Source organism: Chiroxiphia lanceolata, chromosome 3, assembly GCF_009829145.1.
Source record: "Chiroxiphia lanceolata isolate bChiLan1 chromosome 3, bChiLan1.pri, whole genome shotgun sequence".
Classification (NCBI taxonomy): domain Eukaryota; kingdom Metazoa; phylum Chordata; class Aves; order Passeriformes; family Pipridae; genus Chiroxiphia; species Chiroxiphia lanceolata.
In genome coordinates, this window is record NC_045639.1 from 10,954,167 (window position 1) to 11,212,105 (window position 257,939).

Consider the following 257,939-nt stretch of genomic DNA (forward strand, 5'->3'; position numbering starts at 1 on the left):
CTACCAAAAGGTGTAAGCACCTACAGTCAAAGCCAGCATGGGTTCCTGAGGGGAATGTCATGTCTTACTAGCTTAACTTGCTAACTTGCTTCACTGAAAGGGTGGTCAGGTGTTGGAACAGGTGGCCCAGGGAACTGGTGGAATCACCATCCCTGGAATTGTTCAAAAAAATATGTTGATGTGGTGTTTAGGGACATAGTTTAGTGGTGGACTTGGTGGTGCTGGGTTGGTGGATGGACCCGATGATCTTAGAGGTCTTTTCCAACCTAAAAAATTCTGTGATTCTGTGATTCTATTATTCTATGATTCCAGGACACAGATGATCCCGGCCCAGGCTGGCTGATGATCTCCTCGCTGGTCTTCACTAGATGGTGCTCTACACCCTCCCATGAAACGCCTTTTGCAGCCAGAGCTCGTTTCTCCCGTGCTGCATTTCCAGCTGCAGCCTAAGGTGGGAGGAGAACGGGCTTTTCGGGGGATGTTTTCCGCAGAGGCAAAGCATGCTGCGCAGTGGCAGTGGGGTTTGAAGAAGCAGCCGTCCCTCGGATTGTGCTGAAATACAGTGGGAAATGCACTGAGGAAGAGGAGTTTGAGCAGATGGAGCAAAGGGCAAGATCATTTAGCCCCTGCCTGGAAGGCCCTTGTTTGCACTGATTTACCCTCCACAGCGGAATCACGTCCTGGCAGAGAATGTCCAAACCTGCCCTGACCAGGACTGAACTGGAAGAGGACACTTTTCCTCTCTCTAACCATACATGTGGACACACAGTTTGTGGGCAACCACTTCCAAAAGTGTCCCGGGAGCTTCAGCACCTGCAGGCACAGCAAGAGACCACAGTGCTTGTGTCTCCCCCTTTAAACCCAAGTGCCAACCCCAGCCAGTCCTCCTGCAGCCGAAGCCATGGGCTCAGTCAGGTTGTCCTATCAAATAAAACGCAACCTCAGCCAGAGACTCATGAGCTGCAGAAAGCTGAAGCATTAGGTGGGCTGAATGACAGGCTCTGCCTCTGTGGAGCACCAGACACACTCCAGCACCCTCCTGGCATCAGCCCGGCGAGCCAAACGGGAGGGAGGATGCCTCTTTAGAACTCAGCAAACTAAGCTCTTAAGTGGAACTTGTCAGCCAACAGATAAACACACTTAGAGTGTGTTTATCACCCTTTGATAGGGAATATGACAAGTGTTTATGTACAGCATGGAAGTGGAGAGGCATTATGACCATGCAAGAGAGCTACCCAGAAACAGAGATGGGGCTGCTTTGGGTGGAAAAAGGATTTTCAAGGCTTAAATGACAAGTTTTCTTGCCTGATTGCAGTCTCCTGTGTTTTCTTTGTGAAGTGGGGGGGGCGGAGGGAACGTCTCATCTTGAAGCCTCCAACCCATGAGTCAATGTTTTTCATCTGTTGCTCTTTTTGAAGCCTGCTCAAACCCCCATGGTGAAGACAGAAAACATTGCCCAACAACAAGTCTTTCCTGAAAGCTGGTTTTGCAGGAATAAAAACCCCCAGAGAGGCTTGTACTCTGTGTCATGGATACTTTCAGCACACACAGCCTAAGACGTCTCCCTTGACAAGCTGTCAAGAGCTTTCAAGAGGCTCTTTTTATTGCTCTGCACACCCTGGCTGGGAAAGCTTGAGCAAAGAGATTGGCTTTGCAGAAGTCAGAAGCCAGTCCTCTTCTCAGACGTGGCATTTCGGGCACTGCCACCCTCCCAAACTTCTTTAGTATAATTCCAGTGTAACAAAACAACCAGGCCCAGCCTTAAAGGCATTTCAAGCCAGGTCTTAAGTAGACATTGCTGCCCGTGGAGGAACAGGGTTGTTTTCACAAGGTTTTAGGTAGGTCTTTCTTCTGAGGCAACAGGTCCCCAATCTTTCCTGGGTTGACCAGGTTCTCCATGCACTCTCTTCAAGCCTTGGCACTGTCCAGGCCTGTTAAAAAATTTCCTGGACACATAGACAAGAAGCAAACAAAGGGTTATGTGATGTCACCTAGCCTTGTCCAGCCACCAGGTTCAACCCAGAGCAGATCCTGGGATCTGGTGCAGAGTTGATCTAAGGAGCATTGATAGTGTTTGCTGGAGATGCTGTGGAAACCTGCTGTTCCAGAAGGGGAGGACCCAACATTGCTTCGATTTGTGATTGACTGGTGTTGGAAGACAGGAGATCCCATCACTGCTGAGGAAAAGAGCTGCCTTTACAAGAGAAGGAGAGAAAAGGGAAAAAAAAGATCGTTGTTTCACCATCTGAGTTGGAGTCATTTCCCTGACCATCTCCATCCCAGCACTGTGGAAGGCAGCATGCTGGCAGCTGTTCCAGTCCTGCCTGACACCAAGTATATTTGCCTTTTGAGACACATTTGAAGATCAAGAGATTTACAGATGAGTGTGAGGAGACGAGTAATGAGGAAACAGCCTTTAGGAGGCTGCTGGGGGCAGTGAGGAAGTTGTCCAAACCTTTTATGCCAAACCTTGCATCTTCTGAGAGACTTAACCACTTCTGCATCTGGACAGCATCAGTGGGAAAGGGCGAGAAATGGAAGATCCTTTTCCCTCATGAGCTTTTCTCTTCTACATGTCAAAGGCAATATCACAGGAAAACCCACAAGTGGGTCTCATCCTAGAGATGTTCTAGGCCTTTCCTGGTGTGGATTCTCTTCATGCCAGCCCCAGGTCCAAGTCTTGCTGTGAGTTGTTTCCCTGCCATCAGGCATCGGATAGCCCTGTTGGCTGGGCTGAGCTGGTGGAGGTGGTGTTGCCTGCCCATCCCAGGAACATATCTACATTCCCCAAGGTGGATGGGAGGCAAACACTTTTTAACTGGAGGTAAGAGGGACTAACATTCACTTCTCAAGCGCTTAAGTTTCATGTGGCACAAGGGCTGGTGTGAGCCAGCCCCAGGACACCTCATGCTGCTCGCTTCCTCCCATTTAACAGATATGAAACATATAAAGCTTCATTAATATTGAAAAAAACCCATCTCACTGCATCCTCATGCCTGTTCAAATCATCTCAAATGACTGCAGCAAGCTCTCTGCACCCATGAGTGGATGTCTACGTGCAGGTTGCCCTCAATATTCAAACAGCAGATTAAAACTGGGCCGGATGGTAACGCAGGCTCTGTGGAGTGATGCTTGGGGCACACACCCCAAGGCCTGGGTTGCAATTCCTGGCTGCTTAAGAAGTGCACATTTGTAATGCATCAACATCTCTACCTGGTTTACACTCTCAGGGGAAGCCCCAGGGAGAGGTTTTCAGGCAGCAAATGGGGCGGTGAACAGGGCTGGCATCCCCCACAGGGACAAGGACACGAGCATCTGAGCTGGGTCACCAGGGCAGTTCAGCAGAACAAACTGCAGTATCATGGGCATTTTTGGGATGGCTGTTTGCTTTGTTTCAGCTCCTCCCTATACAAGCTGATAACATGCAACTGATACTGCACTCAAAAACTTGCTGCAGAGAGCAGAGAAACCCGTAAGCAGCCATGGCTGGCTCTGCAGGGTTTGGTTTTGCTGCAGGGTCAGGCAGCAGGTGCTGCCTGACATCAGTGTCCCCACTGCCACTGTGGACTGGAGCAGCTCCAGCATCGGGGACACCTCAGTCTGGTGGCAGCTGTGAGACAAAATTTCGCAAAGTGCAGCAGAGATCCTCCCTGCCTCCAGCCCGGAATATGGGCAGGAATATCGCATTGCTGACTGCTCTCAGCCACTGCCTTCCTTCCCCTCCTCCACACGGTACCAGCACTGGAAGAAAGGGGAAAAGAATCAGATGCTGCAGAAGTCCCGACCTCATTCCTATCCTGCCTGCATATGTTTTGTGGTAATGTTGTGATAATTATCAAATACTTCCTTCACATTTTCCCAGCCAGGCACCAACATTATTGCCATCATCCCGTCTCCGTGTCTCTGCAGGATTGTCCTCAAGGAACACCTTTGCATTTGCCTGAACGAGATGTTCTTGTCTTGAAGAACCACAACAGTGTTTTTCCTGGTTTTCCATCCATCCTATTAAACCACACCAGCAGCTTTTCTTCCCAGTATTTTGAGTAGGGTGCATTCTTCTGCTAGTGTTATATAGACAGTATGGCCATCATTTCCCATCAGCTTATGGTTATGTGAGCCCAGAGCTCCAGGTCAGAGAGATGGTGTGCCTGACGGAGTGATAACATGAGGAGATACATAAATACGGTGTCCCGAAGCAGACTGGGTGGTGCCCTCCCAAGGAGACTCAGAAACATCCAAATTGTGGTTTCGTTTGTCAGGGTAGAAATGTCCACAGCAGGACTGGTATGCAGGGCCTGTCCTGGGTAACAATCAGACAATAACGCCTCATGCAGCACCCCCACCTGCTCCAGTGGTGGTGGAGAACATGTGTAGCCCTAAGCCAGCTGGCCATTGCATGTGAGTGGTGTATCAAGCATGAAGTGCAGGGTTTGCTGTGCTCACCTGTGAGCTGGCGGCTGGTTCTTGCACAGGGCCTCAAGTAGTTCATGCATGAGCACAGGTTTAGTCCGCACATGAACATCCAATTAATCCATGCATGAGCAACCAATTAATTTATGCATGAGCACACAATCCATGCATGAGCACCCAAACAGCTCAAGCATGAGCCAGCCTTTCATTCACACATGAGGAGTTCATGCATTAGTGCTAAACCTGCACACACCCAAGCACCCTCTTTGCTCATGCGTGAGCACCCCCTTAAGTCGTGCATGGGCATCTGGTTAGTGGGTGGGGCAGAAACGTATTTGCAGGGGAAAGGTACCCTCTGAATGAGGGGAAACACAGTGGGTCTCCCAGGAGGAGACCACAGCCCAAAACAACAACAGCATGCAGGTGTTTTCTCCATGCTATTTTTAATGGGCTTAAGGTAAAAGCACTGGGACAAGGAAACACAGGCTCTGGCTCTGACGCTGGTCTGACACAGCTCTCAGATGTCTCTACCCAATCCCTCTGCTTCTCTCTTAGCCCTGAGACCACCTCATAGTAAAATCTTCCTTTATTCTGTTCCTGAAAAATAGTTGGCAAAATATGGATTGTCACCATGGGAAGCAATAGCAAACAGATAAATTCTTTTTCTCTCTCTTGGATGAAAATAATTCATGTCATGGGTCACTTACTTAAGCTAAATACTCTCCAGTAATGCCTAATTTTTTTAAGCTTTTACTAGAACAACCTTGAGACAAACCAAGTTACCAGCTAATGTCACTGTCGTTTCCTGCACTCCTTAACCCTAACCTGTCCCATCCTGAGCGGATGGCATCTTTTCTCGATTGATTAAACATCACATTTTACCAGCTTCCCGGGCAAAGGCCTTCAAGACCCTTTTTTCCCAATGAGGAAGGAAAAAATACAGCATCCTTGTGTGGCTATTCAAGGGTTTTGAGTCAAAGTTTCCAGTGGGGAGTGCCCACTGTGCTATCACGTGGCTGGTGCATGTTCCAAGCGGTTCCCCAGCTCCGCTGGGAGCAGGGTCAGGCTCTTGTGCTGCTCCAGCATTTTTTCCCACATGTTCAGCCCATGCATGAGTCCCGCCCGAGCCCGTAACACTTTGCTGAGAACGCCTTTGACAGAGGGAGTGAGCTGATCTCCCGACACAGGGCTGTCCCGGCAGATAAAATAAATATTTAGCTTGAAAACATCTAACAGTTTTCAAAGAGCCCAGGATAGCCCAAGCGTGTTTAGACTGTGTGCATAGCAAAGGGTGCTGATGGCTTTAATCATCCTCCTCTGTACTCAGCGCTTTTATCTGGAGATCTTCACAGTCCTCCACAGAGAGGTTTGTCTTGTTCAGCTCCGCATAACAGATAAGGAAATGGAGGCACACCCGGCCAGAGCTGGATTTTGGGGTGTTTGGGGTGCCACATTTCGAGCCAGCCTACTCTGTGTTTCCTCTCCAAGGCCAGTGCTTCTCTGACGAGATGCTGTGAGAAGTGACAAGGTAGCAGTGGGTGTCTCATTCATGTTTTTCTGCTGTTGCTGCTGCTGGTGGTGGTGGCCGCTGTGGCTGGTGCCACTTGCGCCCATGTCTCAGCAACGATCCCCATATCCCACTGTGCCGCTTGCCCCTGGCTGCAGCCAGGAGATGGGCTTGCAAAACTGCTTGGAATTGCAGATGAAGAGCAATGCTGATTTCTGTTTTGGTGCTTTGCATTTATGGAGTAGCATCTCTTCTCTCCAGCAGGCTCAACTTTATTTATTTAGTATTCCTTTTCACAGATGCTTTAATATAAAGCAATTAGTCCTGAGGGTAGCATCAAGCCAAGAACAAATTAGGTTGTAACACAACTGTCTCCTCTGCCTGGGTGCTCTGGTTTTTGGGAGCCCAGCAGGAGAGGCTTCTGCCTGAGCTCAGCAGCCAAGAGGGTCATGAGAGTCTGCAATGCTCTGGGGCTGTGGGCAGGATGAGGTCCAGGGAGCACTGCCCAGAGCATGCTGCTGCTGGAGAAAGATGTCAAAGGGAAGCCTGCCCTAATCTCAGCATCTCCTCAGCTCTCCCCATGGCTGAAGAGGAACTGGTTGAGTCCTAATCCAAGAAATGAGGCATGGTTTTCTCTGGAAGCTGTGTGGGCTTTAAAGAGAGTCTGATCCAGGGCCTTTTAACTTCATTTTTTTTAAAAAAAAATTTCTTTTGAATTAACACTTTTCTTTTTCTCAGTTCAAATGCATATTTCCCCTGCCCCACTTCTCCCATACAACATTCTTTTGAATCAGATTTTTCCAGGAATTTTAACTGAAAAAGGTCTGCAGCTTCAGAAACATTCAGCCCAGCTGATACAGCCCAACAGAGAAAATGTGGATACACTGATGGGTCATCCTCAAATGGAGGCTGCCTGGGCAGGAGCTGGCCACAGATGAGTGAAGGAGGCATCCCTGAGCATCCCTGGACATAGCACTGGAGTTGTCTACCCAGTGGTGGTTTACAGATCACTCTGCTATTCCCTATTTCCCCATTTAGTCAGAAAAATAATCTCTTCAGAGGATGACAAGTGTAAACCCAGCTTTTGGTATCAGAAAGCAAGGTACACCTTTGTATCCCAGGAATCTCGTCATGCCTGGCTTTGCCAGCCCCATCTGTCTTCCAACCTCATGGGGAGATGAGTGTGTCCAAGGGACTTGGGTCACATCCCAGGCTGGGCTAAGAGACACCCAAATGCATCACTTTTTCAGAAACCAAAACAATTTTTCAGGCTTTGGGTTCCTAAGGCCACCAGCTTTCCAAGAAATTTTAAATCCTATAAAATTCACCCAAATCCCGTAATCACTCATGGAAACAAAGGCTGGACTGATTACTTTGTGCTAAAAGGTTGGCAGGCTTCCAGCTTTATGAAATGCAGCTCTGCAGAAGAAAAATCTTTTGTGGGCAAAATCATGTACCAATGGTTTTGGAAAAACAAATGAAAATAAGGCATTTAAGGGAAGAAAAAAAAGCCTTTAAAAATAGTCTTGAGGATATCTTTATCCTCAAATCTGGAAGAGGAAGGTTCACACTTATTTTTCATCTGCTTTCCTCCATGCTTGCTGAAACAAAAAGGGGCAGGTGGATTATTTTTAGGCTCCTGTTCCTGCTGCAGATGCAAGAAAATCCACTTTTCCCAAAGCTGGCTGAAGCTCTGTGTGTTGGGGCAGATGTGGAAACCTCTGTCTGGCCTCAGCTATGAGGAAATAGGGCTTGGGGAGGGTTTTGGGGACCAGGAAATTATTTGTGGGTGGTCAGATGAGGGTTGAGGTAGCTCAGCCTTGTCATTTCAGGGCAGTTACCAGGAGCTTTCTCACAGGGAGGTCTGCAAAGATTGACTGGGTGCTGCTGCAGCACCTCATCACCACTCAAAAAAAGGCCTTTGAGTCTCTCCTCACAGCTCACGTTGGAGTGCTGAGAGCAGTACCCACCCCTGTGCCACACATATCAAGGTAACCAGGGGAAAGGGGCTCACACTCCTCAGCTGAGCTGCTCCTCAGCTCCTGAGGGGCATGGATGGCCAGGGAGGCATCTCACTCCCTGATGCCATTGCTCTTCTCCAAAGCCTTTATAGTTTCCTGGGAATGCAAGGACCAGAGCTGCACAAAGCCCTGAAGATGTGGGTGCCACAGCACCTTTAGAGAGGCAGGAGGGTGTTCTAAATTTTACTCCTCTCCAACCATTCATTCCTGATATATGGTTTGCCTCTACTGCTGCCAGATGTGGAAATATTTGAGTGAGAATGGTTACCAGAGCTCCTAGCCCTTGTGCCCAAGTGGCAGGGGCCAGAAAAGAGCACATCACTTGAAAGGTGAAGCACAGCATCCTTTAGTACATACCTACAATGACTTCCCCACTTTCAGTTTCATAAGAGCTTTTTGCAATATCCCAGTCTACCTTTAGCATCCTAAATAACTGTCCATCATCAAACAATCCTTTAGTTTTTAATGACCACCTTACCCAGCCCCTGACTGATGACACATGGCACCAACACCCCCTCTGCCTCCCAGCTTTAATCATCTGTCAGAGGACTTTGACTTTTATGACAGCTTTTGTGCCTCTGTAAAAGTCAGTGGCAATATAAAAGAGTTCACCCTTACCAATGTGCTTTTCAACTCCTTCAGAGAACTCAAAGAGGTTTGTGAGACACAACTTCCTTCTACAGAAGCCCTGTTGACTCTCCCCAGATAATTAATTGCATTCTGTGGTATAGTTTCTAATCATTTGGCCAGCACAGACATAAGTTACAGACACCAAGAAACCTCCTGAAGGCTTTCTTTAATGTCCTGTGGAAAGTCTGCCCTGGTCCAGGAGCTGTTTGCAATAATCTTGCTTGGGAGGATGCAAAACCCTCCAGGGCTTCCCATGCATTAAATGCTGCACAACCTCACACCAGCTACTCACCTTGCCTGGACCCCTTAATCCACATGCCAGTGGATTTAATACCACTGTATTAAAGAAGGCAGCTTAAGGAGAGGCTGCTGGGAATTTACTAGCTGGGCTCTTGGGAGGCAGAGCTTATAAAATAGAAACTTAATGAACAGGGCAGAGGAGTTTAAATCATACATAGGAATCTGCATCCTCTTGTAAGGCTGACAAAGGTGTTTTCAGTGGAAGCAGCTCCATCCAAGAGCATCCCAGCAAGGGACCAGAGTCACCGTGGAATCCCGGGCATGAGTGAGGTGGGAACCAGGATCTTAGATGATCTACAGAGTTAGTGGCACAATGGCAGAATTAGCTGATTTATTAGAAAATAAAACAACATGCCAGAATGATGAGAGGAATTGCATTACACTGCTTTTGGTTTTTGCTAAATGTAAACAATAGCACACATTATTTTAGAATTTAGCTTTGCAATAGCATTGCAAGATGTTCAATATCTGAAAGCACCTGCCATGTAGAAACACTTCCAGACACCTGTGAGGCACCACCAACTCTCGATTAGGCACAGGAAATAGAGGCAGTGGTCCAACAATTCAGTCAACCCACTTTTAGGCTTCCTAATACCAAATAAGAAGTGGTGAAACCACATGAGAAAGGCACTGATCCAGGATGAACTCGCTCTACCGGTTCAAATATTATTTTTTTTTTCTTAAACAGCCTTCCTTTGAAGCAGCAGGCTTCACCCCAGATCAGGTACCATCTCATCTGTACATCTAACCTCCTTCCAGATTGGCCACAAACCATCCTCCGGCAGGAGACATCCAGCCAGCACAAGCTCAGGGAAAGGCAACCCATTTGTGTCAGAAGTCTTCAGTCACTCCTCCTGCTCCCTTGTCTATCAAACATCAGAGTTGACACTGTAAAGGTAGATATCAAGCTGTAGTATCTGTTTCTGTCATGCTGAAGAGAAGCAGGAAAGGAAGCAGTTGCTGCCTGCAGGAGATCTGCTCACAGCAGCAGGACTTGTGGATACTCAGGACCCATGGCCAAGGGAATGACATACCTCCCGCTGACAGCTCTCCTTGCTCTGGCAGGAGCAAGGAGCTGCAGCTCAGGCATCACAGAGGTGCACAGGGCTGCTCAGCTAAAGGACCTTTCCCTGCACTGTTCCAGGGCTGCTCAGCTGAAGGACCTTTCCCTCCACTTTTCCAGAGTAAAAGCTGCGAGTAGTTCATCCGAGAGAACGTGGGAGCGAAACAGGTCTGCAGGCACAAGCTATTTGCCTTTGAGATGGAGAATAAGAGGGAAAAGCACAAGGCAATTGATACTGGAAGGAACGACCAGCAGATGGCCAATTCTTTTTTCTCCCTTTCAAGTATCTGCCACAACATGCCACAGGTCTCAGGCCACTGTGCCTGACGGGTCTGTGGTTCCTGATGCTTCCAGTGGTCTCTTATAGTGTCTCCACATGACCAGTCCCAGCCGAACAGCAAAGATCAGGGAAGTCCCTGCCAGCAGAACGACTAGAAACAAACCAAAATGAAACAAAAGCATGTTAGGCCATAAGAGAAAGACATGACCCCTCTTGTCATACCCCAGCTCTCGGTACTGGGGGCATTCAGGGAAAGAGAAAAAAACCCCAATCCCCTGTATAGGATCCATGGCCCCCAGAGTTGTATTTCTCAGAGTTTCACTGCTATACAGCCAAATTTGCCCAATGTTTCCAGGTCAAGGCACGTCTAAAAAGGGGGAGGCTTCATGGACACGAATTAAAATGCATTACATTAACAAAACACTCCAAGAATAGTTGAACTATATAAAGAAACATGTATGAGTTTGGGAAAAGCACATTCTTGTCCTACCAGCCAAACAAGCTCAACCACTAAGATTTAAGTTTTGCTGGTAGAAATGCACCTACTACAGGAACACAGGAGAGAAGCCTCCAGTGCCCCCATACCTGTGGCAGACAAGCTTTTCCAAGTCTTGCTTGGTGCTTTTAGACATGACCAGAACTCCAGCTGCACTTACAGCAAAGGGAACATGTACTGGAATGGTTACAATGGTGGTACCAGTCCAGAAATTAGCTTTAGCCACTGGTATGTGGCAGTGGGAAGGCTGAAGGGTGGGAACATGCTCCCTTCTGCTGACCCCACAGTGGGAATAGGCATCTCAGACTGCTACAGCAGGATTCAGAGTTCACACAGCTCAGTCCCTTTCATGCCAGCATAAAACTGCTCATAATGGTATAGCTCCTGCCAGACTGTGATTGTACAGAATTTGGACAGCTTAAGCCCTTTTACAATGGATGACTACACTCAGCTCTGGTACAGTGTCTGGCAGCTGCCAAATAATCCCAGGAAAACTTGTTAAGGCCGGTCTGAGCTCTGCATAGGAGAGGAGCATGTGCAGGGTTTTGCATTATGAAGCCCTCCGTGGGTCAGAAGCTTATGCACTGCTCCCATATCCCAAACAATATAGGGCAAATGGGAAGTCCACAGCCTTCATCCCAGCCCTGCTTTTGCCTTGGCCCACCCTGTGTCAGATGGACTAGCAGAGGACCCAAGTGAGTGATGGAGGATTGTGGGGCAAACACATAGAGCTCAGAAGTGAACTGGAGACAACACAAGGTTTGCATTCAGCCCCAAGGCTCATGGGCAGTGATTTCTGCTCTACTCTTTACTTAGCAGAATAAATACCTCCAAATATATCCCTATTTCTGCTTTTAATAAATAGCACTTTTCAAGTGGCAAGCCTTTTTGCCCCTAATACACAGTAAGAATGTGGAATTGTTTACTGCCCTTCTTTTGCAGGAGCTGGAAACAGTCCAAAAGATTCACCTATGAAAATGCTGTTGGTCTTTGGGGATGAAAACGAGCTGTTCTTGCATGCGCTGCCAATCAGAGCTGTTATGACCACTGGGTAGATTGTGAGGTTATAGCGGACATACTTGTCAAGAAAGAAGTTTTCTAGGTAAAACCTGTGAAGAAAAAGAGTGACCAAGGTAAGCATTTTCTCCCCTTTTTTTATCCTTTTTTTTTTTTTTTACATTCTCTAAGAAAGGAATTAGACAAAGAATGGGGGTTTTGTGGGCTACTTTGGACCATAGTCCAAAATTTTTTTACTTACCAAAATTCAGAAGATTCATAAATCATTTATTTAAGGTGGGTTTAGGGGAAAATAAAGCCATGTTTCATATGTTTTCCATATCACACCCTCGTCTGTACACCTAAGGCAGGCTGGGCTCCTGCAAGTCACAAAACCCTGTTCCTGGCCCACAACATGTGCTTATTGGCATTCCTGAGGGTCAGGGAAGAAAAGCTCTGCCCAGTGTCCCAGTTCATCTGCCACAGATTATAACAGAGGCCTTTGTGCTCAGTCTCGGGACAGGGATGAACCACAAACAAACAGGGACAGACAGGCACCATTTGTGAGAGGTGGAAGGGGTCTTTGAGGCTTGGTGGGAACCCATGAGAGTGCTTACCATATGACCAGGCAGAGAGCAAGGATGCTGAGAGAAGCAGTGGTTGCTTTCTCGTGGGACACGTTCCCCTGGTAGATCAGCACAACGGCGAAGTTCAGCAGAGTGGCGATGGTGGTCCACGTTCCGTACAGTGCCAGCCCGTTCTGGACCTGCCACACAGCACAGCAAGGGGACAAGCAGTGATAAATGGGGTAATCTCTGCCTTCTGTGACCCAGAGGCCCTGGGGCAGTTAATCCAGACTTCTGGACCCAGCTGCAGGAAAAGTCCCTCAGGATGGAGAGGTGTAGAAGCCTTGGAGTCCCCAAAGAAGTCCAGGGATCCACCCCAGCAGTGTGTTGTACAGGTGTTGCAGGGAAGTGCAGTACAGGGGTGTAAAGGACAGAGCCCACTCCCAGTTTGTGTTAAAAGATGTAGGTACATTTCCAGAAGGGTTGGTAGGAACTTTTCTGTGCAGAACTCCCCCTCCACCAAAACCCCATTTTCTTCTTGGGTGGTTGCTTACTGCTGACCCACTTTTTTACTGAGCAACCCCAATATTAAGTAAGGAATCGAAGGTGGTAAAAGCACACAGAGGCAGCCATGGGAGTGCAATGTGAGATGTCCTGGATAGAAGAAGAAGGCATCAAGGTAGCAGGTTTGAGCTAGGAGGGAGGAACAGGAGTGATGGAGTATGAGCGTGTTTATCTTTTTTTCTCTGTGAGGTTTGCCAAACAACCCCTCTTCTCAGGGACAGCAGAAAAGCAACTCCTTCCAGAATTTCACAAAACTCAGAAAGACAGCTGCATTTGAATCCTTGAGCACTGCACACTTCCCCATGTAAGAAATATATAATTTTTTGAGGTCAAATGTCAGGAACATCATGATCAGCTACAGCATCAGAAGCGACCCTTAGCAATGGCTTCTCCCCCTGCAAGAAATATTTTCCCCACCCCAGATGCAAGTCTGGGCTGAAGTTTTCCCACTCCACTGAAAACTTTATTCTGTAGCAGCTGGAGAAGTACCTTGCTCTGAATCATTCCCATGGTGCCCGATAGGAAGCAGATGCAATTAAGCCTGTGCGCACCTGCAGCAAGCACAAGTCAAAGTCAGGGCAGAACTCTTTCCTTACCCGTGTCCTGCCATTGAATCTTTCACTCTCAATACCTCCAACACTGCACAGAGGGGGGCATTTTTTAGCATTTACCCACAGCACAGCTTCCCAAATGCTACCTACCAGAATGCGGATGAGCCAGAGCTCAGCTTTGTGACCCTTCACAAACCACGAGGAATAGATGCTCAAGGCTCGGTGAGAAACGAAGAGGGAGGCACACGTGGTAAGAGTGAGGACTACCAGGAACACCAGGGCTGGAAGGAGGTATCTAGGACAAAGAACACGCACACACAATAGACAGTACATTTTTTTCAGTGGTGTCACAATGCTTTAATTCATAGCTTTAGTGTTTGGCCTTTACTGAATTTAAGTTGATCAGCCTTTAATAAAGGTAATCACTACATGTAGCCCACATTTTGACATTCTGCTGTTGCTGTTTTCCTCTGTTAATCATGAAGTTATTTTCCTAACTGCAACTAATTTCTTCACCTCTTGACAGTGGTGCTTTTATAAGCCCTTAATGTGGCCATGATTATGAAAACAATCCAAGGCAGGGAGCATCTATGAAGAGAGGCATGGCTCCTGTCTTACCTGTGGAGGTAAAAACATAGAAGAACAGCAGCTTTGAGTAGATCTTAGACTTCAATGACCAATCTAGCTCATGGGCAAGATGACAACGTCATGGAAAAACTCTAAACTTCTATGAAGGCTGTGTTTTGCCAAGGCCTGCCATAGAGTTTTACAGGTGTGATTAAGTGTTCACACATAGAGGAAAAGGCAAAATGAAGTACTGGAGTATTCTGAACAAGAGCGCTATAAAGCATTTGTAGCAAAAGGCAACTTACTCTCGGTCCCACAGAAAGAGCCATCCAACATTGAGGCCATTATTCAGACACCACGACACATAAAAAGGTATTGGCAGCAAGTCTGGCTTTATGAAGACACGTCCGAATTCATTCCTGCCAGGAAAAAGTGGGCATGGAGAAAGGAAAACAATGCCTGCACTGACCAACCAAACTTTCCTGGCCTCATTTTCCTTATACTACCAGGGACTCTACACTGGAGTTAAATATTCCAGTTAAATCACACAATTTCTCCTGTGCATCCTTCTCTGACACAACACAGTCCCTGTGGCTTTCCCCATCCGGACATTGTCCCACAGTACAGAACTTCTTGCTGGTCTCTGCACCATCACAGGTACAGTGGATACTAAGGACTGCTCCACAGATGCTGTAAAGCTTGTGCCACTGCTGGTGGCAGCAATGGCATGCTCATGGAATTTTAGCCCGGTTCCTGGGGCTTTTGGGATCATTGTGTGAGTATGTGAGTATGTATTTTGTGTGTGCTCATACACGTGTATGGACTGATTGGTGATTCTGTACAAACACACACTTCATTCTTCCCTCAACCTTCAGTGTTCGTCATCACCAAATGAGAGATGAAACCATGAAAAAATAGCAGATACACAACTCCAACTAAGCAGTCCATGGTCCCCCTTGACAGGAGAGGTACAGTGTAAGTCTGCCCCACAGAAGACATCCTGGAATACTACAAATACTGCAAGGAACTGCATGAGGCAGTTACTGACCTTATAGCCCCAGAAAAAGCTTGAAGTCCAGTTCAATAAGCCAAGAGACTCCCCAGTGGTGATTCTCTGATGTCTAACAGCAAGTAAACTCAGAGCATTAGATCCATAATCCATTAATTTTGCCCCTGTGGATTGTCAGCATCTAGTAGTGGGTAAGTGCAGGTAAAACTGTCAAATCCCACGAGTTAGTGGAAATGAGGCCTCACAGAGCAGTTTACACACTGATACCTGTTCGCATGTTAGAGCAGTTCATGTACACCTCCAAACTGCTTCCCAGCTTTGGATGCTGAACCTAAGAGGTGCTCCAGCAGTCCTTTTGCATGCCAAGATAAATGGCAACGGGTTTACTCTTACTAGAAACCCCAGAAAAGGGGCTAAGACTCTGAGCTACTACAGAAAGGAAGAGTCACTGTCCCTTCTCATTTATACCATAAACAGTAAATAGGGAAAATACCTTCGACAGATCCCTGACAAGGCGTAGAGAAGCCAGGCGAGCTGCCAGGCATAGATGACATTCCAGATGAGGAAAGTCCAGCCAGCTGGTGTGAAATCAGTGCTGTACTTGTCTGAGATGTTTCCAGGGGTTGTCCTGAACAGACCTGTGGTGGTGAATGTTATTGCAGGCAAAACTGTTACTACATCCTAAGGGTGGGGAAAGACTGCTGATTTCCCTCACCCTTCAATCTTCCTCCAGATTTCATCCACACCCCAGTGGGTTTTGGGATGATGAAAGCACACCCTTGGTGTAAACAAGCCACATGCTGCAGTTGGCTTCCCTTTAGACACCCATTATGGGATCACTGTCCCTATGGGGAACCCCGAGCACCTTCCCTCTTGTACAGAACCAGAGGAGCCAGCTGTGTGTGAAATCCAGAGAAAAGCACAATTACTGGTAGATTCAGCTGGGTAGTGCTCAAACACGGCACCACTGCCTTCTATAAACCCACAGCAGCAGCCTGAACATCTCCCAGCAGGGACACAAGGGTAATGTCTGCAAAGACATTGCACCACTAGATCCAGGGTCACCAGGGACAAGACCATTTCATTGGATTTTAAGGGACTAGATGGGACTCAGGCATCTGGCTGAAACACCTGGAGGATGCAGCAGCTACTTCCACCTTTCACAGAACAAGGTGTGTTTGGACAGTTGATGAGCTAACAAACAGATATATCCCATCCTTATATCATCAAACTATACAGTGCATGAAATCCACCTCTGAACAAAACCAATTTGCTTGTGTTACCTTTGAATATCCCAGTGGCATTTCCAGCGTTCATTATCACCATGACCGTGAAAGTAGCCAGAGACAGAAACATCACCAAAACCTTCAACTTGTGTACAGCATCCATCTTACCCTGCAACATGTTAGAGATATTGTTTGACTACCCTAGAGGATGCCTGGATTTGTTCCTGTTCTGTAAAACAGAAACTGTTTTAGAAATAATGTTGTAAATTCCCAAATTTTAACTGCTGACTTTTTTTCATGGTGTTTTCATTAGAACTAAAAAGGCCTTGCATGGGCTGGGAGCACCTCTGTTTGAGGAGACCTCACTAGATGGTAGAATGGAAATGGGAAGCCATTGGCTGTCCAGTGAGCAGCCTGCTCCATCCCTCCATGCCTCCATCCCTTACTGGCACAGTGCAAGAGCCATAGCTTAGGTTTGCCTAAATCAAAGGTTTTAAGGCCTAGATACTCAGCCAGCAAAAGAGTGATCCCAGCTTATTTACATCACTATTGCAGTTTTACTGAAGCAAAGAGGCCTATCAGTTTTACCCACTCTAGGAAGCAAATATGAAAATATTGAAGTCTTGGCCTTGCAGCCAAGTGCCTTTTAGTTCAACATAACTTTTCACATTTACCTCTCTAATCCCATAACTCCAACAAATTAACTTCCTTTCATGGTGGTATTACCTCCTCATCTACTGGCTGCCAATAAGATTTAAATGCTTTAGCAGGTCTCAAGAACTTTATAGACTGTAAAATCTACATACTACGTTTTTTCAAGGTTGGTAAGTAGTGACTTGAGCTTGCCCAAGTGTTTTCCATTAGTCCAGAATTTGTTCTATCACTGCAGAGTTCTGTGCCACCTCTAAGAGTAAGCATACATACATCCAAACTATAGGCAACAGCCTTTATTTCTCCTCACAGCTCAGCACTTGAGCTTCCTTCTCCGTACAATGGCACTCTAATGCCTTCCAGGGCTGGCAGGAATAACAACTGGAGTCGTTCCAGGTTGCTCAGTCTTGAACTAATAAATTTCAGTTCCCACTTCAGTGGATGGTTTTATAGTTCCGGGCTTTGTTCATTGACTGAGCTGCACCCAGACACGTCACAAGGAAGTGGGAAGGGAATTCCTGTTTTCTGTAAATCCATACATGCTTTGCCCTTTTCAGTTCTCTCTAAGTGGAAAACCCACCCTTTTTTAAAAATAAAAATTAAAATCCTATGTGGGAGAACTCATTTAACGCAAGATATCAAATCCCAGTTAGATTTATGTCAGTCAAATCACAAAACAATACACTGTCTTCAACAGTTACAGTGGATTAGCAAATTCTAAAAAGAAAAATCCACTTGTACTATTACAGATATCTTTTCTGGCTCAGGAAATAATTGACATGCAGATTTCTGAAAGCCATGAAAACATAGGAGAAAAATATAACTATACACTTGTCAATGATCAAGGAAAGAATATAAGAATAGGACATTTGGCCACTCCAAACCAATATATGGGACAAGATGGTCCTTTAATCTCACTGTCAGGTCAAATCTCTGTCCTCCTGCAGTCCTGTAATTGTCTTCAGCACCCCATTTCTTTTTCATTAGCTTGTTTGGAAGAACCTTGGTTGCACATCTTCAGAGAAACCCATGCTTGCTTACGGAAGTCTAGGAGGAAAGCCTTATTATACCCACCAATAGTTTCACCACTGTCTCTCACCTCCTGCCTCCTTCTAACTTACTGCTTGCAATAAACATCTGCAATATGTCTCTGCCTGTAGTTTCCAGTCACAAACACCCTTTAGAACAATCAGACATATTACTCACGGGGGTCCACACAGGATTTTTGGCAGTGTTTTACAGCTGTAGTAGCGCTGGGGAGTCTCCGCCGCCTAATCTTATCTAAAGAGATTTTATACAACTTTCAGCAGATTAATAATCTTGTATTATTAACAAAGAAAGTATCACAGTAGTTAGACATACTTTCTGTCTGTGAGCTGCTGCAGCCTCCAATTGGCTAAAGCCTCCCAAAAACAAGCACTTATGCAAGAGAGATGTGATTACTTAACCAAAGCCTTTTATAACAGCCAGACATTGCATATAACACTGCATGATCCCAAACTTGTTGGCAGACAGAAGCTAATGAGTGCGTGCTCTGGGCTCTTGCCTCCTTTGTCCTTCCCCATTTCTGCCAGGAGGGGGGAAACTGAGCACTTAATGCAAAATACTGTATCTCAGAATCAGCACTCCGGAGTGGGAGAGGGGTTGCTGGCAGAGGGTGCTGGAGAAACAGCCTGGATTTGGGGTTTGGGAAAGATGGAGATCATAAAATGGTTTGCATTTGAAGGGACATTAGGAATCATTTAGCTCCGACCTCCCTGCCGTAGGCAGGGACACCTTCTACTTAGACCAGTTTGCTCAAAGTCCCATCCAACCTGGCCCTAACACTTCCAGGGATGAACACCCAGATGTAACACACAGAACCACAGAAAAGTTTAGGCTGAAAAAGACCTCTAAGATCCAGTCTAACCATTAACAACACAGCAAGGTCTGGATCCTGTGAGCAGCTACAGATCTTCCTATAGCAACAGATGGAGATTGGTTCACAGGTAAATTTTTGTTCTTAAATATGGAAAAGGCTCCTGCCCCCCCCCACCAGTGCAAGCCCATCCCACAGAAGCAGTGGAAGCCGTGCTACCTGATCAGTCTCCACTTGCACCTCTGTCTGCTACAGAACCACAGGCTCACCACATCCATCCCTTTCATTTTATATTTCTGATTGTTTCCTCTCAAATTAAAACTTTTATACCCAATTTAAAATATTCTTCAGCATCGAAATGTTATTTACCTTGTGCAGCTACAGTGCCTACCAAGCAGACAGTCTTGCTGGGATCTGCCCCATCTCAAATAAAAAGGCAGTGATTAACTGGCACTTATCCTCACCCATTGGAAACAACATCATAGGACTGGGAATTAACCCAGCTGGAGCTTCCTTGGCCATTCAGATAGGTGTGCAAAGCCTGTGTGAACATGGATTATCCAGCAGTGGGAACTGCAGGGCATCCAGCCAGCACTGTCCTCACCTATTTATCAGTGTAGGTGTGAGGTCCACCCTTTGAAGGTATTCTGAGGTCCACCCTTTGAAGGTATTCTGATGTGGAAACCAGTGGCTTAAGTATGATCATTTCTTACTAGCCAGAGCTGCTCATACATAACCTGTTCCTTGAAGAAGACAAAGGCGTGAGCTCACAGCAGGGTGGCATTTGCATTTTTCTCTCCTTTTTTCACTTTGTGTATCCCCCAGATATGAACCCAGTGACTCTGCCCCTGTCCTAGAAACTGCCTTCAGGTTACAAGTTTGTAAGCTCTTGTTATATCAGGCATGGGCTGAAATACAAGAAGAACCACTATATGGCCTCTCTTCCTGGTGCACCATTTTCCAGACTGGGCCGTGTCTTATTTATGGCCTACTTGTGTATATATGTAGTGTATATATATATATGTGTGTGTGTGTTTGCTCATCAGATAGTCCAAACTACCTTGGCATGATGTCAGACATTACGTTTTCATCCAGCGAATGGGTGGTTTGAAATCCTTCACTGAATACAGACCAGCTGGTCAGCCAGGTCCATGCTGATCTAAATCCAGGTAAGTTCTGCATGTGGGAAACATTGGCCAAGTGGGAGAACCAACATACACCCACCCCTTGCTGTCCCATGTTCTTGCTGGTGTTTCCATAATGGATCTCTTGTTGCAGTGAGACAGCTGGAAGCAATGCCACCATAGTGGTGGCCTTGTCCTCTTGCCACACACAGTCATCCAGGCAGAAACTTTAGGCCCACGTTCTGAGATTCAGAAGGGTTTTTTGCAGAATAAATTGCAACACAGGCCTTAGATAAAATATTCAAAATTATTTTATCATGCAGCTCTACAGAAATCCCCTTAAGTATGTTTGTAAAGTACAGAGGAATGTACTTAGTGCTTATAAAGGTATTAAAATTGAACAGCTCTTGCTTCACTAGGCTGTACAGCATTCCCAAAAGTGGGAATGCTCAGGACAGCTACAGATTTAAGACACCAGCATCAAACTCAAAGGAAGCATTTATGGAAAGACCCTACCTTTCTCTAGTGTATCTTCACTGAAAGAAGTTTTAGGCTTATATCTTCAGCATGGGTTTCATTTGATTATCTTTGCTGGCCTGTTGAGGAAGAAAAATTTGTCAGAGGAGTGACAAATGCAGTTACGTACATTTCAGACAAGAAATGGCTGCAAAAGTTTGTATGCACAAAGGGAAGCATGATACAATCCACATTCACAGAAGGATGTGCCTTGAAATCCAGATACGTTGCAGCAACACTGAATGAAATCACTGGAACCAATTCCATGACACAGACAGCGGTTGGTACTTTTCAAGACAAGCTCCTTTGAATCAAATATAAGTTTGTATTCACCTGGCTCATGACAGGGAAAAACAGTTTCCAACTGTTACTTTACAAGCATGGCAGTTTTCCACTGATAAACAGAGGAAAACACATACTTTCCCTGTATTACCAAAAATCTTTGAAGGGTCTATCTTTAGGCTCTTGAGAGCTCTCATCTGCAATTTCACAGAGGGAAAAAACAAATAGGAAAATAGCTGCTTTGCAAGAAAGAGAGGATCTGTACCATGCCCACCCCTCCCCAGGCACACTCCCTGCAGCACCATGATGTGCTCCCCAGCATCAGGGCACCTCAGACACCAGTTCACACACAACAGCAGGACTGGTTGCAATGGGACCACATCTCCACTGCCACTCCTCCATGCACTGGAAAGCCATGTAACCACTTACAAGGTGCTGAAATAGCATGAGCAGACTTTGTGCTGGTATTACTGCCCTGCTGACAAGAGTAAGACCCTTTTTTTTAAAAAAAACATGAATCCTCCTGCTAGTAGCTGAAATAAAACATGATGAGAACAGACAATTTGAGTCCCAGGACGGAGTGGAAGCCAATTGCTTTCTACCTAGAGGTGCCCCTGTGGAGACCCTGTCCTCAAAATAAACTCATTTTGCACTGTGCAGGAACTGGGACAAGTTCATCTGTGGGCAGCTCACCCACATAATGCCACACACTGTCAACAGCAGGAAACTCCAGAAGGCAAAGCTCCAGAAACACTTCCCCAGCAAAGCAGGAGCTCAGCAATTCTGACGAAACTGCCAAAGCCCTTTGTGCCTATCAGCAGTGATGGAAGGTTTAAATCCTAAAGGTATTCTGCACACTCAGAGTTCCAGTTTAATCTTTGCAGCCACTTGCTTTAACTCCAGCCTTTCCTAATGTGCCAGGCAAACTGGCACACAAGAGTCAGCGACCTCGTTGGAAATCATTTTCAGGCCAAGTTCAGCAAGTGTTGACAACCAAATATACTAATCTTCTAACAACAGCTCAAGCATCCTAATCCTGCAGTGGGTTAATCTGGGTGCCTTCAATGCCACGGATTAGCTTTTCGTTGCTGCTGGGAGGGATGGGATTTGACTGTGCACACTAGGATGGGCACACAGTGAAGAGGATCTGTGTTAGCAATCCCCTTCGGGTATTTTAAGAAGGAAAATCATCTGTTTTTTATTGTTGGAGAACAGAACAGATCCACCCTTTGGCAGCAGGGAAATATCCCTAGGTTTGAGGGAGCAATAAGAGCAAGAGGAACTCACTACCCTCTTATTTTCAAGCAGACTTGAAGCTGCCATGCTAAAATTCATTGACTGTTCTCCAAATCTTTCCACTGAATTCTGATTAAGGACATTATTGTAAGCATTTAACTAACTCAAACTAACCCCTGCCCATTCTCATGAGAGAAAGAGGAGAAAAGACAATGCACTTCTGTCTTCAAGCTAAATTTCTAAGAAGTAACAGAAAATGTTCTCCCCAGATGTTCTCACTTACTTATTGGTGAGTCTTCCTTCTTCAAGGGCAGCCCAAGAGTCTACAGCAGTGTCTGGTGTCTGGCAGGCAGAATCCACAGCATCAGAGCAGGAGCACAGCAGCAGGCAGGTACAAGGAACCAGAAACTCACCTGCACAACCCACCCTTTCAAACGGGGTGGCTGTGAAGAGATGAGGAAAACAGCACAGTTGAGCAGGAATAAGCAAAGAAACATTTATATGGCTGGATATCTTCAATTTATAAACTTCTTAGTTGTGTAAAGTATATTTTACTCAATCCCATGATACTACTGCTGCTCACAGGGCTCTCCCATGTCCTCCTCCATCACTGAAGGAGTGATACAACCAACAGCATTCATTCAGCACTCTGTTTCTCAGTGTCACTTCTATATCCTGATTTTAAGAATACAGACATATTACCCTCCTGGATAGCTTTTCTCTGCCCTCACTACTATCACCCTGGAATGCTTCACAAGCTTTTTTTTTTTTTTCTCCCCACAACTCCACCAAAAAGAGCAAAAGGCAGCCAGGAAACATGCCCCTTGCACTGACAGCAGCACAGCTGTCTCTAAGCTCTCACTGGGCAGAGATGGCTATTTTGCAGAGCCCACACGGCCACCCAGCACGGTCAGGAACAGAGACAGATAGGAAAGGATGGAAGCCACCTCAATTGTGTCCAGAGCAGAAGTTTTTCTGACTTCTGTGAGAGCAGAGAGCTGCCTTCACATATAGTTGTAGCATCCAGGTCAGTGAGAACCTCTCATGCAGAAAACCAGCTTGAGAGGTAACTTGGGTGGCCTGATTTTCTTTATGGCACTTTTTTAGTGGCATTTTATATGCTTAAATGCAGCAGTGTCACCTATAATTGGCAGCATTCAATGCATGTCTCCAGCAGAGCATTTAGGAAATGAGAAACATTTTGATGGCAATAGCTTTTCTACAAGAGGGCAGCGTGAAGCTTAAACAGATGACTACCATTCCCAGCAGTTGAGTGCCTCACTTTTGCATGAATATTCCTCTAACATAGCAATTTTGCAATCTAATTATCTAGGTCTTTTTAAAGGCAACTGGAGTTTATATAAAATGCCATCATATGGGTATATACCACCTCCTACATGAATTATGAGCAGGACTAGAATATTTAGTCTCATTACTGTGTGAAATTAGTGGAACAAAACTCATTGCAAGACATTACAGATAGGGAAGGTGATTTTTTATTAATAAGATTCCAATAAGTTGGTTCTACCCACTCCCACTCTCCCATCGACACACTCACATGCACAGAGCTGGCCAGGATCAACCATGTGCAGCAGGAAGCACATGGGATAACACCATCCCCACCTCCCTGCATCTCCGGGGTGGGCTCTTCTTTATTTTTGGATGCATCTGCGATTTTGTGTCTCATACCTCAAGAGTTTCAGGCAAAACTGAGTCTGTTGTTACCCTTGTCTGGGTATTTCACAGTTTCTGTACTGTGGGTCATCACCTTGTCAGCTTATCTCTAAGGCTTCAGTTTGTTTATTGTCCTCTGCTTATTTATTTGTATGAAACACATGGAGTGGTTCTGCAGCAATTAATACAGGCCACTCCTTTAACCCCTCATCTGCTGGGGTTTTTTTTCTATTGTCTTCAGTCAGGCATTTCCATTCACACCAGTACCAGTATTTCTTTTAAAAACCTCCACATCAGGCAGGTCTTAACCACATGAGATCCTGGCACGAGTTGAATGCTGTTCACTTGCTGTGAACCAGAGCAGGGAACAAACTTGGCAACAAACTACACAGCCTTTTGCTGGCCTTACAGAAATGCAGAGGTTGAAAATTCCTGTATATTGTGGCAAATTTTAGGCAGCAGTCCCTCTGCTCTCTTGTGTATATGTTATAATACAAGCTTCACTCACCCTCTTTCCCACATCCCTCATCCTTGCTTGTGATCTGCTCACCTGTCTCATTCTCACTATTCCACAAAATTGCTCCCTTCCCCTTCCCCTTCCCCTTCAGGAAAATACCATTTCCAAAGGCTGTTTTCTGCCAATATCTACCCTCTCCTCTCTCACAAGGATGTGAAAAAGTATTTTCAGACCTATAACTCAACAGAATCATTTGGTTACTTTCCAAAGGCAAAAAAAGCACACCCACTGTTCCATGTTGATCTTCCAGCCAGATTTCCAGGTTTCCTTTCAGAACATGGAAGTGTTCAAATAATCAAAAAGTTATTTCAGTCAGAAATTTAAGAGAAAACAACAGTTTCCTCCTCGACTTAGTCAAAACCATCAAGACCTCTTGTAACTGCTCAGAAACAAGCTAAGCCTGAGGCAAGCAAGAAACAATGGAAAACGGCAGCAACAGGGGAAATCTGCAGCCAAAGAGGGAATTTTGGTGAAGTTAGGAGTGAAAAAAGGGAGCTCTAGCAGGAGATGCCTTAGCTTGTCCTTTGTCTTGTTCTTTGGAGGGACTGGAATTCTTTCCCCAGGCAATGTAGAGTCATAGAATTGTTTAGGTTGGAAAAGACCTCTAAGATCATCAAATCCAAATGTTAACCCAGCACTGCCAAGGCCACCACTAAACTATGTCTCCAAGCACCAAATCTACACATCTTTTAATACCTCCAGGGATGGTGATTCCACCACTTCCCTGCACAGGTTGTGCCAGGGCTGGACAACACTTTCAGTGAAGAAATTTTTCCTAATATCCAATCTAAACCTTAGAACATCAGAAGCATCCAGCAAGGTCAGAAGTGAGATCATCCACCTCTTTTGAAAACAATTAAGAGCAGATTGATGAAGACAGAGCTCCCACAAGTGCCAGAAACAGATGATGAGAGCCCAAGCCCTGTGCACCTTGGTGAGGTGCATCAACTCTACAACATCATCTTCTTACCATATTTTCCACTAAACACCAAAACCCTGTGTTGTCTTAGTCCAAACACCCTTCAGGGTTATCATGGTGTTACTTTTTGAAACTCAACTGCCCTTCCTCCTTTCCCTCCTTCCTGTAAATTAATTTTTAAGTGAAATTATGGTGTTAGCAGTTTTGATCTGGTTATTCTTTTGAGGCTTGTCTACAGTCAGAATCCTCAGTAGTGCCATCACTGCATGCTTGCTGTCATGCCTGGGAATACAGTTGAACTATCAGCTCTTGGGATAGTAGGACAACATCCTTTTCTTCTGCATTACAACTTCCAAATGTCTGAAAGTGCCATCAGCACAAGGCTTTGGTAGTGTCACAGACTAAGGCACCTGACTGGCATGTAATGTGGGCCGTGCAAAATACAGATGACTGGTCAGTCAGTCCCCACCCCTCTTTCATCATCATTAGAAGCTCAGACTGTCATACAAGTTGAGGCATATCATGACTTATTTTGTTTGAAAGTCTGTAGAAGTGAGAGAGCCAGGTCCTACAGATGAACACGGGATCATTCTCACCAAGTGTATTTTTTCTTTTTAAAGACACTGGATGGTTGTTACTGCAAAAGAGATTATTTATAGGCCACATAATCTGCCAGTCTGCCATGTGACCCTGCAAAGCTCCTATGTTAAAACATCAGCAGATACAAGACCCACTCTGAACAACTTACCTGTAAGCAACTGGGAATCAAGGAGAATCAGGGCTAGTGTTAATTTCTAAAAGACTTGCTCTGACCACAGATACTTCCTCAGAGACCTCACCAACAACGTGAGAAGCAGAACACAGGAATCCCACTGTCAAAAATTAGGAAACGCACACCGAAAAGAGCAAACTCCAACAGCAAGGGTTTGGGTGTGTTTTTTGGCTTTTTTTCATCAGCATGAAACAGTCCACACCTGACATGCAGGACAGCTTTTCTTAAGTGAGTTTGAACCACAACAGCTCCAGTGTTATCCTTACAAACAAATTCATCCTTTGTGGCAAATGTAGATCAAACCTACCTGTTACAGTAACAAAGCAAAGTAATAACAACTAGACCCATCATTCACTATGATGAAAGGACTGTCACAGCTGGATCACATTATATCAGTGTAGGCTATAAATCTCCTTCTTACTTTACTTCCCCATAAAAAGAGCACTTGCCCAATCAGAGAACGCTTCTCTGGCCAGAGATGTGTTCCGAGGCATGTAAGTGTTCTTCAGGAACACATCTGTCACTTGGCAGGGTTCACCTGAAAGGAGAGCCCTGGGTGATATGGCATACAAGTGAAAGCTTTCTTTTGCAATATGCCATACAACAGAAAGTGTCTGAAGGAAGAGAACTCCAGCTTTGCTAGGGGGAGAGGCATCATAATCACTTCATAAACTCCAAATATTAAAAGCCATTATGCTGTGTTCAGACTCTGTGTACCACACTCCACTTCCAAGGGCTGCCAGATAAATCAACTTCTACATCCAACAAAAAAGGAAATTGATATTTAAAACCAAACAAAATCTCGTCAAAGTCCCAGGAGCTTTTCCTGCCTGTACCATCCTGACATTGAGCAGGAGGCTATCCAGAGATGCCAGCAGGATCTCTGCAGGTAATGATGGCTTACTCAGACTGTTCAATGCACAGCACCAGAACAGCCCTGTTACTTTTCTGCCCTCCCAGCCATCAGTGACAGTCAGACTTATGCCCTGAAGTTAACTGGTCTCTTAAAATAAAAGCCTGGAAAAGAGCTCAGACCATTCCAGAAGGATGAGTGCTAAGCTAAGGCCTCCCAAGTAGACTATCTAAGGATCTTTGTGTCTTGGATAAGGCTAGAGGTTATTGCTCAAAAATACTCATTCATGGCAGTCACAGACAGCAAGATTTCATCATCAGGCAGTACAGTCTGTAGACATGTTTCAGAGAAACTAATTCACCCGCAGCACTTAGAAAATTTGTGAGACTACCCTGAGAACAAAAGAGGAATATAGACATAAAAATAAAAAAAATAAACACATACTAAGAGGAACTTCTGTTGAAAAAAAACCCTGGATGAGACAAGAAATGTCTGAGGGACAAGAAATGGCAGAGTATCAATAACATTTATCTACACTGGGGAGCAGCACTGCCCCACAAAGGGGGACGAGGAGATCCCAGCACAGGCAGTGCCCTCACCCACACAGTGCCTGGCAGCAGCTTTCATCAATAGCTGCAGAAACAGCAAAGGGGTGAACCAAGCCCACGAGGTTGGAGACAAGCTACCACACACCCCTGGACAGCAAACCCAGGGACCAACCCACCTGTAAGGCAGCTGAAGGCTGGGCTCAAACAGAGCTGCTGCACAGAGGGTATGGGTGGAGGTCCCCACTGATGCTGCTCAGAGCAGTCAGGACTCAAGGGTGCATTGGGAGTTTGTTGGGGTTTTTTTACTGGAATCCCACGGCTCACATCTGGGAAGCTGGAGGAGGAGCAGGATTGTGGCTCCACGAGGAGAATGGCAGCTGGGAGGCTTATTCCCATTGCATGCAGCAGCAGCGTGCAGAGCTCTGCCTGCTGTGTAAATGAGGGCGACTGACCACTATGGGCCTTTGTTCTTTTCTTTGGTCTGGCTGTTGGGACTGTCAGGGATTGTAAGCATCAGCGCTACAGATTTTGGTGTTGGTGCCAAAAGGCAGAGCAGTCAGAAGTTGTGCCTCTTCTTCCTTTCCAATTGAAAATGCTGCAGCCAAAACCTAAAAAGATGTGGGGTTATTTTTTAATTGGTGCCATATAAACCTTGACAGAAAAAAGAAAAATCATGGACTTAAGTGCTCCTTTTTAAAGGCTATTTAAACTGGTGTTTGATGGGTATAAATTTCCTCCTCCCCCAGAGCTGTGCTAGGGAAGACCTCCAGTTTATCCCTCACTAGTGCCTGCAGACTTTTTTTCTCCCTTGTTTTATTTTTCCCCTTGTTTCTTTCACCCGCCTCCATTCTTGTCGCTTCTTTTGGCATCGGCATCCCCTTTCCTAATCCCACGTAAAAAAATCCCTCCCTTACATAACTGGACTTTTCACAAGACCCTGGGGCAGCCTCTCTCCAAAAAAAACCCAAGAAGGATATTCACTGACAACGTCAAGTTTGTGTCTTTGCTTCCAGGCTTGGGGTGCAACCACACAACAGTTCATCTTTAGGGCAGTTAATAGGAAAAAATGCCAGCAGGTGGCATTCCAGAATAGCTTCTGGAATCAGCAATGCCAGCAAAGCCTGAGGTACACCCAGGCCTCCTCTTACAGCTGTTGGCATCTGCACAGTGGAAGGGGATGGAGGGCAGCTGCAGCAGCATCTCCTCCCACAGCGCCTTCAGGTGATGGCTGCTGCCTCCCTCCTTGCTTTCCCCCACTCTTCACGTTCTTTCTCACAAATAAGCACTTTACTGACATCTATTCTGAAATATGTCCTTGGGGTAAAATACTTGGGTGATGGATCAGGCAACCACCAGAACACTGAGCCAGAGTCTCCACTTCTCTCTTCGAGCAGTTGAGACAAAAAAACAGCACATGGGTATCTCTAGGTGCCATCTGAGCTGAAAGCCCTGAACATAAAGTCACACTGGAAAATCTTCAATAGGAGACACATACATGTACATGCATGCATTTGTATATAGCATCCAAAAATGTCAGTGACCACTTTGACTCACCCTAGTTAAGACAGCTAGTTTTCAAAGGTTTCCTCTGTCACCTTTAAGCTTTAGTGGGATGACAATGACACCTACATTGTCCTGTAGGAAGCTGACCAAATGCTAGATAGGTCTTCTTATTGTGGCTGGAAGCAAAAGCTGTTATTCCTATTTACAGATTTCTTTCTGCCATCAAAGTCACCCCTTGCCACAGTTGTACCTCTGCTCTCAGCAAAAGCAGGTATTTCCCAGTCTGTGAGCAGCAAGATACCTGCTGGGTGTGCTAAAGCCTGTTATTTCAGCCTGGAGTAGAAATACCTTCTTGTTTTGAAAACCTCACTGCTGCAATGTAATAAGTCATGAGTAAAGGCTAAAAATATCTTGTTCTGGGCATTTTAACTTGATTTGCTTCCTGGAGTTAGATAAATGGCTGCAGACACACAGCAGTGTGCTCAGGGAGCCGCAGGGAGAGGAGTCTGATCTGTTGCAAAGACTCAAGGTTATATTTTGACCCGAAACAGGAAAGCGATCTCACTTGTGTAGTGATGAATTCTCCTCAGTTGCTGAGACAACTTCTACCACAACCATAGGAAAAAAACTCTAAATCAAATGGGTGGAGAAAATTCCAGAGAGCCTGTGGAGATGCCATGAGCACCTTGACTTCCAGAGCTGTTACGATAGCCGGCGGTGCCTAAGGAGGACACAGCACCTGTGTAGGCTGTGGAAACAGAGAGTTTGAATATACCTGCCCCAAAGTCAGCAAGAGGGGTGAAAGAGAGATCCTCTCCTCTGCTTTGGTGCTGTTTATTCAGAACAGAACACTTCAAGGTTATCCTATTCCGTCATCAGCCTTTTGGGAAAACAACGGCTAAATGCTGCCTTTGAGGAATCAGTGCCTGGCTTATCTCATCTCTGCACCTCTTAGTACAGCCTCTTCTTCCAGGCGTGTGGCTCAGTTTTCTGGAACAAGGAGTCACCCAGTGCATGGCTCAGTGGCCACAGGTCCTGTCTGAGCCTGCATGAACATTCCTGTTGTTGGAACAAGAGCGACAGAGGTTGGAAAGCAAGAGCCCTCAGTGGATGGCGTAGGGTGTATATCACTGTGGCTTCATCCTAGACCACTGACTTCCCTGACTTGGATAAAGCCAGGAGTCCCAGGTTAGTACAGCTGGAGGGGTGGAGCAGCAGAGAGCAGCCAGGTGATGCCTCAGCAGGAACTTTTCCTGTGAGTAAACATTAGGATTACTGGGAGGACAGTATGAGAATCAAGCTGGTCTCTCACGCATACAACATGCAGGTTCCTGATGCCAGTCTGGGTTCACTAAATGCCAGACCATAGGCAATAGGTGTATCCCAGAGCCACTTCAGCTGGACATGGGACTGTCTGTGGACTCAGCTTTGCCCTCTCAGTATTTTTGTCTTGTGTGTTCCACTGCAGTTGCTGCCTGATAGAGAAGGCACTGGGATTCAGTGACTGGAGCACAAATGGAAATCAGGAAAACTGGTTTCTGTTCCCATCTCTGCTACTGATTTGCTGTATATCCACAAGTAGTTAATTAAGCCTCATCTTTCCTCACTTTAGAACTGTGATAATTACATTTATCTCTCTTTGTGAAGAGCAAGGGCTTGGAGACATTTGAATGAAAGCCCTCAAAGAGACAAGTGTTGTTATAGTTAGTTATAATAATCTTGGCCCTCCCTGATTTCATGAAAGTTCTGTTCCAGTGACTCTCCTTCACAGACAAGGCAGAAAACACAGGAGTATAATTACAGAGTGAGTGACTCCATATTCTGCTGTGGTCTTGTGTTTATTTGGCTGAACCCAGCTCACCTCCAGCCTACTTGTTACCTTGCACACGTCCCAAGGGAGCTGTTAATATTGCAATGATATGACCATCACTGCAAAGCAACTAGGATTTTTGTCACGCTGTGCTGGTGATTAAAAAGCACCATCATAGCTTTTAACTTCTGAAATAACAGTGTGAAGTACTAAGCTACAGGGACTTCTGGCATTGCATAAGTGACCTTCTTCAGAATAAGGGAAAAAATAAGATCTTACTCTTCAAAGGTGTTTAGTACCTTGGTTTTTCTTTAGGTGCCTAAATTTGAAATGAAACTGCAAGCTCTACAAAGCAAATAGTTCAAGTATTGCTGATGTTTACAGCGAGGAGCCACTCCAAGTTTCGTGAGAGACTTCGTGTATAAGGCCAGCGGGGAAATTCTACCCCTTATGTTCTGTATGAGCTTGTTTTCCAGACTTGCAAGGTCCAGGCTTAATTTACTACCTAAGAATACTCCCGAGGGCTTACAAAGTCTGAGGCAGAACTCATTCCTTTTGCTGTTAATAGATAGTAAAACGAGAGCAAGCTATAACTTCTATATCAAGAGCAATACTTAATAAACTAAACAATGCTGAGGAACAATTCTGAGCCCTGGGAGCAGATCTATGCTGTTTAATTCCTTAGGAAAATGCCTGGTTTGACCCAGGCCAACTGGCAGCATCCCAGATGGAGCCTGAACCACTTCAGGAGTTAATCTGCAGCACAGACTTTTCTTGCTGCTTTCATGAGCTGCTCGCTCCATGCTGGAAGCTCAAGAGGTGTACGGTATGGACAAAAACCTATAGGATGAGTTCCACAAACCTCAAAACCTCTGTCTTGCTTTCAGACACAAAAAAAGGAGGTACAAAGCAGAAAGGGTTAATTGTACAGGTCAGATGTGCTGCTTCAGAACTTGAAAGCTCCAAAAGAAGAGGGAAGTGTCTGCATTTGCAAATGTGTGTGAGTCTGTGTGGGTGTGAGTGTAAACATGCACATTCAGGGGGAAAAATCTTTCAAGAAAATCACGGAATATCCACCACCTTTTTTACAATGAAAAGAGATGCCGAGATCTTTGACTTAATTATTCTCGGTGAATCATTCTTGCAGTTAAAAGCTACACCAGCATTTCCAGAAAAACTTTCAGTTCACTATATGTAAACAAATGTAAAGAAAACAAACAAACAGACAAGAAAATGTGAAGATAAAATGCTTAAGATAGTAAGATTAAAGATGTTAATTGGAGACTGCGGCTTCTACAGACTTTGACATTGGTAGCTGAGTTCCTACAAAATACTCCAGCTCTGCTGGTCCCAGTCAGTGTGAGCCTGTAGCCCAGCAATGCCCTTGCCACAACCCACCTCACTGTGCAGGCTTTGACTCAGCAAAGCACAGAAGCACATATTTAGGTGGCAGGCTTAGAGTTTTATGTTTGTGCAGGTACTTAACTGATTTGGGTCTGGGTTTAAATTACAGGCAAGTATCTGCATAAGTGCTTTGAACTTGGGCAGTGATCCCCAAACCATGCATGCCCCCCTCTTTAGCCTACTACTCTCTAGCTTGCTTTATTTCTCACCAAGGATAGCAACATTCTGCCTTTCCCACTCCTGCTTCAAATCAAGACCTCAGTGTCCTCCATGTGCACATCATACTTGCTCCTTGTGTGTAGCCCATGATTTTAAAGTCCTGGAATAATAAACTTTCCAAAAAAAGATGGGTAGTCTGAAGAACAGGTGGGAAAAAACAGGGCAGAAGTTTTATGATGTGTTTGTTTTACTTTACACCCTAGATTTACAGCTGATGAACTCATGGGGAGTCATCTATTGTCCCTACTCTTGCTGAATGAATGGTTTTACTTGAAAAAGGAACCAACGAATTAAAGCATTTAACCCTAATTATCCTACAGTTTTAAGTGTTGTTAGAAAATGACAGCATTAAGCCTCTTTTTTTTTTTCCAGGAAACCACTAGGTGAGTGTGTTTGCAAGAAAAGCATGCTCATGGGATAGGCAATGACCACATCAGGAGTTTGGTAGGCACGTCAGTATGATTCTTCTCATTACAAACAATCATGTACCAGGCCATTGTAAGTGTATTGCTGCACTACTGCTGTTGCAATACTGCATCTGCAAGAGATGGTGTCAGCCAGAATAACAAGCCAAGAAACACACGAAGTCTTTCCAACTAAGTTTCTTTTCCTGACAAGTTTCAATTCAGGTCCACTCCAAATGTTGAAAAAGATTAAAGATTCCCTGGAAAAGGTTTGCAACTTCTGATAGGACCAAAATAGATGGGGGGGGGGGGAGGGAGGAAAAGCTTGTTCAAGAATAGAGATGGGCTAATGCATTGCAACAAAAACATTTCAGCCTGAGAAGCTGCTACTGCGGTCATGGGCTGCCAGCAGGGCAACGTGCCAAAACACTTCTGAAACGCGACTGCGGTTGTGGAGGAGCAATGAGAAAACGTCTCACATGCCAGTGCAAACCTCTGCTATCCCAGCACAAAACACAGAGGAAACGGGAATGCAAACAGAAGTCTTGCGTGGTGAGCTGGAAGAGCAGCCCTGGCTCCCTGACGTACACGTCACCTGATGAAGTGAGAGACAGAAGGCGACACAAGCGCGCTCGTTCCTCAGCTTATAAATAGCGACAAACTCTGTTTGGAGCTCTTCTGAAACTGTTGCTCCAAAAATGAAAATCTGGCCTGCTTATGTAAAGGCTTCTGCTGTGTCAGACCAACTCTGCTTCAGATGGAGCAGGACGTGACCGTGCCTCTGGCTGGAATGCCAGGGATTTAATTACTGCCTCTGCCGCCGACATCCCCACCAACCTCATACCAGTCATGACGTCAGTTGGTGAAATCTGGTTCAAGTCTGCAAAATTAAGCCAAGTACATGCCGTCCCCTACTCCTTCTCCTGCCTGTGCGGATGCTACACCTCCCTGGGCAGAGCTGCTCTCCTACATGGTGTGTATGTACAGTGCTAGGCACAGAGGCAGAGCATCGGGCTGAAACAAAACCCTCACGGGCGAATACTAATTGGTTACGTCTTTTTCCCTCGTTTGGTTTCACGTTTTTCCCTTGCAGGTTTTCCATGCTGCCTTAGCCTTGGAGACCTCTTCTGTAACTGGTGCCCACACCAGCCAGTAGTGATGCTACGTCTGAAGGGGAGCCTTCCAAGGCAGAGCTTTTCTGGAATGTTTTCTGCTTGCCATCTGTTTAAAGGGAAATGTCCCCAGGGCAGGAGCCTTCTGCATCGCAGATTATATTCTGTTGGTACCTATCAGATAATAAAGCTGCTTTTAATTAAGACAGGCTGAGCAGGGACTGGTGCTTTATATACACCGCAGGCACTGTGCCCAGGTGAGTGGGAGGTGAGACTGGCAGTCTGGAGATGTACTGAGTATCTCAGGGGTCAAACACAGGATCTCTCCATCTAATATTGGATATTTACACTGTAAGTGGCAGTTCTGTGCTCCTTTAAAACCCAACAGATAGAAACAGATAATTGTAGACCACAGTTCATTTCATCCTAAATTCCTTTATGCAAAGAATCTCCAGTATCAAGTTGATGTTACTGAAGCTGGACAGCTGAAGATGGTGAGGTGAGTCTAACTCCAACTCACTTGGCTCCACACAGTTGCCCTCGTTGGTACAGTGATGGTGAGAATATATTTGAATTGGGTGGCCTGTGAGTGAAAAATTGCACCTGGCTTATTTTTGTTTAGCATTATATTCAATTACAGTACTGGTTTTTCCAACATATAAACAAAAACCCATGTTCTTGCTAGCATAATTTCTAATGATTCCCAGAACCGTGTAAACACATGCATTTCTGTGCTATGAAAATATGTACCTTTGCTATGCAAAGACTTTAATATTTGAACATCATAAAATTGTCATTAAAATTAACTTTCTCCCCGAGTAATGCTCCTCCAGAAAAAAACCCAAAACATTTCTAAAGGAGATGTACTATGGGCAAAGAGGATCAGAAACATATCCCTGTTAGAACACATGGAAGAAATCAGCACCAACATCTCACTACCACTTTTGCGCTGTAAAAGTCTGCCTGGTTAGGCAGTGGATTTTCACACAGAAAAGCTCCCCAGTTATTCTCTGGCACAAATCAATGTCACAGAGCTGCTCTGATGGAATAAAAGCTTCATACAGCACCACTGTTATTGCATATTGATTCAGAGTGTCCGCAGGGTCTGTCCATTTAACTAGTGTACTACTTTCAAAATGGCTTTTGGTGTGTCTCATTGTGCTGTGTTTCTGCTTTTGGAAAGACATAATGGATTGTCTGAATTGTTTTTCCTAAGGACGCTGAAGACACAGCAATTCCTGAAACAGGGAAACACGGGCACCTCAGGTCTAGCCATCCTAGCAGGACACTAACTTGCTATACAGGTCACAGGCTCTGGGAAAATATGGCAACCTTGGCTTTGAAGGACAAATGGAAAGGTCAATTCTTCTGCTAATGGTTTGATCATTAAATGCCCTTGCCCTCCAGCTCCACTTGCTTAAAAGGCACAATGCTTCTTTAGGGATAGGAGTGGCTGGTGACCTCGATATTTAACTAATAATTAAATGTGATCATTGCAATGCAAGACAAAAACATCACTTTTTGACACGGATGATTTTACGAAGAGGGTTGTGCAGGGACATTCGGAACATTCAGGTTGCCCTTGGAAAGCCCTCTGTCACTCTAGGAGTTGCCCACCAGAGCTGAAACAGCAGGAGGAACACACAGACAGAAGATGGGGAGATTAGGAAAAGGGAGTGATGTGGGGAAGTTGGAAGGAGCAGGGAGGGACTTGGAGGAGGAAACACCTAGAAAATATGATTTATTTATTCAGTGGACAAACAAGGCAGCTCCTCCATCATTAACAACTAATCACCCTGGGCACTCTGGCCCCAGATTGACAAAGGGTTTAGGTGTGGTGACAGAAACTCCTACACCTCCCGTCCCTGTGCCTGGATCCAGCAAGGAAATATCCAAACACCAGCTCCTCAGCTACACCTCCAATAGGAGGTACCATAATTGCTGGGTAATTGCAATTAACACCTGAAATGGTCAGTAAGAAGAACTAAGAAAATGGATCCCCTCCATTGAGCCTCCTCAAGGTGGATTTTTGAATCCCATGGGTGTATGGGAACAAAAGAGGATTGTTCCTTGCTTTAGCTCTCACATTGTCATGCCAAGAGGCAGTGCATCAACCAAGGGAACTGTGGCATTCACCAAAGGCAAAACAGACACGGAAATGCCACCTTCAGTCTAACAGAGAACAAACCAGCACCTCCTGTCAAAGCACCCACATTGGCTGGAGGGAAGGAAAGATTTCTTGGCTTGTCTTGACATCAGACCACTGGGCATCCAGCGAGGAATGTTAGGTTGATGACACAAAAGAGACAGAGGAGTATTTTCAGAATTCACAAATCTAGAAAGCTTGAAAAGCTAACTACTTTAGAGTTTAACATCAAAATTCCCATTCAACTTCCCTCTCTCTGGGTAACAAGATGTGACAGGACCATGACCCAAGGGGCCATGGCTGCAGGCATGAAGAAATCTTCTCACTCAAGTTGCTCATCAAATGAATAACATGAATCTCACTTTGTCGTGAGCCTCTCAGGGCTCAAACAATTTGCAGCTATAGAGTTGGAAGTCCAATTTTGTGTCTTCCCTTGGGAAGCATTTTTCCATAAGTGGCTACTGAATCAATGTTGTGAACATCTTTGCTGTGCCACCCTTTATCTACTTTCAGAACTCTGTTACAGAGAAAAAATGTTCAAAGTCACAGATCTATAATATTAAAGTGTTGACTGGTTGCATAGTTCCATAGGATAAGGCAACCCCAAATTTCTATGCCAAGTCAAACATGCGTGTGTGTGCGTGCAACGATGTGTTCTTTGTGCCTCCAATGTCTCACAGTGACCACAGATGACAGAAAAGCTCAAAAATTCTCAAATACCAAAAAGTTTTGGGAAAACAGACGACAAAGCTGAGGAGCCAGACTCCACCAGTACCCTTGGTGAGAGAAAGGCCACAGTGGTACTCCATGATTGTACCATCAAAGGCCAACAGCAGACAAACCCAGACTACCCTACTAGACAGAAAACTGGAGGAAACCAGGCTTTGCTGGCTCTACAGCCTGTGGCATGATTTGGTGCTCTCCCTGGAGTGTCACTGTGCCTTCACTGCACTTGGGATCTGGCTGTCCTGAGTAGGTGATGTGAAGACAGGTTTATTCTCCTCCGCTCCCTTACCTCTGCCTGCAATACAGGCTCGGGAGACTCTTGCCCTGCTTTGCCACTGACCTGCTAAGCCACTTTCCCTCTCAGCACCTCTGTTTCCTCATCTTTGAAACGAGGATTGCGACCTCTGTGAGACACTTTGATGTCCACAGACAAAGTGTGCTGTGGCACATATGCACGTTCTCTCTATTTTGAATACTGGTAACATATGGTTGTGGGTTTTTTTCTACTATTTATTGACCTTTATTATTGAAAATGGAAATCAATGAGCCACCCTGAACAATAAGAATGAAATAAAATAAAATAAAAGGAAACACTTTGGATCAGCTTTCTCTTTTGAAGATAATTACAGGAGAGAAAGCAATTTTGAAACAAAAGTGGCAAAGTGCAATGCTTAGGAACTGTAGAGCAGGATGTATTTGTCCACCCCACAGTTTGCTGTTGCAATATTCCTCTTCTCTTCCATTTTCTAAGCCATGTACAAAACATGCTTCCTAAATAAATTATTTAGCTCTGAACTGCTGCAATGCACAGCAGGACGCCTGTAAGGGCAAAGCGTTGCTCTTACGAAATGTTGACCTCATACAATCCAGGGGGGAAGAGGAGTTCAGACTGCAACAAGTCCTGGGTGGGAATACAGCACCTGAAACCCATGTGCACAGGCAGGGAAACCTGACTTGGTCAGCCACCCAGCAGTTCCCATCTCTCCCTTTTCTTCCCAGGAACGGCCTCATTTCCCAGCCTGGGCAGACGTGCTGATCGTATGGAATTTTCTGAAGGCACTGTTGGTATTGTTGGTGGATGAAGGGAAGTTGCCAGTCTCAGGCTGTACCTGCAGATGTTCAGGACTCAGTCAGATGCTGGCTCTGCTCCAGGTGCACCAAAACCAGCAAACCACTTTGGACAAACCAGTGACGTCCAGCAAATCCACGCAGGGACTGCATTGCCCACATACAACCAAGTGCAGTATTGCCATTAAATGTAAAGATGTGATTCCTGTGTTCCACGTTTCATTTGCAGAAAGCACTTTAAACCCAGAAATATTAAGGCAGGTCTTTTAAATTACAGGTGAAGAATATTCCCTGTGGAGCTTCTCAATACAGTAAACAGCCCCCACCCTGTCCTGCAGACAGTGAAAAGCTACAGGAAACCTCTTCTGGACTGAACAGTGTCACGGTATGTTTGGATACAAGGTACTCCATAAATTCAACTATATTTTATGAGCTCATTAGGAAAGTAAACAAAAAACCCCAGCAAATAAAGGCTCAATCCCCTTTGTACATATGAGTCTAACACGTCATTTCACTCATTCACCACTTAATTCATCAGGTTTCGAACACTCATGTTCTCTAACTCATAACAGGCAACCTGCATTTGAGAACTTGTGCACTTATGAGCAATACAGAGAGGATGGTGAGAGTGATCGTCCTTCCTTCTCCATCAGGGTCCAGGTGTCCAACTGGATCACACCAGGATGCATGGAGACCTCAGCAGTCCAGCTGCTGGTCTTGCTGCTTCAAAGGCTTTCTGGGTGAGCTGACACATTTCTACCGCCCAGCGTGGAAGTCAATCTCTCCCACTGCCATGAGTTAAGGGGTCTGAGGAAAGTGTCCAACACCCAGTGTGCAAGGGGGATGGCTTGCTGCAGGGGACAGCAAGTTGCAGTTGACGATGGCTGTGAGAGGCCCTTTAGCCCTTCCTGGTCACCACGCCCTGCCCATGTCTTTTCCTTGCTCTGACCACATGGCCCTGCTCTAAGGAGATCCCCTAAACTCTCTGGGGCCTGGTCCTGGCCACCCTGCTCTAGGGAAGACTGCTGGAGCAGATGCTGGATCAGACGACTGTGCTGGTTTAAAGGTAAACTAGCAGGGGAAATGAATCCAACTCAAAAGAGAGATTATAAATCAGAATAACAATTTAATAAAATAATACAATAAGTACGATTATACAGACAAACAATCGGTTTTAACCCACAAAACCCGAATGTATAACCCAGCACCCTGGGGCATGAACAGAGTGGTGTTCGTTGGGCCCCCTGAGTCCAAAGGAAAAGGAGAGGGGAAAACCTGTTGGTGAGAGTGCTGTTGCAGTCTGGTCAAGAGTGGTGATTGCAGTCCAGTCAAGAGTGGTGGTTGCAGTCTGGTTGAGAGTGGTGGCCTGCAGTCTTCCTCTGGATCCCACGAGTGGTTAAAAAGTCCCAAGACCCCAAGATTATATATCCTTCAGTTCAGGCAGAAATGCCCAGTACCTCCCTCAGGGCAGGGAGTTCCACAATGAGTGTGAGGACAGGAGCATCCTCCTATCTTGCAGGCCTCTTAGCACCCAGTTTATAGCCTGAGGAGTCAGGCTGCTCTGGGCAGATGGTGTAAATGGCATATTGACAACAGTTTCTGGGAAATGGCAAGGAAGGCTAGAGAATACACAGTTGGGTTACACCCATACAGTGATGAACTGGTCCCAGCTGTTCTAACTAGGAAAATGACTTTCACAGGTGCCTTACAAACTGCACACACGGGTGGGATATTCTGCTTTGGTTTGACTCCTAAAGCACCTCAACTCAACCCTGCTGCCTGATGGGAAGGATGCTGGGACCAAAAAAATGACCCTAAACTCAATTCTCCCCCAAGATTCATCCCCAAACAACAATTCCCCACCCCAGGATGTCCTATGGCAGCACAGTCAGAAGAGAGGAAAGATCATTTTATTGTGGACATCACCTGGGGGGGGGGAAAGAGTCACAGCACTCCAGCTGATGAACAGGAATCAGCACCTACAACAACAGCGACAGAGCTCTGAGAAAACTGGAAAGGCAGGAGGAGGCAGGATTTTGTTCCCCTTGGGAGAGCAGCCCCCCAGCAAAAAGGGCCACCAGCAGCAGCCTGAGCATGGCAGAGCCAGGATTCTCTGTCCTCCCAGACTCCCTGTCCCACACAACAGCAAGGACATAATAATGCTCCTAGTGCTCTCCAACCCTCTCCATCCTCTTGACTGGCACCTTGGGACTCCCTGTCTGCAAAGAGAAGAGGCAAGCAGTGAGCTGGAAGTGGCTTCCTTAAGTCCCGATCCCCTCCTGCCAAAGCTGGACTGAAAAATCACAAGATTTTTAAATACATATATATAATGGTCCTTTTTATTTGCCACTAGATTTCAGTTGTTACGAAAATAGCTAAATTCTCAAATTGCTAGAAATGGCTTCTTTAAAACAAAACACAACCAAACAAACACACTAAAAAACCCAAACAAAAACACCCACACACAACAACAACAACAACAACAACAAAAAGCAGCTTAAATAAAATAAGAGCCAGGTATTTGTCAAATGACAAAGGCCTCAATACTGAAACCGAAAGACAAAAGAACCAACACCATGAGATTCATGAAAAAATTGTTGAGATAGGAAAATACCGAAGAAGTGCCAAACAAGACAGAGCAGGCAAGACCAGCCTGTGATGCACTTAGACATTGATTCTCTATAGAAAAGATTGGAAGTGCTGAAAGATCCTGAATGTCAACAGCCTTCAACCAGCAAGTAATGCCATATCCAGCTCGCCTTTATGTACATGCCCTTGGCTCCTGGGGCAAACTCCAGTAAACAATCTTCAAGACAGGTATTTCTGATACACACCTGCTCTGCAGCAGATGTGCAGCAGCTCTGTGTGCAACCAAACGACTCAGTCACCAGGACCATCTCCTTAAACACCAGTTTACACAACCTGCTACTGGGAGCCCCAGAAAACTGACTTCTCCACTGGATTTGTGCACGGCCAGAGATCGAACCCCTAAGGGCAAAACTCTTGACCGTAATAACTCAGGGGGCAACAAGAGGCAAGGAAGCCACATGAAATAAATGTCAGGAGAGGGGTGCTGCTCCTGGCCCTGGGTTCCCTCCTCCATCCATGAGGATGTGACAGCACTAGCCTGTGAAAGCGCACAGGCGTGGTAAACACTCTCTCCACGCTGTCCGTACGGATAACTGTCATTTGTCTTTCCCACGGGTGAGCGTGGGAGGGCAGGCTCAGGAACATTTCCACCAGTACACGGCATCCCATGCTTCAGCCTTGGCACACAGTGCCAGAGGAACCTGTCCTTGGAACACTTTGAAGCCACACTGCAACAGGGCATGTACAACATCTCCCGCTCTGCTCTCCAGGCCTTGCCCCTTCCAACCCCCTATTCATTGTCACCACTATCCTCTCCCAAGTCCTGCCTTGAACACCCACTCAGGACAAATCTATGCCTGAAAAAAATAGACCTCTGCCTGAGGATTTGCACTGGCAAAGATACAAAGGTAAAAAAAAAATCACACAACCCAAATAATTGTTTATCAGCACTGCCATTTTACTGCTGTAATTATGAAAAGGAGGAATTCCTCTGAACTATTAAACACTTGGCTCCAACCACTGAATCAAACTTATTCCAAGACATTCTCCTTTATTGGATGACTCAGCTTTTTCCGAGTCTCACAAAAACCAGGACTTGAGTGCTTTGCCACCCAGAAACCAAAGGAAGCTTCCATGAAACCAGCAAACACCTCCCATCTTCTCAACATTGTTATTAAAAAAGCAAAACAAACCAGAGAGGTTTTACAAGTCAGCCTATAAACCCAGTCATGAGGAGAGTAGTGTCAGTGGTAATGGGGCAAGAAAGGCAGGGTAATTATACCACACCAAATTTGCAATCGTGCCACATTCCTTGCTGGTGAAGGCCGGCTAAGAATTAGATACACCTTTTTAAATCATCAAAGGGAGTGGCTGCAAGATACAAGGTGCTGGGATTAAAATGAAATTCTGGGTTTGCCAGTTCTCAGCAATGGCTTTGGTGGCTGGGCTGGGCATGTCATTAAATGCTCCCAAACGGTGTTCACACCATGTCACTTCTTTTTAATCTTTATATGATTCTCTGTATTTCAAGAGTCCCAGGCTCCCACTGGGCAAAAAGCTGTACAAACCAAGAAACTGAAGACAATACCTATCCAAAAGGTTTTTTACACTCGGTCAACCGGACAAGTCTGGTAACTTGTACCTCAACACTACTTCAGTGGTGCACAAATATTTATCATGTTGCTCCAGTTACTTCCACAAGGTCTGCAAGCTCAGGCCCTCAAGCATGAAGACTCAAGAGCTTCCCTGCCAAGAAGGCTGTTAAAAACACTGAATGGGAAAAATACTATTTTGGGAAGATGATTTAACAAGGACTACATGAGTGAGGGAACAGATTTGGCTCAGACCTCTCCTTTTTCAGAAGAACAAGTACAGGAGTTCAGGTGCAGCACTCATCCTGCAGATCTTTGCAGAGGGGGTGGGAAGCTTAGTCTCAAGGAAGCCCCTCCATGGGTGAGAGGCACGGTACTGCCATTCCTGAAATGGAACCCTGCTCCACAGCCTGCTGGGCAATGCAGAGGCAGGTAATCTTCTGCTGGAGAACATCCCTCTTGGAGAAACCACAGGAGTGACCATCACCCAGGCAGGACAGCGGCACACAGAGGCAGAGCTCCTGCTCTGGCTGCCTCACCTTGTTTGTACTGTACACGGGATTCTCAATAACCTCCTGGGCTGTTACAGGGTAAGAGGAGAACAAGGCACAGAAATAGAAAGGCACAGACCACCAGAGCCTTAAAAACTGATGAATGTTCTCTCCCACTGTAATTTCATAGTGCAGGTTGTTCCAGACAATCCACGGCCAACAAAATAAATGCTGCATTTGTGCTGGTTTTCAGAAAACATGCCAAAAAGACAAACACAAGGCAAAGCAGCCAGCCAAATAGACAAGTTTTGCTATTTAATTATTTTGAAATGAAAAAGTTCAATTAAAATCAGCTACAAAACAAAGACATAATGATTACCTCTCTCTTCATAAGTTTGTGCTTTGGCACAAATAACTGGCCAGCCTGATTTTATGTCCAATGAATGTAATCTTATCCAACAAAGTGGCTCCCTGCACAGCACAGAAGACAAGGGGTTCTGAAAAGAGCTCTTGGGACAATGTGTAACACCATACAACTAAATTAAAAAAAATAAACACAAACAAACTCAGGGTGATTTCTGTTCCCTCTTAGGCCAGCAGGGAAAAAAAGCATAATGCAGTTGGCATCAGATTGTGGTGCGGTAAGCAGCACTCAGGAGCTGACAAACCCATCAAGGTAACTCCAGTTCCACTCTGCGGAGAACTTGTGAATGCACTCACCTCCCCACTCGAAAGCCAGCTGTTTGTGTTGTGTGATGGGTTCATGTTACTGCACTATTTATGAATTCAGTCTCCTGGCAGTACACAAGCCAGATGCTTTTCCATGTGGTGGCAGCTGACGCCCAGTGATTCGGCATGAAGAAAAGAGTCCAGTGGTTTTTCCCATGCTGAGGCCTGGGCTACAGGGATGTTCACTGCCCTCGTGCCCAGCTGTGCTGGTACACCTGAAGAAGCCATGACTTCAGCACATGACTTACAGCAGAGCTGTATGCTCAAACATAAGCTTCTGTGAGCCATCTCCAGCTGGGCGTCCAGAGATGAAAACATCCTCAAATTAGTGGGCACTGCTGAAAAAGTTAGCCAAGTGTCTAAACACTTGCACAATCTGCACTTACTCTCAGTACCTCTTGATTTTTCAGATGGCATCACCCACTGATTGCAAGCGTTTCCCAACGGACACAGTCATATTGAAACCCTAAATATTGCAGTGACTTAGCTTCTTCCACTTCACTTTACTCAATGTAATTAATCCCCACAGCGCTTCAGAGGAAGAAGGACAGCGGCATCGACCAACCCAACCCCAGTGTGCAGGCATGAGGCACGAAAAGCCAAGGGAACTGCGTGAGGTCCTGCAGAGCGCAGGCCAAGTCCATCTGCTGTGTCACGTTTCTAAAGAGATACTCATGCCATCAAACCCCAGCGATGAAGAAACAGGAAAAAAGCCTTCCTCAATTTCCCCCCCACACCCCCCGCCCAGGACCCCGAACTCGTCAACATGATCATTACAGCATGTTTGACGGCACAAGTCACTCCTGCTGTGGTCCAGGCGAGGGATTCCTGGCACGGCACGGGCAGGGCTTGGTGGCCTCGGCCGGTGCTCCCCGCAGGCACGGCCGCGTTGCATAACTACGGACACTGCACGTCAGTCGGAGCTCCCCACCGGCATCCACCGGCTTATGCAATTACCGCGCCCCGCTGCGAGGCCGCAGGGACGGCGGGTTTGGGCTCCCCTCGCCCTCCGGCGGGAGCGCTGCCCACCGACCCCGCTCGGGAGACCGGCCCCCTGAGGGTCCTCGCCAACGGGGCACGGAGGGGAGCGGGGTGGGGGGTTCATTTCGGAGCGGCCGAGCCACCCCTGGAGAAGGGGAGTCATCCAGGACACCTCGCCTTCGCCGGGGTGTCCAAGCTCAGACATAAAGGTGCTCCCTGACACGAGGGGCGTGGGGCTCCCGTGGCCGCTCTCAGGGCATCCATCACCTGCAGGTGTCAGGTGAGGGTCCCGGACCCCGCCGGGCCGGCCCACCGCAGCAGCGGACCCGGGGTCCCCCCGCTGCCCGAAGGCCGGGCCCCGCCGCGGGGCTGCGGAGCGGAGGAAGCGGCAGCGGCCCCCGCCCCGCCCTGCCCGGCTCCCCCTCGGGCCAAGGGCTGGGCTCCCCGCCGGGCGAGGCAGAGCCAGCCTGCCACCTCCCCTCCTCCTCCTCTTCTTCCTCCTCCTCCTCCTCGCCTTCCTACTTCTGCACCGGCTCGGCTCGGGCTCCGCCGCTGCCCCTCCGACGCCGAGACTGCCACAGACCCCCCTCCCTCCCTCCATCCCTCCCTCCCTCTCCCCCGCCCTCCGCCCTGTCCCCAGCGCCGCCGCCGCCGCTTCCACAAGATGGCGGGGACCGTGGCCGAGCGGGACGCGCTGGTGAGTGCGGCTTCACCCCCCGCCCGGGCACCGGCACCGGCACCGGGACAGGGCCGGGGGGGCCGGGCAGGGCACCTGCGGAGCGGGGCGGGGGCGGGGGGGCTGCGCCTGGCCCTGCCTCAGCGCTCTCCTTTCTACCTGCAGAAAATAGAGGACGGGCATTTAAACAACTCCCTGGGATCGCCGGTGCAAGCTGATGTGTACTTCCCTCGCTTGGTAAATCACCTTTATTTGGTTTCTTTCTTTTTTTTTTTGGGGGGGGGGGCGGTATTTTATTTTTTTTAACCCCTTTACTCCCCCCCTCTCCTCCGCCCCGGCTGCAAAACGGCGGCCGCTGCTGATGCCGAGCTGACCCTCGCCACCTTCCCCCTGTCCTTTCCAGATCGTCCCCTTCTGTGGGCACATCAAAGGAGGAATGAGGCCGGGAAAGAAGATCTTAGTTATGGGCATAGTGGACCTCAACCCCGAGAGGTAACACCTGGGCCCGGCCAGGGGGAGATGGGGGAGCGGCCACGCGCACGTACACATACCCACGGATCCCTGCTTTCTGGAAAGGATTATTTTTATCATTTTAAATATAGCATGCTGATTTCTCCTTTGACCCATAGAGGGGGCATTTCTTCAAGGGATCCCGTTTTCACTTGGGAGTAAAGGAGCATATAGAGCATATATATATGCATATATGTACACATATATGTACAACACCATGCACACACAGACATATATATATATATATGCCATAACCATGTTCCTTACACTGCTAAGCTTTCAGGGTTTCTCTGAACGAGCTGAGCTGTCATCCCCCCTGTGCCGCTATACCAATGGCTTTAATAAGCTGAGAAATGAACCTGGGCGGCATTTGGGGCTTATTTGGTTTTTTCCTGGCTGAATGAGAGCCGTTCTGTTTGTGTTGCAGCTTTGGCATCAGTCTGACTTGCGGGGAGTCAGAAGATCCTCCTGCGGATGTAGCCATAGAACTGAAAGCTGTGTTTACAGACAGACAGTTTGTCAGAAACTCTTGTGTAGCCGGAGAATGGGGGGAAGAGCAGTCATCTATTCCTTACTTTCCATTTATACCGGACCAGCCTTTTAGGGTGAGTACCAGGATGACAGCGGCTTACACCGTATCCGATAAAGTGTCATTTGATCTGAGTTGCAGCAGGACCTGACTTGGCTTTCGTGAAATCACAGTGTAGCCCGCACTGCTCCTGTTGAGACACCAGTTGCTGGTTTGTTTGTATCCATCAAAAGTTGTGCAGGGATCCTGCTGCTACGTGCAGCTGCAGGCAGTTCGGATGGGGCTGTGAACACCTCACCTGCGCGCTATGACAAGTCGGAGGTTGTAATACTGTGTGATGAAGTCCAACTTCCTGAGCTTAGTTTTATAGCTATATATTAAAAAGTACCTCTATGTTATTAGTGCATTACAAGTTATTACTGGAGAATGTAAATACTCTGTGGGACTGCTGTATGTTTTGATGGTTTTTTTAATGGACATAATGTTTGCAGTTTAGTGTGGCTAATAAGGATCATGTTCATCCTTTGTCTCCAGGGATGTTCCGTAGAGGTTGACCGTAGCTCTTCGTGTTAGCAGATTAAACAGCTAAGCAATAGTGGTATTCTTTCCCGAACCCTGGGATTAAACCTCCCATCAAATTTAAGTCTGTAGTCACTTGAAAATGGTGTTCTGGGAAATGTTGTGGCACTGTGGATGGACTGGGTTGACCTAGAAGCAGATTCCCATCTGTAGTGTTTATGGTTACGTGAAGATGTCTTTGCAAATCAGGACTAACAAAGTATGTGGCTGCAGAGGGCTGCTTCACTACATTGAGGAAAAAAGGCTGCATGCCTTTTCCATGCAGCTGACCCAGAAAAACCTTCCTCCTCCTCCTCCCCGCCCCTCTTGCAAAACCTCACTAGCCCCTCTGCTAAATGCCAGTGCTCTGACCAGCTGCCAAACTCTCTTAATCCTTCTTGCCCCCAAGATAATCTCCCCCAGCCCCAAAAGCTCACCATCTCCCCAGATGCTTGGGCTTTAAGAGGGTGTTTGTGACTGGTTTTGCTGCAAATTGGTTGCGCTCTACTTGCTTCTACAAACTCTCCCATCAGAACTGGCAACACCCTTTGGTGGTGTGGGAAATGCACTTGAAAAGACTTGGAGGCTGGGTCCTCCTCCAGCTGAGAGGGTTCCACTGCCTGCTGCACTGGGTGGTGACTGGGCCCTCAGATGAGCCAGACAAATTACGCAGAGCATGTTTTGTGGGTGTCCCACTAATGGCAGCTGATGTTGGAGGACAGCAGTACTGCACGTTTACTGTGAGATACTGTAGATAGGGAGTTGTTCTTCCCCCCTTTTCTTTTTTTCTTTTCTCTTTTTTTCTCAAATGGAATTTAGGCTCCCAACTGACTTTGTACCTTTGATGGTCTCCCTCTCAGTGAATAAATTAGACTATTAAGTGTTCTTGCCAATTACTTGTGGCCCAGTCCAATTATCATTCCGGCATGGCCCCGGGTGATCTGGAGAAGCGGACTGTGAGCAGGGTTGAGGGTAACCATATCTTTTACATAACAAGGCCTCGGGCTGGCTGCGCCTGCCGCAGTGACACAGGAGCTACGTGGCAGCATGGGCCCTTCCCTGATGCTTGGTGCACTACCAGGTGTCCAGGAGTTTAAGCTGTCCTGGACTGTCAGCTGCCACTTCTCCCAGTGCGACGTGCTCCACATCAGTTGGGCTTTGGCTCAGGCAGTTTGTCACCCCCTTTGCATTTTTATATGCTGTAATAGCAGCAGAGGCAAGTGCCTGGAAGCAGCACTTCACTCTGGACAACCTCTTGAAATGACCCAGGATTTGCATGTGGCTCCCCTGTAGATTTTCTCCTTAGCCTGTCCAGACCTGGAGGTCTCCAAAGGCCTGCACAAGAAGCACATGTTCTGTGCCCTCGTGTCCCTGCTTCCTGCTGGGGCAGCTCCAGCAGAGCTTAACAACGGGACACCCTCTCAAGCCACCCCTAACGTCAGGAATCTCCCAACTTGTCCAAGCTTGTTCAGCTCCAGGCTTTATTGCTTTTCCAGAGCATTTCTGCAGGTCTCTCAGGAGGAGGGATGAACTGTGTCCCTCCCTGATCTGGTTTGTGCCTCGTGCAAACTGCCCAGCTGAATTCAAGCAATCCTGCACTGCAGCTCCTTCACTGCAGCCCCAGGATGGAGTCTAGTCCAACAGGGAGTCCTGGGCGGTCTGCAGCCACAGGAGTGAAGGCTTTTTGGTTATGCAGGAGCTCTGTATATGTGGGAGGGAGAGACAAACCTATCTCCCTGCTCCATATTTGCTCCCTTCCAGTAAATTAACAGTACTGTGGAAAGCATTGCAGAGGGAACTGCCGCCTTATTCTGCAGAAGCAAAAAAAAAAAAGTAGCAAGGAATGCAAGGTTTGGGTTGGAGATACAATTTCTTCCTCCTGTGATTAGCGGTTTGAGTCTGTTTCTGGCATTATTCCAAGAGGCGAAACCTCCCAGTAGCCAGTGGGACTGGGTTCCGGTGTGCTTACTGCTACGACAGCGTGAGATTGGATTAATGTCCCCGGGCAGTAAGAGCAGATCCATCACAGTGTAACTGGTGTCAAGGGGCAAAACTGGTCTCAGCCCTGGCTGTTGCGTGGCACAGTGTGTAACTGCACTAACACTACTTAAAGTGCTCTTTGTGTGCTGTGAAATAACTTTCCAGTTACGCTGCGAACAACATGCTTTAACAATTTATCTTTTACAGGTTGAGATACTTTGCGAGCATCCCCGTTTTAGAATATTTGTGGATGGACATCAGCTCTTTGATTTTTACCACCGTATTGAAACACTGTCAGCAATTGACACAATAAAGATAAATGGAGATCTTCAGCTTACAAAACTGGGCTGAGCTTGTTAGGACTGCAGATTCCAAACCAGCTCAGGTGCCATCGTCCGTTTGGAGCAGTGACAGCCAGCTCTGGACACAGCTATGGTAGGAAGGCTGCCCTGTTCCTTTTCCGCATGCAGTTCTTCACTCCTGTGCCGATGAATTGGGCTGGTTTTTACCCTAATGAAGAGCACTGTTGGTTAATAGACATTGAGCCGTTTTTCTTGGATCAAAATAGCCCACCTGTGCTGGATAATCAAATTGGAATGGATTCAGAAAGACTTGCAGTCTTTGTTTCAAATCTCACAGAAATGCAGTTTCTGAAATGCAGCGCTAGAACCGGTTACTGAACAGTAGTGACAACAAAAACGAGTTTTTCTTTTGCAAATATTGTTTCTGCACTGAAGTGGAGTAGTGTAGCACAACATAGGGCCACGTGCTGACGTCCTTACCCGGGGCCTGAGCCTGGTTCCATGGAAATCAATGGCAAAACTCCCACTCACTTTAACGGGGTACAATCAAACTGTCTAGTCCTTAGTCAAGCACAATTCCCACTGATTTCTATGGCATTTTTGCACACACCTTGGGGCCTGCTGTTCTGCTGGTGTAAATCAGCATTACCTCCACAGCTTGCAGTGGAATTCTGCTGATTGCTCCCAGCTGCTGGTTTGGCCCAAGGGCTGTGCAAAAACTGACTGAGGGTGTGTGGACACAGCCTGTGTATTTTAGTCAGGGTATTTGCATAGAATGTAGGTCGTTATGAGTTTTTGCACAACGTATTGTTAATACAATTTTTAAAGCTTCTCTGTAGTTTATTTATTTATACTCATTGTATGTATTATTAGTAAAAAATGAACAATCTTACTGGCGGTTAAGAACGGCAACGTGTAAACATTTTGAATGTACAAAATGTCTGAGGTTCTTTGGGTAAACTTTACATATCGTTCTTGAAAAAAACCATGTTTCCTATTGAACATTTAGTTATGTTTTAGTGGAGCCCTCTAGGCCCTGGGAAAACGTGGGCATGGTAGCTGGTGGGGGGAACTCCGCGTATTCACGAGGATCTGTTTTTCAGGGCTTACTAACTTTGCTGCACAGGATGGGTTTGAGTTGAAGTCGATCCATTTTAAAAACTTAAAACTCCAAATTCGTAGGTTTAACTGTGCTTTTATAACCTGAGAAAAAGTTAAATTTGGCAATCTCTTAGTTCAGAAAGAGAACCAGGCTCTTTCCAAGGGAGATGGGAGATTCTTTACACTTGTTTGAGAACATATTCGGCCTTTGATATGACAATTAAAACTTGTCTAGACAGCCAAGTTATTAATGCTTGAAAATCAGCTACTGCACATGAATAATAACTTTTCAAGTAGCTTTTAAAATAGTAGGTATAGGTGTATAAACACAGTCATTGCGCTACACTATAAATGAACACAGCCACTTTCTTGACTTCTTTAGGACTAAATACACTTTTTTCCTTGGCTGCTCACAATGGACTGTAGTGGGTCTTTCTGAGTAGTTATAATCGTGATATAAACATACATTTAGGCAATTTTGAAAACACATAATATAGGGACTAAAACACAGACTATAAAAAACATCCTTTGTAGCACAGTATTAAAAAAAAAAAAGAGAGGAGAATCTCACAAGCAGAACTGTGTTTAACCTGCAATAAAACTGTGGTTTAAAGCCACCAGAACTGGAATATCCAAAGTTAAGGGTAGAATGCCAATGCAAAGCCTCATTTTGTGCTAATTTGGCCTGCAGTTAAGAAGCCTTAGACTGCAAGCTGAAATTCCAACTGTGGCTCTAGTCCAAAGCCTGTTGAGGTCAATCAGAGTCCTCTGAGCATAGAAGCCTGATTCTTATTTCATGCAAGTGCAAATCTCTTTGTAAAGCTGAGGGGTTGTTGCTGCTGCTCCAGACGAATTAAGAATCAGGCTGCCACCTATAAAATACAAGTTAAAAATTCAATTTTTAGCCTTAACATTTGACACTCCCTGACTTTTCTTCCTACTTCCAAATTAAGAGAGAAATTGTTGTTTTCCGGGTGACTTTTTTATCTGGTGTGTGGCTTTTAAGCTTTACATCAGATTCTATTTGTACTCCAGATTGAATTGAAATGTTCCTGTCTTGCTCTGTTTTTACTCTTTTACATGATACATGATGACTGTGTCATTTTCCATTGTATAAAAAACGCTGACAGTGTTTCGGTACAAAATATATTCTTAAAAATTATGATAATAAAAATCCAAGGGAAAGGTGCTTCTACATGAGGTGTTTTGGATTTTTCTCCAGCTTGGAAATGATCTTTGGTTCCAAAGCTGATGCAGGCAGAAGATGTTTGGAGAGAAATTTAGCACCCTCTGTGCCTAGTGCTTTCTCCCAACTGGATATCTAAAGCCAGGTTTGCTGATGCAGAGCCAGTGCCTGAGGCCAGAAGTAGGAGGCAGGAGAGAGTAAGTAGCGTCTCGACCCTACAGTAGCTCAAACCCAAAGGGAATCTCCCTGACAGCACACCAATAGAGATTTCCCCTTCCATGCCTTTGCTGTATCCCAGGAAAAGCAATTTGGCTGCCTTGAATTTTCACAGCCCTCACACTTCTGCTCTCCCGCGCAGTCTCGGCACAGTGCAGTGCCTATCCCAGGGATGCTGAGGTGAACTCAGTGCACCACCTGTCAGTGCCATCTCTGGTGGGAGCAAAGGGCCTCTTGATCCCACCTTGTTCCTCTTCCCAGCTGCTGTGCTGGGCACTCCCATTTGTTCCCGCTCCAGGAGTTTTCTGTCTGGGGAAAATGCCTTTTTTTTTTTACCCTGTTTCTGGTTTTGCCTTTGCATAACTTCACCAACCACGGTGCCCACCACCTGATCCTGCCCCGTTGTGGTTTCTGAGCCAGGCTTCAAGGCAAGAAGGGCTGTGAACCCTCTGCTGACGGGTTGTGGTTTGGCTGAGAGCTCAGGAAAGGGCAGAAAGTCACAGTTAAGCCTTCCACATCTATCTATCTATCTGTCACCTGCTTGGAAGCCTTTTTATTTTTCTTTTGCTCTTGGGCACTACCAGGCAATGGCAGGTGAAAGAATGATGATGTCTATGTCACCAAGGGCTGTTTCCAGAGGTGCTTGTCTTACACTGCCCCATCATGTTAAGAAGCAACTGCAGAACACTTGCATGTGCAGTGTAAGTCAGAGAAAACAGAGGCCTTAACTGTTTCTGCTCAGTTGGACCTTGAACCGATTTCAAATGTTTAAGGCGGGAGACTGTGCTGCAAAATTTATATCTGAATTTTTAGGTCTCCACAGCTTAGGGACTATTCAGATCTTCATTTTGAATATAAGGTCCTAATAGACCTGAAATAAAGACTATTTCCAAATTGCGCCAGGTTTTTCAGTAGAGACAAGTAGTCTGTGAGTTTCTTGGAAGCTGCAAATCTTCAGGACTTAAGGAGTGTGTAAAGCAACTTTTGAAACCTTATGCTAAAATTTATTAGCTGAATATTTCTGCGGTTTCCTCTGAATGAGGAAGTTGATTCTGAAATTAAAAAAGCCTTGAATGGGTAAAATCCATGTGCAGTGGAATCACTCAACTTAACATAGCTTTATTTTTTCCAGAGGAAAAACTAAAAAAAAAAAAAAAAAAAAAGAAAAACAACCAAAAAAACCCCCACAAAAACCAACCAAACCAAAAAAACCACAACAAAATTATTTAATTTTTCTTGGGATTGGCTGTGATAAAGCTGATTTGATTTTAGAAAAACCAAAACTAGGTTATTGCCTACTCAGAGCCTTGAAATATTTCAGTGTCATGTGAGGTAGTCTGTGTCTAAACGTATTTCACATAAATGCTTTTTCACAGGCAAGTTGTTAAAAATGTTACAAAATACCTTCTTTTTGTGTCACAATTAGAAATGTTTGCCCCACCTTGTAAGAACATTTTGTACTAAATATTCATGTGTTGTCTATGAGAACTTGCACTAACATATTATATTCTCCCCTCCTTGACTAGTTTGAGCACAAATAGGCATAATATTGCTAAACCGGTTGAATGTGACATCTGCTTGAGGCCTTGCACCTTTCTCAAGGGCTGCTTTGAGTAAACAGCCTGGAAACCAAAGGGAGAGCCTGATTCACCATTCTGCTGTGCCAGCTTTCCACCCTTGTCACTCTCCTGCTCTGAGGCTGAGACTGAAGCCCAGAGATTTTCATGTAGGGAGCAGGACTGAGATTTTTATCTTTGGATTTCGAACTATTCACCATGGAGCAAACAAGACCAGAGTAGCCACAGCGCTCTTCAGCTTGGTGGTGAGGTTGGGGTAGCATGACATGGTTTAGCCTTAACAGAGCAGGAGTTCAGAGGGCATTGGTGGGCATTTCAGAGCCAGACAGGAGCACAGGCTGTGGTGATGCAGGACAGCTTCCCAGGGATGGGCTTTTGCCACATTTTCATTTGCCACCTTCTGCAACCCCCTGCCAGGACACATGGCAAAAAACCAGCGTTGCTTATGAGCTTGGAAGGCATGAATGGATTCGTGTTCCTACTCGTCTGATGGAAGAGAGGCATTTATCTGACGTGGGGCTCATTTTGCCTCCTGTCCACGAGAAGGACGTCCCACAGAAAACTCCAGCGCTGTTTTCTGCACTGAGGCTGGTTACAGAGACCTTTCTGGGCAGAAAACTGCAGAACCACAACTCTGCTGAGCCAGTTAACAACCTCCCAGCACTCCTGGAATTAATATGACGGTATAAGGCACAAGAATCAGGCTGAAGGCAGCCCCAAATGCTCGCTGTGATAAGCACAGAAGTTCAGAAGAAAAGCTTACACCAGTCTAGGAACAGTAAGAGACCTGGTGAGGGTTTTTTGTAATCGTGGGTATTGTTCTGATTTTATCACGTGGATCAGAAAGTGTACAGGTGAAAGTCACTTTGCAATGAATGGTGTGTGGGGTTAGAACCAAGGCCAACCCAAACAGGGAGAAAAAATGAGCTGCAGACGCCCTATCTGGCTTTGATACACCCTCCCAGCTCCTCCCAGCAATCACTGCTGTTATGAACATAGACAATTACTAGAACAAGGAGATTCAGCAGCATGTGCAAGATCTAAATAATAAACTCCTACTCTGCCACAGGTCCTCCCTAGTTCCTGTTGCTAGGTCTTTCCATCTGTCTGTCAACAAATAACCATGTCCTGCTGCTTTTAAAATCCATGTCAAAAATCCCTTTGACTTTCATGGAAATAGGTCCCTAAGAAAAGGGTTATTTCTAGCTCTCACTCTCCGGTTATTTTCAGCTGGGGCATACTCTAAAACTGAGTTTATTTTTAAGTATGAATAGAGGACTATTTCTGACTGCATTATACATTGGGTAGAGTCAACAGGAAGCACGGCCTCTCTCTGCTGCAGAAACACTAGTTTCACAGTTCCCTGATGAAATGTCTTGTTTTCATTACCTTCTGATTTTACAAAGTGAGATTGTGCACAAACTGACCGGGCAATAACAGTAATATGTACCATTCACCACAGATCTATTTTTATGTGTTGTGCTGATTTCATAATGAACTTTTAATAACAATAAAACATGAAATCTTCACTAGGTTGTTCTGTCTTCTGTCTGAACTATTAATGCTCATTACATACCCTCTTGACTTCTCTAACTTCTGGCTTTTTTTATCTGACTGTTTTCCAGATGTAGCTAACTCTTTCCCTCATAAAACTGCAGTGTGAAACTTTAGAATGGGAAGTGCAGCTTTGGTAGCAGCTTGTGTAAAACTGCTTTACAGCTTAGATGCACTATACAGAATAATCAAATAACTTCATTAGAGGGAAGAACATCTTGCTGACTCTTACAAGACTCCTGCTGACATCACTGGGCAGTGTAAGCCTCAGGAATTAACAGGCACGACTCAGACCTCACAGCCAGGCCGTGAGAACAGGTCACTGATCATTTTGCACAGGATAAAACAGCAGTTTAACTCACACGTGTTCCAGCTCACTCTGGTGGGACTGGATTCATAGGCGAGTGTTACATGGTGAGTAAAACCACCAAATCAGCTCCAGATGCACATTATTATGAGATCCAGTGTTTTACTTGTTGGCATCATCTTAACTAAAGTTCACATTGGCCTGATTAAATGCAAGAGGAAACGATAAGGTCTCAGCTTCTTTCAGTTAAAGTTACTGGAAAAATTGTGTATGACCCAAGTGGGAAAGGATTATGCCCTTCATCCAGTCATGGCTCTAAAAAACAAGTGAGGTTTCTGTGGGAAACCTCAAAATTCAAACAGCACTAAAGCAACAGATGAACAGGATTTGAATACAGCTAGTCCTGTGTTTTTTCTCCCAATAAGATGACCGTGATTCAGATGCTCCACATGAAGTTCATCCTACCTCTAACCCATGAGCATCAATCTGTGGCCATCCCTGCTCAAAGCCAGCCCGAGATTGGGCCTTTGTTTACTACACATGACTCTAATAGGGGACATCTAGAGATTCTGATTACCAAACACAGCATTTGGTAACCTCAATGCAAAACAGAAATGGCTGTGAGTGATATAAAAGCAGCATCTATCCCCCATCAGACAGCAGAACCACAGCAGCTGAAGTGCCTGGGAGGAATTTTCAGGAGAGGGAATAGATACATCAGATTTCACCTCTTGCATGGGCTAACTCCTACAGAGGCCCTTGGAAAGCTCTCATTTGACCTGTAATACTGAGTAAACTACAGGCATGAGTTTGGGGGAAAGGCAAAGCACCTGATGTGGCAAGTGCCATGTGTACTTCTCTCCCGTTCGGATCAGTACTATGGACGCCTCGCAGCTGGGCTTTGTTTTGGTGGAGTGTTTCTGAGCTTCAAGCCAAGCCAATTCATGTTGGGTGATTTACTCACAGGAATACCATGAATATGACTCTTTGCTAGCACTGCACTGGATCTTATTTTTAAATTATGACTTTCACCACTCTTCTAAGAATAGAGGCTGGCTCTGAAACATCACGTTGGCTCCAGCACTCTCTGAAAGTTACACATTTCTCATCCTGTTCAGGTTTTGAGGCTTCTGTTTCTTCACTGGTGCCTTGCTAGACCAGGGCTGTGATGCCAGGAGAGGTCATTCTGTGAAAGACCCTGACAAGGAGGTGTCTTTCAGCAGCTCTCTTCGGTAGAAGGAGACATGCTAGTCTCCCCCAGCAGTCAGGAGTGACAGCAAACCAGAGCTATGCTGACTCCGGGTTGGCAGAACAGGGCTTCCTTGTGACTCTGAGAGGCTGGAACAAAAGCCTGGTTAATTAGAAAAATTAGAAAAATTTCACTGAAGCTGAACAGTAAATCTAAGCAGCAAAGAGGAGGATTTCAGAGCTAAGCAATCTGATACTAACAGGAGAGCCATGCTCCCTTGGTGCCCAGAGGCCACAGGCAGGTGTTGCTTCTATTGAGCAGAGAAGAAAAGCTCCATTCTGTGGCCAAGCATGGATGAAGATGTTGGAAGTTTCTGACACTGTTCAGTGGCTCTGCCTTTGCCTGGCTCCAAAAACCCCTTTGATGGGCAAAAAGCCAGTGCTGACAGTATTGTAATGTATGACAAGCTCCAGTAGCAGCTCCAGCACTGCGTGCTCCAAGAGGCAAAGAGGATTCTTTCCTCGCTGCTCTCTAAGAAATTTTCTGTTCAATGGGAAAGATAATAGCTGTCTAGAAGAGATACAAACCAGTACTAAGAACAAAATGCAGCTCTACGTAGAAGAAACATTCTCAGGAAAGCAACAGATTTGCTACAATCCCCAGGGGAAAACAAAATAATTTAAAAGTACAAAGGCTTCAACAAGGATAGGGAAGTTCCTTTTAAACCCTATTTTTGGATGAAAGATATAATGAGCTACAGTGGGTATTAGACTCTGAGGGGCAAAGGTGAGAGAAGCTCTGGATTATTACATTGAGGCAGAACATAGCTTCCACATCCATTCCACTCCATTTCCACTTCTTTTCTCAGGGGTAGCCAGTCCTCTCCCTGAGAGAGAACCATTGATGGAGGAACATCAGAGGAACTCTTCTGTGGCTACAGACCTTTATATGTCTTCTACAGACACCAACCAAGGTATACCTTATTTAGTGCTGCTCACTGAAGAACTTCAATTTAAAATTCATGTTAATTCATGAATGGTCCTTGCCATTTCTAGTGTTACTGCTGTTATCCTACGAGCAGGGAGAGGGAAGAACAGAGATGCAACAACCACTTCTCAGCAATCAGTGCTGTAATTTGGAATGCACTGATTGGCACACAATGTCTCATCACTGTGACTTTTGGCTACAACACTGAAGTTCAGGTTCCCAATCCCCCTCCTTTGCTCACCAGGCAGACATGTTATTTTGGGACAGAATATACAATGGTAAGGTTGAGTAATGCTATACACTGAGTAGCTCCTCTGGGATCAGAGGGACTCTTTGTAATGCAAAATTCTTCCAAAATATGATTTTTTTTATAATAGTAAAAATGAATGGCATTCTGTCAATTTTTTTTTGCAGCTTCCACTGACTCATGGTGCCTTCAATTGCCATTTAAATAATGCAGAAGAGAAGCTGGAACAAGACCAAGTTTCTTGGCAGGGAGTTTGCTGCACCTTAAATTCAAAAGATGATGTGCACATGTTTCCCTAGACAAAATACACCTGAGTGATGAAAACAGGCTGAGCTCTCTCAATTTTGGTGGAAGTACGTTGATTGATAGCAACTGACCACCTAAGAGTAGGAACTGGTTAAAGGTTCCCATAATAAACCTTACCTCTTTGAGCTATTCAGAAGATGCTCTTAGGCAAAATAACAGGATTCTATTTAGCAAAAGAAAGCACATGATTGTCTTAATGCATTGTACAGCTGAAGCTGTGATAATGCAGGCTAGAAGATGATGTTTTAAAGTGAAAGGGAAATTAGTTGTAATTATAATTGTTGTCTTTATGCATTGCCAGCTGTATTGATTACCTTCTTTCTGTGTGTCACTGGCAGCTAGGGAACATGATACATTATCTCGTGCTAGTGTTGGAGAGCAGCAGAGATTGGTGTATTTTTAGAAACAAGATTCGCACAGTGTAACTGTGGCAATTGGATGATCGTACACATGCATATTAAAATGCCAGCAGATGAATTCCTGGACAGTGCCAGCAAACATTTCACTGTTTGGGGTAGGAGGAAAGGGCAGGAATGCACAGCTCGGAAATTCAACAACTGCAAGCACAGCAGTTTTGCCTCAAAGAGTGTCCTCTGAGGGATTTGTGGCTCACATTGGCCAGTCTGAAAGGGAAGCTGTGAAAAAACAGAATCTTCTCCTTTTCCAGGATGAAAAGATTATACATTTGCAGATCAGACCTGGTCCCATTACACATGAAATTAGATCTCTGCACCAGTACAGAGAACTGATGGCCACCTCTAGACATCCTTTAAGGGCCCAGTCCTGGGCCTCAGCCACCAGCAGACTGTGTTTGGGGTGCATCTGTTGCACAACAAATCATAGTGCAGAAGTCCCTGGCTCACTAAATCTCACCAAGACTGCAGAAGTGCAAGGCTTATTACTGGGCCCAGACCTGCACAGATGTGGGCAGACAGAGAGATGGTAGGGCCAAGTTGCCCGCAAGCAAAGCTGGTGGTGAGGCAACCAGGTGCTGCCTGTGCAGAGTCCATGTGTGGCAGCATCTGCTCGGAACTTATATGTCTCATAAAGCATTTATATGTCTCATGTCAGAGAATCTGTTTCAGACTCTCTGGGAATAATATCAGCCAGGTTACCAGTCCTGTAATTGTGCTGGCTTAGACAGGACTTGTACAGGATCAGTGGAGGTCTGAACCTTTCCACTAAGAGCCAACCCAAGTGTCTCTAAGTAGAGCACAATGTGAGTTCACTTGTAGAAGAACTAATTAAAGTTCACTTGGAGCATTCAGCAGTCATTCAAGTAGTGTCAGACATATATCTTCTGTATAGTGTACACTGTTAGTGTATTCAGTATAAACAAACTGATAGTCACAGGCCATCACAGGAGCATGGTGACTATTGCACTTGATAAATGTGGCAGTCCAAATAGCTCACAACTCTGGTTGTGTTAACAGGAATGTGTTTTGGAGGACAGCACAAGAGATGCTGTGACAGCTATAGCATAGCTGGCTACAGACAGATTTTTCTTTCAGTTCTCTTTAAGTAGAATTAGTCTGAAGCCTAACATTGGAGGATATTTAATGCCTTTTTCAGGATCCTGTTACATTTATGCATATGGATACTGTTCATGAATGGCAACATACTACTTGCAAAGAAAATTCCTGTCTGTCTTTGATGTACCTCTCTTCTGTCTCATTATATGCCATTTTATCATTTAATAGGTGGATGAATTAAGAGAAGACCATAAACTAACTTCTCAATGTCATTTAGCTTTCTATACACTTTCATCATGATCACCTCTTTCAAGGTATCCAGACCTTTTCAACCTAATGACCACATAACAAACTGGAATCTTTTCTAAAACATGTCTTCAATCCACGCTGTAAGAATTAACAATCACCAGAGTCAAAGCAAATTGCAGGTGGTGGTATATTACCCAACATCCTGATGCAAAGGTAAGATAAAGGCCTACTCCAGGGGTGTAGCACAACACAAAATTCAAGTGTACAGACTTTGCATATCAAATTTTATCTTTATTTCAGAAAAGCCTCTAATTATGCTGAAATGTGTGCTTTTAAGCTTTCCTACAGCTGGCCTTAAGGAAACTCCCCCTCAATTAACTGCAGCAAATGACTCCTTCCATGTCATTCTCTCCCCACAAGGGATTTTAGGTACTAAATCTACATAGACACATCACCAGACCAAACAGACTTCCATCTCCTCAGCTTGTTCCCACCTGCCCCTGGCCAGCCTCCAGATAATTTTCGTGTCTTCCTTTATGTTAAAGCCATCTTTTTCTACCTGCAGTGCTGGAAGGGAGTAGCCAGTCTGTCAGAGCACACCGCTCCACAGGGAACATCTTGTTCTGGAGAGGGCACAGCAGGAAAAAACATCCTTCGTAACACTCAGGGAGATGTGAGCCAGGTTTCAAACAGAAGGCCACAATTTGGTCACTGCCAGAGACTGCCACCCATCTTGGGCATGCAGCAGCTCCATTTTTGCCATCTTCTAAGCTGCTTAGTTTAGACCTCAACCAAGTCCAAAGGGAGATTCTGGTTACCTTCACAGGTGAACTTCCATATACGGCCATGAAGCCACACAGGCTGTGACAGTTGGCATGCAGGTATATGTCAGCATGCCAAAACCTCCACAGCAACTTGTAACCAGCGTACACAAATAAAATTACACATGCATTTGTTGGGAGAAGGTGGTAGAGTGACTCGAACATGTGTCAACAGCTTCCTGGGGTGAGGATTTAAAAGTGCTATTTGGTGCAATTTTTTTTTTTGCTCAGGGGAGCTGAGTGACTACATTAATGGGAAAACTGGAAGCCTTTCAGTAGTAATTCAGTCTGGTCTCTGTGGGTTCCCATATGGGCAGTGGAAAGAGAGATGCTTCCTCAGAGGATGATTTAGCAGAGAGAATTTTGAAGCCCTGAATGGTTTTTCAGAGGCCTTTGCTCCAATGATTATACAAGAACCTTGAGGACATTCACTTCCTACCAAACACCTAAATGTAGATGCCTGATCTTCTTTTCACACACATACACACCCTGTTTTTGAAGTTAAAAAAAAAATATAAGGTATATACAACAGGAAACAACAGGCCCAACAGGCCACAGATGGGTGACTCCAGATGTTTCCTTTAGCACCTGTTAATAGGAAAGAAACTACCACCCTAAAAAAGTGAAAACCAGCAAAAGCTTTCAGTGCTGAAGGCAGAGGCTAATGCATAACTAACACAATAAAGAAGTCTCTTGCAATTTTGCTTTCACAGGGGTTCACCTGTCTTGTCAGGCTTGGAAAGAGATACGAATAAAAAGCCCCGGAAGAAGTCAAGGCACTTAGGGAGCACCTGCACAACATCACTCTTCAGCATTCCACAGGCAGTGTAAGCATCTTCTACACACAGGAGTAAGAAACAATACACTCTATCAAATAGCAATGCTAATAATGTGGGAAGGGCTCTATAAACATGTGACCTTTATTTATTTTTAATTACTTTCCATACTGCTGAGAACAGAGTTTCTTATTAGCCAGATCCAAAGTAATTATTGGTTATGGGAACTTTAAGTGGCTTGCAAGCAGGTCTTGCATTGCCAGAAACGGGTGGCAATAAGAAAACACTGTGTGCCTCCCTTTCCACTAAAAGTAAAACCAGATAAAGCAGAACTGTATTTCAAGAGAGTAGATTTATCACTTTTCTTAGACTGAAGAGGGTAAATTTTTTTGTCACTGTCCTTTTTGGATTTTTCAGCACTGGCATATATAGGAAGGCACAGAGCAGCACCTTCTTGGAACTGAAGATACACAGTAGCTCTTGGCTGGTGGGTTTCTTTACAAACAGAACTGGAAGTGCTAAATGTTTCAGTATTCAACCTTCAATCCTTGGTGGACTCCTACTCTTGAATGTAGAGGAAAAAATGCTGGTACTCCACAGATGTTGAGGAGGTTACAGCAGCAAACAAATCTGACCTGAGCTGCTTTGCCTTGCCAGTTTTGTGCATAGCTTACCATTTTAGCATAGAATCATAGAACATGCTAAGCTGGAGGGAGTCATTAGGATCATCAGGACAGCCCAAGAATCACACCGTGTGCCTGAGAGCATTGTCCAAATGCTTCTTGAACTCAGACAGACTTGGTGCTGTGACCATTTCCCTGGGGAGCCTGTTCCAATGCTCAACCACCCTCTGGGTGAAGAACCTTTTCCTAGTATCCAACCTAAATCTCACCTGATTCAGTTTCATGCTATCCCCTCAAGTCCTGTCATTGGTCAGGAGAGTGAAGAGGTTGGTGCCTGCCCCTCTGCTTCCCCTCATGAGGATGTTGAAGACCACAATGGGATCTCCCCTCAGCCTCCTCCAGGCTGAACAGATCAAGTGCTCTCAGCTGCTCCTCATAAAGCTTCCCCTCCTTCCCCATCCTCGTGGCCTCCTTTGGATGCTCTCTAATAGTTTAGTGTCTTTTTTATATTGTGATGCCCAAGGTGAGGCTGCACCAGTGCAGAGTAGAGCAGGATGATCCCCTCCTATGACTCCAAAGGGGCCAAATGCCAGGGATGGGTGAATGACCACTAGCTACCTAAAGTCTGATTCAGCCTATTTTGGAGTGCTTTACCAAAATGTATACATACCAGGTATTAAGTGATGCCCTGTGGGGGAATGGGACAGAAACCATTTGTTGAGCTCAGTCTCAGATCATGTACGTGAGCCCTCTCACAAGGCCAGAACCTTTACAAAGGATGGGGAACGGGCAGAGCGCCTGAAAACGGAAAGGGAACAGTCCTGTGGCTCTGCACAGAGACAACACTCCTCCAGCTGTTTATTTAGCTGTAGTCAGAATGCATCCTATTTTGTGAATCTGCCAGCACACAGGAAAAAACATTGGATTGAAACCCCTTGCTCAGCAGATGCAGGACACAGGCTTTTCACTTTCTAAGACAATATTATTTTTATATGCAGTCTTAGCTAAACTCAGGAGCCCTGATGTATTCTAACTCACTTCAAATTCCTTGTCTACTTTGTCCAGCTAAAGACTGATCAAAGATTTGGGGCTACAGGCTCTAATGGACTGCAGCAACTGAGGGACAATGATATGTTCATTTTGTTAAACCTGAAGACTTCAGGAATACAACGCTTTGCATTCACAGGTATTTTTTATTGCCAGTGGCATTTAGGATGGTGAAGTCTTTGGAGCATAGAGAAACAGTGCCTGAATATTTTGGGGTTTTTTAACTTATGCCTATTTTACAGTCTCCATATCAGGATAATCCATTTTAATACACCCCAAGGAAATGAGGAGAAAACCCTCAGATTCCTAATTAGATTAGGGCTATACTAAACTTTTCATGGGCAAAATCAAGGCAAGGGTGATCCTACTCTGTCAGAGTGACAGCACTAAGGATGTAATTTAAAGATAATGGAAGTTAAAGAATGAGATTGCAAAGAAGGACTGGGACACAGTTTTCTTGGTTCTAATTGCAGCTGGCTCCTCTGTGGTATCCTCTGGAAGAATCTTACATGGGAGCAGCCCATTAGCTGTAAAAGACCATGCATAAAAGCCTCAGAGAAAATAATCTTCATGCAGACAAGCAATATTAATCATCAAAAAAACAGGCATCTCTTTTTCTTTTTGCCCTTTACAAGACAAATACATATAGGCAGTCACACATAGATTTATTCCCAATCTTCAAAATTATTTTAATGCCAATGAGTCCAAAGCCTACATATGTGTGTTAGGTAGATATCACTAGAGCTTGTTGCATTCTACCAACAGAGCCACTTATCACCTACCATCCCTAGGGAGACCCCTCTCTTCTAGCAACCATTGCCTCGGAAAAAACAGTGGTCTTTCATAGCTGAGCAATAGCAGTGCAATGGGAAGCACTAACAGCACTTTTGTGCACCAGTGAAGGTCCTACGGTGGTAATTTTTCTTTTCTGGGAGCCGAAATGGTTTAATTCAACATCAAGGTATTAGATCAAAAGGAACTCACAGGAATAAAATTGGTACTCGAAAGTTCACACAAATGCTACATATTTTCCACACATTAGCTGCCACAACTGCAGAGATTGTTTCCCGTTCTTCATGGAATTCACTCATTCAATATCATAATATTTGGCTTCCAAGGGGAACCTGGAGACCACTGCAAGACTTACCTAGGGCCAGCATTAGACTGGGGTCCAACACAGCTCTAATGTATTCCTATCTGCTGCTCAGTCTTATCAGTTCCAGTGCAGGGAAAGAAATGGCAAGATGCAGCTCAGAGTATAACTGTCCAGCCTATCCCACAGAAAACCTGACACTTTTCACACATGAAGGTTTCCCACAGGCAAGAATGAGCCTTGAAAAGCTACAGAGATAAGTTTATAATGCAGTGATGACTCCTTCTATACAATCAAGAGAGCAAAACACACCACAGACACTTAATTGCAGCAGGCCCTGGGGCATGCTGGTAGCTGTGCGATGCAACCAGAATACATGTTAAAAAACAGAGCAGTAATAAAGTAATAATTGTGAAGGGGGAAGAAACCTATCTGATCCACTCTTAAACTGAATTAAAGGCACCACACCAATGTGCATATAACAGAATCTGACTCAGAGGAAACTGGTCCAGCACTGTAAAAGCAAACCAGCTCCAAGGCAAACTCGAGCATGCGGTGACTCTCTGTCATGCTTTGTAGCAGGTTATCGCCCTGGGTTTCTTCTATGTAGCACAGTGTTGTAGCTCTGTCTGCCTGCATCTCTGTCAGATTGAGAAAGGTGGACTCTCCAGAGAAGTGGCCTAGCTAGTAAGGGTGTATAAATCATCAGTCAAAACCAGGGATGTGTAAGTAACACTGGCCTCTCTGAAGGCACAGCCTGTAGGATAATTTAAGCATGTCTTGATAATGTGGAACTGCAGAGTGGAAAAGTCTTCTCAGTGTAACCTGCTGTCAAACTGCATCTGAAGACATTTATACAGAAAGAAGATCAGAAGACTCATGGATCAGCAGCCACGAAGTGGATACACCATCCATCCGTTACTGGCTGGCTACGAGCAAGAGAAGAATAGGTCAGTTTGTGACAACTACCCCAGCAGGTTCAGTCTACATCTTCCTCACCCCTGAAGCAACCCTCTGAAGGGCCATCTGACAGCAATTGAGTTCCATCAGCACAGTTCAGAAAAATTGATCCCAGAAGGTACAAGAGGACATGCTGGGGGGGGCAGTCATGTGCTAAAATGGCTACGTTATTTTTGAACAAAAGCTGGTTCACATCCCACCACCTCTTTGAATAAGAAGAACAAACATTTGACTGGTGGGAGATCTTTGTAGTGCTCCTGGAACTCCCTCCTGCTCCACAGGATGATATGCACAGAAGTCTTTGTTCCTCAAAAAACCCAGGCTATTGCCAACAGGTTTTGTATCAAGAATTAGTTGCTGCTCAGAGAACAGTGGAAGATCTCATAAACTACAACGTTTGAGACAGGCTGCCAAGGAGACAGAGGTCTGATTTTGGAAGACAGCTGCATCACTAGCAAGGGTCATGCATCTTGGCCTTTCCACAGAGGAGAACTTGTTGGAGACTCCACCCAGTATGATACAGTGGTATATACCCAGTACAAGAACAGTGAGTTACTAAGGATATGCTCTCTGCCCAGGGGATTTCTTGCAAAAGGAGACAAGACCATTTGCAGCAAAATATGGATAAATATGGATAAAATATGGATTGTGGCCAAATTTGGAAATAATTACGTCTGGTCTGCTCTTATAACATTCCACAACTGGGCAACTGGCCTAATGCCATTTCCATGCAAACCAATTGGAGGTTGGCCATCAGTCTTTCATTTAAATCCACTGAACTGCTGACCTACATCTGATTGAGCAGACAGAAAAGACCCTGCGGCCTGCATTATAAACAATTCGATAAAGGCAGTGAAATCAAGACAAAAGATTCTCCTTTGAAACATTTGGCAATCAGCTTGTGCTGGGAATCAAGGCTCCTTGCAACAAGCCCTAGACCCTATAAAATTAAACTGTTTTTTTAATCTCAGGGGTTAAAAACTGAAAGCTGTGAGACAAATTCATCACTAATGCAGACCCCTTGAATTCAATAAGCTTAGAGACGGGGTGGCTGCAGCTCATTGCTCCCTGGAAATGCCACAGGCTGCACTTAGACTGTATGGTTGGTGCAGAGATGCAGAGAATGGTGAGGGGAGGCACATCCTGGCAAGGGCTCCTGCAGAGTACATCAGTGACACCATGTAAGCCTGACGGGATCATATTTGCTTTCTAGAACCAAGAACGCGACTGAGAGACAGCATCCATTTCCCAGCACTAAAACCCAGCTAGCCATGATGTAGAAAAGAGAGTTTCTTCTCAGGGCCTAATGAATTTAAACAGATTGCTCAGGTACCTGGATTTACCTAATCTCATCTTTCCTAGCTCTCCTCATGGAAACAGAGCTGGTTCAGCTGCTCTCCAGAGATCTCTGACTGATTCTGGTTATTGAAGGGGTGGAGGTTGGACTTTCATCTCCTCATCTGCCCCACTGTCTCTGTTCTTGCCTTTGTCATCCTGCTGTTTCCCTCCCTGACCTGTTCTCCACAGTCCCCTCTGCCTGCTCCTTCCCCCACTTTGCCTGTTCCTGGTACAAATGTCAGGCATTCGCTCTTGCCTCTTTTCTTTCTGCTTGTGAGACAACAGCAGGGGATGACACAGAGATTAACAGATCCCTCCACCTGAGGGGCTCACCCTGACTGCTGGTGCAGCCAAGGGTCGGTGCATGCAGGATTCCTGCAGCTGACAGTACTTCTGTTAGCACTCAAACACATTGTAGCTATCTGGAGCACCGCATTTTCTCCCTAGATTCTGTCTTGTTGCTTATGACAACAGCCTTGTCAGGTAGTTTAGGATCAGGTATGGCAAATCTCACATATTTCTTGCATAAGAGCTTTCAAGAAAGCAATGCTGTTTTTCCGAGATCTAGCCTTGTTCTGTGCCTACATCCCAGATGCTTTGCATCTCAATGAACGTAGATCAACAAAGCAAACCTATTGCAGAAAAACATTACAGAGGATAAATTTGGCATATGTGGTACTGAAACAAGGCATCAGATATGAGTCTGAAAGACAATGAGAAGGATTTTGACAAATCTGTGAAAGGAACCACTTTCCTTGCATATCAGTTGCATTTGAGACAGAAGTTGTCATTAGCTCAGAAAAATCTCATCCATTTACATTTTAAAACCTGGAACTGAATCCTACTTTCATTTATGCTTAATGGACATTTTGCCATTCACTGTAAAGAGAAAAGGACATGATCTTTGTAAAAAAATTCTCAAATTATTTTTATTGATAAGCATCACTGCCAGTCACACAACATTGGTTTGTGAGGAAAACCTGATCAAAATGTCTGAATCTGGCACTTGAATTTCACCGCTTGTGTTGACATACAGAAGTGAACTTGTGTGATTACAACAGGATATTGCAAGTCCTCTGAAATATATACAAAAAACCAGCTGTAGAGGTAAGTTTCAGTGTTCCTAAACCTCAAAAAAACCAACCAAACAACACATCCCCAAACTCTAAGATGCCTTAGAAATGAAAAGGTCTTAAAATAAATGATAACAGAGATTACAGAACATATATGCTACTACCCTGCACAGCTCAGTGTGCAAGAGACTGCTGTAATAGTGCCTATCCCATACACAGAGTAAGTACTTTGGACTTTGGAATTTCCTGATGGGTGTTTGGAGGCTCTTGACTCCTGTCGTCACGGAGAGGAGCTGACGCACAAGGAAGGAGGATGATTATGGAAATCAACTCACCTTCGTCCAATAAATAAATTAGTTCATTAAAACAGAAAAATGGTCTTAACCGTTGTGAGGACTTTTCATCTTAAATGTAAAAAGCTCACAAGCCAAGCCTCTTAAAGGCAAAATGAATAATTTTGATTTCTTTTCTTAATGGTTTTCTACATTTAGAGCCTTGATTAAAAAAAAAATATTTAGTTGCACTGGAAAGCTTTGCTACTGAGGGCACTAGAAATCCTGCCTTCCTGCTGACAGCTGAGGTACTCACACAATACCATCCTCTAGGAGAAGCAAGTATTGTCAGACCTTGGTTTGGCTATTGACTCTGCTGACAAGCTTTACCACCATCAATATGTACACACACTGAAATACACTTTGCACAGGCTGATGATGAGCTATGTATAAAAATAGGTTGAGGCCAAGTATATACATAGTATTGCCACACTGAAGTCATTAACTTCTACCACTTGGAGGATGTGGTCTAGACCATGGCAGGTAAGGTGGGGCTGTTTTGACATTCATGATCTGGTTGATCCACTGGGTAGCCCTCATATGGCAGGAATGTGAGCCTTCATGTTCATTAGACGCTCCAGATCAGCTGCAAACTGATCAAGACTCAGAAAGCAGTTCCTTAAAAGAAAAAAACAAGCAAACAAACAAAACCAAGCAAAAAAACCCCAATCAAAACAAAAAAAACCCCTCCCAACAAACACTGTTGAATGGCAACAACCCTATGCTTGCTTAAATAAGCCTAAGCAGAAACACAAAGAACCTACATTCAGATGTAAGAAACTTCTAAAATAACTGCCATTTCATCTGTTTTCTGTAACTACACAGGGTTCTTTGTAGTTAACACATTCAGGCTTGTTCTGGACTTTTTAATGGCCTGTGAATCACAAGAGAATGGGCTGCTGATGTAGCAATGCCTTCTCACTTTTGTACTATGACTACATAATACATAGTACAGGTAGCCAAGGAGATTTGTAAAAAGTAATAACAAACTTGCACTCCAAACAGAAGATCTCTTTGTTCCATCCAAAACATACATTACAATGTTTTATACTTCATGCAATTGCAACTAGTACAGATGGAGACAGTCCTTTCCTTGAGGAGCTGGGAAAAGCTAAAACACCTTTGTTGGATACCCAAAACAAGAGAAACCAGTGCCTGGCCATTCTGCATGCCCAGAGGTCAATGCTAAAGGAGTAGCAATGATGCAGAAGACACGGGATTTGGGATATTTACTAGAGTATCCCAGAGCCTCTGAAAAGCTTTGAGGGGGACCAGTCCTGCAAGGAAACAGAGACCACCACTTAGGGTGCAGATTTGGGGTGGAGTTCAAGGCACCAACCACTCCTCAAAGAAACAAGCATCCACTGCTCATAGATCTGTTTTAGCATCTTTCAGTGCCAAAGGACAGTGTAGTTTAGTAACAGGCTGCTTTAGTAAGTTCACTCTTTGCTCAGCTGCACTTTTGTTTAACTTAGCTAACAGTAACTGCAGGATTTTTCTTTTACTAACTGATGCCCATTTAGAAGCCAGCAGAAAGCACATATTATGCATTCAGCTAGCTTTGACAATGCCCACGTTATGAAACGACAGCCACAAAAAATTTTCATGTAAAGCTTTCGAGGTTCATTGGTGAATTCAGTCAGAAAAGCTCTTTCTGCTTGATAATGCAGTAGTAGGGTTATTTCAGCTATACAGCTCTCAGATAAATGCAATTTTACTGAATTAAAAACATTTCAGAGAAACGTGCCAATTCATTTTCATGTCAGGATGGGAAAAAGCCTAAAAGCTCTGTGAAGATGAATTGCAATGGTTTCATAGAATCACAGAATCATAAACTATGCTGAGATGGAAAGGACCCAACAGGATCATCAAGTCCAGCTCCTGGCCCTGCACAGAACACATCACACCATGTGCCTGAGATGTAGTGTTGTCCAAGCACTTCTTGAACTCAGACAGGCTTGGTGATGTGACTACTTCCCTGGGGAGCCTCTTCCAGTGCCCAGCCACCCTCTGGGTGAAAAATCTTTTCCTAGTATCCATCCTAAATCTCCCCTGACTCAGCTTCATGCCATTTCCTCGAGTCCTGTCACTGGTCCGCTTCCTCTTGTGAGGATGTTGAAAACCACAATGAGGTCTCCCCTCCGTCTCCTCTTCTCCAGGCTGAACAGACCAAGTGACCTCAGCTGCTCCTCAGATGGTTTCTCCTCCAGAGCCTTCACCATATTTACTGCCTCCTCTCTAATGGCTTAATGTCTTTTTTTATATTGTAGTGCCCAAAACTGCCACAATATTCAAGGTGAGGCCGCCTCAGTGCAGAGCAGAGAAGGACAATCCCCTCCCTCACCCTGCTGGCGATGCTTTGCCTGATGCCGCCCAGGACATGGTTGACCCTCCTGGCTGCCAGGGCTGACTCATATTCAATTTGCCTCTGACCAGGACCCCCAGGTCCCTTTCCACGGTGCTGCTTTCCAGCATCTCATTTCTCATTCCCCAATCTGCCTGTACATCTAGGGCTGCCCCATCCCAGGTGCACAATCTGACACTTGCCCTTGTTAAACTTCATGTGGCTGGTGATTGCCCAGTCCTCTAATTTGTCAGAGTCTCCAAAGATGATTTTAAATTCATTTTATGGACAATTTCAATTCTTTAAATGTCTGATTCAATTGCAAATTTAAAAAAAAAAAAAAAAAAAGAAAAATCAAGCAGGATAATTTCTTGACTATCTAGTTTCTGCTCAACAGCGTTGCCAGATACAGCATAGTAGGAAGCAAACTGCTTGAAATTTGGAGATTTATCTAGACTTTCATTAGAGCAAGTTTCTTCCCCACAGAGTGGGGAAGCCAGAAATATCTTGCACTGCCAGGAGCCATGTTGTACTATATGTATTTTTGAAATAAAAAAGAAAAAGAGCTGCACTATCCACTACTAACAGCCCAACATATTTCAGAAGATATTCTGCACCACACTACACAATATATGGTACAGCTTATAGTATAACTAAAATTTGCATTCAGGAACCATGTTGTAAACTTCAAAATGAAAAATTAAAAGCTAAATTGTTTCCCTGTAAATACTACATACTCAATTTTTTTGAGAATTATGAATTATTAAGTTTTATGGAGGACAGGGATGTAGACCACAACAAGTTGCCCCTGCCATCCTAAATTCCCAACCCAGGAGGAGTGTCTGAGCCTACAGACCACGCAGGTTTTTGGGAGAGCCTTTCTGAATCATCTTGACACACCACCAGACCTTTTTCCATCTGAGACTTCTGGGAAGGCTGCGCCCTCTCCTGGCACTTCAGGACTCAGTAGCAGCGATTGATAAAGCTGCTCTGCTGCAGCCAAGTCAAGGCTTAACCTCGGAGTTACTAAAACCAGTCCTGCTCAATTTAAAACCTCTATTGCACTATGCAGAAGTGCTTCCTTGAGATGAGTTATAGTAAAATTGAGATGGGTCTATTGAAATTACAACTTTTTTTCACTATGCTGTAAGGAAATAAATGGCTTGGAAGTACACGCTTTAAAAACACCTCACCATATGTTTGAAAATACCATGCTAGAATCATCTCCAGATAAGATACAGTGTTTACAATCCATGCAATTCTGTAAAGGAAAGTTTCATATGTTAAAAATATAACCTTGAAATTAGTGTTGTAACCCATGAATTCCATTTCACAGAACTAATACATAATAAGGCTAATGCTATTATAAAGAGTCAGTCTGCCTTCTCAAGCAAATGTAATCTCCCTGAACCAGCAAAGCTTATGCAGGAATGACTAAAGAAATCCCACACATCTTTTCAATCATTTACACTATGTCTAAGTGAATATCACTTTCTTTTTTTTTTATATGAAATGTTTACCTCTCGTCTGATCCTGCATTCAAGTTAAATGAATTTTATGTATTCATAACTGCATATTGATTAAAGCTTCAGGTCCTAGAAAATTCTAAATACCATTGAGAAAGAAAGAAAAGAAATTTTTCCTCTGGTTAGACTGGCAGGGACCATTTGGAGGGATTTTCTGCCTCTCTTTGTAGCTTAGGATATGAGCCACTTCCCCAAATCATGTGGGAATTTTACTTTAAAAATTTCCTTCTACTCTAGAACCTAATTACTGACACTGCTGATCTTTCTGGCCCTCTTTCTGAGGCACATGATTGTGTTTGTGGTTTTGGACTTTTGCACAAGGACTTTACTATTGTTTTTTTTAGGTGCTAGTGTTGTAAAATGCGGAATATGTGGAATTTTCTTAAGAAAGGATGTTCTTTGATGTTTGATCTTTGTATACTTTCAAGCCTAAGCAACAAGAAGGGAGACTTAATCCGTTAAACAGACCACAGCTAACAAGTAAGCTCTAAGTGATGTCCAGGTGTTAGAAAAACTAATTACTTGCGGGTAGAATTGCCTTGTTAAGGTTAATTTTGGATATGCTTCAACAATCTCAGACCTAGAGGGAGGTTAACAAAGCTTGGGAAGGAGGATGTACCACTGATAGGAGACACAAAGAATGCAAGATTTGGGGGCCACAAGGACATTTGGCAGAAGTCCCAAGATAAGGAAGAAACTAATAAAGCCAACTCAGCAACTGTGCTGAATCAGCTCTGACAGGGTAAAAGGTAATTCTGGCAGGGGTAGATCATGACCACAACTCGGAGACCACTGATCCAAGAAACACATTGACCCCAAAAAAGAGAAAGACTGAGCATGTGGACTAACCAGCCTGAGAAGTTAAAGAGTCGTTAACCAAGAGAAGATAGACTATTAATTAATTAGAGAACATATATCCAATGAACACTAATTCCTTTTTGTGGTAAAATGTATAAATAGTAAAAAGTTTTGATAGTTGGCGCGCTTGATTTGTGGAACACCAGCGAGCACCCAGGCTTGCACAACTCCAAAATAAATAATCAATGTCTCTGTCTAGTGTGTAATTATTGGCTTTTTGCACACTGGGTAATGAATCTGATTCTTCTGGAAACACAAGGGCTCGTGTTGCTGTCTGTGGAGTCTACGGGCAGCATATTATTATTGTGTATGATCATTCCAATGATTGATACAGCAGCTGTAAAAGAGAAGGTAATTATTATTTTACCTCCTCTAATTATATTATTTACAATAGGGTGATTAACACTCATAGCCAATGACCAACAATTAAACACAGCTGGAATGGAAAATGATTCTTCGTGGGCTAGCGCCACACACTGAGGTATACTTTGGGCCCCTGGAACTTCATGGCTACTGCCAGATATCGGAAAAAAAGATCTAGTTTGTCTGTTGCTTTACAACAAAGTATTTAACTGCTTTTACAGGATCTTCTCTGTACCTTTACAGTTTGTAAAACACATTGTTGTACACTGGTTGAAGGTCAAAGACTGCTAAATTACCTTCTTTCCTATTCCCCCATGCTTCTCCTTCTGTCCTGCCAGGTCAGCACAAGCTTTACTATGTGTTTCCGACACTAAGATGGAAAAAAGGGAACAGCCACCAGGCGGCGAAATAATAGAGAATTAATCACACAGCTTCATTAATAGTCACCCGTGAGCATGTTCAGCTATTGGAGCAGGATTCCTAACGTCACACAAACAGTGCATTAACAATATAATTCCCCTATGCTTCACAAAAGCCTTCTACTGCTTATTAAATTATTGCATTAATTATAATTACTCTTAAAGGCATTTTTATTCCACCAACCTATCTCAAACGTGAAAAGTTCTGCAAATGGCCTTGTTTTAAGCCTTCCCTCAGCCAAACTACTGAATACTTAAATACCTGGGGGGTGTGTGTGTAGATACGGCCTCTGGAGGAAGCAAGGAGGAGGCTCGGGGGTGACCTTTATTGTTCTCCACAACTACCTGACAGGAGGTTGTAGCCAGGTGGGGATCGGCCTCTTCTCCCAGGCAACCAGTGACAGGACAAGAGGACACAGTCTTAAGCTGTGCCAAGGGAGGTTTAGGTTGGACATCAAGAAGAATTTCTTCACAGAAAGGGTGATTAGACACTGGAATGGGCTGCCCAGGGAGGTGGTGGAGTCACCGTCCCTGGAGGTGTTTGAGGAAAGGCTGGACATGTCACTCAGTGCCACGGTCTAGTTCACACAGGTTGGAACTCGGTGATCTCAGAGGCCTTTTCCCACCTAATTAATTCCGTGATTCTTCAACAAACCTTTGATATCACGCTCCACTCGCTGCTTCATTATCGCGATTCTCCAGCGCGTTGCAACCGCCGTGCGGAGCTCAGTTAACCACCGCCGAGGGATAAATGGCAGGCTCTGCACGTCTGTGGTTCTAAATTTTAACACGCGCTTGCTCGCGGGTCGGAACCGGGCGGCCTTTAAGGCCCTTTTCCACCGAATCCGCTCTGGGACTCCGTGTCACACCAAGACAGAGCACACAACACACACACATAAACGTTTCATTCGTTTATTCGCAGCACTGACTGCCCGCGCCATCCCCGTTCGCCGGCCCGGCCGGACGTGACGCGGCGCGGGGGCGGCGGCGCGGGGAGCGCCGGGAGGCCGGGGGGCGGTGGCGGGGCAGGAGGCGGCGGCCGGAGGGGGCCGGGCTGCAGCGACGCGGTTCCTGTCGCCCACAGCGGCTCCCCCTCCATGGCCGTTGCCGCGGGAGGCCGCAGATAACCGGCCGCGGCCCCCTCTCCTCTCCCCTTCCTTCCCTGTCCCCCTTCCTTCCCTGTCCCCCTCCCCGCCCGCAGCCATGCCCGCCCGGGCCCCGCCGCCCCTTGCGCAGCCCGCAGGTAAGAGGCGGTGACGGGGCGGCTCGTCCGCTCCGGGCCTGGCCGGGAAAGGGCAGCGGGGACCCCTCGGCGGGGCTGCGGCGGCCGGGGCCTGGCGGGGCAGCGCCGTCCTTTTCCCCTTCGCCCCCGGGGGAGGGCGGCGGGGCCGGGCCGGGCCCGGCGGGGCAGGGCAGGGCAGGGCAGGGGGGAGCCCCGCGGGTTCCCCTCGCTGAGGCGCCGCTCCCTCGGCTCGTCCCGGCTTTGTCCTTCGGCGGGGCCCCAGCGCGGGATGCCCCGCGGTGTCCTGGGGTTCAGCTGAGAGAGGGAGAGAGGAATCAAGGCTGTGTGGTACAGTAAGTTAACCTGTCCTGTGCGCACGGCTTTTCCTGACGAGCTTTCGCTTTTAAAGCATGTCAGTCGCTAAATGCGTCTGGAGGTAACTCTGCTTCAACGTGTCATCATAATTATGATTTTTTTGATTTTTTTTTTTAAGAAGCAATATCATTCTAAAATGGGGGTAGTTACTCAATGCCTATTAGGTCCTGACGCTTCAGTTTACCATTATAAGTGTGTACTTGATGAACCAAAATATTTTTTTTTCCTTAGAGAAGACAGTGCCTTAAAAAAAAAAAGGGTTAAACCCTGGGATTCCTTCGAGGTGTCAGTAAATTGGCCTCTTGATGGTGACAGCCCCTTCCTCCCAGCTTCAGCACAGAAACTGAAACCTTCAGGAGTTTAATGCTCCTTAAGCAAACATCTGTTCATAAACAGAGTGAGTAGAGGAGCATTGTTGACAGGAGCTGCACTGCGTCGGTCTTGTGAGTTTAGTTTCCATGCGTGGTTTACAGCCCAACGTGCTTCATTAGGAATAATTTTTCAGCTGTTGAGTCCGTGGCAAAGTGAGTTTGATGGATGCTGCTTTTTAACTGGACTGGTCCTTGGAGACTGAACAAAATTAAAAGTATTTCCTCCTTGTGTTATTCTCTGGACATATGAACTAGACTTGGAAAGCTAATTAGCCTACTTTAAGCATGAAAATGCTCAGTTGTGTTGTCAGCACAGAAGTTGGCAGCTAATGCATGGGTAGTGGTTCCTCCTCCTGAAGTTGGAGCTGTACCTGGAGAAATATAACATTAATTGTGAGAACCTGGGGAAGAGGTGAAGTAGCTGTGACTACTGAGGGGTTGTGGGTTTTTTGAAACAGTCATATCAGTGAGAAAAAGTAGCCTAAATGTGAAAATATGAGACTTTAAGCTTAAAAATATGAAGTGATGCAGAGAAACTAATGTGGCTGTGGTGTTTTCATTCCACATGATATTTGCATGAAGTACACATTGTATGACCTTCTAAGGCAGTGTGAAAGTATGACCTCTTCCTTTTACTTCCTTTATTTGTTTATAAGTAAGCAATTGAAGGAGCTCAGCATCAGTTTGTTTTTATTCTTTTATGTATTTTAGTTTTGTCCAGATCACTGTTTTGTTTAGCAAAGGATTTAATAGGCTGTAAAATTTTGAGTTATACACAGTTAAATAATTCTGTTGATGAAAGCAATGTGATCTTGCATTTCTACTTGAAAAAAATCCTCTAATAACTTATTGAGCATTTTAACATCTTAATTACATCAAGTAATATTCTGAAACTTTCAGTACTCTGCAAAGACTTGTCTTTCACGGTGGAAATAATACAACAGCTTAGATGGACCTCAGTCTACTCTTTGCCCTTTCCTCTTGAAATATTCATGGAGCTCTCCTTGCAGATCTGTGGTAGTATCAGCTGGAAACCCAGTGGTGAAGAAACTGATGCTTGGTCTGGTTGTTTTCACTGTACTCAGGGACATAATCTTCCTTCAGATCCTCATTATCTTTTTCGACAGAATGTTCATTCCTTTCTGTGCTATTTTGCTGTTTGACAGCTTAAACTACTTCTTTATGAGTGTTTCAGCACAGTGACACACTAACCCTTTCACAAGGATTCAAAATACTTAGAACTTTTCTGCATAGTCCTCTTAAGAGCAGTGGCTTAGATCCTACTCATTCCCAGGTGTCAGAAATATTGTCTGTGAGGTTTTTTTCATTTGTGCAAAAAAACACACTGTGTGAGCTGCTGTTATTGCACACACAAAAAAGACTTGAAACGTGCCTTGTTTGAAAACTGACAGTCTCATTTTCAGCAGACTTTCTTTAATGCTGGTGTCTTCAGCAATTAAAGTTTTCAGCTAATTTCAGTTCAAGGAGTGTTTCTGTATTGGTGCCATTTGCAAGGTGATCTAATGAGTCTGCTTCTGTAAGGCAAATAATTTGGATCTTGCAAATCCAAGAGCCCTGTTTTGGGAGAGCCATGAGGAAGGGCAAATCCTGTCATCACCTTAGTATGTTTGAAAGTTGGTACCAGGGCGAAGGAAATGTGAAACCTTGAGTTCATGTGTCTTTTGAAAAGCGATGAAAAATAGATTTTATTCTTCGGAGTATTAGGTGTCCCGCCTGTATTGTGTTTTTAATATGATGTAATGTCTGTAGGTGGGATAAATGATGAATAATGTAAGGCTGTTCACTGAAAAACAAGCGAAAGTTCTCAGTAATGGAAAGAAGACCTCTGTGGTTGTTCTCCCTATGCAGCTGTATTTCCTCTGCCACGCCGTAGGAGAACCTTTCACATAAGAGTGCACCTCTGGGCACTTGTAATTTACTCTTTACTGTAGTCTGTGTGAAGTTTGAAAGGCTTATATGTGGTGGAGAACACACTGCTCTGTAAATAAGTCTCTGGGAACAGTTGACCTTAGGTAATCTAGTTCTAATACTTTTTAATCTAGCATCTTTTTATCTTAATTTAGAACAGGTTCCCAGCTAGCATGTTTGAGGGTAACATCCAGAAATAGATTTTCTCAGTGAGTTGACCACCTGTTTTAAAAGGAATTGAAGAAATCATAGGAATGAAAACATCTCAGCTATGTGTTACTTAAGACATCTGTCTTTACACGTCGTAGGGCTGTGTACTCTACATTGGGCACAAATATTGCATTCCTGCAGAGCCAGATTTTAAACCTGATTGACTTTCCCAGCCAGTTGTGTTTGCCTATAGGATTTTAAAATGTGCTTGTTCTTACAACATTTCCTCCACTGTCTGGTTACAGATTTAACTAAAGGCAGCGTCTTCATCTGCAGCTGATAAAGCACATCAGTAGATTTTGAAATTAGACATTTTTTTGCTTGTATTAACTTTACAAAGATAACCTGGTCTTTTAGGTTTGGGAAGTAATGCTATTCTTGGTTAAAAAAGAGTCTAATGAATCAGCACAACATCTAGATTGATATTTTCCTAATGTTCCTCTGATTCCACAGCTAAGCTAAAATGAAATAGGGAGAAGTGAAGCAGCACAACTACTGAAAGTACATGTTTGATTGCTTCTTTGTATAGTCTAAAAAGGAGGTCTTCCTTTAAAAGGAAGATAGCTATATCCAAGATCTGTTTAAATGCCACATTTTTGCCACCTAACACTGTACTGTCAGTGATGAGAGGAAGAGGAGAAGTGTCAAAGAGGTTTGGATATTGTCTAGGCTGGGCTGTCTGGGGGTGCTGGCCTCTGGAGGGCAGAAGGACAGGAGGAATAAGTGCCTGATTCCTGGTGTCAGCCTCCCAGGTTTTGTTACTTTAATGTTTGTTGTACATACAACACTTTGTGATGAAGGTGTCTCGCATATTCGGTGTTTGTTGAGACCACAGTGATGTACAGTGGTATTGATTTAATTCCAAATGTTGGGTAATGAGAAATAGGGCTTGGAGACGTTTGCCTTACTGAAACTGGAGAACATTGTTTTCTTCAACCCCGTATATGTCCAAGGAAAAAGAAGAGTGCTCTGAAACTCCTGCTTTGGGTAATGGACCTCCTGGCTGTAACAGCATCAGGTTCAAAATCGAAAACATTGATTTCTTGGAGGCTTTATGAAGTAAACATTTTCTTGCTGTCTTTTGTTTGCTGGTAACTAATTCCAAAAATAAAAGTAAGCTCATTAAACCAATGTAAGAACATATTGACTTTAGCCTGGACAGAGGCTCGCCCTCTAGAGTGGATTTGGGTTGTAGAAATGCTCTTTTAGCAGACAGACTCTCTTTGTTTACAACCACCATTCTAGAAATAGGTTCTCAGGTGCAGAAAGACTGTGTGAATATATTTTCCTTTGTTCATAAGCCAAAGAAAAGGCAGAGTGATAACAGAAGAGGACAGCTTTTCCTACTGGAAGCCAACATTGTGCTGTAATAAGTTTAAATCTGGTCCTTACTCTGGTATTTTTGGCATCTGCTTGAGGAACTTCCTTGCAGTAAGAGTTAAATGTTCTTGGAAAGATCAGATGCTGGCAGCTGATGAGTTGAATCCATCTCTTGCCATTGCAAGGCTTTTACTGTAGGGTATTTCAGTAATGTTGTTGACATTTCTGTCATGGAGATCTTGATGGTGCCATTTCTGATCATTGTGTTTTCTGTGTGCTTTAAGGGGATGGGTTGCTTAACTCAGCTTTGTTTTCAGAATAATCCACAGCTGAGAGGTTACTCATTGCCTGGCTTCCTCTTAAGGTAAAGGAAACATTCTGCTCTACAAGGGGTTTCTTCCTTTGAATTTACATGCCTCATGTGTTTCTTTAGAGACACTCTTTGTGGCCTCCTGATTTTTTAGGTGTTATGTAAGAGCCAAACTTGCTGTTTCAGGTTTTGCCCTAGAAGATAGGCAGCAAAGGAACTATTTATACCTGCTTTTGTGTAGTGTAATTACATTGTTCCCTTTGCTGCCATGTCTTTGTTAGACTGTTACTATTACTCTGTAAAAAGATAGTGAACAAGGATGTGGTCTGTGTATGAGGAAAGCAGATATTGTTCCCTATTTACTGCAAACAAATAATAAGATACTCTGGCTTCATTGTAAATGTTTTGGAAACCTAGTTAGTGACCATAAAAGGAGAGTATGCATTTCCTTTTTCCAATTCCTCGCCCTATCAAAACTTAAGTCAACTACTTCTCATTTCTAGCATTACTGATTTCTCTTTTCTCTCTTCTTTTGAATGTTTTAAACTAACCTGAGTTACATTCTTAAATTCTTGTGACTTGAGAAAAAAGGTTTGACTCAGAGACTGCAGTATCAAAATTGAATCTTAATAAATTAATCACCAATTATTTTTTTTCTTTTGAGTAAAATGTCAATATATAATGCTAAGTATATTGGTGGATTGCACTTATAGTGACTTTTAACAGTGGTCTCTATTAATGGTATTGAAATTTGTTTGAGAAATTCCTTAATAATGAACATTGGAGTGTGAATGCAAAGAAACACATGGACACAAGAAGTTAACTAGTGTTTCCAGTTTAAAAAAAAACAAAACAAAACAACAAAAAATAGGTAAAAAGACAGAAAGGCAGAAAATGGTACCTGAAAGAGAATACAATCCTTTAATAATTTTTTTTTTTTAAACTGCTGGGACAGCTGCATGTCATGAGCAATTGATGGAAATCCATCTTCAGTCTAATAGTAAACTCTTGAGATCTGCAAGTGTTGCTGACCCTTGTCAACATAAATCTGTAATGGTGACTAAAGTAATCCACTCTAAACATGAACACTTTAACTGTGCCAGATTCTTCACCTCAGGGTGTAAGGTTTGATGCCAGAAACCTGAGATGTTGCATATTAGAAATCACAGAAGTTATGTATGTTGTGCTCTGTTATGTAAGTAAAAACTGTTGTAATTTTCTTCAAATATTATTATATAGCATGCTGAAAAATTGGTGGCTTCCAGTTGTTTTAAAAGTACATGTTTCAAGAATGTTTAAATGAACAGATAAGGGCAATAAGTGCATGTGAACTTCATAGCTGACTTTTAAATTTGGGAGCCAGTTCCCTGAAAACTACGGGCAAGATAAATAATCCACATTATTGGTCATAGATTTGTTCAAATTCTACTTCGGGTTAAACCATGTTTTGTGTTCATCACTTGAAATACCAGGTTTAAAAAATTATATAGCCTCATATCTTGACCAAGAATGTCTGAGCTGGGTATAAAGTACTACAAAAGATGAAGCCACTGTTCTAGCTCTGTTTGAGATTCCAGACAAAGCAGGGATTAACTAAATGAATTAAGGAACAAAGTTGTTGTTCTGTCAGACCTGTGGGTTTTCACTATGCTATTGTTTCAAATAACAAATTTGAATTGAAGTTTGATAACAAATTTCGTTTATAGTTGGCAGATAGAACACTTTTGGTAGTCAAGAAAGGGGACTATAATTAAATTCTTTCTGAAGAAAACTACATTAAGGCTATAAAATTCCCTTGCTGTTTTATATTGTGAGGAGATTTGGGATTATGCACAGCTTATAAATTTATCACTAATTAGTCAAGAGGAGGGGGAATACTAGTATGACTTTTTTTCCTTCTCTTACAGTTTGAGTATGTTTGAGTTCTATAAACAACAATTAAATTGTGTTAACATAACAACCTTACACCCGTTTCTAATACAGGTTCATACATTTTGGACCTCTTCATCTTTGGCTTTTAAAATGCAGCTGTAACATAAGTGGAAATAGTTGGCATTTAAAGAAAAATATACACAAGTCCAAACAATTAGTTATAAGTTGATTCTCGTGGTTAAACTGATTAAACACTTAGCAGACTTTCAAACCTATGATCAGATTTTTAAATGCGCAATTAATGTTCCTTGCAGATCCTGTTTTGGCAACTGTTACTGAAACATATCTGGAGCATTGTGCTGCTGGACTGCTGCTGTGTAAATGATCCCTGTGATCTCTTAAAAGTGCTTTGAAATGAAAAATTGAAGGAAGTTTCTTCTGCTGTGTGGCAGAAGTTGCAGGAGAGAAAAATTTTAAATGGTCAGAGATCTTCCTACATGTTCAATTGGGCTTTGTCAGGCTGCTTCAGCCCCCATGCAGTCTATCAGTTATCTTTGTCCTGTGCTTGTCCTTATTATTCTTGTTCCTTGTCTCCCCTTTTTTTATGATAACTGGAAAGAAAAGGAGTCTTACAGGTAAAATCCCTTTGATTGTGGTGCTTGCTGCTCTCACATTGTTCAGTTTGTTTTCTGAAACTGCACATTGGGGTTATTTTAGATCATCCTTGCTTCTAAGGATTTTCTCAACTCTCTTATCGTTTATTTTTGGCTGAGGTTAAAATACACAGTAAACGGCCAACAAAAAAATGGGTAGGGTTGTTATGGTGGATAGTGTATGGATGTATGGCCAGTGTAGGGTAAGAATTTTTTTTTTTATTATTATTTCTTGCATGAGATCCTCTGATGTCAGGTGGTGGAGTAGTTACTAATACAGACCTAATGTGATATTTCAAATAACTCGAGTGAAAACCAACTTAGACAAGCCTATAAGTCTGCAAAGACTCAACACACATGCTTTTTGGGGGAACCATACGGTCAAATTTTTCTTTTAATGGGAAAGCTCAGAGGCGTTTCCAGGGCTTCTGATTCACAGTGTTGGGATATGTCTTTGGGATACAAGAAAAAAACTTAGGTTTAGTTGCTTAGTCTGAATCATGATGACTGCCATTTTTTAATTTAGTTTAAGTAATGTTGGGCTATTGATGCATAAATTAAGAGGCTCATCAGCATCCTCCTGCATCTAATTCCTATCCAAAAAGCTGTGCTATTGTATGGAGACCACTGAGCTGGTGTTGTCTTTTAGCCAAACAAAAGCATTGCAGCTGATCAAAGTACTTTCCAAGAATTATAGAAAAACTTTATGCTGTAGGAATACAACGTGGATTTGTTTTATTACTGAACCAGCAAAACTATACTTTGATGTTATTGTCTTTGTACAGGGCTGTAAGTTTATATATTTACCAGTTAGAAACAAATTTAAGATTGCTTCTGTTTTCTGCTTTTTCTATATATAATATATAAAATATATAATACTTTGGTGTTGAACTTATGTCTTTATTTCTTACACTGCACTAAAAGCTTCAAGAATGGGTCTCATGGACTTCAGAAATCTTGGTTTCAAACCCAAATGTGTTAGCTTCCTAGCTTTAACTTGGGCTGTCCTTGGAGAAATGTTGAGTATTATTTTGTTTGTTTCAAGAACTAGTTTCTTGCCTTTACCATCTCTTCAGTTTTTGCCACATGGGATATGATAAATATTCTGTCAACTGAATTTTCAAATAGGTGTAACAGCTCTTACTAAATTTCAGAAAGTTTAATAATAAATTTATGCTATTGCCTACTGAGATTCAACTGGAGATTCAAATTTAAATACAAGGGATGATTTGTTATAGCAAATAAACCCATCCTTTCCCTTTCCAGGAACTGAAGATGGGGAGAGTGAGTCCCATTGATGCAATTTTCTGTTCTTTCTCCTGAATGTGTCTTGTTACTAAAAAGCTGTTGATTGATGATCCCAGTAGCCATGAATTCCAGACACAATGCCACTCACTGGTCAACCAGCTCCCCTGTAACTTTAAGTAGTGCTATCCCTGAGATACGGGGCCTTAAGATGGGCACAGAAAATATGAACCAATATCTACCTGACTGGTCTCTTTTCTACAAAAGAGCCAATAGAGCACTTTTACCTCCCAGGGCATATCTTTGTGCACAGACTGTGGATCTGCTTCTGCAGTGAAACATTCAGAAAGCAACTGTAGTCTGGATATACTGGGTGTTTAATCCCAATGTTGATGGTTGACCTCAGTAAATTTGAATATAAAAAAGGAATTACTGCTGTGATAGTGACAAAGACGAAATGCTGTTATGGTATTTAGTGAAGTGAAACCCCAGAAGCTCAGACAGTAAACAGATTGGAGTAATCTGTCTGTGAACATAAAGTCACACTTCTACAGACATCTTGAGAAGGATCTTTATCTCCATGTAGGACATTAAACAGCTATTGCTAGACCATGATGTAGAAGGGAGAGTGCTCTTGGGAGATGAGGCCTCTCAGATAAGCGAGCGAAGCTCTTCTCTCAAATACCTTGTTAAGCAGCTGGTGCTGAGTAAGCCTATGTGGGAGCTTGTTGACAACTTAGGCTTTATTCTAAACAAAATTCCTTTGCAGTTCTCTTCAGTTTGCATGTTATGTTACAAATTACTTCAGGGTTTCATCTGGTAAGCATGACGTTCTTTTGGAACTGCAAAATACCCTTTTAAAAAGAAATTGTAGGTATGTTGTTAGTCACCTTAAGGACGCCAGAGTTTCCTGGCAAATATCCAGAGTTGTTTGGCTCAAGTGCTTGGTATTTTGTGCTCAAGAAGAACTGCAGAGCTTCATTTGTTGTTCTTTTACCCTTTGTATGCTACTCTTAAGGTGTGTTCACAAAGTCATTTGCTAAAGATGCTGGACTTGGGGATCATGGTTTACCTGTGTTTCAGACATGGTATTATAAAGTCTACGCTTATTCTGCTGGTTAGAAATTCAAATATCTGCTAATATGTATAGGCTGTTTCCACTCTTTTTCTGTAGATAAGGCTCAGTGTGTTGTTACAGTTCATTCATGACAAGTTTTTTTGAAATGGAAAGAGCTTGGTTGTAGCTGTCCCTTTAAGGGTTTTAAGGTATGAACTAGTTCAGTGATATGTGCAGTTGTGGGTCTATACCTACTAGTAGTTACTGTTTCATTAATTGTACACAACATTGAAGAAGTCAGATCATTCTTTAGGAAAGAAAATTTTCCATAAACATCTTGCTTGTTCCTGTAGTGGTTTGCAATGTTAAGGGAGTCCTTAATCTGTTTCTATCTAGGCCATGGGAATACTTTCTTCTTTTTTTCTTCTTCCTCTGTGATTTGGTGATTTGTGTTTAAATATTTTATGTATAATTGTGCTCAGTTCTCCTTTTGAGAATAAGCTTTGATGAAGTGTGTTTGGCTCTAGGCTTTACTGGTGTTCATAATGGCATCTCTCAACTGGTTCCTAAGACAGAAGCAGGCTGGTGGCAGCAGCTGTGGGGACAGCACAGAGTTCCAAAGAACAGGGAAACCAAACAGAAACCAGTGAATTGGTAGAAAGAAACTTTAACAATAGGGCAGCAGAACTGATGAATTAAAACTGAGTTTAGTTGTGTCAGTGTGTTGCACGATAGATCAAGACAATGATTTCAGCCCTACCAGCTGAAAATTGGCTCATTAGTAGTTTACAAGAGCCTTGAACAGTCCCTGTGCCTTCTAAAACAAGTGGATTTGGGGACTGTTTCTTTCAGCTATCCAATACAGACATTGACCTATACTCACTCTTTTAAAATAAGGCACGAAACTGTAAAAATAAAGTGTCTAAGAATACCAAAGCTGTCCAAATTCTGATATACTTCTGGTTTTCCCCTGTTACAGAAATACAGTAAGGTTGAAGCAGAACTAAACAATGGAACCAGACATTATTCGAATGTACTCCTCATCCCCTCCACCGCTGGACAACGGAGCCGATGATGACGATGAAGATGAATTTGGGGGGTTTTCTGGTGTGAGCACTGCTGGTGTGGCTTTTGCTGATTTTGATGCACCTGACTACAGTCATCCAAAGGAAGAGTTTATACCCACGAACCACTTCATCCCGCTTCATGATTATTCCGACAATGTAGCTGGCATTGCAACTTTCACATCTGTTAAAAATGTTAAAGACTGCGCTGCAGAGCTTCCTGCTCGTGCTAAGGAACTTTCTGATATGTCAGCTACTAGTACTGTCAAAGAAAAATCTAAGCTTAGAACTTCAGGTACTGCTTTAGAAGATGTAAACAGAAGGGGGGAACAAAGAGACAACACTGGAAAATCGGAGGGTTTTTCTTCTCGTCCAGTTAGAACTGGTGTAACAGTTGAGAGCCAGGATGAGCAAATAGATGCTTGTAATGGTGAGAAAATTCCATGTCTAGAGATTCTAACAAACGGATTTGCAGCATCAGACCCTGTAAATCCTCAGGGAACAGAAGATCTAGACAGTATTGGTGACTCAAAGGGACTGAAAACTGTTAGCACCCATAGTACTGAGCAAAATTTGAACTCAATGCCTAGCTCAGGTGAAGACTTTGCAGATTTTGCAACATTCTCAAACAAAAACCCAATCCATTTAGAGGGAACGGGGCCTACAATATGCAGTGTTCTTAGTGAAAGAGACTCACTGAGCGTTCAGGAGAACAACAGAATAAACAGAGTAACTTGTACTGAAGAAGAGGTTTGCATTTCAGAAGCGAGTTGTGAGCAGGGTCCCTCAGTACTGGAAGATGATGAGTTTGCTGTTTCTAGTATGTCTCAAACAACTGGAAGTTCAATATGCACTACTGAAAATGGAGAGCACACTGGGAGGAGAAGACAACATCGCACAGAGAATGGCAAAGATTTTCATAGGCCTGATGGTTCCTCAGAAGCAGCAGACATCAGGGTTGATAAGATCCAAAGCCTAAGCTGTGATCCTGCAGGAGAAAAATCGGGTGATTCTGAAGATCTTAAGAACGGTGGAAGTAGTACTGAAGTTGAAGCTTGCAGTGACACACATGAAGATGTTTTTGGTGACTTTGGTTCAGTCAGCAGTGTGTCTCCCACCTTCAGGAACGCTCAAGAATCAATAAATGATCTGGATTTGGAAAGAACTGCTGAACAGCCTGCACATATTAGCAAACCTAATGTTGAATTTGGTGAATTCAGGGACACAAGTACTGTTTCTCAGCAGCCAGCAAGTTTGGATCAAGCTGAACTAAAGCAGGCTGCTGACACTTTAGAATGTGATACTACCAGTAAAACTTCTGGCTTAGACTTCCAGCGTACTACTGAGGTAGAAAATGGTGATGATAGTGAATTTGGAGACTTTGATTCAGTGCCAAAACCTCAAGATGAGAGTGTTGCTTTCCAGGACTCTGACGACTTTGCGGACTTCAGTTCAGCAGGTTGTAACCAGGCTACGGACTGGAATGCTTTTGAGGATGAACAAAGAGACAGCTGTTCTTGGGCTGCCTTTGGAGAGGAACAAGCTGGTGAATCTCATCACAGAAAAGAGACATGGCAGTCACATAGGACAGAAGCACCTGCCAGGAGTGATGGCCCAGTATTACACAAGAGTGACAGTTTTGCTTTAGCATCTTCCCAAGGAACTATCAGTAAGCAATCTCAAGAGCTAACACCTTCAGTTCAGGTAAGGGTGTCCTTGATTTTGCTCAGCCTTGTTCTTTTCTTGTGCATACAGCCCTTCCTGGTTCCTACTTCTGCATACAACAAATATTTGAATAGTCCTTGTTTGCCTTTCAGGAGAGATTTAATGTGGTGTGTGAGACAGGCTGATATGAAATAGTATGCTGTGTTTGGATCTTGCAGCTCTTGTCCTGTTACTTCCTGCAGAAAAATGAGCAGGGTGTGCTGGAACTTGGTATGCATTTGTTTTGAGGATTGCATGTGATCCTTTACATAAATTGATCAAAGGAATAAGCCAGCATGAACATTTCAGAGCTGTGGTAGTTATTTCCTTTGCTCCATTGTTAGTTACTTTTGGGGAGGCGCTCTGTTGCCTTTTCATAAAGTAGTGATGTGACTGGAAGCTGGGATTACTGGTTCCCAAAATTTTTCATCACCATTCTCTGTTGTGTTTTCAAAATCCAATTAAAAATGATTACTTGATTTGTAAATAGCTGCACTCATTTGCTTAGAGCAGAGAGCATGATAAAACACAACCTGTGGAATTCTGTCCCTGTTATTTCAACTCCTGGGAAGTTAACCATTAAAAAGTTCTTTAAAAATAAGTCTCTGTTATACATTAATTGTGGGAAGCTTCACATTATAGCAACATCACAAATACAGGACTGGTGATTTGTTAAAGCTGCTGCTACTTCTAATTAGGAGTTCCAGGGAGGGTGAAGTAAATAGATTTATTTCTTACCACACCCCCTGTGTTTTCTGCCTTAGTTGATAGGCATTTATTAATTCCTAATGAGTTACTTCCTAAGTCTTTTTACAGGTAATTTTTGAGATCTATGCCTGTTCATACATAGACTTTTCTTTTTTTACCAAGTATTTGATATTATTTTTACAGAATTCAGAACAACAGTTTGAATTTAGAATTCTCTTCAGTTCTTCTTTTTATTCACATCATCCCATATGAGTAGTTCAGAGTATGCTCTGTGTTTTGTGAAGTGTGAAGCAGCACCAGCAGTAAAGGGTGTTAGTGGTGATAAGTGTCTGAAAGGTTTGGATCTTCTCTGGCAGTAAAAGGAAATGAGGTAAGTCCTTTCTTCCAGGACCTTGGTTGGTGACAGCCCTGCCTCCTCCCGTTTCCTCCCAGTGACAGGTGAAATGGCTTTTCAGAAGAAGGTTGTACCAGCTGGAGCTTTGCCAGCACCAGCAAATGGAATGAAGCTTTTGGGCCTTAGCACTGGTTTCTTGTCACTTTAAAACCTGTGACTCTCAGGTCCTTACACTTCCTGCTTGCTGTTCCCTGCAGTGACTAACACAGCACATCTCAGAGGGATTTCACAAGCCAAAAAAAAGGCTCCCAAGTGAACCTGCAGAGAGATTTTTGTGCCTATGCAAAACCCTGCTGCTGAGCAACACCTGAATGTGTTGGTCCACTTCTTAATTTGAAAGCACAAATCTATTGTTACCTATTCTGTTAGTCATTCACTCATAAAAATTGGAGAGTACTAAGGTCAGTAGTGCAATTAATCTCAATTGTATCTCTTGCCACTTGAAAGACTGTCCAGAATCTGACAAAGAAATGGGGTGGGGAGATGATTTTAGTAAATCATCCCTTTTATTTTCTAGTTAATTACACTATTAAGGGATAGTCTAAAGGTTTCAAATGTTTATTTTCTTTTAAAATTGTCTGTAATTTTATGATGGAGTTTTAATAGAAAGCATTTCTGAATGTAGATGTTTACAAAAACAGAACCTTCAGAGGTTCTGTAGTTAATTTTCTCCCCTCCCCAAGTCTGCCTTAAGAAAAGATAAAAGTAAAGTTAAAAAGGAAGCTCTTTGCTCAAGATCCAGATGAAATCATACAGTAGTTTGATTAGATTGTAAAGCAAATTTTAAGACTTAAATGTTTTTTTTTTTCATTCCCTTTCTTTATGCTGCAGTCAATTGTGACTGTTTGGATCCCCTGACAGTGAGGAAGTACAACTGTGACCGTGTTTTACACAAAGAACCTGGAGAGGAAGTTGAGCTGGACATGTTTTCTCTGTTGCAATAGTTTCCTTAGCCTTGCAATATGAGTTAGTTGCTACATTTTTTTTTCAGTTAACTCTTAAAGCAGTAGCTTCACTTTTTCAAAATGTTCTTAGTATTCTCTGAGTGCCTTAAAGTTTTGGAAGGATCTATTAAAACCTTTTTATCTTAAAAAAAATTCTCGTTTTAAGATTAAATAGTGATTCTGTTTTTAATCCATTGAGCCACAGATTACCAAATTGCAGTTAGAAACACTGAGATTAACTAACGAGTCAGCATGAGCCAGCAGACACTCCCAGGGTGCAGAACCTTAGTAAAATTAAACTCAGATTTTGATCAGCTTCCCTGCTTTCATTTAAGATGATGTCACTGGGGTCAAAACACAGAATACAGCATTTTAAAGTATTTACTAGTCTTCTGTTTACCATGTATTAAAGCTGAGTTTGCAGCTGTTTGGATGCAAGAGCAGGATTACTTGCATGCAAAATAAATCTCATGAGAGGTAAATGAACGAAGTTTTCTGCTACCCTGGCTAAAGAAGGTTAGGGAGGAGGAGATCAGTGTATTGCTGGCAGATCTAACAAGCAATTGCTGTAGCAACCCAAAGGGAGCAGTCCGTGTCCAAGGGAGAAATACTGCATGTGTTGGACACTTGAGATAGATGTGAAAATCGAGATCTCAGCTTAGGCTAAGGGTGGGCTGAGATCATTTACAAGATACTGTATACACTTGACCTGTGATGAGGAGGCTGGGAGAGTCACTGTGATGTGGTAGTGAAATAATTTTGAATGGTGTATAAGAGAATGATCCTAATGGAATTCTTTACAAAGGCAGAAAATTGAAAAGTATACTTAGCATTGCTGTTTAAATGTGGAAATGGTGTATACAGCAATTTTCATCCATCCAGAATGCAGCATAAAAGCAAAGTTATTTATCAGTAGCTCAAGTCTCCTTTCCAAAGGCCTCTGTGTATTTTCCTTTCTGTTTTCTTAATTTTTATATTCTGGATGCGGAGGTGGCAGCAAAATTTTGTGCTTTGTGAATGTGGTCTTGATTGTACAGTGTGTGTTGGGCAAACCGTTTTAAAGATTTTGGATTTGGTATACTCTTTAATTAAAAAATAGACTTTGCTTCAATTCAAATATATAATCCATTTTTTATTTAGAAAATATCAAAGACAACACTGAGGCGAGGTCACAGAAATGACCTTAAATAGTGACACGTAGTGGCAAAAAGATCACTATGCCTCTTTTTCATTGCCTTTGGTCTCAGGCTCTGAATCCTGCACACAGTCTGAAGTGCAGGATTTGTAACATGCTGACCTTTTCTATTCAGTAGTGCTGTGTAGAGGGGAGGAGAGAAAGGGCTTGGTGTTTTCAGTTAAACCTGCCGAAAGAATTTGTGACCCCTTAGAAAAGGTTCCAGTGTCAAAGGCCAATGGACACAGATACACAGGCTGTTAATTGAGCCCATATTAATGCTGCTGTATACCTTAATCCATTTCATGTCTGCAGCTGAAAATGTGTAGTGCTTGGTTTTGGTTGAGCTGCAGTTTGCTTTAGAGAGAGATGTGCCTTTGTGTTCACTAGCACAAAGATTTAGGATGTATCTGTGGGTGAACTGGCCGAGTTAACAAGTCCCTGCACTGTACCATAGGCATTAGCCCCTTTTAAGTGATCACATTGCAAACTACTAAGTTATGTTTATAAGGGATGGAAGGCTCGTAGCACCACTTTGTCCATGAGATAGTGCTGAACATTAGTCAGCTGAGGGGGTTACTCTGCTGCATTAAGAATATATATATATAGGACTTGAGCAGTGAAGCACAAGAGCAGTTATAATCCATGGTAATCGTGTGGGTGGGGAATACGGCTGTGCCTGGCTGTGTTCAGGGAGCCCAGGCATCTCTGGAGGAAGAGGAGCCAAACAATGGCTTGGTTGGGAGGCCAGAAGTCTTCACCTGATTTAGCCGAGAGTTAAGGAATCCTGGAAAGGGATAAAGGAAAATGTGAACAGTCCTCCAAGTGGGCTTTAAGATTCTCCACTGATTAGAGAGCCTGTGCTCAGGGGCTCTGCCTCTTCAGATGAATCAGTGTGGGCGACGCACAGTTACTAAGCCACGCATATGCAGCAAGACAAAGAAAACCCTGGATCACTGTCACTTGGAGTGTACTTTGTCTTGGGCGGTGATCATCCTTTTGGGAAAAAGTAATTATGACCATAAAGGCTTCAGCCCTCCCAGTTCACTAAGGTAAATTAAAGTAGTGTTGGCTAAATTATGTTCAGGCAGTTGGGTAGCAATTTACGGTGTAAATATATCTTTCTGGAAAGGTTTGGGTTTCTTAAGTTTAAGTATGTGCAGCTGAACAGCAGTAAAAATCAGACTATTAAAAGTAACCCATAACTGCTGTTTTTCAGAATAGGCTGGCTAAGGGGAATCTTACAAAAGAAAATAGTTCGAGAGGGGTTTGTTTTAGCATTACTATTGTTTGTATATCACAGGACAAAATGATTCCCCATTTTGTAAACTTAAGTGTCATCTGCTGTACTTCCTCTCAGAGCCTGACTGAGAAGTTAGTGCAACACCAGTAGATAATAAAAACATGGCAAACTGAAATGGTCAGTAAGTTTTATGTAGTCACAATAAATAACTGTTAAACTTCACTTTGCTGGCATGGCAGGTGCAGGATTTGCTGCATTCTTCAGCTGAGGGAGAATAAATGGTCAATGCTTCCAGCAAAAAGGAGGGAGACAGCTTCATACTTCTACCCTGAACTTCCCTGTGCTTTACAACTCTCCTGTATCAATCAGTAAAGAGAGGACAGAACTCATGTTCTTTTTTTTCCTCAAACTACTAAATTTTCAGATTTGCTTTGCAGCTGATCTCACAACTTTTATAGTTACTCTTTAAAAAGGGATTTCGGATATTTAGGACTGAGATTGCCTCCTTTAATTCTTTAAATTATTGTAAAAAACCCCTGAATCTTCATTTCACATTGGTAAGGGGTTTTAGTTCTTGTGGCATCCTTTTCCTGGGTTGCAAATCTCAGTTTAGGACAAGTATTTTCATTATGAATTTCCTCTGCTAAGAAAAATACCACAGTTCAATTTTTTGCATCTAAGAAATTTGTGGCGCCACCTTATATTTACCTGCTTTTCAGGAGAAAAGCCATCACATTTAAGTCATGAGAAGTTAGGTAGTGTTCTTTGTAAGCTTTGCTTGTCTTTTTTACTCAGGAGTTTTTCTGCCTGCAGCTGTTCCCTCATTGCTTTTGAGGAGGTGTTCCCTTTGCTAGGCAGAGCCTGCACGTCAGGCAAAGAAATAAATTGTTGCTATGTGAAAGGGAAATGGATTCATGGTTTAAGTAGTCCATAAACCCTTTCAAAGAAAAAACTGCCCCCCTGTAACTAAGTACTTAGTGATTTGTTTGTTTGCTTATTGTGTTTAGTTATCTGTTTAGCTGTTTAATGCTGAGTCCAGAAAATTTTGAGACCCACTGAAGCTGATTGGTGTGTTCCCCATGGTGAGTTGCATCAGTTTTTCAGCTCCCTTGACTTATGTGTGGTCATGTAGTCTAACTTTTTTAAAAAAATCCCCAAACCCTCTCAAAAAAAACCCTCAAAAAAACCCAATAAAAACCAACCAAACAATCCCAAGACACCCAACTCCCCCACACACATATGGTGAAGGTACAGGAGTATGTAGCAAGTTAGTTCCTCACAGGCAAATGTGCTGCTGGAAAATAGGGTTTGGTTGTTAGAAAACCCAGCAAAGGGAGTTTCTTGTTTCACCACTACTTTATTTTGTTTAAATGGTCATAAATACCTGTGCTAGACATTGCAGAGCAGTGGGTTCACAATTTAAAATAAATAAAATCTTTCTGGTTATTCAGTTTCTTTTCTTGGCCTCTGGCCCATGAGCTTTGTTCTATCATTTTTTGAGAGTCTTCAGTCAGCTTCTGAGTTCTAACTAGAAGCCAGTGATGTCCCTATGAACTTTATTCCTTTCCTAATTATGCATTTAGCAACTTGGATCCTTTATATGCTCATTACTGTCTCTTTTATGTTTTTCTTTTATTACATTTCGTATAAGCTTGAATATCTGAATATGCTCAGTAATTTAACTGTTACACTGATTTCATTTCTTGGGTCTTCCAGTTTTGTGTTTGACAGATGGAAACAGCCCGGAGCTGGTGTTGCTTCCTCTATGGCCTCATTTCCCGGCAGGAGGATAAGAAGGGCTGAAGGCATGCTCTGCTTTTGGCTCTTCCCTTCTTAAAACACCTCTGAAGGCTGCCAGAGCAGAGATGCTCTGAGGTGTAAGGGACTTCCTAAGGGGAAAAAAAAACCATTGTGTTGAGAAGTGGGCTGTGCCCTCCAGTGAAAAGAGGGGAGGGAGGAAGGACAAAGTGCCACTCCACTCTTCATCTTCCATCGGGAAGAGGAGTTCACTGGATGAGCTCTTCATGTCTGCTCTGCAGTTCATATGTGATTGGAGCCATAGAGAGAAGCAAGTCTGGGTTTTTTCCTGCTCTTGTTCACAGAGTTCCCTGAAACTTCACCCAGCTTTACAGCAGTCAGGTGGTGAAAACTGAAATCAGCTGTTTCTGTAGTGGGGCTCAAGTATGTTGTCTTTATGGCAAGTTGTAATATTTACTCTTTTCATAGGTCTGAAGAAAGGCAGTGACCTGTCACTGTTGAGTTCATGTGGAGGAGGGTGGAGGGTTTGGTGTGCTGGGTGGTCAGTGCAGATTTGCTGTGTTGGAGGAATTCATCAATTCTACAGTCTTGTGGTGGAAAAGAAGAGGAAAAACAAATTCTATAAACCAAGACCTTTAGGTTTTCAGCTCTGAGAGCTGGATCTTGCCCCCTATATAATTGCCAAGGACATAAATTCTAATCCTGTGGTTGTTCTTATTTTAAAGTCTGTTACATCTGTGATATTTTGATTGGCTCTGGTGGTGAGTACCACATATTTAAAGAGTCTACCAGAAAACTTCTATGCAGTCACAGAAACTGTGGGGCTTTGAATTTATCACTGTTTGGAGAATCACACTAATGTTTAATGGCAGCTCGAGCCTTTGTTCACACCTTCAGCAAGTCCCTTTAAGAATTATTCTTCTGAAGTGGTTGTGCAGAACACTTGGGTATCAAATGCTTTTAGTGACATGAAAAGTGGATAAAAGTTCTCTTTTTCTGCCTTTTTTTTTTTTCCTGAAGACAGACACGACATTACTTCTGTCATACAAAGTAGTATTTTCTTAGTCTGATTTATGCAAACAGTAGATTGAGGTTTGTAGGAGATGGACATTTGCACTAACTTTAAAACCTTGGTAATGTCCTTTATACCTGGAAGCTTTGGCCACAGGATTTCATTACCAATTAGGAGGACAAGTTCAGCTGCTTCCATTAATGACATTGGCACTGCCCAGAGATGTGTGTTTGTGCACTCATCCCTGTGTGCATTTGCACACACAGAATTAATTACTCTGGTTTGCTATGGAAACAGTTCTTTGTCATATAGAAACAAGGGCTAAGCATTTCTGGAAATGTAGAAAAGATGACAGCAAGTGTAAAGAATGCTATAGTTAAACTGTTCCTGAAATTTTAGCACCATTCTTAAGCTCAAATTTGAAACAGGGTGCTGACTGAGATGATGCTTGGTTCTTAGAGACTTTCTGTTACTTCTTTCATTATCTAAGTGAACGTATTTTGGTCACTACCATGTTCACAAATGTGCTGTTTCCATAACCCAGTGCCTTTCAGCTGCCTTTTTCTTTTCTCTGGGGATATGTGCTCTTGCTGTATTAGAGAAATGAAGTAACCATCACCTCTTGATTTAAAATAAGGCCAAGTGATACATTGTAGGCAAAGTTCAGTTTTAAAACTGAAGTAGAGTATGCTTTTGTGTGCTGGAGCATTAGCCTAGAGTCTGGAATACCGTTTAGTTTTGCTTCCAAAAAATTTAAGTTAGTGTCTTAGTTCTGGTCAACAAACACAAAACAGCCTACAAATGTTGTAACTTACTGTATTGCCAGGATGATTGGCATTAAGAGGCAATTAAAAGGAAAATTATTTACTGTAGAACATGGCTCATTATGGTTGGAATATCCCAGTGAGGTAATGAAGAAGAAATGAAAAAGAAAAAAAAAGGGGGTGAGTCAGGTAAGCTCTGAATTCAGATCCTTTTTGCATTTTGACAGGATGCTTTGCAAGTGACTGTACCTGGTGGCTGTCCCTGTTAGGAATTTCTTTCACAGGTAGTAAAGCTGAAGAGTTGATGTTCTAAGCCAATTCATTTTCCTGCTTTTTGCAGTTAGTGGCTGAATAGAGAGAATAATCTGGACAGACTCAGCTCCCAGTTCCCAACTCATCATCCAGACTCCTATACAGAATCCAGATGTTCTGATAACGTGGTGTTTTCCTCTGTTATGTTTGCTGACGTACATGGTCAGTGAGTTGCTTAATTGAGACAAGAGACAAGGCAAATTTTCAGCTAAAAATTCAAATGAGAAATGTTGTTTAACTATTGGAATTGTGCTGCGGGTATTTTGGTGCATAAAGGTTTGTCTCAACTGTGCTGATTGGTCTGACTTCCTCCTACAGCCTTCTCTGAACTTCAAATCATTTCAATTGTAACAAAGCCCCCTCTGTTTGGAGGTTTGTGTGTGTAAATTCAGCATTGTTGCTGGAATATGCTGTATCTCCACAGGAGGGCTCTGCTGGCATAGCTATAACAGCACTCACCGTGGGATGCCCCTGGGATTTCCGCCTACTCCCTTTCTTTTCCATTTCCCCAGTGGAAAAGCAGGTGTTGGAGCTGCTGGACGCTGCCCTGTGTGTGTGTTGCAGCAGAGCACTGGGGAAGTATTTGTTGAGGAGCTCTAAACTGGAAAGATAGAAATGCTGCTCTTATTGCCAGGCTTGTGCCTCCTTTTTTTAGCAAGAAAAGAGATTCAGGTGTTTGTGGTAAAAAATTAGTACATTAAAAAAGGCTTTAATTCCATTTTTATGAGCATACCTTGCAACTGGTGTTTTATTAAATATTAAGAGCTTGATGGTTACCTATTTTTAATGGGTTGAACTGGGAAAAAGAAATATATTCCCTGTCAGTGGTACATCTGATGTCTGAGTCAGTTCCTAGACCTCTAAGAAGTTGAAATTCTGTCTGTATGGAAATACAACAGAGAGAAGAGAGAAAAATGTAAAGAAGGAACTTAAAAAGAAGAAAATATAGTATGCTTGTCAAAAAAAAAAAGGGGAGAGGGGGTTTTTTGTTGTTTTTTTTGGGGGGGGGGTTAGGGGTTTGTTTGATTCCTTTTTATTTTTTGTACCAATTCCATCTGCCAAGGCCCAGTGCGTGCTGTGGAATTAAAATACCTGGAAACCATTAGTACCAATATGTGCTGTTTATATTGCTGAGACCTTGTCCTTACATAGTGTAATTCTTGTTGCACGCATTTTCTACGAATTTATAACAGAGTGACTCTGGTAAGACCAGATCTGGACTCTTCTGTAAGAACTCACTTTGCAGAGGGTACGTTCCTTACTGTTTCTTTGTAGCTGAAAACCTGTATTTGGTGCTTTAAAAGTCTTGTGGTCCTCTGACAGTTAATATTTTGTGGTAAGTGAAACCTTGTGTTAGCTACGTATTGTTTTCCATCTTATTGTTATAATTTTGGACTTCTTATCTTTAAAGCAGTTAACATAACTTGACAAGTATTTTCTCTTTGATATAGACAACATTGCTAAGTCGCCTGGAACGAATATTTGAAGTCTGTTTTCCTTCCATGCCTGTTCTTGAAATTGAAGAAGAAATAAGTTCCTTGAATCATTTGTTGGAAGCAGGTGAAAAGCAGATGTCAACTGAGGAGACCTTAGCAAATACTGAGTAAGAACCTACAACACAATGAACTTAAAATGAACTTAAACATGTAATTCAAACTCAGGTGTTTGCTTCAAGCATCTGAGAAGCTATTGAGCAAAAATTAGCTATGTATCAGAATGCTTGTTTTTAGTGATTACACATGCCAGGAGTATTTCACTTAGCAACTCAGCAGCATATCATCTTTTCAGTGATGCCTCTGAATTAATCAGAATACGTCTTATTAGTTACACTTGCTATAAATTACTGTATTTATTTATGTGATGATGTAGTCTTAAGTAGATTTTGTCCTGTCTGCTGTGGACACCATTTTCCAGTAAGAAGTCTGAACTGTAATAGAGTGAGAACACTGTGCAGTTCCCCTGGGTGTGGGGCTTGGGCATAAGTTTAATTGGAATATATAATAAGTCACTTACATTAAAACCTAGAATAAATATTCAAGGCTGCCAGGCTGGTTTTCTGGTTGATAACTTGACTTATGATGGGTTGTACAGGGAACTGATGGACGTGTGGACGGAGCTCCAGGATATCCATGATGCATATGGACTGAGATACCAGTGGGGTGGCTCCCACAGCAACAAAAAGCTTTTGTGCTCCTTGGGAATCGACACAAGAAATATTGTGAGTCTGTCAGTAAAATTGGCTTTTTAAATAACAAAGCTGCTTTAAATGTAGGATCAGGTGGAAGTTGTTTTGTATGAATGCTTGTCACCTAATTGCATGGCTGCACTCAACGTGGCTTTTCACGACAGACCATCTGACAACTTTTTGTAAGCCCTATTAATATTAAAAGTTATTTTAGTTTTTAACCATTGTGTAATAATTAACATCGTATTTATTCTCCAATTCTAATCTTTCGCATGTTATGTAACATTGAAAAACATTTTCATCCCTGACACAGAAGCTCTTAAGTAAATTTTTTTTGTTGTTGTTGTTTTATCAGCTTTTTACAGGCAACAAGAAACAGCCTGTTATAGTACCCATGTATGCAGCAGGACTGGTAAGCTTTTTTTTAGTGTTATTAGCCTTATTTCAGTGTTATTATGTTGTTACAGTTCCAATGACATTACATAATGAAATATATTAAATTACATTAAGCACCAAGTGTGCTGAAAAATATTTCTGTAAGTACAGTTATGGCTTAGGCATCAGTAGAAATGCTAAAAACAATCATCAAATACGTGATTTTCATTATGTGTGCAAGCAGATACTTGATTTTAGGTGAAAGAAGTGCTTAGTTAAAACAGTGAGAACAGTGGTTTTTTTCTTGAAGCGTGTGTATACATGTACATGCACATACAAACACACCTAAGCTTTTATATGATCATTCAGAAATGGAATATGAAAAAAGTTAGTTTTCTTTGGTATATATTAAGCTGATTTGATTTTGTAGAGTGACTTCCACAGTCAGTTTCTAGAGTTGTTTTCTGATGCATTGAGGTCAACTCGTGTACTTCTTTGGATGTAAACATGCTATTCTGATACAGATAGTTGAGACATCTCATAGCAATTGCTGTTTTCTTCCTGTTTGTGAGCAAAACTACGTTTGCAACACATGCAGTTATTTTTTTGAATGAATTGTTGTTGCTGATTAGTTATTTCCTAGATTTTTAATGTACTTTTGCACATGATAAGCTGGATAGCAGTGATGGTAGGAGTAAAATGGTTTGCTGCTTTCTGTTGCCACACTACTTCATGTGTTTCTCCACTTTCCACAAGAATTGATTTAACTGGTGGGTAAACTCAAAGCTTCCTTTAAAGTGGTGTAGAAACATTTGTGGGACAGCTGATCTTGGCAGCTGACTTCCAGAAATTGTTTTAAAATGTGCTATTTGCAAATCCCATGGTTTTTTTATTTGGGGGTTTCTCACTGTTCTGGGGTGGTTTGCCTGTTTCAGTGCCAAAAAAAAAAAAAGTGAGTTTAATTATTTTCTTAATGCTTCTCAATGCATTTATTTCCATGTCAGTAATTATTGTTCTTGGTATCTTTCTGCAAACTAATAATTTGACTTGTTTCTTCTGAATTAATTCATTGTTGAAATGGAACAAATGCACTTGTACGTTTGTGATGGGCCATTTGATATTTCTGGAATAGCCTACACACAATTAGGAGGAGAAGACATCACCTTATCAAGTAACTGTTTTCTCCAGCTTAAATTACATTACTGAAAGTTGAAAGCAAGCTCCAGCTGGACACTTGGGTTTTTGTTACTGACTCTAAGATGTTTCTTAGCCCTAAGGATGACTTTTCCCCCTGCTCCATCTACTCATGCCCCTCTCAGTGAAAGTGTCCCAATGATATATGGTTACCCCCAAGCCCTTAGTTGAGGGTAGTACTACCTGGTAGTGTGTTCTAGTTTTTTGCATCTGCAGTTCTTGAAATATATAAAAATGTGTGTCTGTGTGTGCGTGTGAATTTTTTTAATTTAGATATTTATTTATTTATTCAGGGTATGTTAGAACCTACCAAGGAACCTTTGAAACCAATATCTGCAGCAGAAAAAATAGCTTCAATAGGACAGACACCTCCTGTATCACCAGAGATGAACACATGTGCATCTGATCAGTTCCAGGTAAAAATCAGAGAAGGGTGAGAGAGGAAAAGAAAGAATGAGGGAAACAATGGGATGCCTTGTCCTTCCTTTATATTTAAAACATTTAGATAATGTGTTCAAAGACACCTGTATGTAAGAGGCAGGTGTTGCTTGTGTCAGATTGAAGTCCTGCTCTTGGATCTGCTTTTCATGTGTGACTGGAAGGGAGTCCTTGTGATAAGACTGTAGCAGTTGGTGGCCAGCATGTCAGAGTCCTGATGATACTGTTGTACAGCAGTTTGCTTTAAAAGGCAGTTAGTTACACAGATTTTGTATGCAACATTAGACTCATCTGACCTCTGGCTAAGGTTCTTCATCTTTGCTCTTCCTGGAGCTTATTGTTGGAGGTCCTTCTACCTGTTTGTTAGCACTTGTTTTTGTGAATGATCCTATTTACATGTGTACTGTTCATGTTTGTTTCCTTTTACCTTTTCTTACTTCTTCAGAGTAACATGAAAAGCAGCCCAGCTGCCTGGAAAGAGATTCTGGGTGTGATCATACATGCCTGACTTTTTGATTTATGAATTCTGTTGGCCCTTTGTGCCAGATTTTGAATTTTTACCTCTTGAACAGAGTTGCTTTGCCGGCTTCTGTCTTTAAAGTTTGATACAAAATGAATCTAGAGGAGTTTAGGAGTGAGCTTTTGAATGTCATGAATTCTGTGTGGTCACTTGTTCTGATGTAATGGTGTTAGAAGACCACTTCAGTGCCCTGCATGTTGCAATGTGTGGCTCCCAACAAGCTAATGGGATATGCAGAAATATTTCACTTCCAGAGTCACTCCCGTGATTCTTGGCACATATTCAGAGACTCAGCTGTGTCCCTCCTTAGTGCAGGTCTTGTTTGGTGTGCCTGGTGTCTTTAGTTACTTGCTATACCCGTGGTTTCTGATTGAAGGCATTCCAGAAGGAATTATTCTCATAGGCACTTCTGAGTATAGTGATTTTCTTGCACTCCTTGCTCTGCCATAGTGCAGAGCTCTAAGTGTGACATGTTTGTACTAGAGGAGAAGTTTTTTCATGGTCAAATTGCAGTTTGTCAGTAGGCTCAGAGCTGATGTTGTTTTATACAGCAATACACATTTGATGCTATGTTATGTGCTGCCTCTCACATGTGGTGGAACTGGTCAGCTGAACTGGGTATGAGAAAAGGTAACAATAACGATCACTACAACCAATCTGAGCTGAAGAAATCGGTTGTGTGATTTCTGCATATGAACAAAGCAGGAAAATGTCACTTTTTGCAGCATTCAAAGTACTCTTCTTTTACAGAGGGGAAAAACATAAATTAAACCACACACTAAACAGTGAAAGAGCTGCAAGAGCCTGAAGTAGCAGCATCTCTGACAACTGCCATTTTCTCAGTTGCTTGGCAGTCATAATGCTGAAAATAAGAACCTCTACTTATCAAAATCTCTGTTCTTGTCTAATTATGAATTCCTGCTGCAGAATTTTCCATTACTTGTCACAGTTTGATTATCTTGTCTCATAGCTTGTTCTGACAAGGCTATCTCTGTTCAGTAGCTGTGGTCCACGAATACATCTGAGAAGCTTCTGTGCTGTTTGCACTGTTGGCCTTAGGTTATTTTTTCCGAAAAGACAAATACTAAAATAAGATTTTGGGGAAGAGGTGGATTAGAACTGTAACCATTAAGAAGGCTAAGGGGCCACAGTTAAGTGATATTCAGAAAGTTTCAGGGCATGAATGATCAATTCTCCACCTCGTTTCTTTCTTGGTCTCATCTTCTCTCAATGTTTGGTGGCTTCTCTTTGCTTTGGGGAGAATCCAGCTTCACAACACGTTGTGCAGGCTGCATTTTAGGAATAGCCCAGGTTGTAGTGGTAATAAGATGATGTGCCCAAACTTTGGTAAACATTTCATTAGGAACTGTGCTAAAACCATTGTTAAATATTCAGTGGAGATACAGGCAATTCTAGTGGACCCAGAAACTTCTTATTCTAATTTAGGTGCAGCAACTTAGGTATCTTATAAGTGTACCTGGTTAATATGTAATTATTTAGTTAAAACTTCGAAATTCCTCCATTTTCAGAGAGTGATGATTGCATTCTTATATTCAGAAACTTCAGAATCTTGGCTTTCTTTTTGGAAGAAGAGGTTCTAGTTAATAGGTTCCTGTTCTTTCCTTAAGGAAGAGTTCTTCTCCGTTCAAAGCTTGGCATTTATGGGACTTGTATACAGATCAGTGTCTGTGCATGTACATGTATGACTTTCTGCTGAGAGAGTAAGACTTTGGAAGAAAGACTGTGATGATGCAAAGGCAGGAATAGAAAGAACAGTGGTAGAAACACAGAAATGCTTTCTAAATTTTTTTGTTGCGGGCAAACAGAGGAAAGCATACAGAGGTTTAAAATGGAGAACGTTAGAAATAAAAAGAATGAGGCAAAAAGCAGCAAGGGAGCTGCAATACTTTTTCCTAGTTATGATATAAACTCTGTATGTTTTGCCCTCATTCCCTGCAGAGGGTCTCACTGAACTGGTTAGGCTGTGCAAACACAGTGGACAAATTTCTCTCTGAGCCATTTAAGATGTAAGGACAAGGTTTTTGAAATCAGACTTCTCTCAAACGAGTTACTGACTGGTTTGTCATCACATTAGTTTGTTGCATAAAGATGATTTTTTGTAGACTCATTCTGGTTTATATTTGAAGGTAGCATCTAAATTCTTCTTTGATCTGTTGTTTATCTTGACAGTTGAGGGATTTATTTCTCTGTTCCTCTGTGCTCATAACTGTAAGGCACTAAACAGAATATGAAATAATCCCCTGATTACTGTTGCCTTGATCTAAGCATATCTCAAAGACTTTGCAGGGCTCAAGTAAAAGGCTTTGTCAAAGCACATCAGGTGTAGGAAGGAGTGGCTGCTGGAATAGGCACCCTGTGATTGTGAGACCTGAGACTGGTGTCCTTCACTTGTTTTTTTAATACAGCTCCAGTGTGCTTCTACACCACAGCCAAGTCCTCAGGCAGTGCAATTAAAATGTATTCCAGTGTTTGTTAAAGAGGTTGCTGTCTGGACTTAATGGTGACTGCTTTCTCTTGATTTGATACTCTCTTCTGGTTAACGTTGTTTTAGAGTTTACTTACCTGCTTCTCTTTGGATTTCTTGAAAAAAGCTGTCCAGATATTTCTGCTCTTTCGCTGTTGCTTCAAGGCATCTTCTTCTCTCTATTTAGGACTGTTTCCTTGGCAGAGTTACCTGCCTAGTTTTGCATAGTAAGTTTTATATTGGAATGGAAATCTGCAGTGACCCAGACCTTTCTAGAAGAAAATGGCCAGTGATTCTTTTCTGCAGGTGTCTATTACAGCACATCCACTTGCATGTAAGGCACTGAATTAGGGATCAGGTTATAACAGAAATATATATATTACACTTGCTGGCTATTAGGGACTGAACCTTAATTAAACCCCGTGGGGTGACAGTCTTTAAAAACACTTTTAATTACATAAGAGACCATCAGGACTTCTAACAATGACAGATGCAAACTACCATATTGTTGGCCACCAGCCAAAGGCTCCATCAGGAACTGCTCTCCAGTTATACATGTGAGAAAGATCCAAGAGTACGTGTAGCTTTGACAGAGTAAGAGAGAAAGATTTGCAGGTAAGAGATATTACAGAACTTGCTATTCTATCAGATGTGGCAGTTGATTAAGGGGGTTGTCTGAAAAGAGCAGTTTTCAGAACTGATGTACTTTTGCCAATGAATACACACAATGAAATGTATGAATTACTTCTATGTAAACCTTTTTTTTGAATGTTTATGACGCTCATTTGTGGGATCCATCCAAATATTGACATTATATTTGTATTACAAGCCCTTTTATTTCTTTCCACCAGCTTTAAGACAGCAAAATGCTCTTTTTTTTTTTCCTTTGTTTAATTTTCCTTGGGTAATTATTGGCACAGACACAAACATTTACATTTTACTCGTTTGGATTATAAAAGCTCTTACATAATGCATTCTAAAATTACTGTGTGAAAACATCTCTCACTTTTATCAAAGTGAACTATGGTGCAGTAAAACCAGCAGGCATTTTAATTTTCTCTTTCTTACTTCCTTGACATTCAGAGTAGTATTCTGACAGCTGAGTGTGCTTTTTCATTTCTGTACCATGTCCTGTAATCTAAGATGGAGGCCTTGAGGAGTAAAAGCAGTTTGCCCCATTTCTCAGTATTCTCCTAGATTGGGCACTTTTCCTTAAAGCATGTTATTAAAATAATAGTTGTAAATGCAGTAGTCTAGCAACCTCACGATCTCTGAAAGGCAAAACATTATATTCCCATTTGCAGGGTATGTTTCCATTGTCTGAGATTTCAATGCTGTGTTCAGGTGTCCCAGTGTAGTTAGTTTTCTTAGGGCTGAGGTCACTAGAAACAGAAAACTTTCTGTTTAATTTGCTTTTTCCTCTGCCTTCTCCTTTCACTTTTTTTGCTGTTGTATAGACCAGGGCTTGCCAGCATCCTGTATAGGTGGGGTCTGCTTTACTTACCCCCTCTTTTGTGAAGTGGTTGAAGTCAGCAGAATGGTCTCATCCCACAGAGCAACTAATATACTTAGAATGCTCTTACTGATTTAGAGTCAGATTCTTTTTTTTTCCCATTTTAGGAAGAATTCGTCACATCCTTTGTCCTTTCCTTGACAAATCTGAGAATCGAGTCATCATTAAAGGCAAAAGCTTAGCCAGTCATTGGTACCACTTTTTCCATGCAATTCTGTCACACTCATCAGTCCTGACTCAGGCTTTTGTCACAAAATGTAGTGGGTGTTTTCCTCAGTAAGTGGGAGTTGGTAGGAAGCCACTTTGTTTCAATTTGACTTCATTTTGCTCAGGGCAGAAAACTACTAAATTGTCATAGTATCTTTTCTTTTTCCCCTACAAACTCCTTTTAACGTTAATATATTTTAGATGTGGCAGAGTTTAAACAAGCTACTGATGATAGTGATTATTACTTCATCAGGTGTAGCTTCCACACTGCTAACATTGTATCTACATGCAAATCATTTCAATGCCAGTAATTTCATTACCAAAGCAAAGTAAAAAGTGTAGGATCAGCTCCTTGAGCTCCGTGCAGTGAATACTGTTCAAGCTGTGCTCAGTACTGGAAATATTTTCAAGACATTAGGTAGGAAAGATTTTTCCAGGCAAGACATTTAGTACAAGTACATACAGAAATCTCCAGCTCCCTTTGTTTTTATTTCTGTAAACCTCTATCACTGAGGAAAAGCCTTTTACAGTGAGCTTAATTGTACATTAGTGAATCTGCATTTTTCTTCAACGTTAGATGGTTGGAAGTTTTAAAAATAAAATAAAAGAAAAAATTTAAAAAATCAAGTCTGACTTTGTACAAAAGCGAAGAGAAGGTGTGGCTCAGCCACTGGAAGCTGGACAAGTACCTGATGAATTTTGAGTAATATTGCTGAGACTTCTGTTGCTTTTCTTCCATACTGTCATTGTTTTGTTAGAAGTTGAGGGAACATCCTTTCCCAACGCTTCCTGACAGCTGGCTTCACTGTCAGGGGACAGAGCAGAGGTGTAATACACAGAGGTAGAAAAGATGAACTTATTTCAGACATTTCTGATGCTGTCCCATCAGTTTATGTCCTGAGAATACAGGAGGGACACCACTCGCAAGTTACACTGCACCCTGAACACACCCTCCCAGTAGAGCATGTTCCCTGCTGCTTCTTGTGTCCAAAAGACTTAACAAGAGGAAAGGAAAAGGCAAAGATGGGCTCCCAGAAGGAGTCACTGTTTCCATGCTCCTCTTGTTCAAGCATTGATACTAATGGTTTGTACATAGACCAGGATGAGTTAATTGTAAAGGGGTAATAAGTCACAGGACTTTTATTTTTGAAGAGGGTGGAGTGGAGAGGGTGTTGAGTTTGTCCCTCACATGTAGGGATTATGTCTCTTAAAAGCAAAACAAACCAAAGCAAAAAGAACCATAGGCTTATTGATGATGAATAATACATATAGTCAGAACAAAGCATGGATGTACAGACAGCTTTCACTATTCTACATTTGCCCTGTAATTGTGTATATGTACCTTTTTATGCTAAGTGCCTCATCTTCCATGAAAGTAATAGTAGTTTAACTTTCAACTGTGCCTTGAGGTTTGTTAATCAATTCATGTGTTTTAATTAATTTGCAAATCCTGTTTGAGTTAGAAGTTACCTAATCTGTACTGTTCAGAATTTAATGAGACTTCCTGTGGTAGAGCAATTCTACTTTGAATCTTTAGTGCATATAATGAAAATACATGCCTCCCAAAAGCTGGGGCTTGATCATCTAGTTGTTCTTTTTTTTTTTTTTTTTTTTTTTTTTTTTTTTTTTTTTTTTTTAGTGTTTAGACGCTAAAGAATCTGTTGTTTGAACTGCTTTGCATTGTTGTAACCTGAACTGACTATAAAATCTGATTTCTGACTTTTCAACTCTAGGAATCTCTACCACCTGTCCAGTTTGACTGGAGTAGCAGTGGCCTTACTAACCCTTTAGATGGTACGGTCTCTCCGTAGAGCCTCTAGCACCAGAGCTAGAGATAAGAAAGCTACAAAGTTCAGACAACATCTATCTGCTGATTATTTTTTTTTTAAATATATACACACACACACATATATATATAAAAAAATATATATAATATTTATTTCTTACTCCTAACTTTGGAAATTCAGGCTTTCTTTCTGATTAACGGTGCCCCTATGTGAAGTATTATGTAGTCTGAAAAACACTAAGTTAAGTATTATTTTAGATTCCTTCCATATGCTAGTGACACAGTGGCAATATTAACACTTCATTATGTATAACTGGAGATTATAATGAAACTGAACAAATGAGCATTTTAGATTGAAAAGTTTTACTTCTTGAAGGTATTTTTCACCAGTCAGCTATCTCTTTAGACATCCTTTGAATGACAAACTTGTGTATAGTGGCTACTTCAAAGCACAATATTTTAACCACGAACTGTTTGCAAAATATACACTTCTTGAGCTGAAAGTTTTCAGATTTAAAGATAATTTTGTATTTCAAAAATGTGACTTCATCCATTATCACTTTTGCTTACACTGAAGAGCTACTTATAGCTGATATATTAAAGAGGTAGCTACAAACTTCTTTGTATCTGTAAATGTATATAGTTATCACATAAAAGACCCTTCCATGTGTCTATTTTAATAGCAAAGTGAGTTGTGCCACTGCCTCCAGTGTCAGAAACGTAAGTGCACGCAAAGGAAATAAAACAAGTTTTAGAAACTTGTTTGACTGACAGAACCTATAAAGAAAGTGATACCGTTACGAGGAGCCTGCTGACAGCAACTAATTCATGACACAAGGTCGTTCAAAGGGTCAGGCTCAGATAACAGCATCTTCTACTGCACTGGTGTTGCCACAGAACCTGTGGGATGTAAGAGTTTGGATAGCAATATCACGGTGCTGAAGGAAAGCCTGGATGGACCCTTTTGCTGTTGTCTGGTGTCTTATTACTTCAGTCAATCATCATGCTTTTCTTTTTAACAAACACCTTTAAAATGTATCTGGTTTGATTTCTGTTTTAGTACTAAAGGGGAACAGTATAATTTACCAGTGGGGAACTGGACATAAGAGTGGCTTTTGTTACCCAGTGGTCACACTGCTTCAAGATAATGATAATTAATAGCTTAAAGCTGCTAAATAAAATTTTAAAGTGTTTTTTTTTTCTTTTTGTTTTTGCTATTTAAAGATCCGCTAAGTCTTCCTGAATGAAAGAATGGCTTTCAATTTCAGTGAGGGGAGAAAAACCCCACTGTATTTTAACTATCAACTGACCTATATATTGTTTCCCTTTAACTGATCACATCTTTCTCTCTGGGTCGTGCTGATTCTCTTTCATTTTTAGATCGAAATAAATACTTCTATTTTAAAGTTATAGTGTGATTTCCTTGCTGCAATGTACATGAGGAAACGTGCACTGAATTAAGTTGTTAACATTCTAGAAGGTACAAACTAATACTGTAAGCATTGTTTTCATGTCGATTTTTTTAAAATTGCGTACTGAGTACTAATTATAACTTGCATGTTCAAGTGTGTGTCTTACCCCTTTTTACACATAAACCCCTCCCTTGGCTTACCTTCTATATGGCTGCCTACCAACACGGTCACTGAATTTCAAGCTAGTGGAGGTTCCACTCTTCTGAACCTTGATTTCTTTGGGCCCGTGGATGACAGTAGCTCTAGCAGCACCACCACAATCCCAGGTCAGCAGAGTGTCAAAACCACAACTGTAAGAATATAACGACTTACTAAAAGCATGAGCACATCACTTGACTTTCTACAAACAAGGACAAATTTCATGGCGTTTCTCTAAAATGTCTTTCTACTGCATTTTTTTCTTTAATCTGTGTTCTGTTTCTGGGTTTTGTATCGAGTACGAAGTATTTAAAAGGTACTGTCAGCTCTGTGTTTGTCACCTGCTGAAGGAATGAATGGCTTTTATGCTCTTGCAAATAACATGTTAAAACACTTGGTTCAAATGAGAAATCCTGGAATTTAGCCCTTCTAAACACTTAAGGAAATTTGAAAAATGGGGTAGATGTGACAATTCCTAAAATATGAGCCTTGCTCTCTCCTCTAAATAAGTACCTCCAAATTGTAGGATTATGGTGTTGTTTGGAAACTATGTGTGAATATAAATTTACAGAGTGATATATCACAACCCTGCTGGGGTTTGCTGCTATAAATTTTTTTCTTTGTGTAACTATAATATAATGATAAAGTGAAAAAAAAAGTGTTTTAACAGCATTTAAAATAGAAAAAAGATATAGTTGCATGTTGTGGGACATTAGAAGTTCATGAATGTTAATTGTAAAGCCAAAGCACTTTATCAGCAGCTTACTCCCTTTAAAAAGGAGATGAAAAATACCACTCTCTCATTGAGTAATGTGTGAAAGTAATTGAGTTCATTTATCACATGGTTTTGACATGCTCTGAGTATTTTGCACGAGCTTGTGAAAAACCTACACTTAGAATAAATTTCTGCAGGAGTTTAAGGGAACGCTTGGGGGTTTATTCCAGGCACAGGTTAAGTTGATAAGGCAGGTACTCTTTCAATACAATGCCTGAAGTCATAATATCAGTTTCTTCATAGGAAGAATTTTTTCTTCTTAGTGATTTTAATTTTTTAAAATCAGTTCTTAAGATGTTTGGAGTTCTCCCACATTTCAAATAAGTAATTATAATTATTATTGTTTTTGGATTTAGAAACACAATTTTTAATTTTGAAATCTGATTGCTGAAGCAATTTTGTGGCATGGCAATCTAAATGTCTTTTTATTCCACCCTTGAGAAATGTCATTATGAGATGAAAAAAGGCAGGTTTGTCATGGAATTGATAGGTAGTAAAGTCAAGGAGTATAGTCTTACAGATTCTTTGTGTGTGCAAGTCCACTGACACAAGTCACCAGTGCCCAGTACATGTAGTTGGTATTATTGCTTGTGCAGGTGGTGTGCACACTGGAAGGGATTACTCAGGAATACTGTTAGCCCTTTTATTGCATTTTATTTTTATGTTGTTGTTTCACCAAGTTACAGGTATTATCACCTTCCCTGGTATGCCCTATAGTGCATATTTTTTTGTTTGGTTGGTTTTTTGTTTTGTTTTTTTTAACTCCTGACTTGTTTCTGGGAAAGTCATTTGTTTCATGGCTTGCAGCTCGTGTGTTTGTGTGTGTTTAGGAGCTTTGTGTGGGTTTGGTTGGCTAACTTTCCTTCAATATCTCATTAAGGTTTTGCAGTGCTTTCCTTAAATATTCTCTCATCATTTGAATTAAATGGAGAATATGCAACTCTTAAAAAAAAAATAATTGAAAGACAAATTGCTAGATCTTTTGGCTTAAAGAAGAAACTTTTATCAGTAGTAGAAGTTTATTCTTTCTTTGGAGACCTTAGTTTTACTTGCTACAGATCAACACTGGATTCTTCTCAGTCCGATTTCATCAGTAGCCAAAATAACTTTTTAATAAAAATTTGCATTCTGCATCATGAACAGGGAGTTACTCATTTCTACTATGTTCCCACAATTCAGTGTATTGTTTTATTTTTCATGTTAATAGTTTAACATAAATGTAGCTGAGTAAGAGGTGCCTAAAGAACAGTAAATTGAGCAGTGACATCTCCATACAGCGAAAATGAATTCATTTTCATATGTAATGTCTGTAAATGGGAATATCTAAATGATGTAACTTATAAGGTTGCATTTAATGTTTGTTGCAGAGTTGCATGTCAAAGGGCTCCTCGTTTCAATTAGCTTTCCAATTTGTACCTTAATGGGATTTCGCGGGCTTCTGCAAGTCAAAGTGTGTTTCTTCAAGGCTTCCTCTCCCTGATTGGAAGTGGATATTTTATGGAATATTTGGGCTTTTTCCTATTTCCAAGTTCTGTAAACATCTGACAGTACTAAAAGTCTTGGTATGCTGGTCTCGGGACAGTACATATTTTAATATTTTGTATGGAACTGGATGAAATTAACTTTGAAAATCCAGACTTTAAAAAAATGTATGTTGAAAGGACAGCTGAATAATTTCTAATTAATTCATGTTATATGGAACAAATCTTCTCCCCACCTCCTGCAGCTTAACCAGATGATTTTCTTAATTTTACATTTTGGTCAGCTTAGTTTCCTTACAATAAAAGAGGAATTAACTTGTGTCCAAAGGGCAAAGGGTCAAGACACTGCTTGGGGAGAGCTCATGCAACACAGGCTTGAGGATGATTAACCTCATCTGTTAGCACATGCAATGCTGCAGTTACTGGTGGTAAAGGCAGGATAATAAGCACAGGCATTTATTTATTTAGCAATCTTTTGATGTGTCAGGAATTCTTTTAGAAGCATCCTGATCCTGAGAAGTAATCTGGATATAATTGTCAGCACACGTTAGTAAATGCTGGTTTTATATTAGGGAGCTACAGGGGACCATCAGGTCCCAGTGTTTGCAATGTTTGTTCTGCAGTAGGATGAAATACTTTTGTGTTGTCCAAACCAACTGGTACAGGTGTGACACTTGTTTAGGACACAGGTGTCTCTAAAAATCACACTGCTTATGTACAAAAATTCTATGCAGGTTTTGAAAAATACTTACAATTGCGAATGGCACATATGCACGCTTCATTGAAACCCATGAAACATAAAATATCTGAAATTGTAACTAGGGGAATATCACCAATTTAAAATGCTTCTGAGCAACAAAATTTTTGTCTTTCCTCTTGATTTATTTTGATAATTCTAATTTCTAGAGGTGTTTTTTTTAAAGAAATAAACATAATATCTGGAAATTCTAGATCTACTTCCTACTGAGATGTGATGCTTGATACTAAACAGGTAGAATTTAACTCATACATACGTATTTTTTTTAATATTTTTTCCATTGTTTGCAGTGTTCTCAGAGTGACCTCTGTGATAAAATTTGAAATCCATTCCCAACATATGTGATGTGAAAATTCAACATCTGACTTAAGATACCTGAAACTAGGAATTCAAGGCTGAAACATCCAGATACTTAATGCTTTAGGAATACTTGAAAGATGAAAAGGGAGCACAGAGTAAAAGTCTTGGTAGTACTATATATTAGTGTGTAACTTTTTAATGCCATGCCACTTCTGTGTTTCATAAAAGCTGTTTTTCTTCACTTCAAATTTCAACACAACCGCTGGTGAAAAGCAAGATACTAAATGCACTCTAATGCATGCCAGTGTTGCTTGTAATCTCTTGGTGAAGAGTTGGTCCCTGTTAACATGCAGTGTTCTTTTAATAGAGGCAGTTGAGTTGAAGTAATTGAAACAATCCATTTTGACACAGCTGACACTTTTAACAGAGGTTTCACACTCAAAAGTAAATCAAATTGGTTTTGTTTACTCATAGACTGAGACCTTGTATGCCAGACTTGATCCAAGGTGTGTCTGTTTTGTAGTACAACTAAAAAAGCTGCTGAAAAAGGATGGGGAGAAAGGATGATGCTTCAGAAACGCAAACATGTTCTGTCATGTTCTTTTCATGTATCTTGAAATTATAAATGATTCAGATGTTTACAGAAAACAGTCTCTAGCAAGTTGGTCTGTGACTAATTATGACTATACTTGCCTCCAACCATCACTGATTATTATTTTATACTGTAAGGTGTGGATCCTGAGTTGTATGAATTGACAACCTCAAAACTGGAAACTTCCAATGCGAGCAACAGAGTGACTGATGCGTTTGCAAGACTCATGTCCACAGTGGAGAAGGCAAGCACGTCCACAAGGTAAATACTCTTCCCTGCACATTTGTCTTCTGTTTCTAAGGGTGTGTGAAATGTGAGATGTGAACGTGTGTGCTTGTTTAGGGCAGAAGTTCCTGAATGATCAAAAGCCTTAAATTCAATAATTGAATTTTAAATCTGAAATTCACCGTACTGTAGTTCATATCTCAAATTATCGTAGAACTCTAAAGTGTGGAAATAGTTCATGAGCTGAAAGAAAAAGATCACCTGGACATAAGTTGAAAAGCTGGAGCCAAAGGCTGAACTGGAGGAAACGACTTTGTGAACACCAGAGCTGGTTTCTAAGAATGGCAGGGTAAATTGAACCACACAGTTCAGAGCCTGAGCACTGTGACAGAAGACTCTCCTTGGACCTCTGTGTAACTTATAAATACAGAATGTTCCACAAGTAAAATGATAAAACAGACCGATAGTTATGACTATATTTGTCCCTTCACAAATATTTCTAGCACCTGTCAAAACTTCAGTGACCAAACATGAGTTTAATTTTGATGTTGCAGGTTAAGGAATGAGCGTGTAGTTGATTTAGGATGTCCTTTCTGCTTCCAGGAGCACCTGTGAAGTACTTTTGTGCTTTTTCTAGGTAGATTCTATAGAAAGTCTTCAGGTGTCAAATGTCTTTCATGAAGTCTGACCAGTTGAATGGGTACAGAATAGTCTCTCCACTTATAAGCTTGTATTCTTGGGGTTTGGTTTTTTTAATGTATATCTTATCACATCCTGAACTGTCTTAACATATAATTAGTGTCTGTGCCCATTAAAAGAATCACTGAGGGATTCTCACCAAAGTAAAATATTGGTGTTTTGGAAGCGTGTGCCCCAACATGCAACAAATAGGTGGTAACATACCCTCACTTGTAAGCAAGCTTTAGGGTTTATTCAGCACTCTAAAACTAGATGTGTTCTCATGCAGCAGAGCACTTAGGAGGAGGCACAGGAATGGTGGGACAGAGCTGGCTTGCTTAAAATTATTAAAACTCTAATTTTTAAGTGCTCTTTTAAAACACGTTCCTTCACTGAGAAAACTATCTTGCTAGTTTTCCTGCAGTGATGATTCTGAAAGTGAACATGGAATAAAAAAGATCAACAAGCCATGAAATTTCCAGGGAGAACCAGTAGAGGGAACTCCCCACTTCAGTGCTGGTTTTTGGGTCTCAGCTTTTGGATTGCCTCTTTTTCTATTCATGGAGCACATATACTCTTCCTGAGGTTACACTAATGGAAAAGTTTGACTTTCATGAATTAGAAAACTTAGTTACATTGAAATACTTTTGTATTATATTCTAAGCCTGATTTTAAAGTAACTGCAGTAGGAATGCAAACTACAAATGTATCCTTCTTTTATTTCAACTCATAATTTTGTACCTGCCCGCTTGCCTGAAGATGTCTTAGCTTACTTTTTCCTTACAAAACAACAGGAAAGTCTGCTTTGCTTAAATGAATGTTGACCCTCATTTTTCTGTATTGTTGTTTTTTTGATATGAGGGGTTGGGTGTTTTTTGGTTTTTTTTTTTCCAAGGCTTCCACAATACACTTGAAAGCTCTTACTTGTGCGCTTAAAGCTCTTCATCCAGATGTCAGAGTTCTTCCCCTGTTCTGGAGAGCATTGCTTACCAGTGGGAAGAGGTACTAGATCTATGGTATAGCAATATGTCAGGCAGTAGAAAGAGGCATGGGACCTCAGACTTGGAGATTAAGTTCAGACACACACAAGGATTAGCTGTTTTAAAGAAGCTGTTTTCAGTGTGTGATACAGTTTGTATATTTTTGTCAACTCTAAATTAAAAAAAAAAAAGTGCTCTTTTCTTACTTGATTTTGTGCTCTCCGAAAGAAAAGCAATCTGTTTTTCCAAGCTAGAAGCCTTCAGAGAAATAAGGTCTTATCTCAGCAGTATGCCAAATATGTTGCAGAATGTTAGCTTTCTGTAAAAAATTTGTTTGTTTGTTTGTTTGTTTGGTAGTGAACTGAAGACTTTAAAATAGGAGTGGCTGGGTACAGCCAGCTCAATGAGGCTGATATTAATGCACCAGCCTGGAAATATGGACTATTAGGCATTCAATATAACTGATGGGGAAGATGGAACCAGTGCCTTTGATTCAAACTTCAGCTGTGCTGAGGCTTTCCCATGTGTGTAACTTGTCTGAGCTCAGGATCTTTAGGGTGAAGTTTAGAGTGAAAATGCCATTGTTCAGCTGCAGGATGCCATATGAAGAGTAATCTTTGTCTAAAGTAGCCTCATCTTTTGCTTGCAAAGCCACCTCTTGAACCACAAAGGCAGTTTCTCAGAAGGAAGGTATTGGGAGAGGAGGGGAAGCTTCCCCCTCAGCTTGAGCCTGGAACCTCGATGGCAGCAGTAAGTGCTGAAGGTCAGAGATCCAGTACAGCATTCCAGAGAGACTCTGCAGCCTAGCCTGCTTCCATACAATTGGCAGAGATCAAAAGTTTATCTGCTGTCTTTTTGAAGGAAAGCAGAGCACTGATACTTTTCCAAGAAATGGCCAAAACCTGCGTGTAAACTGCAAATACTCCTTGGGGACAGTGTTGGATGGAGCAGCCAAACTCCTAATTACAGAGTGTTTTTCAAGTGTGTTTCTCTAATCGGCTCAGTGTTGCTGATAAAGCTTGGCCTTGCTGATACTATCCACAAAACCCTTTGCAAACATGGGAGGTGACTGAAGCCCCAAAAGACTCGAATGCTGCAGAAGGGGGTTGGAATGCAGAACAGAACAGTGAGGTGTGAGTGACGCATCGACAAAGAATTCCCTGTTTCTTGCTAAATTTTCTTCCAGCAACTTTCCTGCCCATCAGTCTGGCTCATTTCTTGTGGCTTAGTGTTAACATGCCTTTGAAAAGGGAACTTAATGCCCACAGGTAGATGGACTGGCACAGTTGCTTGGGTAGGGGCATCCCTTCTGTCCTCTCTCTTGGGAGAAAATGTAACCTCATGTAAGAGAAGAGGTGGATGAGGACAAAATTTTAAAACCTGAATGAGCCAGAACTGGGGCATTCCATGGTTTAGTAATCAAAAGTTCTGGTTTCAAAGCAGACAGAAGTAGTGCAGCTGCCATTGACAGTCTGCTCACTTGGGTGTCTGTTCTTTTAGCCATGGTATCTAGAGATTAGGAGTGCACAAGCAGGAGAAACTCTGCAATGCCCCCCTCTGCTGACCAGGGTTCAGCAAAAGAAGCTCTTGATAATGGGAACATCTTCAGCACAAGTAGTGACTGAAATGAATGCAGTTATTTCTCTTGCCTCTATCAAAGAGCATCACAGTTATTAGGCAGTTTGGTAAGTTTTAAGGGTAAGATCTGTCTGCAGTGATGATGCTACTTTGTCTTTTAAATTTAGAGAGTTAGTGAGTAATTCTTTAGGGTTGCCCTGGTGATATTTACTACCAAAAGTGTTGATTGTTACCCACAAAGGGTACTTGCAGTGTCCAGTTTTACTGTATTGCAGAGGAGCTTGCCCCTCTCCGTTGAGGATTGGAGAAGTTAGGACATCTCCACTCTTTCTACACTGAGATGATTTCAAAAAAGAGTTTGAGCCTCATTAACAAGTGATTGTATCTATAGCTCTATCGTGGTCATAGTTAAATAATGTTTGCTGTGTTAGTGTGTTAGCTTCTTCTTTATAGATACTTTTTACATTGCAGGTTAAGTAGATAAATTATTGCAAAGGACCTCCAGCCAGGAGGGGAGCCTTCAGTAACTGGGTGAGATTCACCCCTGACTGGGCTCACTGGTGTGCCCCTTCTGCAGTGATGTTGCAAAGAACAGCTGGTACAGCAAGAGTGATAACATTGTCCTGTGATAAAGGATGGCATGTGGCCACCAAATAAAATGAAGTGCTGGCTCTGGGACCCAACAGTGCCATTTCTTAGCATGCCATAGATGAGCAGGGGAGGAAGAGGCTTATAAATAGCAAGGAGTGTGTGAGCTCCATCTCGCCTGATTAACAATTACAGGAACATCTCCGAGTCAGCCTCTTCCTTTGGCTTCCCCTGTCAAACACTCCTTTGTTAGCTCTAAGTCCTTGATCACCAGGAGTTTGTACCTTTAAGAGGCTTGTGGTAAGTGGTTATTAATAGTGGCACCAGATACTGATAACACAGTGGTGGGTGAGAACCACATTTCAACAGCTCAGAGATAGTCCTTTGAGTGCAAACAGAGCTGACTGTGAAGTTGTTAGAGGAGGCACATATTGGCTCTCTGCTTCTTCCTTCAGTAAATCCAGCACAGAGCTTTGTTCATCCTGCAGAATTTGGTAATCTGCCTCTAGTCAGTAGCTCATGAAATTCCACTGCACCAGAGAAAGAAAAATATTGCTATTCTGTTGAAGGTAAGTCAGATTTAGTATTTAGTATTTAGGCTGCCTCATCTAGAGAACTTCCATCAAGTGGAGATTCAAATAGAAAACAAATATGATAGCTCAATGTCAATGCAATGTTCAGTGATGTCAAGGATGAGGTTGAGTCCAGCTCTTTTTGTCTTCTCCTAGCTTAGGAATTCTAAGAGTACTGTAGCCCCTTGCTTTCCCCTGGTCTCTGATCAGCTGAGGAAGCAATCCTCATGGGTGCTGACAAAAGAAAATATGAGTACATGCTACTATGTGATCGGAGTGGTCATTGCCCTCTTATGGGTTTGGTTTAAAGTTTATAGATAAGATACAGAAAGGAAATTTCTAAAGTGTTCTAGAGAAAGCAGTTTATTTGGTTCAAGCCTTTTTTCCTCAGCTTTTTGTCCCAAAGGTGATGGAGCTTATTCAGCTAGAATTTCTTGCACTGTTGCAGGACTTAGCAGATGCCTTTTTGGAACTGGAATAATGTTTGATGGAAAACTGAGTATTTCTAGTAGTAGGCAGTGTTCTTCGAAGATAAGCCAGATGTTTGTAAAGTATGGATGTTTGGGCATGGGAGGGGGGGTCTGTAGCACTCTGAGCCAGGCTTCATTTTACTTGGGAAGTGTGATTTTTTTTTTTTTGCATAATAGTGAGAACAAAACGACATGGGATTTAGACCTCTTTATTCATTTGTGCTCAGTAATGCTTGTGAATAATGCAAAAGGCAAAGTAAACCCCAATGATTCCCAAACTGCTGTGTGTATCATCATGGCTCCCCATATTACTGCACTTCAAAGCAAGTAGCTACACATCATGAGCCACCTTTTGCTGCTGATGAGTCCTAAGGGAAAAGAGAGTTTGTGGATCACAGTGTAGAGTGGCATGATGTATAGTCTGAGAACAGTCATGTTGGAAACACAGCATAAGTACTTTTTTTATTTTAAAATTATTGAGTGCCCTTTTAAGATTTTTTCCACTTTATTTTTGAAGATTGTACACGATTTAGGTAATTTAGAACTAATGTTCCTATTGTTTCGTCTGTAGAATATGGGAATGGTTATCTCTTCAAGTGAGTCTCTTCACTCTTGACGCTACCAAAAAAAGAAAAAAATCATATATAAAAATTATCATTTGAATGGGACTCTTTTTGCTTATTGCAACAATATACACAGGAACGTTTATCTGACTTTGCATGTTAACACGTTATTGGTAGGCAGGTAAGTATTATAACATTAGACTACCATCAGGTAGCTTACAGAAGTGCCTGTCAGTGGGAGACAAGCTGACAGAACATTGCTTCAATCAGTGATTCTTTCAGTGATCCCAGGGATATCAGGTACTGGATTAATGCACTTTGTTCTTTTCTTCTCAACAGGAAGCCTAAAAAGGAAGAACATCTTAGTGAAGAGGCTGCCAAGGTGATTTCTAGCCTTCCTGACTTAACTTTCATGCATGCCAAGGTGTTGATGTTCCCAGCCACATTAACACCTTCAACAAGCTGCCAAGAAAAGGTAGACTAAAGTGATGTGAATTGGACGTTTTCTATTGATTTTTTTTTCTTCCCTCTGTGGGTCGTAAAAAGCAATCTTGCTTTAATTTAAAAAAAAATCAAGTTCAGATGATTTGTTGGTAAGCAGCACTAGAAAGGTATACATAGTAATGTATATTTATTTACATACTGGAGTCCTAAATTTATATTAGAGAAAACTGTAAATAATTGGGGGTAAATCTTTTTGAAGATCTATTCTTTTTGTTGTGCTGGGCTGTATACATTTATGTCTTTGTGAAATACACTGGTGGTGTCCTTCTTACAAAACTTTAAAAAGTTCAAAAAAAAAAAGTCCTATAAACACATAATGAAAACTTCAATCTTCACAATCTGTGAAGTTCCCCTGAAGACTTTCAGATTGCATTGAGCAACTTTTTCTTTCCTGCATATATTAAAATACTTCTTGCTGGAAAAAATCAAAAGGTTATGTTGGCCCTTTGTGGCTTTTTCAGTTATTGTTTCTTTAAAACCCAGTAATTTCTTTGTGTTTTAACAAGCTTAAGATGTGTTTTCCTTTTCTTTTCCCCATCCCTCCCCCTGTTTGATTGGTTGGCTGATCAGTTTTTATGTTCTTGAACTTCAGTAGTATGGCTCTGTCATTATATAGCCTTTTGAAAGGTATGCTGTCAGTAACTTCTTGTTCCAGTTATGGATTACTGTCTGAACACTTGATTTTTTTTTTTGGGTTATTAGAAGGTTGTCTGCTTTTAATCAGTTTGATTTGGAAAAGAAGGACCAAAACAATATGAATGTCTTACAATGAAATTTACCTGTTAAAAAATTTTATGTTCTGTTGTACCACTATTCCTGTTTGATTTTGCACAGTGTAAAATGACATAATCATAGATTGCTATGGTTTTAGGCTGTATATACAGTAAAAAACTATGGGTTGTAAATGTCTGGGGAAATTCCTATGGAAAAAAGAGAGCTATGTCGAAGAACCTCTAAAAAGGTCAATATGCATGCCCAAGGTCTTTTGAGATTTAAGTGTGTAAATTTCCTTTTAGCTTACACAAAATAAAATAATTTAAAAGATACATATGTAGTACAGCCTGCTCTCTTTTTATACAGAATGTATGCATTAGTCACCTCTCTGTGGATGGTAAAATCGATGTGCTGCATTAACAGTAGGACCTTCCAATCTGTGCTGCCCAGTCCCACAAACCACACCTGGCAGGGCCCTGCAGACTTTCCTTTAATTGTCCTGTCCCTTTATCATGTTGTGACTTAGTCTCTTATTTCTGTCTCCAGCTTGCCTTCTGGCTTGTAGGGCAGTGTGGCTCACGATATTTAGGGTTACAGACTTCTTCAGAATAGTTGGCAGTACTCAGCTGTAACAAACACCAGTTATGGTGAGGTGAGAAAGGACAACTGATTTTGCCCATTTCTTAGCTAGAAATAAAAATGTAAACATAGCTGTCACTGAAGTCTCCTAACACATTAGCTTGCACTGCAGCTCTGGCAGCAGCATCTCTTCAGAGGGTCTCAGTGGACTGTCTGCAGGTAAGACATGTTCTGGGTGCTGATATTTCTGGAGGGTGCATGAACATAGACTCTCCTGTGTGTAATCTTTACTGTGTGCACAGCTCTTCAAGTGCTCTGTAGTCACCACCAGTTCAGCACTTAACATCTAGTTCTGAGAAATCTCTAGTGTGTTTTCTTACCTGTTCTTTAAATTCTTTATTGTCTGACAGCACTTGGGTCAGGAAAGCTCAAGTTTGATGTCATTAGCTGGGTAAGCTGAAATGTTGTCCTTGCAAAAAGCAGCTTTTTACTTCTTGAAATGCCCTTGAGGAGAGTGCTGGGGTTCCATCTCTGTGAGCGCAGGAGTTTCAGTGAGTGGTGGCTGCTCGAATTGAGAGAGCAGCAGCTTCTATGCCTATGATAAAGTTAATTTGTAAAGGCTAAATTGTCTCCTTTGCCCTCTAATTAGTACTGCAGTGTACAGTGCTGAGGTATCAAACTGCACCCTGTTGTAGCAGAAAAGGTTTGTGCAAAAGCCATCTGCTTTTCCACGTAGCCCCAAACCCACTTCTCTTTGCTGTTTCTGCAGATTTTCATTACAGTACTGACTTCATGCCTGTTACATGTCAAAATTAGCTTTGCTAATCTCCAGGGTTTAGCATAGTATTCTTTAGTGCATGCTTATTATATCATTCAGTTCTAGTGTTGGACTGCTGTAGGTTAAAATTGGTCTCTTTGTTTCCATGACTGTGGTGTGTCCCTTGGAGCCGGAGCAGTGGGATAGCTGCAGCAGAGAGCTATAGCTATTGTTTCAAGGAGAATATGTTTAGGAGCTGACTCATGATCCTTGTCGCAGTGAGTGGACTGAAGTATTAAGGAGAGGTGGGGGTGGAAGTGCCAGCTGCAAGTTGATCTTTAGTCTCCTCACAATTGCCTCCAGAGGCAGCTGCCCATTTGTCTTCCAGTCTCCGAGTGCAGTTCTGGTGCCTGCCGTGGAGGGGGGGGAGGGGAAAAAAAAAAAAAAAAAAAAAACAAAAAAAAAAAAAAAAAAAAAAAAAAAAGAGATTTCTATTGTGACTGATGTACCAATCTGAAACTTTGTGAAACCTGGTATTACCCAGAGTGTGTTTATGGGCTTTTTATGTTCTTTCTGCCCCAGGAAAAAAAAAAAGCATCCAGCAGACCTTCATACTGCTGAAAGACATAAAGCTTATGTCCAAATTCAGCCTTTTGAGGTGGATGCTGCCTGCCTTAGAATGCAGCACTGCTTTTTGTCTCCTTGCTTAAGCCTCCTTTTTTTCTTGTTGATGGTGGGATGGACAGACAGGATTCTCTGCCTCTGTCCTCCTGTCTTGTACAGGCAGCTTTGTTCTTATGCAGAAAGTTCTGTCTAACAGATCCAGCTGCATCGGGATCGTGCTGTTCCCGCTGACACAGCATGCCTTATCTAGTTTAATCTTGCCAGTAGGTTTATGGGCAGGATGGTAATTGATACTTTCTGCACATATGTGTTGCTGTGCATTGTCATCAGACATGTCAGTGGGCATCACTCTCACTCCAGAACTGGTGTCATTTAGTAGCGAGGTGCTCGTGTGCCCGTCCAGCACAAGCAGCGGAGGACACTTGGTTCAGATGCAATTGCCTGAGCTGGCACATGGCCATGAGGAAAAGTCCAAAGACCCTGCTGTGAAGCAAGCTGCAGGCTCCTGAATGACTGCTAAGAAGAGCTGGACTCTGCTTGTATTATCCAAAAGATTGCACTCCAATACTCAGCACCGCCTTACCCTGAGCATCACCACCTGCTGCAGGTGTGAACAGGGAGCCCACAGCACTCGAGACATTCAGACCTTCTCAGAATATCGTCAGCTTGACAGATTCATTTTGAGATGCCAAAAGTAAAGCTCGCAGATAATGTTATCTAGACACCCTCAAATGCAATTAGTGTGCACTGAAGTTAACACTTCATCACGTTGAATTGTTGTACAGAATTTTACCTGGTAATGAAATCATCGTGTGAGAAGTTCTGTCGTTGGGCTGCTGCTCTTGGGATGAATATCTAGTAGTTTATATAGCATGTCAGAGAGGCTTAGTTCAGTGTGTGTAAGATGGATCACCCTTGGTCCAACCATTTACACCTGGGTGCAACCCTTTTGTGCCAGCTTGGCATCTATGCATAATTACCTTTTAAATTTCAGAGCACTCTCAAAGTACAAGACAGTTGCAAAATACACTTCAATATAATTTATAAAAGCATATGGCATCTAATAATTACATAGCACCTGCTAGAAGTGTCTGCTACAAAAGCAGAGAAGTTTTTCATCATCTGGTCTCTGTGCCAAAGAGCACAACCACCAAAGGCAGCAAGCCTGCTCTGCTCCCTCAGGTGAACCTGGAACGTAAAAGGAGATGGGAAGAAACAAGACATTCAAATTTAGAGGGCTAAAAACAAGGGAAGAAGGAGCTGGAAATAAATGCAAAGCAAGATCTCAGGAGAAGCTCTGAGTAGGGGAAATAAGAAGGTGAAGCAGGACTCTGAGTATAAGCAGCTGGGATAGCTATAGGAAGAGCAGGTGGTGGAGAAAGTGGGATACAGGAGCATGAGGAGCAGGAGCATTTGGAGAGAAGGGAAAGCCTGGGATGGATTACAGGTGCCCACTGGCTGCTTTTCTCCAAAATCTGGAACTGAGCCTCAGAGACCCAAGTGTCTGAGTTACTGTGCTGCAGAGAAAATGTGTCGAACCCGTGGGATGAGTGTGAGTTCTGTGCATCACCACAGCCCAGGATTGCTATCAAATTTTGTGTAGAGAGCTGGACTGCAGACATAAGGGTTTAAATGCAGCTGCTGGTGCCTGTTTTACCATTGGTGCAAGTTCAGATGTTAGAATACCTTTTCAAAAGTTATTTTTAGATAAGGAGGTACATTATAATCCAGACTGTAGGCATAAAACCAAATCCTCCAGAGCAAAGCTCTGCCACTGTGATTTGGAACTGCAGCTTCAGTCCTGTCGTGTCTGCAATGTGACAGTTGTTACTTACATATCCTCCTGTCTTCACCTGATCCTTGCCTCATGCCTTCCTTGTGCACATTTATTCTCTGAATCAGCACAGTGCAGTGGAACTCTTCTCTGCAGGGCCCCTGCTTCATACAGCTGAAGAGAACGGATGGCCTTATGTGGAAATTGCAGAGAAGGCACAGTGGAGTGCAATGCTCTCCTGGCTGGAAGCAGCTGGCCATGCCAGCTTTTTTTGCGGGAGGTCACTTGTGCACTTCTGTCATTTGGTGCCCAGCATGAGTTGCCTGATTGGGATGTGCACAAATGCTAATTTTCCTGTGATGCAGCTTAAGCAGTTAGGAACTTTGCTTGTTTGATATACAGTCATGGCTCTGTGGGGTCAGGAGCACGTGTGAAGCACCTAAAACTGATGGAGCTCTTGTTTTCATCTTGTCAGCCTGTACTTAAAACTGTAATACATGTTGTTAACCCTGTGTTACAGCCAGGCTGAAGAGATTAACTCTGGAATGCCATGCTCCTCTTTGTCAGCAATGTCTGAGAAGGACTCAGCTGATACAGGTCTCACACACATCTCAGAGGCGTGGGGGAATGCTCAGTCTTACATGTGGATTCACTGTATGGTCACCAAAGAGAAGTACGTTTCTAGTTTAGGGTTTCTGAATCTTCCTCTGCAGACCCACTGATTCTGTAAGGACCCGACTCACCTGCCATACATCTGCAAAGGTTCCTAGTGCTGTACTCCACATAGTAATTAGATTGTGAGTTTTAAATAAGGCTTGGGACTACTTCTAGAATATGAAGGGGGAAAAAAATACTTATCACTGAACTAAAGTCACTGTTGTCCTGTGGAAAACAAAATAATTCAAAGGAGAGTCAAAATTAAGGTATTGTACATATTTTTAATGTCTGCTTAAGCAGACAATGATTCTTCTGGTGTGGTTTTCCATATGCTTAATGATCTTTTTGGCATAGTTTTGTATGCTTAGAGTACGTCCCCCTTGTGTGCAATAAATTGATCTGAGGCATCAAAAGGAAGCTGCCCCTCTTGGGCTCTACTCCCTGTGGAATTCTGCTGGACTGTCACATCTGTCCTCACTGTTTGTGTGACCAAGGTGGCTTTTGCTACACCTGCTGGCAGCTGAGCTGTTGTGACTGATCCTTGCTTGTTAGGGCTGCATCATGGGGGTTTATTAGTACTTGTGCAACTACAGTTCCATGTAAGTGTTTGCATCGTTGACACCAGGTCTAGCGAGCAAATCCCCTTGGAATACAAGTAGGTTTTCTGCTGGGATTGTTGCCATTGTGTGAGCCTCACCTTCCATATTTAAAGCAATGAAGGTATTAAGTGGGGAGGGAGGGGAAGCCGAGGGGCACTTTCAGCCTTTGTCTCCACTTTTGCAATGAAACGTGTCTCAATTGTCTTGGCTCTTTAAGCGATAAAACACTTGGTGTTTGTTTCCCTCAGTACAGAACTGCAGTGAGTGCAGCTTACTGAGGCCAGGTGTAGTTTTCAAGACTGCCCTAATCTTATAAATGGCAGGAAGTGTTGTCTTGCCTGAGCTGGTCTTCAGAAGGCATTACACAAGGAGAAAAAAGCAAGTTCTTTAGATCAGGCCTTAATCTGTTGCCTGGGCTCCAGCTGCTTGGGACAATACCTCATAGGAAAAGGAGTTGTCCAGCAAACCTCAGAGAGCTGCCTCTTGTGCCATGATACAGTGAGCACCCCAAACCTTGCTGCAGTGCAAACCCCAGGGGCCACTGTGGTGTTCAGCTCCATCCTCATGAGCACAGTGTGTCACAGCTGGCCTGGCTCTGCCCAGAGGTAAACCTTCTGGACTTGTACCTTGGGGAGAAAAGCCCATCCCACCCCAACCACTTCTGGTGTCATGGTTACAGCGCCTTGTGCCACTTCAGGGAATTGTTACAGAGTCCCAACTCTAGTAGTAGTGAAAGAAACAGACAAATTGGCTTCTCCAATGCTGGTCCCAGTAATATTTCCAAGTGTGAACTGCAGCCTGTTGGTATAAATAGCTAAAAGAAAACTAATAATGTTCTGCCCTATTGCTTGAGACAGCAACAAGTCTTGGCCACAGTGACACAGGAAAGGAGGGCAGTCCTGCTGCTTCTGTCACACAGCTTTATCCTAGTATGCTTTTCCAAAACCAGTGAACAGCTCTATGGTCAGAGGAGCAGACTGAGGTACAGGGGGATGGGCAGAAGATGGTGTGACCATGGCAGAATGTCTGTCTAATTTCTATTCTGGTGGCCCCTTGGGCTGTCACTCAGGTCTGCAGAGCTGTGGTACTGTCTGATTTGTAATTTTTGCTGTGGTTGGAGCTGGTTTTTCAGGTCTTTTTCAGTTGGGGAAAAGAAGTGTGTGAGGAGATTGTCTGGAACGAACAAGTGAACACTGGCAGCTGTGTGCAGACACTCCATGAGTAGCTGGACTGCTGATTTTTTTTTTATTATTCCTTTATGCTCACCAGTCCAAAGAGTTTACAGAAGATGAGGCAACAAGATTTGCTGAATCTCTTCGTAAAGCCCTTCAGTTACAGCAGCCTTGGAGAAGGATGTGGGAGCAGCTTCCACAAGAGTTCAGAGCAGAGCGGAAAGTATCTGACAGGCTCTTTCAAAAATGTGAAGGCTGACTCAGGGCCCATAAGGCCTTTTTGGATCACATTTTGGCTTTTAAACTCTTAAAGGAAGCCTTAGCACAAATAGAAAACATGGGTATTTTGGAAACAAATCAAAAGCACTCATGAAGTGTCCCCCACACACCTTCAAATCCTCCCTTTCCTCTCTCTTCCTGGCCCCAAATCTCATCAAATGTTTTTTCCCGGATCTCAGCAACTTGGACCTGAAACCTGTTTACACATGAATTCTACTACCGAAAAGGTTTGGGTTTTTTTCCAAGGCTGTGTTATTTACTGGATACAGGGACTGTGTTTCATTAGGAGCACTAAAGTCTTTTGTCACTTAGTTAATGCTGAAGCGAGTTAAGAAGCAACATGCAGCTGGCAATGGGTGTTTTGCAGCTGTTAGGGCTGTTGCAGGTTACTCCGCTTTCTCTTGGACTGAGCTGCTGCCTCCCTTGACAATGGCAAAAGGCGCAGTTGTATGGCTGCTTTGTGTTCTTAAGGGTACAGTTTCCCCCCTTTTCCATTTTGAAGGGGTGTCCTCTCCCTTTCTCTCTATCCTTGGCCACCTAAGATGAAGTCTGTTCTGGCAATTTTCCCCTTCCTTTGGATGGGGAGGAAGAAGCAGAGTGGAAAGGGGAGGAACAAACAGTGTCCTTAGGTTTCAAATCAATGCAGCTCCTTAGCAGGCTGGCAGTGTGAGTTCAGACCTTAGGAAAACTCTTTCATTCAAGAGGCAGCCTAAGCCAATTCTCCCCTAGTCCAGGAGCAAAGAGGTAGGGAGTTTGATCCTTTCAGCTTGTAGGAACATTGCGGGGTGGCACAGGCTCCTATTCCCCGTGTTTGATTTGTGCAGTGCACTGGAGGACCATGTTGGCACCATGGAGGTCAGCCTGTCTCAGGACATGACTGAAATGTTTGCAGTGGCGTGCTTAAATTCCCATCTCTTCGTGAAAAGCTACCTTCCCTGAGACTGGGAGTGGGTGTAGGAAGATAACCAGTGAGGTGATCTGGCACTGATGAGGTGTAGCACTGCCCAGGCCACACTGCAGCATCAGGGCAGAGAATTCAGGATTTGCTGGCAACCTGTTTCTGAGTGTTCCCAGCTCTGAAGTGTGTTTTGAGTCGGGAGGATCACAGCTGAAATCTCATTAGCAAATAATAGGCCTAGTGTGCAGAAATCTGCCTCACTGACATCTTGATCTTACTCTGCCACTTCTGGTCAGCAGGGTTGAAAATGCATTCTTGTTTTGCAAGTGTGAACACAGTGTTGCTTGCCCTGGTTTACAAGTGACAGTGGGAAGAGCTGTGATGCACAATGGCAAGGGGGATTTTAGCATGTTTACAGGAGGAACTTACACAGTTCTTCTGCTGATGTTGCTAGAAAACTTCAGTTTTTGAGGCATACAGAAAGTGCTGTCTACAACTGGGATTTGAAAGGTAGATATGCCTGTTAATAAGGCATCAGTTTTCATTTAGCTGCAGAAAGGTTGATCAGTGAAAAAGTACTTTTCTTAGGTGTCTTAATACCCTCTGTCCCCCCCATACTGCTAAGTGGTCCTAAATCAGTAATGGTCCTCAAATCTGAGAGCTTGCAGGGTGAGGACATCGTACTAGCAACAGATGAAAAATGGAAGTAATGCAATGGTATGCCATCCTGCCCCAAATTAAATATTTCCACCTTCAAAGCAGAGCCCTACTCTCCAAATTTTAAAAAAACCTTGCAAAGTGCTGTCGTGCTGCAGGCAGGGGCAGATTTGCAGGAAGGGAAGCTGTACAGCCATGGGATTGAATCCTGTTAGGCATGGGATTTTCTGGCCTTGCAAGCCTCCTGGTCCTCTGTCCTTGGGTAAGGTACAGCGCTAGAAGACGGATATCAGGAGTGCCATTGGCTCCAGGTAGGCTTTCCTTGAGCTTACTGAGCAGAAAGGGACTCTGCAGACACTGAGATACCAGAACAGTTCCGATTGCAAGGAAGGGGAGACTTTGATTTATGCATTTAGTAGGATCTATCCAATCCTTGGTCTGCCTTGTTTTCTTACTTTCTGTCTGCGTTGCTTATTTTTGTCTCCCTGGGTGCTTCTCCCAAGACTTCTCAGCTCGTTGGTGTTTAATCTTCTCGATTTGTCTCCGGCCCCGCTCGCTCTAATCTCTGCAGGCACTGTGCAGTTTGCAACGTTTGGTTCTCTTTGGCTGTTTGCTGCCATCAGCACATCTGATCGTGGTTGAGTTTACATCAAGGGAACACCTGACAAAGGAGAAGGCCTGATAATAGGCTCCAGTTTCTTCTCAGCAGCCCAAACAGGTGGAGGCGGGTGAGGGAACGCTGGCAGGACCACAAGGGAGTTCATGCTCCACTTTCAACACGCCTTGCTTTTCCCTCCTGCCTGACAGAGCACTGCAGAACCTCGCTGCTGCTCCTCTAAGTTCCCTAAAAATAGAGCTGCCTCTGGGAAACGAGGAAAGCAAGACAGAGGTAGGCCTTGCTCTTCTCCTGCAAAACAAACTCACAGGTGGGAAACTAATTAACTAGCAAGGGGGGAGGAAAAGGCTCTCCTGCAGTTGCTGTGTAGCTGCAGAAGTGCAGCTCGTGAGTTATAGGTGTCTTTTCCCTGCAAAAGAACTGGCTCAATTGCCAGGGTCAGGAGTGATGCTACAGTCGCAGTGTGATTGTTTGCTGCCTCTTTGGAGCTGGCCAGAGAAGAGGCTGATGAACCCAAGGCTGGATTCTCTAGCACAACACTTCAGTTGAAGTGTTGAAGGATAAGGATTTGCATTTGCTTTTGTTCATATAATTTATGCTGCCCAGACCATTTTCCCTGTATAGAGTTTGCTGTTAGGAGCCCATTTTATATAACTACAATACACAGTTACATGTGATTAGACACATACACACAATGATTGATACAGAGAAACATTTCCTGCAGTTGGATTATCCTGAGAGGGTGCTGGATGCTATTTGGGTTGGTGCCAGGGTCAGGACAGATGTGTCTCATGAGTGCAGTGCCTGGGGTTTTGCAACACGTGGGAGCTGCTCATCTTCAGTGCTGCAGTGGTGGTTTGGGTGCCCTTTGTCCTCTGCTGGAAGGAAAACCAGTGGCACCACATCCCGTCTCCTGTAGGTTTCACCTGGCGGTGTTGGGCCTCTGGTATTCTCAGGGCCCAAGTTCTCCAAGAAATAAGTGAGTCTCTGGGCTCTGATCCATCCTGGCTACATTTGCATGTGCTCACCCTGGACTTGGAGACCTCTGACAAGGGGAAAGCTCAGCTTCCAGAAGGCTGTGGAGGGGAGATTTGGAACAAGAGGATGTCTTTGTTCCTCTGGTGCAGCACAGGAGATGTGAAACCCGGGGTAAGTGCAAGGGGCAGGAATGTGTGTGCCGGGAGCTCCCTGCAGCTTGTCTCCTCCAGGGATGTGGCCAAGGACTGCAGAGGTCCTGGGTTCAGGAACTCTCAACTCCCCATGCTCTTCTGCACAGAACCAAGCTTTCTTATTCTTTAATTTAGCTCAGGCTAGGAAGGCACTCTGTAAAACCTGCTGTAACCTGGGGCGGGGAAGGGATGAGATCCTGTTGTCCTTGGCTGAAGGACAGAATTGGTGACTGGAGCTATCTGGTGCTGGAGCTCCCTGAGCTTCCTCTCTGAGTGTGCTGAGCTAAAAGCAACATCCCCCTTGGAGGGATTTTCAGCTCCTTTCATTCCAGGTGGGGTTGAAGATGACTGGTTTCTCCCTGGTGTGAGTGCTGTTTCCCAGGAGAGCTGAGGATGGACAATCAGGACAGCCCTTCCCACCTCACCTGCTGGATATACCATGGCCTGGGGGACCAGAGGTGCTGTGCTGCCCAGCTGCTGACCTCTAGCCCTGCTGTGCTGAGAGCCAGCTCTTCGGGGATTAAAGGCGCTATTTAAACAAAATAATAATAATAACACTGCAGGCAGGTTTGATTTATTACATAGGAACTGTAGTATTCAAATGAGCTCATGATAAATGGAAGTACTGGCTTATTAAATGTTGCTTTGGACTTTGCCCTTGGGAAGGCTATGATTTCATAGTGTAGTGGTGATTTGAGATGGTCCAAGTTCTTCTTTGGGTGGTGGTGGTTTGTTTTTTTACCTTCCAAGGATTTCTCTGGGTTTAAATCCACTTTCAGCTGTGGTCTGTTAAAACAATTTCCAGCAAACTGTCACTGTCTGTCCTTGTCTGTTTATGACATATGAAAACCACATCTATTTTGTTTTCTACTGTTTTAAACCCAGGCTTGGGTGTGACATTTGGAATATCTGCTCTTTGCTTTCTGCTGTTTTCACTGAGGAGTGTGGTGGGATGTCTGGAAGCTGTGAATTACGAAGGCGAGCTGTGCTACAGCCCAGCTTAATTTAAAAGTACAGCACTTAGAAAAACACAGTGCTTTGCTCCCACTTCTTCCCTGGCATATGAAGCCATTGTATTCTGAATGAAAGCATGGATAAATCTGGATAAATCCCATCTCTTTCTCTGGTCCCACGTGTAGGGCACTGTTCCTGTCCCAGCTGGCCAGGCTCTGTTCCCCAAGGCATCAGAGCCATCCTGCAGCCAGCAAACTCAAATATTAAACTTCCAGCAAAAGGCAAAACAGGGAGGGGTGAGGCCATCCCACTTGTACTCTCTGGAAGTGCATATGGATGGATGCCTTTCCTCCCTCTCTATCCCAAGAGTTTAACTCCTGGCTGCCCCGGATCTTATGTTTGCAGCCATAGAGTAGATGCACCTACAGAGCACAAGTAAGCAGAGGCTTCAAATGAGACAAATCAGGAAGTGAAATGAGAATCTCACCATGGCATGGCATTAAATCCTGGATTTACATTAGACTGAGTGGAAAGTCAGGAACCTGCATCCCGAGATTAAAAATAGCACCGAACAACGCGAACGCCACTAATTGTGGGTTTGCAGGAGAAAGGCAGAAACACGCTGAAAAGTTGGCTCACAATGGCAGTTGCTGCATCCTAATCTCCTGGTTCCTTTCTTGCCTTGCTAATAAGAAGTAAGACTAATTTAATTTTCACAACATCCCAAATCTGGGGCTCTATGATTCGGAGACTTAATAAGATTCTCTTGCCGAGCCAAGAAAAGCTTAGTGGTTTTGAGCTTACTTTCTGCTGGGTTTCACTTTCGGGACATTTCTGCAGTGGTTTGTTTTTTTAAAAAAAAAGAACTTGTATTCCATCAGGATTACTGTTGTCTGTGTTTAAGTTATTATATGTGTAAATTGGTTGTGCTGGAGCTGGCTAAAATCTTGAATAAGAAAAGGCAAATTTTGGCAAAAATGAGTTGTTTTGATTTGCCACACTTTTTCTTCTTTTTTTTTTTTCATCTGGAGAGAAAAGAAACAAACCTATTTTGTTTCAGCCTTCTCCAAATAAAAGGCTTTGAGATTTTTCTCTTTGAAGCAACTTTTCATTTAGAATGATCTTCGACGCTAACTTTTGTTAAAGGGCTGAAGAGTCAAAGTGGAACATTTGTTTCAGTCGACCCCAAATGAATTTTTTTTTTGAGAGAGAGTTTTTTCAGGATTGCCAGCGAACCGAAAAATCAGTTATTCACCCAGCTTTATATCCCATATACTGATAGAAACTTCAGAGCCCCGCCGTGACTGTTTATGTGGTGCAGCTGCCCCTAAGTCCTCCGTTTATATGTTGGGAAATTATTCTGCTTCTCAGGGTTGCCTGGGACAGTAAACCTTGAGTAAGCGCCCGTTTTTTCTCCCTTGGGTTAATAAGGAGGCAATGTTTTACAAAGTTATGTTTTCTAACTCTTCTTTTTCATGGCAGGTATTACCTTTGCTGGCTGAGGTACAGTTGCAGGACCTGTTTTATGCTAAAGGCAACACTTGGCTGTGTGAGGAGCAGGCATCGCGCTAGGAGATGGGTTTAAAGCAGCAGAGTTGAGCTGTGCTTCAAAAAGATGAGTGCAATAATCAAGAAAAGTCCCTAATTTCAGGGTTAACCACAGTCAAAACCCACATTTAAAAAGCACTCTTCTTATGGTTACTCTGGGTGATAAATTATGTATTACATGAAGCCGTTGGATTGTTTTAACTCTTCGTCAGGGTACCTTTCCCTGTATGGAGAGTTATCTGCAGATGGCACAGGGCATTCTGGAACAACAGACAAGTTTGCCTGTTTTACTGAAACTGGTGGAAAAAAGTGTAGATCAACTGCTTTAGAACAGACACCATAACCAGAAATTGTTGGTCCTGGATTACAAGTCTGCTGGAGAGAAAGGAGTTGGGCCGAATGGGTTTGTTCCTGCTGTTTATCTTAAATCTTAATTTAAGCTTAAATCTTGATGCTTCTCACTTGAAGCATTGGAGCATTTAGAGCAGCACAAGAAAACAGGCTCTGTGTGTGAATGTTCCTGAGGTTGCAATTTTCCCTTTGTGCCACTGTCCCACTGAGCCCTTCCCAGCCAGCTGGGTGCGTTTTGGCACCCAGACATGGTGCCAGAGCTGGTTTTGCCTGGGCAGGGGTGCTGGGCAGGCTGGAGTGACTGTGCCTGCTCTGAGCCAAGCTAGGATTTCCTGGAGAGGACTATTCTTTATTTTTAAATCAGATTTATTTTTACCATCACCTTCGGAGAGCACCAACCCTGCCTTGGGTCAAGGCATGAAACGAAGTTAGTTGGAGCCAGGTGGATTTGCTATCCCCCAGGAGCGGTCCATGGACTATGGGGAAGGTTGGTTTTTCTCCCATCCCTTCTGAGGACACTTCAGTTTGTCAAGTCCAGTGCCCTTGGAGCCCTTCTCCTTCCCCAGCCTTGTTGTCTTCACCCCATGCACCTCTGCTCCCCACAGGGACCTGCCTGGAGGGAGCGGCTGCGTGGCAGCTGAGCCAGCAGGAAGGTCGTGGCAGGGGACGTGGGAGAGGAGGCAGGAGTAAGAGTTTCTGGCAGGCGGGAGCAAGCTGGGACTTGCCATCTTTCCAAGCTCATCACCAGGGCCAACTTGAAGAGTTGTCCCTCCTGCCCAGCACGTTTCTCTCCCTTTTTCCCCCACTCCTTTGCCTGGGATGACATAGTCCTGGGTTGTCTTTGCTTTCGTGTGTGGGACTTCAAACTGGTTGAACCAATTCATAGTGGATGATTCACTGGACACGTTTTGGCCCTCACTTTGTTCCTACAGTGTCTGTCAGCAGCTCGCAGTTCTTAGAGCTGTGCTATAGCTGCCATTCTGCATCACTGCCGTCCCCAGAGCCCCCAACACACACCAGGGATGTACAGATCATCATCATGCTCCTTCCTGCAATCAGTTCTGGGTGTCCTGCTGATCCCTGACCTGCTAAGTCAAGGCTTTTCAATGCCCCAGTTTGAGTGGCAGAGGTGATTAGATGAATTTATTTTTTTTTTGTTGGATTGGAGCTGGACTGGACAAAGGAAACTATCCAGAATTCAGTTTGTAGTAGGTAATAAGCCATGAGACTGGTGAGGCCACGCAGTTTTTGGAGTAACCTGTAGCACTAGAGGTACACTAAGCACTTCTCTGCTTAGAACTTCTGCTCTATTTGAGGCTGTTGCCAAGTGTGTGTGTGGGGGGGGAGTGTCATCTCAACGAGGGTGGCCTCACTGCCAGCATCGCTTCTGCCAGAGCTGTCGCCTGCATCTGCAGAGCAAACTGCAAGCTCAGCTCTTCCCCAGCTCCCCTGCCTTATTCCTTCCCTGAATCCTTTTCCTTTCCAAGGTGGGAGCAGCCTGGCTCCCAGAGCAGCACAATCCAGTTCTCCCTCCCTGGCTGAGGCAGCTGTGAGTCACTGTGCTCACGAGGTTCGTCAGCGGGAGGAACTGGTCCGGGGAACGTGACGGTGATGCCGCTGGAGCGCGGCCAGCTCGGGTCTGTGCCCGTGGTGTTCCCTGTGGCACAGCGTCCGACGGCTGGAGACAGAGCAGCTGCTGTATGTGGAGACCACTCACACCCACAGGTAACTCCTAAAGGTTTTTCCCATCCTGGAGCTGAGCTGCTCCTGACCCCCGAGCCCCTCCTTGGACAAAAGCCCCATGGCTGGGATCAAGTCTCGCTGCTGGAGCTGGATTATCTCTGGGCTGCACTGGCCAGCCCCTGTGGGTTTTTTGAGTATCGCTGCTGCTTCCAATTGTACATATTTCCTCCTGGGGGATATGACCTGGGCCCAGATCCTACTCTTGCTTTCATCCAGTGAAAGCCAAAGTCTGACATCCCAGCTCACCAGACCTTCCTCAAACTCTGGTGTAGCCTAAAGCTGTATCCCTGCAGCCACTGCTGCGTAGGTTGAGGTGAGATGGTTGAGGGAGGTAAGATGTTTCTGGTGCACCTGCACCAGGTGCTCTGCTGTTTTAAAAGTGGAGTTACATTAAGAACAGATGTTCTCCAAAGTGAAAATAGGTGCTCTTCAGCCCTGGAATTAGATTATTAACTTGTCCATCTTCTCTAGCTGGGGGCAGCCAGTCCCATTCAGGGTGGCAGAAGCAGCTTCTTTACACGGTGGCAAGAGGTGTGGGAAGCAGAGGGCTGGGCTTTAAAATGCCTGGAAATGGATACCCCCCTGTTCATGTCCCGAACCAACTGCAGGCCTTGCTTGAAAGGCTGCTACTAAACCAGTCAGGACTCAAAGCCCCCCTTATCCACAGCCACTGGATTTTCCGAGTTCCCCTCTGGATCTTTCTCAGTGCTGTCTCCTACTTTTCCCCCCCACTCCCCTTAATTTAAGGTTATATTAGGCAGTTCTGCTTCACCAAGTTTTCCCTCCAAAAAGAGCAGGCAGGGGAAGAGATGCAGACGACTCAGTGCAAAGATATTAAGCCCTGGCAGGCAGGAAAAAGGCAGTGGTAGGTGCCTACTTCTGCCATCAGAGCAAGGGGGGAGAGGGTTTTGTCCCTCCATGCCTCACCCCAGCAGACCCCGCAGCAGGCAGGAGTGGGCTGCCAAATTAGCTATGCCGAAGGGTTGTGAGCATGGCAGTAAATTCCCTTTGGAGCAGCCCAAATAATCCCTTCCCCATGCACGGTGTAGGGCAGTGTGCAAGGAAAACAAGACCAATGTTAACTTACCTGAGTATTGTCTTCTAGCAAACTTCCAGGCTTTTTTTTTTTTTCTTTTCCCTCCCTGTCTCTCATAAATGCAGAGCTTGGCACAAGCACAAAATCCATGTCATTCCCACTCACACCAGGAAAGGAGCAAGTACTGAAGGCTGTGGGCCAAACTGTATGAAGGAGAGAAAGCAAGGGGAGGAACAGGGCGAGAGGGAGGAAACCTAGTGAATAGGGGGAAAAGGAGAGGAAACAGGAGAGGAAATAGTCCAGGGAGAGTAGCATGAGGTGGGGAAGGCAGGGCCAGAAGAATGGAAGGAAATCCTTGCAGAAAATGGGCTATTTGAAAGCTGTTCATTCTGTGCCTTCCCACTGGCAGATGCTCTAGATCTGTAGATATTTGGGGAGGAATTGGCTGGCTTTTGGGGACATGTTGGTTGGAAAAGGGAGAGGGAAGGAGGACTGGAAAGAAACCTCTCTGCCCTGACCCTGGAGCGCCTGGCGTACCTGGAGCTTGAGTCCCAGAGGATGAGGTGTGGAAGTCAGTAGCTTTGCCCAGCCCACTGCCACACACAGAACCCCTGTGGCCACAGCACATCATTTCTTATGGCTCCTTCCCCCTCCCCGGCCACCTTGTTCTTTGGAGGAGAGGGAAGGGTGGGAGGAAAAACCCATGATCTTGCTGGCCTGCTGCCAGTTGCTAAGGCAGTTTCTTCAAAAGGGGAGGGAGGGGAGCTGTGGAAAGGAGGGAGCTGCCTGGAGAGTAGGCAGATGATGAATGCAGGGACCAGGCAGAGAGAGTAGCCTGCATCCACCAGTGATGGTGGCAAATGGGACCATGGGCTGAGTGGGAGCAGAGGAGAAGGAGCCCAGAGGAGAGGGGCAAAGTGGAAAGGGGCAGGGAGGACCAGGGAGCAGCAGCTCCTTGCACAGCTCAGCCGTGGAGCCAGCATCCCAAGGGACCTGTCTCAGCTGATGGGTTAGCTGTGGTTCAGAGCAGCTCTACGAAGCACTGCCTGTGGCTGGAGGGGCTTTTATTCCCCAATGACTTTTCCCTGCTGTGGTTTCCCTGGTGAGTGCGAGGTGCGTGTGGTCCAGGGAAGCTGACTGTGCTGTGCAGGCAGGGCTGGGAGCAGGACTCACTCCTATTGCCAGTGCTGGGAGGAACACATGTCCCACACAGATGTGCAGGTTAGAGGCAGGGAACAGTATCCCTCCTGGACAAGGGCACCAGGCCTTTCACCATCCCCTCCTTGCCTCAGTGCTGCGTTTAAGTGTCTTTCTGCCCACATGGCACAAGCTTGAACAAGGTCTGTGAAAGCAGGTGGGTGCCTGGCCCAGACTCCCTGATATTCCAGTTAGTTGGCCCAGAGAGGAGCTTAATGTGGCTCTTGTCAGCTGTGGAGTTGCTGCACTGACTTATGATACTGAGCAGCAGCAGAGCTGAATGCAGACCTGGGCCATCGCTGCTCTCAGCGCTGCGGTGCCTCCTCTGCCTGGAAACCCACTCCTGGGGCACAGGGGCAGATGTACCTGAGGGAGGGAGAGACTGTTCTTCAGTCCTGAGGGTACCTCAGACTCCTGTGACCTCGAGAGGCACGCTGAGTGCTTTACTCTGGTGTGGTGTTGGTGTGAGATACCTCATCTGCCACAGGTCAGTGCCTGCGCCAAACTCCAACCTGCTTCCTCCTCCTGCCCCTGCAGGGGCAGGCTCAGAGCAAGGGCTGGTTGCAGACAAGTCCCTGGCAGCTCCCTCTGGTTGGGGCAGACACCACAGGGAGATGAAGCTCCCTGCCTGGGTACCCCATCTTAGCCGAGAGCGATGGTTTACCCTCGCTGAGGTGGGAAGCTGGAGGGCTGGAGTGGGTGGGAAGCTGCTTGCTTAGGGAGAGCTCTGTGCAGAGTCTTGGTTTTGTGGGCTGGAGCCATCTCTTACTGACAAAGTCACAAGTGAGGAAATAAGCTTTTGAAAGGTAGGTAGCAACAAAATCAGAGCAGCTTTGCGAGTGCAACAGCGGGATCTCCACACGTCCTGCCTCGGGTCAACGCACTGGCACCTGGGCATGTCCGTATGGGAGCTGCCAGTCCCTCGGTGCCGGCGAGGGCCGGTGTAGCCCGGAATGGAGCTGAGCCACCTGAGGAAAAGCGTTCGCTCCGTGGCCCCGGGGGGTTGCGTTTCGCCCCTCTGAGCCCGGCGCTTGCTGAGCACACGGGAAGTTCAATGCCCGGGCCGGCTTTGATTCTCGCACTTCCCCTTTCTTTGCGTTTCTCGGGCCCCGTGTCCCCGCAGCCATCCGTGCCCGGGGCGGCAGCCGGTGCGGAGCCCGCGGCCACCGCGCCGGTAACACGAGCCCGGGCGCTGCGGCCGCGACGTTACTGATGTGCGGCACGTCGGGGCCCGGAGAACTCGCCGCTTTTCCGTCTGGACTTCGGTTCTCGCTGCAAACCCAAAATGGAGCAGTCGTGCTCCTGTGGGTGTAGGAGGCCGGGCGAGGCGTGCGCAGGGGGGGCGGGAGGGGGGGGGAGTGACTCATGTGCTGCCGCTCCGCAGCTCCCGGGGCTGCTGCGCGGCCACAAAAGGCTTGAGCCAAAGGCAGGGGCGACATCGCCCTCCTGGCTGGCACTGAAAGCGAACACCAGGCACCTGGAGGAGCCGCGGGGGGAAGAGGGCACTGATAAATGGAGCAGTGGATTAAGGTATCAGATGTTTCCTGCTGGGATTTAATGCCCTAAAGGACAGTGCGTTATACGTATTAAAACTGGGCAGGTTTCGCTCTGGGTCAGCCCAGCGGCTCCCTGGGAAGCCGCTCACACCGGCACGGTGTGAGCTCAGGGCTGCAGCTCACACAGCAGAGCAGAGCTGAGCATCCCTGGGCACACGGAGTCCAAGAACGGCCACAGGACACGGCCACCACGGGCACCTCTCTGTGCTGGGGACAAAAGCCTCATGCCGGGAACAGCCCTCGCACAAGGTGATACTTCTGTCAGGTAAAGAGGTGTGAGACTGAGCTGTCCCTCCCTTGTCAGCCCCCCTCCTACAGCACTCATGGGGTCCTTGTCTTCCCCTGACTCTCCTTTTTGGTGGAGGGAAAGAACAAGTCAGAATTTATTTTAATGTTTATTGTATAATATAAAACTACAAAAGTAAGACTGCTCATTTCCATGTACATTTGTCCAATTGTTTTTTGATTACAGCCCATACCTACATGTGAATACAGTAATCTGGTTTCAGATGTCTGTAATATTGCATAGAAAAGGCACAGCTCTAAGGTCTGTGGGAGGGGAAGGGGAAATACAGCCTTTTTTCTTTTTTTCTTTTTTTTTCCTTTTTTTTTTTTTTTGACAATAACAAGCCCTGTTCAAACAACCATGCACTGAACATGTCACACTATTTACACCTTTTCCAGAATCTTGGCCTTTACAGGCACTAGTATGGAATATGCTCAGAACTAGAAAGGAGTTGAGGTTGGGATTTTATCTGCAATTTGTGTTTTTTAAAGAGGTTCCAGAACTTGCATTAGGCTTATTTTCAGAAAAAGAAAAAGTGCTTAAAAAGAACTAATTTATTTTAAAATGTTCAGTCTCATTAATTCATAGAATATCAAAAGCAACTTGCACAGAAGCAGGATACTGAAACCTGATGGGGGGGGGAAGGGGAAAGAACAAAACCAAATCAAAAGAAACCCTGTAACAAGAACAAAAAGTTCACAACATGCCAGAGTGAATTAAACCGTTTGTCAGACAGGATCCATTGCGATTTACTCAATTTAATGGTAATAAAAGTGTAAACTTTGGATTCAAAATATCAGTTTTAAATAACCCAGGCTCTTACCACGCAGCATTGAGGAAAAAAACCAAATTACCTTTCACAAGGTCCGAATTTCTCCTGACAGTGATTGCTCCAGAGAGTGGCTTTCCTGTCGTGCTGTTCCAGTTGGCTGCAAGGAAGGTGCCAGATCGATGCACGTATAGACAATGCTGCTCAAGGCTGCTCCTTCAAGAGGGACGTTCCCCTTCCTTTGCCTGCAGGGCTGTGGGATCCTGCTGGACTCCAGAGGGACCTGTGGTGCCTGAGGACTGGCTGGTTGGATGCACAGAGCACCGTGAGTGGGTTGGATTTGGGCAGGCAAACCCTCTGCCTGGCCCTACCTCCTGGCAACGAGGCGGTGTCAGCTCTGGCACAACTTCTGGGGCTGGAGGTACCATCCTGCTGCCTACTCCAGTTGTCCAGCCACAGAGATTTCCGCTGGGCCTCCCAAGGGTGTTTAAAATTAAAAAAAAAACCAAAAAAACCCCCAAAAAATCACCTTTTTCAACCTTTTCTTGGTCAGCACGATGGAGGTGATTGCATTTGCTCTTGTAGCGTGCCAAGGGAGGCCCCCTTCAGGAAGCTGATGGGGGTAGGAGCCTGATTAGGACTAATTTTGAACTTAAAACTGTCCCTCCTCCATACCTTTTTTGCATATTTCAAACAACCAGACCCATATTAGAAAAAGAGTGTAGGGAAAAAAATAATCCTGTGATCCATGCATATCCTGACTGGAACTCAGTTCATTCTTTCTGAATCTGGCTCCCATACCCTTTTTCATACAGATTTACATTCCTACAAGAGGATACATTCCTACCATACATTCTGTACATGTTACAATCCAGATGTTGTTAGCTTCACAATAAAATAAATATATTTACAGAAGAAAAAAAAAGAATAAATAATTTATGAAAAAAATCACTTCAAATCCAAAGTTCTTTTATTCTGCTCCCATCTTGTCACTTCATTGCACGTTAATGTCTATCTCCATCCCTGGTGTAGGTCTCAGAGAAATTCCATGCATGGCTGCTGGAAAGGCAGGACCACGGCAAAGGCCAAACTAGAGACAGCCAGTGACTGTGCAGGGAGAAAGTCACAACCAAGCCCTTCCTGTCCTGGCCTGCACCAGCCTTCCCAACCTTTTGCTGAGTCTCATAAGTCTCAAGTATGTTTCTGTCCTACAGGATTCCTGTAAGGATTCTGCCACAGGACATGTGCTTCAGCACCAAGGAGCCACAGACATCGTCCAAGTGGTGAAGTGGATTCAGAGCTTTGTGGATACAAAACCTTCAACTAACCCCACTTAACACAGGTCTCCAAAAATGGCATTGATGGGAGCTTTTGCCTTTGTGGTATTTGTTTAATTATGTTACTGTGTAAATATGTAACCCCCCCCCAAAAATGGCAGCTCCAGCATACTGCAAACCAGTTTTTAACCACGGCAAGGCAAGCGCCTACCAAGCTACCACGTGAAACTGGTGGTGTTACAGGTCTGTGCAGATAACACCCCTGTCTAAGGCGTTCCCAGGTACCAGAAGGGCAGAATCAGGCAGGGCTGTTGGTTCTCCCACAAGGGCCGAGGACTGTGGCTGAGCAAGGGCCAGGTGTGAGCCAAAACTGTCCCTCCTCCTTCCCCACCCCTCCCTTCCCGTGGTCCCTCAAGCTACACTTGGTCAATGGTTTTCTGTTTGAAGCAATAACTTATTTTCTTTTTAGGCTGCGTAAGGAAATACTGCAAATCCATCAGCATCCCAGTGCATCACCCAGTTCAGCTTGGGAAAAAAGAAGAAAGCAAACCCACCCCCTCAGCCAGTGCCCCCCCTCTCCTCCCCCAGCCCCACGTCTCACCCTGGGAGCCAGAAGCACGTTTTGCAGCTCTACACAATGCATTTCATTTCCATTAGGAGTTCCTTCATTGCAAAAACGTATTTGCTTTTATCCTGTGTCTGTGTGCATATCTACGTTACATCTATCTATATACTAATAAATATATATGGCCTGTTTTAAAGTGCCAATTTATAATAAAAAGCCGCCTCCTTAAAAGGCAGGCAAGACCCAATTTCTTCCATGACAAGAAGGGAGCAGAACTGACTGAATATTGCCAAATGACGTAAAACATAATTTAAAATTTCTTAAATAAATATAAAAGTTATTCCTAAAGAAGCCATAGGCATGTCAACAATACAGGTTGTAACCGGCACTCAACAACTAAAGTACCATTGGAAAACTAAAATGCCATAGCAACTTCAGCAATAGGCATGATACATTGCAAACATTTTTTTTCTTTTTAAATTAAATGTACACCACAATGAACTTAAAAAAAAAAAAAACAAAAAACCGAAGCTATTGGTGCAGTAAGGAGAAGACTTCTCAGGTGTTACGGGGAAGGGGACCATGCATAGAAAGCTGTGTCTGTATATTCGTTGTAAAACGGGTCTATAAAGTGTAAAGCAGGTAACACAGTTGATACAAGAACCCAACTCTATACGAGATGCCAAGTGATGTCACACGACTGGCTCCAGTTTCAACAGCAATGGATATTAAAGCAAGTCCATCCAGTGCAGGTACGAGATGAGCTTCACTGCAGTAATACTGAAGTTGCCTTTTTTCAGCACTTAGCACAGTGAGGTGGGAGAGGGGAGGAGAAATGCTCCAAGAAAGGGCGGGCGGGCACGCTCAGCCCCACTCTCCCGCCCGTGCCCGTCAGTCAGGAGGATTTCCGGGAGAGGTTGGCTCTCGGTGGGCGATGGGCACGTTGCTCCCTGCCAAAACCGTTCCCAGGAGCTTCAGGTGAGGGAGTGCTGATGTGCCGCCGTGTTGAGGCTCCGTGTCCGGTGGGATGGATGCCCTGGCACAGGGACGCGGGCGGGCCTGGGGACAGCCCGGTGCCGGGGCGGGAGCTGCGGCCACAGCAGCGCTCAGGGACCTCTTTGGGGGAAGTTCCACAACTGTTTCCTGCCAACTGCTTCACATACGTGTTGGAAAAGGACATGGCTCTAAGTTTCAGGAATCACAGTAGCGCGCAGTGGGTACAGCAGGGAGCAAACACTTGTGAAACTCCGAGAGAAGCAGCTCCCAGCCCTTTCTTAAAGCACTTTTTTTTTTGTTTGCATTCAGGGAAACCGACTGCAGGCTTATTTGATCCAATTTTCTCTTTGCACCATACACATATAAAACATTACAACTCTGTATAAAAGTACAAGTGGTTCTTGTACATCTGAATTATGCAGGAACTATGTGAGCAAATCCTATCAAAATAGCTATTTTTTGTGTGTATAAACAGCATTTGTTTTTAGAAAAAACAATATCATAAACTGCAGAATCTGTACAAAAATATAAAATAAATTTGGGCAGCAGTTTCTAAACAGCCATGTAAATGCAACACTTAAAGAGGAGCAGGTTAATGCCTCCAAAAGGCTGAATTGCTAAAGTCAACCTATACAGGGCTAAAATGGTATTGAGATTATCTAAATAATAAAATTTTTTACCTCTTGCAATAAAACTTATAGAAAAAATAGACAAGTATGCACATGCAATTTACAGCTTTCCCCAACATAATCCTTGTGCTTAGCTTTCACCTTTTTTTTTCCTTTTTTTTTTTTTTGTAATAACATAACATTGTCTACAATACATATTCTTTCCTATACCAGGATATTCGGTCTTCCTTGAGGAACCACTTTAAAAAAAATACATTAGAAGTGGTCATACATGGATGAAGGCACTCCAACTCTGCTCGAAGCAAAAACTAGTGTGATCCTTTTCTTTTCAAAAAAGGCAAGCAAGGATGCATGCACAGTGCTGTGAATTGGGGCTGGGAGGAACTATGGAAATACTACCAAGTGTATATACTGGTACTTAAAATAAAAAAACAAAAACAAAAACAAAAAAAAACCCAAGAAGTTGCTATATTTCTAATATTTTAAGACCCAACAAGCACCTCCATGATGTGATCCAGTTCTGTGAGATCCATTTTGAAAGGCTGATTTGGAGTTACTGGCTGACTGCTGTACGGAGCGAGAGTTTTTAGGAGCTCATCTGCTGAGACAGGAGCCATTTTTGAGGCAGCCCCCGTGGCAGACGTGCAGGGGTCAAAATCATACATGGACGTATCAATGTCAGCGAACAGAATGTCATCCAGGGTCAAGTCTGTGAGGAAACCTGTGGAAGCTGTGATCTCAAAGTTGCCGGGTAGAGAGTCCATGAGTTTGGATTCAGCCGTTCTGCTCTCCGGGAGGCCCTCGGGCTTGTGGATGTTGGACTCGCTGGGATGGGCTTTAGAGTCATCGGCTGCTGTTTCGGCTGCTACTGCCTCTGCGGAGGTAGGTGCTGGACAAAGCTCCTCGATTTCGTCCAAGGCTGAGGAGAAGCTGTCCTTTACTGGTTGGAGAGCGGGAGGTGGTGGTTTCGTCGGACCATCGTGCTGGACAGTCGGGGAAGTGCAAAAAGTGTCGTCCTCGAGCAAAGAGGCTGGGGTGAGGCAGGATTCCAGGGGCATAGTGCTTACGAAGTCAGTGGGGAGCAGGGGCTGGGAGGCGAGGTGGCTGAACGCCGGCTGGGCCTCGCGGAAGTTGTCGCTGAGAGGGTCGGCAGGCTGGGAAGCGGTCACAAACATGGGCCTCAAGCTGCCTTCTTGTTTGAGTTCTTCCTGGATTCGCCTCAACATGTTGTTAATTAAAACTGTCTTTTGCAAGCTTGGCTCGGTTAATGGCCTGTGGTTATAAAGTTTCATAAGGGAAATGTTGAAGATAGTCTGACGCTGTAAGGTGTAAGACACCTTAGAGGGACCGTCAGTGGGAGACACCACTTTGCCTTCCAACCCATCTTCATGCTCGTCAAACTTCCGCTTTCCTCCTTTCCCCAACATATATCTGAAAGGAAAGAGAGGAGACCCATGAAGACAGCAAAGCCCAGAGCCACACTGTCCACACAAATAACTCAGTCTTGGCCCACAGCAGCGTGATGAGGAAGCAGAAGCTGCCTTAATGCAGTGCCCTGGTCCATCCTGTTTCGGTGTGGCTATGCTGGTAAATTCCAAGCAGGGATTCAAATAGCATCCCTAATACTCAAGATCTTGCATGTTTGGCAGCAAATTTCCCTCTTGCATACATTATGGTCCCCAAATATCTGCACAGAGGTGCACAGGCTACAGAAACTTTAAATGTTTCTTTACATTTCCTGACCGATGCAGTGCTATGCCTGGGAATACAAACTTAGAGCACCAAGGTTCTTACAATGAATTTCCTTTATTATTCAAAAGCTTGCTCACAGGGGAAGGGAAGCAAGGCTCAAGCAATTGTATATTAAGAGAAACCTTTCCAGAGAAGTTGGGAGATCCAGCCCTTTGGTACACCAGGATATACGCATATGGGTTTATTTAACTGATTGCCTAAGGACTGAACAACCAGAGCAGGAAATGCAGTTATTGCACTCAGAATTAGATAAATTACAGATAAAGAAGAAGATCTGTCAAGTCTTTTAGTCTAATCCCCAGCATCACTCTCTGCACTACACTCTGCTGTTGGTCAGATGGCAGATTTTGAAGGAAACAAAGGGGATTTTACCAAATTTCCCCCGCCTTGTAAATAATTTCTGAGCTAAGATTAAGTAGGGCAGTTCAATCCCCAGTGCTATCTCTTCCAGGATGTTTCACAGCACCTGGAAATGCTCCTCTACACAGCACAGCCCCAACCTCATTTTGTCACCATTATTTTTGTGACATGAAGATCCCCCCAAATGCAGAGGAATGAAGGAATTGCTGTGCTGTGACAACAGCATGACTTGACGTTCTCCTCTCTCATTTTCCCAGGTACAGTGGTGAGGTGCTGGAGCCTTAAACCACTCACTCTTTTAATAGGATCTCAGGCAGCTCCCTGTTCATTTTAACGTGTTTAACATTTTAGCTCTCTGTTTAACAAAACTCTAATAAAATGGCATGAAGATTTCTGCCTTGTTTAAAAAAAAAAAAAAAAAAAGTAGAAGAGGCTTTTCAGCCACAGCTACCCGGAAAGAAGTTGCAACACCAAGACAGATTTTTACCCCAAACCTGACTCCTCTCATATAATGTATCTACCATCTAGGAGACAAAATCTACCTTCCTTATATGAGTATAATTCCCAGTTCTCCCAGTGGGATTGGTGGCTGTGAAACGACTGCACCAGGCAGGTCTACCACCAGTTTGATGGTCATACACCAGTTCTGCAGACAGACAACGTAGGTAAGGACTTACAAACATACCCAAGAATGAATGACAAACATTTAAGAGCAAAGAGTCCTTTGGGAAGCAGGAGAGGGGACAAAAGAAGCCAGAAGAAAAGGGCTTCAGAAAGCATTTGCTGGGTGGTAAATCCAAAATCAGATTGGGTGAAGTGAGCCTCTTCTGGTTAAAAATAAGTCCCAAATCCAGATAATTTTCTAGCATATTATGCAATTAAAAAAAGAAAGGCAGGGGGAGGGAGCAAGCTGAGCAGAGCTGAGGAACAGGTAGGCTGCCATCCAAGCTCCTTGGCCAGCTACCAGCAATTCCCGCGCCTGGAATCTTGGGTGAACAAAACCTCTGAAATTTAGCACTACTGCCGAAGTCTGGTTTTTCTCTGCTCCCTAGTGTCACTTCCACAGACTACTCCAGAGCTGTGTACACAGGTTTGGAGTGTGAGGGGGGGGCTTTGCTGTTCAAATGTTCATGGTGGACACATTTCCTTCCACTTTGGACAGACAGAGCAAGAAAGGGAGGATCAGGCTAGCAAGAATCAAACCCCCTGCCCAATTCCAGCACGTTTTTAAAGCAGCAAGGCGTTAGGAGGAGAGGTAGCAGTTTTCCATCTCTTCCTGCTATCTCCTCCCCCTGAAAAAAGACAGACTCTGTCCTAAAGACATACCAATGCTCGTTCCGCAATACTCTATTTAAAGAAGACGTTTTTAAATGGCTTGGGGACTAGAAGAGTTTTGAAGTTTGTCAGCCTCTGCCAGGAATGTATACAAACATCCACTGTACAAAGCAAACCTTTTCCCCCACGATAAAGAAAACAGCCCAGGTTCCGTTCCCTGCGCTCAGTTATTAATTACTGACAGGCGACATCGGAAGCATTTCGAACGAACCCAATCGAGCACAGAACCCAATCGAGCCCATTTCCACCCAAAAGTGAGGCGCTGGTAGTTCACACATTTTTTTAAGCTGATCAGTTAAGAGTTGTGGCATCATCATTAAGTAAACGCCACGATAACCTCACTACGTCATTTTCCAGGAAGCTCAGAAATTATTCAAGGTTTCCTGTATGTGTGACTGTCAAGCTTTCACACCTCACTCGATCTTCACGTAGCTGGATTCAGAGCTTGCCCTTTTAAAAGATAAAATAGATCAGGCAACTCCCAGCTTCACCTACTAGCTTTTCAGCACAACTTTCAATTTCCTTTTCCCCCACTAATACTCTCTGAGAAGAGGGTTTAACCACTAAAGCACCAAAGCAGGATGCCAGCCTAAGCATGGGGGGTTTATTCCACCGAGGAGGGGGCTCAAATGAGCACTGCTAGACTCTCAGCTTTATAAAGTTTTATTTTATTCCCTTCTCCTCTGGCATGCAAATGGGAATTGTAAAAAACCTTTTCCTCTGGTTTCCATAAGTCACTTTATTCATGCTAAGTGAAGCAAGGAGGCAGTATCTTTTTAGACCAACTGATATTGGTAAAAGCAGACATGCTTGTGGGCTTGCAGGTCTTTCTCTGGTTCTCCATAAAGGAATTACATAGTTTCTGACCATGGGAGCTTAAGACAATGTTGCCTGCTTGTTCTTTACAGTTCTAAACATCTCTTCCCTCCTTCAACCAACAGCATCGCACCTACATTAAAGAGATCAGTTTTGTATGTCTTTAAGACACTGAATACTATTTTTTAAAAAAAGGAAGCTGTACAATACCAGCATTTGATCTGAGTCAGTTCTGTTCATCTCAAAAACTTTGCTCCTAGGCTTCCCAGCCAAAGCTCTTGCTGGGAAAACCAAAATGCCAGACTTGCAGATCAGCTTGACCAAAGATGAGTACAAAATGAGCTAAACCTGCACCATGCCAAGTGTCAAAAGACAGAGATGTCCTACCAAGTCATACAGCCCTAACGGGGGCAGCCAAACAACAGCAACCCACCCAAATGCAAGACTGGGCAGGCAGAGATTAAGGAGCATGTTCGTGGAGGGTCTTTCATGCCTCTATTTTGGCTGAGCACCAACCTCAGCCAGATGTATGTATTTCTGCTGCATTTTCATCCATCCCCTAAACATCACTTTGAGGTCAAGTGTGAAGAGTTGAGACAGGACGTCGCTTTGTTGTTGTTGTTTTAATAAAGGGTGCTGCAGGGTTTTGGTGTGCAACTTTAGTTTTCAATGTTACTTAGGTATGTGGAACCAGAAAGGTGAAGAAAGACAATGAATGGAAAAGCTGCACTTATCTGGGGATTGGGGTGGGGGGAGTTACTTGGAGATCTTCCCCAATATTAATCTACCACTTGGCTCCAGCTCTGGAAGACTCAGAACCAAAAGCTAAACCATTGTTGATGAGAAAGATTCAACGTGCTTTTTTGCCCATTTAGGGTGATTGCACGCGCCTCAGCGCCAGAGAAACCCTAGCATTGTTTGGGAGTTGTCTTTTCTTAATTGAAAAACAAAAGTAATATTTTCTTTTTTTTTTTTTTTCATTTGCATGTCATTTAGCTTCCTTTTATTGGCTCTGCATGCTTTTCAGACAGAGCTGGGAAAAAATGTAGTTGGGGCTCAGCAGAAGAGATAATCAGCCTGGAGCAGATGGTTCTCTGGAGTCGACCATCATCGATTAAACACAGGAAAGCTTGTGCAGTGCCTGCGTCTCTGAGCCCACTTAGTGACGAATCCTTGGCTCTCTGGAGCACAGAGGTACGTGCATGCTGTGAGAGTATTATATTTATTGATTGTGCTTTGGACATTACACCTTGTCACTGCTGGACTATTCCTGAAGTCCTTAACAATCGGGAGTTTGGCGCAGAAAAAAAGCACCAGATATGTAAAAAAATTGAGAGGAAAAGTGATTTGGCTCACCAATAATAAAAACAATCATTAATGTTAATTCTCAAACACTTTTAACAAATAAGTTTTAAATGTCTCTCAAGACTGAGGGCTCTTCTTGGAAATCAATTCTACAATCCACTAGGCTCTCCCTCCTCATCAAGGCAGACAGGAAGGACAAAAAGAAAGAGGAACTGAACCCCAAGAACAACGGAAAAGGGTTTTTAAGAAGTCATATTTCCACTCATAGATTTACGCCACCCTCTTGGTCAGTGTAGAGGATGAACAGCTGAACAGAGTGAGGTTCACTTTTAGAACCAACACCATGTTGCTCAAAAAGCTAAAAGCACCCAATCCCAGAGTCCACGAGCAATCATTCCTCCCCATGCAGCCAAATGCTGAAAGACAGGTGTGAGCCACAGGGGCCTGTGCGAGACGTGGAGTTTGACACAGGACCAGTTTCTGAAATCTTGGGTAATTAAAACCACAGGGGGAAAAAAAGGAGAGAAAAAGAAAATGGCAACTTGGGGAAATTACAATAAAACACTACTTCAGACACGTGCATGAAACTCCCAACAAAAGCCCTCAACACAAAAGCTCCCTATAAAAGCCCCCCAAAATGCTACATGAGAGTACTGAGTTTGCACATTTCATTCCCAAAACAAAGTTTCACATGCCTCAAGTGTAAGTGAACCTCACCAGGGTTTCTCAGTGAATTATGCAAGTGCTTTCTGTGTCACTTCTGGCATATGAAATACAACTTTCCTCTCCTCCATACCTCACTCTTCATCCTTAAGGGTTCCATTGGCTGTATCCTGGCCCGACAGTAGCCAATGAATGTTTTGTTACTGACTTCAGCAGAATCAGGATCTGGCACAGATAGCTACAGGACCAAAATAAAAAGGCCCTTTATGCCAACTGGGTCCAACTGGCAAGACAAGGGCCAGATCCTCTGAGCTAACAGAGTCAGGTTGAGCTGCTGTGAGGTATTTCAGTGCTGCTAGATCCAGCCTGAGGGACCACCTGAACTTGTTACCCACGACTTCAAAGTATTTGTCCCATAAAGTTAGGGACGCAAACCTCTCTCTCCCCATCCCCAAGGTCACAGCAGAGAGAGAGACAGACAGAGAGAGAGAGAGAGAGATATCTCTGGAAGACCCCTCAGTGCAGGACCATGGGCTCACCCACCACAGAATGATGTTCCTTGGCCTGCAGGATCCTGGCAAGGCAGAGCAAACCTGTCCCAGCCTTCTGAGAGCACTGGCATCCTCCTCCCATTCAAAGTTAGAAAGGAAAACAAACTGCAGAGGGGAAGGCCAGTATAAACCTGGCACCACCTCCCAGCCTCACTAAAAAGGAGGAAAGCTGAACAGCCCAGATGACAAGGTTTAACTCCAGGACTGGAGCGAATAAGCAGCATGGACTTTCAGAGGCGACAGCCACAGCACCACAAAAATCACTCCTCCTCGGGGATTTCATCTGTTGACACCGGAGTCTTTAAATCCTGGCACGGCAGCATCCCCGGGAGCTGGGACAGCGTGTACCACGCAGTGCTGCACAGCCACGCTCCCGGTGCTGCAGCTGGCTCACACTGTGTACACACACTGGCCAGGGCTGGGGGGTGGGGAGGGGGGGGGCATCCTTCTTCCTCTACAACAAGGCTGTTCCTCGGGATCTGATGCAGATTTTACTCAGTGGAGTGCACTGCATCCATGTTGCCTGGCTAGAGAGGACTCCTGACAACTGCTGCCTGGTAAGAATTGGGTCTTACGTCACGTGTGAGTTAAAAAACAAATCTCCCAACCCCAGAAGAGAGGTAAGAGGGAATGGAGCTGTGCTGGGGTGTCTGTCCTCACCAGACCCAGGGCTCAGGCATTCCCCATTTACAAGGTTTGTTTTTCCCTGATACATCTTACATTAATTTTGGCTGCCCCAACTGCCTTTTTTTTTTTTTTTTAACTGAGTGAGGTTTAATAAGCACTTACAAAACTCCTTTGGAGTATATAAAAAAATTGGCCTCCTGGGTAGCTCTGTGCTTCCAGAGTACAGGGAATTGTTTTTATGTTTGCAAGCCTTTGCTGCAAGGGTGTCAGTGCCAGCAGTGACTGTGAGTGGCAGGTATTTCTCATGTGTATTTTACAGGGATCCAACTCTTCTCCCATCTCCTGTGGTGGTGGGTAAACCTTGGCTCTTCCAGAAGAAACAGAGAGGCAAGTAAAGCTACTTATCACCTCACTCCTGCATTTAGCAAGAAAGGCAGCTTCCCTCTCCCCACACAGCCATAGACCCCTGCTTTAGACGCCTATGAATGAAGACTGTGCAGAGAGCCAGCTGAGTGACAGGGTCTTCTGTAGTCTCGAGCTAAAAATCAAAATAAGAAGGAAAACCACTGTGGGTGACTCTCAGATGCTAATCTAAGTAGGAATTAGTTAAGGACTGTGCAGGGAGACCTCTAAGCTTCCTCTGTTGACTCCTGTTTGCCAGACTCTCATCTGAGAAGCATCTGAAGTCGTGCAGGTCTCGTGGGGTTTGACTTTGATACTCAGAGCTTGGAGTCCCCAGGTCCCCGAAGGAGTGTCCATGTTAATCAGAAAGTAAGGTGAAGCCTTCCCTAGCAAATAAGCGATGCAATTATAAAGCCAGTCAATAGTGTAACGCCAGCCAATGTGTTCCAGCGATATTTTGAAACTGTAATCTGATCCTACTGTTTCCATCCTCGTGCCTTGCCTGCTCTCCCTTGTTGCATACTGTACTATTTGAGGCCCAGAGGGCAAAGCAAGCTCTTGCTGTTTGTTCGTGATCAGAAACTGCATTTGGAGCGAGAGCTCTGCGTGCGCCGCCCACACCACTTTCTTGATAGTTTCCTTAACTTCCAGCTGCTGAAGCCCTGCTAGAAGGCTCTGCAAAACAATCAAAAAACACAAACTCTGCTCCTGCCTTCAGTTTCCAGCTCCTTTTCAGCGCGCTAAAAAAAGGCAAAGCCGCAGTCTAAGGCGATCTCCGACTCTGTAGTGTGTTAAAGTCTTGCAGGAAACATATGCTTCTATTAAATTGGAAACAGTTTCTAATGCTGTCAGTTTGCTAAATGTAACATGTTCCCCTGGAAGAAGCGGAGCAGTTTTAATGTTTTTGACTAACTGCACACATCCAAACAGAGTATGTCTGATAAAGCTGGAATGGGCTCCAACAAATATAGCTTAGAATAAATTACTGCCTCATTAAGTAATTGTTTGGAAAAAGGACAGCAGGTTTTCTAGATTACAGCCGTGTTATTAAGGGTGTTTATAATATTAGGAATTCTATCAGGGTAGCAGAACTTAATGCAAGTTTAAATCAGAGGAGCACTTGTTAGCTCGTTAAAGCATTAAAGACTACCCTGGCACAACTAGAAGGTGAACAAGACTGCACAGGTTCTGTGCATGGAAAGTTAGCAAGGCACATGCAAACCACTTGAGGCTGAAGGCAAGAGTAAAACCCTCAGCAACTCTGACAATTCCTTTTCAGTACGAAGCAAGAGGGGGGATTTAGATGGGTAACACACTGGGGCTAAAAAACATTTATTCAAAATAGGCTTTATTCATGTACAGGAAGGCAGTTGTCTTTATTGGAAATAAAAAAAAGAACAGGTTTGGATTGCCCAGCAAAAGTAATTTCTGCCTCAAAGATCTCAGAGCCAAAATGTCAATTCTCACATGTTCTGCTTCAGACAGGACTTCCCATGGGCATCCTTACAACAGCACCCAAAAGATGCAAACAAGCCCCCAACCTGCCCTCTTTTGGTCTTGTCCTTAACTGGAAGCTTTATGAAACAAGCCCTCTACGATTCCTAACGCTGCCTCAGCTCTTCACAGGCCTGGTGCAGACACGGTCCTGCTGACCACCAACCCTGGCAGCACCTGCTTTGAGGCACACCAGAGTAGAGGAGTCCCCCCTTCCCAGTACCAGGAGCTGCTTTGTTAAGCTGTAGTTACTGAGGGGAGAGGGATTTTCAACAAGATGGCAAAGCTGCCCTCGCCTTGGGTCACCTCTGTGCCAAATCTTCCCCAGAATGGCTGCACATTCCGTCACAGTGCCCATGCCACCACACAGGAGCCTCCTCCCCAAGGTTCAGCTTAGCTGAGACTTTGGGCTTCAAAGAACCACCAAAAGAAGTCCAGGCGAGGTTATTCTGAAATTTGGGTCTCCATGTGGCAGTGTTAAGGCAGCAGCCAGGCCTGCCAAGTGTGAATCAGGTTCTGTTGTGCTGTGTACACACCGGCTCAGCGGCTCTCTGCCGGTATCAAAAGCTCAAGGACTGGGAGCTGCTTCACACACCTGGGCATCAGCAGCAGGAAATCAGAGCTGCAGTCAAGCAAACCAGGCACAGCACAGCCAGGTCCTCTGACTTTACTACATGATTAGCTGATTATTCAGCAAACTCTGCTTGTTGTCACTCAAAAAATATGCAAGGGCTTCTATGCACAAGCCTCCCTGGGATCGGCCAAGCAGCTCCTCCTGGCTCCACATCACATCACTGTTTCTTTCCCCAAGTGTGGCACTCTGAGTGCTCCTTGCATGGAAGCAGGAGATGCTGTTCTCACGAGCAAGGCCATAGCATGATGAATTCCCCCATCAGTGGACAAGGAGCCATGCCAGAGCCAGTGCACACAGCTCCGTGCCGGGAGAACCAGACCCATCGTCTCTTCCAGAGGTGGAGCAGCAGCAATTAAGATGGCTGTGTACTGCTCCAGGGCCCAATTCAGCCCAGGGCTGACTGCCTTCCACTCCTCCCCACTGCAGAGCCAGCAGGCACTGACCGGCACAGCGAAAGTGCTGGCTAAAAAAGAGACACCACACTTGCAAATTAAATTCAGAAGCAATCTGAAAGAGTTAGAACAGCCACCAGAAAGTGACACAGGCTAGGAAATACCAACACACGCACACACACACACACATACACACACACACACACACACACACACACACATGCACTCCCTTTTCACTGCTAAAATTACACGCCTGTAATGACAAGATGCTACTGGTCAGACTCTGAGGGAGAATGATGAAATAGCCAGCCCGGCTGTACCTCCCTCCTCCCCTGCGCTGTCGCACGGAACAATGGATTACGGCAACGCTGTGTTGCATTGTACAAGACATCTCCATTGGCACGTGCACGTCACGGGCCAGCTGATATTTTTAGCAATTGTAGACCCATCTTCACTGGATGTGCATAATTCCCACAAAGGTTAATGAGGACTGTGTGTGCATCCAAGAGAGACGAGACCCCTTTGTGCATAATAAAGGGAGAGAGAGTTTTTCTCACCTATGTATAATTACTTTGTCTGAATCCTATCACAGCATCTTTTTCCCCAAAGGTACCTTGTTTTTCCCCCTTGTCACAGACCCTTAATAAACACATGGGGGAAAAACAATACCCACACTACTGTGAAAAGAAATGAATGGTTTGCCAAAAAGTAGGTTATTGCTCTGAAAACAGTGTTGAATAAATTATCACAGTCAAACTGAAAAGCAGCGAATGGCAGGAGGGAAGAAGGAGGAAAAAAACCCCCACCTCTGAAGAGATATATACTGCAAAATGCACCATACATCCCCAGAATGACAAGTCATTTTAGCTGCAGATTTTATTTGCTAACCAGTTTCTCACTACTGAGAGTTAGAAGAGGAGAAAAGAAAGGTGTTTCCCTGGAATTTTTTATAGTAGCTATAACAGCATATGAGTTGTTTTCAACATTTTTGCTTAAATGAAATGAACACAGCCCTGTAAACAAGTATATTCTGTGAAATAGCACCCACTCACCCCACAACTTTCTCTTACAGAGGTGAAAAAGCTGTTGAACATTTCTCTACCACCAGTGAAAACAAAACAAACAAAAAAAAGGTAAAGTTTGACATGAAAGTTTGCTAAGATGGTGTTAAATGATGTTAGCACTGATGATAACACTGGCCTTTCAATCCAGTGTACTAAAGCTCTTGCATTTGTTGAAATACAGCATATGTTTTCATGTCCCATGAAGGAGCCTTCTGAAAACTGATTAAAGGGAACTTTGGCCAGCCTTGAACTATTCTCAACCTGTAACAGCTATGAGTTCGAGAGGAAAGACATTCCATTTTTCAAGACACCTGCTTAATTTCACAATAAAAACTGATACACAAAAGTGATGCTCTTTAAAACAGCCACCATGGGATCCATGTAATTTCTATAGTAATTTAAACATTTTCAAGTAAGTCATTTAAGCTTAGACGGGGACACCCTTTAAACAGCATATTTTGACAACATGTGTATTAAATCTGTATTTCGAAGCATGCTTAGTACAGGTCAATTATCACGGAACAAACAAACTTAACCACAAAATAAGCCATTGGAAATTGGGAGTGGAAAACACAGAAGGAGAACAGCTCAGGTAACTGAATGTCCTGGACTTCATACTCAGTCAGGCACAACCCCATTCACCTCGCCCAAGATAGTATTACACTGATTTTCCCCACAATTAAAAGAAAAGTCCTTGCCCAAGCACATATGTACCACATATGTTCCCCTGCCTTCAAGGGGAAGCAGAGCAGGGACAGGAAGCTTGACACTGTGTGTTACACACACAGAAAATATTCTCCTCTCCTCTATTCATTCACAAGTTATTTGTGGAACACTTTACTAGGGGAGGAAGGGGTTGTTTAGAAGAGCCAGTTTTGCCAAACAGATGGGACAGGAGGGTAAGGGGGAGACAGTGAGCCAGATCACAGGAGGGTAACCTAAGCAGGTTATCGTGCCCCTGGGACAGCCAGCAGAAAGTACCTCAATCAGAATCCCTCCGACTGCAGCACAGAGTACAAAAGCCCGGGGCTCTCCTTCAACATAGGGCCAGGCACAAGAACTGACCAGCAACAAAGCACACCATGCCAAAAATGCTGAAATAAAGGGGTTTCTCACACATGAACAGTGGGAAAGCAAAATGTTACCACTGTTTAAAAAAAAAAAAACTAAAAAAAAACCACCAAAAACCCACTGTGGTTTGCACAGAACGCCCGTCTCCTATCTTGATGAAACGTGTATTTTAAGAATACTAAAATGATATGCATGCACGTGTGCATGAACCTACTAAACTCTTCTTCCAAGGGAGAAAAAAGTGCCTGTAAAAACACATGAAAAGTAAAGTTTGTGGAGGCACCGGAAGATGATGATGTATTACTGAATTAGGATTTAAAACTTCATTTTGCAGCTACCTGAAGTTAAGACAAAGCTGCCTTTAGGCATCTCAAACTAGTCAGACCTGCTATAGCAGTTGCACAGTCTGCTTCAAATATGCCCTCCACACTCCTTTCAACCTCCACCCCAACATATATCCGCATAGTTTACCTCCAGTCATGGGTGGTTCTTTCTATAGTGCAGTTCACTCAACCTTATTGCCTGCCTGGCACAACGGAAAGAGTTGTTTTAAGACTAATGTTACAAGGCTACTGTAAGAAACTGTAAGAAAACAGCCATAATAATTGCTACATTTCCATCAAAGGTGAGTCTGTATCAAACAGTACACGGGTTTCTGGAGGGGAATGGAAAATCTGGGATCAAGAAAACAGTTTTAACTGTTACAGATCATCTGAGCATGTTTTAGGGTGAGTTTAGATCTTTCCACCAATTCAGGGTTCCTTTGAAAAGGGAACTTCTTTTTTCTGCTACTTCCATATGCTGCCCAGTTCAAAAAAAAAAAAAATTTTTAAAGAAAACAACCCACATTTGCACTTTTCTCTTCGTATTCTACTATATTAGGAATACAATTTTTATTCTGAATTCACTGGAAACAAGCTGTCAGATGAAATCCAATACATTTTAATGGTGTGAATGCAAAGTAAACAGGCTTTGGCTCCTAATAATTACACAGACTGAGACTCGTGTCATTCAGTGCCACTTAAAATGCAATTCTAGAGTGATATTAAGGAGAAATTCCTCTCTAAGACCACTGCTCTTCAAAATACTGATCATGTTATATAGGTTGTAAACTTCAGTCATTATATGGCAACACCTACCATTTTATGTACCAAACAGGGGAGAATACTGAACCAGGTCCCTCATTTGGAAGGACAGTGGTCTGAACTTGCCTAAAGCAGGACTCTGGGCATGGTTTTACTATTGCTGCAGCAGCCTGAATCCACAGTCATTCTGATGTGGTGGTGGCTGCTGTCTCACCTGAGCCAGCTGAGCCTCCACCCTCAAAGGGACACGTGAAAACCAAAAACTTGCTCTCTAGTGACTTGACAGGGTTTTTTTGGTCCTTTCAAGCCTTCTTGCTCCTAGTCACAACTTCAAGCCCTATCTGAAGATGTACCAATGCCCCTGAAGACTGCCCCAGCTCCCCCTTGGAAATGCCCCTCAAATCAGCTCTTCCCCACCTCGAAAATCCCCTCTGTGCTGGAGGAATCTCCCAGCCAGCACATCTTCACAGCTCCTCCTGGCCACTTTGCAATGACACCCAGCATCTGACACGTTCATCAGGAGCCATAGGTGAAGCAAACGTGGCAGTGCAGTTTCTGTTCTGCACAGTGACACCCCATTTAACACCCTTAAGATAGAGGGCCTGTGACACATCCAGGCCTGTTTCTCCCATTAAACCTCTGCTGTCTCCCAGCCACACATTTGCTTTGGACTTCAGTTTCAGCTTGACTTCAGCACATCAAACAGCAACATTAGCACAGCATTTACAGGGTTTCCTTTCCCCACTTGTGTTGAACAGTTCAGGTACTGTTATCTTATTTTTTGTCACAGTGTTTGCCTTGGTAATGCTGAACAAACCTGAAGCTTCCACTACAGCAAACACAAAAATTGACTGTTTATAGAAGAAATAAAGAACTAACACACTTTGAGGGTCTCTCTCCATTTATAGAAAACAGGCAACCTCTTCACGACAGCACAGCTTCTCTGATTGGTGAAAGTTTAGAAATCAAAAGAAGTGGCAGAAAACATGCAATTATATCCCCCGAAGAAAATGAGTGCTGTACTCAGATTGGCAAACTTCATCTTCCACAAACCATTAATTAGCCGAAGATTCATCAACACTAAAGATCTGTGCTCAGTGCCAACCTGCTTACATTGAAGCTGGACCTTGCTCTCTCCTTTGGAACGCTCCTGATCTTTGGACTTGGTAACTGAAAGCTGCTGTTTCTGGCACTGACTCGGGCGCGTGTGCATGTTAAGGAACCACTGCAACTGGAGCTGCCCCTCATGAGCCACTTACACGTATAAAGCTGAGTTAAAGAAGGTGTCTCTCTTGCTATCCAGCCCCTTATAAGAAGTAGATCACCAGAAGACTACTTACACTTTCAAAGTACTGCATTCTCCTTGTTTGACAGATTACACTTTAAGATGTTACATAAAAGCAAAAATAGTCACAAGTATTTTGGATCACCTGTCTAGTGTTAGCACTGCTAGAGATGAACTGTGCCAGGAGTGCTTTACATCACCGTGAAAAAAGTCAAGAGTTCCTAAAAAAAATGTTTTCCCTATGAAATATTTATTGAAAAAATAAAAGCAGCTAGCGTAAATGATGGCAAAACCCTTCAAACCAGATATCGCATAAAATCTGCTGTACTTCGTGGAGACTAAAACAAAAACAATTTTAGAATATGAAATTTGAGGTTTTCCTCGCTATTAGGACATTATCTCAAACTCCTTGATGCCTCTCAGGCAGGCAACTCAAGCACCTGGAATACTTACTATTTCCACCAAAACACTGCAAGACTCATTATTTCATCTTTCCCATTAAAAAAAAAAAAAGCAGGTGTACAAAGGAATACAACTACAACTTTTAATAAAACAGCACCTACAGATGTATTTAATGCTCTTTAAGACTGCTTCGTCTGCAGACAAAACTTGAAGGACCTATGGCTATCAAGTTTCTTTTCGTTTGCTTTCAATCAGCTTCAGAGGAAAAGAAATCAGCTTGACACAAAAATCAAAGTGGTGTTTTAATATGCACAAAGTCTAGCTCCATTCGTTAGCAGTCCAATCCAGTTCCTGCAGAAAAGGAGTGGGTGGTTTTTGCCACCAACTTATATGGAAGAAGGATCCGTCTGGAAAGGAGGAATATCTCCAGCTGTTATACTAGATGCTGCAATACTAGCCTGGACAATGGAAGTATTCCCAAGGACATGCTCTCAGATACCTGTCTGGCAGCACAAACTGCTAATCCTCCACCTATCTCTACCACCACCACTAGTTCATTACGTTAAATCAGATTCCAAAGATACCACCTTATTATGTAAAAATGTACACATTTTAACTTCAACCAGAGAGGGCTACTTTCAATTTACCCTGCTAAATCAACTGGCTAATTTCTACAGCAAGATAAGTACAAGCAGCAACAATTTTTAAGAAAACACAGTTTTCATTTTTATGGCTTGTTTCACCACGTGAAAGCTTCCTGTGCACTTGGATGCAAACTGAGGTGCCTCTGTCAATTTTGTACCCTGTGAGAAATCCGTAAGACATGGGCACCTTCATTTGTGCAGATGAACCCCTAAAATTATCATAATAAAAAGGCAGAAAGTCTCGTTTCTACTCACACACATAAGCAAATGTTTACTCATTTGAGAGACACAAGCATAAAACTGGTGTTTGGGGTAGCCAAGCCCCCTCCCACCGTTGTTTGAGCAATAGTACGTTCTACGGTGGCCAAATCCAGCACCCACTGACGGCAGCGAGAGTCACCCCGATGACTGCACCAGGCACGAGATGAAAAAGCCTGGACTTTCCTGCTCCCGAGAGCTTTGAATGTGTCTGAACACACGCCGCCACACGCAACAGCTCTGGCGTGCTGCACTGAAGTTCGGGTAAAGAAGCTGACAGCCCCCCCCCCCCCACCGGATGAAGATAAAATGGGCAGATTTGCTTTATTTTACACCGGCAGCAGACCCATAACCGTAAATCAGCCACCAAGGGGCCCACTGGACAGCACACAGTCCCCCTCCTAGATTTTTAACAAAAGTGGCCCTGGGTTTTCCAGCTGTGCTACACAAAATGCAAGAAATGACAGCAGGTAACTGTACTCCTATTTTCATGCTTAAGGAGAACTTATCTTTCCAGATCCCGACACGAGTAAAGCAGCAAACGCTCTAAATCAAAGCGCCATCGCAAAAGACTTTTTTTTCAAGCGCTCACCCACCCTGAAGAAAATCCCCATAAATATATTTTTCGCCAGCGCTTCCGAAAGATGAACCACCCTGCCCACAAAAGCCCCCCCAAACGCCCGTTTCTCGTGCTGGCGGTGCTCCCAAGGAAGACCCATGAGCGCTATCGCTCAGGGAAAAGACAGGCTAATCCCCTGCCCTACCACCAACCCCCGAAAGGGCCAGGCAGCGGGGCCAGCCGGGTCCTGCCCAGCCATATGTCAGCTTTGCCACAGCGGAGTGAAAGTCTCCCCCAGGCCCCTTTAGCCCTCCCGGCACCACGGCACACACTTCTCGGGGTTCCCTGAAGCCCCCGCTCCTGCTGGGAAAGCGGGGCGAGGCTGCAGCCCCCCGGCTCCGGGGGGTCCCCGGCGCACGGGAGAACTTACCGCGGTGGCGCCGCTGCCCTGGCGTCGGATGGAGCCCGGCTCTGGAGAGCACAACCGGCCGCACTATCGCGGCCGGCACGGCCACCTCGATAAAAAAAGTGTATTCCAGCTCCCCGCACCTGCTTCGGCCCGGGATCCCCGCGCATCGGCGGGGAAGGGGGCGTATTTTAAGGGCAACTCCGCCGCTCTCCCCTCCTCTGTTCATCTCAGCACGATTCGCCCCCCCTCCCCCGCGGAGGAGAGAGGGGGAGGATCCCCGCCCCGAGCTCCTCTGCCCGGGCACCAATTTAAAGGTAGAGATAAAACAAGCCCCGATGACTCGGAAAGCCAGAGGGGGGTGTGATGGGGTGTCGCCGTCCCCTGCCTCCCCACCCCCCGCATCCCCCCAGCCCCACTCACCACATGCAGCTCCACCTGAGAACTAAAGCATGGAGAGGGGGAGGTCGGAAACTCTCGCCCTAGAGCAGCTCCATATGTCGCTCCTCGCCGCGCCGCTCCGGGGAGGGGCCGGGTGGGATGCGGAGGAGGAGGAAAAGAGGAGGAGGAGGAGGAGGAAGAGGAGGAGGAGAAGGCAGGAGCAGGCGGCGTGAGGATTTAAGCCTCCGCTCTGCCCCGGCGGCTGCGATCACGCAGCATTATACAATGGAGGAGGAGGAGAAGAAGGAGGGGAAGGAGGAGGAGGAGGAGGCACCAGCCCCGGCTCCCAGCACTTGCCGCCAGCACTGACGACAGGGGCGGCTCCAGCGAGCTCCTCACCCTCCGGACCGCGTCAAAGCTCCGCCTCGGCCCCGGCCTTCCTCCCCCGTCCTCCCTCCCCCCCTCCCCGTTCCTCCTCCTCCCCCGCTCCCTCTCCCGCGGCTCCCCGCGCTGCCCACGCGTGTCCCGGCCCCGGGCGGGCGGCACGGCCCCCGCAGCCGCCGGGGCTTCCCCGGGGAGCGCCGGGCCGGCACAAAGGATGGTGCCAGCGCGCCCCGACCGCAAATATGACAAGTATCCCCGCTATCCGGTGGCGGGGACCCGGCCAGGGGACGGGGCTCGGCCAGCGGGGCTGGCCCCCAGGTTGTCCCGGTACAACCCAAAATTCCCCCCACCATCACCATCACCACCCTCGGTCAGCCCCCGGCTGGGCCAAGCAGAGCTGGGGCTTTGGGGGAGTGGGGATAAAACCCGGAGCGCTCGCGGCCGCCCCCCGCCCCGGCAGCTCACCTGGGAGCCCAGGGAGGCAGCGGCCCCCGTCCGTGGAATCCTCGCTAATTGGGGCTGTGCAGATACCACCGAAGCACAAAAATGAGGCCAAACGGAGATGTTCGAGCGCGTGAAGACTTGGGGGCAGGGGGGGAGCGCTCGGCACCAGGCGCTACCTGGAAAGAAGACGATTATTTTAAGTCACCTCAATGATTGTGTTTCGAAAGGGGCTGTAATCCCAGCCGGCTCTGTTAAAGGCGATTCAAACACCTTAGAGTTTTGGCTGCAACCCCAGCGGCATCTCGCATCATTCCGGTCTTTCATGTTCCACTGAACCGGTTGTGCTTCGGGACAATAAAGCTTTAAGACCTAATATAAAGGCGATTATTAGTCATTAATATCATGACTCGTTTAGGCATTATGCTGAAAACCATCTGTAATGATTTGTGATCAATCAAAATGATGGTCTTGTTAGAAATTAAGTTCAGTTTTCAGTTAGAAAACCGAAAAGGAAAAGAAGGATACTTTTAGAAGGAAGGCTTCCTTAACCTGAAAATTGTATCTAACAAAAATCCACAAAGGAAAAATAAGTCCAAACAATTCAAACAGTGAATCTGCCAAAATAAAATAGATTAAATGATGATTTTATGGATTCTTAAAATTGTAATTGGAAAGATCCCCATCTAACTGATATTCAAACACCAGGCACTTCAAATAATACTCTGCTGAAGTCACTAAAATGGGAGGAAAGGGCATCAGTAAAAACTGAAGTTTTACTCTCCCAGTTTGGAGGCCCGAGCGCACCTTTCCCCTTCCACCAGTGCTATCAGCCATTCCTTTGAGGAGATCCGGGCTCTCTCATCGGATCTCTGCAGCACAGGGGTATAGCCCTGAACCAACCTGCAAAGCAATTCACGAACCATTTACTAAATTTTGACAAGTGATTTGCGAATCGCCCTGGAGCTGGCAAACATTAAAACCAGAATTCCCCCTGGCTGGATACCTTCCAGCAGTAAGGCACTGAAATTTGGTCCTTCTGCTTGGGGGAAACAAGTCTCTTCCCGAAATTGCAACGAGTCATAATAAAATCGCTAAATAAAAGGAAAAGGTTCACCTTCTTCAGGGGCCTGAGTGGCACCTCTGTTCAGCGGGCCTCTGCCTACTCAAAACCCACCAAGAATATCTGTAAAACTTGCAAGTCAGATTCACTGTATTTCAGAGCCACATTCTGCCCTCCTTTACGCCGGATTTGTAACACAGCAGGATCTGGCCTTGCGTAATCGCGCTGTGGATGCACCCAGCTGAGCAGTGCCTGCCTTCCGGAGCTCAAAGTCCGCAGCAGGTTTACAGTCCCCGTGCCTGGGTGTGTGCGCGCTATCACCGGCACCAGAGGCAGGACCACAAACATTTGCTAAATAAGCAGCCCGATATGCACAGCCCTGATCTCGCCGTGTTATACTCGGCAGTAAAAAGCCTGAGCCTGTGTCATCCGAGTTTTAAACGCCTCTGGCTTTGTTAGGTCGCTCCAATTTTACACCAGCACAAGACAAAACTCGCCGCCCCTTCTGTTTCCTACTGTAACTCTCTCAGGCCTTTCTTGGCAGGAGTTTATATTCACGCTGTAACTCAGATTGTTCCTCTGGACACAACTAGTACAACCTGCATCCACACTCAGATGCACTCTCAGCTGAGCATAGGTCACGATGCGGGTCGATAGGAATAGAGCTCCTTCCTACACTCCGCACACAGCAGAAGGCTCCGTCCTGGCGGGACGAGGTTGGGCTACGCAAGGTGAATATTCCTCCTACCGACTGCTCCTCACATGGCCTCGCAGCTGATCTAATGAGACCTTTTCTGGCCAAGAAACTCCACTCTGCAGCTTTGGAGCAACCTGACCAGGAGGTGCCTTCAAGACCCAAATGCAGTTTTGTCTGAACATGTTAGTAAGCACAGAGAAACAGCCTGCAACTGAGCTGCAGAACACTGTGCTAGGAAGTGTGGAGAGGTTTCCAGAGCCTGCAGGAGTGTGGGGGGGAAGTCTGCATGTCTGCAAGGAGGAGCCACCCAAAACACATCCCGTTTCTGAAGGATGCACACAAGGGCTTCCTGGGGAGCAGCAGCGCAGATGTAATTGTGCAGTCATAGGCTTGACACAGGCCCTGCTCACAGATGAAGACAACATGCTAAAAGAGAAGGAACCAGGCTGTGTTCTTCTGCAGCAGTACTGACCTGACGTGGGCTACAGGCATAGTCTAAGTGCAGCGTTGTCTTTGAGCAAGGATGGTCAAAGCCTGTCTGATTGAAGAGGTCAAGTCTCATGAAGATCATTCAAAACCCCTCCTGCCTTGAAGATAAATAAATAAATGAACAGAAATCAAAGACTGGAAAGATTGGGAGGGGGGAAGAGACATGGGCTTCATAGGCAATTCATTAGAAATACTACAGACTGCCAGGTAATCTCTGCCCATCAACACATGTGCTAATTAGGAAAGAGCAGCAAAGTTTGGTGTGCTGGAATGTTGGCATCCCTCACGTTTTTCAAAAAAAGAGGGAGTGAACTGCTTCCTATGTTTCTAATTTCATCCTCGGCCTTTTTCTTTCTAATTGCAGCGCACACAAGTACTATGAGATTTCATCAGGTAATTGTACAACAGAACTTTATTTGCTCCCTGGATATTTTTGCCTTAGTGCACGCAGGAGCTGGCAGGTAAATACCTAATGCTGCCCCCAGAGCAGGCAACTTTTTGCAAATAAAGATCGCCTCAGCACTGGTAACTTGGGAAAAGCTAAACAAAGGGCCTGCCTACAGCCAAAGCTGCTCGTTTGCAGCGCTCAAGCAGCGCTCTCCCCACCAAGCAACGCGGGTCTCCTGGGTAAGAAGGGATCACACTGCATGATTAAATACCACTAGGACCTCGTGCCATCTCCGTTCAGGCCAGCTAAGGGGTCAGTACTGACCCTCCAGAGCAGGGCCCTTCTCATGCAAGGCCCAGCCACAGATAAAAACAAGCTCCTCAGTAAAAAAACCAGGGTGCGGCATTACTGTGGTCTGCACCTGTACACGAGCAGGGAGGGACCCGTGCTTGTGAGCTGGGCTGCTTTCCTTGGGATTTCAATGGCTTTTTTTCCTTTTTTTTTTGCTGGTGCAACTCTTCCACTGTAACAAGGTTGCCCCACACGTCCCAAGGCACACAGGAGTTGGTTAAAACAGAAGGAGGGAATGCTCCACCCCTTCTCACTCCAATTTTAGCTCTCTTTCCCCCTCCCTTCATTTTCTGCTTTAGTTCATGTTTTTCTCCTTTAATGTTTTTGTGGCAGTAGGAGAAACACCGTTCCCTAGAATGCATAATATGCTTAATTATCATTCTCTGTTAGTTCTCTAGGAAAAAAACCCTACAGGAGAAATCAGTTTAATTAATGAGTATGACCAAATGCAGCCTTAGTTCTAATGCAGTATCATATATTATATGTCCAGTTGGGCAGTTGATCTTCTTTGGGTAAAATGAACTGAGATGCAAAAAAACAGGGAGCTCATGAACCAATATTCTGAGTGAAACTACCCCCTTTTTTATAGTTATTCTAAGCTTCCTACAGATTTCAATGACAACGTCAGTTCCCAAATACTGCTTTTGGCTTTGGTAACACAGGATTGGGCCTGTACAGTCTAGTAATAGAAAGCTACTGCTTGGCAGTACCAAGGGTTGTGCCACATGGTAAATTCATTAAGTAATTAAGAAAAAAACAAACAACCCTTAACTCCAAGATAGCTCTCAAATAGCCATGCCTAATAAAAATCCCCAGTGCCTGTGAAGGAGAAGGGTAGTAAGGTTTCTTCTGAAAGTAAGATTTGGTGATTTAGATGCTTTTCAAAAGGGCTACTCTTCACATACTAAATTATTAAGGAAATATTATGGAACAGGATTATCAGGAAAGAAAAAAAAAATGCAGTGTGCATTAGCTGGCTTAGTCAGAGGAGGTTTTGCTGCATTCCTCATGCACGGAGATGACTCCCTCCCTCTGTAATTCCCTGTGCACTCCCAGTTCTCTGGAGACTGTTGGTGTGCATCATCATTGCTCCAGCTGAAAGACTGTCCTCTGACAGGGGTTTGGGCTCCCTACCATTGCTGTATGTCTTCTCACATCTTTTTGCTTTTTTATAAAAATCCATGTTCTTTCCCAAATCCCATTCAGGCTGCATCACCTGCATGATGTACTTCATTTCTGGCCCAGGCCAGACTGTTCACACTGGTGCTGTTTGTACGGCACACAGGCTCCTAAAACAGTCTCCCCTTTCCATTCTTGCTTCTTGTGACACAGTGAATTGTACTCTGCACCGAGCCATGTTTTAAACCATTTTAGGCTGCTTTTCCTTCCCTTTCAGTGCTCACTCTGCAGTCTCTGTCAAAAGCACAAGTCATTCTTTTCTGGAACACTTGGTTACTTTTTTGGAGAGAGGCCTATGCTGATGTCCTGATATTCATCTCATACTGGGGCCAGTGGATTAAGAGGGGAAAAAAATCTGCAGATAAAACCAAAGCCTCTGTTTTACAGCTGAGGAGGGAATACTTCTAATCAAGAAAAAGCACAGAAACGGTGAGGAAAAATACAGAGATGGCCAGTCTTCAGGCCTAATTAACCACTGGTGTAAACAGATGTCTCTGCAATCAAGCCAGAAGACTTCAGGCCACCCACCAGTCTTGAGTACAAACCCAACATGAGCCTGAAAACCTTGACAACATGGGGCTGTCAAACATGCAAGCCACACATGCTTTAATACAGGGGTTGCCACCATGTCCCTTGTGCTGATGGACCACCTGCTCCTCGGTCACCAGGAGAGAGCAGCTCCACTGGTCTGGATTACCGTGTGCGCTGCACGTGCTACAACCCTTTTCCCAAGCAAAGCTGCTCCTACAAAGCTCTACGTGGAGACATAAATTTCTGGAGCACACATGCCCCCTGCACTCTTCTTAAGCACTCTTGAAACCTGAAAGAGGCCTGGTTGCATGGGCAAGTTGGAATACGTTTGGCACTGCTCAACCCTGCCAAAGGCTTGACAGACCAAATGAGGCCACCAGTGCGGTGACTGGAGGCTTCTAGAAGTGGATGTTCCTGCTCAGATTCGTTGCATTAAAGCATTGTACCACAGTAGCAATGAGTTGGGGGCTGGGAGGGCACAACCAAAATGGTGTCGTGGCTACCATGTTGATGTGAAGTGTACATGTACAGTGGCTCAGGGTGCACTGCAATATGTCATGCAGCACTGAAAACCATGTCAACTGGAGTTTAATGTGTTTGTGCTCAGATGCATTACCAGAAAAAAAAAGAAAAAAAGAAGCCAACAACCACCTATTTCAATCCTTATTTACATGAAAACATGAGTTAATACATCAACATCCAAATGAATGCACCCACCTCTAGAGCTGCTTCTGCTGGCTGGAATACAGCCTGTAGAGCATATTAATGCTCCTACACAGTTTGGGGGCTTGGGCCTCTTGTTTGAAACTAGTTTCTGCAGCTTCTTAGAGCCTCTAGATTCAAGGAATGCTTAACAAATAAGATAGAGGCATTTTCAAAGTAATTCAAATTTGCAATGATAAATCCTTCCTCTGACTGTCCCAGGTGCAAAATTCTTTACAGACAATGTTTATCTGTGCTCCTTTCAGACAGAGGTTTCTGAGGGTCTAATTTTAAGTAAACAGTGAGTGACCTACACCACTTCTTTAAAGAAAAAAACAAAAAGCCAAAACCAACAAACCCCAATAAAACAGAAGTTGAATCTGCAGGGCCAAATTTAGAAGAGGAAGAAAAAAAAAAAAAGAGCTGGCAAAAAACCTAGCACAAGAACATCAAATGTAGCAGCATAAACTCCCACTGCCATTCTGTTCCTCTACAAATAATGGAAGACCATATAGAACTGAACTCATTGAGTCAGTGCAGTGAATGCACAAGTCGTTTTAACCCTTCACAAAATGTGTTATTTCGTAGATTGTGTGCAAAGAGGAGATTAAAAAAAAAAAGACTGAATGAGTACATCAGATGCTTTTAGTGACTATGCCTGTGGTAATGATTCATTTTGTCTCTCTACATTCCCTAGTGCTTGCACAGCTAAGAGTCAGCAGAAGCTCATACTGTATGTGCAGGTAAACAGACTGTGGGTCATGTCTGTATTTCTTAACTCTACCTAAACCCACCCCGTAACGGTCAGAAACACATTGTATCTTTCTGAAGAAAAAAGGAACTGCACAAATTAACTTAGGCTCTCCTGTAACCTTTTTTTATGTTCTTTCACTTTAAAGGAAGCTGTTCATTTTTAGTGACCATTAGCCAAAGGCTAAAAAAGGTTTACACCTAATTAGTATTCTGAAGCAAAGATGAAACACTAAATCACTGCAAACCCACCCAGCATTTAGGTTCTACCAACAGGGCAAAGAAAAAAAGCTGAAAATTCACCATTTATCATCACAGCCCATCTTCCCCTTCCTTTCGCACCTCTTAACGTTCTCTTTCTTCCTCCCACGGTGTCTCTGGGGTGCTAATGTCCTTGAAATGTGGCAGGGGGTCTGGAAGAGGGGAGAGGTAGGTCTCCTGCCTGGTCACACCCATCTGACAAAGCATGTGTGGGCATTTGCCGGGGTGGAAAAGAAAAAAAAAATACGGGAAAAAAAAAGAGAGATGTCGTGGGCAAGGATGGTATGGAGTTAGGGAAGAAGATGCTTCATGTGGCATACTGCTCCCTCTGTGACAGCCGTAAGCAGCTAAGCAGCTCTCTCAAAAAAAGCAATAATTCTCCCTTTTTTTTTTTGTTTCTTTTAAATTTTAGGCTTGGTGAGGGAACAAAACAGACCTGATGGGATTACAGAGGGGAATGAGTCAAGGAAAAGGGGTAGATCCAAGAAACAAGGAGGAAGAGCTTTATCCCCATTGATGGTGCTGCTACTGAGTCCAGGACATTCTCCGGACAGCAGCAGGAGAAGAAAATAACATGAGGTGTATCACTGAGCCTTCCCCTGCTGCTTCTCCCAACCTCAAAAAAAAAAAAAAAAAAAAAAAAAAGGGGGGATGGGCAGAAGGCTCCTAAACGCCTCTCTTCCACATAGATCCACTTTCCTACAGAGGTTCAGCTTTACAAGCCAGTTTCTACCAGATTTATTTGTGTAAGGAAAGATGCCAGTGACTGTCCCGAGCCATAACTCCTGTCTGTGGAGTGAAGGACCTGCCCACCAAGCCAGGTACTGCACAGAAAGGCACCAGCCTATTTGTAATAACTGGGCAGAAACAGGCACCCTCTGCAAGAGGCTCACAGTGAGGGGCCAGCCAAGCCAAGGAGGGGTGATTGTCCATCTGCTATCCCTCATGCCCCAGTGCATTTTCTAATCATCCACACCCAAGGGACATTCCTAGTGTGATTCCTGCTAAGCAAAAAACTCATAATAAACTCCACTTGCTTTGCTTACTTACCTACTACAATAGTGTTATCTTTCAGGTTAAATCTTTTTCTTTTTTTTTTTTTTCTTTTTCCCCTGAATCTGCTCTTCTGCCAATTTTCCTTTACTCTTACTGGATATTCAGCGCCCCCCCCCCCAAGAACAAAAAGAGTTAAGCAGGTGTCAAAGTGCTGATAATTTGACTCCACACACATATCCAAGTACTATTCCCAAGCAGGTTAGCACATACAAACCTCTGTTTGCTGGCAGTACTTTTCAAAGGAAACGCTTTCTCATCTGAGCAGCTGGGAAAGTGCAAGTGCTCACTCCTCACTCTTAGTTGTGGGGTTCACAGAAAGAACATCGGTGCATTGCTCCTACCAGCAAAAAGGGAAGCCTGGCATTTCATGGGTTTCTTTTGGTTTTAAAACCAGAACAACCTAACCCAAACCACCTCCTGTCAGAGAAACACTGCCTTCCATGAGATGTTCAGGTGAAAGACCTCAGGCTCCCAACAACTTTTTTCCTCCGCGCTGCCACAGCTGATGTGGGCAAAATAACAAGAAGGAAATGCATTTGTTGTTTTGAACTCTTCTTCCTTTCATTTAGCAAAGAATCCCCCTAAATAAATGCCAGTGGGGAGATCTTGGAATAAGCCCTAGCAAAATTTTAGTCACACTTTTTCTTCTTGCAAGGGAGCCGTCATTCAGTAGCTAGGTGGTTCTAAATAAAGAACTCTAGTCAACAACAGGAAATAACTCCCACAGAAAAAAAGGGCAGAATACAAACTCGCAGCAACTCTCGTACATAGCTCACAACGGCCTTTTGTTCCATGCACATTAAGTCCAAAATCTTTACTTTTCAGAACATGTTCTTACTCTAAGTAATTAAAACTTATTTTTAACTTGTCGCGAGTATGGATCCCTTCCTTGCCTTTCTCCCCAGAAAAAGTTACATTAAGAGTAGGAAAATCACAAGCCATTCCCATTTTTCCTACTTCATTTAATAAGTAAGGACAATCTAGGAATGCCATATGATGAGCAGGATGGTGGGGGGGCTATATTCCCCCCCCCCTTTTTTTTTTTTTAGGGGGAGGTGCACTGTTGTGTTCTCAGCTGCAAACAGTGTACATCCTTCACAACGTTCAGAAACCACTTTATGTTCAGAAAATACAAAGCACCTGGTCTGTGGGAGGGGGATGAAGGAGAAACCACACATCTCCAGCCACTTTTTAAAAACTCAGGTTAGTGTCTAGAATCATCAGCTTTTAAATTACATCACGGGCCAATGACTGAGCACAGACACCAAGCACAACACCCAAAAATGCTCAATCAAATTCCCTGAAAGAATAGAATGGTTAATTCCATCTGGCTTTGAAAAAGTGTGGGTTTAGTGTGCCAGGGAGGGAATTTTAAGATGGCTATTGCCAGTTAGCTGCCATGGATAGGTCCCTGCAGGAGGTGGGAGAGCTTCTTGAGGAATGTTGCTATCATTTGTGGCATTTTCTGGAACACAAGCAGGGATATAGCAGATTTTAGTGGCCAGCTGATTCCTGCATCTCTCCATCAAATCACCTGATGTGGCTCTGTCACATTGCAACCTACCTGTAAAACCAATTTCCATTTTAGAAATCCGTCTTGTTTGAATTATACAGCTGCAAGAACCAGAGTTGCAGTTCCGGAATGGATTTTTGTAGCTGGAATATGTGAACTGGCTCAGCGTGCACATGTGTGTAGCTGTGTGTTCGTGTGCACGTGAACCATCAAAAGTTTACAGGAAGAGCAAATCAAATTTGCTTCCTAATGCACAGTAGACATGAAGCAACTCTGCACTCAAATCGAGCCCAGAATAGTTGGTAGTTGTATTACAAAGTCCTCGGTAGTGGGTGCAAACCTGAACTCACAGTTACAGCCTTTTCTGATTTAGAAAAGAGATGCCACTGCTGAGAGGTCTGGACTCCTTTTGAACTTTCAGAAAGGAATAAAAATTGATGAGGTAAAGTATCCTAGAGCAGTTGTCCCACTGTTTCCCAGGTCTCACCCATTAGGTTAAATACTACAACGATTTCAGTGGGACCAGCACACTTTAAAAGATGTAGTCTCTCTGTCTTTTTCTCTCTCTCGCTGAATGATATTTCTGCCCACATGCACTGACACATACAGTGTCTAACAAGGCTGTGATTCATTTTCAGTTCTAGTCATGCTCACAAGTGATGTAGCACACTTGCTGTGCCTTCAGGATCTGCGTAATTTAGCTTCATTTTCTCTGCCCCCACCCTGCATTAAGTGAAGTTCCAACAAAGCCAAGTCATCACCCACCAACTCCCCCTCCCACCTGCTTGGGGGATGTGTACAGCAGGAATCTGAATAATAATAATAAGATTAAATTAATTTTTTTAGAAAGAGAGAGGAGGGGATGAGAGCTTGAGAAATATCGTGAATTGTTAGAAAGCTTTCTAACAGTGAATAATGTGAGTGAATAATGATAATGGGATGTATACTACCAGATCACTGAAGCAGCTGTATCAGTCCTGAATCATCTCCCCATACGTGTTAAAAGCAGCACTGTGTATTGCATCAGGCACGTTCATGCTAAAAAACGACTGACATTAAATCTGAATCCCTGATTTATAAAGGCAAACACCTCCTCAGCCTCTCCCACGGTAACCTTGTAGTGACCATTCACTTGTCCCCTGTCCTGTGCAGTCACTTTGACCGAGCACAAATGTCACCACGTCCCAACTGTGAACTTCCCTTTACCCAGTGGCCACCGTCCATCATGAATTACACACGGTGGTTTTGTGATACAAATTACAAGCTGCTTCTGAGCTAAACTCCATGTATTTGAGGCATAAGGCCAAGCTGGAACAAAGTGAAAGACAGGCTTTTTATTTGATAAATCTCATTATCTCGCTGGCATTCAAAATTCATCTCAGACACAGAAATGCATCGCAAAGTAGTTCTCTAGTTACTTGGAAGAGCCAAGATGCTTTAACGTTGAAGTTAAAATGTGTTTACACTCCCATCACACTAACATTTCTAGCTCTCCTCCACCTTCAACCTGGAACTATGTTTTGATGGAACAGAAAACTTGATTTTCGAAAGAAAAACAAGTCAACCGCATTTCTTCAGCAAAGATCCACAGACAAAAGTGAGTCACTGCAGACTCCTTCAAGCAGATCTTAGTGATCTGCATGATTTCCTTAATCCCTAACCAGTGACACAGGGAAAAAAGAATTAGCACCAAAAGCTAGAAGGTACTTCAACATTACAGGTGTGATCCTGAGAGGGTCACTGTCACGACAGAGTTACAGTTAAGACACCACATATGATCTTTCTTTCTTTACATGAAACGTGTGGTGGGAGCCTTGCGTGAGACACACACCCCCCAGGCTAAGCAGCCCCTCCTGTTGCTGACCCTCATTCATGACCAACATGAGCAAGCCAGAGCAGAGATTAAATTCCCTATTTGCTGTAGAGGTCCATCTGCTTCTCCTCCTCACTCACTAAGTGCTCACTCAGTTTGGCCATGCAGCTCATCAGCCAGCATGTCCCCAGTTCAGGCAGGCTTAAATGTCCTGTAAAGAAAGAACCCAAGGGGACACCAGAATTTTGGGCCACCCTAGGCTTGTCCAAGCCTAAAGGTTGGGGGAGGTGGAGTTCCTCTCTCTGCCTTCCCGTTAATATCCTCTTTCCTGCCAGGACAAGCCTGGGCTGATCAGGAGCTCATGGTCATTTGCTTCTGATCCATTTTCCTCCTCCTCAGCTCTCAACTATATCAAAGGAATGGAGGAGTGACCACAACCAGGGAAGGGCTGATGTACATTTCTGATGTATAACACACAGGACTGGGAAGGAACCGGGTCATCCCATGAGGCTGATATCACAAAGGGCTCTAAGGAGCTCTGAAGCACTGCAGGAGGACAGTTCCTGAGGCTGGATACTCGTTGGGAGTAACGGGTCAGGCAAAGAAAGCAGCGGACTGTCATTTCAGCAGACGGGCTACTGCCTCATTTTGCAAATTGAAGAAATGAAGCGCAGGGAAACTATGGGATGGCTTATTGTGGAAATGAAAGTCAAGGCCATGTGTTTTGATTTCCAGAGTGCTCAACACAAGTCCAGCCTTCCTCATCCACGAAGTCATGCTGTAAACATCCTCAGGGCAGGGCCTGTACCTCTCATTTGTTTTATGTCTGTGGCTTCCAATCTTTCACGGTTTGCAGATCCCTTCACGCTTTCCAATAGGGCTGTGCATTTAAACCTGCTGACAACAGGCTTGCTTTCCCTGGCTTCCCTGCACATCTTGCACATAGCTGGTGAATCCTCATGAATCTGTTCTCTGTGGCCCTCTGCAGATTCCCATGTCTCCCTCTCTTCCTACTGATCCCTACACATCCCAAGAGCCAGCAGCAGGCGTTTTCAACGTAGCCCTAACTCAGTCTAGTTGCCCTAATTCCAGACAAAAGCACAGAGCTTCCCTGTCATTTCAGCATTTCCCATCTCAAGGTATGGGAGCTGTTGATCTCCCACATGAAAATGCATTATGCTGTCAGCCCAGCCTAAGGGCTGTTATTTAATTTACTTGAGGAGGTAAGTGAAAGCCCCTTCATGCAAATGCTTACAATGTGATCTGGAAAACAGCAGGCGTAATTAGATAAAATGGCAGCAAAGCCCACCAGGGAAATAATGTTAATTCATGAGGATTTTCCTCTCCACCTCCCTCTCAGCAAGGTTTGAAGCCAAGGAGGGGAGGAAAAAAAAAATCAGAATCCACCTCAGTGATCTATCTCTTGGTGAAGTAGAAAAACAGGACAGCAAACAGTGGGGTCATCTAAAATGCCTCAGCATGGCACCTCTAGCAGGACTGGCAGCCCACATTCCTAAGTGATGCATTACTGAAAACAAAAATTGCTCTGTCACTGTCATAAGTTAATCCAAGTAGAGAGATAACGAGCCATCATCCCAAAACTTCACATCATCTCCTGACCAAGGTCTAGCCAGGCAAAAGAGAAGATCTGTCACATGGTAACATCTCTGCAGCCCCCTAGCCCCAGTAATGATAATACCACCAGAACTCTTTTGCAAGTCTTTGAAAGCAGATCTGGCATTTCCAACCCACTCGTGAATTCTTTCCCTCAAAAATATCCAGGGAAGGGTTTTGACCAAGCAGTGTCACAGCATCAGTGGTAAAGGGGAGCGTGAGGGCACCCTGCTCTCAGCACATGGACACAGATACGAATGGCAGGGGAGCTCCCACAGCGACCTTGGGAAACCACAGCTCTGTGTTTCAGCTTCCCCCTCCCACCTAGAAGCCAGCCAGGAAAGCCACCTCCTGATTGCTGACCTGCCACTACCGAAATGGATTCCAATTAGCCAACTCACTCACGGCTATTAGGAAAGAGAGACATTTTTTGTTGTTGAGTAATTACTCCTCATGAAATGGCTTACATCCCCAGTTGATTAGGTCACAACACACTGTGAGCAAATTGATGTAACAGAGATATCTTTAACCTGATAAATTAAGGCATACTTTCTCGATATAGAAAGCTTAATTGAAGCCATGCATGGGGTACTTACCAAAGGCATCTAGACACAGATGTAACAGGCACAAGCTAACAACGGTTGAGATCGAAAGGCAGCAGCCCATACACATCCAACTTGCTTATTTATTGGAGGAAAAAAAAGAAAAAGCTAGTTTGTTTGCTTACTGTGAGGACGGTAAATGACTCAAAGTGAACAGCGTAGTTTGACATCAGCAGTTACATATGTAAAGGCAAAATTCAGGTGGCACATAAGAAAGGAGGTTTTGTTTGCTCGCTTCCCTATATACTTTCTCCCAACTACCAGAGGAAAAACATTTTTTTTGAAGTTCAGGGACTTACTTGCTAAAGCAATCAGAGATACACAAAGTTCATACAAAGCCCAAATAACCACACAGTAGGTGTGCCACAGCAAGGGTTCCCAAAAAGTCCCACAAAGTCACCCTAGAAGAATCTTTAGCCACAGTCAGCTTAGGTTGTATTGCAAATAAGTTTGATTACATTTTCTCTCCCTTCACCAAATCCCAAACTTTAGTGTCCCTCCACAAATAAAACTTCATCTGCCTGGAGAACAGCAGCTCCACCACCATTTCTATCAAGTCATCCATCGAGGTACACTGGTTCACTTAAAACCAAAGCCAATTGCCCAAGCCTGTAAATACCAATGACTTCCTGATTTTGGGACTTGCTCATTTACTAAAAAGGAGGCCGTTCTCTTTACAGACCGTGGCCCTAATCTTTCAAACAGTTTCGCCTGTGCTTAGCAGGAGCACGCGAGCACTTCGGTCCAATGTAAGCATTTGTTGAAGTGAGGCCAGTATTTCCTGTTGCAGTTAAAAGCACATTATACAGTTAGGATGGAAAAATATGACTGCGACACAAAACCAACCCTTCTCTTCCCATTTCAGGATTGGGGGGGGGGTGGGTCGGAGAAGCACCCTCAACGTAAACATACGTGACAAGGGCCTGGGTAAGAGCGAGTGCCACGAACAGCTTTACACTGCGTTGGCTTTCTAAGTCGGGAAACCAACTGGGTGTCATTTAATCTCCCAGATTAAAATCACTTAGCGAATATTGTATTGTTTCAGTGTTCTCGCTGTCGGCTCAGCGCTGGGGGCCTCGCCGGAGCTCTGCTGCCGGCAGACTCGCCGCTAATGAAACCTCGCGCAGGAGCAGCTGCCGGAATCTGTGTCAAACTGCATCTGGCACCCATCTATCTTCCAGCCATCTAAATTCACCTCTGAAATCATACAAAAGCAGCCGCAGAGCTCCCTGCAGCCACTCCAACACACCAGGCTTTGTCTCATCAAGCCTGTTAAGCGATTTAAAGCAATTTATTTTTTTTAATTTGCCTTGTGTTTTTTTGGCGGCAGCTCTCACAAAAGAGGCGAAGAAGTTAAGAAAAAAATAGGGGGGGGGGAGAAAGGGAAAAAAGTGCCCCTTTTTTTTAAAAAAAAAAAAGAAAAAGCCTGTCAAGCTCTCAGTAGACTATCATTAAACCAGTTTTGGCTGAAACTGTGTGTTTAGGGGTTTTCCAATGGAGACACTCTGGTGCCTGCAACACTCAGACAGGGAGGGGAGGCTTCTATACAATTGTTGAATTGTTGTCATGGCTATTAAATATGCTGTAGCACAAATACCCAACAGGGCTGAAGGTTTGCCATGTATTGGCTCTGGAGAGGTATCAAAAGTACTGGTATTAACTAGCAGATAACTGAGTTATACAAACACTGAATAAAAGATTCAGTCAAAAGTTTTAAAAGGATTATTAACTTCAAACCAAACCCTTCCCCCCCTTTGCTCCCCTTGTCCCCAACTTGAGGCTGAAAGTACTCAGTAAATTAAAAACATTTTACATTTACTGTAGCGTTAATTTGACCGAGTCTCCTTTAACGTTTGGGGTAAAACTGTCTCTTCTCTCTGTGCATTTTCTGCAGAGGACAGGAGTTTTGCTCCACCTCGTTAGGCTCACGAGTGGCAGTTTGAGAGAGTGGCACAGTAAAGCCAGGACTTGCTGACTAAAACAGGTTAATGAAAAACAGGCTAGTGACTGAAATTGAAACTTCTCATTTCTCTCAAGAAAAGGGTGTATTGTCAAGATAAAGTAGAGCCTAAGCATGTCTATTAAGCAACTTTCAGAGAAACACTGCTCAGCACAGCAGCACCACAAGCTCCCCAGAATGAGAGGAGGGGACACGGCCCCTGGCATCGGGAGAGACGCCGTCCTCTCCATGCCAAAACCCAGCCAGCTGCGGGGAAGGAGCATTAAGGAACACGGTGTGTGGCGGGCATGGGATGCGCTGGGCTTCCCTCCCAGGCTGAAGTTGTCCATCCAGACAAACAGGTCACGATCCAGGTCTCAGTGACATCCAGCCACATGGCACGAAGGACTGCAGGTGAGTGTGCCAGGCACTGCCGTCAGGGCAGTGGTGGGCGAATTCAGGAGGCGTTTCCTAGACTCAGTGCTGCAAACTGCGGAAGGAGCAGGAGAAACAGGATCTGTTGACCCATCTAATTAAGGTGAATTTTCACCACGCAGACTCATACACATTTCTCCAGGCTATATGGCCCTCATTTCTCTGCCTCAACCCAAAACAGACTGACTGCATTTTGCATTTCTGTGACAATTTGTTCTCAGCACTTCTCAGGAAGAAGCACAAGGTATGTCTCCTATGAAAACATTTGCATGCTCACAGATACCTCTGTCTCTGCTGCTAATTCCATTATATCCACCCCCTTTACAGCTAATCTTTTGCAGCAACTGGCCCTGTTACTCCATCCTAACCCCGTTTGAAAAAAACTGGAAGCGTGCTCCTTTCCTGGGAGCTTACCAAAGTAACCACATAGACAAGAAATTGCATTCTTGAGCAAAGGTTGCAAGTCTGACTGCTGGCATTGCTGCTCTTCTACCCGCTAAGCAAAAAGGAGATTTGTATATGCCCTGCAAAGGGTCACTTTAAAAGGATGTCTGAAGTTAAATCACCAGTGCTGAGAGGCTGAATGAATATCCTGGGCGGCCCTCCAGCCCCCAGTTGAGCTCAACAGTAGGACTGACAACAGCCCCAGTACCGTGGCCACCAGGAAAAGCCACAGAGATGGACAATTCATTTTTTACAGGCCAGTCGGCTGACCTCTGGGCAGCATTGGAACGAGTCAGCATAAAGGTGACAAAGCTCTGTATAACCATTATAAATCATCCAAACCAACCAGCAGAACAGCCGTGTGCTGATGCAGTTAGCTTATACCTCTTTCTTTTTTTTTTTTTCCTTTGTAAACAGTGTCCTCCCCCCCATCACCTCCAAAGGCCAGGTATCACAAGGGGTGTTCTCAATCCCGCTCCCTGGAGAAGCTGGTCCTGCTCTCCAGGCACTCACACATCCCGATCTGTGGCTCACCAACGTCACACCAAGCCCATGACGCAAGCGACGGCCTGTTGTCCAGGTGGTGGTGTGTGACCTATTTCTGGGCTACAGAAGTTTGGGTTGGGAGGAGTGTGCAATGTGTAGTGAGGGACAGAAGAAGAGGAGTAAACCATTTTAAGAAAGTCAGGAATGGATCCTAAATTCTGTGCATTGGCTCTGTGTTTTCAGAGGCCAAACAAAAAGCAGTGTCACAGCCTCAGGATCTTACCATCAATTTGAAGTGGAAGTAAGAAGGAGAAAGCATCCCCACTGTGGGAAGCAGAAAATTTTGCTGCTTGTGTCCTCAAAATCTGGTTTCCTTAAGAGTATATGGCGTCAAGGAGAAATGCTTTAAAGACAGAGGCATTTCACTCCTCTCTTGCCTTCAAACAAGCACATTCATTCAAAAACAATCTGTGTCTCTGCCTGACCATTAACAGACAGTACCTGCTCAGCACCACTACCAGGTGTCTCAGGTTTTATGCACACAGAAGCTGTGCTGTAACTGGCACAATTATATTCCCTGTTCATTTACCAAGTGGAGTATTTCTTCAATCATTCCACTCTCACATGATCTACGCAACCAAACAAGCTCCGTAGCAACAGGGTAAATTTTCACAGATAATTCTCCCTCTTGCAAGATTTTCTTTGGCACTGGGCTGAAGCATCGTTGGTTTGCTTGTCACTTGATGATTTTGACATATTTTAGAGCAGCTCCACTGGCCCAAAAGGACACCAGCACTGTCCTACACATACAAACAGTATTTCAAAATTTACACCATTGCCCTCAAGTTGCAGCCCAAAGGGCATCCCACAGAGGTTGTGAGAAAAGGGAAGCAACTGCTCTTGATATGCACAAATGCATAGCACTCCTTTAATTGAAGGAGACTCTCAGTTGGTCTGTACCTACTTTCTTGAAATCTTTGGGGCCTTCCAACCCTCCCAGCCTTCTGATCTCTTCAGCCTTTGAGAATTCTCTGCAGATACCTGTCCTAGTACTTTGGTCTGTGAACACAAACCCAACAGAGATGTGGTTGGTTTGTACTATGTAGCATGGGCACATTGCCTATCCAGAAAAAAAATAATCCAACAAATCTCCCCAAAATATCCCGTTCCCTCTACTGATTATGAAAAACTCCCCAGTTCCAATTTCCACAAACTCCTGGAAAAGCAGGCAAGCCTTTGTGCCTCCATCCGTTAAATATAATTTGAAGGAAATTGTTGTTTGAATAATAAGGGGAAGTCTTTTTTTTTTTTGATGGGGAAAACCAGAAAACTGAGTAGAGCTTTTTTATATCAGGTGCTGTGTTCATGTAATGAGTTTTTCTGTGTTGTAATAGTTTTCAAAACAGGGCAGCCAAGAATTCCCTTTTCCAGTTATCTATAAATCAGGGCTGGAGAGAGAAGAAACAGTTCCAGAGTGTGGTATGCATCAGTCTGAGCAATCACTCCAGCAAGTCAAGTAGGTAAACAGCTACACAGCATTAATTAGCAAAAAAAAAAGGGTCAGTTGCGAACTGGATACAGAAAAAAGAAAGCTTAAAACTCTGCCAACAAGACACACTTTTTAAAGAGGGGGGAAAGGCAGCTACCTGAAACTGTAGGGGTCACCAGAAGAAGGCAAGGAGATGAGAGAACAGAGCAGTACAGAGAGAGCAAGGGAGCAAGTCGCCTGAACAGAGAGGAAGATAAGGGTTAGAAATTGGGCAGGGGGCTTGCAGGCAAATATGTCATAAAATAATTATACAGATATACACAGCTGCAAACTGGCACAGAAAGAGCTCCAAAGCAAGGAGGTGGGGAGGGAAAGGTAAAGGGAAGAGGAGGGTCTAGACCTGATTGTGGCAGCAGAAAACAGTTTTGGTTGGTTTTTTTTTTCTTTGCCCACATTCATCTGGATAAAAATAATGACTGAAATGTGAGTCCAAGAGGCCAAGGATGGGAAAATATACCACACTAGAAGCAAAAGATGACCCAGTTTGGATAGGAGGTTTAAGCAGAGGGAAATCAAGAGGAGAGAAGAAAGCTTGGAAACTTGCGTAGAGAAGATAACGGCAGGATTTAGCAACCATAAGGAATAGGAAGGGGGATGGGTAAGGAGAGAGGAGTTAAAAACAACGGAGTTGCAGCTATGTTTCATGGCACTAATTCAGCAAAGAAACGGCCTCAAATGGATGTAAACAATGGACTATTCATTAGGGGTTTCATTCCCTGCAACCCAGCAAACTATTGTCTACAAGTTTTAAATACTCCCTTCACACACATACACACACCAACTAAATTACAGAAAATGCGAAACATCAGATAATCTCAACAACGTGCCTTAAAATCACTGCCCTCAAGCATGCACTATGCTTGGCAGACTCTTCTTCCAACCATCTGCCAGCACGTGGAGGAAAATAAATAATTAATACACATCTGGGGGCAGACTGCAGAGCTACAGCACCCAGCCTGAAATTCATGCACAAGTACAGGACAGGCAGTGACTTAACAGCACAGGTGGATTGAGCTCTGGGGAGCCTTCTCAACCCTGCCCCACCCTAAGCATCCTGTCCACCTTGCCACAGGAGCCTCCCACATGGACAGAAGGTGATGTGTGCTTCTATCTCTATCCATTAGACAGGGCAGATAAACCAGCAATTCAGAATTTGGGGCTACATTTTCAGTTGCAGAAGGTACAAATGCACATTTCCTCCTGGTGCCTCTGTTACAGTAAGGGCCAGCTTGGATAGGTAGAAAATATGTCCGACATCTGTATTTGCTCATCAGAGCTTTGTCTGTTAGACCTTTCTAGTAACATCTCTTCCTGAGCACCAGGGCACACAACAGGGCATGCAGGTATTATCCCTATATCCTTCTCTTGTTCTCAGAGGTGACTTGGCTCTTTGGACTGCCCTACTGCCAGCACTCATTGCCTCCAATCCACAGTCCCTCAGAGGGAAGGGTTTTGTGCCTTCCCAGGAAAGGGATGGCAACCGTGGGAGGCATTTCTAAGGGCAAGACGGAAGAAGAGGCAAGGAACTTAGGTTTTCTTTTTCCTCACCTATATGAAGACATCTGCATAAAGGACCTTTCCTATTGAGTCCTTCCTGTATTCATGGGCACAGGCTCAAAGGAGAGATCTGCAGAGCACAGGCTGTACACCCTCACTCAGCATCTCTCATGCCTGGCAGGATATGACCTGTCTTTCAGGAATACAGCCAGACTGTCTCGAGGACTGCAGGAAAAAGCTCCTGACAAGAGGCTGTCTTGCAGCTTTTCCTCCTTTTGCCCAGGTCCAAAGTCACATTAGCACAGTGCCTCTGCTTGGTGTTACATCACTTTGCTCCCACTAGGAATTACACAAACATAAGAAGACCTTGGACTCCCTTCAGGTTTTCACTCAACTTCTTCAAACCCCTACTCCTTGCACTGAAGGTCTGTGGAGACGAGGGAGAGAAGAGACGAGTCTTTTCTTATCCTTAGTTCTAGGCATATGGGTAACAACAAAGCACCTAATTTTGTTTTGTCTGTTATCCAGAAGTGCTGTGTGTTTCATTGAGCAGCACTGGAAGCACGCAAACAACATACAGACCACACAGAAAAAACTGGCCAGGAAAAGTGGCATGAGGGGAAGAACTCAACAGTTTTAATTCAGTTTGTGCCTTTCATATTGCATGGACTCTCTGTTCAGGCTCCACAGCGCACAAGCGGCACACACAAGAAATCACTGCCCGCCACACTGGGAAAAATAAGGACAGATAAGCTGAAAATATGCAGATTCATTTATGGTCCCCCTCTCATGCTTCACATTTAGGGCTCACAGAGTATCCCAGTATAGCAATCACACACTGACAACTACTACAGTTTAGGGACACCTTCACAACTGCCGCACAAGCAGCAGGAAACAAAATGCTTGTGTACGATACCAAAATTCCCCTTTTCAGCTCCCTGAAAAGCCCCCAAGGTTGCCCTCAAAGGCAGCCTTTGGGGTTGTAGGAGATGAGTCCCAGAGCTCCTGCAGCTCTGTGTGTGTTTTAATTTTAACCTAAACTTTCAGTGTGAAGGGAACAATATTTGTACTTCTTTTCACCGTAAAGATAGCCACCAAAATGTGAACTGAAGGTTCGGCAGAAAAACTGAGGAAGCGCAGAGAGCGGGTGTTGTAAGTCACATGTGGTCTCCAGCATATGGGTAACAGTCACACATAAATAAGGAAATCAAAAGTCAGTTCACTACTACCCTTTCCAAAATTAATCTCTTCTACTGCTTCCCATGAATATCCAGCTTCAAAGGCTGAGTGTCCAGTTGCAGGAACAGGCAGACAGTAGAAAACATACATAGGGAAATAACTTGAGTTTGTTCTGCTCCTCTTTTAGTCCAAAGTCCTTTTAATTAAGTGTTTTTCACTGAGCTATACAAGAAAAGGAAGCAGGGAGGAAGGGGGCAGTGGGAGGAGGGAAGGGGGAAATACAGCATTTCCCATCAGCTCTACCAGAGGAAAGGCATGGTGGGGAAACAGAAGAGGTGGCTTGCAGAGCTCCTCCAGCCAGGCAAGTGCAACTGAGCAACGAAAAGGAGTAACACATGGAGATCGACAAAAGAAAAACCAGCACACAGGGGAAAGACGAAGAGAACACACAGGAAAGGAAAAGAGGGTGAGGAGGCTCTTTAAGGAGGCTCTTCTGGTGTGACAAACTACTGAGGAAACAGCCAAACACCTACATCAGTTTAAGAATCAAGCAGAAGCAGCTGAAGGTTTGAAGAAAGCATCCAAACACAGAGGAGAACAGGTTCTGAGGAAAAACCATGGTCTGGAAAACCCCAAGAAAAGAAAGGCTAGAAAGGAGGTGATAATGAGAAGGTTAAAAAAAAAACAAGAGAGAATACAGTGGTTTGGCTTTCTTTTACACATTGAAATCTTGACTCAAGTTCATGTCTAAGTTTAAGAAGAGAGCCTCAAATCTCAAATTCAGCAGAAAAGATCCAAGTTTGAATTAGTCAGCCCATAAAGGATATTTAGTCACCACCTCTAATCAGCCTCCTATCACAACCAAGGACATGCCAAATATCTGAAGTAGACTAGGTTTAAAAACTAAAACAGTACCAGAAATAGTAACAATTCCTGGCTGAGTCACATTTTCATTTTAAGCTACACACATTACCCATTCAAAGGATTTCATTTGAACATTGTTATTGTTGAAACTTGTTGGTTTGCCTTTTTTTAGTAGCTAAGATGAGGAGGAACAACATTTCCTGTACTATGGATGAGATGCTTTTTTGATCATTACAGGGTTTTTCCTTCCTCCTGTTCCCAGCCCTCAAACACCTTTATTGGTGGGAACTTTCCTTGCAGACACTGTCCTTCCCAAGCGCAGACTTGGAGAAAAGGCAATTTTCCTTGCAGAGTTTTAACACAGACATGGGGGCTGATGAAAATGGTTGCTTGGGTGTATGCACTGTGCGAGCCAATGAAGCTGCAACCAAATGTCTTCACTCTTTCTCTTGTAACTTGATACCTGGCTTTGGCGATCCCTCCAGCTCTTGAATTAGGAATGGAAAATATGAGAGCTCTGCTTCGCAACAAAGGTTTAGAGACAGGGGGAACTAAAAAAAACAAAACAAAACAAAAAACCCCCACCAAGATATATATTAGGGCTACTTGCAAAGGGTATTTGTTTTACACTGGACTTAAACACCTGACAACACCACATGTAGGCTCTGAGTATCCACACATACATCCATGCTACAAAGCACTGCTCAGCCCTGTCAGAGATGGTGGTTTGAAGCCTTAGCCTCAATCAGGCCTAAAGCCTGATTTCTAAAGCCATTCCCTTTACTTTGTACCTCTCTGCTCCAACTGCTCTGGGTGCAAATAATGGTGTTTAAAAGCAAGCAGCTACCGCTAGCTGCTGAGGGAACAAGATATTAAAAATGCCAGTAGCTGCTTTTGTGCATAACTGCAGTTTGTCGCGAGAGTTAAACAGGATGCTGGGCTGAAAGCTTTATGAAAATGGTGTCCCTAATTGTCACACTCACTCCCAAGTCCTCTGAAAAATATTTTTAAAGCATCTCCCTAGTCGTATCTCTTGTTACGTGCTCTCAGCCACACAATTGGCAAATTTCAAATCCCGAAACAGAGCACAAGGAACCTTCCCCGATCACAAGCTCTCACGGCAGTTTGCAGTATTCCCGGTATTCCCAGACTCCCCTCGTGTACCAGGGAAGGATATAGTGCGTCCACAGGCTCACCAGGAAAAACCTTTTCCCTGAGCATTGTGGCTCAGCCATTTCAGTGACACAATTACAGCATTTGCCAAGGAGCTTGCATCATGTAACACGCTGCGAGGCTTTTCACGGCAACGCCGCTCGCAAAGCTTCCCTTCAGGGGCCCATCCCCAAAAGCCCTGCTGCAAAACACTGCAACTCCCAGCCCCCTGCCAGCTTCCCCAACTCTGCAGGAACAGTAGCAGGGATCCTGCACCTCTATTGCTCCTTTTTTGTAGGAGGGTCAGCCCTGCTGCGCTCGGTTTAACACTGCCTTTCCAGAGTTTACAGGAAAGATGACTGTCACCTTTCAGAATATCACCAGAGTGAACTTGGCAAGAAGGTTTTGATGTAAATAAGGTGGAAGAGTGACAGGGAACCATAAAAAATACTTTTGCTATGTTCTCAGGAATATGAATTTGTGGTACCTTTGGCTCGTTTCACAAGAGGTCAAATTTTAGCTAATGCAGGATTAAATTCTGCCCATGGAGCCATATGATGATAAAGGCAGGTAATGTTGAAGATCCAGGTGGAAACAAAGCTTGACTTTAGCTTCTTCCACTATAGCATAAAAGCAGTCATATTTACAGACTGGTGACAAGATTTCTAAAATAACATGACCTGACATATGTCAATAAACCCATAGCTTTGTTGGGATGGTGAGAAACTAGCAGCGAGCAGTGTGAACTAAACAGTACAAAAACACAGCAAATTAAGCAGTTTGTTCCTGAGTTGAGGTTTGTAGAGATCTGATGAGCTGCAGGATATTGGCTCTCCATCTTGCTTCCAGCTGCTTCTACAGATGTCCAGGCTCCTCACTGCCAAGAAGAGCTAGGAGGCTAGTGAAAGCAGCTGGAAGAGAAGGAGGTGGAGGAGGAGTCAGGCTTGTAGCCTCTGGGGAGGGCACAAAGAGGAGGAGGAGGGAAGCAGGCACTGCCCACAACTTTGGCAGAAGGTGCTGACCAGTAGGAAAAGGCGTAATGTCCAGGGACAGGGGAATGAGGAACTTTGGAGTATTTTTTGTCTTTTCTTACTTCGGGTTTTTTCCTGTTTGTTTTTTTTTTTCCAGGGGAGCCAGGGCAGAAAATTAGGTCATCGAGTAGCATCTCTGCAAGAATGTGGGAGCAAGGAGGGCAGAGATTCAAGAAAGAACCAACAAGGAGAGAGGGAGAGAGTCAGAGAAATAAAATGATCAAATATTAGTGGTGGATGCAAGCACAAGAGAATCGCTGAGCAGATGGGAGGAGGGAAGAAGAAATGATTAATAGGGAGTGTGAGGCCCTTCCCCCTCCCTCAAGCAGGACTAATCACGTGGAAGACAGCTAAAATCTTACTTCCTAATATTGCTTTGCTGCGGTAGCTCTTACACGATGGGGGAGAGCGAGCCCACCCCAAGACAAAAATCTCCCTAAAAGATGAGAACAAACCCCTCGCAACAACACAACCACCATGTTTTGGCTGCTGGTGCTAAAGGGACATCGGTCAGGATGCATCTGTCATACCCTGAGACCTGATACCTGGTGCTCCTGCAGGACCACCAAGTCGTGCAGTGAGTCTGAAGCAGCATTCTAGCTTTCACCCAGGTCACCTCTCCTGCCTTACAGAGGACAGTGACCGGCCTTTTCATGCGAGCCAAACCCGAATGTTGAACTTCCCTACATCAGGAGCCAAAAATCTCACTGCCTGACGTCAGTGCACACCTCTGACCAAGCATTTGTGAGGCTGCACCTGGACACGAGTCTGCCGCCTCCTCAGCACAAAAGCGCAGGGCGAGCTGAGCCATCCCACGGATCGATTGGAGGGGCAGGTCAGCCCTGCAGCTGCTCTGCTCTCCCCAGCTCACAGGGCCAGACCAGCTCTCCTGCAAAGGCTCCCTTCACACCATGTGTTTCTCAGGCTGGCCACCACAAAACAGGAGAGAAGAAGGAACATCGCCACAGGAACACAGATCCAGATAAAGACATTTGCTAAAAAGAGGCTTCTGTGGATTCCTGGTGACAGCCTGTCACCGGGACTGCTCTGCACAAAGCTCCCACGAGACACAACTATACAGGCCTGTTCCTGAAATATATGCTAAACAGTTTATTCCTTCCCATGTTTTACAGGTGCTACCATGTCCATACATTCCCTCATTTTTTTCTGCCCTGGACTGAGCAACTGTGATACCTTCATTTTCTTTGTATAGGTCATGTCTGCTAAATCATCCATTCATGCTATTTTCCTCCCCCTTTTTTCTTCTGACCCACTTTTGAATTGTTTTGCTGTTTTTAAAGGCTGTGAGCAGAAAACTGGTTCAAGACTCCAGCTGAGACCTCACCAAGCTGAGCTGAGTGGAAGGATCGCTGTACCCTCTTGGTTATAAACCCCAGCTTGCCTTTTTCATAGCTGTATGAGCCTGGTGACTCACAGTCAGCCTGGAATCCACCATCAACTCTATCCCTTCTCTGCAGAACTGCTGCTCAGTCAGCCATCTCCCATGTTGGGTCTGGGCAGCCCATTATTCTCACCTAAGTTTACAACTTTGTGCTTGTCCTTTTCTGAATCACCATTTATTTTTTCCAGGTGATTTCTCCACTTTGTCAATATTTTGAATTGTAACCCTGTTCTCAGGAACACTCAGAGCTCCCCCCATGTCAGTATCATTTGCAAGTGTAATCAGTGCCCACAGCAGAAAAATCCCCAGCGTGTGTTATTTCTGGGAGGACACACATGAATTGACCACTGTGGACACAGACTGGTCCCAGTGTGTTTGTGACACTGCACCTCACAACACCCATTCCCTGGAATCTCCCCTGAAGTAACCTGAGAGCCACAAAAAAGTGTAGAGAACAAAGCTGTTAAGGGTATCATGCAAATATGCTCTGCCACAGGACATAAAAATACTTCAGATCAAGTCCCATGCTGCAGTTTAACTCAGTGTGAGGGAGATGACCAGAGCCGATTAAAAGAAAAGAGGAAAAAAAAAAAAAGGTGCAAAAGCCTCAACAAGACAAAAGTGAAAAGGAGCATTTGTTTGTTTATGATGGTGGAGCATCCAGAAGAACTGTGATGTCTCCTGCCAAGAAACAGGCACATTCCCCTAAAAGCTTTCACCAGCAAGCATCACTCCTTCTACAGTACTCATCAAAACTAGTTATATTCACACAAGGCACCTCTTCCACCAGACATTGTTTCTCTTCAGGGCTTTGACACTACATTAGGATGGTGGATACGCTTTAGACTGATATGAAGTGAGGAAAAATTCAGCTGTGGCTAAAGACAAGGACGCAGTGATAGGCAGAAGGGGTGGCTGTGTTTGCCTTAGACAACTGATCTGGAGGAAAGGACCTGCAGGCATTTCACACACAAGTTCTGGTCACCATATATAGCTCATGGGCAATATGGCAGAAGGGCACTTTGATCCCAAGCAGTGTTTCAGGGCAGCAAATTGCAGGTGTCCTATGGGACACTGCTTATTAATCCTGTAGCACAACATACTGGGCTGTAAATTCCATCAATTGCCCACTGTTTAAATAAATTAGTTTTTAAGAAGAGGAGCATGCTCAGGCCAGTTATAAACACCTGACTCAAGTCTATCTGATCCCTCCCCCATTTATATGCAGGTGACTTTACACTGGGAAATAAGAGGCTCAAAATTTGACGTGTCCTTTTACTCCCAGTGTCCACACTTAAGAGAAAGAAGAACAAAACCCAGTCTGTGTCTGTGTTTTTAGATTTGAATCAGTAGCACATGGGACAAGCCAAAATGCCAGGACAGTAAGGAAATCCTGGATCCTAGGGACCTCCAGCAGAAAAGTATCTGGTCATAATGCCAGTGGGGCTCCAATGCTTTCCTTATGAATAAAAAGCCTTCTTTAGCATAGTATACAGCTGCAAGATTGCCAAGAGCTAAATCATAATCACAGCACTGCAAACCTTTGCTTTGGACCATTTTAGCCTCAGAATGACCAACTCCTACCTCTGAGGCCAGATGGTGTAACCACTGGCAAACCAAACAGTACCCATGGTGTTTTGCAAGATGATGATGGTGACAGTCTAGAAAAGTACTGCAAACGGATCACTTAAAGCAATGGGAATGTATTTTATTTATTCCTTTATGCCAGATCATTTCAAAACTGCTGCAGGAGATTGCAGTAGAGAGAAACTTAAGAGTTTTTGTTTGTTTATTCCTACTTAGGGTAGAGCAGCCTCACCGAATGAAGGTTACACACAGAAAGGGGGGGGGGGGGAAGAGTTCAATACTCTGTCATTTTTTGAGGATTTCTTTCCTAAGCTCGACAAAGCTTTGTAGTTTTTCATGCTCCACACACCGTATGACTCCCCTGATCAGCAAGATTTACTGCATTAGGAAGTCCTGGGTGGAGTGCTCCAGTAGAACTGGACCACTGCTACAGCCGGATTTAAAGTGATGTCAGGAAATGGGTGGGGGCAGGGAAGGGGAGCACAGCAAATGACACAGCCCACAATCAGGAAACTCACTTGGCGAGATTTGTGGAAAACCGGAGGTATACAGGAGTAAAGCCCCATAAAGCAGTGCTCCGGCTGCTCCCACCGCTAATCTGTTCCCGTTATCGGAGCTCAAAGAAAAGAGGACAGTTGCCAGCTCTGGAGAATTGGGAGCGGTGCCAGCTGACGACACGCTGTGATCGGCAGCCGCTTGGGTCTGGGTGAGGTCTGTTATCATGTGATGAGCGCTTGATAGGGAGGGAACGAGGAGGAAAGCACCCACTACACAGAGCACCTACGCTCTCCTTACTGAATAGAGGTGAGAAGGATGCAGCAGGAAGGAAAAAGAAAAAAAAAAGGAAGCATCCTGCAGCAGTAAGGCAGATACAGCAGATGACTATTACAGAGGTAGTTTTCCCAGAGATGGCAAAAGCCAGGATGCTTCACGGCAGCACAGATTAGGCAATGCCACCCTGAGCCAGAGGCAGCTGCAGTGCTACACCGCTTTCAGAGGGAAATCTGGTGAGACAGAAGTGAAGTAGCAAAGCCTTTAACACCTGCAGACAGACCAGCAAATCCTCTACATCTCACCAGAGAAGGGGTGACAGTGAAGTCACCCCAGTCGATCTGTTCATGGAGTTTGGGGCTCTCAGGTAACCAGCACTGCTCCTCCTCAGATGGCGTGTGTGTGATAGGGGCCGAAGTGAAGAGGGAGCCTTGGGAAGGGAGAGGATTGGATGTGGCAGAATGCTCACATAACACACACTTTTTTATGTTCCTGCAGCAGGAACCCCAGTACACACACGTCTTTATCTCAAACTGTCAAATGGCCTCTGGACACCCCATGTGAAGGCTGCCAATATCTGAATCTCTGGATATCAGCTCCCTGCTATGAGGTTATATGCGCTGCAGCAACTTGCAGAGGAGTGTGACTTTCTTGTTCCTACACTGAGGAGTTACCTAGAGACAAGCAACCTCAAGTACAGAAGCTCCCAAGATGGGAATATAATCACTGCAGCTTCTTGATGGTAACACTGTCACTTCTTGAGCCTGGAGATTCACGGGGGTCTGGCTCTGCGCAAACATCTGTGTCTGGACACACAGTTCAGTGCCACACATCTCACAAGTTAAACAGATATGTCAGAGGGATGGTAAAAGGAAGTACAATCATCAGGAATTAAACAGCAAAGGGAATAGCAAATGCAAGAGAGCAAAGGGAATGTTTAAGGGCTGGGAAACTCGGGTCTCCTGAGTTGTCCTCCCATCCTGCACATCCCCTCTCCTCTCCTGTATTGCAGTCCACTGGAAGACACCTGTTCTGGGGGGATTTATAAAAAATTATCCTGCAAAGCACTTGTGCTGTTGAGTAGCTTAAGTATAAACCAAAAGGTTTTCCCCCTCTGAAGAGACCAGTAAACCCAATGAAAAAGCAACACAAGGTAGGTTTGAAAGGCAAAAAAAGGTATTAGCGTAGCATAATAGTGACAAATTTGGAGCAGCAGAGATAAGATGGAAGTTTGTATAACATAGACAAGAATTAAAGCAAACACATCCAAAAAGAGGACAATTCAAAGGAATGAAAGTCTCTGAAGTCATGGATATTCTCACAACACTTTGTAGTCATAAAACATTAGGTGCCAAACAATCAAAAACCAAGTTTAAGAGTACCTTGGCCTGGAAAGATACTTCTGTGGGCATCAGATGGTTTTTGGTGAACAAACAGGAGTGCAAGATGCATAAACAGCTCTGCACTGCACACAGAGACTCAAAGCTATGAGTTAGTAGATCCAAGAGCTCAACCAGGTTAGAAGCAAGAGGATCACAAATGGAAATCTTACCGATGGCAGGTCTGACTTTTCACCAAGGACCACATTGAAAAGAAATAAAAAAAGCCTCTAAGACTATGCATGCTTCGGAGCATCCCACTCAGTATGCAAAAATGTTCTATTTCACATGCTCGGTACCCCCCAAAAACTGAATGCTTTTCATTACTTCATTTCACTACCAAGTAGTTATTAACTGAGAACACAGGACTGAACCTCCTTACGTTATTCTGCTAAGCAAAATAAATTAAAAAATAAAATAATAGTAAAAAAAGCTTCCTTCGTCCATTATACTCACACAGAAAACTGAAAGATTTACTCTCCATAGCTGTTTTTTCTCATATACTTACACAGACATGCACATCTAAGAAGTGAGGGCCCAACTAACACTTTTTTGATAGAAATTTCCCCTTCCAAACCAGCCATCCAGCAGGCTCACAGGACAACCCAGTCCTGCACATTCACGACAGATATCACTGGTGGTTTGGCAATCTGATGTAAGGCAGGCGGATAATTTAAAACCACATATTTGACTTTCCAAGAGACAGAAAATACTTGGATATGCTTAGTAAAAACACAGCTGACCCTGAGATTGTATTCTTTTCGAGACTGTTTAATCAGGCTGTGAGTCACACATGCTACAACAGCTCACGATGATGTTTGGACAGAACCAAGCTTTATTCACAACTGCAAGATGGTGGAGGCATGGTCCCTTGGCCTAGAGGAATCTGTTTTTCCCACTGATCAAAAGAAGTCAAAATTAGAGGCACAAAATCAATCAGTTGCGTCTGTCTGAGTGGTACTTGGAAAGCTGTTGTGGGCACTATAACCTAACACTCCCCTGTGTACACTGTCTCTGCCATGCAAAACCAGTACAGTCACTACCTGAATCACCAGTTTGGTTTAATTTTGTATGTCTAGTTATTGGTAGTTCTCTCTCTCTCTTTAGGTGTCTGTGCTCCTGCTTAATTACTCCCAAGTCTCTGCCTCTGGGCAGTGGCAACTCTTACAGTCACACACCCATATCTTCAGTTATGGGAAGGAAAATATCTTCTACTCCCTTTACACACCAAGTCTAAGCTCTTTAAAAAAAAAAATGGGTCAGCAGGTGACACCGACTCCATTACAGTCAGGAGCAGCTGACTTCCCAGGGCCCAAGTTTCATACCAACTGTTCAGATGACATCCAAAAAAACATTATCATCTCCATGGAGTAATTCACACATTTTAGTGGCTGGTGGCTTCAAAAATGGCACTGACTTCAGCAGCATTGGATGTACCAGACTTTCTTTTTGCCTTGCTTTGCAGTTTGAGTCGTCTTCAAATCTGAAAGCAAAGCTTCTCAGTTTTGCCCGGTTTAGATTTGAAATCATGCACAGATACTGAATTTTGTGACATTTATGACTAACTGCTATCTCAGGCTCATTTAAAATCACTGCTGAAATTTGTCCTTTGGAAAATCTATTAAAAAGAAAACCTGAAGTCAAACAGATCTTTGACCAGTCAGTTTCTTGAACAGAAAGAGGAAAACAGAAGAGAAAGTATTTTTGATATATACAACCAAACAAACCCAAAGCTTTAAAAAGAGCATGCACTTGAGAAGGGAACATACGTCATTAAAAATATTTCTGTGCTCACGTATACCTAAACACAAAGGACAACATCATACGTTGAGTTGTACTGCAAAACCAGCCCTACTAATGTCTGATCATAACTAGGGAAAAAAATCTGACCTGCTAGGCAAAATCAAATCAACTGAAAAAAGCTGAAATGTGAATTCGCTGTCAGAGAGTGGCAGCTCAAAGGACCAGACTGAAACTACACACTAAAGCTCAAGATGAAATAACCAAAATCCAGAGACATCCTCTTCTCCTTGGAACCTACACACACACTTAGCTTTCCTTTGGTGAATTCACAGGTAAGTTTTGCCCCTGCAAGCTTTTTGGCATATCACGCAACAGAAGTCTTGCTAACACTATAAAAATTATCAGCAACCATGGCAAGAAAAAATTCAAAGCTTGAGCCCCTTGAATCCCTCCAGGATGGGGTCACTTCAATTTAAGGCTGAATGACCCAGTCAGAAAACCATAGGGGTATCCTGCCCATGTTTATGTCGACATGGAATAAGAATAATGCTTTCTAAATCGTTTAGTTAAGAGGTTGTGGCTTTTTTTTTTTTCCCCAATCCTGTAGTTTTCAAGCAACTGTTAAACATGCTGTACTGATAACAGACAAAAAAAGAAATGCATGAATATTTTGGCTTCAGCCTTCATTAAAGACACACAGAGCAGTATAAGGCTTCCTGCTCTTTGATACCATCGGTGTCAGACCTTACACTTCCATGCCTACAGCCATACCCCCTTTAGCTGTGATCCAGGCAGTTCCTGCAAGGCAAGCAGGGTCAGGCTGGGTTAATACGCAAAGGAGAGGCCCCCAGGGAAAGATCCAAGTGCTGCAGACACTAGAACTGGTAGTGATGCAGCAGCACTGCTCTTCTCTCTCATGCACTGCCTATCCCCAGGGAAGCTGCTGCACAGTCACCTGGCCGTGTATCTGCACCACGGTCTCTTAACAGCCCAACAAACTCTGTGTAGGTATTGAAGGAGACATAAGATGCCCTTATGCAACACACACAACTCCCCTTTCAGAGGTGATACCACATTATCCATAGAGGAGAGGATAAGGCAGAGCACCTTGTATATCACCTTGCATATCCCATGCTCACTCACTGCCCTACAGCCAAACCTGGAGTAAGGAAAGTTGAACCGAAGAACGAGCAGGTTTTTGTAACTTGGGAAAAGACCAAACCAGCCAACAACCAACGGTCCACACTTTGCAGAGAAATGAAACTTCTCAGCCAACTGTTAAACCCTCATGCCCTGATCAGCTCCTATTTTGGGCTACCCTAAGTTCCTCACTGTTTCTACAGGACACAGTGAAATTCTCCTACCTTTCATCCCAGTGCCGCGTGTGCTGTCGTGCTGTCACACGGCTGCTGTGTTCTACCCCACACCAGGCTGTGGCAGAGGAGAGAGGAACAGCTCCCCTCTTCAAGAATCTATGATTTCCAAAGGCCTGTCATTGGGCCCATTAGAAATATGCACTGTTATTTTTGTTAGTGTTATTAATGTAACATAAGGGAAAAGGTGCCTGAAAAGCACAGGAACTCTTCTTCAGCGTTTATTTGTGAACAAGCTCTAAAACCCTTTGGGAAAAGTTTACAGGAACCTGTAGTATCAGTTAATAACATGATTTGGTTTATACACCTGGAGAATGTGTGGTAATTCCTGCCACCCTGTCATCTTGACTTGACTGGAGATGATACAAACTCTGAGGGACGTTTAGCTAAAAAAAAGTTGTAATCCTTGGAATGAAAGGAAGCTGTAAAACTTAGATGAGGAAAATCCCCAGAACTCTCAAATATCTCCCCCTCAGAGCCAAGGTGATTTCTTAGTCATGCAGCTTTAATAATGGGACTTCCTTAGGGACACAGTATTAAACATTTAGAGGAAGCATTTGAAAAGAAACTGTATTATCAACCTGATTTCTAATCTTTTCACTCTCAGTTACTTAGAAGTACTACAGGGTTACTTCTAAATGATGCCAGAGTGACTATGCTTGGCATTCTGCAGGGGGCAGGGTTGAGGGGGACATACTCAGCTTCTCTCTCATTAATATTTCCTACAGATAAAGTTCAGATTTTCATTTTTATCGATTGACATTTTTAATTTATCAGTCCACTGGGTTGTTTTTAATATTGAAGAACAGTGCCTTTGATAGAGCACTATATGAAAACCAAAAGAACTAACAAAGCAAGCCCCAAAACACAGTTTCACTTTCCCCTGTTCTTGCACTAGGTAGTCCATCAGAAACTTAGCCTTCTAAAAACCATATATGAAAATGGAGGGGACAGGAAGAGAAAGCAAAAGCAAACCACGGAAGTCCTTTTCTGTTGCAGCTGCCTGCAGGCTCCAGGATCATTGCCACACACACTCAGTGTGTACTTGGAAGGAAGAAACAACTGGATTATTCTATAAGGCTGATTTGAACAAAGTATAAGATAGTACCACTTCAGGTTACCTGTTGATGCTGCTAAAAGACAATCTCCAGATAAATCATTACAAGAGTCTTTAAAATTCTCACATCAGGAAATTGCACATGAAATAGCCTCAGGAACTCCCCATCATTCCCCCCAAAAATAGATCTGAAGCACAGCATCACATTACTGTATATTTTTCCTCTGTATATCACAGGCACTCTACAACCTGAGAGTTGTAGATCACTACTTGACCAGTCTGAGATATATTTTACTCTTGGATGCACATCATTTTTTTCCCCACTGACCTCACATTTGACATGAAATAGACCAAATCTCCACATATTCCTCTACATTTGGTTGGGGTTTTTTTTAATTTGATGAAAAAATTAAAAGTACACAACCAACTGGTCTTAAGTGGCAGCAGAGAAACCCAATGCCTTACTTTAAAAAAGCAAAACGTACCAAAATACCTTTTGTCTGTTCCATCCAAAGGGAAACCTAGCCAACTCCGAAGCAAACAACTACAAAATAAAGCAGGGTCTGTATCTATGTTTACATATTCCATGTCCCTGTGAAATTACATATATATATATATTTTCCCTTCCGGTTGCTCTGGAAAATACTGCCACCATCAAGGAAACCTGACAGAACAAAGGAAAAAAACTACAACCCCCCCCCCCCCCAACTAGTGAATCAACAAAACACTCTTCAAAGGCAGAAACAAGCTGAAGAATGGATCCTGAAAGAAAAACGTTCTCTGTAATATCTCATTTACAGTAACTTTCTAAGTCAAAGCTCATGGAAAATGTTTTCAGATTCACATGCTGATCTGCCCCTTGGCTATTTTGCTTAAAATGACATTCATTACCCACGAAGAAAAAAACAAACAACAACAACCCTGCCACTTGTGAGAGTTCGGGCCTAAGGAACTAACCCAAGCTAAGCAGAGCCAGTGGTGCTGAGCCCGTGCCCCGCGATCGCGGGCACAGCTCTGCTGAAGGCCGGGATTGGCAAAGCCACGCTCTGTGCTTGGCACAGGGTCCTGGCTCCTCTGCACGGCCCTGCCAGAGCCCAGCACGGCAGGAGGAAGCGAGCTCGGGCGGGCAGATGTTACCAACACTTACGCCTGTCACGAACAGAAAGGACAAGAAAAGTCTTGAAGAGGCAGCGACTTGTTTTCTTTGTCGGGGATTGGGAGATGGGGCTTGGGGGGGGGGGGGAAGGGAGTAGGATGGCACCTCTCAGGATTGCTGCTCATTCAAAGCTGTCTTTGTCGGCGTGCCATTGCTTGACTATGATTGCTACCAAAAAGAAAAATAAAATCAGTATCATAATTAAAGCCATTCAGCCATTTCAATTAGACGCATTATTGCAGTAATGAGAAAATTGAGTTTTTTAGTGGTAGAAACAGACATTTCGGTTGCAAGAACTTTATTGGGTTGGGGTTTGTTTGTTTTGTTGCCTTTTTTTTTTTTTCTAATCATACTTTTTTATTCCAGGTGAAAAAAAAATCCACAAGGAATCTGCACTGGTAAAACTGGGGGGCCTCGACAGGGAATAGCAGTACCTGGAGCTGAACAGAGGACTGTATGTTTTACCTGACTGTCCAAATAGCCCACAAATCCCTGTTTTGCTCAGTGTAGATCTATAAAAGTCCATTTTTTCCTGTGCATCAGTTTACCCCACCCTCTGCTCCAGTTTTCTTGATTTCTTCCTCCATACTGGGCTTTCATGGCATTGCCAACAAGAAGAAATCAGTAAGTTCTCTGTGCTTGACACTAACCTTAAAGAGACCAAACAAGAAAGAGAACCTTTCCAGTCTGAGAAAATGACTACGGGGAACTTTGGGATCCCTCTGGGTGGGACCAGTCTCCTGATCAGCGAGACATGAGCAAAGGAGGATATGAAGGCATCACATGCTCCACAGGACTACCTGTCCACTAGAGAGAAAAAACGTAATTAAAAAGAAAAAAAAAAAAAAGGAAGGAGCAAGCCATGGTGGCTATTTCTAAGCTATGAAACAGGATCACTGTGGCTCCCTCCCTATTTGCTCTTGTTGGTCTCTTCATTTGGAAACCAACACTTTATACCAATAAGATGTGACGACCTGGGCAAGGTATGAAACCAGGCCTTGAAAATGTTCTTGGGTTTTTGAGTTTAGGTAGAGCCAATGCAAGTTGCAAAGTTATTCTGCTCCTTCACTTTGTCAGAGTGTCTTAAACAAGAAAACCCCAAATCCCCAAAATCTACTGGGGACTGTCCTCCACCTCATTAAACTCACTGATGTGCTGCTGTAGCAGACACAGAACAGGTCTGGGAGCAGCTCAGGCCTTACAAAGCAGCAAGGCTCCAGTGGCAAAGGCTGGTAAGAATCCTCCCTCCCTCAGTCTTGCCCAGAGCTATTTGTGCAGTCTGCTCCCATCTCACACTGCAATCAAGCATGGGGAGAGGCCATCCTTACCATGATTCCTTACTACCCAGAGAAGTTGTAACCATTACAGAGGCACAGAAGGGGCAAAGGCAGGAGCGTGCAACATTTCCAAGTACTGAGAAGCAATTAAATAAGAACTTTTTTTTTAGCCCCGTTTGTTACATGGAAATCTTGAAAATATCAACCTGCAAGGATCAAGAATCACCTAAGAACAAAAGGAAGCACTCAGCATCATTTCTTTAGAAGCTTTGCAACATTACTTTGACGGGGCTGACCGTAAGATTTTTCTGAATCTTTGGAGAAGGATAATTCCTTTTAAGATGCATGACAAAACCATTTCAAAATTACAGCTCGATAGTAAACCAGCCTATTTAGGAGCCTTTTTATGGCTTTCTCCATAAATCCAAAAGAAAATTCAGAATCTTTCTCAACTGGTTAAAATTCCATATTATTGGATACCTGGCCACATTAAAGCCAAACCTAATGTAACTTTGCTCAATACAAAGTGAACCATAACCTCAACGGCCATCCAGTAGACTTTGTTACATGAAGAGCCAAGCAGGGCTGGGTATCCAAAAGGCCATTCTGCAGGTTTCCAGCAAGAGGAAACATGCTGCAACATGTCTCCGACTTGTGGGTTAGGTCAAGGTTAGCGTGAGCAGCTCTGGCTAACTCTTACCACTGGCAGCAAATGTAAATGTTACCCACTTGGAAGCAAAGTGCACAGACCTTTCCCACCACCTCATCGCCTTATTTAGAGCAGTAGCAGGCTGGTTAAACAAGATGAGAGACCGTGAAGGAAGGTGGTGGGGGGGGGAATAACATGAAGGACCTTTCCTGCTGCATGTCTGCTCCCATTCATGGCCTAACAGATCTTCAGGGAGGCTCCAGCTGAGGGACTGACTGCCTTTGCGAGCTGCTGGCACAGGTTTTGGAAGGGGAAGTTCTTCCGGGGGTTGTGACAAGCTCCATGCAATGCTCAGTACTGCTGAAGTGACCTAGGACGAGATCCCTGCTCAGCTAAGGCCACTGTAAGAGTTTTGTAAGGCTACAAGTCACAATTTCACCCTCTGCAGGCACAAGCCAGACCCCCAGAAAAGCAGGCAGGCTGTGGGGAAGGCACTGACTGTCTAGTAGCCTATGACCAAACCACAGAGAAAGAAAGAGGTAATAAACAGACCTAAGGCAGCCTGCTGCAGACTTTGTACACAGGTCACGTTGCCCAGCCTGTGTCATGCCTGCCTTTCTCCTACACACTGGCAAGTGCACATTTGCACAGGGCCAAAGTTGTGATTCTGGAGCTGCACGTGGGCCCTGAAGTGTAAGAAGGCTGCAGCTGGGGAAAGGTCACCTCACCACACGGATGGAGCTCCAAGGGCCTCACCACACACCCCACATATCTCCTGTGCTGCAGCAGAGCTCCAGCTTTGCCCACAGCCAGCCCGTCAGCTCACCTATGGCCAGCCTGGCTATTTAGTCTGAGATTTTGGAAAGTTTTGCTCCAGCCAATTCCTCCTGAACAAATTCCTTATCTAAGCTGTCAACTCTTCGGCTACTGCAAGCTCTCAAGCACAGGTTTTCTGACGGCTTGGCTTTTGGTCTCTTCTAAAATCAATCTAAAGTCCCGGGCTTTTCTCATAAATCAAGTGCAGTCAGGCCCTGCCACATGCCAGCCCCTCTGGGGAGCAGGATGTCAAGCAGCCACACGAGTCTCCAAGGACAGTCGGACTCACAGAAAGCCAGGACTTCCCTGGTTTTTAAAGAGCTGCCGTTCACCCTTTCCTTCCCCTCTGCAAGATCAGCAATCCCAGTTGTATCATTCTCTTAACAAGATGTACAGATCTATCCCACATTTGCTTTTGATCTCCATGAATCCCTTGAGAAGTGCGGGCTCAGACAGATCCTTGCTTTCTTGCCCACTTTCACAAAGGTTGTGAACTTTTGAGACTTCTGCATCCTCATCAGATTTGGTCAAAAGGCTCAAAAACTACTAATAGGACAGACACCACCCTAAAAAAAGTCCAATTTTTCTTTCCCCCTTGCATTCTTGTCCCTCCCTACTAAGACAGATTTTATGATTAACCTAGTCTGAATGTACCCTAAAAACAGATGTAAAAACGTGTACATTAGAAAATGTTAATATTGGCAGTTATTCACATTCCTTTCCAGGATTTCACAAAACCCTTAAATCCCTGGTGACAGGACCTAAATGGAATATGAACTTTTTGCTATCTTTGCAACAGTACAAGAAACAAAGCAGAAGTTGATGCTCTATTATTTATATCCTTGATATACTTGCTTGGAAGTGTCATTGATTCAAGAATAGCCCATCAAATAGTTATTCTGGTAGGTTTATCACCTTTTTTTACTTTAACATTCTGACTTTCTGTCACACAACACAATAATTTTCATGTTTGTTTTTCCTGTTACCAGAGCAAACCATTCATTTTTAACTGTTGGTTTTGGCACAGGAGGATTGTAAGTTCATAATGGAAATGTGTTTTCAGCGGTAGTACTGAACAATAGAAAAGTCTCTTTCAACTATTGGGTTATGAGGAGAACCAGCTGTAATTAAATTTAAGTCACAGTGGCTCTGTTTCAGAAATGCAAGTCTTTGCTAACTTTGCAGTCAAGGAGTTTGCAGCATTCCAGGAAAAGAGCTGCTTTTCTGAAGACCTTATCTGAAACCAGCACCACAAAATGGTCCCTTTATTCCAGCTTAATTTGATAATGATGAATAACCAAGTATCTTTCAAACAAACCTTTTCTGGGTGTTGTGGTCGCAATGTGGGGCCTCAACGACTTATATACTCATTCCCTCGGAACAGAAATGGAATATACAGGAACTAGTAAAAATCTTAGCATGGCCAGGCTCAGATCTTTGAAAGACATCTACAGCTGAATAAAGCAAACACCAGGAATTAAAATCATAATGAAAGTGCTTAATTCAACACATTAGAAAAGTCAAATTTCATCATCTGCTTGATTGACTGTTCTACAGCACTTTAATTGTTCTCCAGCTTCCAAGAGGGCACGAATGCAAATTCTACAGAGCAGCCAGGGTTTCAGAACCTGGAACAATGTGGGAGAGAACGACTGCAGCTGATGAGCCGGGAATCAAAATACCCTTCGGTGCAAGACTTAGAAATCACCTCTCCACCCCATGTGAAGTTATCAGGAATTGCTCTATTATTTCTGTCATTAACCAACCATTCCTCCCCCCCGCCCTTCGCACCGATTCCTCTCAAGCGCAGCCAGAGATTATCAAACCCAGCGATAGCCTTTCAACAGCTCGGCCAGTTGAAAAATCTCTCAAGTTGTGCTGCTATCAGCGCTGCGTGAGCTGACGTCAGGCTGTTGTTTACTGGGGATGGGACGGTGCCAACTTCCACTGAGCTGAAGACAGCCTTGTCCAGCCTCTTTTGGCTGTGCACAAGCGAGAGCTCCTTGTGTGCTTGCGTGTGTGCGTGTGCGCGCGCGTGGGAGAGAAAGGGTGTGCACACACGTCTGTTTGCGGGCACGCACAAATGCGGGGGGGAAAGAGACTGGTTTTAATTTTCCACTGCGATACCAGAAATAATAAAAAAACCACCACCACCAACAACAACAACAAAATGCAACACTTCATCTTCTCTGAAAAACTGCAGAGGAGAGAAGGGGAAACGCTGAGAGTTTTCTTGCAAGAGCTATCGCAGTATGGATGAAAATATGGATGAAAACATAATGAAAAGCTTGGGATACCCCTAAAATCCCTACAAAGAAGCTTACACAATCAAATAATTAAAAAAAAACTCCAATGCCTGTCCATCCATATAAGGATTAAGGTGAAAATTTGAATACTTGACAGAATAGAAGAAACAGCTAAGTTTTACAAGGAGTATTTAAGTTTGCAGAGTAACTGCATTGCCTTCCTCTTCTAAGACTATGAAAGCCCTGGGTCACTGTTAAGTACAATTACTTAATTAAATTTTCTGTATGAAAATATTCTAAACCATTAACCATCCAGAGGAAAAAAAATCCAACCAAGTCTGACTTTTTTGTAACTTCTGTTCGCTTACATTATTCTCTGTAAAGGGACACATTACATGATAGTATCAAGTTCTGTTTTCAAGCACAACTTCTATATGCTACAAATATAATTATCTCAATGGCTGTAAGGATCCATTTAAAGTTTTAAGTATTACACTGTCATTTCTGCCTGGGAAACTGCTCCAGCATATTTAAATTTGAGGAATACAAAATGCAATTATTGGCACCTCAGGTGACGTTTCCAGTACTTGCATCCAAGCGTGGACTGCCACTGACATCTGAGTGAAAGAAGTAACTGTACTGAAGATTTTTGGTTCTGCTTAATGGCTTCTTCCCCTCATCACCTAAATATACACTCCCCTGCCTTCTTATTTCCCACAAATGCATTACAAGAGGATCTTCATCTACACACCACCTCACTCACCTGATGATTTTAACTCCATCTTATCCCATCTTCCCATGGAACTTCTCTGTCAAATTTAAATAATTTCTCAGAAGTTTCTATTGAGTCAAATATCTGAAGAGGTTTTACAGACCATTAATACTGCTCTGTAGGTTAACCACAAACAACATAAATAATTGTTTTCCTCTTCGTTTAGGGAAGTAGAGTTTTAGATGCCCCCTCTCAACATCAGAGGCACAGAAAATATGCAAAACTGGGGAAGCTTAATTTGAGCTACCAGAAACACTGAACTCCTGAGCTCCTGTTCTATATTTTATTTACATTTATCAAGTCATCTATAAAAAAAGCTGAGAATCAGAACATCCATTCCAACATCAAGACAGTTAAAACACAAGAGAAACCAAAATATTCAACCTTTAACATAAAAATATATGAAGACAGCACACAGACTACAACATGCAGGTTAGTCAAGACCTTGTAGACAGCCTTCACAAGAACACTTTCCATCACTGCTAGCCAGTGGCATTACATTGATATCAGACAATAAAATACATGTTGCCTTTCTAGCTGTGACAAATTTTGAGGGTCAGTGACAATTTTCCATATGAAATTTTGGGAACTTTTACTCTGAAATGATACATAGCACCTCCTTACATGCTAACTGTTTCCTTCTCTCAGTTATTTCTCCTCAAAGATACCAGACAGGATATCACCACCTAAAACAAAACTGAGAACTGGCATTTTGAAGTCTAGACATGATTTCCTCTTTTGGAAGCCTCCTCATCTCTGTACCTTCCCCAAGTAACCACACTGGGGGTAAAGAACTCTCAAGGTGGCCTCATTTAGACCTTCTGTACACAGACAACAGTTCAAAATAGCATTTATTTCTTTACACATGAACCACATGCTAATAACTTGGTCGATAACTGCATTGAATCATCAACCCCCTCTTTTAACACTTTGATCCTTTGCTTCTTGTCTCAGAGACAAGGAGGACGCAGCATGGGTCATACACACTGTTGGGATGCCATGACCTGTATCAGTATCTCACACAACTTCCTTAATCCACTATTCCTTGACATGCCTCTTGTACTCTTGAAAAACGCTGCTGTTTCTGTGGTGATCTTGGTATTATGTTCTCCAGCTACATCTTTGTGAATTCCTGTGTGCATTCTGATGTCAGGCTTTCAGAATGTATGATTGCATATGTTACCTATGTATATATGTATTATCTATGCACGGTAATATTCCTTGGCCACTTTCATTTTATACTGCACTCTGTATGTATTGCAAATAAGTTTAGCCTCTGTCTCCATTCAGACTGCAAGTCTGACCTTTGTTTAGCTGTGCTCTTCAACTCTTTTACTGAATCATTTTCATTTGCCTTCCACATGCACACTGCTCTTTGGAAAAAAAACCAACAACTCTGTTTCTCGCTGTGACTGACTTTTAGTTTTGTCTGTCTGCTGGTGATGCTGGGAGGTTTTTTGGTCTGGAGAACTATTTCAGGGGTGTGCACAGCACTGCTTTGAATAAGGGAGCTGAACAGTTGTGATTCCATTCTCATGACACAGGGGAGACTCTAGCTGCTCTTATGGAATGAGCAGCTGGAGGGACTGCAGCTCCCCTTCCCTCTGCAGGTGAACCTGCCCCATGTTATGTTCAGCAAAACATGGATTCAAGAGGACTGAAATCAATTTGAATTCCATGAACAGCCCTTAAGATTCCTGTTTCCCTAAAACTAGAAAACTGTTTTCAATCACTCTTTAAACTGAAGGACTTTAGACAATCCAAAATGCTTGGTTTTAGGATTACCCAAAATCTTAATTTTTCATGTTAGCAAAAGAAACTTTTCATCTTTCATTTCAAACTAACCCACATTTTTGGTTCAGCCACAAGATCAAAAGCAACACAAGCTAATCACAGCTCTAATCACTTCTATCACTACCTGCTTACTAGTCAAAAATAAAATTCCTATGAATTATTTTCACACTACTATGTAATGTTAGAGAAAATGGTCTCAGCTGATCTCCAGTTCTTTCTAAAGAAGGAAGAATAACCCTTTCCCAGATGATATTCTTCACATGGCATTCAAACAACCTTCCAGTCCTCTCCATTTCTCCCACTGGAGCCCATGGTAAATTTTGGGGTTTGGGATTAACAGGTTTCATTTTATTTTGCCTGGCAGAACATACTTGAGAATGGCTTGTAGCAATATCAAGGGGGAAAAAAAAGGAAACAGTTTTGGTAGGTGAGCATTCCAGCTGTGTCCACTGATACACAGGTAGCACACAAAAGCATGGGGCCCTTGGTGACATGTGACAATACAGAACATCAAGGTCTATATTACTGCCCCTTGCAGAGCTATATAAAAACTGATGGTGAAGTGAATCCGAGTAGAAGGCAGCCTTTAGATCTCAGATACAGACCTCTGAATTCAACCACGAGACCTCACAGAAGGTTAAGGTCTCCTTTCAAAAAACCCAAGGCATGAGGGAAGGACCATTGGCTGCATTCTCCAGCTTGCACACAGCCCTGGCATCATTCCAGGTCAAGAAAGCTCCCTTTTTTTTTTATTTTTTTTGGTCACAGACAGCAACACAAGCCAGAAAATTACTCCCACTGCCAACTATTCTTTCCACAGGCATCAAAACACCAAAGGGACTCTGTGGACTTGTTGGCCATTTAGCCAGAAGCTTGTCAGGACTTCCTGGAACAGAGAGGACATGGAGGAGCTTTACACCTTTAGTGGTTCTTGGATAAGTCAGAGACACACGTCATGAGCATGCTGCAGTTACACAATCAAATTAAATGTTGTACTGAGCATCCTGTCTCCTTCTCCTGACCACTCCCCTTCTCTCTCTCTCACACACACACACACACACACACACACACACACACACACACACACACAGAGTGGGAAAACCTACTTCAACAGGTCCCAGAGAGATCCCTCAGCAACCCAAGTTTTGACTGTCAGTTAAAAAGGAAAGGCTTCCTCATGCTATTCCCTGGTACTTTCAGGAACAAGAGGCTCAAGGTCATCACAGGCCCGAAGGCCTCAAGTCAGAAGAATGGCACAACTTGTCTTTCCACAGGTCAGCTCACTCTGTGAGCTGAGGCCGTGCTGGAAGGAGACTCGGCTGTCAGAAGCAGCGTGCTCAGCACAGACGTGACACTGGCCCCACACACGGCTTCTGCTGCCTGTGCTTGTCAAGATGCCAGGGCTGGACACAGCTAAATACCCCAGGGTGAGGGGAAAGCCCCAGTGATTTTCAAGCCACAGCTGCTACACCATTTGCACAGTGGAGAAAAGCCTTAGTAGGTAGAGAGACGCAGAAGGAGCTGGCAAGTTTTTCCTTGCTGTCCTTTTTCTAGGCAGTGGCAGATGATTTTGCTGTGGAGTCTCAGGTGTTCTGAACAATAGCTACGGAGCCAGTCCTTATTTTGGTGGTAGAAAAGGAACTGGCTTTCTGGGGAGAGCCAGAGACAAGCCAAGCCAGTTTCAGACTGTCATTTTTCCTACTGTCTCATTCTGCTCAAATCACAAGCTGGAAAAACTGGAAAGGTAAGCAGTCCAAATTAATGGGAACATCAAGTGAACTGGTTTGTTTATGTATAGGTTTAACTGCATTAGGGAGTGCAATTCCAGCTTTGGGCACTAGCTTTGCAGACATTCCCTTAACTTACCTTCTATCTGAGAAAGCCATGGGCAGGCCTGAATTATTCCTTGTCTGTCCCCAAAACACATCACAGTTTCTTGAAGCTTCATGCTTGCATGGCACCTATGACCACAACTCTTATTACTGGATGGCAACATTCATATCCTACCAGCTCATTCTTCCATGTAATTAGGAGGGGGGGGAAGCAACACCACAGAGCAGGAAGTTGTCCTTTTCCTCACACTGCTCTTCAGGCATTATTGTTGCCACATCTTACCCGTAGCACAGCATTTGCCCACCAAACTGATACTTTTCTTAAGCAAAAAAAAAGCACTTCTTTGGAGTCCTACAACTGGTAGGAAATAATCAATTTAAGACTAACGATTAAAAAATCTCCAGGTATATATTTATAGCTAATTTCTACCATAGAGCAGACTTCACCAGATGCTCAATTGCATTTCCTCCTTAAGAGCAAACAAGGGCTCCTGCAGATGAGACCTTTCCAGCAGAGCTGTTGCAGATGGGCAGATCATGGTGTCCTGCTAACTATCCCCGAGACCACAGCGCTACAATGATTCTACTTGCTAAAAGCAATAACTTAAAGTAAGCACCACAAAGGGAAGAAAAGTGACATGGATCTTGCACATCACTCCTCTTGAAATTTTTTACAAACTGCAAGGTGGAGCCATATTCTGCAGACAGGGAAATTTAAGAGTAGTGGCTTTGCTACAAAAGCCAGTGAAAGACTGAGTGCCTGATAACCCTGTACATCAAGGGCTGGTCATCCTCAGCATATTCCATATAATCAGCAATCCCAGAAGGCAGCTTCTTCTGTGTGCACATTAAAAACTTGAATGAAAACATAAATGAGTCAAACTGCCTTGCACAGTTTAAAACTACAGCTTGATATAACTGCAAGTCATTGCTATTAAAAGTTAAAAAAAAAAAAAAAGTCCCAACCTGCCAAATAAAGCCCCACAGTCCACTGCTGAGTGTTAATAACAACTGCTGCATCTCGGAAAGCTGTTCAATAATAAGGTACTACATTTCCCCTCCAGGACCAGAAATCAGGTACTGTCATCTACGTAAAGGGCATACATAGGAAAATATCCCACAGCCATGTATCTCATGCAGCAATCAAAATCCTGGACACTCTCTGCACACAGAAATTTGGTTTTATGATCATATATTTCAATTGGTCAGCATGCTAAAAATCTCCAGTCAAGATTCCTGGTTTTTCCAATTAAGCTTATAGACAAAAAGTCTTTTTTCTTTTAATGACATTGCCATTTATTGCAAAGATATGATGAGTTCTTATCTCATTGTGGTGCCCCGTGATAACTCATTATTCACTGAACTTCACTTTTTGATGTATGAGGAACAGCAACATATACTTAAATAGTTCTATTTAAACTGGTCCTATAGCTGAAACAAATCATTCCAAGAACAGCACTGCATTACACTCAGAACTGCTCAAAAGCTTAGGATACAATATTCTTCAGTATTCACAGAGCTTAATATCTTCAAACAGAAATTACTCAAGCTGATGTATCTCTCATTATTATTAAGTCAAAGTTCTTCCAAATGAGAAGAGGATGATTGATAGTCAGAGATTACCCGGGCCAACACAGTGAGAGATCACACTCTTTATGGCCAAAAGCAAGCTGGGAGGGCTCAGTTTCCCACAGCTGAGCACGGAAGGCTGCAAAGCAACCTCAGCATCCCTTGCCCCAGAGCCCAAGCACCTCCTTCATTCAACATCAGGTCTATCCCGTGCTGATGGGCAACAGAGCATTGACTAATCCTTCTAGGCCACGGGTGCAATGCAAGCTTTCAAATTTTATATAAGAGGGAAAAACAAAAGAACACACAACAACAAAAATCCCCCACAGCCAGAAAACAACACATGCACCAGCACAGCTCCAGGCAAATCCCCTACCCCTCCAGTTAGCCTCCAGAAGGTAAAGTGAGACGTCAGGACCTTTCCAGGAATAAGCAGCACTGCTTGGATCGGGTTCTTTGCTCTGCCTAACACTGAAGGGATTGGTTTGAGAATTCAAGCTGGTTAAAGGTGGGGAGTCCAGTTCAGGATGTCTAGTAATACCTTGGAAAGTGAAAATAGGGTCATTGGCCTGGCCTGTTCACTACTAGCTTCCCACATTAGATGCTTCTGGCACACTGGTATTGCAGGAGAGGAGGAGCCATATTCACGTGTCCTGAACTGCACTTAAGTCACTGTATCTTTTATTTCCTTCTGATTTTTGGCCTTCAAGCAGAGCCTTAGGTGGAATTTAGGCCATGAGAACCTGGTCTTCAGCCTCTCAGCAAGTGGAAATACCCACAGCTGACTCAGGCTGGAAGATATTGAACACTTTACAGGAGAAAATACACCTGCTGGGTGTACTGATACATATATACACAGCAGAGCAATTCTTCTGCCTCGGGCCCCCAGACCTTAAACTCTGACACAAAGAAAAGCAGAGCTGAATTTATACACATGGAGCATGCTGCAGCTGGACACTGCAGGTGAAGTGTGGGATGTGAACATCCTCCACCTGCTGACCGTGCTCTGCAGGATCCAGAAGCCAGTTTTCAAAGCAAGAGCTTGTATGTAACACCCCTCATCCCTGTTAACCACTGCACTGCCTACTGAAGGAAAGCTACTGAAATGCTTCCAAGAGCACAGGGAGTGTTATTTCCTTTCCATAGCTGTTATGTATCAGGAAAGCTTGTAAGCAGATAATATCTCAGGCACAGGTAAGAAAGATGGCAGAGTTAACATATCCAAATCTTTTTCACACACAAGCACACACCCTGAAATAAGCCAGAAATGCTAATTGTGTTTATTGCACTATAGTATAAACAGCAATTACGAAGCTAAAGAAAGTAGCAAAGCATCCCTGCCTGAAGGGTCTTCTCCAGGCTACCACGCATCAGAGAAGAGACAAACACAGAAGCTTGAGACATAGTAAAAGAAAAGCTCTCCCCAGATACAAAGTCCATCACTATGTCCTAATCTGCAGGGGTATTTCACTCTCCAGGGCAGAGTGGCTTTCTGTGACAATGTTTCATGTCCCAGATCCAGAGTATCTTCCCAAAAGCACTTTGGGAGGAGCAGACAGATACAGTCTATCCCGCACAGCCTTCAGCGTGGCACAGGAAGGTTTCACAGTCCCTCCCTGCAGTCACAACAGCTCCAAAGGAAAAGGGGCTCAGCGGTTCTCACCTCAGAACAGGAATTCTGCTGCAGAAAGCCTACAGACCCCATCACCCATATCCCCCTATCCCAAACCCAAGGTACAGCAGGGAACAGGATAGTACTTGGAACTCCTAAGGTCAGTATGTTTGGTCACTGTGCAGAGTCAACTCATAAGGGATGTTAAGAACAGGGCTGCAACTTAAACCCACCCATCACAAAGAAGCAGAAAGGAGCTTCCTCCATCCATGCACTTAGACAGGAACCTGTCCTTCAAAAAGCCAAAGTGCTTCACATACAAGGCACCAGCACCTTGTATCCTCCATGCAGCAGAGCAGGACTTAGCTCTCTCTGATGAGGCAGACTGAAGATTTCCTCCCTGCCATTGCCACCCCAAGCCAAGTCAGCTGAGGTCTCGCAGCAGCAGTGCCCTAAACCTCCAGACTATCCCATCCAAGATGGAGAGATGACTCTCAGCTCCTGCAGCAGAAACGAGTCTGCCTTGCAGAACAGACAGTGGTTAAAATGCAGAGCAGGAATGGGGAGCAGAGAGGCTCCTCCTGTTTGCAGAGGCACTCCCCAGGGAGGAAAAGCCACTGGTCTCAGCTCTGAGAACAACTGGTCCAAAACACCAGCTCACTGAACGCACCAAAGGCCCTGGGGGCGGGCAGCATATCCTGGACTCTCCTCTACCTCATCTCCAACTGCCCTTCAAAAGAAGGAAGCAGCAAAGACATGTCCAGTCCCATGGGTGTGCATTTGGAGAGTTTCAAGAGTGCCTCAGGAAGCTCCAGCAAAAGAACCTCCAGCTTCCACATTTAGGTTTGAACCACAGAGCTGGTCACAGCTGCAAGAAGAGGACATTGCCCAGTCATGTCAGCAACAGAGAAAGGTAACAATAGAGTTGTTAACGCAGAGCACTGAGATTAAGGGGCCCTTCTTTCTACTGCCTGTTCTGACACCACATTAAACACTCTTCTACAAAAAGATGCACAATAAAACTCTTTCTTGACATCACAGGAACACTTAAGACTAAGTTAATTGAGTCAAGGCCCAGTCTTGTAAATCAAGAGAAAGACAGAATATATACAAGACAGTCAATTTACATGAACGACAGATGACATTTTTTAAAATCAGACCTTTTTCCTTGTGCACTCAGTACTACCAAATTTTGCCTTGTCCTGTGCAAAAGCATACAAGGTTAGAACAAAACAAGGTCTTCTCCCACACTTGATGTGACATTGGCAGTGCCAGATGTCTTGCTGCTCATCTTCCCACACCTGGGGGTGCCCCATAAGTACCCCAATGTTTCCACTCCACATCATGCTTAAATAAAGAAAAACAGTTTACCAGTGTTACTCCCTCTTCCCAGTTTTTGGGCCACTGAGGAGGTGCCACAAACAAAAGCGAACAACATGCAACTGCTCCATTTATGTGTCCCAAGAACTGGCTCTGCACACTGGTGCCTGAAGAACAAGCACATTGCAAAAGCATTATGTTTCCAGTGGCAAGATGGATGGGAAAAGTGCCAGCCACTAGCTATAACCCTTTTGTCATGCCAATTGCTGGCTGCTATGAGGATGTACTTTAGATACCTCCTTAGAAAAGAGCTCTGCATCTCATCCTTCCAGATGGAGGAGGAATGATTCATACACACATAAGCATGCTAGAGTGATGGCTGAAGAGAAAACATTTTCTTTATGTTTTCTGTTTTGCATTACAGGCATGATCAGGGGCCTTAATCACAGCAAAAACTGAATTGAAGACAATGACACTTTATGCCCCAAAGAATGCTTGTGCAAAACCCCAGTTCTGCTTCTCACTGGCAGTGTCAAGCCTCATGTTGCATGCACACACCTTAAATGCCTCATTTCCCTGCTTTCCCATTTTCACAGCATTTCTCTGCACAGAACATGACAGAATAACTCCACTCACAAAGCCACCACATCACAGAGTGACAAATACAGGGGAAAGCATCCAAGGGAGGGATCAGGAGTTGGGAGCTCTATATTGACCAAGGACCGACTTGTAACACAGAAGGAAAGCAAAGGATCTCTCTTCTTTCCAGACACACCAGGGACTGAAATGCACACATTTACCAGGCCTAGAATGGCTGATAAATGCAGAAAAGATAGAAGGCTCAGCAGCCAGAGCACTTGTCTGCATGGTGCCTGTTTCCTTCCTGGAGGCCACTGCAGGGATCCTCCTCCCCATCTTACCTGCACAGCACCTTTGCCACACACTCACACTCCTCTCAAGGGCCCTGCATCCTGTGAATCTCGTTCTGCTTCTCAGTATTAACCTGTAAATTCCCACTTATTTACTTTCCTCTGGCCTCTCTGATTTGTGAAGTCCTTGGAGCAGAGATTCTCTGTAAGCACCTGGAAAGTACCTGAAATATCCCGAGTCCTGCTGTGAGTAAATAAACAAACAGCAGTGCTTAAGCACACAACATGTATATTAAACCAAGCATGTAAGAGTCAACTCTGACAACAAAAAATAGGGTTGTAGCTTCTTCCTAGAGACAGTGGCAGTAAATCTACACTTCAGGGTACATCCACTGACCAGGAAAACCTTCAGATTTGCCCTCCCTGCCACACGTTTCCCTCCTTCCCCCATCACACTACACATTTCTGGAATCTATGCCTCACTTTTTATTATAAATTATTCTAATCAGTTTTGTGGCATGGCAGAAATCCAGCATAACCTTCAGAAATATACATGCACACATTGGCTATACAGCTTCTGTATTTCATAGGAGCCTTTCAAGGAGCCTGGTCCAGAGTCTGGGAGGATTTGGCAACCCTTCTCAGCAGCACCCCTGTGGTGGGGATCCTTTCCTAAAGGGTGCTAGATGCATTCACCTATACTATTTTCTTTCTTTGTAAAAGAAGGATTTTTTTTTTTCTTTAATTTCTCATTAAAGTCAGGAAAAGGTGTTCAAGCAGGAATTTTTCCTCTGCTGTTTTACAGGTTGAAGTAGTATGACTTGGGGGTGGTGAAGGGACTCGAGAGAATATCTGAAGTCCAACACAGATCTTTTTTCCCACCCCACCCTCTCCTGAACAGGAAGGTGTAAGACAGTGCTCCAGCTCCTTCAGAATCAAGAGTTCAAGTGAGAAAGAAAGGCAAAGGAAAAATAAAAAATAAAACAATAAGTACAAAAGGCCCAGCAATTATGTGGGTTCTTAACTTTTCCTGGGTAAGGAGCACAGGCTACATTTGTAGCTCTTGAAAACATCCCTACCCAGTTTGTTCACTCACGCTGTTAACAGCTCCAGAAGGAATCTGGATCTGTCACTTTCCCATAAAACTAATAAGGAGGTCTGAACCCCACATTGGGGAGGGACAGTAGAAAAAACCAAACACAACAACGAGGAATTTAAACACAAAGCACTACCATCTTGTTAAATAATACGTTAAGAACTCATCTGCAAGACTGTCTTAGCCAATGAGGGACATAAATCAGGAAGATACAGTAATACTCTCTAGCATGCAATTAGTCACTGTTGTAAGCACTTTAACTCTGGATTTCTTGGATTATACTGCTGTTTGTAACAACTATTACTGTTGCTTTGTAGGAGTGATATGATAGCTGTCCAAGCACCACAATCAAATCATGCTACCAGGACATTTGGGCAATGGATTATCACAGCAAAGGAAATGGATTATCACAGCTTTTATTCTCAACAAGGATAAGAACAAGATGAGATATCATTTTGAACATGGCAGGAGGGACAAGCAGAAAACAATACCTGAGACTTACTTTTTTCCTTCTCCCTCTTTTGGACTTTCCAAGGTATGAATGCTAAAACAATTCTGCCAATTTTAAAAGACAGAAAATGCCTTTTGTAGAATTTGCACGGAAATATCTGAAAACAGAATAAATTCAAAATATTCCAAATCAAAGAACAGTAAAAATAGCCTCCTTGCATTGGCTGAATTCTGGAAGGATCCCTTGTTTCTGGGTATTTCCCATTGCATATCTGGCCACTGCTGCTTTCACTTGACATCAGGTAACATCCTCTGTGTTCCTTTGCAAAGGTTTAAAGGTTCTCTTAAAGAGCTGTACCTTTTACATCACCACTGAAAACCTATCTCATTTTATACCTTAGTTCTCATGCTGCATCTCAAAACAAGTATTAGTTTTTTAACTTCACAAATCTTGTTTGATTTTTTTTTAAGAGTATTTTGGTACCTTCAACACATAAATACATACTTTTTTGGTGCATGGTACTCAAGAGACCCTGATTCTGACCTCAATTTCTTTGGCAACGGCCAAATATTCCAGTACATGATGAGGGAAAACACACTAGTCTTAACACTGTGATGCAGTTTGAGAGATCACTAGTAGCCTCTACATACTAAAGATAAGAAAAGACTATTTTTCTAAGTTTGTTTTTCTGCTTCTATTTATTTGGCTGTTTTTTCTGTTTTAAAGATAGAAGTGAGCTCTGCACGAGATAGAAGAAGCAAAAAACCTGCTCTGCTACAGCACAGGGCACGTGCCTGAAGCTGAGGACACCTGGGTATTATTCCTGGCTGTGGTCCTGGCTCCTTCTAGATGACTGCACCAATTCATGTCACACCTCCAACAGGCTCCCCCTTCACGTTTTCTGTTTGGACTACAGGTCAGCAGTGGTGAACCTTTTCCTTGCCAAGGATGGATGACACTAAACACTACTGGCATGCCACACCTCAGCATGGACCTCAGCACTGCATGACAGCGGCACAACTGCTTTCCATACCAAACCCAAGAAGTGTGGGCCACAGAAAACAGGATCTGGATGACAGTCCCCCAGATCTCACATTCCCACCATAAGCTTTTTAAGGAAGGCTCAGTTGCTATTTTTTTGTACCCTGCGTAGGGCAGTGTTATTTGGAGCTGTTATTGTGATTCTATAAGCAAGCAGCAACGCTGGTAGTTGATTAAGACTAGAAAGAACAATAACAAATGGGAAAAATTTGTCTGGAAAAAAATGGAGGGAATCAAAACAACCAACAAAAAAAGGAATTCAGTAGGACAAAAAGAAAGAAAGCAGCTGGTCAAAAGATACTTGGAAGGAAACTTAAAAAAGATAATCAAAAGTGAAAAAGGCATCCACAGGAACATTTAACTTCATTTCAGCCAAAAACATGGTGTGGGATTTTTTAATAACAACATTGAAATTGGGTAATCAAACAAGCAGTATTTTGTTTTGCCCCACAGCAAATACATGAATATAGACTTTTAAATTTTTAAGAGAAAGAGTCTAAGCTCTCAACGCACTTGTTCTCAGAACTAATGCTTTAACCACATTAGTAACAGCTTATGACAGGACTGCAGAGTAACTACAATTCCTTCTCTATCTAGAAGCTACTTTCTCAGAGTCACCATACCTACTATAATTTTGCAGTTGTTACAGATCCTTGTTATATCTCGAAGTTCCTCCCTATTTTACATGGTAGGAGCTAAAGAGGTTTTGTCCTGGTTCAGCTGAGATCTTTTCATCCCTTTTTTTTCCCCTCCATTTCTGTATTTTTAAACTGCCCTTAACTGGACACACATGGCAATGCCAGATATGAAGTACTGCAGATCACTACAACTATGGGCAAATATTTTAGAGAATCAGAAATTTAATTGCATGTCATGTTACTCCAACTTCTCTGCCCTTCCTGTCACTTCACCTGCTTGTAATCATTAGAAAGCAAAGTGTCAATTCTAAGCTGTAGTTGATCACTAAAAGCACCACGCTGGCCCTCACTGGATCTACTTAATTAGAGATTAGGAGAGACAAAGCATAGGGAGAATATAAACATCATTTTGCCAGTTTATCAGTAAACAGGTTTCGGTTACCAAAGAGATAAGACTGAGGCTGCCTGTTTTATCTGTGCGGCCGGACTGGCGAGTTTACTTTCACTGGAACCACGCCTGCATCAGAATTCCCTCTGAAATGTCAACATGAACCATATTATTAATTTTCCAAGTTGCTGACCTTTCGTGTTGTCTGCATCATAAATCCAGAATTCTGAACTGTTTCTATTCATACAAGAACGTGCTCCACACGTCTCACGGTATCTGAACTCGGTACACAGGCTGCTCACACGTCACAAAACAGATGCTCGCTGCAGCATCCCTGAAGAAGCTGCTGAGTTGGACCTTCCTAGTTCCACAGAGTCCACCAAATTAGCATCAGTTATCCTATCCAGTATGAAGGCAAAGAGGTTTCCTAGGTTACCCCAAAGTTCTTAGTGTATCCTTGCATGAAAAAAATTGTTTCAGAGTATTTTATCAAGGGTCACAGCACACAATCACATTAAAATAATTTGATTGTCAACTTGACTTTAATTTCAATCAGGAAGAAGGAAAGAAAAACCAAAGTCCTTGGATTAGGAGACAGCCATTCTAACTTACATCTCCCAATTAAAATGTTTTATATAGATCATCAGAACCTAATGCATCATACACGTTACACAGTGTGCAACATAAGGTTGTCGGTCTGTCGTTTCTCTGGAAGAGCTCAATGTGATGAATGATCTGGTTACTCCTCTTTCTGGTATAAAAGATGGAGAAGCTTTGAGACAAAGAAATAAAGGCCAATGCATATTACAGATCTTACAGGGCTTAATGTCATCCCTCCTGACTCACACCTCTGAAAACAGTTAAGGTCACTGTTTCTCCTTTATTTTGACTATGGATTTCAGTACATCACATCGGAAGCCTACAAACATTTGACAGAATTTAATTTAAAGCAGAAACGGGAATGTCAGGAACATACAGCATTTGGGCTACAACAAACAATGCCACACCAGCATGTCATAAGAAAAATAAGTGACCTTCCCTCTTGACTCTGCTGACAAACACACTTGAAGACACTTGCAGGCCAGGATGTCAGTGCGATTTCTGGAAGATAATCTAATAAATAAAGACTTAAAAGAGTTTTTAAAACCCCCCAAAACTGACTACTTATTGCCTCAACTGAAAAACCTGCCTTTCCAAATCAACTAATGGTTTGGCAAGCCTACATGAAAGGCAAACAAACAAAAAGCATCTTTTCCTTTTAACATAGAATCTGCAATAAGAAAAAGAAATCAGCATTTTATTGATTTCCATAATGCCATCTCTACAGCTTAACAAACTCACTCAGCTGCTAATGCACTGATGCTATGGAGCCTTCCCATATAATTATACACCCTCCACTTTGCTGAGCCCCAGGGCGCTGTTTCCAACTTTCCAGAGGACCACTGCACCAAAAGTAAAAATAAAAAAACCTCTCTTTCATTACCCAAAGCAAACTGCAAACCAGATTTTGCTTATTTAAATGGGAAGTTAGAGAGACTTAATTTTGAAGGCAGGGAATAATCTGCTAGTCTGCATATATTTTCAGATTTGATATCGTGACAACGAACTCTCACTTAAACTCTCCCCACTTCTAATTTTTTTTCTTCCTAAGAGTACACAAAATACAGCATATAAATATTGCAATAATTATGATTTCCAGGGAGAGATTCTAAAGTCCTTCTCAGCTCAGAAGTGTTTCAAGAGGGCAATTCAGAATCAAACATAGAGACTTTTGTGAATGTCACTGTAATTAACATTATAAAAAAATTATAAAATGTTACCATTGCTATAGGGAATATTTTGTAAGTGAATGTATTCTTCAAAGATATTTTTATTAGGTTTTTGTTTTAAGAAAGCAACCCTGGAACACCTTCTAAACCGAATTTAAGGAAGATATCTTCTTGAAGTCTAAAATCAAAGATGTCCTAAATAATTAGTGAAGTAAATTCTGCCATTTTTCTCCATTTCTCAAACAAATTCAGCAGTCCATAACCAAACAGACAGCTCCAGTATATTTCAGTGAGAGTTTTGTTCAATTAGGGACTGCAGAATTTGGCCCAATTAATCTAGTACTGTCTATCTGGAAAGAATGTAATGGAACTCTGCAGTGTAAACACCCTCCCCAATGACAGAGTCCCCTTTCCTGCTCCCCCTGTTTATCCTGCCTTGATAGTTCAGATCCAACTGCACTGTATTCACCATGTCCATCATGATTCAATGTGCCATTTGAGCTAAAATAATTAATTTTGCTAGGGTTTCCCATGCATATATTAAGTTGGAATCAGTTAATCTATTTCCTCTGAGAATGGTGAACTGCGTGGATTTCTGTTCAACAAACAAACAAACAAGTTGACAGTATCAATACAGAGTTGGAGAACCACTAAAAACAATCTAGTTTGCATAATTAATGTTAATTACAATAACATCTCAATCAGTGACACAAAGGCTTAGCAATGAACACAGTCATACGAGGAAGTGAAAACATCAAACAAACATGAAAGGTTCTCGCCTTGTTCTGAAAGAGTATCAAGCAAACTTTCAAGAGATTTATAAATAAGAACAGAAAGGCAGAAGACAGTTCTGCTTTGTTAGACATATTTTCTTTACAGGCTGCTTAGCACGGGAGCTTTCTTCTGAGATTGTAACAAGACAGTGGATCTGAGCTGTGGACACACCAGATAATACTATCTTTTCACAACATCACATCCAAGTCATTATCAACTGCTTTAAAGAAAAACAACTGGGGGCCTGATCCTTCTGCCAGTGATTTCAATAGCAAACATTTAAACAATGCGAGGTGGATGTTTGGGGGTTCTAGAGACAGAGGGGAATTTGAAAAAAACAACTCCAACTTGAACACAGTGTGTAGGTATGGAATCCCTCGGGCAAAGAGGAATTTCAAGACAAGATAATTAATATTTCAACAATCTTTTTCCTACTTTCCATAGCAACAAGGGAAATCTAAACACACAGAAAACTTACCTGCCTGTTTCACTTGGCAGCACAGAAGTCTTAAAACAGGTTTTTTTTTTTTTTTTTGGTACGGTCACTTAACAGAGCAGATTCACATTTAATCCTCAGAAGTTTTCCTCACGGCCCAAGAAAAATACTTATCCAGCATATTCTCATTTTAAAGGAAAGGGGGGAAAAAATTAGTTATGAAAAAATAAGCGCCACTCTACCTCAGCCGGGTCGGTGCTGTAGTACACAAGTAGTCACACCGGCATCGTGGGGAGTACCTGCGCAGTAAAGCACCGCTCAGGGTGAGTAAGGGCGGTGTAATTGGGTGTGCTGAGAGAAGGAATCAGAGCCTGTCACATCACTACTACAGGGGCCTTTCTGAAAACATGAGTTTCTTGATTACTCTTCACATTAATGCAAATCTACTCCATTAATGAAGTTACACCGGTGCTAAACTGGTACCAGAGGAGAAAGAGGCCCTGTTTCATGTTGATTTAAGAGACCACAGCTCAAGGACCTCCCTATAAAGGTAAAATTTAGGAAGTTATCATGTTATGTTGGGCAAGATACTCCTTGGCAAAAGGACTGATTTTCTATCTGGTATCATTCTTACAGCTGATTTTTTATTCCCCTCCCTCTCTTTATAGATAGAAGCAAGACAAGATATGGTAAAGACTTCGTTTCCTCTAGAAATTTACTGATCTTAAGCACACTTAAGACTACACTTGAGTACCCACTGAGTAAAGCCACATTTTACTAGTATTTATTTACAAGAGTGCTTGCCTTAAAAAAGAGAAACTTCATGTGGAGGACTCCCAGAATGATGCTGACCTTTCCTCTTAACAAAAGTTCAGTAGATTTATTTTTCAGATGCCTGAGAAAGATGATTTTGGAGTGCTGTGAGGTTTGGTAAACCTTCAATTCGGCAATTAGCTTCCATGTGATATGAATTACAAAGATCAAGCAATTAATATTAATAAATAAACCCAGCAAAGTACCGAGGGTTTGGACGCCCTGTATATGGAAAGGTTGCTGTATTTGCTGGGGGTTTTCCACCCCTCTGTTTTATTTTAGCTACTCTGAACATACAGCACATGAGAACACATACCACATTCACGTTTCTAAAAATACATTAAAGAGAGAGAGAAAAAATTAAAAATCAATAGCAATGAAACAGAGACATAATGTGAAACGGTTAAGCACTCCCAAAATCAAGCCAAAGCCACCAAAGCTCCCCGCTGCAGACCACGGCTTCCCCCTTCCAAAAACGGCAAGTCAAGCCCAGGTAACACCGAAACATCCAGGAACGACAGGGTGGGGAGGAGGATGGAGCAACCTAGCAATACAAAAGGTGGGTTTCCCCTGGTTTTCCAGGACGGACAGTGCCCTGAGCCTGGTACGGAGGGGGGGGGTTTGTTCGACCCAGGGACGGCTTTTCGGGATACCCTCCCCATCACCACAGCCTCAACCCGGGGGGATGGGGATAAATAAAACAAAACCCACAAAATAAAACCCCCAAAATAAAACAAAAATCACAAAATAAAATAAATGAACCACAAAAAAAATAAAATAAAAATCACCACCGCCGGCAGCACGACGCGCATTGGAAGTTGGCAACGGCGCCGGCGGGGTTATTATCTTAATTTTCTTTTTTTTCCGTCCCCTTCTCTGGCGGTCCGAGCGGGCAGTGCCCAGCGCCGGGAGATGGGGATGCCCCAACTTCGGAGCAGTTGTCGGTGCCCGCGCCCCCCGCGCCCCCCGAGCCAGCCCGGAGGGGCCGTGCCCGGCACTCACCCGCTCCGGGGGCTCCGCGGCGAGGACCGGCGAGGGGAGCGGGGGGGTCTGCGGAGAGGGGGGGGCGCGGTGGGGACACACACAAACACACACACACACAGGCGGGGGAAGCGCTTTAAACCGTGGGGAGGTCACTGCGAGACGCGCGGCGCTGCCCGGCTCTATCCCATGCCGCCGCGGCGGCCCCGAGCTGAGCGGGGTGAGCCGGGCGGGCAAGCGGCGGCGGCGGGGAGGATGTGACACGGTGACAAGTGCGGCCCGCCAGCCCTATGCCGGGGGAGGGGGGCCGGGGCAGCCCAGGCAGCGCCGCCCGCCCGCACACACGGCATTGACGGCGCTGCCGTGACTCACACACGGGAGTTGGTCACAGGGCGGCACCGCGGAGCGGGGGAGGGAGGGGGGCGGCGTCCCGCCCCCTCGGCCGCCTCACAGCCAATGGCGCGCCGCGCTGCGGCGGATTGACAGCGCGGCTGACCAATGGCCGCGAGGGCCCGCCGCCAGCGCCCGAGCGGCCCCTCCGGCCCAATGAGTCTTCTGAGGACACTCCGCCGCCAGGGGCCGGGGGGAGCCCCGCGGGGGCGGGCGGCCGGGCCCCCGCGACCAATCAACGCCCAGGGTAGCGTTGATGGGCGGCGCGGGCGGCCAATCAGAAACGCGTGCGGGGGGGGGGGGGAAATATGGTCACGCAGGGAGGCAGCGGGGGCGGTGGAACCTCCGCGGGCGGGGCGGGGCGGGGCGGGGCCGGGCCGGGCCGGGCCGGGCGGGGCGGGGCGGGGCGGGGCGGGGCGGGGCCGGCGCCTCAGAGACCCCGAGCAGGGGAAGGGCTCGGCCCGGGCACCTCCTGCTCCGCGGGCGGCTCCGGGGCGGAGCGGGGCTGAGTCCCGGCGCTGCCAAGGTCGTTTCCCGCGGGAGGAAGGAGAGTGGGGCCGTGGGCCCGGGGCGGGGGAAGCCGGGGCGGCCGCGCTGGCACCGGTGGAGAGCCTGGGAAGGGGGTTGTGAGATCCTCGGCTTCCCTCGGGACGCCGGGGCTTGGAATTGGGAAGTTGGGGTTTGCCTGTGTTTGACAGATGTCACGGGCTCAAGGTCCTTTTTTCCTTCTTTTTTTTTTTTTTTTTAAATTATTTATTTATTTTTATTTCTGACAGATTTTTTTAGAGAACAAAGCACATCCCCAGGATCCAGCGCGATGTCGAAATTTGACCAGATGAATGAAAAAAAAATAAAAAATGAAAGTAATAGCCCCGACAGTGCAATTCCTCCTCTCGTGCTGCTGGGGGGGGGGGGGGAATTGACAGGTAGGAACAGTGTCAGTGGAAAGTAGAAAAGCAACATTGTTTTGAGGAATGATTAATATCGGAAGAATTTATTTTGGGTACCGGGAGGAAGTAATGCCCGGTAGGAGTTTCCAACAAATGCTGGAACCTCACCAAAAATTTAATCCTCGTGCAGGAAATGAGATACTCAAATTGTGTTTCACCTCTTCATGTCTACATGCAAACTCTTACACTAAGACCTGTTTTTTGCAGTAAAAGTATAAAGTAGCTGATAAGACTTATGTAAGATAATGAGATAATGCTATCAGAATAAGGGACTACACTGGCATTTTCCCAGGCTGCAAAAATACACAGTTTTGTTTGGTTTAAAAAACTTGTTCCCTCATCAGAGTGCTATAAATACAGATTTTTTTTTTCCCCATATTTTGGCATTCACAGTAATTGAGGAGCTGAAAAACTACAACCTGCAGTAATTTGTTCATGTTTTTCACTTTAGAAATAGTGGGACTAATTACAGTTTTTTTCTGCTAGCTTTTATCGAAACCCAGGGAGCTGGAGCAGAGATTTCACAGTTCCTCATTTGAAGCAGGAATTGTTAAATCATACACCAAAAAAAAAAATGGCCTTCAGATTTGTGTCTTAGCATCAAAGGCCCCTTACTATAGTGTAGTCCTTGCTATAGTGTCTTGCAAGAAATCCAGGATGGATGGTACTCAAATTGCTCTAATATGAAAAGGGAAGAAAATAAGACCATTAAGGCCATCCTGTCAGGATAAAAAAAAAAAAAAAGGAAGAAAAAAGATGGTGGGAGTAAGATATTCATTTCAGCTAACCATTGGGAATAATGAAGGATATTTATAAGTGATCCCCATATTTTAATTGACAGCAAAAGCAGAGAATTTAAGATCTGTCATCTTTTCCACCCCCCGCCTTTAGAAAGAGGTTAAAATACTTGCAAGGATCTGCAACCTTCAGCAGTGCTCACACTGAGTCATGCTTAGGGACTTGTGAATGCTACACAAAAGACGGCTTTGCATCAAATCATGTGCAATTTGGCAAACAAAATTAACAGAGTATTCACCATTCAATGATAGATGAATGAATATATATATATGTATATATGTATTATACATACACACACACCCCCTCCTCCTCTTCAAAGAACTGAAAGGGGTGGGAATCTCAGGGCAGAGGACTGTCTTTTTGTAGTTCTTTTTTTCTTTAATAGCAATATTGTAACAGAACTGAAACAGAAACTGAGCTCGTGAATTTGAGCGTGATTGTTTCTGGATGGTGAGAGTCTATAAGCAATCATCCCGCTCCACTGTACAACCTACAACAGGGTCTTCACACAACACTCCCAGGGACAGCAGCCAAGGGAATATTTCATATCATCCCGGTGCTGCAGCTTTCCCAATATACAGCAGTTTTTCTTCAGGGCCAGCGCTGGCAGGGAAGCAATTATATGAAGGCTTTTACTTTTAAAATCTCAATTTCACAGTTACAGGGAAAAGTAACACAGCCTGCCTGCCAAAGGTGATTTCTGTCTGAGGTGGTTTTGGGTTTTGCAAGTTTGGTTGTTTAGGGTCAGTTGTTTAATTGTTTGCTTCAGCTGAACTAAGCCAAGCTACTCCTCAGTTAGGCTGTGTTTAGAAATTGCAGTATTTCTACCCAGCTGCTTCAAAACTGCTGACAATTAGACTAATGCTGCCCAGACAAGGATCAGCTCAGCTGGGATAGTCGGTGTCCCTGGCTTGGAGATGGCAGCAGCTCACCCTCTGTAATTTGTGTGGGAAGGTCGCGTGTCGTGGATTTGGCTCTGGCTTTACCTGAGAGAACCAAACCACAAAACCCAAAGTAAAAGGAGCTCAGGCAACCGGCTCTGCTCAAGGTGTGTAGTGTGCCTGTAGCCAGGGTAGGTTCCAGGGTCTTGACGCAGCTTTCCCATCCTTGTAAGTGGGGAGTAATTCCCCTGAAGCTCATGGGTTTGAGGTTTCAAAGTCTGAAGCAAATCAGGGTCTGGCAAGAGGGGCCTGATCCCTCCCTGCTTGCATCCATGCACCTCCCAAGCAGTCAGAAATCTTTGATCCCATGCAGGTGCCCTGGTGACATGAACTCCACTTTCAGCTTCGTCTTCTAGGGTGCATCAGAAAGTGTGTATCATTTTGAAGAGAGAACTTGCTAAAAATCTTTCTCTTCTAAGCGTAATTGAGATGATTTTGTTGATATTTTCTCACAAAGACCTTGAAGCCTGGCTTTTTTACTGCACCATAACTGTTTACAAAATAAGATTGTTTAGTTAGTTAGTGACCTTGGGGAATAACTTTAAAAACCTGTAAATACTCACTCATATGTGAATAAAAGCAGTACATTTCCTTCATCTGTGTTTTGCTTTTTGAAAACATTCCAGTCAATTAGATTAGCAGCTAGAAATGTTTATGGAAAGAATTTTAAACCCATTTTAGAGGGTATTCATGGAAAGCAAAATTTTATCTCAAAAACACAGTCATCTTACCAGGTGTTAATTTATGTTCGCCGACTCAGGCAGTGCAAACCAGTATTATGTGTCTGATTTGTTCAGGTCGTGTCTCTCTGCTCTTTATCCAGTCTTGTCTCTTTTTCTGCCCTGCTGGTTCCTTCTCCTCTGCTGTGCCAGGGATGGAAAACGGCACATTTTATTTGTTCGCTTCACACCTTCTGCATTTCCCTCTTGAACAGAGGGCTCCTTTCTTGAGCAACAGTGAAACTAAGCTGCTATCACAAAGCAAACTTGGGGCCCTGGAATATAAAACCACTCCCTGCAATATTTAAATTCCTTTGAAAACCATCCTCTGCCATATGTCTATAAACACTGTCCAGCTGCAATGAGCTAGTAGATTCTTGGAGACCGTCTGCATTTAGCAAAGAAATAACAATATTGTGTGCTGCAATAGAGTCATTTGCCATTTTAAACATTTTGTGTAGATCATAGGTAATTTTGATTCTTTCTGTGTTGGCAACTCTTAAGTAGAACTGAGAACAAAGGTATACCAGTGTAATATACTTACTTTTCTTAAATGGCCTTCATCTTTCTAAACAGTTATATGAAAAGTATTGGGTTTATTGCAGGACATACAGTGTAATTGTGTAGTTTGAAAGACAGAGATTTAAGTTTAGTGTCATAACTGCCATCACATAAACAGGCTAATGTGCGTGCTTCAGCAGTTTAGTGTCACATGCCCAATCCCTTTGCTTCACAAATGACCAAGAGAGAAGATCCAGAGTTCTTGTTGCAAGAAAACAGACCCTCCCTTACCTAATGGCAAAAAGTTCTGTAATGTTTTATCCCTAAATCATGCCATCTGCACACGTGTTTGTAAGCTGCTCCTTCACTTTACACTGTGCTGCTTCTGTTGGTTGCAACACTGTCAGCTGTCCAGTGTCTGTCCCCCCCCCCCAGCACTGTCAGACACCAACCTTTCGTGTAATTTTAAAACTAGAATTACTTCACTAGTATCTTGTAGATGCTTCTGCTCAAACAGCTTTATTGCCTGGCTTACAAACATTTCCAACCTAATCCATGAATGTATAATGCACTGAGCTTCTGGTATTATTCCACTACCAGAAACCACGTGACATTTATTATATTAAAGTACTGAATACTTCACTCTTTAAGTCCAAAGTCTGAACCGCAATTTAAATATGTTCTTCCCCTCACACTACATTTATCATAGAAATTAGCAGAACTTTTACGTGGGCCTCTTAAATACGTAAGGGGTGCTTGTGTGCAAACTTCCACAGCCAGGTGTGCCACCTGCAGCACCTCAGTATTGCCAATTGTCATCTGACTGCAGCCCATTCAGGGCAGAGGTTGTATGGTTTTTCCTGCTTAGGAATGGAGTTTCATAAGTGTAACTCTGTAACACTGACAAAAATACAATAAATAATGGCACTGAACCAAGCACAATTCATCTGTCAAATGCCAAGGGTCAGGTACTTGTAGCAGGGATGCTTTTGTGTGGTCCATGAGAACAAGATCTACTTCTAGAAAATACCCAGTGAGATATTTCAAACACAGAAATTCGAGAAAACAAAGCTGCATGTGGAAAAGGATGCTGAATTCAACAGTAAACTCCCATGAGGTGTTTGTCCGGCTCAACTTGCAAGTGCCTCAAAGTCAGGATTTTATTGTAGGAGAAATACCAGACATTTGTTGTGAGGCATGGCCACCAATTTCTTACACACTGGTGCTGGAAGAAAATGGAGTGTAAATGAAAGGAACAATTTCAGTCATGGCAAAAGCACTTTTACATTTTAATCATACTGCAGAAAGGTCAAGGCTGGATCTGTGTCGGTGCAGAGGGATAATTTGCTTTTATGGTTTAGGAATGTGCCTCTCCAAAACTGAAGCAGTAGGAGCTGGGGAATAAAACAAAATTTTCCTGTGTAGTCTGTTGATTCTGATGCACTTTTAAAACAGCCTTCCAGAGGCATCCTGAAATTTTACCAGCATGGTCAGATGAGAAGGGGTGTTTTCCCTTTGCCAGGACACTTCCCATCCCCTTTCCATCATCTTGTTTTTGACCATTTGCAGCCTGCTCACCTTAGCAGGGACATCAAACAGAGTTCTGTGAAACCTCTAAAGGAGCTGCATAGGGGTAATAAGAATTTTCTTTCTCTTACCCATTTTTCAGACCCAGTCCCACAAAACCAGCTCCCAATGAGACGTCACATCGAGGTTTAAAACTGTGGTCAGAAAGTTGCAAAGGGAGCTTGTCGAGAGAAAGTGAAGTGCTCTTGTTCTGAGGCCAAATGTTAAGCACCATCCCCCAGTTCTAGTACCATTTTTTAATGATCTGTATCTTTTACATGGAGAGGGTCAGGTTGGAAGGGACCACAGTTGGTCATCTGGTCGAACCTCCCTGCTCAAGCAGGGTCATCCCAGAGCACATTGCACAGGATTGTGTCCAGACAGTTCTGGAATATCTCCAGTGAGAGAGACTCTGGGCAACCTGTTGCAGTGCACGGTCACCCAGGTGGTAAAGAAGCTCTTCCTCATGTTCAGGTGGAACTTCCTGTGGATCAGCATCTGCCCGTTGCCTCTTGTTCTATTGCTTGGTACCATCGGGCAGAGCCTGGTCCATCCTCTTGGCACCCTGCCTTCAGATACTGGTAGACATTGATGGGGTCCCCTCTCAGCCATCTCTTCTCAGGGATGAACAGGCCCAGTTCCCTCAGCCTTCCCTCCTGAGAGAAATGCTCCAGTCCCTTGATCAGCTTTGTAGCCTTGCACTGGACCTGCTCCAGGAGCTCCGTGTCTCTCTTGTGCCAAAGAGCCCAGAACTGGACACAGTAAAATACTACAAATTATAATAATTTTTAAAAACATAATGCATTAGCTGTTTGCAGCTGGTTATGCCGTTCCACTCCAAGGAGAAAGACCCTGTCGCCGTTATTTGTCTGCTAACATTGCTGCAAGCCTCAGCCCTCCGGGGGGTGTGCCTGCGGTTGGTGCTGTACATCCCCCCCTGCAGCAGGAGACAGCCCCGGAGCCTGCAAGTCCGCACAGATAAGCCTGGAGCTGAGTGCCGTACAAAAACAGAGGTAAAGTGATTTACTTAAAGATTTACTTAAAGATAAGACCGAGAAGACACCCCCACCCCTTGATCGCTTTAGCCCTGCCGTGCTGATGAGCTGCAAGGAACAGAGTCTCTCAGGTGGGACAGTGGTTAATTCAGTGAGAAAGCAGAAGAAAAATGTCTTGCTACAGATTTAATTCCCACAGTCGTCCTCTGTTACCTCTGTTGTAAACCTGAGGGCCCGCACACAGGCAGGAGTGTTTCTGTTAGAAGTGCTTCTGACAATAAATATTGTGAAAATCAGCATTGTTTTGTTAAAAAAAGAATGGATGTGCACCTCCAGTGACCTCTATTTTTCACTTCACTGAAGTGATTATAAATGGCTTTACTTCTCCATCAGTGCCTTTGCTGTGAACACTGGGCATTGTTTTTACCTCGTTGCCCATATCCAGGTGTACTGAATTTTTTACTCACATTTCCAAATGCTGCCTCTGCCCCAAACTGGGGCAGACTATGCTCCTGCAACAGCACTTCAAAACTCATTGCTGTGGTTATCCATGCTGAAGGAGCGCCCAGGGTCGATGCATGGGTACCGTTTCCATCCACAGCTCTGCTTGGTCCTCATTAATTCACCCACCGTCACGGGAACAAGACAGGGGCTGGAGAGACGTGGGTGACAAGGGGGCTGGAGAGACGTGGGTGACAAGGGTGCTGGACCGTGGGTCTGTCCTTCAGGGAGTGAGTGTGGGAGCTGTAACAAGGCCCTGTGGTCAGGAGAGCTTCAGATGTCATGGGCCAAAATAAGGATCAGGGCTCAGCCTGGGCAGTGGGAAGAGACAACACAGGGAAGCGCCTGGCAGGAACTGGGGAAATCTGCCAAGCTCAAGAGAGAGGTCTCCCCCTCTCTGGGCTGTATCCAGCCCTGATGAGGAACAGCCAAGCTGATGCCAGGAACTGGAAAGTGAAACTGCGCAGAGAGGGAAAAGAAAAAAAAGAAAAGGCAAAACGGGAAAGATATCCAAGCTGCAAAGGAGGAAAAAACACCAGAGTGAAAAGCCAGCGTGCTGGAAATAATTTGTTCAGACTGAATCCGCTAACGGAGGGGCAGAAATTTTGCTGTGCTTGGGAATGTCGCACTTGGAACTTGTTTATTGACAGCATTTCTTTTGCTCCCCCTCCTGCGCTGAGCTAAAGCCAGTGAGTGAGATGGAGGGAGGGAGAGAAGGAGGGAGAAAAAGCGAGGCCAAGAGCCTTCTGCGGTCGGTGGGGGCCTATAAATAGCCAGTGAAGTCTTCTAATACCGATCGGGTGCGTCACCACGGCCCTCCCCGGCCCCGCTCAGCAGCAGCCGAGCCAGCGGGAGCGGGAGCTGCGGCGGCACCCGGAGCCGAGCAGCTGGGCTTGGCACGGAGGGAGCCGGGAGAGGGAGGCCGGGAGGTGCAAAGGGGGTTGAACGCTGTCTGCCGCAGTCAGGCTCCGGGAGGAAGAGGGTGGGAAATGATCCATACGTTCCCCGCAAGCCACCTCGCCTCGCCCGAGTGTTGCAAAGTGTATTCTAGTTCTCACTCTCGGCACCGGTTGGCACCGGTAAATGCTTCTTACTGGAATAAATGGGTGTCCAAGGTCTATGCCTACGCCTGACTTGGATGTTGGGAGGATTTCTGAAGTCCTGCTGTGCTGTTTGCTCCCCCTCCTCGCTCCTCCTCTCCCCATACTAAGGGTCAGAGGAGGAAGAAGGGGTGCTGGATGCAGCAAGATGCACAGGCTGGTTCAGTGCCACCAGTTAGTGATCCCTCCTCTGCAGATTTAAATGTTACCCTCAAAGTGATTAATGGCAAAAGTCTGAGGGATGTTAGAGTGCATTTCTAGCCCAGATTTCCCATCCCTGTAACCATCAGTCCACAATACTGTAGATAACGCTCCCATAAATAAAGCTGCTGCTCCCGCCTGGCCTTTTTAAACCATTGCTGTCTAATCCAGATTTCAAGGCTAGGGTGTTAGAGGACCTGATGCTTGCTTCTCTGAGCTCCTCCTATCAGCCCCATGGCAGCAAGCTTGCTACAAAGAACTTGTATCTAAGACAGTATAAAATGCTTGCAGAAATACAGGGACAACTTTCTGTACTAATTAAAATGAAACTCAAGTTACTTTCCCTTTTTTTTTTTTATTTTTCTAAGCATCTGATCTGCTTCATATCAGTCATTTCTCCATCTGTTTTGTATTCCTTAATTCCTCCTTGCAATTGGCAAACTTGGATGTGATTTGATGTACATTTGTAGGAGCGCAGTTAAGGGAGATCTCTTCATCAGATAGCAGTTAGATACTCACAGTATCACTGGTAAAAGGACGAGGATGGACTGGCCAGATCTCAGTCTCTTCCAAAAGAAATTTTCAGTTATGGAGCATTGTTGAAATTGCTCACTTCAATCCAATGGAAAGAAGTGGAGTAACCCACTGACGAGTTCTTCCTATCTGGGTTTATTTGCTAAAACTCAGCCTGTTAAGCAAGAAGATGCCAGGCTGACACAGTCAGGTCTCTCTGCCAAGCCAATGCCATGAGATATGCTTCTTTTCAGGGAAGGTGGTAATTTCTCCCACAGAGATTTGGGGCTCTCTGTGGGGTCTACCAGCACCACATCAAGGTCCAGTGGAGGAATCATCTCTCTGTGACATCACACCGCATCCAGCAACTGGAGACCCCTTCAGGCATCCTGATTTCCTAAATTTCCTGAAGGTATTGAAGCTCTGGAGCAGTGTGGAGTTGGCTAAGAGCAGCCTCTGCAAGAGGAGGGGCAGCTGTCCTTGGATGTTTGAATAGCCAGTGGGTTTACCAGTACAAAAAACAGCACAAAGAGGGGATAATGAAGATGGTGGTTAATCTTTTAGGGTATCAATGGAGATTTGGCACTGGCATTTAAGGAACAGCCCATGGTAGGCTTCGCTGTGTCAGGGGACACTGCAGTGCTTGCAGCAAGTGATAAAATATCACTGAGAAAGAACAGGACCATCCTCATGTAGGAACAACTCACTCCCAAGCTGAGCGTTTGACTCCAAGCATTATTGTTTTCTTGGTATCTGAAAGGCTTAACCTTCTTGTTTTTGAAGCACTTGGTTTTGAAAGTATTTTGAAAGGATGGATGCAGAAAGAAGAACTAGCAATCCTGCCTCCTCCTCCAAAAAAACCCACCCTAAAATCCAGTGAATAAAATTCTTGATGTGAAACTTCTGTCTAGGCTGACTTTTAGAGGAGACAGTGGATTTGGAACCAATCAATAAATTACTATAATAATATTATCTCATCTAAAATATCAATATTATAAGTTGTGCTCTGAATGTGCAAGCCAGGCTCACCCTCAGATGTGCTTTTCTGCTCCCTTTGTACCCAAGCCAAGTTCTGTACAGGTTGCAAGAGCCTGGGAGGGAGGCAGTTGTGACCTGCCCTGTTTTCTCCACACCAGACAAGTCCTGTTCCTGAGGATGTGATGTCTTGGGAGCCCATGTTCTGCTGGTCACTCCATCATGCCAGAAGTCTCTCCATCAGGCTGCTTTGTTCCCCAGCTCTGCTCTCAGCAAAGCGCAACTAAAGCAGGAGCAGCCTCCTCAGGCAGACCTGTCTCAGTCCAGGGCAAACCTCAAACCCCCTTTCCCCATCTCCCAGCAGCCACCTCCCCGTCATTATTAATATAAATAAATTTGGGGGTGTACATCTTTTCACAGGGAAAAAATAAAACATATGACTTAAAAGAGGTTTAAAATATTTTGGTTTTTTCTAGCGGTGAGGTCCATGCTGGTAGCAGGTCTGATACGAGCTGGGATCTACCTTTCAGAACTGCAGTCATGAGGATTACTCACATATCTAAAAATAAGCCCGTGCTGAAATTCCCCTGTTGGATTAAGACCTAAATCCTGCAATTGTCACTTTTCCACGAGTGTCAATGGCTTAACTAAATATACTGTCCACATTGCTGATGTTCCCAGATTGTTTCTCTTTTCCCTTTTACTAGAACTCCTCCATGTTTCTGTAAGTTTATTTCACTATTTGGTTTCCTTACTTTTTCTTTTCACCAATTCATCACCTTTCCTGCTATGTCCCTTTCCCCAGCCGTATATGATCTCTCATCCTGTCCTTTCCATTTCTTCTACAGCCTTCTCTGCCCATTTGCCACCCATTGCTTAAAACTTGGGAGAAACTACCCAAACTACACATTCCCGCAAGCGTTGAAAAAAATATGTCCAAATTGACCCTGGATTTGTGTCTCTTCCATGCAAGAGCTGATAGAAGTTTATCCAGTGTTGGGGCAATTTGCTGGTAGGGATTCTCTAATGTCTAATAAGAACTGTGCTGACATGAAGTCATTTCAAGGTGACAGTCTTTGGATCACTCTCATGAAAGAAGTGGGCTCATGGTTTAGTCACGTGTGAAGAAGAAACCAAGAGCAAACACTAGGAAGAGGCAAGGATTTCATGTGATTCCAGTGTTTTGTTCTCTACTTCGAAACAAAAAAAGGGTCATGAACAGGTTTTTAAGTGCTGATAGACACCTGGAGTTTAATGGCACCTGTGTGCAAGGAGAACATTAAACACTCTTGAAGCACAATTACCTCTACAAGCACCTTACCTGGGTGCAAACCCACCAGCTCTGGTCTTGGTTAAATTAAGGCACAAGCATAATTTCTCATAATGCAGCATAAGCTCCCCCCATCCTTATTTACAATAAAAAGGTCTCTCTGACCAGGAGGAAATAATTTTCCCTCTGTGAGCTGCTTTTTTTTTTCTGGAATGGAGAGGGTAGGATGTGACAGCAAAAAGGGCATATGGCACATTGTAAGGTGGTACTGTAGGGATGTAGGGTGTTGATCCTTTCGTTTTAGGGCCATTTGGAATGGAGAGGATAGGGTTAGGGTTAGGATTTAGGGTTTAGGGTTATGGTTAGGGTTAGGGGTTAGGGTTTAAAGTTAGGTGTTAGGGTTAGGGTTTAGTGTTAGTGTTTAGGGTTAGAATTTGTGTTAGGGGTTAGGGTTAGAGTTAGGGATAGGATTTAGGGTTTAAGGTTAGGGTTGGGGTTTAGCGTTAGGGTTAGGATTTAGGGTTAGGGTTATGGTTGTGGTTTAGGTTTAGGATTAGGGTTAGGGTTGGGGTTTAGGGTTAGGATTAGGGTTAGGGTTACAGTTGGGAGTTAGGGTTATGGTTATATCCTCCCTCACCACTGCATTGATCAGTGTCTCAGAGAGGTCTTAATTTGAGTAGTTTCCTAATGTACAGTATGTGCAAGATTAAGCTTTTTTTTCAAGAATTTGCTGGTACAATAGAAATATATTTCACAATAAGGAGAACAATTGCCGTTCTAAATATCACAGCATGAAGATACACACTTTGTTGTTCTGTTCCAAAGGACACTTCTGTTTCAAATTCCCTCCTTTCAGGAGCTTCCTCTTCTGAAATTTCTCGCTGTTGTTAAGTAGCCCAAAGGGGGATTTTGTGTGTGTGTGTGTGTGCACATGGGAAGTTTGGCATAATTCATTCAGGATATTGAGGTAATGGGGTTATTCTAAGCATGAAACAACCTAATTTTCATGCCTTTTGGAAGCTGTTCTCTTTGCTTAATTTCAAATTGTTTCCCTTTCAAAGGGTTACTCCTGTACGTTGCAGCTGATGTGGCTGATATGAGACCACGTGCTCTGGACGCCACGGCAGCACATCTGACCATCCAGGAGTGATCCTGACACAGGCACCAGGCCCTTCTCCATCACCTAGGGTAAGTCCCATCAGCGTGAGCACAAGCCATGGGTAGGGCCAAGGTGGAAACCACAGCCTCTAGTCTCCTCACTCACCCCTCCCGGAAGGCCCACTCCATCACCTGGAGGTTTAATGGTAACCCCCCAAAACAGACGGGAGTATCCTTCAAATTTTGCCTCATTTTGTTCATTGCCTCACTGGGTTGAGTGAACTGTGATTTTTACGGAGTGCACTCAGATCCTCATCTCCTCACCAAAAAGAGGAGGCAAGCAGCAGCACCTGCTCTTACAGGGGACACAACCTCCACTCCATTCCACCCACCTCATGCTAGTCCCATTAACCACAGGTTAGATACTTTGAGTGTATTTAGGGGTCTGGAAGTGAAATAGATGCCTAAAATCCCACTGACAGTACAGGGAATTAGGTGCTGAACTGGCTGAGATGCTTTTAGACCTTCCCATCCCACAGCAAACTCCTGCTGAATTCCTATAGCATATCTTTAGGGATGAAATTGGGAGTTTGACCCATGAGCTTGCACACTGTGTGTATGTTCTTTGCTGAACGAAAGCTGAGGGGTGTGAGCCTTTGAAATCCTTTCCCTCAGTTTGATAAGACAATGATTTATAACTGATTTTTGACATATCCCACTCCTTCTCACTATTATCCTGAAAGTATATGCATGATTCTGTTGGTGGTTTATGATACCTACAAACACTGCTACTATTTCAGCTAAACCCTGCATTCCTCCCACAGTACACATGATGCTGTTATTATGGGTATGTAAAACACACATGACAAGAGAGAGACAGTGATTTTGGGAGGCCAGACCCTCCATGCTCCAGCACTGAGCATTGTGCCAGGCAGAGAAGGGATGAAGGCTTGCCAATGGAGGCTTTATATCATCCCAGGGTGATGCATCTGGCAGGGGACCAGTGTAGCTCCTGGCATCCCTTCTCCCCGTCTCAGGGTGCTTCTGATTTATGCCTGGCTCCAGTGGCCCTCCAAGAGCTCTCCCAATCCAGGGACATACCTTATCTCCTGGCCATCTCCCATGATTTTCTCCCAAGCTTGGTTTTGGGCAGAGAAGTAAGGATTGCCATGCTTGTAGTTGGCATATCTTGAGATCCTAGTTATGCAGGAGGCTGTAAGCTTTATGACAGACAAAATATCTGTTTGAAATGTGAATTAATCTACGAAACAGCTACTGGTGGTGAAACTGAGCATATATGTCCCTGGCAGCCAAGAAGGGGGCATTCCCAACCCCCGAAGCTCACAAAACAAAACAGAATTACACTGAAAATTTAACTCCAAACTGTGAAATGACAACCAAAAGAAAGGCTTTTGTTTTCCCTCTCCTTTTTTTTCCTCTTGAACTGAACAGTACCTAACTGTTTAACATGCAGGGGAGGATTAGTTATGTAGGGCTCTTGTGTAGGTAAAGCACCACGTCCTTGGCCCTCTGCCCACATAGCGCAGTGCGGGATCTCTTGTTACAAATTGCAGCTGTGTAACATAACAGGAAACGTGGGGCTTTAAGTTATTCCACTGGAAAGATTAATTATTTGGAAAATAGTTATGCAGCAGCTTTGTGTATTTTTGGAGCAAAGGTGACCAGCACCTTCTTCAATTTAAAGAAAGAAAGTCACTGGGAAGGAAGAAAAAGAGGAGCTCTGGGGAGTAGAAGAGTTGTGGGACAATTTTATTTTAATTTTTTTTTTAAATAATATTTGAGTCATCTGCTGTCATGGAAGGAGTAAAGCTGAGCTTCAAAAAGGACAGCCCTGGCAGGGTGAGGGTGGTGGAGGAACGAGACTTGTTGGATTCAACTGGACCTTTACCTTTCCCATCCAAAATTCCATTCATCTCCTTGAGGGGAAGATGCAGGAATCCTGCTGATGGGGGAGACAGATGAGAAGCGAGTTTGGAGGCATAGGCTCAGCATGGTGAGTCATGGTCTCCTCAAAACATGCTGCAAACAGCCTGTGGTAAGACACCATATTCTGGAGAGCCTCCTCCCTCCAGGCAAACACTCCTGATAAGGCAAATACAGTGTCTAGAGGGGAACAGAGGGGCAGAGAATGGGGTGACAAGTAATATCTCCCCCTCATGTTGCAGAAATAGCGTGGCCAGCAGGACCAGGGCAGTGATCATCCCCCTTACTTGGCACTGATGTGGCTTCACCTTGAATCCTGTGTTCCATTTTGGGCCCCTCACTACAAGAAAGACATTGAGGTCCTGGTACATGTACAGAGAGGGTCAGTAAAGCTAGGGAAGGAGCTGGAGAAGCATTGGAAGAGGCTACCCTGGGAACTGGTGGACTCACCATCCCCAGAGGTATTTAAAAGACATGTGGCACTTGGGAACATGGTTTAGTGGTGGCCTTGGCAGTGCTGCGTTAACGGTTGGACTTGAAGACCCTAAAGTTCTCTTCCAGCTTAAAACAACTTCATGCTTCTGTGTCTGCCTGTCCCTGAGCTTCTTTATATAGCTGAGTTCACAGGATTTTAATTTGCTCCTCTGCATGTGAGCGATCACCCCAATTAAAGGAAACCACTGAAACAGCCGAGGCGCTGCTGCAGTGCGTGGGCATGGGCCACAGCCAAGCTCTGCCATTGCCTCTGCACATGCTTCCCAGTGACTTCAGAGAGATCTGTGGCCAAAGCAAAATGTCTCCCTGATCAGGATTCCTCCCAGCATCCAAGTTTGCTTAAATACTGGAGCCCTCTGGAGGGATGTGGTTTGGATAAAGAAGCGGTAGCTATTTTTAGGCAGCACAATGGACCTCTTAGTATAAGTTTTTCCACTCAGACACTTAACCCATGGCCATTTTGCAGGAGCAGCTATCCCAGAGCTAGCTTGGAGCTAACCTGGTCTCCTGGGACTTTTGCCCACGGCTTTGATGGAGACCTGGTGGTCCCTCTCTGTTTGCTGAGCTAGAGCTGCCAAAACGAAAGTCCCGAGGGAGAAACCCTTCTGCATGAATATCTCCGTGGGTTTCGGGATGAACCTAGTGAAAACAGTGACTTCTGGCCTGGCACTTGTGCTCTTGGACTTCTCTCCTCTCCTGCAGGCAGAAGGAACAGGAAAGAAGTGCCCCAGGAGCAACAAGATGTAGAACCCAAACCGTGTCCGTCTTCCCTCCTTCCATCAACATGCTGGGGAAGCCTGTTTTCAAAGCAGCCCATTTTTCACGATCCACACCGGGATAAGGATGATTAATAATAGATTAATAATAGCAAGAGGCTTCATTCAAGGTATAAATGTCCCGTAATTGATGCAGGACAGTCCATTATTTTCAATTTTTACATTTCAGGTCCTGGCAAAGCACAGCATCAGTTTAAGAAGGGGCATAAAGAAAGTTTCTTTTAAAATCAAGAATGCCTCCTACGTAAGTAGCAGACCAAACAGAGAGAGCAGTCTCTTAACTTTCCAAGTTTTTTATTTCTGCCTCATTTGCTGCTACCTCAGACTAACCAAAAACTCTGTGTTTGTCTAATATAAAAACCCCTATTTTTGCAAAACTCTTGAAGCCACAGTAGTTTAGCTCTACCACAATAATTTGCCACTCTACTATAAAAAATGTTAATATATGAGAAAACCGAGTGGATATCTAAGGAAAAAAAAGAGCAGGAAATTATTTAATTTAATGTAGAGACATTTCAGTGCACTTGATAGAAGACAGAAGGCATATTTTTCAACAGCCAAAAAAATAACACTAATAGAAGGCTACTTTCTTCACTGCATCTGCACCTCATGTGGCTGTTGGCTCTTTTATACCCATAAATGCATCCCCAAAGCAGATATCCACAAAATCCTTCTGGTGTGGGACATGAAGAATCCCACTGCTCCATAGCTGTAACTCCTGCCAGGAGAAATATCTCCTCTGTCTTTTGGGCCATTGACTACAGGGACAACCCAGGATGACAAAACTCTTTATTTTCACTCCAATTTTTCAGACAACTGCTTGAAGGTGGGTGAGACAAACAGAAGGCAAAAGTGAGGTGTGTGGGGAAAAGGTCAATGCGTAAACCTTTTCCAAGGAAAAAAGAAGTCACTGTAAATAGCAGAAGGGTGGTTAGGTCTGAGGTTAGCAAAGAGTGCAGCTGAGAAACAAGGACAGCATAGATAAGCTGAGAAGCTTTCAAGAAACCAAGTCTTTTTGGAAAAGCAACCAATCTTCTACATTCGACAGTCACCTGAAGACAGAAGGTGCCTGGAAGAACAAGATTTTGGTGCCAGCTCGTGAACGACCTCATTGTGCAACCAAAACTGACATCAGAGAGGTTGGTTGACACAATAGTCTTTTGAGTTTGCCAAAGAGCCAGATGTTCCTTGCCATGGGGAAATTATCTTCCACACCTGGGCATCTGGTTCCTGTAGCTGTCAGTGAAAGAAGGGCACAGGCACATTGTATGGAGGGGCAGGTGGCACACTGCAACAGCTTTCCCAAATGATTACCAAGAGGAAGTATTACAACACTGAATTTGGCTGAAATGATACAGACAAACACTGTGAACATGCTCTGTGAGCGTGGCTCAGGGAAACACTGAAATTATTATTTATCTCTTGATATTTCAGAGTGCTGGGGCAGAGGATTTAAAAAATGAAGGATTATTTGGCAATAAAGCCTGTTTCTGGTGCTTTGGAGCAGATCCTTAAGTGAGCAGGCAGGCTATGAGTTATCCTGTGCCCACTCACACTGATTCATACCCTAAGGGGTGAACACCAAGCCCTTGCTAACCTTCCTGCAGGGTTGAGCATTTCAGAAGCTAATCTAAGAAAAAGTGAATGGCTTCAAAAGTAAGACAGAAAAATAGCAATTTTCTTTAAACTCCATTCGAGCAATGAGCAAAATGCTTTAGAGGCTGTTGCAAGTCTGGCATCTCAGTTATCTGCTGGGCCCAGACTGTTGCCTTCATAAAGCTCTGTGAGGTCCTTCCCTCAAAGAGTGCATTTTCCAGGTGAGAAAAGCAGTGTGAGTACAGGAACAATGGCTCCAGGAGCAAACCCCTTTCTCTTGGGAGAGGGTTATCTGTTGCAGGTCCCCACAGGGCAGAAGTTACACCAGCCTCAGTGCTCCCCATCCTGTGTCAGTGTTTCCAGCCAGTCCTTCCTACCCTTCCCTGGCTGCGGCTCCACCACCACCCCACTTTGGCCCTTGCCAACCTCCATGGAGCTAAAAAAAGGTCTTAAGAACAGAAGTCTGGAAAAATCGGGAATGCTTCCTAAAATCCTGGCTTGTGTGACATCCATCTGCTTAGAGCACACATTAGCGGGTTGTTTCTTCTAAATTGAAAGCTGTGATAAACTCAGCTGCTGTCGGCTCCATCACCATCCTTATCCTTTGGAGTTAATTTGCTGAGATGAAAGGGGCTGTTCCCACTTCATAGATTAACTACTGGCCCGAGTTGCCTGCATGCTGGGGCAGTCTCTGCATCCCAGTGTAACACATCGCGGGTCTTTTTGATTTTCCCAGGTCTGCCAAGGGAGCAGGGTGGGGGTGTGAGTGGCACTGGGCGTCCTCAGGTTGCAGCTTGGACCACACGTGGTGGACCTGCTCGGCTCCTGAGCGCTGCTGCTGTAACCACGGTGGAGCCTGGCAGACGTCTGAGCCACCGACACCGGCAATTAAGTGTAATTATCCAAGGGGGGGGAGTGCCTGTTAAATGGAAACACAGCCCTGCCACAAGTGCTGATGTTCAGAGGTAAACACAGAGCTGAGTGGGGAAATAGCAGTCAACTCTCTCTGAATTTTTAATTTTTTTTTTTTTTTTTTTTTACACAGACTTGCTCACTGTTACAGAGCTGAGCCTTAGAGATTAGGGGTTTTTACAGAAACTGTGTTCAGGTGTATGAGGGACACCCCACTCCCCACCAGATGCCATACCAGGATGAGGATTTGGCCACATCCTCTGTGAAGAATCACCCCAGCAAATCTTACCTAGGGTGAGATTAGTGAGACATGGCCACAAGGAAATGAGTAATCTCTCAAACTCTCAGTGTGGTGGGAATTAGGATGGAGAAGGTGAGGTGAACATCCAAAGAATGGGTGAAGATGGATCATGAAAACTCAGAGCTCCCCATGTTACAGTTTGTATGTGTTTTCGGTCACCTTGGGTGGGGCTGAGCAGGAAAGGTAAAACAATGACCTAGATAACATAACTGGGCAAAACAAAGGAGAAGATATTTGTCGAGGAGTAGCTCGTGGCTGGCTCCAGCCAGGCTGCAAAGAGTTTACTCTTCTCAAGGCTAAATGTGAGATGAAAAGGAAGATCTCAAATATTGGAGGACCCCAGAGCCCAGTGAGGGCTTGGGGAGGAGGGGGATGGAGAGAGTATGGAGCCGTGCCCGCTGTCGGTGGGTGAGGAGAATGGCCACATCTTTGAAATAAGTAAAAATGGCTTTACTTGGATGGGGTTGGTTTGGTGTTCATCAACCAGCTGGCCAGGTTCCTGTGCCTCCAGACTGGAGGTGCCACTGGGCACAAAATCCCAGACGGATATGCCACAGCGACTTGGGAGGACTGTCCCTCCACTTTGGGGGACCACTGGGCCACCTCACTTCAGATCTCACGTGTTGGACAGCATGCAACATCTGAAGGTTGGCATCTGAAGGTGCCAACACCTCCTAACCCTAAAAAGGAGAACCTGGGGAAAAAAAGCATTGCGAGGAAGAAACAACTTTGAAAAACATCTTTCTTTGGGTTGGGGAGGTTTGGGTGGCATCAGGAAAGATTTTCAAAAGTGGCCTATAATGATAAAACAAGAAGCCATGGGTTTGTGCCAAAATCTCCTGAAGTTACCAGGGAAATGACCTTGGATCTGTCCTGATCAGGATTGAAGGGGATGGTGCATTATGTAACCTGAACTCTAAATTACAAATGCCTCAGGACACTGGGGTTTTTACATATCAAGCAGAGTACTTGGTGAGAGGCTTTGAGGTGGGAATGGTAGCTCCCTATTTTCCTGAGCATCACAGAAATTTATCGAGGCCCTAGGGACTGTTAGTATATTTTATTGGACAAGCCACTAGAGCTGGAAACAGCTTGTCAGCTGTTGGGCACAGAAAAGCTTCCAGAATAAAAGCAAAAAAACTTAAAGCTTTTAAAACATGCCCAAAAATATCTCACTTGTGCCAACAACACCTTAAATAAACCATCAAAAGTAGCCAGACAAAAATTAGAAATATTCACAGGAGCCAAAGAAGTTCTGTAAGTGTGGATCACCTTTGGACAAGTTATAGGTGGTTTGCTTGAAAGGCAAAATTTTCCCCTGCAAAATAAAAAAATCCTCCGTTTTAAAATTTTCTATCAAAACATGAAAATTTAATGAAAAAATTGATTGAAAATCAGCCAGGCTTGACACAGATGGAACTTTGGCCAATTTTTTATTGATTCAAAATTCTAATTTTTTTCTAAAAATAGCTTGATAGAAAATCCCTGTGGATTGGCAGGGTATTCTTGTGGTTGGTGGGAGGGCCTGAGCTACCCAGGCATCTTGAATGAAAAAGACATGATGGCAAGAGAAATATTAATATCCTGAATGAACCTGAACTGGAGCATTCCAGCTCCTTGTCCCATTTTGTGTTTGATCCTATTCAGTATCCAGGACCGGACATCTCATGAGTCTGAAGCTCTACCCATCACCAGGATAGTTCAAGATCTGGGTTTCTAAGAAATTTGGTTGAAAAGACAAGCAAAAGTCAAGGCAAAAGAGAGAATTTCTCATTCTCCATAATCTTTCATGTTTTTTTGCTTTTCTATTTCCCTTGTTTTGGGAGTTGTAAGGAAGATTAGATGATTTCCTGTGGACCTGTACAGCTGAAGACACACTTAATCACTTTACCCAGGCACTTGCTATCTGCTCTGTCTGTCTAGAAGGCACTAAAAAAAAAAGTTTTTTCTCAAGTAAAAGCCTGGATGTTGCTTTCACATTACTTATATTCAAAATTTGTGCTGCTGAATGGAGCTGTGGGGTTTATCCCTGCATCACACCTCGTTTCAGACACTTCATCCAAAGAAAAGGAGGATGTTACAAGCAAAGTCCATGGACTGTGTTTCTTCTATTGCTCTGCAAAAGGCATTTCAAGTGAGGTTGGTATCTCAGCATTGCTGTAAGCACCAAGGAAGGACTGCCAGGATCCATACACCAGGACTGAAACAAGGACTGCACAGCAGCACTTCCCTCTCTTCAGGCTCCTTACTGAGGTTCTTGTCAAAGGCACAAAAACCCCAGCCCCTTGCAACATGAGACATTTGTTTAAGTCATGGTGGCTGCCAGAAGATAATAGCTGTCAGTGTAAAATTACAAATCATTCTGCATAATGCCTGTGCTGATTACCATGAAGGCAATGGCAGGATTTGAATTTTACTCCTTTTTTTTTTTTTTTTTTTTTTTTTTTTGCCTGTCTTTGTTGCCATGCTTAGCTGCAGAGCTCAGTGCAGCAGCCTCACTAAAGGCAGCGTTTTGTACTCAGATCTGTGTGGCTGGGCCCGTGTCGCTTGTGCATCGCTCTTCTGCCACTCAGATTCTGGGAGGGGTTATGGGTCACAAAAGCATCTGGAGAATGTGCCAGGCCCTCTAAAGCATGGGGTGCTGCAATCAATAAAAAAGGCATCAGTCCCTCAAAGGAGTTGACATGGCCCCTTCCCACACAGGAGCCCGCTCCGCGTACAGCAGAATCTACCCTTCGTTCACAGTCGGGCTTTCCAAAGACATGAAACCCACTGTAAATGAGGCTTTCTGCCTTCTAACCCACCCCTGGAAATGCTGTTTTCCCTCTTCCTGGCATCACAAAATCGCCAGCAGTGCTATTTCAGAGAGCAGAGAAGAGCCCTTCATCTTCTTTAACACCCTCAGTTTTTCACTTAGGTCAAGATGTGCTCATCTACCATTTTCTAGTGATTCACAAGCCCAGAAAAAGATCCTGGCTGCTTCAGAGAAGGGATGCACGAAGCCCTCAGTCACCATGAGTCACTTCTCTGCCAAATGCTAATTCTGCATCAGAAGCATGTTTTACTGGTATTTTGAGAGAACTTTTTTTTCTTTTTTTTTTTTTTTTTTTCTTCTCAGCTCAGTCATTTGAGGACACATCCTGCCTGGGAGGTGGTGAGCACCCAAAAATCTTGTGAAATTTGTGGGTGCCAGAGCTTCTTATGTGGGATTTGGGACTAGAGTTTCCTTGGCTGTTACTTAGTGTAGTTGGTACCATCACGAACTTCCCTTCTCCCTGTAGATAAAACTTAGTAGGTCTTGTTAGATCCACATACACCGTCATGTTCAAATGATTAAACATTGACCTTGGGTGGCCAAAACCTCCATATACATATTATACAGTGAAGATGAAGCTTGCAGAGGACATCCCTCCTCAGTAACGGGGTCAGTGAGGATGCCAGAGATTTAAGACCCTGTTGCCCAGCAAACACGGTAGAGGCTGCGCCACAAGCAGCCACATGGGAGTTTCTCTTCTTTCTTCCTTTCCCATCTAATTGAAAGTTGGAGGTTTCCACCTAATGGAATGTTAGAGTGGAGGCTACATGTGGTGGACAACCTGCAGACCTGAACTGTGCTTGTTTGGTAGGGTAACTAGGAGTAGATCCATTGGGAAACAGAAACTGGGGCCAACGTGGGAAGGGACATAGACAAAAAAAGGAAGACAGGAAGCAGAATCCAGAATATTCTGGGACCCTCCTCCTGCCAAGTGTGTGATCACTGTACACTCACATGAACACCTGAAACACCAAACAAAACACAGGCTGTAGCCCCAGGGGCAGTAGAAACAATGATGAGAGACACTGACCCTCCTCCAGGGGAGGTGGGACATAACCTGGCACAGGGAAACCCGCTTTGCTTCTTGCGTGGAATATGCCCAAGCAACATCCTGTGCTGAGACCCCGAATGAGGGTTTCTAATGATTTATTTGCATCTGGGATTGTCTCTGCTTGACGGTCACATATCTGAGTGCAGGGCTGGAGCTGGTAGGGAGGGGTGGGAAAGCCCTATTAAATCATTAAGCCTCTCCCCTGAAGCGCAGGCCATGTGCTCTCCATCTGATAGAAACTGATACTGCACTTTATCTCTGTCAGAAGTGCTGTGAACACTTAGTGTCTGTCTCTTAATCTCATTTCTTTCTTAAAATACCACATCCTTGGGCTCTGCTATTATTTCAGCAGAAAAATGGAAAGGCCTTTCTCTACCTCACATTGCCTATATTTTTCTAGGAATCATCATCCAAGGTATTTGGCATCATCAGCCAAGATTTCCAGTATGGGGAAACTGAATCCTATTCGTGGGGTTTCAAAGACAAATATTTGGCAACAAGTTCTTACTTTCATCATACTGTTCTTTTCCAAAGGGATGATATATTAATCATAATCTTTGGTGGGGTTCAGCAACTATGGGATTTTTTAATCTGGTAAACCAGAGGTGTGTTGTAGCCCCATGACATTACACCTTGCCTGTTAGTTTTATTTCAGTAGGGGAAACCCTGCCATCTCCTGAGTTGGCCAAACATTCACATGTCTGTTGCTAACCTGCTTTCTCTAATGAAAGCATCAATTCCTAGCAGCAATAGTTGTCATTAAATCAATAAGACACATAACCCATTCTTCTGGTGCCTCACACGAAAGCTCAAACAGCTTGTTAGCAAGATTTGCTAATGCTGAGGTCCCACAGTCCAGAAGCTTCCCACTGATGCTGCAAAAAAAAAAAAAAAAGTTATTTGGCTCATGGAAGAACTTTCCTGGTTTGCTTTGTTCTCTGAAATATTTTAACCCTGTTTCCCCTACAATTTGTCAGTGTTTGAAACCTGTGGAGCAACTTTGCTTGGGTGGGGGCAGTTGAGGCTTGAACAAAGCACTGACAGCAAATATCAGGGATAGTTTTCTCCAGGTAGTCAAACACTGCCATGGAGACTGTCAGTTCTTAGTTTTCCCAGCAATTTATTTTTCCTCCAGTGAAACACTAAACTAACTCCTAGTAATCCCTAAGGGGTCTCCTCTCCCTGGGTTCTACCTAAATCACTTGAAAGTAAAACTATGGCCTCTTATAGTCTCTCAACACTTTCCTGGCTGGTAAAAAAACTGTTCCTGGAAATCTAGAGGCTGGCTAATGTTTTAAGGATGAGGAGATGACCCAAAGGTCAGCAGTTTTGCCTCCAGAATATTTCCTGACATTAAAGTGAAGCTGATGTGGCTTTTCTCTCAAGCACCAGGAGCAGCCTCTGCTGACAAGGGAGTGCTTCTATGGTGTGAAACAGCCTTTTTTACTGGTGTTACAGGCTTTTGGAGTCTGGGTCTGACCATCTCCCTGAAAGATCTTCATCCATATTTGTGTGTCCACTGACACAGTGGGATTGAGGGCTGTAAAACTAAGAATCTATTGCTGACCTTCCGGCTTGTAGACCATAATTAGTTAACATCAGAAAAGCATGGCAACAGCAAAACATATCATGTGTGTCTGTTCAAAGAGACAAGCAGGGAGGTAAGGAGGGTGATGAAGCTCTAGGAAGAAGAGGAGAAATATAAAAGGAGTGAACAAGCTGGTGAAGGGACCAGGAGTGCTCAAGAATGAAGACAGAAGGAGTCAAGCAAGCTGACTGTAGAGAAGTAGAGGCCGTGCTTCAAAATGTAAAGGGGAGCAGCGCAGAGAGACAGGGAAGAGGAGGAATGACAGGGAGATGGTGAGCAAGCCGTGGATTGCAGGCGAAGGCACAAAAGGGCAAGGACAGATACACACGGCTTTGCAATTAGCAGCTGTGATTTATGGTGGCTTCTTTGTCTTATCATCCTCCCCTGGCAGATGTCCTGCAAGCAGTGGCAGTCAGGGGGTAGCTGGGGAGGGGACAGAGGGAGTTTTAGTCAGACTAACTGTGAGGTATGGAAGGGACTTTCTAGTAATCTGTACAGACTACCCAAGCAATTCTCATTAGCAATATATGTTCTAAATTAAGTATTAGCTGACCTTTTACAATCATTTTAGGAGATTTCGTCTCTTCCACCTCAACATTTGTGCTTCTCACAGTAGGTTTCTGTTCCCTGGGACAGAGCCCGAGCACTCAAAGCTGGTTTGGGTTTTAGCTGGTGGCTGAAAAGGGGCTGGGGGGAGCAAACCAGGAATGAAGGTGATGTAGAGGAAAAATTTTCTTTGTTGGCACAAATCTGCTGTCCTGCTCCCTGACCCTTTCTCCTCATCCTGAGCATCCCCTTTCCTCTGCATGCACACACAAAAGTTTCTATCCCATCCCTTGTGCCAAAGCTGAAAGCGATATGATTGCATGGCCATCACGAAAGCAGCTGGCGAGGCCGTGAGGCTAAAGGAGAAGCTCTAAACCAGGGAGGGGGCTTAGATATTTAACTTTGATTTATTTTCAATGAGGATTTTACATCTCTGATTATATGGCAAGATGAACACCATGAGTAGGAAGCAATGGGCTAATCTTAACCCAAGGTGCCCATCACTTCCAGTCCCCACCACGGAGGAGCGGTTGTCTGAAGGAGGAACTGGGGCTGCATAGAAGGAGAAACAGGAGACAAACAGTGAAATTGGGAAGGGAGGGGTGCACTCCCTCGGGAGTGGAGGTCAGAGAGGCTCTAGTGTTCAGAGGGGACCAGCTGCAGCCACAGCAAAGGCGAGTGGTGGGGCAGGAGGGATGTGCGGGTGACCACGAACTCCTCTGCTGGGTGTCCCTTAGGGAGTGAGTCAGGACATGTGGGCTCGCTCTTTCCTATAATAGTCAGGGCCAAGGGTGTTTACCCTGTCTGCTTGGGCAGCCCAAGCACAGGCACCCTTTGTAGTCCTGCAGAAACCCACCTGCAGCTCCAGGCTGATGGGCTTCCTGCCCAGGGCACCTCGGGACTTGTGTCCCACTCAAGGGAATCAAGAAATAAAGTTCTTGGGATTGACTGTGTTAATAATGACACTATAGATACACATATAAATGCAACTACATGAATAGATTAACTTTGCTTCACTGTTCAATAGCTCCAGGAAAGCTTCTGTTTGGAGTAAGCACACCTTGGTAAATCACTGCCAAACACTTAATTTTGTTGGCCCAGCCTGTACGTGCTTTTTTTTTCTTTTTTTTTTTTCCTCCCTTATTCTACTTTTGAAATTTCTTTTGCTGTTTTTCTCTTACCTGCAGGTCCTTTAGGTGAGTTGCAGATACCTTCTTGTCCAGCTTGACTGCCTTTTCCTGATATCCCAGGCTCTTCCTGGTATTTTTTGGAGGCTATATCAGCTCCCCTGCCCTTAGAGGAGCTCAGGAGGAGCTTTGCCTGTGAAATGGGGATTTGCTGCCTCTTAGGCTGAACAAGAGCACACACTCTGGTAGTAAAGCATTAAACCTCCTCTGGCGTTATATGTTAGAGATGAAAAACTCTTGGTTTTCTATCTGGTCTGGGGAATGGGCATCCCTCTTTTTTCCTCTAAGGGAATCTGTGAACAGTGAAAAATGCAAGTTAGGTAAAATACAGGTTTCTCCATTTCCACTGGCATCTTTTAAGGTGGTCTATATACCCTAAAAAGGCCACAAACAGCTGCTGGGGGCACTGTCCCAGCTTGCTCCTGACCAGAGCTTGTCCCTGTGCTTGGAGGTAACTTCTCCCAGCTGACTCCTGCTTCCCCCTGGAGCCAAGAGCCTGCAGCAGGCTCTTTAGAAGATGCCTTGTTAGAGGTGCTTCAGTCAAGCATCTGTGGATCCCAAATTAAGAAGTAAAAGTGGAATTCTTTAGGAAGTGAATCCATTTTTATCCTGGAAAGCAGAGGTTATGGGCTCAGCCTGGCTCGGTGGGGTGTTTCATGCTCTCCAGAGGAGGGCTGGGGTTTGCCCTCTCCCTGGTTAGAGCAGTTTTGACAAGTTCAGGAGGGAGGGAAGCAGTGGGAAAAAGGATGGGAATAAAAAAAATAAAGCCAGGAGAGAGAGAAATTTCTTATGTTAATGTTCACTTCCCAGCTGCAGAAGGGAAAAGAAAAATGCTTGGATGTTGCCCTTTCAAAAACACATAGAAATGAAAGTGCATAAATTGTTTAAAAAAGCAACACCTGCAAAAAGTGAAGGGGGTGAGAAGGGGAGAAAATAAGAAGACATCAATTGGAGGAAGAGTGGAAAATATTTTGATTGAAAAATGTCAACAAGCTCTCCTAGAAGCAACAACAAGCAGCAATGATTGTGTTTGTACAAAACAAACCCTTCTTCCCTGTGCAGAAGATTGATTTTATTTTTCCCACAAGAAAGCCAAATAAAACCCCCTAGACATCCTGACTACACCCGTTGAACTCCCCAGAAAACTTTGGGTTGCAGAGAGGAGAAAAGAAGAAAAAAAACCCTCAAAACCAAAATATGACAGAGGGTCTGGATCCCCATAGACCTAAAAATAGCCTTGAGGACTGGACTCTGCGTTGGCAATGACGTTTCAGTGGAGAAGCTCTTCCTGCACATCCTGACTCCTAGCTTAAATTCAGCCACAGAAAGGGATTTTTGAGGTGTTTGGGTTGTTTGCAGGCTTAGTGCCTCACCGATGATTTCTAGGTTTTTTTATTCCCTAATCCTATGCGAGCACCGTAGGACGAGAGAGACATAATCCAGACCCTTGAATGAATCTCGCAGAGTTTTGTTCTTAGACAGAAAATGAATTAGGTTAAGCGGGGATTAGAGGAGACACACCACATGCCCGCTTGACCCCATGCAGTCGTAATTGTTTATGTGAGAGCTGGAGGAAAAATTGGTTTGGGGAAAAATAAATAGGTGTAGAAAATTAACGGGTTTTCCAAAGGGGGGAAACAAAAAGAAGGGTAAAAATAAAAAGCAGGCTCGAAGGGTTGGGGAGCCTTTCTTCATATGACAATCCCAAAGTACTGAACAACCCTGGAGGCCTGGGAGAAAATATATCCAAGATGGAGACAGTATCCATGGAAAGATGGAGGCTCAATGCCTGCGGATAGGTCTGAGAATATGGAGACAAAGCTTCACTGGGCTACGAAGGGCGGATAGGGAGAGGATATCTTTAAACAGCAAATATCATGAAGATTCAGGTGGTGTTTTAAAAATTGCCATGGCAGCAGTGGGTGGTGATGGCCCACGGGTCATCCTGCTTAGCCCCGGCGTTTCCCCAGCCCGGAGAGGCCAGATCCTGCCCTGCCTGCCACGCTGGAGCTGGGCTTGCTGAGCATGGAGCACGATGCCTGCTTTCTGGGTTTTCTATTTTAAGCAGCTTCCGTCAGAGGTGAGGAGTTGAAAGTTGCCATGCCGACAGGGAAATTTCAGGCCCTAAAATAGTCAAAACTTGCTCCTGCATCATGCGAGCGTGCGTGTGCTTCCTGCGAGGGAGGCGAGGACCGAGCTAGGAGGGTGCAGGGAGGGTGTAAGGATCCTTCCTATGCAGGGGTGGAAACCATCCCCTGGAGAAAACACCTATGGGATGCTTTCAGACTCCTTTCCTATACCTATAGGATATCTGGGTACATTAAGCAGCAGTGGGCAACATCAGCAATGAGCGGATCTTAATTATCACAGCATTAAAAACAATGATTCTTTCAGTTTTCACTATTATTGTCACTGCTAGAGGTCTTAGCCTCTGGACCCTGATAAGGAATCCAGTACTCAGGGTGAGACATACAGAGGAGAGGAAAAGAGAAAGATTGTTTTCTAAGAGGGAATATGCATTTCTCAAGGAGATCTTGCAGTCTGCTTGTGGGGCATTAGTGGTCCACGATGGTGTAAAAGATTTGCAGATGTGTGCTGGAGATATCCAAGGGCTGCACCAAGCACCCAGCCACATCCTGTCAATCATGGGCCTGAAGCCTCCTGCCATGCCGGACTAAGTGGGCTTGGTTTTGCCTTTTTCTGGCTGTTCAATTAAATTTGACCAAAAATCTCAAAATGTGGACTTTTAAAATTTTTTTTTAAAGTTCTTTAAAACTGGAGTGGCCTCTGCAGAGATGCCCAAACCATTCAAGCCTGTGACAGAGATCTGCCAGTGGTTGGGGGACGGTTTTGTCTCTTGGGCATGCTTGGGTGAGGTTCTTCTCCAGTCTTACAGAAGCACAAATACAAATGCTGTTTAGTGAAGAGAAAATCTATTCACTTCATATGCCACCAGCAACGAACCCCAGCACGGCCCATGAAGCTCCTCACCACACTGAGACTCAATGTAATTTTTGGCAGGGAGAAATCACGGCTCACCTCTCATTTCCCACATTCTGCTTTTTTTCCCTCTCTCCCTCGCTCCTTTTGTTTTTCCCTGCTCGCCCCTCCAGCCAGTTGTCACTTCGCAGTCCACGCTTACAAATGTAATTTCTTCTGATGTCTGAATATTTCACAAGCGCTGCCTCCCTGGGGAGGGTGCCTGTGAGGAGGAGGCAGCCTCTGCGGGGATGGAAATGGTAGTAAATGACAATCTTAATGAAAGATCTCTTCTCCAAGGGCATCTCTGCAGAAGAGTGCACCATCCTCCAAGAGCTCCCAGCTCGTCAGAGCACGCCGTGCTCTCTGGCTGCTTCAATTGCCTTTGGCCTTGAGTGGTGGATGTATAGAGAAATACAGCTCGGCCTTTTCCCAGGATACAACGTTTTGTGGGTTTGGAGGGTGTTGGGATGTCTGAGCTCCTCACAAAACTGTTGGAAATATCTTCCCTTCTGTACACGTAGAATGGCATAACCCAGAGAGTGGCACTGTGCTTTGGGTGGAATTTTTTCCACCTGATGTCCGAACACAGGAAAGTCATGGCATAATTCTGTCCATCCTGATGCACATAGGTAGCTGATAATCGTGATGTGTATCAAATACAAACAACAAATTAAGCTTCTTCACTGAAGAAATGCGCACACGGGCCCGTATTTCCCTGCACTTCTGTATCTCCATCCCCTCCCAATCTCCTTGAACATCCTTTCTACACCTGTGGGCCACCAGGAGGGGCTGGCACCCAACTGATGTGTTTTCCTGGACACTTGTGACCCCAGACCCACACAAAGCTTTTCCCGTGAGGTCTCCTCCCCGCTGAATCTCTCTCACTGTGCAGGACCACATCAGTTTTCTGCGACCCATCAAGACTCAGAATTGTCACGTATGTAAATATTGATTGATATATACAATATTTGTGTTGAGTTACATATATGCAATATGCAACTGACCTCAGCAGTTGTGTATCCATGTGTATATATCCCACTGTCTGTACAGACCTGCCTTATAGACATCTGGCAGTCTCAGATATCTGAATGACATGTCTCAGATATTTATCTTAATTATTGACGGCAGCAGCAAGCGCCGCCCGTGCCGGAGCAGCGGCCCCGGTGCCGTCTGTCTCTCCGACAGTGGGTGGCACTATACAATCAAAATAGCTTCGCTTTCCCTTTATTCGACTATCTTCATTTTTCAGCCCGGTGGGGTTTGAGCCCTGAGATTTCAGAGGGACAGGGAGCAGGGGGTTCACACCGATAACATCTCAAAGCTGAGGTTCATCGGAGGAGAACTGGAGAATTGTTCCCTAAAAGAACCAGAAATGGTAAAGTTACTCCAAAGGCTGAGCTTGGTTTGAGTTATGCTCTTCATCCCTTCTTTTATTATTTAAGGAATAAGAAGTATTTATTAGGATAAATCGAGTAAGGTTGCTACTTTTTGGCCTGTTTTTCCTGAAAAACACAGAGAATAATTGCTGGTCCGCTTTTTCAGGATGGTATTATTTTATGACGCTTCCCCTCCTACATATAACTTCAAAATATTGAGACTTGGTGTCGTGACTTGCTCCTCATAACAAAAGACGTGAAACTTGATTTGCAGCTGTTGTAATAATTTTCATTTGTGTTTCTCTTCTGTTAGCGATGCAAGGGAGATACTTGGGCCTGACTTTCATCTGCCCTGGGACTTTCTCATCAGCACGCTCTCCCTAATTAAATTCTATTGCAAAACTTCTGCCAAACTGAACTGACCTCAAGTAAACAACAGTGAGGTGGTGTGGTCTGTGAGTCTCTGAGTGGTGGTACACTCAGGTTTATCATGAGGGGAAAGGACACACAAATGTTTTCCCAGACTGCTGGGCTCACCAGGAGCATGGAGCACTTCAGCCTGTATAAAAATTATGTTCTCAAAAAAAATCAGTACAGTTTCTATGACATTAGCAAACCCTGAGCTGTATGGCAAGCTGTATTTAAAAACTGAATGGATTTTTTTTAACCTAAACCATGACCTTGTCAGGGAAACAGTGGGGTGCTTAAGGAACAACGAGAAAACAACTGTGTATTCCTGACAAAAATTCCTGCAGAATGTGCCAACACCTCACAGGAAGACCTGGTTTCAAGGTGAACCAGAGTAAAATCCAGTGTGTTCTGTCGGGTATATCCCAGACCAGAGTTTCTCAGACAATGGCTGGTGAATCATTTCTCAGTGATACACTATACCAGGAGGTGTCAGTGTCTCCTGCCTCTGCTCTGTGTGCCTGTGAGGGGTTTATGGTAGGAGCTGCTCACAGTTTGCAGTTGGGACTCTGGGATCTATTCAATGGAAAGTTGCCCCTGCTTTAAGCAGAGGAATGGGACCAGCTTTCAACTGCAGCATGGACCACGGAGAAAAGCAGCTGAGTTTATAGAGGTCAGCAGGGGAATTACAACTTCTGTTTAGTTCTTCATCCATGCAAGTCCTGGGTTCACCTTAATAAAAATGACCCTTAAATAGGAGCAAAACATTTTACTCAGGCAGCCCAGGTAATGTGGTACCCTGTTGAAGTCAGGGTGATGGAGGGTTTGTAAAACAACAATACATCATCTTCCAGGAGGGTATTTTGCACAAGGGCCTTCCACTCCCTGTCAATCTTGGCCAGTTCAACTTCCCTGAGGCAAATGAGGATCCAAGTGAGGAAACTGGAACGCAAACATCTTCAGAGCCAAAACGTTGAGTGACCCTGGGAGCTGCTGGTTGTGTCCACAGCACCTCGGGCTCAGTTTGGAGGACAGGCTGTGCCCAGTCTGGCATGCTGACTGCGTGGACACATCCATCAGCAAGGATGTAAGTCATGCCTGAGAAATAAAATGCAAACAAAGTCAGTTTGCAAACTGGAAATGGTCAGTGATGTACAGTGGGGTCTTTGTTGGCACTCGCAGACAGGAGGGCTTAGGGTAACCCTTCTTGCAGGAATGACATGGGATCAAGCTTCCATTCACAAACACAGCACCCTCAGGACTTCAGAAAGCTATAGTTTGCCTCGGAGTTGTGCAGAATCTAATAATTCTATTAGATGTTTGGAGGAAGTCTTTGGGAGAATAACAGTGCTTCTTTGGAGGGCCCAGACTAGAGAAAAGACTTTCATGGAACTCAGAAACCTGGTCCCTACAGGCAGGGAGAGTTGCAATGGTCATCAAATCCCTCTAAAGTGCAGTGAGAGGCTTGGACAAGCACATGCAGGGTTGATGCAACATGGACACTCATTGCAGACCCCAAAAGAGCTACACCAGCAAAGGACACGACCATGCTGGGAGGCTGCTGCTTTTTCCACTTCCAGAGGAGACCTCTTTGGCAATTGCAAAGCTCACTCCACTTTTGCAGGCTGGAGCAAGGTTCATTTTACTGGGACTGGGTGGGAAAACAAGGGGCTCTTGTCCTAGGGGAGATGTCTGAGTGTGAGAAAACATCAGTTTCCCCAAGCCATGCTGACTTTGTGCACCTCAGCATCCAAACTGGCAAAGACCTCAACACAACATCAGCCTCCCTTCTCCCTTTTGCAAAGGCCTTGGTTTTGCAGAGGCCCTGGGGCTCAGGGTCACCAACCACATGGGCCAGACCTTCACTCTCTCTTTCACAGCATCTTCTCTGCTCAGATGGGCAGTGCTCAACAGCAGGGGAGCACCGAGTAACATCACCTGCTGCTTTGGGGGTTGCTGTCAGTGTGGTGTGGTTTTTGTACGTGCTGGTGGTAAAGGCAAACTCTGCGCTCATAGTGAAATCTATGAGGTTTTATGGAAAATCAGGCAAGGCAACCTTGGTCCTGCCATCTCTGCCAGAGCTTGGGATTTCTTGTAAATTTCTGGAGTTTCTCCTAAGGTCATCCCCACCAGTCCCCCATCTTTCTTTCTCCAGTGGAAGCAGAAGCTCATCGCCTAAGGACTGTCCCCACCATTCCCTTCTTACAACATATGCCTCAGTTCCTCGTGGCAAAATTAAATTCTGCTTATGCAGCTGGGGAATGTTGGGCTTTGCCCACACTTGTGCTTGTCCAGTGCCCACACAGGCTGCAATGTTTGGAAAAACCCAAGGCTGAAGCTCTCGGCTCAGACTCGTTCACTCGGCTTTGCTCGCCATTACTCCTCATCATGCCAAGTGTGGATATTATTATAGTTAATGTGGCAGAGTCACAGCCCTGGCCTGAAGGACCTGCCATCCACAAGATGCCCTTTATGAAATGATTGCTGTCAGGGTGATTTAATGAGAAGCATTTTGCCTGGTTTTATCTCAGTGGGATGCCTTGGTGGGACTGGTGGGAGGTTTGCTCCAGCAGGGCCGGTGTCTCAACCATGAGCCAGAGGCTCTCAGAAGTGGCTTTGGCCTTTCTCAAATTAGTCTGCTTGTGACTCACAAGCTTGTGTCTTGCTTTTAGATGAGAGAGATAGAGGAAGGATGGGTAAATAGGCAGACTGGTGGAAGTTTCATCCCAGGCTCTGCAAATTGCTTGAGCTACATCAGAGATGTTATTAGTGGGCTTTAGACATGCAATTCCTGCCTGCTCCTTAATTAACCCTTCCCTTAGAGCAGGAAACAAGAGGGCTTAATTTCCTCACCAGGACCAAAGCACAGTGCTAGGAAGGTGAAATGACCCCTCATGCTTGTGTGCTGTGGGGGCCTGAGAAACAGGATGACCATCCAAAGTGTTCGGGGTTCTGTCACAGCATTCCATGTGTCTGGGGGACTGCTGGGTTTGCCCAGAAACCCTTCACCCAAATCTGTAGCATTTCCCACCAGCCTTCCCATATGCCTGAGATCTGGAGGAGGAAACTCTGCATGAAGTAACCAGCTGCAGGAAGGGCTAAGGAAGGAGTCAGCACAGGAACTGGGTAAAACTGTCCCATGTCCTCTTCATGCTGGATACCTGCTTCACACGTGGGGGGTGATCAACTCCCAGGAAGGGATTTCTGAATATACAGAATGCTAAAAGAGAATTGCTGTATCCCTGCTGGCTACAAGAGAGCCAAGAGTACAGCTACACACCTGGTTGCAACAGTTTAATTATTGGAAATTTGAATTTCACTGAATATATTTAGAAATAAAAGCTGTATTTACCAGTGATGCTTCTGATACAGTGACAGAAGCTCCTAAGATACTTGTGGGGTTTTCACTTTTGGAATTGGTTATCTGGTGTTAATGAAAATCTAGGCTATATTTACAAGTTCCCTCCATTGCCAGTCAGAATTACTTTTCATAGATCCCAGGTCCTGGGTAAGGGCTCAGAGTCCTGAATATAGTATTTCCCTGTTTTAGAGTTGGGCCTGTGTACCCTAAGTACGTGCATGTACCTTACACAAACTAACACATCCTTTTTTGTTTATCTAGTTCAGCCTCTTGTGAAACACTCCTAGCAGATTCTGTGCATTTTCAGCCCAATTGCTCTGAATGTAATTACTCAATCTTGCTAAAACTGTTTCAATGCAATTAGCCAAAGCAATTATCCAATAATAAAGTCCAAAAATTAAAAGCAGCAGAAAGAAAACAAGGGGATGAGAAAAGAAAACAGGGGTATTTGCATCCGATTTTTTAAATTACTTTTCCTGTTTGACAGTATGGAGGGAACAACCCTCTGCAGCCAGAAAAAGATTGGGTTTGAAGCGGAAAAACCCCCAACCCTGCCTTATCACTAGAGTTCATTCCTTGAAAACAGTTTTCCATCTGAAAATGCAAACCCAGGGAAGCTTTTGTGCCATCTTCCCTGAGATCCTCTTTAGTCCCCTGGAGGCACATGAGACACAGCATTGCCTTGTTCCGCATGAGTGGGATCAACACTGGTCAATGTACCATGAAGGAAAACGCACCCAGAACCTGCTGGAGCTGGCTGGTGATGCTCTCCTGTGAAAGACACTGAGCCCTGGTGATTTCCTTGTGTTCCTGGGGAAATCATTTGGAGAAAAAGTGGGAACTTTGCTCCAGGTGTGCGGGCAAATGCTGTGTCATGCACAGCAGCAACTCAAAGGTTTGCAGCCTTCTTCACCCAAAATGGCCCCTCCAAGAACATCATATGATCACTGACTCAGTTTTCACTGAGAGGCCCTGAGCTTGAAGGCTATTGATCAGCTCAGTCCCTTTCTTTGTTGATTCCTCACCAATTTCTGCCCCCTGTGGACAGCCACATTAAACATCCAGACACCAAATCAACACAACTCTCCCAGCTCAGTAATGGAGGTTATAAGCCAGCTGAACAAGTAGAGACTTAATGCTATGCATTCACTTTTCATTCTTCATTTCACTAATTAAATAAGAAACCTGGGTCCTAAATTAGTATGATTAAGGCAAATTAAGCAGCGTTGAACACACTCTTAGCTGAGCAGACCATGTAACTGTGCAGATTATAGGTCGCTCCATCTGGATTTGTTTGCTTAGCCCACTCTGGACAAAGTCCTAGCAGATTTTGAGCATTTAATTGTCAACTCTTAATTTTGTATGGTTCACTGCTTACAAGCCTACAGATTGCACAGACACTGAGAGACAAAGGGCCAAATCCTGCCCCATCCTGTCCCCCTGGGAATGAACTGAATCAACAGGACAGGCGAGCGTGCTGCCGAGGGTGGGACATGGCTGTACCTGGCCTCTCACACTGCACTTCGGACTGAGTAGGAGGCAGTGGTGTTTTACCATAGACAAATTTCCTACCTTCCAAGACCCACCTCCTGTCCCCACCAGCTTTCCCTTTTCAGCTCAGGCCAGATCTCAGAATTTTCCCTGAACACTTTCCCTGGCTGTTTCCAGCTGGGAGCAAAGGATGGCCAGTCACAGGGCTCGTGGGGATAATTCATCCTTGTGCAGGTACTGGAGTACCCTGGCTGCTCCCCTGTCTTTCTGCTCAGCACCAGCATTCAGGGACCAAGTACCACCCAGCCACTACTTGCCCAAATGTGCTGCAGCACTGGAGGTTTCTGAGCTCTTCCTGGTAGCAGACATTGTCCCCTAGAGAAGAAATTATGTTCTGTCCCCATCATTTAATTTTGGGGAGGGAAACCAGGGAGATCAAAGTGGCCTGTAATCCCATCTCAGCCATGCATCTCCATGTTGCACTGGGGTGAAAATGCCATGAGGCTTTTGCAGGCAGATCTCCAACCCTTCATTAGCCAAGCCCAGCTGAACATCTCCCTTCCTGCCTTGTTAGGAGCTGTGGCCCCTGCACAGGTAAGTCAGGATTCGGGATGGATGCAGGGAAGGGCAAACATCCAAACACCAGTGTTTTTTCTGAGCCCCAAGGGTATAGGTGAGATGGTGCATCTGCTGGCTTGAAGTGGATATTGTTACTGGAATTTGGGATGCCTTTAGGATTAAGCATCAAGCAGTGCTCACAAGGCTCCACTTATCTGACATGTCTGAGCTCTGCCTGCAAATCTGATCTCCCTGTCATTACTCCTAAAGCTGCCTTTGCCTCTCTTCTTTCTTTTCTGATTCTTTTCATCTTGGCCAGTTGTAACATGCATCTCCCTGTTATGTTCTTCAGATGTGCTGCTCTGTTTTTACATGAACTAAATAATTCTCTGTGCTCTTTTCTCCCTCTTTCCCAGCATTGGCCCTTCCCCCATATTCCTGGCACAGGCGGTTTGTTTTCTATGGTTTTGCTTCAACTGAGTTTGGTTATTGAATGTTCTTTCTTCTTTCCAGAGGGACTCTTGGTCCAGCCTCTGAGCTGCTTTTCCAACACATGAAGTGTTTCCGTGTCTCTCCTCTGCTCCACTCCAAGAAGATTTAGTTGTATCCTTAAAAAAAGTAGCAGTAACCATTGACATCTCTACTGCTGGCTCATTTTCTAAAGACACAAGGTTTATTTAATGGTGCTGTGTGTGATTGATTCCCCCACGACTTAAACCCATTGGCCAAATTTAATGAAGGTGGAGAGTTAGAGGGCTCAAAGACTTCAGGTTCTGCAACGTTTTGTGAATATATGTGAGTGAGCAGACAAGGAATATGCTCTGTGTTCCCTGACCAAAGGGCAGAACAGACACTGGATTTGGGGCTAAAAGCTCAACAATATGACCCAAAGGCCTCCAGTATCAAAGGCAAATGAAAAACAAGCACTTACTTTTTTCTTTTAAACCTCATGCTTTTTAAACCATAAAGTCGCATGAGTTTGGAGGGACCAGAGTCCTGACTTTTAAACCCTTGGGTATGGAAGCAGACATGTTGGAGTCTCATTGCAGCCAAGAGAAGTCAGCAGACCATCTCGACCCCCTGAGGGTACTTCTTCACCTCCTCCTTCATGCTGGTTCCCTGCGAAGACATTCCTAGAAGCAAGAAAACAATGCTCCCAGCCTGGAACTATGCTATTGTCTCTGAATATGTGATACAGGTTGTGTGGGGGGGGGACACACAGCCTGGGACAAGGCAGATCAAAGAGCAGGATGTACTGGATAACCTAGGGCAAGTCTGTTTACCTTCCTGTGCCTCCATCTCTCTTCTCACTCCACAGAAACCTTTGATGGGGTGGATGTTTCCCTGATGTGTCTGTACAGCACCTACTACTACAGGGTTCTCACCAGGCTGAGCCTGCAGCGAGGGACTGTATCGGGTTCTAAAACATAATAGTTATGGGCACAGCAATCTCATTAAAGAGCCACAGGATCAGCTTCACCATGAAGAGCAAAGGGGACAGCCTTGCTTGTAGGAATCTTTGCTCAGGGGCTTTGCTCCTGGGATGGTTCCCCTTGGCTAGGGTTTGTCTCACAGACATTCATCCCAAGCAACACTGAAGAGATAAAAAGGTGAGGTGAGGGAAAAGAAAGAAGGCAGAAAGGGAGATGGACACTGGGAGAGAGAAAGCAGGAGACGGTTCTCATGTCTGTCGGAACAGGTTGTTGCTGACTCAGAGAAAAATATTCCCATTGGAAGACCAAAAGGCTTTCCTAGTCCCATCTCCTTTGCACACACAGCCAGCAACCAGGAGAGGGTTGGCATTGCTCCCTGCTGAGGAGCACGGCTGAAAACTGCCCCATTTGCTTCCTTTGGGTGTGTAAGTCACTCCCCGTAAAGGTCTGATAATCCAAGGGGAGCTTCTCCAGAGTGTGCACTTGCCTTCATTCCTGACTCTATTTGGCTGTAGTAGGGGCATTTCACCTACAGTTCCCACGCGAAGAAACCCCCTGGGCTGTAACCCAGCTTCTCCCTCCCCACAGACAGCTATTTATAAGGTTTCAATGGGTAGGTCAGAAACGACTCCATGTCCAGAATTGCCACTGCCAAAGGAAGGAGACGGGGTCTTTGCAAAGGGCTTTAATAATCTTCCTGTTGCTCTGGCTGGCAGCTTTCGGCATTCGTCCCACATTCTTCAGTAGCCCTTTCCTTAGCAATGAATAGGCTTTCAGCACACTCTCATAATGGTTTCTTTTCCTGTGGCACTCAGAAAAAGCTTTCAGCCTGCTCCAGCTGCCGCCTCTGCTGCCTCTCCTTATCCACCAGAAAGATGTGGTGGCTCTGCTCAGCATATCCTCTGCTGCCAACAGAGCCACTCTTTCACCTCTGCAACAAGGTGGTGTGTGAACAAGGGGTAGAGGGTGGCTTTGCCTCCCTTCTTTTTTCTTAAGGCTCTTTTGCAAGCTGAGTTAGAACTTCTTCACCCCCTCAAGAAGGACATGTGTCCCGTGGCTCAGCAGCCCTGATGCAGGATCAGGGGGCTTCAGCTTGGATCTGACACCCTGTTCTGTGACTGCACTGTGCCAGAGGCTGAACTTGCGTTCTCTGGTGCAGGAGGTCTGGGCTCTGATCTCAGGCAGGTATAAAGTGCACGCTCCTCCTGCCTTGTTTTTCCCATCTTAATTCCCAGCAGGTCTGTTATTCCCCAGACCTGCAGTAACAGGACTGTTACACGACCACAGAGGTGTGTAATCTACTCTCATAGGTATGTTGTTGTTTGTTTTGTTTCGCCTGGTCTTGATACTGATTCTACTTCATTAGGGAGCTGAAATTGCTTTAATTCAGGCCAGTAAAAGGGCCATTGGAGCTCCCAGCAGTCATCTTACACACCTACAGTAGCCTCGACAGCTTTGGAAATGGTACAGCAGATAATATAAGCTGAGATTCTCAAAGGTTTTGAGATCAATGAGAAACACAACCCCCAAAAAAACATCCAGGTATCTATGTACTTTTCTAGGTCTAGCTAAGAAATGTGTCTGAAACCGCAGACTTCAGCAGCAAAAAGCTCATTTTCCATGATGCAAACATGACGGGAGGAAGTGGAGAGAGTAGCGATGCAACTCGAGTATATATTTACTATTTTCTTCAGATATATGTAACTGCCCCTGTATTACCACTTATTTTTATGTCTCATTTCAGGATTAAAGAGAAAATCTGCATCCACCCTTTCTCCCATATTAGGAAAACAAATTTGTAATTCACACGGAGAATTGGGACAACAGTAAACACAAGGTAAGTGTTAGTCTGGTACATTGGCACATGCACTGGGAGATGTGTCTCTACGTGACTCCATCCATCCCTCATTAACAGCTCTTGATTCCAGCACGCAATTTCACTGAAATTTTGCTGAAGGGTGGAAATCTCACAGGAAGTGTATTTCTGTGAGTTTGTTTCACAAAAATAGGCAGGTTGGCTAAAGAGAAACTTTCTCTGAGGAGCTGAGGAACTGTCTCTGAGCAGAAATTGGAGGACCCACAGCCTCAGAAACTCACAGTCTCATTAGACTCGTGAGCCTAATAACATCTCCTGAGCCTGAATGCCCAATTCCCTTCCTTGCAAAGGAGGGAATTGCACTCAGTGGCTGAACAGCAGCCTTGGAGGACAGAGGCAAAAAGCTGTAACACCTTCCTAAATCTATATTTCACAGATTATAGCAAACACGGCAAGTTTTTAGTGGATGCAGCCCCGGTAGCCACCTGTCTCCACAGGTGGAGGAGAGGTGCATAGGGTGACAAAAGCATGCAGTGAGCTCTGTACAGGACTAACCACACACCTCTGGAAAAGAGATGATGGGGTTAAAAAAAAAACCAGCAGACAAATTTGCAGGAGGAAAATTAATGGAAGGCTTTTAAATCCAAAGGACCACCTGGAAATATCCGAGCTGCAGATTGGTGGATACCTGAGAAGTATTCTCAGAAAACATCACATGTTCTTGCTTTGCTTACTCTTATGTTCTTCTTTTTGCAGTACGACTGTTCTCACAATATTTTGCTGCTCTCCTCATAGCCACAGGGATCTCTAGAGCTGCAGTTACTTCTCAGAGACATGCTTGGTCCATACATTGACTCCCACTGCCCCTGAGTGTGGCCACTATCACAGTGGCCACTGTCACACTCCTGCATCAAACTGGGGGCATGGGAAAACATCCTAACAGGCCAGTGGGTAAAGGGCAGCTTCATGATCCCCTATGTTCCGTGGCAGAAGCTTTGCCATTCCTGTTTGCTGTCATCCCAGTTTACTGTCACCCATAATCAGGGATACAGTATTCATTGTCATATCGTAATCAGGGATAAAATGCGTGAGGATAAATATTCCCCTTGCTGCTTCTAGCCACTGAATCACAACCAACATTCAGAAATTGCTCATGCTTCTTTCCCCTCCCTAATGTAGCTTTTTATAGCATATTCCATACAGCTGATGTAAATCAAGGCATGCTGCACTTGTGCATGAATCCTTGAATGCCAGGCAAATCCTCAATTGTCTAACTTGCCCATCTCCTGCCAATGACAAGGCACTCTATCAACCCACAACCACAGGAGAAATCAGCAGGCACTTGGAGCACTTGCAGGTTCTTCATTCAAGCGTGTTTCCCACAGCTGAAACCCTCCCATCATTTCCCTTGCTTCTTCAGTAGCAAAGCTTTACTGCGAGAGATCACACAGCTTGTTTTCAGATCAACCCAGCTTATTTTGAAAAGCCTGACCCTGAATTTTCCCCACCAGCTAGAGGCAATGTCTCCTGCTAGGACAGGTTGTCACATATCCAAGATCTTGAACGTCTGTGCTTGTTCTTGCCCTTTTTTCCTGCTTTTCCCTGCTTTACTGTCAAAGAAAAATCTGAGGGAGAGCTTATGAAGGAGAAAATTCCATTATTCCTGGGAGGTGATTCGGGGTCCCTCTTTTCCATCATGTACTGATTTGTTTTTCTTCATGTTTGTATATTATGATGGTTTTGAAAAAGGGAGTTACACACTCGGTCTTAAATTTACTCCTGTCTCAATATGACTTTGTTTCCAGAGCCATCAAAGGAGCCTCAGAGTAAACAAGGTGTGTGGGGGAGTATTATTCTATATTTTTCATCTTCTTTCTGGTAAAAACTGCATGTGCCTTTGGAGGATAAAGTTAAATATTTACCCTAGGTTAACCATCCCTGTCTGCAGAGTTTATATGTTGTTGGAGTTTGGGCAAGCAAGTGGTATTTGCAAAATTCCTTGCCTGCCTCTGCTATTAGAAAACGCATTTACAAAGGCCTTTTCTTTTCATCCTCAGAATATTTTTGATCAGATGTGAGAACTTACCCAGTCTGGAAAGACATTGAATTAACATGTGACACTGTGGTAGGATTGTATTTGGGACTGGGTTACTTCAGTTGCTAGTCAGGAACCTACATGAAACAAGACCTGAGGAATATTCTTTGGATCCATCATCACTCTGGGACTGGGAGGTTTCCTTCTGTGGTTTTGAATGTCTTGAAATCTGGCTCATTCTGACAAGTCCAGATGACTGTGTGTGGGTGGCTGGTCCTGCATCCAGCTTGCAATGGGGTGAGCAGGTCAGAGGCACCAGGAAGAGCTGAGGAACACATCTCGTGTTCCTCCCAGAGGCAGGCGGAGAACATTTCTGCAATGGGGCTGGAGTCTGTCCAAATTGCTTGGCATCCCAGGCCCAACAAGTCTTCTTGCCAAGCTAAAGTCTGCATACCAAGGAAGTGCTCTAGGCCTTCCCACCTCAGCTAGCGTGCCATGGCTCTTCTGAGGACTTCACTTTGCTCGGTAGAAAACAAGCTCTCTCCCATGTGCTTTTCCTGAATTCTCCTCAGAAAAAGGCCACTCTGTATTACAGCCCCTTAGGACACTGCAGGCTGCCCAGAACGTCTCCATTTGGATGTTTGGGAGCATCTTTATTCAAGCTTCTCTTGAAAAACACAAATATAAAACACAATGTCTTTCTGCCCTTTTCCCTTTCATCTTGCTGCCTCCTCCCCCACCATGACTTTGAGGGATCAGTCTTCAAACTACTTCAAAGCATGTGCCAGTCACGGCATGTGGGCTGATTGATGTCTTCTCTCTAAACCTACAGGAGTTAGGTCTCCCAAGAACAGAGGATAAACGGCACCCAGACCCAAGGAAGCTCCTGAAAGCTGCAGATGACCTTGTCAAGTCTTACGAAGAGGGAAATAGAGTCAGGAAGACAGAGGAAAGGGAGGTGGCACGGTGAGTGTTCTCTGCACTCTTGCTGCTATGTGGTTTTGTAGGAAATGTGGCCTGAGGGCTACTCTGACCTGTGCCAACTGAGCATGTAGCAGACGTGAGACTCACAGAGCTGCAAACAGCTCTTTGAAAGCCTTCCTCTCCTTCTCTAGCAAAGAAATTCAGATCTGATTTCTCTCGGACTTTGTATGGACCTCCCGCAGGTGTGGAAAACCATCACCTCTGTTTCCTTGGGGCATTAGAATTAGACATTATGTTAACAGAAGGCAACAGCTAGATTACAGATATCCCATTTTAAGTGTCTATCCCATGGATGTGCAGCAAGACTTTGCTAAAATTTAACAGTGGGAATGGATGAGTAGTAGGAAAAAGGACATGTAAGCTTTTGCTCTGAGACTGTCAACTTCCCTCAACAAAGCAGGAACATTTCTG

At 44.2% G+C, this 257,939-nt stretch overlaps 4 protein-coding genes and 1 long non-coding RNA gene across 13 annotated transcripts; 3 read left to right on the forward strand and 2 right to left on the reverse strand.

The window, feature by feature from the left end:
* Positions 1-9,919: 9,919 nt before the first annotated feature.
* Positions 9,920-16,882, reverse strand: LOC116784627. Its single transcript, XM_032683420.1, has 9 exons — positions 16,861-16,882; positions 16,244-16,355; positions 15,454-15,598; positions 14,257-14,370; positions 13,535-13,679; positions 12,321-12,469; positions 11,677-11,816; positions 10,032-10,362; positions 9,920-9,992 (listed from the first exon to the last, which is right to left on the reverse strand). Exons 2-8 carry the CDS (start codon positions 16,347-16,349, stop codon positions 10,241-10,243), a joined length of 921 nt encoding a protein of 306 aa, XP_032539311.1. The 5' UTR covers positions 16,350-16,355; positions 16,861-16,882; the 3' UTR covers positions 9,920-9,992; positions 10,032-10,240.
* Positions 16,883-44,357: 27,475 nt separating this feature from the next.
* On the forward strand, positions 44,358-54,074 carry LGALSL (galectin like). The gene is made up of 5 exons (XM_032683286.1): positions 44,358-44,607; positions 44,752-44,823; positions 44,990-45,078; positions 45,524-45,701; positions 48,371-54,074. The coding sequence occupies exons 1-5, from the start codon at positions 44,575-44,577 to the stop codon at positions 48,512-48,514; spliced, it is 516 nt and encodes a 171-aa protein (XP_032539177.1). The 5' UTR covers positions 44,358-44,574; the 3' UTR covers positions 48,515-54,074.
* A 19,406-nt stretch (positions 54,075-73,480) lies between these two features.
* Positions 73,481-117,492, forward strand: AFTPH (aftiphilin). 4 transcript variants are annotated; one of them, XM_032683276.1, is made up of 10 exons: positions 73,482-73,672; positions 83,973-85,761; positions 95,522-95,673; positions 96,162-96,288; positions 96,611-96,667; positions 98,118-98,240; positions 104,721-104,781; positions 106,428-106,511; positions 110,426-110,549; positions 116,282-117,492. In XM_032683276.1, the coding sequence occupies exons 2-10, from the start codon at positions 84,004-84,006 to the stop codon at positions 116,424-116,426; spliced, it is 2,631 nt and encodes an 876-aa protein (XP_032539167.1). In that variant the 5' UTR covers positions 73,482-73,672; positions 83,973-84,003; the 3' UTR covers positions 116,427-117,492. The 4 variants fall into 4 exon arrangements, with proteins under 4 accessions (XP_032539171.1, XP_032539167.1, XP_032539169.1 ...); XM_032683277.1 differs by lacking the exon at positions 73,482-73,672 and adding an exon at positions 74,403-74,423; XM_032683278.1 differs by lacking the exon at positions 106,428-106,511 and having other exon boundaries at positions 73,483-73,672.
* Positions 117,493-117,930: 438 nt separating this feature from the next.
* LOC116784560 lies at positions 117,931-136,875 on the forward strand. Of its 2 annotated transcripts, none has more exons than XR_004356134.1 (2): positions 117,931-117,958; positions 136,497-136,875. It is a non-coding gene; the product is annotated as an uncharacterized LOC116784560 (long non-coding RNA). The 2 variants fall into 2 exon arrangements; XR_004356135.1 differs by lacking the exon at positions 117,931-117,958 and adding an exon at positions 130,502-131,519.
* A 334-nt stretch (positions 136,876-137,209) lies between these two features.
* SERTAD2 (SERTA domain containing 2) lies at positions 137,210-215,621 on the reverse strand. 5 transcript variants are annotated; one of them, XM_032683282.1, is made up of 4 exons: positions 215,377-215,621; positions 160,392-160,506; positions 158,184-158,338; positions 137,210-141,279 (listed from the first exon to the last, which is right to left on the reverse strand). In XM_032683282.1, the coding sequence occupies exon 4, from the start codon at positions 141,273-141,275 to the stop codon at positions 140,331-140,333; it is 945 nt and encodes a 314-aa protein (XP_032539173.1). In that variant the 5' UTR covers positions 141,276-141,279; positions 158,184-158,338; positions 160,392-160,506; positions 215,377-215,621; the 3' UTR covers positions 137,210-140,330. The 5 variants fall into 5 exon arrangements, with proteins under 5 accessions (XP_032539173.1, XP_032539174.1, XP_032539175.1 ...); XM_032683283.1 differs by lacking the exon at positions 215,377-215,621 and adding an exon at positions 213,604-213,622 and having other exon boundaries at positions 160,392-160,502; XM_032683284.1 differs by lacking the exon at positions 160,392-160,506.
* Between the last annotated feature and the right edge of the window lie 42,318 nt (positions 215,622-257,939).

Bases quoted from the DNA above. Each gene is read 5' to 3' on its own strand.
- SERTAD2 (XM_032683281.1), bottom strand. From the start codon at position 157,123: ATGCGCGGGGATCCCGGGCCGAAGCAGGTGCGGGGAGCTGGAATACAC. The intron at 141,280-156,977 runs GTAAGTTCTCCC...CTTTCCTTTCAG, and splicing joins AGGGCAGCGGCGCCACCGCG to ATATATGTTGGGGAAAGGAG.
- AFTPH (XM_032683276.1), top strand. From the start codon at position 84,004: ATGGAACCAGACATTATTCGAATGTACTCCTCATCCCCTCCACCGCTG. The intron at 96,668-98,117 runs GTAAGCTTTTTT...TTATTTATTCAG, and splicing joins CCATGTATGCAGCAGGACTG to GGTATGTTAGAACCTACCAA. The intron at 106,512-110,425 runs GTCAGCAGAGTG...TTATACTGTAAG, and splicing joins CAGCACCACCACAATCCCAG to GTGTGGATCCTGAGTTGTAT.
- LOC116784627 (XM_032683420.1), bottom strand. From the start codon at position 16,349: ATGGATGCTGTACACAAGTTGAAGGTTTTGGTGATGTTTCTGTCTCTG. The intron at 11,817-12,320 runs GTAAGCACTCTC...TTTTCTTCACAG, and splicing joins GCTCTCTGCCTGGTCATATG to GTTTTACCTAGAAAACTTCT. The intron at 10,363-11,676 runs GTGAATCTTTTG...GTTTGTTTCTAG, and splicing joins GACCAACAGCATTTTCATAG to TCGTTCTGCTGGCAGGGACT.
- LGALSL (XM_032683286.1), top strand. From the start codon at position 44,575: ATGGCGGGGACCGTGGCCGAGCGGGACGCGCTG. The intron at 44,608-44,751 runs GTGAGTGCGGCT...TTCTACCTGCAG, and splicing joins TGGCCGAGCGGGACGCGCTG to AAAATAGAGGACGGGCATTT. The intron at 45,079-45,523 runs GTAACACCTGGG...TTTGTGTTGCAG, and splicing joins GTGGACCTCAACCCCGAGAG to CTTTGGCATCAGTCTGACTT.